Source organism: Varanus komodoensis, unplaced genomic scaffold, assembly GCF_004798865.1.
Source record: "Varanus komodoensis strain SLA01 unplaced genomic scaffold, ASM479886v1 scaffold34_1, whole genome shotgun sequence".
Lineage (NCBI taxonomy): Eukaryota > Metazoa > Chordata > Lepidosauria > Squamata > Varanidae > Varanus > Varanus komodoensis.
The window spans coordinates 9,341,072-9,589,657 of NW_025335854.1; the positions used below are offsets into that span (position 1 = coordinate 9,341,072).

Sequence of the window (248,586 nt, forward strand, 5' to 3'; positions counted from 1 at the left end):
TCGCCACTTCCCATTTTTATGGAAGTCAGTCTGTATAGTCCTAGTCAGACTTACTTGCATGCATATCTGCGTGGGACCCGGACTCAGAATTTAGAATTTAAAAGCAAGAGTTGGCTCTATGCACTGAGGCCTCTGTGGGTTTTCACGAAGTGAGTAGCCGTGTCTCTGGCAGCAGAGGGCGCCAGACCATCACATCTGCTGTGATGGAATTAATACTTCGCATTCTCCTTTAAAGCTTAGAACTCTCAATTTTCAGTGTACGTATATTTTCCTAAGATACTAACTTAGGTAAAAGGATGAAAATAATATATATTAAATAATATTAACTGACATTATCTTTATAAGCCTTATGTTCCATACTGTTATCTTAGAGTACTCTTGTCCATCACTTGAAGGTTTAAATAAGATGCTAGGTAGTGTGGGCAGCAGACAAGGAATATTGGCAATTAGCATCCTTGATCTGGTGTACAAGAATATGTTTTGCTTGGGAAATACCTTGAGTGGATGAAAAGCTATCGGAAAAACCCGTAATCTGTAATCTATCTCTGGCAGCTTTAGATGCTGGCTCTTGTAATTGTCCTTTTGAAGGAGGAAACTTCTGGCCTAGAGCTTGCATAAACAAGTTTTAACAGGTATCTAAGGGTCCAGCAGCAAGCCATACATTCCACTGATGAAAGCCCAGCTCCAAGCCATACAACTGCTCATGGGACACAATTAGGTGCACCAAAAAGTTGATTCAAAAAGACTAAGCGTATTTGTTCAAAGGCGGCAGAGGGAACCCAAAATCCACACTGGGATTCCAAACAGCAGTTGTGTCAACACCTGAGCCTTAAATACTCAGAGTACAGCATCAATATACTATCCTCCTCTGGTATAAAATAACAGCCTATCACTTTGGTATTGTTAGAGGCTGTCTGTAAAACAGACTTCTAGTGGGCTACCCAGGAACCAGAAGACTGAAAAACAATCCCCAGATATTTAAATATTCTAACCTGTTCTACAGACTGACCTCCTATGACCCCACTTGTTCAGGAAGAAATGCCTAGAAAAGACTGTAATTTTGGTTTTATCAAAATTAATAAAGCATTTTCATTCATTTTGCCGTTGCACACTGCCTAGAAAGTCTATCTGAACTACTTGGCGGTGTACATACATGTGTATGTATTACAGTAACTATTAAATGCTCCAGCATTCATTTTAGACCAACTTTGGTGAAAGAAGAACAGCATAATTTGCGTATCAAAGTATAGGGATACTAAATGTGGTCAGTTTGGGGGCATGAACGTCCCATGCGGGAAAAATCTCAGGCAGATCATTAAGATTAAATAGCATGGATGCAAGTATACAATTTTGACATACTCCCCTAGTTACAGGAATAGGGTTACTCAGAGTTCCCGCCACTCCATATCTTACCTGGATAGTAGGGATCCGCAATAAACACATAATTAAATAATCTTTTATCAATAGAAGAGTAACAAGCTTAGCCCATAGTTTATCCCTTGGAATTGAATCAAAAGCAGATTTTAGATCTATAAAAAAGTGTATAGAACCTTGGTGGGATATCTTATATAGTTTTCTGAAAGATGGCTTAAGGCAAGGCATTTTAAGTTTTGAGATCAAGTGTTGTTCTACCTCCCCTAAAGCCAGTCTGCTCATTTCCCAAAATAGTTCCTTCTTTGATCCAAGTAACAAGTTTGTTATTAAGGTAACAGGCATACAATTTACCAAGTACTAAAAGAGGGCTGATAGGGCAATAGTTGGATCATTTTTATCTCCTTTCTTCTAAATAAGGATTATAATAGCCTGGGACCATTAATTGAGCAGTCCTATTAATTTGTGTAAACAGGGTGCCCACCAGGTGCCATTAACTTTTAGTAGTTCAGGCATAACTGAATCTAGTCCTGGAGCCTTTCCAGATCTTATATGGGAAATCAGTATATCTATTTTGGACTGAGTCACAGTCAGTCTGGAAGATCAGACCTATCCAGGGGAAAAGGAAAGGAATCCATTCGACCATTCTTACTGGGCTCCCCAAAACTGCCCAGTAAGCAAATATATTTCACTGGACAGGAACTGTGCAAACTATTGAGCCCCTGAGATGCATCTGTAACTATTGACCAGAAATGTTTAGTATCTTTTTCCGAAGAATTTATCAGGGTGCTCCTCCACTCCTGCATAGCTTCCGTCTTTTTCTGAGGTATCGAAGATTTATTATACTTTTTAAGGTGGTGATATACTTGGGATAGTGCCATACAGTTATTGCTCAACTGCTGAATTCCAGCCATGCGAGTCATCCCACCAAGTTTCAGTTGCAACCTATATTCTAGAGTTGTGTTCACTGAGACAACCTTGTAACTGCAGACACAGGTAGCCTCTGTGGCCCAGTTTCTTTTACCAACTTAGGCTGGTTTAACATTTTGCCCTTGCATCAGTTTTCTAGGCCCTCCATGGAGTCCTGGGTTTCCTTGTGCATGGCTGCCTTTGAAAACTGTCTGGACTTTTTAATTCTACTGTCCATCCCAGCTCTGAGAACTTGTTTTAGGCAGGCATATAAATAATGCAGATGTGTTCAAACTGTAGCTTTGCCTAGTTCTGGTGTGGGGCTCCATCCCCTGGCATTGTCAGCCTCTTCTTGACCTTCTTTCCCCCTTTGTGGACATGTAGCATCTTGATGAGCTCAGCTGTATGCAGGAGCACTTGCTTGCATGCAAATGTTGTTGGGAGTTTGCATGTCTGTGCATCAAGGCCTTGCCATTGTGCCGTGCAAGCTAGCAGGATTACAATGAATAGAAGGATGCTGTAAATTCATGCCAAAGGTAATAATAGCACTATAATTTTTCTGTAGCGGAGAAAGTTGTTTTTCTTGCAACTTGAAAGGATAGCATGATGTGTAAAATAAAACAGCAGATACTAGCTATTTAAATGTAATTATTTACTTAATTAATGAGCTAAGGTGTTACAGTGATTAGAGGCAGGCTGGGACCCACAGACTGTGTGATGCCAGACTAATCACTTTCTGCTAAGTCGGCTGAGCTTGAGTGGACTCCGGGGGATGGTGGAGGACAGGAAGGCCAGGAGGAATGGTGTCCATGGGGTCGCGATGGGTCAGACACGACTTCACGACTAGCAACAACAAACCTCACCAGATGGTTGTGAGAAAGACGTGTGGCGAGAGCACACGGATGCTGCCTTGGACGGGGGAGAGAGATGCATCAAATACAGAGAATATAAATTCATCTCACCTAAGTTTGTTTCCAATTAGGCTTTGTTTCCAATTTTGCATACTCCACTTTTGCAAAGTAGAGCTGTGGGACGGATCGTGCGGTAACAAAGTGTCGTCTTTCACCCAAGGAGCACATGCAGCAGGTAGCGGGGCGCTTCTCATTTCTTTCCGAGCGATTAACCGGGGCTCCGGCGCAGTTAGTTGTGCCACTTTCGGGTCAAGCCGGGAAGGTGCCCCCCGGGGTCTCCCCGATGCAGAAGGCGGTGCGGGCACCGCGGGCCGCGAGGGCTTTTTGGTCGCCGCGCCGCGGTCGACGGCCGGCAGCAGCCCCGCAAGGTGCGCGCGCGGCGGGAGGCGCGCCCGGCCCGCCGGCCCCGCGTCGCCCCCTGCCCCGGGCGGACTCCCACACCCGGCCGGCCCGCCCGTGCAGCGGATCCCGCGGCGGCGCTGCCCGACGCGGCCAGGCCGAGCCGCTCCGCCCCCGCTGACAGGAAGGGGCGGCGGCTGCCGGCGGGGCGAGTCAGGCTCGGCGCGGAGGCCCGGAGAGGCAGCACCCAAGATGGCCCCCGCCGCAGAGGCGGCCGCGGCAGCCGCAGCGGGCCCGGGAGCGGAGGCCGGGGCCAGCCGGCGCGCTCAGCGGGGGACGGCGGCGGCGGCGGGAGTGGGGGGCGCGGCGGCGGCCGCGTCCGTGGCCCGGAGCTGAGAAGAGCCGCGGCGCGAGGTGAGCGGGCGCCCGGGAACAATGGGGCGGAGGCTGCGGCCTGCGCGGCTGGCGGGGGATGGACGGCGCCCCTTCCCTTCCCGGGGAGCGCTGCTCCTCGCGGGCCCCCGGGGCCCTTCCGCGGGCCTCCTCCTCGCCGCCCTCCTCGCGTCACTTCCCGGCTGCCCTCGCGTCGGCGTAGGCCTCAGGCTTCTGCCGGGCTCGATTTCTGCCGTCCCCGCCTCGCTGCGCCCAGGAGCCGGCCTGGAGGGCGGGCGGAGGAGGAGGAGGCGCCTTTGACGCGTGGGCCTCTCGTGGTGCCGGCCGGGGGCATGAAAAGGGAGCAAGGTGGCCGTCCTCAAACGCTCCCTCGGCGCCTTGGCCTGGTGGGGAAGCCTTCTGAGCCGCGGAGGAATGGCCTCCGGCCTACGCGTGTGCGGGCATGTCCGCTCGGAAATCGGTGCATTCGGGGGACGTGCCCCCACTTGGGGTGCGGGCCGGGAAACGGGCTTTTGAGATCCCGAGGCAAGGTGCAGTCCGGCCACGAGGGTGGGGATCGCTGCAGAGTCCAGGGTCCCAGGCATGGTACTGGCTTGCAGTGTGTTTCGCTCCGTACAGTGGCCTATTGTCGCGCATATTGCAGTATGCTCCTAATTATCCTTTGTATTTGCGCGAATAGCTAGTTGGTGCGTATAGGGAAGAGCGCATGTTCGCCGTCACCCTACATTGTGAGTTGGTCATGCATGCAAAAATCCCCCATAATATTGGTCGTGGTCTTTTTTCACTTGGTCTCCATTCCCTCCAACTTACAGTCCTGATTCAGTCTGTGGCTTATTGAATTCCACCACTTTTCTCTGCTCTTGGCATGAGGAAGAATGATAAGTACTTAAAATGTGTTTAAAATGAAAGGGTATTCAAATGTTTTGGAGATATACAGTTGAATTCCTCTTTTTCTCTTATTTACTGAACACATAGCTTTTCATTGTCATGGCTCAGCGCACAGGAAAAAATAGCTGCTTGCCAGGAAATGAAGGAACTGTTAAGTCCTGCAGGACTCCTAGCGAGACATAACTCGGTGTTGGTACAGGGGGAAGGTAGTATTGAGCAGAAAGTGGCATTTGCAGAACAGCTGGTGAAGAACCCATGCAATTTGATGTACAAAAGGAAGTTTGCTTACTTGTTCCTCATAGATCTGAGAAATTTCAGAACTGAGAAACAGCAAAATCATCACATTTTTTGAGAGAGTAAGATATTCTTTTGTGTGTCAGTTTTAAAAGATAGCATGTAGTTATTTTAATATGACAGTATTAGGCATTGCACTACTTTTTCAATTTTAGCAGAAATCCTAATTTACACAATCTTTCCCATGTTTAGAGAAAAGTCCTACAGCTCCCAGGATTCTCCAGCCAGCAGGCTGGCAAGGATCCTAGGCTCTATAGAATGCTTAAGAATGAGTCTAAGATTTCAAAAGGGGGGAGGTGGAGATCTAACCTCAGACTCCTCCGTTTCTCAGCCAGTGCAGCGCAGCCTCTCTGATGTTGGAAAAACAGCCTGAGAGGAGTAGGCAGAGGGGTATTACCATCGATGGGGTGGAGACCAGAGGGACTTTCCCTGTGCACGCTCAGTGTCCTTTCTAGATGTCTAGTGAAAATCACCTGAAATGAAAGAGGCAAAGATTGCCTTCACTGTGCCTTCAGCCTGGCAGACATAGGAAACTCGAGTCTTTGGATTTAGGGGCTTCTGAGTGGCAACAGCACAGTTGATAGAGACCTTTTGTGCATAACTGAAGAGGATAAAGAGGATGGTCACCATGAAGAAAGCACCCTCAACATTGAGTCATGTTGTCTGGAAGGTCTGCCTAGTGCCTCTTTGTCTTTTTGCTACCCGGCCCTTTAGATATATTTTTATCATGATTGCATTACTTTTAGGCATGTCATGAGTGGAGCTGGCTGGGGCCGGGGGTCAGACTAGATGGCCCAGGAGACCCTTTTGACTCACTCTGTTTCTCTATTTTTCTGCTCTTAGATGCCTTATTTTCCCTCTTGTGAGGAACCCAGGCCAGCTGATATAGGCCTTTTTCTCTACATTTCACCCTCACAGCAGTTTTGCAAGTCAGTGACTGGCCCAAAGTTGCCCAGTAAATGCCATGGCCAAGTGGAGCTAGAACTGAATCCCAGTCCAGTGCTTGCACCAATATGCAGCCCTGCTGTTCAGTCATTTTGATTGTTTATAGCTGCTGACTTGTATTTCTTGTTAATGTTTACTAGGATGGTTCTCAAAAGCAATTAAATAGTGCAGATCGGAATTAGTGCTGCTTCACTCCATAGTAACTCAAATACAGCTGAGCCTACTTTGTTTTCAACTAGAAAAAAATAAACTTGAGTTATGCCAGTGTTTCCAAGTATATATTATATACTGAAATGGAGGCAGAATGGTAAACTTTATAGTTACTCTGATGAAAATTAACATTCACTTTAGCAAGTCTGAGCTCAGGGGAACTGTAACTGTTCTATAACTGCAGTATTATAATGTATCTGGGGAGGGTGGAATGTGGATTAGGATGCATTGGTGTGCTGCTGGACAATTTGCAGTAGATTGGCAAAGGCCTGTCAGCCCCCAGTGGCTTAGCTATTGTAGCTTCTTCCCTAAACTAGACTGATCTGGAGTACCTTGGCAGTAGATGTGTATTTCTGCCTAGGTCATCAAAGTGTGTGACTCATAATGTGCAATAGTAGGTAAATCAAGAATAATAGGGAATTAACTGCTGCTTGAACTTGATGTACAGGCATCCTAATCTGTTGCTGCTGCTAAATTACATGGTAGTAATATTTTCTCAGCTCTTCAACGAATTCCTATTTCTGTGTGATAATGCTGTGATCTACACATTGTTCCTAAGTTCAGAAAAATAATTGCCATTGTTTTGCTCTTACCATCGTGTTGATTACTACCCCCCCCCCCCAGTTTCTCAGAATGGAATGACTAAAATACACATCCGCTAAGCAAGTCTTGGGGAAGTCGTGTGAGTCCAGATGCTGGAATACAGCTCTCGCCAGCCCTGACAATGCCGACTGGGATTGACAAGCAGTATTGCACTTGTTGTAATGCAGTTCAAGGCCACTCAGTCAGTTCACGGGAATGTCTTCCCATTTGCACGACCACTTCGGTATTGGTGACATATGGCTGAATGGAGGGTGGCATCATGAGGAAAATGGGTTCAGCCTGTGAATGGACAGGGAATTTGGAACCCATTGATCAAGTTAAGCAAAAGAGGATCTGATTTAATGCTAGTAGCAGTCAAGTCAGGAAAAAATTGAGATTTCCCAAATCCCAGGTGCATCCTCAAAAATACGGAAGAAGTTTCTCGAGTTTTACATCGTGTGGAATTACCCCAATATTGATGAGATCTGCTAGAATAGATGTATAGTCCATGCAAAAACAAATGTTAAGCACCTAAAAGCATAGGAGCCTACCTTATACTGTAGCAGATCATTGGTCCATCTTGCCAAATATTGTCTGCACTGACTGGCAGCTGCTGTCCAAGGTCTCAGGTTGGGGCTTGAGCCTGGAACCTTCCTCAGGCCAAGCCTTTGTTCTGCTGCTGAGCCACAGGCCCTCCCAGATGGGTCTCAGCCTATTGAACGCTTGGACCAGCAGAGGCTCGAAGGCCCTAATCAGTTCACATACACCTGTTTTGCACTAATTCCTTAGAAGTGGCAGTAGTGATTTCTAGATGACTTTGACTTTCAAAAGGGAGGGCAGCCATTGTCCTGAGATCCTTGTTCAAACATGCATTTAGCAAGTCCTAGCTGTTTCTGAGGTATAAGTGTCACTTAACCACTGATAGTTTTACATAAAACTTTCATGTTTAAAGATTCTAAAACTCAGGTTTTACATCCTGAAATTTGGGCTGCTGATTTTAAAAATACACATTTGTCGCTAGAACTTATTTAATGCAGAAGATGGCTAGTATATTAAGCTTTTGGTGATAAGCACATTAAATTGACAGATCAATGAATAGATGGAATCAGAACCAGTTAAGAATTCTATAACTGGTTGGTAGCCCTGTTAAAAAGGCCATCTTGCTATATCTGCTCTTTCCTAGAGTTAGCCAGAAAAGTTGCTTCTAGTGTCTAAATTATTCTGCACAACGAGTAGACACTTTGAACCCACAAGCTTTTATTAATGTGAAATTCAACTTAAAGAGACAATGTAGTAAAGCTGCTTCATTATTGCACTTGTATCTCACGCTTTCTTCAAGGAGGTCAGAGTGATATTTTGGGTCCTCAGACATCATATGAAGTAAGCTAGCATGGAAAAGAATTATTTGTGTAATACAACCACTGAGATTCATGGCTGAGCAGGAATTTAGATTTCCTATAGGAAAATCCAATACTCTGGCCACTCAGATGCTCAGTTCATGTTTTGGACTTGAGACTTGGAATAGAGTGCTGATCCTGTATCGTGACTCTGACCCTGACCCAGAAAACATGGTGGCAAAGTACATATGAATCTCAGATAATTTCTGGGAAAGGGCAAATTATAGATTCTGCTGCAGGTCCCCCCACCCACCAGATTAAGAACCAGGTTCGCGCCATCCTATCCGAGTATGGCATGGAAGCAGCTTTGGACATTTTGTGTGATGACCTGTGCCAGTAGAGAGACGGGGAGTGTGGCCCTGTTTGTTCTCCGGGAGCTGTCAGTAGCTTTCGGCACCACCTGCCATGGGGCAGCTGTCTGAATTGGGTGTGAGAGGCTTTGCATGCTTCTCCTATGGGGATGGTAGGTGCTTGGGGGATTTTGCTCTGTCCCTTGGGCTCCTGCAGTATAGTGTTCCTCAGGAGTCAGTCTTGTTAAATAATACGAGGGACGTCAACATGAAACCACTGAGTGAGCTCATCCAGAGTTTTGGAATGTGTTGTCGTCAGTATCCTGATGATGCACAGCTCTGTCTCTCCTTTTCAACGGATTAGGCTGTGGATGTGCTGAACCAGTGCCTGACCACAACAATGGGCTGGATGAGGGCTAACAAACTGAAACACAATCCAGATAAGACTGGGAGACTGTTAGTTCTTTCAAGTCTGTTCAGAAGGTAGCACTGGGAAATTACTGTTCAACAACCTAGTCGTTGTCCCGTGGTGTCCCACATAGGTCTGTCTTGTCCCCATGTTGTTTAAAAACTACACGAAATCACTGGGAGAGGTCATTCAGAGCACTGATGTAAGGTGCCACCAATATGCTGATGATACTTCACTCTGTTGCTCTTTGTCGCCTGTAAAGTAAACCATCGGAACTCTTGAATTCTGCCTTAAATTCAACAATGGGCTGGACCACCCTGGATGAGGGTCAACAAGCTGAAGCGAAACCTAGACAAGATTGAAATGTTATTGGTCAACATCATTATATACAGCTTACTTCTGTATATAGCAATGCTGGATCTGGATATTGTCAGAAAAGATTATGTCTGGGCTGTCCATAGTCCTGTAGAGTTTGTTTTCAGCTGGCTCCATGCCATGCCACTTACAGAATCTATCAGACTTCCTCAAGAACTGATTCTACATTGCTGTGCTTTATTAGTATTCACTTTATTTATATGTTAACTTGAATCAGTCTTCAGGGGCTTGCCTCAACGGCATGAAAGAATTGAGTGAGCTCTTGTTGTCATATTAGAAATATATATTCCTTGCAATAATTTAGAATTTAGCAATGTCAGTTCATCCTTAATTATATTATTTTGTGGCCTTCTCTGTCCCAGGAGTTCACTGCAGATGACAGCTTCTTTAAAAAGAATATCAAGCTTTAAAAAAATACTTGTCATAAATATTGAAGCAAAGTTTTAGTTTTGCAGATCAGCATAATTGAAATGGATGTCGATATGGTATCTGTAACATTCATGACTTTTAGGATTCCTTAGTATTGAATATAAACTGATTTGTGTGTGTGTGTACCTCATTGTACCTCATGTGGCCTTTTCATCATATCTGAAAGAAACATAGCATAAAGTACATGGATAAAATATTCTGCTGCAGGGTACTTTAGTCAAGGTCAAGGGAACAAGATTCACACTCTTTTCCAATCGCCTCAGCATTAAGGGAAAGAATCATATTTTAATTTCACATCAAGTCATTCTGTTTGCATATAAAACAGAATGACGCAGATTGCACATCCCCTGGGAATGATAGAAACATGCACCACCAAAATACTGAAATTTTCCTAGACAAAAATTGGTCTGTTTTTAATTGAATTTAATTAAAACATTTCTACCCCGTCCTTTGCACAAGCCTTAAGATGGCTTACAAAAAATAATAATATAAAATACAATTAAAACATTCAATAATAACTCAAAACATTCAATAGTAACAACTCAGAAATAACAATGATAACCGTTCAGAACTAAAGAGAAAAAGGAGGAAAAAAGGAAATGTGACTGTTTCAAAATTATTAATTTATTAAAATTATTAATTTAATTAAAATGATGGGTAAATTGTCCTGTTGGGACAAGGGGCAATGTTTCAGCACCTTTTTCATACACAAAATAAATTAGTGCATGGAAAATAATTTTGGGGTAGGCAGGTAATCTGTTTAAAGTTGAATTGGCAAATGTACAGTTGAGCCACCAATCCAGACTCACTTGAGTCAGTTAGAATTGAGTGGGATCCCCTTGCCCTGTGTACAGTTATTTGCACGCATGAGCAACTGCAGAAGCAGCACAAGCCGTGCTAGCGGGGGCGGGGGTGCTGGAACTACTTCTTGCATAAGTTTGTAGCCTTAGCAAATCAAATCTTGTCAACTATATAATTTATATAATTGACTTTGTACACTTGTATCTGTATTCTTTATTAAGCTACTTTATGAAGATTTGTCCTTGTCATCAACTGAAAAAGTTTAATTGGTGCATTTGATGCTGTATGCTTTCATTTTAGTTACATATTTTAGACTTCTATAATTATATCAACAAGTGCACGCAATTTTCTTTTTCAAAAGAGTTCCTTAGTTTGTAGGCTATACTGCAAGTGTACAGAAGTCTCCTGTGCCCACATGATCCCTACAGTATCAATATTTCTGGAACATGACAAGTAAGAGCCCTAGCGGTATCAGCATGTCACAAATCCAGAATAGAAACTCCGGGTAGTAATTTTAACTGACTTCCAGATGGACAGTCCAAGTTTGCTAAAGCTTGTTTGGAGTAGAACTCTTACACACATGCAGATGCTGTGCATATAGTTGCATTACAGGAATGGGCAACTTGTATGCTGAAACATTTGAAGAACTGCGGCTCCCTTTGTCTGTGCTGGTTAGGATGGATGGGTGTCAGGTTCTGGGCTGCCCTGGTGGCCAGAACCAGAGCAGCCAGGGTGGATAAAATAAAATAAATGGATTTTTCATTTAAATTGGATTTTTAAAAAATGAAATGCTTTGGGGGGAAACTCTATCTCAAGATAGTTCTTTATTTAAGATACATTATAGTCTAAAGGTTATTCATAAAAAAAGGATTAATTTTTAATTATTAATTATGTAGCATGAGACTGTATATGCATGCAACGCTTAAAATTTCTGGTAAATGAATTCTATCAATCCATTCACAATGTCATGCTCTTCCAGATGCTTCTGTAAGATTAGTGAGCAAATTTTATGTCTAGGAGATATTATCACAGGTGCTTGGATTTACAGTTCTCAAAACTGTGGATTTGAATCTACAAAGATTCACATGCCTCTTCTTCACAGCAAAAATGTTAGAAAATAAACATAGTTGAGAAAAAAAACCTTAATTGCATTGTTCCTTTGTGAATCTATTTACACAGAATCAACCGGTTACCTCTTAGGTGTTAAATTTCAAAAAAATTCAATGAATAGAAGAAGATTGTTGGGAGTGGAATAGATACGCACAAAAAGCTAAGTGTGTGGAGGAACTGGCAAGCAGTACAAATGAAAGTGAATCCTTTGACCAGAATGCTGCACAAGTCTTTGGGTCTTTTTTGTGTACAGCCTGAGGTTTATCATATTATTTTTTCCCTGGAGGAAATAACCAGTAATGGCAGCAGCCCATAAAAGAAACCCAGTTTGGGATTATTTTAATGAAATTCCTCTACTTACAGATAAGCAGGCATGTGTGCAAAGCCATGATTTAAATCTAGTCTTACTGACTAGTGATTTAAATCAAATGCATCCTAAAAGGAACCACCACTGTATTCGCCAAATCAGTCCCTTGCCTTGTTGCCTTGGCAGTGCAGGTCTCCCTGCTCGCTCTGGTTCAGTTCCAGCACCTTGCCTGACCCTTGCTGTGTTCATTTCCACTTGTATCCTTCCTTACCATTTTGCCACAGCAACGCAGGCTTGCCTGCTAGCTGTGGTTTGGCTCCTACATCTTGCCTGACCCTCGCCATGTTTCCTGCCATGCTGTGTATCCTGCCCTAAGGTACCAGCACCTCTGCTTGGCTTCCTCTTCTTGACCCTTGCCTTGTTCATATACTTCTGGTTCCTGACCTTGGCCTCTGCCATGACTATGACTTGGACTTGCCATTAAACCTTGCAGCTGGACTTTGGACTCTTTCTTATCTTGCCTCGACTTCTGTTGTTTTTTTCCCAGTGCCTCTGTCTTGTCTCCTGCTGTTGAGTCTTCATGATAGTAGAAATGTGACTTTCATCTGCCCATAATTTCTTACCTTATTAGCTAATGCTCTGAGCTGTCAATAAAACAGCTGCAGTGTGCACAAAACTATCTTGGCTTTAAGGAAAAATGCTGAGGACATGGCTGAGATAATATTAGTGATCTGTAATGTATATCATAGACAAAGAGGCTCCAGCAAGAGGGCATCTTGGTGGTAAATACAGACATATATATAAAACTAGAAATCCTGATGGATTCCAGTTGTGCCAACCAAGTATATCCTGTCATAACATAGTTGGGACTGTTAGTATGATGGCCTTTTCAGTACAGGAGGAATGAATCATAGTTGGGTCATTATGAGGCACTTAAGTTGAGCTTTGTTCTCATCAGCCAATCATCTGGCTTAGAAGTGGTTGCTTATTTGAATAACCAGCCCTATATAAGCATGCATCAAGAAGCAAGGCAGTGGTATTTTCAGGCAGGCAGGGAGTTTGGCTGTGTGAGCTTAAAGTCAAACAATGGCTGCTACCACCCGGAGGAGCAGGAAAAAGAGTCGGGTGCGCTGTAGGCAACGAAGCAGAACCCAGCATAGACAGAGAAGGCCAAGAGGAGGAAAGACGACTGCAAGGCGTAGAAAACATGGCTGTGGAAGGAAGCGCTCTATCAAAAGACCTTCCAAGAGAGTACAGAAGTTGCAGCTTGACAGTGTTCGGATGACCAATGAGGCCCAGAACATCCTGCACTTCTGTGTGCATGACCTCTACAAGAAGGTATCCTTGGCAGCAGAACGCTTGAGAAAGAAGAAGCGCCATGCCTCCATTACTGTTTCAGATGTAAGAAATGCCCTGAAAAGGATCATGCCCAGGAAGTATGACAGAAAGTCTGCATCCTCCATCTCCTGCAAGTGCCATTAAAAAGACATCTCTTCCCTTTCCTATCATAGGCATGGAAATTAAGAAAGAGAAGGGAAAGGAGGGGGGAATCATCAGCCTGAGCTAAAATCCAATACGTTGCCTGCCTGAAAAAAATAGTACCTTTAGATTTCCAAGCAATCCTGTAACTTGCCTTTTTGCGCTAGAACAACATCACTACTAGTAAAGAACTCAAGGAAGGACAGAGTCTGGCATTCTGAATATCATAACAGGATGATGATCATATCATATTGCCCTTGCACTGAATCAAGGAGTTGGATTGTCTGTTGATGGAGGAAAGTGACTATCAAGTGTGGAATTTCAGGGACCCTGATCAACCACAGCAGGGCATGTGAGGTGTACCCTAAAGGGAGATATATTCCCCTTTTCAATTAAACAGGATGTGTGCAGGGTAATTTATTTCAGTGTGTGTGTTTTATATTATGGGGTAAATGTAAAATCATCAATTTACTCAAGAGGCTGTGTTTATATATGTTGAAGCTTGTAATATACACTCTAAACCAGTTTTTCCCATCTCGTATTTTCTATATGTTTTTGACTGCCACACTCTTTAACCATTATCCTGGCTGAGACCAATGATGATGGAAGCCCAAAACATCTGGGGAGTACCAGTTTGGGGATGCTTGTCCTAAAAGAAAGTTAATTGTCTTAAAATAATCTGATGCCAGATCACCTGTGCAGAATATGGGTTAGGGTTAGGGTTATTTAGTCTCCAACAGATGTACTATAAAATTGTAATTGCTTAAGTAGTTGCTTGAAGGTCACTTTCACATGCAGATGATGGCTTGAACATTCCCAGTGTTACTTGCATTGAATGAGGGGCACATAACATTCTTGTTCCAAGGTGCATCTTGATTATGGTGGGATGGGGCAGTTGCATGCATCATGTATGTCTGTGTGCACATATAAATGAGTAGCTCGATTCCATGCATATCTTAGGAGTAAGCCCCAGCGCCATCGTTCTCAGGCATGAAAAGCAGCTCAGTTCCAACATGCAAAGGGATATAAACTTGAAATTCCCAGCAAGATATTTAAAGTTGAAATATCTTTAAGTTGCTTTTGTTTTTCCATAGTGTGATTGTATTCCATGGTTGCTTTTCATTATTAGTTACAGTAGGTTTTAGATTTCCCCTCTTACTGATCATTACACTGGGGATGACTTAGATTCCCAGCTAGATTGCTAGTTGCTGGCTACTTCACACCATCCTAAAAGCTGATCAGATCTGGTAATCTTCTAGAGGGTGCGAATTGGTTCATCTCACAGCTACTCTGGTTTCTGGGACACCTAGCAAGGCATCTCCTTTCAGGCCCTCCTCAGCCACACCTTATGGAATTGCACTGGGAAATGTGTTTCTGTGGAAGGTCTCGTCCAGTAAGAAGAAAAAAAAGTTTAAGACTTTCTTCTCCACCTCTCCTGGAAAAGACTGGACAAGCTCACCACACAGTGGCTGCAGTCTCTTATGAGCTGTCTAAGAGGTTAAAGATGAATCTGTGAATATACTTGCCCCCACTTTTCAGAAAAAAGCATAGCCCAAACTTCTGAAGAGTTCTTTTGGTCGTCTCTCCACCCTTCTAATAAGTGATCCTGTGAAAACAGAATCATGACCTAAAGAGTGCAGTCGGAAGAGTAATTCACAGCTAGCTAACAGCAACCTGACACAAGTGTGCTCTTCCACTTCCCCAGCGCATGGGATTTTCTGCCCTTGTTTGACAAATGCAAATACATTCTTGAAACAGCACTTGTGTCTGGTTTTTGTTGCTCCCCCAGAAATGTTTAGTTCTGCCCCGTGGGATGTAGCTGAGAATGAGTCCCTTGAATTTTAGTGCACAATGCCACAAATACAGGATTCTCGTTAGCAGGGTTTTTAAGCAGTGAAAACAGTACATTAAATTTGTAGAGCTAAATTATGTCTGACAAAACCATACTTGCTTCAAAATGTCACGACTTTTTAAATCAAATTCCTTTCCAGTTATACTCGTTGTGTATGCCATTACGCTCAGCTGCAAAACCATGTTGGATTAATGTCAAACCACTGCGTTCCTCGCGAACCTTCCGAGTTTCCTATGCAGACTTTCCTCAGTATTTTCTGTGCACCAGAAGTGGGCACTTCCGCTGGCACGAGCTTCGCCCACATTGTGTTCTTCGCCTGAGTCCACGGGGTGGTTCAGAGGGTGTCCATGAGGGAGCAGGCCTCCTTGGGGACAGCCAGCTAGTTACGGATCGAACGCAGGCCCTCCTGGTGTCAGCGCCGTCCTTTTTTCAGTGTCAGCCGAAGATCTTCCTCTGCTCTCTGGCGTTTGGCAGCATGGCCATTTAACCAGGTCATGGAATATGGCTGGGGGTGCGCATGCAGGCTGTCTGTTCACGTGTTATCATTAAACCATTTTTATGCTGTGCACAGTATTCTATTTTTAGTAGCGTCTCTGTAAAGGAAGCTTTAGGCAGTCGATATTCTATATATCCAGACTTCACCTGGGAAAATGCTATCAGTCTGTCTTGCTAATATGCAAGTGAAGGAGATGATTTCATAAGGAAAAAGATTTCTAGGCATTTGCCATCTTTGTACTAAGCGATTTAGTTCCGCCTGCTTTTATACAAATGCTAGCATTGTCAGTGTCTGAGACAGTTGACTAGGATTCACAATGCATGGCAAGTACATACTGACTCCCTAGTCAGCCTGAGGCGCTGACCATGATGCCTTGTGACCCAAGCATGTCATAAAAGTGCTGTTGGAGGGGGAAAGGCATAGAGAGACGCAGCTGGTAATCCCCACCCATCTCCATTAGGGATGTACTGTGCAGTCGCATGGATGTCTTCCCAAAACCATGCAGAGAGTCTGTTTATCAAGCCATCTCATTAGGAAAAAAAAAAATCTCTGCTCTCACTTCCATTCAAGAAATGGTGTGCATTTCACACAGCTGGCATATATTAAAATATGCTTAGATGACATTTTGTATTTGAATAGAATCTTAAACCATACATTTTATGATAGATTGGTTGAATTATATTTATATTTTTCTGATGAATTGTTAACATTTGAAACATGTCATAGAAATAGAAAAATTGTGAACTTCTGCAAGTAAGCTGTATTGTTCTCTTGAGCGCCTTGTAAAGTGTTGCTGCGTTTTGCTGCTGCAAAAGGGTTTGCCTTTTTTCTAGTCTGCCCAACTTTTCCACCCAATTTGTTTCACCTGCCCAGTGCGAAGTCAAAGATTACCTTCCCCTCCCAAGTTCTCTGCATTTTTTAGAGAACGCAACAAAGCAAAAGCGTTTTTCAGCTTGTGCTAAGTCACCAGTAGTTGCCCACATCTTTTTTTGGGGGGGCGGGGCAGGGATCCGAAATACTATAATTATGCAATTACTGAGATACTCTGATTAATGCTTTCTTCATTCACTTTTCATTTATTGTTCTCCTGTGGTGAGCTCTCACAATGTCATGGCTGTTTGTGGTCTATATGATTAAAGAGCAGACCAAGTATAGTATAAAGCAGGAGGAGAAGTACTTGTTTCGTAAAAAATAGCAATAGAATTTCAGAAAGTTGCTTACCAAATACTGAGTCAGAGGCAATACTTATATTTGTCTTGTGAAGCTTGTGGGTGCTGGTCATCAACTAGCTTTCCTGGCAGGCCGGTTGGAGCTGCTCCATGAGCCAGTTTCATCACCCGCAATCCCTAAACCTGCTAATTTGGTTGCCACAGACACGCTGTTCTTCATACCTCTTTTGCCTCACTTCTGTTAAACTTGGTAACTTGGGAGTCAGGCTGCACCTTTCAAGTTCAGTGGTACCTTGGCTCACGAAGTTAATCCGTTCCAGGATTCTGGTTGTGACCCAAAATGGTTGTGACCCAAGTTAAATTTCCCCATAAGGGTCAATGTAAATAAGGTTAATCCGTTCTGTAATTTTTTTTTTAATCAGAAAAATGTGAAGCAAAGTGGCAAAGAACAACAAAGATCATGGCCATCTCCCCCCCCCCGAGCATGAGCGCAGCCATGTCCCCAGCCCCCCACGAACGCGAGCCTGTCATCCTGACGTGTGGGGAGGGAGACGGGCGCGGATGTGCTGGTGGGGGGGAGACGGGTGCGATTGTGCTGGGGAGAAGATGGCCAAGATCGCAGTTGCGCTCCTGCAGGAAAGAGGGGCGCAATCACGGGCGTGCTCGTGCAGGAAAGACGGGCGTGATCTCGGCCATCCCCACCCTACCCCCAGCTTGATCACGGCCATCTCCCCACTGGGGGGCGGGGGAGATGGCTGCAATCATCGTTGCCACCCAATGCGGAGTTCACGACCTGAGTCAAAATTTTTATGAAATTTTTGTTTGCGACCCGATTTGGTCGTGAACTGAGGCGTTCATGAGCCGAGGTACCATTGTAGCTGTATTTGCTTTAAGATCTTCCATTTGGTAATTCCAGGGGCAGAGCCCCTGGGACGGGATGGGGGGAGTCCACCTGGAATCCAGGTGTTTCTTAAATATCCCGAGATGTTTGTGATGTGTCAGTCTACAAAAATTTTAATAAAGAAATGTGGCAATGAATTGCTATGAAAAGTAGTGAAACAGAGTAACAGTAATAGAAAAAAAATCCTAGAATGCCAATAATACATGAAGACCAAAGAAGCTAGGTTTTCAGTTTATTTCCAGTCTCTGTCTCTCAACATAGAAAATAAATGCTTGAAAGAAATCACTGATGACACTGGGTAGGCAACATCGATGTGCATGCACAACATGCTAAACCACTATGTGAGTGTACTATGCCATATGGGTTGTTTGTGGAACAACTCACAGTGTGCTTGACAATTAGGCTTACTGTGGCTTGCTCTTCCTCTCCTTTTCTCTCTGTTCTCCAGCCTTTATTCGATAAGAGAGCCCCTTTCCAGACTCACTTTCTTTTTTCTTAATGGCCAGGTGGTCTTTTTTGAAACAAGGTAATTCAGCCGCCAGGAAAGCACTGGATAGCAACGACTAAAGCACTGAGCCAGTGTGGTGTAGTGGTTAAGGGTGTGGGACTGGCACTTCGGAAGTCCAGGATCTCGTCCCCACTCAGACATGGAGCTAACTTAATGGCTTACTGGGCCACAGACGCTCAGCCCCCCCGAGCTCACAGTGTTGTTGTTACGTAAGAATTATGTGAGCCACCTTGAGTTCCTTGAGAGGAAAAAAGGCAGAATATAAATATAATACTTCCAGTGTCCTTTGCAGAAGAACCCCCTCCATGCACCAGTTACTTTTCCTTCATGTTTACCATTGTTTTGGGGGGGGGGGGGGACAAATTGTGCTTAGAGTAAGTTTTGCCAATGAGTGAAGCAGTTGTGTTGCAGAATAAGTGGGGGAATGCTCGGAAGGTGAAGGTGATCGCACAAGATTATGATTGTGAAGATGTTTTCAACTTGGACAGATACTGCTAATAAATGCCTGCTTCCTTTGGAGCAGAGTTTTGGGGAAAGGACGACCTCAGGAAAGGGAAATGAGGGGAAATCGCCTCCTACATTACCAGAGATATTTATCAGTGAATGGATAGGAGCAATCAGATTCAGCCAAGCTTCTGTAAAAAAAATTAATAATTTTGTTTGTAATTACCATCTTCTTTTGGAAAGAACAAAACTGCTTTTAACCAATGAGAATAAAAGAGAAGACTTTGTTAAGTTACATTAGTGAATAGAAATTAATCTTCAGACATGCTGGATCAGGCACTGTGCATACACAAAAATGTTATGATACATGTATGACTTCTATTACTGGATTTTCACATCTGGGAAACTGGAACAGTTTCTTGCTGGATTGGAGGTGTATACACATCATTGAATTGATGCTGCCCCCCCACCCGCTGCTTTGAAACTAGGAAGACTGAACTGATGCAAGTTCTCCCCAAAGTGACTGGAGGTGTCAGAGCTGAGAGCAGCAACCCTCTGTTGGGACACGAAGACAAAAACAACGTGTAGGAGGGGTTGCAACCTGTATATGCTATGTGTGGATGTTTTGATGGCTCGCATTATCAGATTTTGAAGGAGAGTAGGAGGATGCGGTGAGAAGGCAGGAGGATCAGAGAGAGGCAGAAGTCTTGGAAGCCCCATCATGGTCACTGCCTGCCATTTTCCTGGCTAACCGTAAGAGCAGACATGTTTTGAAAGAGATGGAGCATCCCGGGAGAGGAGAGAGAGTCACTGCCTTGCCCCAGGGGAGACAAGCTCACCAGTTAGAAGGCTAGCTCTCCACCACCAGCACGCCCCCCGAGGGTGGAGGCCACAGTCTTTCTGAAAGGGAAGGGGTAGGGAGGAGTCTCCAGTTTGGATTCAGCGCTCTTTACATGAGCAGAGGCTTATCCTCCAGCTGAAGTGCCGGAGGGGCTGCCTTGTAAAGGACTGTCTGGTGTTTTGGAAGAGAAGGGTAAGGACTTGCGCATTAGGGCCAAAACACCAAAGGCCATTTGATATCTTTTAAGGTAAATGTTCAGCTTGTGGAAATCCAAGCACTGCACTGTCTGTACAGCCCCCCCCCCCCAGCAAAAGTGCTATGAAATGATTACTATTTAATACTTATGGCAGTACACCTAGAAGAATTCCTATTATTTTATATCACAGTAATTTCTTGAGTGCATTAACATGTTTGTAACTGATGTTAATACTTAAATATTTTATGAAAACAGTGTTGATTGCTTTATATCCAAAAAGACGGAGAGGAAATTATATAACCTGGCTTGGGTTCTGCATAAGAGGAAAAGGGGAGGGGGATGTAAATGTAATGTGATAATTAATGGTGGTGAATATGTTTTGGCTCACTTTCATGTGCATCTGCTTTTTGAACTATATCAAGAATTCCATTATAATCCTTGTGATTGGTTTCGGCCTCCATTTTCCAAATTTGTAAATGGAGCAGTTATTTTTAGAATTAGTTTTAGATGGTTGATGTGATAATAGCATGGGGCACATGTGCAGCTGGGCTGCTCTGTATGAGCTATGCTGTTCTGCGATCACTTCTATACTTGGGTTGCCATTGCGTTAAAAATTGTGTTGATCTCAGGTGGCATAAAAACACATACAGGTGTCACTGCTTGTGCATGGCACCCTTGCAGTACTCTGATCAACAAGAGTGTTTTCTGTGGCCTCATTCCCCACAAGCTGTAATTTAATGGCTGGCTCTAGCTGATGACCCAACAGTGCAGTGGTTAAGATTAAGCCTGATGGACTGCCCCAATCCGTTCACCTAACCTGCAGGCAGAGGTCTTTCCTAGCTCTGCTCCTGCCACTCATTCGTGATACTGGGGACTGCCTGGCATGCAGTGAATGCTTGCCTCTGCTAGTGGCCTTTGGCCCCTCACGTTTCCTTGCAATATATCTGTGTGCATTTCCTTCTGCCCTCAGCGCTCTCTCTGAGTAGAGGCGGAGTGTCACTTAACATGCTTTGCCATAGCTGTCTGCCTAGTCTCTGGCGTCTCTTCCTTGAAGGAGAAAGGAGAGATGTTGTGGAAATGCTAAGGTCCAACAAGTACCAGAGGTGGATTTTCTCAAGTTGGGTGGACTTGAGTGGCCTGATTGACATGCAGGCATCTTGGCTTGCTAGGCCAAGATATATAAGGCTTGCGCCCCTGCAGTCGGTCCTTATGCTGCCATTCATTGAGTGTTTTCTGGGTTAAACAATCATAGCTTCTTATATATCTGAAGGAAGAAACTAGTTATCGGGAACAAGAGCACAGGGCAAGAATCTTAAACCACAGCTTCAAATGTCATGATTCTAGCTTCCTCAGATTCTGATTTCATGTTTTCCCAATTCAGACATAATGAGAAGCTATGATTAATTCAGGAAGTGTTGAATCATGATGTATAAAGATGGGAAGAATTAGCGATGTAGAAATGGATGTAGTCTGCAGGCAATACTTTGTTTGAACAGAGATGCCCATCTGAATCAGACAATGTTTTCCCTGTTCTTAAGGATTTCCTGCTAGTTTCACATTGCAGTTTATTTTCCAGTATTAGGCAGTAATGTCTCTAGTAGTATTCCCTAGAAGGAAGCGAATGCCAGGTTCAGATACTTGAAATGAGATAGCAAAAATTCAGGCATTTACAGTAGGTTTAGTGTGACCTACTCTAATCCTAGGCCTCTTATGATCCTTTATTTGGCAATTGTTGAGTACAGATACTGAAGAACTGTATGGACAATATACTAACCCATATATATTCTATGGGTAAATGAATGTCTAGGTTGATTTTCTTAGCTTGTAATTTTGTGTTTACACAGAAAGTCATTTTCTTACTCTAATATGGTGGTAAATCTTTCAGCAGAAACATTTCTTAAAAGTCTGTATCACCAAGGCAGGCATTGGTGTGTGTAAAGAATGTGGAAGCAAGTACAATTAACATTTTGCAACTTGCTCTGACAGCCTGTGTTGTTAATATTTTGGGAGGTAAGAAATATTATTTCTAGTGAGAGATAATTTTATTCATGGAGCTCTAGAAGCTAAAGTAATGACCAGTTTTTCCTTGTTTAAATTTCTTTACCTTGACTGTGGCTATGTATTTTTTTTTATAAGAAGACAGACTTGTTTTCAAAGGCTGTTCCCTGTAGCAGGGTGTGGAAATAGACTGTACTTTTCATGCATACTTGAACAATTATTTTTAAAAGATGTAATTTTGGCTATTTATGACACATTTGTGAAATAAGAATAGTTTGCAAGGCCATTAGAGTGAAGATTTTTGAGTCTGTGACGTTTAAAGAGTTTTTTTGGTTTACAAGGCAAACAAGAAATTATAGACCTGTAATGAATATGTTAATCATTTTCTGTGTGAAAGTCATAGCTTCATTAGTTAATAGGAAAAAGCCAATCTCATGTATTCCTTGCTTTCAAATAATCAAAACTTTGTGACAGGATAATTCTGTTCTGCAGCAGAAAAAAGCCTCCATTCTCCCATCTGTGTACATTATTCACACATATTTGTCTACTCTTCTGCATACTTTATTCATGTTCCTCTAATCACGGCCCATATTGAGTTTTACAGATTTCATCAGAACTTGGCCACAGACGTTTGAGTCTGCTAGCCACTGGGGCTAGTAATTTAGCTTCTTCTAAACAGTGAATGCTGAGTTCCTTAAGATGCTGTTAGTTCTGCCTACCACCCGTTTTCTCACTTTTGCTCTGCTTAACCTTGTATTGGCAAATGCGCCTGTGGGAGAGATGCACTTGTTTGAACTGTCTAGTGTGAGCAGAGAGCTAGGAATTAGATGAAGCTAAAGGAGACTCATAAGCAACCATCTTCTGCCTCCTTGCCCCCCTCCCCAGGTTTCCGCCTTCTGCTTTCCTCAGTCCCTCCAAACGCGCCCATCAGCCACATCCCAATCCCATCTTTGGCTTGGGCTGGCCGACAGGCAAGGAGCATCCTTCCAGGGTTCCCTTGGCCACCCAGCTGGGCCCATCTGGGGCAAGAGTTGATCTGAGGAAGCAAAGGAGTAGGGCAGGGCAGTCACCCTGAGGAGGAATGTTTTAAACATTCAAAATCTATACAGTTTTTTAAAGGGGTCCTAAGACACTATGTTCTTAGTGTACTTATGTACTATTCCCAAAAGTAGCCAGTGTTGCAGAAAGAACGAATAAATGCAGCTCGTCTGTGCAAACCCACATTTAGCCTCACACTGCTAGGAGGTATGTTTGCAGCCACAGTGCAACCTGTTCGGAAAAATCCATGGTTTTCCTTCTATAGTAGTGGGCATTTTCAGGATAAAAAGGCTCGTGCAATGGGGGCGGCATATAAGTTATTTAACTAACTAACTAACTAACTAACTAACTAACTAAATAAAAATAGGCATAAAGTAGTGTGGCGGGTCTGGTTGCTGCAGTTAATTCTGCTTTTGGTTTTCTCTTAAAATTAGGAAACAGATGAGTGTGTTAAGGTCTGGCCAACACAGATTTCGATATAATTGTAGCAATTAGGAAGTTTTGCATGCTACTTCCCTGTTGTAACTTTCTTCAGTTTTTTCTTGTTAATTTGGCACTCTTACAGAAGCATCCTCTGGAGTTGACTTCTGTATGTAATCTTTAAACAATTCTACTGCTCCGTTTTATTGACGGAGTGGTTTGAAGAGGTTGAACAGGTTTCTCGTGGATGTATTTTAGATACAGGATTGCTAGATAGTTTTTGAGTTTCCTTCTTTTTCTAAGATTTCATAACGCCTTGCCTCAAAATAGTGATTTCTCATTCTATTCAGAGTTTCAGAGCAGTTACCCTTAATTTACATTTGGGGGTTAGTTTGTCAATCTGGATGGAAAGTAGACTTTGCTATTTATTTGTGAAACTCCAGCAGACACAGCTCTTTCCAGGAAGGCCATTTAGTCTTGCCTCTTGCTTGATTCAGGAAATCCAGAGCTTGCAGTATCTTCAACAGGTGGTTCTTCAGCCTCTGCTTGAAGTTCTTTAGTGAGGAAGTGCCTCCCCTACCCTCCCCTACCCTCTAGTCATTGAGAAAGCCAGATGGAAGTGGGAACTGGGGTTTACAGCGAACCAACATGCCTTGAAACAGCTTAGAGGCTGGGTGGTGTGTTTTAGCTTTTATACCATCTTGGCACGATTTTAGCACCAAGGAAACCAGAACTAGAGTCACTTACTTGCTGCCCTGCACTTCCTGGCTCTCTGTCTTTGTAATGCTTGCTTCTTCTCTGATCTGTAATTTTTCAAGATTCTGATAATAGGAATTTAAGAGAGAAGGTGTGTCCCCTCCCAACCCCATACACACACAAATGAAAGTTCTTGGGTTTTCTGCTTTTCATGTCAGTCGGCACAAACGCACAATCTGCACAACTGTTTTTGAGGCAGTAAAATGATTCATAGGCATTGGGATAAATGGGTGGCCCAAGTTAAGTCAAGCATAGGTGTAAAAGGAAAGCACCTCTACAAGTACTCTGGCAAGCCCACCTGCCTTAATCAGGTAGATGAATCAGGTAGATTAATATAATATCTGTGTGCTAACTTTTTTCTTTTTTCTCTCTGTTCATTCTTTCAGGATATATTTCACACTATGTGCTGACTGTCTGTACTTACAGAAGATATTTAAAAACAATTTTTCCAAAAAAAAAATTTTGATTCCAGTGGAATCTGCTTTAGATTTTGTCTTGTGAAATAACACCTGAAACAATGCCTGTACAAGCTCCACAATGGACGGATTTTCTCTCCTGCCCGATTTGCACACAAACGTTCGACGAAACGATCCGGAAGCCCATCAGCCTGGGCTGTGGCCACACTGTCTGCAAAATGTGCCTGAACAAGCTCCACCGGAAGGCGTGTCCCTTCGACCAGACCAATATCAACACAGATATCGAGCACCTTCCTGTGAACTCAGCCTTGTTGCAGCTTGTGGGTGCTCAGGTAAGGCTGTGTTAAGCACATTTTTTAAACATGTTGCAAACTGAGGAAAGATGAAACACGAGAGGAGGACAGACCTTGTAATGGCCAAGGAGAAGTGGTTCAGGTTCATTAAAAAGAAGGATTGGAAATGGCTGCTGGACTCCAGTAACCCCGCTAGCTTGGAGAGATCATGGCTTTTCTAGCTTTATTTGTTTTCAGTCTTTCTATACTGCTCCACATCCAAACAGATTCTGAAATGTCAAACAGTGTGAGTAAGAACAAGTAAACAATAAAAACAATGCATTAAAAACATTTTAAACCAGCATAACATTCAGACTGTGACTGGTCAGCAAGAAAAGTCTTCCTGGAATAAGACTGTGCCAAAAACAGCACAGTGCAGGTACCTGCCTGACCTTTCAAAGTGACTTGCTCACCTTTTCTAGTGTGGCCACCTTTTCTGTAACATAAAGAAAATAAATGTAATGACATATGTTGTTGAGTATGTATTTTTAGAAGATTTGGGGGGAGTACTTCTTGTTCCCAGAGTTCAAATGTTTGCTTCTCTTATCAGTGATGTGAGCCCCTCTCCAAAGGGTGCATTTTGAGACTTAATAAGTACATTTTCAGGGTGTGGGGGGATAGAGAAGATGGAACAAGTTGTGACCTTGGTATAGACACGCACTATCAAAAAGGCTAGGAAGAGAAGATCACAGCTTCAAACTCTTTGTAAGGCACAATGTTTTAAAACTAAACCACCTCAGCAAAATAAACTCTCCCCCCTATAATACATATAAATTTATTTGTATATATTATATACAGAATATAAATGCTGGACATACGGACATGTAACATACGCTTTCACAGACACGTTTTCTCTTAAATTTCTCTCCACAAATCATGTGGCTGAGTTTCCCTCCTCTGGGGGAAACTTCAGATTCTCTGTAAAGGACGTCTAGGCCTAGAATGCAAGCATGGCATGGCAGTTTGGACTCCAGGAAAGAGGGAACGCTCGCATTCGCCAGTGCAGCAGGAAACAGCAGCTGTTTCTCCCCGTTCTCCCCTCCCTTTCCATTAACTGCCCAGGGCCCTCACCCAGCCTCGCCCAACGTGCTTTGCAGCATGCCTGGCCTCTTACTCAGTTCACAGACGGGTGGGTGGGGCTGGGGAGCACGGTCGGTCGAGAATAGCTGGTAGCGGTCATTGCCTCTTGCATCACAGAACATCAAGGAACATCACCAGGCTATGGGATGCTGTCCCACGTGCAACTAGCGCGTGAACCAAGCTTTCGGGAGAGGATGCTCCAAATGCGTGCTGTAACTACACCTGAAATACCTTGTACACTTCTGATATGATTACATCCCCATCCAAAGGGCTCAAAAGACCTGGAGCAGGCCTCCCGTGAGGGCAGGTTGCAAGGTTTAGGGTTTTTAAGGGTACGTTGGGGCTCCGTAATTGAATTCGATTGATACAAATGCCATTTAAAACAATCTCATAATGTGAAAGGTTTAATGCATTTTGGAGTTCAGAAGGTTTGAACAAGGAAGTGGTTCAAACAGAGGCTTGAAAATAAGAGGCTTTTGAGTAAAGATGCTGGCTTCAGTACAGTTTAATATTCGACTGTTGCTATTTAACTAGAATGCAACTGTGCTTTTGCAAAGTGTCTGCCCGAGAGTGTTGCATTCTGTCAGGGATATATTTGTGTCAGAAATCAGGATAGAAAATTCAACAGAAAAGCATTTTAGCTTTCATAAGAAAAAGAAAATGTTCTTTTTGTATATTGGGTGGATTTAAGGAATAGTTGTGAAACCATATACTGAGAGAGATAAATATCCTGTGACTGATATTTTTAATTTGGATACATGTGTGAGGAGCTTCAGAGGTGAGCTGCATCTTTTTTTATTCTTTGCATGGTGGAGCGGCAAATTGAAATTGTGAGCTTATTTCCTTTTTTTTCAGTTTGGGTATTATCTTTCCATAGGTGCCAGAACAGCAGCCAATAACTCTGCGCAGTGGCGCCGAAGACACCAAGCATTATGAAGAAGCCAAGAAATGTGTGGAAGAACTGGCCTTATACCTCAAGCCACTGAGCAGTGCACGGGGTAAATAATCTTTTCATGTATTGTTATAAAGCCAAAAGAGAAAGGATGGACCCCAGTTATCCAGCATGGCTCCAGTGGGCTGGAGCAGTGGGCTAGTACTGAGCGTTCTGGTTCCTACTCAGGCCTGAAGCGCACCAGGTTACGTCAAGCGCTCACTGCCTTTCAGCATAATCTATCTGCCAGGGTGGTTGTTGTGAGGATGGAATGGAGGAGGGCTTTGTAAGTCTCCTTCAGTTCCCTGCAAGAGGATATGAATGTAACGTAATAGTATATTAACAAATTGATAATGTACCTGATAATCTCCAGCTGAGAAAACAATTGCTCTGAGTGTTGAAGCAAATAATGATAGAAAGTTTAAAAATTACAAATAAAATGAAAACTTTAGTCCTCTCATTATTTTACTACCAAGCCTTCCTACACAATATTTGTATTAGGCCTTTGGTACATTAGTGGCCTGACTGGTATTAAAACAAACCCTTTATATTTAGGGAAATTGTTCTGGTCATCTGAAAACCTTTCTTACAAGAGGTGACCTGGTGAGCTAGTGTCAGATTCAGCAATCTAAATAGATCAGAAATTATTCATGGTTTTTCTTCATGGTCTCTACGTATCGCACACATGAGCTCTGCGCTTCCACAGAGCTTTTTTGTCAAGATTCTGTACCTAAGATTTTTGACCAGTGTGAGGGAGAGGGGTTCCTGCCACCATCGTGGGTGCCCCAGGAGGTTCTTTCTCCACTTTCATGTAGCTGTCCTTGCCAGGTCAGGAGAAAATTCTGCCGCTGGATTGATCAGAGTCATATCTTTAATTGTACACTGCTTGGACATTTTTTAAAGCTAGCACAGCATATAAATCTTGTAAATATATACAATAAATAAATTGATCAAAAGTTTTTAAATAACTCATAGAAGCTCTTCAGTCTTGCCCAGTAGAGTTTGTTGTCCCTTGGTAATCCTATTAGACAAACACCATGTTGTTATAAGTGATGTTTCGTTCATGAGATGCAAGTTTAGACCTAGACCTGAGCTGAGTCTGAATGGTCGTGTGGAGTAAAAGAGGACATTATGCCAAAGGCCATAAAGTTCTTCAGACTGGAATGCTATTTGGCTACCCAGCCAGGAATGGACTATATGCAAGCCCCTCCATCCCCCTCGAGAAACTGAGAAATAATCCCCCCCTGTTTTCTCTTTGTAAAGGTGTGGGGCTGAACAGCACCACTCAGAGTGTGCTCAGCCGTCCCATGCAGAGGAAGCTGGTGACGCTCGTTCACTGCCAGCTAGTGGAAGAAGAAGGACGGATCAGGGCCATGCGGGCAGCACGATCGCTCGGTGAAAGAACCGTCACAGAGCTCATCCTTCAGCACCAGAACCCCCAGCAGCTCTCTTCCAACCTTTGGGCCGCAGTGAGGGCCCGAGGCTGCCAGTTCCTTGGCCCAGGTACTCCGCAGTCAGGACATGGTCTGGCTTGGGTTTTGACGGATTGATAAAGACCAAGGGCAAGAGGAAATGAATGGTCTACGAATTTAGATAAGTAATGCACACTCCAGTGCAACTGAGTACCCATATGCCTGTTCCACATAAAAGTCACAAGTATGTATGTGTTCAGGAAAGCAGGATACATTTAAACAGAGGAAGGCGTGAAATTGAAATCCTGGGAATGTTTGTGTAATTGTCAAAAGTACTATTAAGAAATTTGGTTTCATTGGAGCATAAATGTTGACATGTAGTTTGACAATACTTTACACAAAACCTGATCCGTGATCCCTCTGTCTTTATTTAACGGAGATAAACATAGAATTGTAATTTCTCTGGATGAAAAACTTTATGCAGCATTCTGTGAATTTGGATTCTCTGTGTTTTTGTGCTGTATATTTGCCTTTGGTTTGCATTGTTAAACTATGATACAGCCTAATTTATGCTTAAATCAAAGAGAAGATTCTCAGGATTCTATTCAAGGGCCAAATGGCACAGTAGATATCCTATTTCATATCATGACTGTGAAACAGCATGAAGATTTCTACAGCTTTTAATACAGTCACTGATGTATTGGTTTTCTAAGTTCTAGTCAAAAGAGAATGAACTGAAATTGCTTTTGATTCATGTGATTAAATGTGTTATGCTGACTTAATTTTCCAGCAATGCAGGAAGAAGCCCTCAAGTTGGTTCTTCTGGCATTGGAAGATGGTTCTGCTTTGTCTCGGAAGGTCTTGGTTCTCTTTGTGGTACAGAGGTTGGAGCCACGATTTCCCCAGGCTTCTAAAACCAGCATTGGGCATGTTGTCCAGCTCCTTTACAGAGCCTCCTGTTTCAAGGTACAGAGCAGGCAATTCTATTGGGTTTAGAAATAGTTTGAACTGGATATCTTCAAGTGCAGAGATGCTTCCCCTCCTGTCATCCTTTTGTATGCTTATAAAAGTGAGATGGGACTCATCAGCTGTTGGAAGGGTGTACTGCATTCAGGGAGCGTACACCTAACAGAAAGGCCCGTTGTATGTAAAGAATGAATGTGCCCTCTTGAAAATCCCTGAACCTGACAGCACAGGCCTCATTAAAAGCACCTGGATAAGGACAGGAGGAGTGATGAATATAGTGGTTGAAATAAACCAGAAGTCAAGGTTGGACCTTTCCTGAAACAGATGATGGAAATGTCATAGGCAAGCTGTAGTAGTTAATGGGGAGTCATCCTGACATCTCTGTCCCTGTCTCTGTTTCTAGGAACATTCATTTAATTGTTCTGCTTTGCTCAGTAAACTTTTGAAAAGCACAAATTGATTAGTAAATCATGCAGACTTGTCTCAGCTCTTCATCTGATTATGGGGAAGCTCCCACCCTCCTCTATACAGATAGGACAAATTATTTTCACTCTGCTATCTTGAAAAACAGTCAAGGCCTTAGGTGGGTAAGCCAGTAAGTACTTTGGCCTTACTTAACTAGATAGTTTTTTTGCCCACCAGGTCACTAAACGTGATGAGGATTCATCCCTGATGCAGCTGAAGGAGGAGTTCCGAACATACGAAGCTCTGAGGCGAGAGCACGATTCCCAGATTGTGCAAATTGCAATGGAGGCCGGCTTGCGCATTGCTCCTGATCAGTGGTCCTCGTTGCTGTATGGAGACCAGTCCCACAAATCCCATATGCAGTCCATTATTGACAAAGTAAATCCCGTTCATTTTCCGCCAGATTTGCACTACTGGTATTGGTTGTAAGTCGGAGATCCACAGTGCCATTTGCCGAAAAGGAGCCAAGATGCTCCTCCTGCAGTCCAGCAGAGTGGTGGAGCCAGTGCAGCACCGTTGCCTGACGCTGAGCTTCTGAGGGGCCCTTAATGGCTCGAAATGGCAATTTTGGACTATGCAGACCCTTGGTCTGACCTGGCATGCTTTTCTGGACCTTTGTAGTTACCCAGCAAAGGCTCTGTTTCCAACCATCCGCTCGTTACTCTGGAATAGAGAAAGCATACGGACGGGCTGATTCCATTTTGGGTACTATGCAGAGATAATATGTACAGATTTTTGTCCCCATCCTGAGAGATTCTAAAAATAAGTCTTGATCTTATGGCTGCACATGTTGTTATACTAGTTGTGTGTGTTGAGGAGCAAGTTTCTTTTGGATTGTAGTCTTTCAGCTCAAAAGGATCACTAGGTGCTTTTGTCGCAAGCAGTTTATGCAAATAGCAAGTAACTGGCTGCACCTATAGTTCATTTGTGTGTATCTGCATCGAGCGTTTGGGGAGATTGTACTTGCTGACATTCTCCCTGAACACATTCTGTGGGCTCACTGCTGAGCTGACAAACCAAGATAGTGGGATACATGGAGGTTCAGCCTCTAAGTTAAGCTTAGTACATAAGACTCTACAAACATCCTCAGTGCTTGCATGGGGAAGAAGATAAAGTGACCACATTAACTTAAGTTTTATGTGTTTTTTGAAGGACAATCAATTGTTTACATTTATAAACAGAATAGTTTTGACCCATGAACTTGCATGGTTTTGCAAAAGAAAGATCACTGGATTTTATGGCACACTAGCTGTGAAATGAGCATCTGAGCAACGGCTCACTAAAGCAGTCTGTGTTTTCTGGCTGGATTTCATATCTGTAGCTGGATAACTGGAAGTAACAGTTCGATGTGTTGCTTGTATTTATACCCACAAAATTTGCGTGTGATGTTAGGCTGTACTCGCCAACAGGAGTGGCAAGGAATCAGGACCGAAATAGCATCTCCTGAATTCAAGAGAGCAAACAATTTCCTACCAAGGTGCAAATCTTCACTGCAGTTGCTTGAAGTAACTCGGGAATGTTGCTTTAGTTGTGGTCTGCCGGTTGTGTCTTCGGGGAGCCGGAGGACAGCTCTAATGATTGCATGTTTGTACATTTTAAGTTGCAGACCCCAGCTTCTTTTGCGCAGAGTGTTCAGGAACTAACCATTGCTCTTCAGCGGACTGGCGACCCGGCCAACCTGAATCGGCTCCGACCTCATCTAGAACTCCTGGCAAATATCGATCCTAGCCCAGGTAACTATAAAAAAATATATTAGGAAAGGGGAAAGTGTTTTTGGTATCTTTGGTACTAGCGCATTAATTATATAAGCTGCCTTGAGTTCCTTGAAGGAAAAGGGCAGCGTGCAAATACAGTCGTTCAGTTTCATGCACCAGAGTCCACTTGGTTGAGCACCTGGAACATTACCTTGAGTTGGCAGATTAACAGGTGCAAGAAGAGGAAGAATGTTACCAGGGAGGTCAGAGAGAATTGAAATTGAAGAAATACAGACACCAGTGATTGCATTAATGCTTAGTTATATGTAAAATAATTACAGGAACCATTCATAATGTACTGTAAACATAATAAACATCCAGGCATGGGAAGTTTAAACCTGTAGTGTAATAATCCTGATGATTAAATCCATAATCCTGATTCAAGCAAAAGGTAACCAAGTTGAATGGCAGAATTAATCAAGTACTGTTTTTAATTAGTCAAGAAGTCTAGTCTATTTCCTGTAGCTCAGATCATTGCTTTTAATTACATGATAAGTGTACTTGTTTTGGGTCCTCTCAGGCCTAATTCTCTGTTACCTCCAATCTCCTCCTGTTTCCCAGCATTGGATTGTTCTGAGGTGTCTGTCTGTGAGTGCTCTGGTTTGAGTGTCTTTTTGCTTCCTTATAGGCAGATAAAAGTTTGCAGTCGCTACGCCCTAAATCTGGCAAATTAAAATTTGCTTTCCTGGGTCCAACACATCATGTTCTCTGTCAAAACTGACCTACATTTGGCACTTTTGAAACATTGGTGATGGCTGTGATTCATGGACTTATATTTCTGTGGGATATTGTATGCAGAGATCTGTTAGACAGTTTCAACTGTTCTGTTTCTTGTTAACACTGTAGATGCCCCACCACCTACATGGGAACAGCTTGAGAACGGACTGGTAGCCGTGCGAACTGTAGTGCACGGGCTGGTTGATTACATCCAAAATCACAGCAAGAAAGGAGCAGATCAGCAGCAGGTACCGTGTGGGCCAAGCCTTGTCACAGTCTGTGGACATGGCTGTTTCCTTCCTTCCTTTTTAATCTCATGGTTTTCCTGGTGTGTGAAAGATAGGACAAACATGAGACAAAAAGGGAGGTGAAAGTACTGGAGGAGCTCTAATCTGTTAATAAACGTCAGGGTGCGAAGCTGTTCCCACACTCCCCCTTGCAGAAAGAGCGGTGCATGCTGTGCAGTGAGGCTGGACACAGACCCTCCCAGCGGAGGGGAGAGGCAAGATCCAGAGTGCCTCTGGTGGAGATCATGCTCGCACACAACGTGAGTGGCTGCTGGCTCCCCTTCTGCGCCAGCGCACTGGGTGGTGGACACTCAGGCCAATCATCTTCGCAGATAGCGAACAAAGTTGGGCTCTGCACGGCAAACGAACCTACCCCAAAACGTGCGCTACCCCAAAGCATGTACCCGAACCTCAGGGGAAGTATCCTCTGCAGCTCACTGCTGTTTTGAGGTGTGAGCCTGACACTCCATGCCAGTGACGTCTAACGTATGTAGAAAAGCATGTCTGCAAATGGTGCACCAGAACCTCCAATAGCAGTGTCTCGCACAGGTTGGCATGCCACTGCACAACGTACTGTTGAGTGTGCAGGCCCCTTGCAGTAGTGCCCAGTGCATTAAAAATGAATGCAGGACTGAGGGTATGCATCCCAAGCCCAGTGTTGGCTGACCCCACAACTCCAGGAGAGTTGCCCGTGCAAGACATCAAGCATCGCCTCGGACCCAGTACTTTGTTGGAGTATAAGACACCTGCAGGCCAGAATCTCCTTACACATGATACCCAGCAGACACCAGAAGGACAGGCATATTGTTGAGAATTAGGCTCCTGCTGCTTAAACAACAATCGCTAGTTGTAGTTATCAGGCATGGCTGGTTACTGTGCTTGCCTTGCTTGCCACGAATGTTTGTACTAATTTCTGTTGCTCTTCTGTAAATATAGTAAGGGTGCAGTCCAGTCAAGGTGCCCATAAGCCCTGAACTTGGAGAGGCATCTGGAACGGGCCCACACTCCAAGGCCTCCCCTCTGAGTCATGCCTTGGGAGCGTTTGCCAAGCGCAACTGCCTTTCTCACTCCCTGCACCAGGGATTGTCCCCCCTGGTTCCCTGGTTCAGTCATTTTGCAGATAAACCCTGGGTAGCGCAAACAAGCTGTGCTTTAGATAAACAGTGGGCTAGCATTAAATGTGCTCTGGTCCAGAACAATGTCCATCTTAAAGGATTTCAACCTTAATCACAAATCCCATTAAATTTTGCTAGTTCGCAAACCCTGTTTTCCTTTAGGAAACCTTTTCCCACCCTCTCTATAAGATCCGCATTTCTTGAATTTATTTTGGAGCCCTCTTTCCAAAATAGTCTGTGCCATTATCAGTATTGGGTATCACTTCCTAATTTTATCTCTTTCTTTAGCCTCCTCAGCACAGCAAGTACAAGACATACATGTGCCGAGACATGAAGCAGCGAGGAGGGTGCCCCCGTGGGGCCAGCTGCACATTTGCACACTCGCAGGAAGAACTAGAAAAGTAAGGCTCCATATTTTCTTCTACTTCACAGACCATGAATTTGTTACTGGGTTGTGATTATGTGAGCAGGTACTGGGGAATGTCTTGTTTGGGGAAAAAAACATTGCTAAGAAGGATGCATTTATGAATCTTTCAGGTCATCCAAGTGGGGATTTTGTAGACCTTGGCAGTTTACAATTAAGTAGGACAGTGCTGATAAGAGGAAATACTAGTGCTTATCAACAAATTTTAAAAATTAGGTCCAGATGTTACCAGCCTGAGAATTCTTAAAGCGTTCTGATTTGAAATTTCAGATCTTTTCACAATCATCTGTTTTCAGAATTAACCTCTGTTTCACTGGATTGGAATGTAGCTAATATAGCATCACATGTTCCAAAATGGGTCCAGGAAATTACAGGCTGGCTAGCTTAACATTTGTTCTATGAGAACTGTTGAAGTTGGAGAGATGAGCTTTTCCTTGTCAAGAAAAGGGGAAAAAGCTGTTGGACTGATTGGGCTGCCCCTGCTGGCCATATGCCACCAGCAGCCCAGAAGTCCCCCATTCCTAGTATTCCAAGAACAAGTCTTGCTGAAGAATGGCCATGACTTCTGCCACGGGAGATGATACCTGATTCCTTTGAAAGTGCCAGGAAGCACTCAGCTAGGGATGGTCCAAAAGAAAGCATACACTCGGCCTTCAAAGGGCTTTTGACAGCATCCCTTACCAAATGCTGCTTCTGTCTACTTTTGTATTTGGTTAAAAAACAGGGAAGAAATAGTTCCCACAGTGAAGGGTAGTAAGCTGGAGGCGTCACTGTGAAATTGTACCGCATGTGTTTTAATTTAAATGGTTGAAGTGTGGTCCTTCTGCAGACAGCCGGATTTCAACATGCAGCTGTTGGAAGGAGGGGGGTGTGGTAATGCCATGTCAGGGTGGCGTAAGAGGCATGGCTTGAGCCTGCGTCATCACAGAGCCCTGTTAGATGCAAAGTAATAGGCGAATAGCGTCTGACACTGTGACTGACTGGAAGAGAGATCTTCGTGGATAATTCAGTTAACGTGTGCAGTGGTGGTGAAAAACGCAAATTCCATGCTCTCGGTTTTTAGGAAAGGAATCGCCATAAAACTGCTAGGACTGTAATGTGTTCAGAGAAACCTGTGATGTGGCCACATTTGAAATACTATTTCAAAGACTCCAGTGGTTGCACATCAGAGAGGATATTGTAGAGCCAAAAAAGATGCAGAATAGGGTATATATATTAAACTGGTTGGTACATTGGGGAAACCCCTCTATGAGACGCTTCTTAATTTTAGAGAAATGGCAAATAAGACAAGGACATGATCGCGTTTTACAGTGTTCTGCACCATGTGGAGAAATCCCCGCTGGGATGACCTGAAAGATTCTAGTGATCTTCTGTTCACTAGATGAGGGGAAGCCTATAGAAGACAAATTTGTTCTCTTTTCATGCTGTATTAGTGTTTTGTTGTCTGAAAGGCATGGAAGACTCTGTAAGCCAAGCTCCCAAATGTAGTTCGATTCTTTGGAGTTTCAGCTTAGAGGGGACAGGCAGTGAGAAAACAGGCGCGGGCAGCTTGTGGACCGTACATCTCTGTGCAGTGGTTTTCTCCAGGGTAAGAACTCAGTGGCACGGGATGCAGCAGTACTTCCTCTTTTTTCCCTGTGGCAAATCCTGCACTTTGGGAGACATCTTAGGACGTTTCGGAGCCCTCTGAAGCCAGATGAGCATGCAGGGAGCAGTGCATGCTTCCGCATAACACAGGGCCCTGCTGTTGCGAGGATCCTCTACCGTCCCCGAGCGCATCCCTTCTCATGCTGGTCACATTTTGTTGCATGTTCCATTTATTTATTTGTTTATTTAAAAGTTTTATGTGCCGTCCCAATACTCTCTGGATGGCTGCCAAAAGCTTTAAGCTTTAGTGTATTATCCACTGATTTTACAAAATGCAGCGCAGCCTGTTAGGTAGATCAAGACTGAGTGGAAATGCTGGCGGTGAAATACTGACATTCCCAGAGTTCCTTATGGGTTTTGTTAACAACTTTTTTTGGTGGGGGGGAGGGCAGGGGGTGCTGCCTGATACAGCAAAGTAAAACGTGTTTGACCTGCACCAAGCAGGTTTGGTGTGTGAGTATTCCTGATTGTCATTCTCACACCTGACTTAGGGTTTGCCCTGTGGCACAGGCCTCGGGGCAGAAATAACTGTTGAAGCGCAGCCGTTTCCCATTCTTCCTTCATTTGCTGCGATTCTCCTCCTCCTCTTTCTTCTGAAGGTTCCGTAAGATGAACAAGCGACTTGTTCCTCGGAGGCCTCTGAGTGGTTCCTTAGGCCAGCTGAACGAAGTGGGCCTGTCGGCGGCGGCAGCGATGCTCTCCGAGGAAGGGGTTGTGGATCTGCCCAGCAGGAAGCCCTCGGCCTTGCCGAACGGGATTGTCCCCACGGGCGGGGCCGTGACGCAGCTCATCTCCCGCGGAACCGACTCGAGCTATGACTCGGCCCTGAAGCCTGGGAAGATGGAGCTCCACAGCAGCAGCGCCCCCGGATCACCTCCTGACTTGTACGCTTTTTCTTCGACATACAAAGACGGCCAGGACAGATCCTCCGTCTGGCAAAACCTGCCCATATGTGGCTTCTTTGTGGGGGAAAAAAGGGTGCACGTGCAAATGTGGTACATCCGCAGAAGCCCTCGATCGGCCTTGCATCGGCGCGCCATGTCCACACCTGATGCGGATGAGGGTCGGCAGCCAGCAGGCATCCTGTTGGTGGCACTGGGCGACTTCTGCACTTGGAATGCCAGTGTGGCTGTGCAGGTCTCCTTCCATCTATGGATCGCCTTCTTTGTTTTAGGACATAGGGGGATAAAGCCAGCTTTTTACTTCAACCAGAAGTGAAGTGTTCTGCCATATGATAATCCTGTTTGGGGCAGTCCTGTTCTGCCCAGATAAGAGCCAAACCATTCTGGCCTGAACAGGAAAAAACACACTTGCTTCAGCTTCTTAGTGCTACAGTGAAGTGAGAGAATGAAGTTATCCGTAGATGTTGAAATGTACTCCTGTTTGTCCCTTGTGTACACTGCAGTTGTGAAACAGGGTTGCTAGAGTCCCAGCTTCTGCTTTGCTTGCTGCTTTCCTCTGAAGCTGGATTGCAGCAGCCACTGGAATTGATTCGGGAGCCATGGGGCCGGGTGGGTTCTCTGGTGCCGGTGGTGCTTCCTCCTCCTGCCTGCCCCCAGCCCATCTATAATTGCAGGGGACAGATGGGTGGGAGATTTCCACTAACCCCGACACCTGGACTAAATGGCAGAAAAGCAGTGGCGCTTGGCAGCATGTGCCCCAAGCATGCGACAGCCTTGACGCTGTGGTCCATCTTTTCTAGGCTGGAACCTGTTCCTAAGAGTCCTCTGTCTGCCTTACCAGTGAACACTCACCCAGTGGCACCCCGTGGACCTGCAGACCTGCCTCCAATATCAGTGGGCAAGCAGCTCCAGATGGTACCGCAGGGTTCCCAGCTGTACCCAGCTCAGCAAACAGACGTGTTTTACCAGGATGCTGGAGGAGCAGCTCCGCTGTTTGAGGCCCCGCCTTACCAGCCACGTAAGTGCCACCCGGGTGAGCTTTCGCCTTGGAGCGATGGTTTGCGCCCTTGGGAAGCCCTGGAGAAAGGTAGGGGTGCTGGAGAACTAGACAAATTGCTGCTTTCAATAGTTCAGTGTTAACACTTTGAATCCCAACCTGCCTGTGCAGTGTGCCAGATAAAATGCTCAACATACCAAGCCGGATAGCAAAGCAGGTGCCATGCATGGAAGAATATCTGGTGGGGCACCTGTCTGCGTTTCTTACCGTGCTTTCTTTGCAGTGTGCTCTGGAATTTAAAGGGACTGCAGCAATACTTGGCACAGTGGCGCAGCGGCCTGCATGCCATAAAACTCAAACTGAATTTAGCCCTCTTTGCGAAATGTTTGCCTTTGCTTGCAAGCGCATCTCTGACAGTATCTGGTTTCTTTGAGCAGCAGAGCAGAGAGAGAGCAGGAAAAGCAGCAGGGATGTGCTGGCTCCTGCCACTGCAGGTGCCCAGGTTGGGTGGCAGAGTCATTTCAGAGAGGGCTGGAATGATTTCTGTGTATGCAGAGATACCTGGGTGAATCAGATTGCAGTGAAAGTGGCTTTCAGATGTTTCCTTATGCCAATTTTCTTTCTTCAGACCAGCTTCCCCCAACCTGGTGCATTCCATATCCTTCCATTTCCAAATCCTATCATCCCCGCCCATTGGACAAGCTGGCAGGGGTTGCAGGAGTTGTAGCCTGAAAAATCTGGAGGGCGCTAGGCTGGGGAAGACTGCTTAAGACTGATGATGCTCTGTGGTTATCACATGAATAGTGAGCGTATGTCCTGAGGCATATTGCTTTCAGAGTACAATTCTCTGAAGCAGCTGAAAGAATGCATGGTGTCAAAGCTTCTTTCCAAAACCTTGTGTCTTGTATTTAGGTGTGTGTTATCCTGCCACTCAGTCTCCACAGTGCATGTCCCGATTTGTCCGGCCTCCTCCGTCTGTTCCTGAGCCAGGCCCTCCTTACTTGGAGCATTACCCGCCATACCTCCAGGATCGCATGGTGAATTCTCACTACAGCGCCCAGCCACAGCCATACCCTCCCATGGGGCAGCCGATGTACCCGCCTCACTATGACGGCAGGCGTGTGTACCCCCCAGCCCAGACGTACCACCGGGAAGATGTCATCCGAGGGAGCCCTGTGCCCATTGAAATTCCTCAGCCAGCCGTCTCGCCATACGTTCCTGAAACAAGAGACCGATACTCACAAGTCGAAGGCTACTACCCGGTTGGCCCACATCTGAACCCGATCAGACCTTCCTATCACCGAGTATGTGTTCTCAGTGTTATTCCTTCATTTTTCTTCTTATTTTGTTTGACATGTTTACATGCAAAACACAGTACGGTCTTCATAGCAGCTCTCTGAGATCACATTGTAACAGACGAGATAAAGAGATCCAGGCTGGGTTGGGGCCACTAAGTAAGTCAGTGGCAAATCGGGGATTTTATCATCGATTCGGGCTGTGTGGTTGGCATTCCACTCTTAAATCTGGGGACCCTGCAGTTGTTCTGGCCAGAATCTCCATAGCCCCTCACCCTTGGCAGGCTGGCTAGAAGTGGTGATAGATGCACACGCAAACACAGGAAAGGTCACAGTTCTCCCACTCTTGCCTTAAATAAAATAAAGTCTACATCAAAGTAGCTCAGATTATTAAACAAAAAGCTAAATTTTGCAACCTTTTATAAGTTTAGCAAATTTAAATGGTAACTCAGATTCCAGTCAGTTTAGAGTATCAGAAAATATTCCAAATTAAAATTTTACAGAAAGCCATCTTAGTGCTTGAAAGCTGAATTCTGCATCCAGTACAGCAGCCCAAAGTGATCTCCGCCTCACTACGTAACTTAAGAAAGCATTCCTTTTGTAGAGAAGGACGTTGAAGTCGCTTTGCTATATGGAGATTGCAAAAATCAAACTATAAGTTCCTACTGGGGAACATTGCAAATTTTTGTGAAAATACCAGCAATTAATGTAGCTGTTCTAATTTTTCCCCAGAATGGTATTAACAAAAATGTTTTCTTTTGGTGCCATGTCAAATGGAGGTGATTTATCTCTTTTTTTGTCTTTATTTATACAAGCATCAAAGCTTGAATGCTTGCAAAATGGCTCCTGAGATAGTGTGCAGCTCTTTATGTTATTGGACAGCTTTTCTCCTCTGTAGCATATTACCTAAATATGAATGAATTCTATTACTACATTCAGCCAAAAATGAAACGTTTCTCCCCGTTGTTCAGCCTTCTTGATATGAAACTAGCTGCCCCATTATGGATTGGGGTGCATTTGTATACTGCAGAATTGTCCATGTGTTCAGCTTATTTCTTCAATAAATGAGCCTCTAAATCTTCAGGACCCTTATCCCCGGCCTCCCCCACAGCCACATCCCAGTCTAGATGAATTGCACCGTCGACGAAAGGAGATCATGGCCCAGCTGGAGGAAAGGAAGGTCATCTCTCCACCTCCTTTTGCATCGTCACCAACTCTGCCTCACTCTTTACACACTGATGAGGTGAACATACTTTTTAAAATGCAATTGTTGACTTATTTCAGGGATCATGGGTGCTTAGTGAGTAACTTGAGTAGCTCAACCTGCCAGAAGAAAGGGAGATGCCCCTTTTGGACATGTTCTTTCATGGTCTCACTCCATCACACCCTGTTTGTAGAAGGGCTGACATCTCTTCCTGTTTTGCCCACTGGGTGTGTCTGCCCCACAGGGGCTCACATGTGGCCTTGTACAGTGTGTGTATGGACCTGAGCAACATGGCAGACATTTCAGGTGAACTCTGAGGACCAGCCACATGATTTGGACAATGGTCTTGCCCCCGCTTGTTGCATATCGAGCACCTTGCACAAGTATATACCTCCCGCTTTCCACATTTTCTTGGCTTGCAAACGGGAATTGAAATGGTGAGTGTTTGATGTACCCAAGATACTCAGCACTGTGAAGGTGCAAAATATTTTTATTGCGGCACAACATTTAAGTCAAAAGGCAAACTGGCATGTGCTGGTTGAGTACGTATTCCCACACACACACGCACCCCGAGTCAAGAAGGCAGAGGCTCCTTTGGCAGGATTTACAGCTGTGCATCTTCCCAGAGGAGTCCTGACCAACACCGTGCCTCCAGACCCCACACTGTTGGCTCCTCCTTCCTGGCAAAACTGTCCAGCCCTGTCGCGTTGGATGCGGGCCATTGATAACCAGCCGCTTAAAAGTCTTGCCACAGGTTCTCTTTCAGATTGGGGTCTGGGCTTTGACTGAGCCATACTAAAACACTCAGGTCCTTGCTCCGAAACCTCTCCAGTGTTCGCTTGCCTGTGTGCCAGGTGCCTTGCTGGAAGGCAAACCTCTGCCTCAGCTCCAGATCCCTTGCAGAGTGGCAGAAGTGTGCTCCTACCGTTGGCTCCATCCATCTCACCCCCAGTCCTGGCACTGTGGTCCTTTGTCCACATGCAGCATTGTTTGCAAGGCCAAACAGTCCATTTCAGGCCTCGTCGGACCAAAGAACCTTTTCCCACGTGCCTCTTTGCAGAGCCCAAATGGACCTTCGTGTGGCTTTTCCTCAGCAGTGGTGTTCTCCTCATCATCCTTCCAAAAGCCCGGTTGTCTTCTTGGCGGTAGGTCTTTCTCGAGATGGGCCTCTTGTTTGCTGTTGTGGCGGTCAGCTTTCCCTAGGCAGAGTTGCAGCGGACCCTCTCCTTTCCACTTCACTCCAGTGCATTTAATGGCACTCCAGGGGGTGTTCATAATTTAGGATTTTTGTGCAGCACGACTCCGACGGATGCTTCTACACAACTTGACTTTATGGTGGAGCAGGTGCAGGTAATCTCAGATCACACGATACATCACTGCACACGGGAAGACTCCGTTGGGCTACTTGCTTCTGTATGTGACTTCTGGAGACAGTGGGCTGCATCACAGCAGCAAATTCAGTGAATACTTAAGCAGCCAACAAGTGCCGGGTTGTTTTTCTTTGCTAAACCACTGTAAAAAATATTTTGTGCCTTCACAGAGCTGAATCCCTTGTGTACGTCAAGCGGTCACAAAGTCAAATCCATTCTGTTCCCGGTTATAACACAGTAAAATATGGAAATGTTAAAGTGGAGTTAACAGTTCTGCAAGACACTGTGCATCCTATTCAAATTTCACACACCCCTGTGGACATCAGTGGCCCCAGGAGTGGGGCTGGGGGGGACCTGTTCTCCCCTGCTTAAGGCAGAGATTGTGGGAAGGCATCATCTGAGTGTGGCTAGAGGGCGAACTGGTCAGATTTGACTGTTGTGTGCATTGATAGCCATACTTTATGTTTCCATTAATTTAATTTAATGTAAATATTTGTATGCATTAAATACTAGAATGGTGTTGATTCAGTTTTCCACTGTGTGGGGGTCTCGTGTATTTAAATTTCATGACATTGTTATATAAATAAACCTTTTACAAGCAGACCGAAGCCCTCTGAACACTTCGAATGGCATAGTTGATCTCAAGCAGCATTTTACCACAAATCCAAGCATTTCCTTAGTGCTCTTTGCACCATCCCTTTAGGCAAGGATGCTTCCTCTTCATGTCTAATGCTGAATGTCAGGACCGTGCTTCCTATCCCTCCCTTACACAGATGGGCTTTGTTTTTATGCAGTATATAGACGAAGACCTGAAAGTAGCTGGGAAATACAAAGGAAATGATTACAGCCAGTACTCCCCCTGGTCATGCGACACCATCGGCTCCTACATTGGAACCAAAGATGCAAAACCCAAAGACATTGTGGCAGTGGGGCTTGTGGAAATGGTGGTAAGCGTGCGGAGGAGACTCGACAGTGCTGGGGAGAGAGTTCCGTTGGCATTTCGCCGACCACCAGGGTTGCGGAAAGACAGGCCGCACCGTGCCAGCGTTGGCCTGCAGGCATCTCTGGAGTGGCAACTGTGGGCTGGCACTGCAACGCAGCTGCAGCTCCCTGTCCTTTTCCTGTTAACGGGGCCCCTAAAGTAGTGTGTGGAGCGTCAGGCCTGGGGCCCACACTGTCCCCACTAAGGCTCCACAGGCGGCCACCCCCCTTCACACCATCGCCAAATTGTTCGGTGGTTTCCTCCGAGGCTTTGCTTTTGGCAGTAAAACTGCCAAGCCACAGTCGGCTGATACTTTGTCCCTGCTGCCTTTGCCTTCACCCCTCTCACCATTGACCTCGAGAAGTTGGGGTTCTGGATTGGATTGGGACCCCAGCCCAGGGTCTTCACACCACTGCTCTGAAAAGCTTGTTTGCTTGTTTATCTAGATTTCTATCCCACCTTTCTCTTTTTAAAGAACTCAGAGCAGCTGATCTCCTGCTCTCTCTCTCATCCCCACAGCAACCACCCTGTGAGGAAGGCTGGGCTGAGAGGCTTTGGCTGGCCCAAAGCCACCCAGTAGGCCCCATGGCTGAGTGGGGACTCGAACCCAGGGCGCCTGAGTCCCAGACCCATGCTCTTACCCTCTGCGCCACTGGCTCTCATAAGGAGCCTTTGATGTGAAGTACAGATTAGCAGACTTGGGTGTGTTGGCAGTCCAGTCATGGAAACCGTACTTTGAAGTGGGGTTGCACCCGTTGTTCGCATTCTTGCTCACGAGGGCCGGATGGGCAGCGCATCCTTTCAGCCCTCGCTTTGCCGCTCGAGACGGTTGGCGATGGACGTGAACATTCAGAGCTGGCTGCTGAGGGAATGCAAATGAAAGCAGCCAGAATGGTTTAAAGTGTCACACATTTGGGAGCACAAACCTGCGCTAGGATTCTCAACTCTGGCATAGCATGATGCCTGAATGGAGCCAGGATTTAACACTGGCATTTCCAAATTACATTCTGCAAGAGAACTGCTGGTGTGGCATGAAAATTAGATTTAATTAAAGGGTCCTGTTTCTGTTGAAACTATAGATTCCTGGAGGAGGCTGCCTTCTCTGTCCCTGCCTGATTCACTGTTCTGGCCTTTCCTCTTTTTATTTTGAAGCTGAGCTAAAATGCCCCCAGTCCTCAACTTGCCACTCCATGTGCAAAATGGAGGCGGCATTTCTGCCATTTTTCAGGGAGGGCTGGTTTGAGCCGGGAGTAGAAGTTTGATTTCTCCCCAGCTGTGCCCTAGTCCTCATTCCCAGTTTGATTTCTCCCTGGCTGTGCCCTAGTCCTCATTCCCACCATCCCTGTCATGACTTTGTGGGGGTGGGGTGGGGGTTGATGGGCCCTCCTGGTATAATAATGACTCTGTTGCGCTGTTTTGCAAAGGGCATTGGTAGCCTGCCCCAGCGTTTGACTTGGGCATCCACGTTACAGAATGTTCCGCTGTCCATGGGCAGTTCTGAATGCTAGCCAGCATTTGTCCGCTTGCTCTAAAGAAGGCTGTTGCACGAATGCCTTTAGGCAGATACACCCCCATGTTTGGAGAATAAGGACGTGATCTCCGCTAAGAAGAAAGACAGCCATTTGGAGGGCTTTCTATATAAATCCCAATCTTTTGATCTTTCACCCCAGAACACAGATAGCAAGGGGATGCGAGACCAGCGTTTGGATTTGCAGAGAAGAGCAGCAGAGACTGGCGATGATGATCTTATCCCCTTTGGAGATCGGCCTACCGTATCGAGGTTTGGCGCTATCTCGCGGACATCCAAGGCGATGTACCAGAATCCTGGCCCCATGCAAGCCATGACTGTCCAAGGGGCTTCTGCAAAACCAGTCAACGTTTCAGGTATGACGCTTATGCATTTGAAGGCTGTTTTATTTGCTGATTTGTTTCACAGTCGTTCTACTAGGTACTAGCTGTGTCAGCAGCAGTTCCAGGCATAGCCTGCCCATTGCTAATAGATTCTCAGGGTGAGAGAGAGAGAGAGAGAGAGAGAGAGAGAGAGAGAGAGGACAAGTAATAGTCACTGCTCTAGCTGTGGTAAAAAGGTGGTTCTGTATATCCGAGGGAAGTTTCGTTACGTGTTTCTTGCCCCTCTAATAGATGCCACACTTCAAAAACCCCCAAAGTAGTTTGTGATCCATCACAGGGATGTGTTCCTCAGAGGTGGATGCAAACACTCGGAGGCTGACAAAAGCCTTTGAGGTCGTCTTCCCATTAGTTCCCAGCCAGTGGGACTGGGAATGACTTGGAGCTCCTCCTCGTTAGAAGATGTGGTGCCACACGGAAGGAAATGGAGGAATTCTTCTGGAATAGTTTTTAAAAGTGTTTAGCCAAGTCGCTCTCCAGCACTGTTTGAGTTCTCAGTGCTTGTCAAAGAATGGAACAGTTGGTGCGCATGCCGCCTCTTCACATGTGACGGTGTACATGCTCCGTCAAGCAGGCACATGAACTGGATGCACCACTGCCGTGTTCAGCCAGCCCAAAGTAGGAGTCGGCCTTTTAATCATGGGCAGGTTCACAAATTCCAAATTTGCCCTGCGTGCAATGGAAAGTGGAAAGTCAGTTTTTGCTAGTGGATCATTTCCTTCTGGGACACGGGTGGCACAACAGGTTCAAATCCATGTGACGGGGGTGAGCACCTGCTGCTTTGTCCCAGTTCTTGCCTACTTAGCAATTCAAAAACATGCAAATACAAGTAGGTAAATGAGTACCACTCCAGTGGGAAGGTAAGAGCATTCACCTCGGCATTGAGTCATGCCAGCCACGTGGCCACAGAAGCATCTTCGGACAACGCCAGCTCTTTGGCTTACAAAGAGATGACCACCAGCCCCAGAGTTGGACACAACTCGCCCACCTGCGCAGGGGAACCTTCACCTGTACCTAGATTTACTTCTGTAGCATTGGCAAGCAGGCTTTGGGGGGAGGAAAAGATGCTTCCCGCCCTCACACATTTTCTCACCTTGGGGTGGTGCAGCCTCTCTCTGCTCTCCAACTCCCTTTCATCCCATCTGCCAACCATCTTATGGTGGCTGTTTAAAAGAGGAAGAAATATGACCGGTGAGGATCAGCCTTGTTGCTGTCTCCAAGGAACGTTTCGCCCTGCACAGATGTCAAGGGAAATGGGTGGGAGGCAGTGTTCTGCTGTGGCGGAGGCAGCCCTGCGTGTTGACGGCAGGCATGGCGCCGCATGCAGGACCGCCTCCCAAGCTGGGCAGCTTCTGCCCTGCAGCGATCACAGCGCAAATAATGTCACTTCTTCTGCACAGACCTTTCCAATTGTCTTCCAGATTACAGCCCTTACGGAACACACAGTGCATGGGGAGGCTCCTATTCACCCCATCAAAACACACCTTCTCAGGGACGCCTTACTGACAGGTAGGGCGATTTGAATTTGTGGTTCTTGGCTGGAGGTATATGATGATACATGCGCTGAAGAGCACGAGCCAAAACATTTCCCTTTGTTTTCGACACTGTTCTGTTTCGAAAGGGAGAGGTTGTCGATGCCCGACGTCGCTGGCCATGGGAAGCCTTTGCCCCCGTCTGAGAGGGAGCAGCAGCTTCGACTTGAACTGCAGCAGCTAAACCATCAGATTAGCCAGCAGACACGAGGCCTGGAGGTGGGTGCTTTTATCCCCTGTTGTCATCTAGGAAGGAACTGGGCAGACTGGACGAGAGCGTACACTGAGTATGAATTCATCTTTCCTTGGCGGTTATAGCCAAAGAGTCCTACAGAATGGCAGATTTGTCATTACTATTTTGGAATACTTGTATGCCGCCCCATTCGCATGAGCCTCGGGGCGGCTTCCAACACATAAATATATTTCTGTACAAATGCATAAAATACTGGAGGCATCCTGGCATAAAATTCAAAATCAATAAATAAGATCAACAATTAAAATGACATTTAAATAAAAAGGTATTGGCCTGGCGCCGAAAAACAAGTAACGACAGCGCCAGGCGGACCTCTCTGGGGAGCGCATTCCATAAGTGGGGCGCCAGCGCAGAGAAGGCCCTCCCCCGGGTGCTCGCCCTCCTGATACCCTTCATGGAGGGCTTCCGGAGAAGGGCCTCTGCTGCTGATCCCAAGGGGCAGGAGGGCACATATGGATGCAGGCACTCCTTTAGGTAACCAGGTCCCAAGCCGTTGAGGGACGTAAGTGGCTGTGTTCAGCCATTTGAAATACAGCTTAACGTTTAAAATAATCAGAGAAAAATGCTTGCCCTCAGTACGCAATTGCCCAAAGAGTCTAGTTCTGAATTTCTTGGTTCCAGTTTTCTCCCTACCCCTTCTCTCTCACTCTTGTGGATTAGTACTGATATATCTGCCCTTTGGCCAATAGATAGGTTTTATTGCCCTGTTTCTCTGAGGTACAGTGATGGGCCATTGCATAGTGCAGTCCTCTTTTTTTAAACTTCTGTGTTGACTGACAGATTTAAAAGTTATGCTGGAAATCTTAACGTTGAGATTGATTTCTTGGAATAAGAATGTGCATCTAGTCCAGAAGGAGTGGACAGAAATGATCGCTGCAGTACATATTCATCCTAGAATAGCAGTGCCCTCACAAAACAAACCAGAGAGACATTGCAGCGGTTTATTAGAAAGTGTACAGAAAGATTACTTTGGGTTTTGCTAAGTGAGGGTAATTTTCATTCTTCCTGAGGCAAGGGAACATGGATGGTATTTGTGAGCTTGGTAGTTTCTCTGCGTAGATGCAGCATATTTTTCAGTCCAAGAATGTGATACAAATTTTGCTTTAAATATTGCATGCCCGCCTTTGCTCACGCTGTAATGGAGGAGTATTGGATGGTTCGAATATACCCACTGGCTGTTGCTCTCCATTGTCATAAGTATTACTGATTGGACACCTAACATTATGCTAGAAATAGAACAAGTTAAAACAAACCCCACATATTTCCATCTTGGGGACACAGACATTCCTAAATTATTAAATCTGAAATCTCTGTGATTTGACCTGGAAATTGAAATCACTCAAACAAATCCCTGTTGATATAATTATATGCTGAGTCTTTATTAGCATATAATTAGCATGCATATCTATATAGCATATATTAGCATATTCAGATGTCTTCTGGATACCCCCAGCACATTGGCAGCCTGGCCCTACAGGTCAGACTTAGGTTAAATCAGCCCTGGTGCAGCTCGATTGCAGGCAGCCCAGGAGACCAGTGCCTGTGTGCTTCCTGTTCATTCGCAGGGTCTGGATTGCAGCTCCTTTTCTGCACGGAACCGTGCTTTTCTTCCAGCTGCACAGTGAAATTGGTAGGCAGCTAATCTGGAGTGGCAGGAGAGCATGCTTCTTCCACATCATGCCCAGTTAACGCGCTGCCGCCTGCCACACTGATGGCCGCGGGGTCCGCCAGCCTCAGGGAGGAGAGGACTTGCCTCGCAGTGGCCCGTGGCCACGAGAGAGAAGCAGAGTCTCCGTATTCAGAGCACACTCGGTGCTGAGGGCCAGCTGCAGGACGCATGTGGCACGCATCCTGGACTGGAATACCAGGACCAGGTGCGATGGAAGTGGAAGAACTGTGGCGAAACATAGCAGGGCCAGCGGCAAAGGCAGAGGCAGGAAGAGGCAGGAGGCAAGACCTGAGTGCAGCGCTGCAGGACTGGAGGTAGCGGTCTGATCAGGAGCACAGAGCAGCTGGCGCCAGGAGGCCTCTTGCTGCGGCAGGGCTCTGGCAGGGCTGAGCAGCCTCCGTGGCATCTCCTCAACTGCTTGTGATGGTTCTAATCCTTGCAAGCAGCTGCAAGTGCTTGCAGGGTGAAGCAGGCCGCCTCCTCTGTCAGGACACTGAGCAGGCCACACCATCCTGCAGATCCCGGCAGTGGCGAAGCACAGCAAGATGGTTGTTGCCACCTTGCCGTACTTGGTGGCCTTCCAGATGGCGATTCGCTGCCGGTAAACATGAACACTGGACTCGTGAGCCCTCGATGTGATCCAGCAAGGCATGGCTTCAGTTAGCGCAGTTTGTTTTTGTCATGCCGTTAACTCAGAACATGTTTCCAGTTATCCCTTCTCAAGCAATAAGCAGAAATGAAAGATTGAGCTGTTTCTCACATTTGGAAAAACTTTGCACGTTTCATCAACAGTCTTTCAGCTTTAAGGTAGCCTTCACCTGCATATGAAGTGTTCTTGGGAATAACGGCCATTTTGTATGTTTCCAGTGAAAAAAAATGGGGGGGGGGAGTTGGGCTTAGAGAACCAAACAATGCTCCTCAATTTTGGCCCGACTCCCATGTCTGCATGGTGTATTTTGTGTGCTCAGTTGTGTATGTGCTTGGCTTTGTGCATTTAGGCTGTTAGTAACAGGCTGCTGTTGCAGAGGGAGGCGACCCCCTTGGCAGGCCAGCCACAGCCCCCACCACCACCTCCTCCTTCGTGGCCTGGAATGGTCTCCAGTGAACAGCTGAGCTTGGAGCTGCATCACGTGGAGAGGGAAATCGGGAAGAGAACCCGGGAACTGAGCATGGTGAGTGTTCCTCAGGGGGAGCCGCCGCCGCCGCCTGGTGAGTTGCAGTGCCGCTTCGTGCCCTGTGGAGACGCTGCCGCCGAGCGCCTGCTGCCAGCGCGAGCCGCCCGTGCCGGGCTGGAGTGCCGTGCTCTGATGTCGGTAGCCTGTGGGGCTTGCTTCCAAAGTGGTTTTGTGGACTGCCGTGCATACGAGGGCTGTACAGTTGGGTGTCACCAAACACGTCCGTCACCAGCCAGTCCGTCTCTTAAGCAAGAGGTGTGTTGCAGACTGCACACAAAATCCGTTAGACAGCGTTTCAGAGGGTGCGGTGCTTTTGAAGCCTTCAGCAACAGGTTTCCTCGGTCTTTGCTGCTGGGTACATTTTGCAAAGGTTTTTATCCCTACCGAGTAGAAGCACAGGTACCTCTAGTTTATGTTCCCTTGCCTTGTGGCTTTTGTGTGAGTTGATCTGTGAAACTTGGTTTGGAGTTCTGCAGCTTTCTTCTCTGCACTTAGGAAGTGTGCTTGCAAATGCTCTTCCCACGTAGTGAGCTGGAGGTTTTTCTTTTCTTTTCCCAAGGAGAACCAGTCTTCACTCGATGTGAAAGGCAAAGTGGGCGCCAGTAAGCAGACAGAAAACGGACAGCAGAGCAAGATCCCAGCTCAGGACCTTGCGCTGACATTCAGGTAACAGAACGTTTTGTCGGTGCACTTGAATGAGATTAAGTTACCGCATGTTGCGTGCAATAGTTTTCATGTGGCAGACTTGGCTGAAAGAAGGCCAGGCTCTCGAAACTGCACTTAAGGGAGCATGCGTAGCATTGTGCTCCTCCGAAAAGCTTGCTCCTCCCAGGCCCATTAAGTCAGTCTGCTCACTTCAGGAAGAGCATGGCACCAGGGAGCCACCGTAGCCGCCTTAGAACGATCCAGAGAAGTTGCACCGTCTTTGAAATATATTTGCTTGGGAATGACTTAGAGATTTAATGATAATAAAAGATTCTAGGTGCAACCTCAGGTAAAATGCTATTGCATTATCCTTTTCCCATCCCCCACCAAGACAACTCAGAAAACTATTTTGTATTGTGCCACTTAACTTGACAAAAACCTCCAATTTTTTCAGATGTAACAATGGAACTTGCTTAATTTCAGTGGGATTGTGTTTATTTACCTTTGGCTGTATCAGCTTCCAGTATAACAACTTTTTATTGGTATCCAACTCTCAGAGGCACTTGCAAACTTTGGTCTGCCACAGTAATACCTTCTGTTTCCTTCTAGTGCAGTTCTGAAGAGTTCCCCCACTGGGTAGAATGTCATTATTGGCCATTTCGGCATCACATCCTCCCCAGAAGAACCATTCCTCGATTTATCCCTTTTGCATGAGTTGAGCTACCTGGCAAGCTCCAGAGGCAACCATGCCTCCGGTTCTTTCCCCTCTACTCGGAGCACCAGTATTTGTTGGTATTTTCGACGTCCGTCGCACAGCAAATGGAAGGCTGCAGTGGTGCCTGGCCTGCAGTGAGCACTAATCCCCCGAGCAAACTGGCTTGCGGCTCTTCAGCTGGTGTCTGTAATAAGAGTGTCTAATTTTTCTAACTTGAAAACCAGGCGTTACATAATGGACAGTTATTAAAACAACACAGCGACAGCAGCAAAGACGGGCAGGAACAGAATTGCATTTGCCCATGTGCTAACTCTGCCTACACTGGGCTTGAGACAAGGAGTTATCCCCTGGGATGCTGCTCCCAAGGGAGAGGGGCAAGGAAGCGGGAATAAGTATGGGCACAGTGCCATGATGCATGTGACGCTTGGAAAGCATATCCTCTTTCTGTGTGTTTTGTCTGCTTCGGGTATTTACTGCTGAACGCATTCTAAAGTTTGGGGAAGTCCTTCTGGGACAGGCCTTTTGCCCTAAGAGCAAATGCTCAGGATGCAGCACGTACGAGTTGAGGCCAGTCCTACTGCTCTTGTGCCCACGTGTTCCATTGCACGCGGCCCGTCTTCAGCCAGTGAGCATTCAGGGCCTCTGGTGTGGCCCCACGTAGGTTTCTTGTCTGTCATACGCCATTGTCCGTGTGTGCATTGCTACTGATGGACCATCTGGAGCATCACAGCCCCGGGATGGCAACAGGGAGCCCGTGGGCACCAGTGCATCCCAGATACCTTTCTTTGGGCCCACCGAGGCACCTTGCTTTAAAACAAAAGGAGCGTGTATTTATTGGCAGCCTCCAGCCTCTGCCATCTCCATTTCTTATGCCTGTCTCTGGACCACATTTGAGGGCTCAGAGACCTTCCTAACAGATAAAGATGGTGGGCAGTTGCAGGCCTCTGCTCCCGCTACGTTACACTCCACCAAGAAAAAGAAGGGAAGAGCTAGTGCTTGTCTGGCAGCAGGGCCAGGAAGGTCAGCAGGAAGCCAGCTCTGGGGATCTGGGATGGTGGTGAAAGTGGGGAGATGGGGAAACAGCGAGCTGTGGGGCAGCTGGCTGTGAGCACCCTGTGGGGTTGGGGCAGGTTGCGTTCCTGCACGGATGCGGGGGGTCTGTGTGTGTGCCAAGGAGAAAAGGGGTGGGCTTGGAGGCGTCCTGAGAAAGGATGCTTGTGAGGAGACGGGAGGGGCACGCATGCATGTGCCAGGGTTGCCTGCAGGGGAGAGAATGTGTGATCGCTGCACGTGGGAGTGCGGGGAGGCCTCACGGGTGGCGATCCGGAGTGCCATGGGGGCCCCGGACATCGCCTTTCTCCTGGCGTGGCCAGTCAGGTTTTGCTCAGACTTTGCTCAGTTCCATTTTCTTTCTTTTTCCTTTTCACTTCTTGTTCTTCCCCCTGCCCCTCACTCTGCCTCCACTGTCCTTCCCCACCCCCAACACATGCCTTTGGGCATTCTCTCTTCAGCAGCGATGTTCCAAACGGATCCACCCCAACCCAAGAAAACATTGGCCTTCTTTTGAACAAAACTGCAGCTCTGAGCTTGTCGGAAAGTGCTGAAGGGGGAGGAGGCGACCAGGACATCCAGAGGACTGGAGCGGCGCCCTCCTCTGCCCCCTGAACGGCGGGGCCCGTGTGTCCCCCCGCTCGTCCCAGAGATCACCGGCCCTCCTCGGGAGACCGTGAGCCAGGACTGGGGCAGCAGCCGCAGCAGCAACAGCAGGTCCTGAGACAATGTGCACACCACCACGACTAGCAACAAACCCTGCACATAGTTCACATTAACACATTTTTTAATTAAAAAAATGAAAATTAGCAGTATCTGCAAGCAACTCAAATTAAATTTGTTTTTGTTCTGTGAATGAACTTTATTTTAATAACTTTGGATGCCTTGAATGCCAGGGCTTTAAAAGAAACAGATATTATATATATATGTGTATATATATATATAATACACACACACTCTGTTTGATTAATTGTATGATCTTAATGAGGTAGGTTTTCTCTTTTATTTTGGTATTATTACATACCCAGTGTATAATTCCTAGGCCTTTTTCCTCCTTCCTTCAAAACAAGCTCACCCGTCACTGCTTTGTGTGAGTTTGAAAGGAAAATAGGGAATACGAGATGGAGGAGGAAGCTCTAAATTGCCTGATCGGAAGATGTGTAGCAGCGTTTTTGAAAGTAACTCTCTGTGTAGAGGCTAGATCCTTTTCATTGCATTTTTCTAACCACGATCGCTTTTGAACTTCAGGCGGTGACGTGTTGATCGTCGCCTCCACGGTCGCTAACGGCATAGGACACACGAGACCTCAGGGATTGCTTTTTCCACTTCAGAAAAGTGTGGAGTGGCCTGGCCCACCAGTCAGTGTAAATCGGCCAATACTGTCAGATCCCAGTTCCACCTGCACCGATACGCAGATTAAAGGCAATGGCAGCTGAACCCTAAACCAGCCTCGAGAGGAATCTGGAAGTGGGTGAAGAGCCACCTCAGACGTGGGGTTTAGGATGGGAAGGGCAGATCTGTCCGGAGCAACTTCCATTTGCAGACGAAGTGAGATTCTGCGCCAGGTGTATGCTGGCAACTGACTCTTTCGGGAGTGATGAGGCGGCAGGGCCATCAGGCACCTCCCTTCCTTGCTGCTTGGAGAGCTGTTCTTGGAAGTCGTGGGCCTCTCTTTGGGGAAGGTGTTGCTCTCACTGCGCACTGAATTGTCGAAACTTCCTGCGTGAGGAGGAGCGGCTTCCAAGAAAGCAGCACTCGTCCAGCAGCTCTTTTTGGAGCCTGCACGAGACGGAAGCCATTCTTGTGTTGACAGATGTGGTTTCATGGATGACGGCCATAAACAGGCTGTTGCGGGCAGAGGTCGTACACATGCGGGGTGCATTTTGGCTTCCTCCCTCCCTCCTCTTTCCCGCTGACCTGCACCTCCTCTGGGGAGGAGCGCTGCGTGGGCATCTTAGCAACTGCTTCCTCACATCTCTCAGGCCTGATTCTGCCTATGAATTAGACTACTAAAACTCAAAACACACTGGCTATGTAATAAGTTGAAGCATTGCTTTGGTTGGGTAAAAGCAGAAGTTGATTAATCTTGTTTTAGGTTATTTCTCTTCCCTTAAGGTCCATTAAGGCCAAAACACCTTTCAGCTGTTTTGCATCTGTCTTAACTGTTCAAGAAGAAAAAACGGGGGGAACGCAGGCCCTCTCTTGCCTACCAGTAGGAGTGTCCAAGCAGAAAACTCTTTTGAGTAGTGACTATTTAATTTGCCCAGTCAAGGCACCGCATGTATATACTATTTCACATTGAATTTGATTATGCCCTACAGACCTGGCTGGCCAAAAATTTGGTATACATATTGGCTTGGGAATCGAGCATTCATTTTTTATTTAAATAAAAATTATATATATGTGTGTTTGTGTGTGTGTGTATATACACACACACACATATGCGTATATATGTAGTTATATCTGTATATATATATTGGGTATGTTTTAAGAATTTTTTCACATGAGTACAGCTGTTATAAAACATCTGGGAGGTAGAGGCACAGAAAATTTATCTCAAAAAGCATTTAGACTCTCGTTTCTCCTACTCCTCTTAAAACTCCCACTCCACTTTATCTCGGCTCTAACACAAGAAATGCCTGTCCCTTCCTTCTTCAGCCCACCTTCCACTGGAGTCCCGATAGCAGTGCAGGTTCTTCTTTTCACGGAGGTTGCTCATGTGGGAGCCCACGTGGCACCCGGTGAGGGGAGCAGTGAAGCACGCCAGTACTCGGCTAACTCTGTCCTGAAATATAATATTATTTTGCTGGTCACGTCACCTAACATACAAAGCTTGCAGGATGCCCTCCCTGATAGGAAGCGCCTTGCCCAGAATAGTTGTCTCACCCTGGTCTAGGAACGAACATCCAGTACATCTGTCCTGCAGCCTTATTTTTGCAGGTGCTCCCTTTGAGTGAGTGAGAGAGGGAGAGGGAGAGGGAGAGGGAGAGAGAGAGAGAGAGAGAGAGAAAACAGTGACTTTCCCTGTGCAAAGCAAGCAGATTCATTTCTGCATGTTCACACTGCATGTGCATTGACTTGCGCTCACGGTCAGAGGCCTTGCAGAAAGCGCAGACTGTAGAAGCACCTCCTCTCCCAGCTGCATGCATTGAACTCAGGGGGAAACGGGCCAATGGCTCAGAAAATCCTATTACTGACCACTCTGGAAATGTTTCTGCCATAAAACTGCGTGCTCTGAACATGAGCTTATAAAGAACATTTCTTAGTATTTGTCCCATCACCTGCCCAGACCTGTACTTTGTGCGTGATGTACTATGTAGGTTAATGTCCTGTTTGCACAAGGAAATGGTTTTGTTTAACCTCTGTAAACCACATTGATCTTGGCTTAGTTTCCTCTTTTCCCTCAGTTCTGTGCAATTTCATCAGCAAGGGTGAACAGATAGGGACCTAGGAAAGACTTTACATTTTTTTTAAAATGTTTAGATAAAATGTATTGCCTTTCAAGTAGAAAAATCTGTAATAATGTAGTTCTTATCCTTCCTTTTATAATCTACTTCTCAGGTCTGCATACTGAAACCCTGCAATGCCATTTCAGAGAAGGGTGGGGGTGGGCATAATCCTTGTTTCTCTGGTAAGGAGATGGAGGGAAATTTTAACCGAGAAACAACTGCTGTGCAATAATTTCTGTGGCTTTCAAAAAGCTATTTTCAGAATATTAATTGGAGCTAGAGGCACATATATTTTAAAAATAGAACATCTCTAGAGACCCCTGCTTCAGAGGAGATTTCTTTGCATGCCATTTCTACAGGCTGGCAGCATTCCGGAGCTGTGGAAAGACTGCACACTGGTCTTTCGGAGTTCTGCGTGTTTGCTTTCACATTAACTTCAGATTCTGTACCTTTGGACTCTAAAAAGCTTTGCCTTGTAGCAATTAAGAAATGGGGAAACAGTGAGACGAATATACATGGCTAAACCGTTACAACACCCTCCTTCCTTCATGTATACTATGCTTGGGTCTTTATCACATTTTTCTCTGCAAAATTAAGAATAACATCCATCACTATTGATTAATGAACCATTTTGTAGATTACCACTTTCATTCCGCCCAGAAAGCTTCGGCTATTGGCCGGTGTAGCAGTGTAAGGAGTAAATCCGTTACGTTGTTGTTTTATCACATGAACTAAGTGACGTTTCCACTTAGACCTGTATTGCAACTTGGTTCTCTCCAGGAGTTTGGGACTACAGCTCCGCTAACCCCTGACCTTTAGCCATTTTGGCTAGTACTGATGGGAGTTGTAATGCAGAACATCTGGAGGGTGCCAGACTGCTGACTCCTTCATATTCTTGGAATATTTAGATGCTCTGACATAAGATAGGCATAGTTGTGTCTACTCACTTGAACACTCCTTTGTGATTAGAACAAAATTTAATTCCAAGATAGGCAATTTCTTGTAATTTCTGACGTAATGTAATTTCTGAAGCATTACAGGTAAATCCGGAAGTGACTGAGGGACCCAGACTTCAGAATAATCTTAAATAAATTCATTCAGTGTATGAAAAGATGTAATTCCCACTGTCCTTGAAGTAATTATGAAATGGGTTTTGCTCCTCTTTCAGATTAGTCTAAATGCTTTTAGCCAATGGGGACTTAACGTATCTGTTCTGACTTTGCTGTGCTTCCTGTTGTTTCATCGTAGTCTTCTGATGTGCCCGCCACTCTCCCTTACCACGCACCAGTTGACAGCTTGCTGCCTCAAAATAGCGCATTCAGATGAATTTGCTTAGCCAATAACTTCTGTGAAGTTGCCTTTTCTAATGGTGTCATTACTCAGTGATGCACAAATGTGGTATTGCCCCTACTGGTAGGCAAATAAGGGGGGGTCTGTATAAATGTGGAAAATGCCCTTTTTCATTCATGGAGAGCCAAAGACTTGTGCTTTACTCTTGGTTTGTTAGGGATTTTTTTCCTTTTCTCTATTCATTTCGCTGGGTTAGCCAGTTTGGATTGAAAATCTTGTGATGTTTATGTTTTCAGCTCTTAACACTGGTAGAAAGATACAACAGCTTGTGATTGTCAAGCCTTACAAAACACATGTTCAGTGATGGTGAATTATTAACACATTTCAGAAGTGATGTGTTTAAGCATTGTTACATTTGCAGCCATTTATCTAACTCCTTCATCTTTTTTTGTTAAGAAAATGCTTGAACACTCTCCCACCTCTCTTCAGTTTACAACTAGCAAGGAAAGGGCTTATTTTTAAAAAGTTACTGTTTGTTTTCATAGTTCCTGCTTGAAATTTTCTATTGAGCTTTATTAAAAATAAGTATAAGGAAGGTTTAAAGAGACTAAATAAAAACTCTCAATAGACGCAGCACTCGCTGTAATGAGGCTGCAGAAGCGAATGCATGCAAACATGCTGCGTGTGATCAGACAGGTGGGTCTGTGCTGTCTGGGTGCAGGATCTCTTCGGAATGCTGCCTGATCAGGAATTCGCACGTGAATCCACTATCACGGCAGGACTATAAAGTTAGAAAGCACTCTTGTTAGTTCTACTGACTGAACGAGCACGGCTTCCTCACAGGAGGCTTCCCTAGGGAAGTTGCGCATCCCCCCAGTTTCCATGTTAGTTCCTAGTGGAAGTTGCTGTTTGGTCCACATGGCTGGGTCTCTTTCCTCGGGAGGTTGCCTTTTTTCCAGAACTAGTTTTGCCAGGTTGCAGACTTGAAATTTTGCCTGTTCCTTTCAAAGTCCTGGAGGCAGCAGAAGACCACGCTGCCGCCAGTCCGCTCGTCCGCGTCCACACCCAGCCTGTTACAGGCGTGCGGTTTTCCTTACAGTAGGGTGGGGTAAATGGTGGACATGTGGACCACATCTGGGTGAGAAGTCCCACATCTGCATGCATTTCACCTGCCACCAAACTTCCTAACCTCCAGACTGAAATCTAACAATCCCTATCCAGGCTTCTAATCAGAATATTTATTTGACTCAGTGTATTTTGCTATGTACTAATTTTGATGTTATTAATTAGTATGGATAAGAATTTTAAGAGAGACTTGGTGCCATTGGATGACTATCAGCTGTTTGGCTTTATATTGTGAATGCAGCCTCCACCCTCACTTTTTCGAGGAGTAGCTCCAGAAAAAGGGTGGGAGGCTTCCAACTGCCACATCCTGTCACATCAGCGGCCCCATTCGGAGGTAGTTAAGCCATGGTTCTTGTGTAAGCCAGCACACGAATGACCCCCAGTGAGTACTGGGATCTGAAACTTTTGTCCCCTGCAGGAACCGTGAGAGTTTGGAAGCTTTTGCTCCTCTTCTCTGTTAACTCCTGCTTGATGTATCCATCCAAGACTGGATTAACACTAATCTTAACTATGGTTTATTGAAATAAGCCAGTTTCAAACCCTGATGTATGAAGCTGGTTTTGTTCAAAAGCTAGGAATGAAGAGGAGCTCCATTTGTGGGGTCAGACAATTTGCTAATCAAAAGCAGACACGGTCTCTCTTGGCCAATCTCATGGCTGTGCCGGGAGGGGACAGGGAGCGCGATCCCAAGATTGGCTGAGGCTCACTTGGAACATTAAACAGCAGCTAACTATGAAATCTGGATGCAGATGATTTCTTGTACTGTGCCACTTCCCCCTGATGTGCACATCACAAAAGAGGCTTTCAGAAATGTATAGTTGAACTTTCAGTCACGCACACAGTTAACATCCGTAGCCGTGCTTGATTGAATCATAAATTGCATGAGACTAGACCAGTCTCTGTACCGGAATGCTGCAATTGTGGGACAGTACTAGAAACTAAATCCTTTGGAGGGCGTGGAATGAGCCTTTTTGTGCTGTAGAAAGCACTACGAAGTGTTCTTCTCACTCACTTATCAGCCTGGTTTTCAGTCTGATCTTAAGCTGCTCTGGAATTCATCTTGAATATGCAGCAGCTGCCGCTTCAGGGAAAACAGTTACTCCATATTTTTCTGGCTCAGTTGTTCAAAATGCATCAGGGTAATTACGAAAAATGAAAAAGCACTCTGATTTAACCCAGTTTCCTCCAGTTCAGCCTGGACATAGCCCTGCGCGTAACAGAAGGGTAGCTTTGTAAGGCCATGTTGGTATTGTCCAAAGTCACCCTCCGTTCTCCCACCACTCCTGTGGGGTTTCTGTGGTATATATTGCATTGAATACAACAACAGAGTTTCTTAATTTTAAAGGAAAATGTGATGGCTGAAATAACAGTGTGCCCCCCCCCCCCCTTTGGGAAAGGCTCATCTTTTGTTGTAATATCTGAAGAGCTCAGTAATAACTACAGTTAACCTTTGTTGCCTAGGTAGCTTTAGTTCTGATGCCTCACATTAGTCACTTGTGTCTAAATAACTTGCGTACTTAGAGCTGTTTGATGCTTTTTTCACATTAGAAACGTATCTACTTTTGGAGGTGAACAATATTAAAGGGGGTAAAAGTGTAATGCTATAATGCTCTCTCTCTCTCTCTCTAAAATTAAAGTATTAGATATGCTGATGTTACATGTATCTTTATGAAAAAACAACATCCTGTGGAGTATTTGGTGTTTGCTATAAACAAAATTTGTTTGCTTTTGTGTATGTTAAAGTGACTTTGGGCACAGCTGTACTTGGGAATGGCCTCCGCACGAGTCCCGTGGAATGCACCGGACGCCTGCAAGAGGCCATCGCCGTGCCTCCTGTCGTTCCTGTTAGTTTGTTGTGGCAGACAGTACTCACAAGTCTTTGGCATCCAAAACCAGATTGTGTACCTGGATCGGAATCCCACAACTGGATTTGCGTAGGGAGCGCTTTCCAAGCTTCACGCGTGACAAACTGCCTGGGCACGCGGGGCAGCGGGGCGGGGGGTGCGTTTCCAGCCCCCCGTTTCAGGCTCTTTGCCCTGCGCCCAGGGGAATTCTCTGCTGCCCATTGCCTTCAGTCTCTGCTTGCTATGTAAGCAGCTCTTTGCTAGCCACCCCCCCTTTCCTTAAAGGCGCCCCTCCAGCAGCATGGTGGCGCTTTGGTCCGCTTTCAGGGTGCGGCGAGCCACCGCCCGAGTCTGCCCCCCCTCTGCTCATCAGGCCGGCCCCCTCCCTCCTCAGCATCCCCTGGCCACTTCCAGTTGTGGGATTTCTCTATATGTGTGTGCATTCTTTATGGTTGTGTGTGTGCGTGGGGGGGGGGGTGTTAAGCCAAGTTTCCTTTGGTCTTTTTAGGGTTGTACCAGTCTCCCCGAGACATTCTTAAGTCATCACCTTTTTGGGTGGAGTTCATTTTTTTTAATAACTTTTTGACATTTTGGTGCATATATGCTTGGGATGGAGCTCATGTAATTTACCAATCGTATTGATTGTATGTGATTGTGCCCTGCAGAGGTATATTTAACAAAAAAAATAAAAAAATAAAAAATTAGACTAGGGTGATGCTGGTAATAAAGACGACTCCTGAATATTGTGTGAGTGACTTGTGAATTCGCAGGTGCAGCAGCTGTTACAAAAACGCCTATTCGTCCCCCCTTCCCTTTGCCTCCCCCCCATCCTGCCGCACCCTCCAATACAGACGTGCACCATCCCGAAGGCTGCCTCTGACACCAGCTCAGGGACAAACCGGGAACCATCTTGCATCACACTGAAGGCCTGCCCTGCTCTGCAGCCACTTCCTACAAAGAGCGGCTCTCTGCGAGCACACAGAAGGTCACACACACAGAGTTTCCCACTGGTTCTGGCACAGCCTTCTCTGGGAGAGGGAGCGGAGGTCCCTCTCCACCTCCCCACCCCAACAGTCCTGACATAGGCTGCTGACAGGGACGGGGCGTTATGCTCACATGACTCCAGTCCTCCGTCAGCTTCACTGGCTCCCCATTGAAGTCCGGGCCCAATTCAAGGTGTTGGTGATGACCTATAAAGCCCTAAATGGCTTGGGTCCTGGCTACCTGAAGGAGCGCTTACGTCCATATATGCCTGCCCGCCCGCCCCCTGAGATCTGCGGGAGAGGTCCTTCTCCGGGAGCCCTCTGTGAAGGAAATTAGGAGGGTAGGTACTCAGAGGAGGGCTTTCTCTGCGGTGGCGCCCCATGTATGGAATGCGCTCCCCAGAGAGGTCCGCCTGGTGCTGCCGTCATTTGTTTTTCGGCGCCAGGCAAAGACCTTTTTATTCAAATGCTATTTTAATTGTTAATATTATTTATTTTATTTTTTGGGCCAGGTCGACTCAAATTGTTTTATAATATTCTTATTTATTTATTATTGTGAGCCGCCCCGAGCCTTCAGCGAATGGGGTGGCATAGAAGCCTAAATAAATAAATAGGTCACCCTTTTCTCATTGCTTCTGCTAGCAATGAAAAAGCAACCAGGTGAGGGCCACCATGGGAGGTGGCTTGGGGGTCCCAGGCCCAAAACCAAGTGTGGTCAGTGGTCTTCCTTGATTTGCCTTCATGAGTAAACATGGTAGGATGATCTGCAAAATGAAAGTGCCTGGCATCAGATTCGCACATTGACACTCCTTCAAAAAAGTCTTCAGTGTCCAGACAGAAGGTTTCACTATTTGCCCACACCCTTCAGTGGGCCAACTGCTGAGCTTCCCTGAAATGGCTTCCAAAGCAACTGACATTTTGCTGAAGGAACTAGATGATCTGTCACCACAAACCCACAATTTGGAAGGTAGGTTGCAAGGCGTAAAGACAAAAAGGAGGCCTGGGTATTAGTTGGAGAGGAAGAAAACAGCTGGTAATGGAAAGGTAAGCAGAATCAGTCCACCTTCTCCCAATCAAATGTTTCCTGCTTGGAGTGTAATTTTAAGGAAACACAGAGGGAAGAGACTCTTGTGCATAGTCGTCGTAAATGGTTCCTTGTCCCAGCTGCCCCTTTGAATCCTCAGCCTTCTCATCTTTCACTCAGATGCCCCACAGAGACTGGCTCCCTTGGTCCAACAGCAGAAGTCATCCACCACGATGACCGTGCCCTTTCTAGTTGAAACAAGTTTGAAAAGGATCCAGGTGAGCGTTTAAAAATACCTGGAGGCTGGTCATCAAGCCGAATATGTCCTAAAACGATGCATTTGGGGCTGCATAATACTTAAGTGCAGAAGAGCTAACGGACTTGGTCCAGAGGGTCCCAGCTGTTGTCTCCATTCAACTGGTTGAAGCAGCACCTCCTCCTCTCGGTGAAGTCTTGGTTGAACCATCACAGCCGCCTGCTGCCAAATGTGCTTCCCGAAAAGCACTTGTACATGGTGCATGGAGATGGGGCTTACTCAGGATTGCTTCTGCAAAGCATGTGGGTCGGACGGATGGGAGCCGCTTCACATACAGGGAAGGGGGTTAAATCCCCAAAGGGGTTCTTTCTGGAGGGGCCACAGTTGCAATCCCAGTGCGCTTAAGAAGGCCTGCCTGCTGGGTGGTCCTTTTTATCACTCCTCTTCCTCCAGAAGACCCTCGCCTTGACCCATAGGAGCAGCCACTTGGAAGCCCTGCCCATCTGCTGGAAAGCATCTTGGCACGTGGGCAGGGAAGGAACGAGAGGCCTGCTTCTGAAATGACTTCCCACTGCTGCTCGGCGGAAGCCTGCAGTCGGGTGTGCGTCCCACAGTGTCAAGCATTCCTGCATCCAGTTGAACATTAAAGCTGCGCTCTGCTCAAGTACTGCTTCGCCCCACTATTTGTTTAACTTGCTTTAACTGGTCACTAGCCTTTGACCTTCCATGGCCTCCCCTCCCACTTTCCCCTCCCCGCTCCTTGTTTTGGCTCAGGCTGAGACCGAAAACTCAGCCAAGAAAACATTTCTCCATTTGGGACCGTCCTGCGTCTGAAGCACAAAAGCCCATCCCCAGCTCACTGCAGTTTACTGACAAGGAAGTACAGGACGGAGGTAAGAGATCTTGGCTCTGGGGTTAACTATGTTTCAGTCTCACTAAGCTGTAGAAAACAAGAAAAATAAGTGGTAACTTGCATCAGAAGAAAGAGGCCATAATTTGAATAAGGGAAAATAAGTGTTACGTATTCATGATTTCTTGATGTATCATTTCACAAGTTCTAGCTCTGTCCCAAAATACGTTAACTGGAGATCTCATTTCTTCGCTGTTTCTGGGCAGCCCAGCACAACCCTTCAGCAAGGGGTGGCAACGTGCCCCAGGTGGGAGATTTTGGGGGGGTACCATTGCTGTTGTTGGTCGCGAAGTTGTGTCCAACCCATTGCGACCCCTTGAACAACGCTCCTCCAGTCCTTCCTGTCCTCCACCATCCCCCGGAGTCCACCCAAGCTCACGCCGACTGCTTCTGTGACCCCATCCAGCCGCCTCACTCTGCCGTCCCCTTCTTCTTTTGCCCTCAATCGTTCCCAGCATCAGGGTCTTCTCCAGGGAGTCCTTCCTTCTCATTAGGTGGCCAAAGTATTGTGAGTTTCATCTTCAGGATCTGGCCTTCTAAAGAGCAGTCAGGGTTGATCTCCTCTAGAACTGACTGGTTTGATCGCCTTGCAGTCCAGGGAATACCATTAAATGGCAGCAAATGACCAGTTATGGTAATTCGTAGCTTTACTGTAGTGTTGCAGCTATTTGAATATTTCCACCCAACTGCCTTGAGCTGCTTTTTAAGAGGGGAAATGGGGCAGTGAAAAGGAGATACATTAGTGGTTGATAAAACTATGCTTGGAGTGAGAATATAGAAAATTTCCTCATAGTAGCTGAATTCCTGAGGATGAAAAGTAGAAGATTCAGGATAGACAAAACAAAGCATTTCTTCACGGCCACCAAGGTACGTGGCTTCAGAGTGGATTTAACAACATAATGCTGATGAGGCCATCCGTGTCTGCCAGGCTTCCTGGAAGAGTGTTTCCTTGGGCAGAGACAACACGTCTCCAAAAGCCAGCCGCGGGGGGAAACAACACGCTGGACACACAGGTCTTTTGCCCAGCCCAGGGGCCCAGATAACCTGCAAACAGGCACACGGGGCAAGCAGGTCCTGCCGCCATCAGGCCTGACCGCCCCAGGCTCGCCATATATAGAATTTTTCACAGCATCTGCTCTCTTCCACACAAGAGATGGCCTTAACAATCAAGGAATTTTCCTAATCTTAAAAAAAATGCTCCCTGCTGATTGGAAAGCCACTTGAATTTTTTCACGCATTTCCTGTAGGGACCAGAGCAATGGCTGCCTAGCCCACCTCCTTGTGGTATAAGCAATGCTGACCCATCAGCTACGGGCATATTGACACATTACCTTTTTTTAAGTTTGCACCTACGGAAATTAAGTTTGGTTGCTTCAAAGGTGCTTGCAAAACTGGCACCGGCTGCTCAGTGTGCGAGCTTCGCCCCGTGCGAGCCGCCTGTCAGTCCTACCAGCTCCCTTCGAACAACGGCGAAGCCTTAAGCCTGCACAGGTGGCCCTAATGCTGCACTTGCTGCAGAGGGATGCAACTTTTTAATTTCCTTGGCAGATAAAGGGACCATCCCAAGCACAGATCGCACTTGATGCAAAATGTGGGCCAGCTATTTTTAAAGTGTCAACTGCTATTTGCCAGCTCCCAAGCATATAATAACAACCAAGTGCGACAAAGTACACACAAATTCCTCATCATGGGGCTCCTACATCGGAAGGAGGGTGGATCTCCTGGCCACGCAAGACTTCGAAAGAACGATCATTGGCCTTCTGTGGTCACAGCAGATTCTGGCCACAGGATCATTTTCTGTAGCCACGCTGGCAAAATAGCTGAGTCTCTGCCTCCAGGGAGCTTACGGTCTAAAACAGAGGTGCTTAACGTCTGGTTTGTCATGAAGGGGTATTAAAGCTCAGCCGCAGAACGTGGCGTACAGGAAGTGGCGTCACTCACACGTGCGGGGCTGGAGGCAGAACGAGAGGTGGGCCTGTCCGGAAGGAAGCGGCGCTGGCTGGCTGGGAGCGGTGGAGTTAGAGGGCTCCGCTCACAGGCCGTGAGCGCCGAGAGCAAATGGGCTGGGGCTGGCGGGCTCTGCACAGGACAAGGGCTTGCACCAGAGGCAGAAGCCAGCAAGGGGCCCGAGTGATGGGAGGCACGGATCTCGGGTCCCACCGTTCTTCACGTGCTCGCTCCTCCGGGGGGTCCCATGGCCAAGCAGGACCCTTGTGTGCTTCACGGGGGAGGGGGGGGGTCCTCCCCGCCTGCACAATACGCGGCTCTTCGCCTTTCACTCCCCACCTCTCTCTTGCTGGCAGGAAGATGCAGCTTTCCATACTGGTCTTCGCCGGCCTGTGGTCGGCCGTGGCTCTGCACCCCCGCTCCGTGCTGGACGTGTGCACTGCCAAGCCCAAGGACATTGCCGTGAACCCCGTCTGCATCTACCGCAACCCCAACAAGAGGCTGCAGGAAGGGAAGAGCGCCGTGCCTGCGAACATCCCCCCCTCCGTCAACCCCCGGGTCTGGGAGCTGTCCAAGGCCAATAACCGCTTCGCCACCACCTTCTACCAGGATCTGGCCCTCTCCAAGGATGCTGATCAGAACATCTTCCTCTCCCCGCTCAGCATCTCCACAGCCTTCGCCATGACCAAGCTGGGGGCCTGTGGAGACACCCTCCAGCAGCTCATGACGGTAACGGGGGAGACGCTCGGGCGCCCGGCCCGGCAGCTGCTTCAGGGCAAGCCGCGCTCTCCGAGCAGGGCTGCTTCCCCTTCACCTAGCCAGTTCGGTCCCCACAGCTCAGGTCGGAGAGCAGCACCTTGGCCCCTTTTCACCACAACCTCACAGCTAGGGCAGATGTGTGAGCATAGGAATTTCCGCCCCTCTGGTACAGCTGCTGGAATGAAGGCCCCTTGAATGGATGCACTTGCCTTTGTCTGACAGTATTTTCTTGTGTTGGCCTTTTGCACGAATGTTGCTCATGCCGCAATATCTGTAATACCCGACGTAACACCTGTCCACCTCTCCACCCCCCTTGGGCTGGATATGCGGGTGAAGGTTCCAAAATCTCAGCTGCAAGCTTTCAATTGCCAAAATCAATTGACAAATGAAATAGAGTTTTGTCCTTCTGGCCAGGAAGCATGGCGACCAGACAGATCCTTGGAGCAGATCAGGAGAAGCAATGTTGAGATCCCCTGGACTAGCCACGCAAGCTACTTGGCGGTCTTGCTTGGCTGCTCGGCATCTCAGTAGGGCTTGCACATAATTCCCAGGGAATTACGCCCTCCCTGCCTTTTCCGGCCACCGCTTCCAGTACTGGCCCACTCACAGACCCCTATCCAGAGGTGCCGCGGTGTTCATAGACGTGAAGCCAAGGCAGGGGCCGCTGCCTGTGGGGAGTGCAGTCAGCACAGACGGTCCCTAAACCTATTTCCTAAGCACCTCTCTGCCTAAGCAAGCGTCCCTGCACACCAGGACTCTGGCTTCCAATTATATTGCCACCTGCCACAAACACACAGAAGAGAGATGCAAAGGTGCCTTTGTGATGTAGAACTGAGTCCTTCTCTCTCCCAGTGCGAACTGGCTGCCCAGAAAGCAACACACCTGGCCCACGTCCCCTGCCTGTTCGCCAGTTGTCTCTCTCCTTGCTCTGTTTCTCCAGGTGTTCAAGTTCGACACCTTTTCAGAAAAGACGTCGGATCAGGTCCACTTCTTCTTCGCCAAACTGAATTGCCAACTTTACAAGAAGATCAACAAATCCTCTGAGCTGGTGTCAGCAAACCGCCTCTTTGGGGAGAAGTCCCTGATCTTCAATGAGACCTACCAGAACGTCAGCGAGCTGATCTACGGAGCGAAACTCTTGCCTGTGAACTTCCGAGTGAGTCTTGCACATCTGGGAGGGTCGGTGGCAAGAACTGGGACTGCGTCCGAAGCTCCTCTTGCTGCCAGGCATTCGTGGCTGGAGGGGGCTTGTGGGCGTCAGTCAAACGGTTGCCACGTGTTTCGGTGGTGGCTGCCCTCAGCTTCCCTAGCGCGACTTTTGCTCCCCCAGCAGCACAAGGGCTCGCCTGTGATTTCCTCCTCCTTTTTGCCCCTCCTCCTGTTCTTCATCTGGGCTGTCCTTTTTTCAAAGGCTTTGTAAATATATTTGTGTAGCCACTGATTCTGGTCATTACATAATGATACAAATGGCAGCTGTTCATGTTCACACTGCCATGAATGTGCAGGCTCTCCATGCGTCATGCCTCGGATGCTCGTGCGTCCTGTTTCTGACACAGCCAAAAAAAAAAGAAAGGGTCCTCATAGCTTTTCCCTGCCTTTTTAATCCTTCTGTCCTTCCAACTGAGCAGGACGCAAGGTCTTATGGGCCGTTAAAATCCTGCCTGTGCTGGCAGCTGGTCAGTTTCCACAGCCCTGGGAGACCTGCTCAGCCACTTGGTTTCCTAACGAAGTGGATGGCTTTGTCCACAGTCGTCCTTTAACGAGAGATTTTCGGTCCCCACTTTGGAGCCTGGTGCCTGAGGGACGAAGACGTAGGCCATGGCACAGAGGATGGCCAGCAGCCCACACTGGGGGAGGTTCCAGTCCTCAGCCGGGGAGCCAGCCAGCCAGCCCGCCCCCGAGGGGCCAGGGGCAGGTCAGGTTCCCTGGGAAGAGGGAGCCGGAGAGCAAACCCGCCTCCCCTCCTGCCTGTGCAAAGCACCTGCCAGCTCCCCTCTCAGGCCGGGAAAGCAGCCGTGCAGAGGGTGCAAAGGGCTGGGCTGGGGGGGTGGGGGGAGAGATCCTGCAGGCTGCACAGCCTCCTCCTGCTGCCCCCCAAAATTCAAAATATGCCTCATGGCAGGAGGGATAGGGTGACCCCTCGCCTCTTGGCTCGGAGACCCCCGTCCTCGAGGGCACCGCCTGTCGGACTGCCACCTGAATCAGTGCTCAGGTGCATCTGCAGACTCCTCCGCAGCCCTTCGCGATGTCACTCTCCTCTCCCCCTCCCCTTGGTTTGCTGCCTTGGTGAAGTTTGTGCAAAGGCCCTTTTCCTAATATCGATTTATGAATTTATTTTCAGGAGAAGCCGGAGTCATCTAGAAGGGTCATAAATGAATGGGTGGCAAATGCTACAGAGAGGCGCATTCTGAACGTGGTCCCGGAAGGTGCCATCGACGAGAGCACGGTTTTGGTCCTAGTCAACACCATTTTCTTTAAGGTACAGAAACGGTGTGCCATTCCGCAGAGCGAGCGTGCACGAGAGAGCCGCCTGCCGAAGGGTGCAAGGAGGCCTCTCCCGAGGGGCGGAGTGCCTTCAACAGGAAGGGCAGGTGCCTCCCTTGAATCAGGCCCTGAGAACTGGGGCAACAGGAATGGCCCCACGGAAAAGTGGGTCGTGCTGCATTGATGATAACAGTAAGAGGGAGGGCCGCCGCTGCCCCGGGACTTCCGCATGTCCCCCGTCCACAAGCGCCAGGGAATGGGCGGCCACAGAAGGGGACCCTCCCTCCGCACTTGACCTGCGGAGTCTCGCTCATACCTGGAGGCACGGGGAAACCTGCCACACGGGGGGGTCCTCCTGCTGAGTAAAAGGCCTCGCCGCCTTTAAAAAATTGGGACGGAGCCCCATTAGGCCCCTTGACAATTTTGGGCTGCCCTGACTTGCACTGGCAACCAGACCCCACGGTGTGCCAGCTATTCAAATAGGGCTGCCAGGGGAGGAAAGGTGTCCGGGCACCAATTCTTGACCACGGATGAAAGGGTGATTTGGAGGCCTCACCGCGGGCCCACACAGATGCGGCTTTTGTACTTCTGCCAGGAGTATCGGCAGGGAGGCTGCTTTGGATGGGATCACCACATGGGCTGCAGGGGGGCTTTGGTGCCCCCCATGCTATGAGCCTAAAAGGAGCAGGGGGCCCTGCACCATTCTCCAGTGATAACAAAATTTCCACAAGACGCGCCGCGAGCTGCATCTTTCAGCCGGCGGCCAGCTTTTCCTGCGGCCCGTGAATCGGCCCTTCAGTGGCGCTGGCAGGCGGTGCCCCTGCTGTCTCAGAGTCCATGAGCAAGAAGCTTCTTGTCCCGTTCTGCCGGTTCATGCCACCGCCTTGGCAGAGCTGGAGCGGAGCGGGGCCAGTGCAAGCTCCGGTCATCCTGGGTCGCGTGGGGCAGGCAGGGTGGAGGCCTGAGGCGGGATCCATGCTCCTGGGACCCTTGCCCTTTCTGACTTGGGAAAGCTGAGCTGGGCTGGTGCTTGGGCCGCCCCAGAGGAATGGTGAGGATCTCACAGTGTGGGCAGGGGCTGTGCTGAGGCCCATGTGGGCCCATGGCTTCAGGCGCCACCCGGCCCTGTCACGCTTCTCACCAGCCCAGGCAGCGCTGGGCGATGGCGATTAGCCAGATCCATTCTCCTCAGATCCTGGGCCTGTTGCGGGGCAGAAAGCGCTCTGGTCATCGTGGGGATGGCGTGTGCCAGGAAATGGATGGGAGGCGCATAGCCCTTCTGAGCCTCTCCGCGCTTTCAATACTGTTGACCAACAACTGCTTGATCGCCGGCCTGCACTGGACTTGGTTTTCCAGCGGTTTTTGGTCTCTCCTATCCCCAGGGTGGTGCTGGAGGACTCCTGTTTCACCCCGCGGCTGTTAGGGATTAATTTGCGGTGGTGTGATCGGGAAAAGCCACATGAACCAAATAGTGCAATATTTTCTTGAGGTTTGGCGGGATGGAATCAGAATTCACCTCGCATTCTGGGGCAGAGGAGCCATCAGGAAGCAGCAGTGAGACAAAGCTACGTGGGGTAATTTTTCTTGATTCAAACATCTCAAATAGGGACGGGACAGGTATAAGTTGGGCCAACGTGAATCGTGCCAGCCAGCTCACCGGCAGTTTGCCAACGGTTGTGTTTGCTTTTGACGCGCTCCTCCAGGGCCACTGGGAATCCAAGTTCCACCCTGAAAACACCAAGATGGATCCTTTCCACAGAACCATTGCTGGGCCCTGCCAAGCGCCGATGATGTACCAGGAAGGCAAATTCCGCCACGCGTTCGTCCCGAGCGCCAACGTGCAGGTGCTGGAGCTGCCCTACAAAGGGAACGACGTGAGCATGGTCCTCATCCTGCCCTACGTTGGCACGCCCCTGGCTCAAGTGGAACGGGAGCTGACATCGCAGAAGCTGGACGACTGGCTGAACTCCCTGGAAGAGGTTCTCCTCGCCCTGCACCTGCCCCGGTTCAAGATAGAGGACAGCTTCAGCATGAAGGAGAAGCTGCAGCGCATGGGGCTGAGGGACATCTTCAGCCCTGAGCGGGCCAGTCTGCCAGGTCAGTCCAGAAGGGCGCAGCTTGTGCACAGTGCGATTGTGCCCAATACCCACGTCACGCAAGCGGGCCTTGCTCTCATTCCCGAGTTTGGCTGTCTGTCTCACCTGCAATGATGGCCTGGCCCACGGAGGGAGCTCCTCTCACATCGTGGCCTGCAGTGCCCCGCAGTGCGCAGGCTTTTGTGTAACACAGCATCCCACCGGAAGGGCGGACTCTCTTCGGACACCTGGGCCATGGGCATCCGCACCGGCTCCCCCTGCCAGGGCCAGCAGATGTGGAGGCACATCTGCCCGGAGCCTGGGCCCAGGAGGGGCCCTGGCAGGAGCCATGTGGGCTCCACCAATGCACCTTCTGTGCTCTTTTCCAGGTATCCTTGCAGGCGGTGGACTACCACTTTACGTGTCTGAAGTGTTTCACAAAGCTTTCCTGGAGGTGGGTGTTGCCCGGCCACCTTTCCTATCTCTTTCCCTGCTCTTTCTTTTGTGTTAAGCTTTGGTTTTGAAAAGATAAGCTGTCCAGGGAGTTTAAACTGCATGCAGTGCTGTTCTTTAATCCCAGAGCTCTCCAGAGTATGAACTACTGTGGAGTCTGGCTGCCCATTTTAATAAGGTGGCATTTTGCTCCCAAAATTTCATCTCTCTCTCTCTCAGGCTGCCCCACTCTACTGTGTATTCACACAACAACCCTGTGAAGTAGATTCCTTTGAGAGAAAGTGACTGCTTGACCCAGTAAGCTTCCTAACTGAAAGTGGATTTGAACCCAGGCCTGCCTATCCAGCCTTGGTCCTGAAGTATGCTTGAGCAGTCTGATATTTACGAAGAGCTTTCAATAGCTAGATCTCACCCCATAAATCTGGGATTAGGGCTGAGGCTTCTGGATCGGGTGGCATGGAGTCCGTGTAGGCTTGAGACCTTTGGAATCATGCAGACACCCACTATTTTGGTGAAGCTCAATGGCTGGGCTTGGAGGGGCAAAGCCGTCCCAAGAGGCTGAGTGCCAGGCCAGCAGCTCAAAGCTTAGGGCCCAAATGGGCTGCCCACGCAGGCCTCCGACAGCTGACCCAGAGGCAGATGCGTGGGAAGCAAGCAACGTCCAGCGTTCGCCTCAGGAAGGAGGCCTGTTCCACCAGCCCGCACGGCCTCACGTGGAACGGGCCGCAGAGCACAGCGCCAGAACAGAGCAGAACCCACCTTTAGACGCTTTGGACTGCAAGGCTCAGAATGTCTGACGTTGGCCATGAAGGCAGCTTGGCCTTGGCCTTCCATCAGAGATCCCTGGAGGTGGCGGAGCAGCTGTCCCGTCTTCAGCCAGCGTCATCCCTCTGTGCTGGACTGCAGCCGCTGCCACTCCAAGGCAATGTGTTGAAGGATCCCGGACGATACTCAAAAGCCCATGGAGAGCCCCCGTTTCCCTGGAGCACGAATACTCCCGATCCGTGTTTTGATCATCCCCTTCCCTATTGTCAAAGGGAATCATGCCAAAATACAATGAATCCAATTAGACTTAAAATTGAATGGTACCTGTAGGCTCAAATTGCCTCAGCTGGTGAACAAAGCAAAGCCTCAGGGCTTTGGCAAGCTGTGGGCTTAAAACGATTAATTCCTCCCTCAGTTAACCTGTTCGGAAGCTCTGTGTTCCACTATACCCAATACTGCAAGCCATCCTGAGATTTTGAGTAATAGGACGGCATACAAAAGCTTTTAATGAATGAATGAATGAGTTCCAGATGACACACTGCAAGAAAGGGGGTGGGGGGTGCTAGGACAGGAGGGCCTGGATACGGAGTCTGTGCGTGACGTCCGCCCCAACTCTCAGGCGGGCCTGGAGTGCAGCCTAGGCAGAGCAACTGAGACAGGAAAGAGGGACGGGCCAAGTCCCACGCTCCCCTTCTCCCACAAGCGACACAGTGGCTCCAGCAGGGACACCCACCATCTTGGGCAGCGAAAGCAACAGCAAAAGCAAAAGAGGGGCATTGAGTCACACACCACACTGCAAGGAAACACGTTGGCCGGATTAAGGAAATTGCAGCTCATCCTATGCTTGCGTATGAGCAAAGGCAAGAGCGCTGCGGCACGAGCGAAACCACACGCCCTCTTCCCAGGCGATGCCTGCCAGAATGCACGCGTGCCTCAGCTTCGGAAGGGCGTTGCCCGGATTGGGGGCGCACGAGCACAATGGAAACAAGGGCTTCCCTTCTCCCAGCGCGTTTCTCACTTGAGAACATCAAAATTCTCCGCCACTGATTAATGGGCTGCATCCATCAAGCAGAATGGTGTCCCTGGACAAGAGGCTTCCAGGACTATTTCCCCAACTGCTGTACGTGGCCCTCTCCATTCGGGGGCACTCCCCCTCTTTTCGCATGCAGAGGGAGTGATGTGTGTGAGTGCCCAATTCAGCGTGTGCGTCTTTCTCCACTCCGCAGGTGAACGAGGAAGGCAGCGAGGCCGCGGCGGCCACCGCAGTGCTGCTCATGGGCCGCTCGTTTCCGCTGAACAAAGTCTCCTTCAACGCCTGCAGGCCCTTCCTGGTGCTCATACGGGCCGTTTCCCTGAACTCCATCCTCTTCATGGGCAGGGTCGGCAACCCGTGCTCTTAACGCCTCGGTCATCTCGCTCTGGTCTTGTCTCACGAGTGTCAACCCTTCTGGACATCTCTGTGTCTACCTAATAAAAAAATACCTTTCCCCGACTCCGGCATATTGTGGCATGGTTGGTGAATGCAGCCCAGTGAGTTTGTGGCTGCCACGAAGGCAGAGAGATCGGAGCAAAGGGCTCCTCTTTTCAGCTCTGCTTCAGAGGCCTTGCAGTTGGAGCAGGAAGCTTTTGGCTTGCTGAGGCGAGGCCTCCATTGGCCTGGTCAGCGGGTCCTCACTCTCTGGTCTTTTTCTGCCTGCCAAAGAATGTTTCTCTTCTTTCAAAACCTGAATCTTGGAAGCAGAATCCGTTGCTCAAAGCAAAGTAGATGCAGCTGTAGCTGCCAGCTTGCTTCAGAAAATATACACTCCGGCCGGGTAGAATTCAGACCCATTAGCGCCGGGTGCCTTCCCATGAACACAAGCATCCCTTCACGATGGCCGAGTGGAAGGGCTATGGTGCTGCAGCGCTCATTATGGTCTGCACTCGTTCTCCGTCTTTCCCCACCTCCCACGGCCACCCTGCGTCCGCAGAGCAGGGAGGGGATGCAGCCCCTTTGGAAGCGACCCACAAATGGGGGCAGTGCTACGACATAAACAAAATGGCACTTGCTGGCAGCCATTAGAGCGAGGAAGAGCCAAGATTCAGGAAACGGAGGAAAGTGTTCTCAGGAGGCGTCTATTTAAAATGCAACCCGTCTATAGCTGTTCGCAGCAACCTGTCCCTGATGTCCATTAAGGAACTGCAGGACTTGAAGGCAAACTCAGCCTTACAGCGCCAAGAGATGACATATGTGCCAGCCTGGATGCATGCAGCCTGCTCCTGTAGACACTTACTCAGGAGCAATTCCTCTCTTAATTCCACAACTGCTCCACTGGGCAGGACTGGAACATTCACTGGAAAGTGCAGGGAAGTCAATCTGAGCTAAATGTTAGAGGCTCCACGCTTCTCGCGGTGGCCCGGCGCTCTCGGGAGACAGCGGTTCTCTGCTGGAGGCCTTTACGCAGAGGCTGGATGGTTGCACCCTGCAGTGCGGAGCCTCCAACATCGCTTTCGATTCGGGGACAGTTCTCAAGGTCTTCAGCAGTGTCACCCTTTTAGGAACCCTTCTGTGTATTGCTGGCAAAGCCCCTGGACCTGCTATTAGAAAATAGCCTTCGCCACGTTTCAAAGGCCACCTATTATCTGCACCTTACCTGGAGGGCAGGAGACCACCTGCCACAGAGACCCTCTGGAACGATGGGGCTGCAACCCATCCTGCAGCGGCAGAACGAGGAAGGGCGGCTGGCACAGCACGGGTGCCACCAAGACACCCAGCTGGCTAGGATCGCCTCCAGAGCTTTGCGCGACCCCTGGAAGGCCAGCGCGGGCGGCTGGTGGAGCACCTGGCTTAGGGGGCCACGGGGGGTGAGGGCAGGAGGCACGGCCAAGGTGCAATGAACCACGTGCCCCCTGGCAACCGCGGAAGCTGAGTCTGCAAATGGCCCACCGGGATTTCTGGCCTGGAGTGATCTAGGAGGAGCACTGATGCAAGGAAGTGGTCAGGGCTTGCGCGAGAAAAAGGCCAGCATGCTAAAGAAAAGTGGCAGAATCCGTGGCCAGGACAAAAATGACGGTGCCTTCCGGGGTTGAGTATTAAACCATTTAATTCTCAAACCACTCACATGCATAACATTTCTTTTACACAGTGTTAAAGAGGAAAAATGCATTTTTTTTTAAAATACAAACAGAATTTCAAGTATACATTTATAGAATTTTTCAGAGTCCTAACCAAGTTGCTAAATTCCATTCACATTTTTAAAGCTGTTCAATGAGATAATAGTTCTTTCTTTTCTTTCTTTCCTTTTTTTCTTTTTTGCTAAACTGCTTTAAATAAGTTTGTACAAGTTTTTCTCTTCACCATTATATTTCAGTCTCCTTCCATGCACACCAAAGACACACCCATAAAACCATGACCCTCTTGCCTCTTTCCTTCTCCCTTCTCGTCCCTAAAAAGCACTGGGAGAATAGATGCCTGAGACCCGGGCTTTGGAAAATGCTCAGTATAAATACACTGATACAGTTTGTTGCAAACAGTCGGTTCACGTTTTAGCCTACTGCAAAAGTGTAGTATGCATTCTGTTTTTTGCAAGTACAAAGCAATGTAAAACCATCCAAAAGATCAATTTAATAGGAAGTCTCAGCACTCCTGTAGAAAAAGAATTGTAAAACTTATTTGTTTCCGATTTATGGAGTAAGAATTCCAGACAGTATGCCAGGTGGTGAATGGTTCATTGCAAAGAGAAAACAAGGGTAGGACCCTCTGAAGCAGAGAAAACATATACTTAATGCTATGGGCGGACAGAAACAAGACGGGAGAATTCATTGCTGGGCCCGATCTGTTCCGAACCCTCTGCTCAAGCCCGGTCCTGGCAAATGGGCCAAAGTGCCATGAACTGGGGGAACATCGCCCGGCACTGGTGATGAGCAGCGCAGACGCTGCGTGGCTGACCTCGCGTGTGGCCACGTGCCCAGCACCCGGCCACAGCACATCCAGCCCAGGTGGCAGCCCAACCCAGCACTCCTCGGAGCCTCGCCCCGCAGGTTCACTACCGAACTGGCGGCCTCCAGCCCACGCCAGCCAACCTTTCACCTGCCTCAGTGAACAAGCCCCAGTTGTTTGGGGCAGAAATTCGGGAAGGGAGAGTGCAGGGGAACCTGAAAGTCACACCATATCAAGACAGTTGGGATCTCATGGAAGTTTAGCCTGTTCCTCCTTAATTCCAAAGGCTCCGTGTACACTACAAACATTAGCAGCATCTCTCACGCTTTATTGCGGCTCAGTGGAGGTCGCAGCACACGCAAAAAAGGCTCTGCGCACTTTACGAAAGCCGCTGCAATCCGACCTGTCAGGTGCCGTATGGCGGGATTAAAACGGGACCGCCCTGAGAATACGCAAGATCTTGCTTGTGCTATATATGCAATGTGGGTGTGCCGAGAGGAGAGCGCACACACCCTGCGGGAGGCGGCAACAGCAGCCCAATGCAACTGCCTCCACTACCGATTTTCCATCCAAGTCAACCCTTCTGTGTGTAACAGCGAACAACAGCCAAAGGTTTAAAGTGCATGTGGGAAAAAGGAGAAGGGAAGTGAGGAAACTTAAAATACTCTACTTAAAGTGCCAAACTACTATTCAAAGCTGATTTGCAAGAGAAAAAGCAGAGCTGCTGTACTCTGACACGTTCTTAAGACTGCATCTGCTTGTTCCGGAACTCCTCTCCACGAAGCACGCACGCACCCGACTCCTGCAGGGTGGATGCTCAGGGGCTGGCAACGGATGCCTCCAAGTGCAAAGGGGCTGAGGGGTTCACATCCAGGTCAGGGATCACAAGTCCCACCAAACCAGCAGTCCACCTTGCTCTGCCTGTCAGCACAGCCTCTGAACCTACAAGGACTTTTCGCCACACTGGTCTGTGGTCTCCAACGGACACAGGTAATGCTCCCCACCAGCAGTGATGCATGATGGGAAATGCAAGCCGATGCTCACCGACAGAAGCTCCTCTGCAGTGCTGGAGACTTTCCTCCGAAACGGTTCACTCGCTTTGTCATTGGTGACCTACACTTTGAACAGGTAATTCACAAACTGAAAGTGTCCCTTGAGTACCATGAGTGCAGGCATGACACACTGCTGGGGCAGAACAGACTCTCTTGAGAGAAATTGCCTTCTGCCCGATAGCAAAACATCTGGAAAGTCTTCCTGAAATAGTCACCTCCTAGGCTAAGTTCAAAGGGCAAACAAGATGCACCCACCAACAGGTCTGACCATATGAACCTTTTGGGGAGTTTATATATAAATTTCCTGAAATTCCATTGTACATTTTATACATCTCAGATTCAAAAATCTGAAATTTGTGCTACACGGAAAATCCAAGCTGGAAAACAAGAACTTAGTTATGTACAAACCAGGTAAAAGAATTGTAGCACCAGGTAAAGAGGCACAGAAACCTGACATTTGTTGGGTTTTGTTGCTGAGAAGGCTGCCCTTCAAATGCGGCTAGAAGCCCTCGGCATCCAGAATAGTTTAAAGGCACCCATCTAAGGGCAGAACGAGCGGGGGTCCGGAACTCACCGCTATCCTGGAATTCCCACTGCTCTCCAGGATGTGGGTACGAATTAAGATGTTAGCTTATCTTGGGGAACTTTGGCACCCCACGTGATTGCCATGAGTTAATGGTGCATCTATGTCCGTTATATATGCACGCATCTGTAACAAATATACACACATACTATACATTTCATTGCTATGGATTACGGTGGAAGAATTGGGCTGGGGAAAGCAGATGCAGGACACAGTTTTTGGTGGGAGCTTCTGTGCTTTTGGTAGTATCTATGTAGTTATTTAAAAGCATTATTTTAAGGGTAGAAAGAGGATTCATAACTCAGCCGGGGGAGAAAGTTGCACACCCCACGGTCTCTGTTAGAACAGCGATTGGAGTGACTGCTTCAGAGAGAAGAACGAACACACAAATGATTTCTTTTTCATTTGTTAAGGCCCTTTTTGTGGAACACACGGGCCGCGATCTGCAGGGAAGTGCTTCTGTGTCATTTGGCAGGGGCTTCCACAGGAGGTGCCTCAACCTGCCAGCCTGGAGAGGGGTGAGGTACCTTCTCAGCACATACATTTGATTGTCAGCTTGGCTTATTACAAATCTGATGAACAAACTGAGAGGCGGGGCTATTTCAACACTTAAAACGATCGCCTGCTCACCTCCAAGATTTTTCTTTATTCCCTTGGCTCTACAGAATGAGCCTGCCAGTTATTTTGCATTGTTTGCTTCTACCGTTCCCAAGGTGCTTGGAATCCTCATCTGGAGATATGCGGCTCGTCTTTCCAGGTGCAGTTATTAGAGGTTCACAAGCAGAAGTGCGTTTGACGCCACGCACTGCATCTCAGAGGAGCAGAGTACTCGCCAATCGGCCGGTGCACAAGCTCTGTGACAGAGAAATTCAACTAGGCAGCCAGGTTAATCCAGGAGGCAGGGAAGCCATGGCTAGAGCAGCCTTTCCTGGGACCAAGCGATTCGCCCCGTTTCCAAGCGCTGTGACAGAGAAAGTCAATGCGGCCCACTACATTTTTTCTACCCCCAGCGCACCACCATCTTCAGGGAAAACCTGAGCAGAGGGACCCAGCAGACCTCGTTCGGCTGAACAGGAGACACACGGTCTGGCTTCGGTTTATGCAAAACGGACAAGATGCAGAAGGCTTGCAACACACAACCCTGTGTGGAGAAACCCCTTTCGCTTCCCCTCCTTGTTGCTGCTGAAGGCTAATGCTATGCATGAAGACGAGAGAGCTGTGTAAGTTTCAGACAACGCTACTCTTTTGCCTGATGCCCAAATACAAAAAATGCAAATGCTGACTTTAAGGTCACTTATAGTTGTAGTTTTAAAACTGTCCACCTGCAGGGAGCCTGCCAACACTGACGGGTTTGCCACAGAAATGACAGCGCCTCCCCCCGTGCAAACGGCGGCCACCAAAGGGAGGGGTGTGCGATCCACATTGTGACGACGGCGGGGGCTACGAGTCGAAAACACCCTTCCTCCCCACACCCTGCAACTGGCATAATGAACAGGCCTTTTCATCCCGCAGCGCATCGACGGGACTACGCTGTGTGTGAGCCACCGTCCTGGTGCACTGAAGAGCGCCGGGAGCCAAGCCGGGAGCTGCACGGACACCCTTCGCCCCTCTGGGGCACCTTTCCCCACTGCCCCACGCGAAAGAGTGGGGAAAGAGTGGAGCCCACAACTAGGCCCTGCTGTGGAAGGGGTCACGCTCCTCCAGGGATGCCCCTCCGCCTTCCGCAGGCTTCTTGGGGAAGCTCGTGTGCCCCAGAACACTGCGTGAAAACTGCCAATGCACAAGACACGAGAGTCTCGTCACACCAGTGTGCGGTAATGTTGTTATGTGAGAAATGCTGATGATGATGAAGCTTAAGAGAGCGACTGGAGGATGCATGTTCCCATTTGCACTGCGAAGCCGGCAGAAATGCCCTCTTGCCAGGCAGCGAGGGCAATTTTTTCATTCCTCAGATTTGTATCCCACCCGTTCATCTTACAATGAACTCAAAGCAGCTTCCACTCTTTTCCTCCCCCTGCTCATCCCCACAACAACCACCCTGCGAGGCAGGCTGGCCTGAGGGTCTGCGGCTGGTCCAGTCACCCACTGGGCTGCATGGCCAAGCAGGGACCAGACCCCTGACTGCCTGCGCCCCAGTCCCGGGCTCTTTTATCCCGGGACCGGGATGCAGTCTGGGAGCCACCCAGCTGCGGGAGCTCAGGCACAGAAAAGCTGCTGAGGATGCCAGAACCGAACGTCCATCTCAGTCCGGCAAGAACTGGAGAGGGCAGGAACGCCACCTCCCCAGCTCAGAAGGGGCACCCCAAAAGATGGGCACACCGCAGGGAGCATACCGCTCAGGTCCGCAGTCTACCAGCAAGCGCCTGGAGCAGAGGCATTTCTGTTTCATCTATTCAGCAAAGATCCGCTCAGAGGGGCTGCAGCTTTCCGTGTGCCAGCGAGCTGCGACCCCTCAGGTCCTCAGCTGCATCTCCGTGTGCAGCAACCCTGTCAGTGCACCGGAACCTGGCGGCCATCTTGGCTGATTGACTGATTGTTTCGTTTCATTTCATTTCATTTCTATGCCTCTTCACAGTCGAAGCCTTCTGGGCAGCTTGCACAGTCCATAAAAACTGATGATAAAAAACCAAAATATCAGAAAAGCAGAAAACAAATAAAACAACTAAAGGCAGACTACAAAAATGGACAATAACAAGGAATAACAAAAGGGAAGGGGGGAAAGACAAGACACGACAGGACACTGCAAAATACCTGGTTTAACATTCCTCAACATTACTGAGAAATGTCCACCCATCAGTTCAAGGCAAGTCTCAGCTCATATACAGGTTTTATAAAGACAGTGACTGTTATATTGTAGAGAATTTCATTTATTCATATTAAAACAAAGGGATATTAAAACAGTTCTAAACAAAGGGACACACCCATAATTTAACTTTTATATGGAAAAATGACTCCAAGATGTGTATTCATATTCTGCAATTAATCTAGATGGCTTTTATGTCATACATTTAAGTAATATGTCTAAATAGAAAAACTGTAACAAATGTTTTAAACTTGAGGTATGAGATCTCCCTGTGCCAGGATTGCCGGCTCTGTTGCGACCACTTTCCGCAGTTACGCAACAGCAGTTTTTAAAATATTAACTGAGATGGGCCTAGGGCCAATTCAACAGGGAGAGGCAAATACATATTTGGCAAGGGAATTTTCAAATTTTTTGCAAAAGTCACATGGCAAATTTAAATACACTGGGCTGTTAGCAATATTTGGAGAGCCCCACTGATTTTAGTGGGACTGGCGCAACCTGATGAAAGTTTGCTACCTTCTATTAATGCATACAAAACGGGACACTGCTGCCCCGCCAGTGGGACACCCTGACCCTAAGTGCTTTGGAGTGCAGTTATGCTCATTTGGGGGAAGAAAAAGAGGACTGCTCACATTTGTCATGCTCCTGTTTAACATCCGGGTACAAACATAGTGAACCAACAGGCATATGAAGGATTAAGTGTACAGCCCTGCAGTAATCTGAGAGCAACATATGGAAACTTGATCGCTTAAGCCAATTAAGTGCCGAGAAGAAGGGGTGTTGCCAAGTTAAGTGCCTGGACCAGCAGATGCAAACTCCCTCTTGTTCCAGGTGACATGGAATCACAACATCTGCTGTCCCCTTGGAATACAAGCAGAGGGACTCGCGTCAGTGCCGGGCAAGGAGCTGTGGGGCCACGGACTGGTTGTGTGGCGTGCCAGCAATGACCTGGGCGTCCCTGACCTGCACCCTCCTGCTCCAAAATAAAAAATGGCCGCACCCCTCAGGCCAACCTGGGGGACTCATGGGGCCTCCCTTGCTGAAGACATGAGAAGGCATCTGGATGCCGCCTGAGTGGGGCGGTGTGAGCTGGTGCAGCAGCGGGGTGGACTCGATGGCCTTCACGGCCCCTTCCAGCTCTACTCTTCTATGATTCTATGGTTCCAGTGGACACAGCTTGCATCAGCAGGATAGCTAAGCAAGCTACATGAGGAAATCACAGTAACAATATTAAATGCCTCTCTCCTTGTGATACCTCACTAAGATCAGCAGTGAAACACTGTGATAAATATGCTGTTATTTTGTTTTTGCAGCAATGCTCATTAAACAAATGGAAAGTAAGAATTTACTGCAGGGGTGGAAAAGAAAATAGGAATTGCTTGTTTGATTGCTGCAGAAGCGAGCAATTTCTTTGCCGCTTTGCATCTTTCTCTGCTTTCCTTGAATGGAGGGCGAGGAGAGGTGATGCTGAACAGTCCCATAAATACTTCATGCCCCTATCTTCCCCTGCAGACACCCAGATCTAGTCACACTTAGAGGAAAGCTCTGGAAAGCAATGGCATTAAGTTAGACAGGCCTAAAGCTGAGCTGATTTCAATGGGCCTGCTCTAACTGTGGGTGAATCTGGATCCCACCCAATATACGGACACACTGAATGAATAAATACAAATATAAATACACTGCAGAGCTACTGGCAAAAGGAACCCACGCCTCTGTCCGTTTGGCATGATGCAATTGGACCTCAGTGCTCGAGCCGGGCTCAGGGGTTCCGCTGGAACCAGAGCCTCTGGGCTGTGTGGCTGGGGCCCCCGATACGAATGGCTCAAGCAGGTCCCCGCAGGTTCAGCGATGCTGATGTGAAGTCCGGCCCGCTCTGCCATTTGGGCAGCACCCACCCACACCACATTTGGGGACCCAAAGCAGAATTGTGCGCCAAGGCAAAGCACAAAGCATTTGTGTCCTTTGGCACAGAAGTTGCTTCCGGGGACCTGAACTGGCTTGCAAGCAGGTCCCAGACAGGCTGGCAGGCCTTGCGGCTGGGCGCTGAGCGTGCTGGCAGCCTTCTGCCACAAGAGCGGGGAGGAAGATGGGTTGTCTTTTGCCAAACGGCACACTCGGCAGCCAGCTCACGCTTCACGGCACTTGGTGACTGGAAGCATCCGATGGAACCCAAAGCCCCACCGCTGATTCCCAAAGCTGCAGGAAGGAAACACCAAGGACGAAGGACTAGGCCATCACCCATAGACATAGTGGCGGCTGCAGCTCTGGAGCTTCCTTTTCGGTTAGTGCCAGCAGAAACACGGTTCCACGTATAATCAGGTTGCTGCCCGTGCCATATGCATGCACCCACGTCAGACAAAAGGGGCTTCAAGGCTGGGTCCCCGCGTAAAAGCGAGTGGGAGGACCAGGAAGGGGGCTGCCTGGCACAAGCCCAGAAGGGGCCCACCCAAGGACACAACAGAACGTCACGAGAGCAGCCCCAAAAAGAAAACATGAGGTGGATGCAAACCTACTCAGAATGGACAAGATGGGCTGGGAGGCAAGGCGCCCGTCCAACAAGCACTGGGCAAAAGCCGCTCAGGGGGGTGCCTGCCGGCACAGAAGATGCTCTTCCCGCCAGAGCGGGGAATTGCCATGCGAAGCACCAAAAAGGACGCGGCGGACGCGTGCAAAGAGGTGGAAACGCAGCCGAAGGATCTTGAGAAAAAAGAGCCACTTGGAAATCCCACCTTGCCTGCAGGGCAGTCCAGAGGCGTCTTCCCTCAGAGCACTCTGCAAAGAAGGGAGGGTGGCAAGGGAGCGACCGGACACAGCTGGTCCACAGGGCGCAGGAGCCAAATCGGGATGGGAATGGAGCCCTTCTCTCCCCGGCCTGCACGAAGGGGCCCAAACAGGGATGCAGGGATTGCGTCAGATCCACTCCACCCACGTGTCACTGATTGTCAGGCATCTTTCATTCTGTCATCCTTTCAGTGACAGAACCAGCTTTTTCGGGGAGGGGTTTGCAAGCATTTCATGCCACTTCTGCAAAGGCACGTTACTCCCAGCTCTCCCCAACAGTTCAAAACACCATGAAAAATGGCCAGCAATTTCATGGGATTCATGTGACCTGGAAAAAGCTGCTCTGCAGCTGCATCCCAGCTCAGACTAGAGGAAGCTGGGTGCATTCAGCGGAGGCCTCCCCTGGCTGAACACAATCCTCGTGCAGAGAAGCTTGAATGCACCAAGACAGAGCATACTTTCAAATCCTGCCAATATATTCGGCTCCCCCTGGAACATAGAGAAGCTAATTTCCACGTTGCACAGCAACTGCTGGGAACCAACATCTGTCTTCAAATTACTCCTAGACATTATCTATGTGCCCAGATAGGCTGGCCAGTCTGTTGTTACAGTGGCAGTGTTACGATCTTGTGGCTGGAAAGTATTTGTTTACTAGAAAAATTACCCCGGGGGTTTGGACTCCAAGCAAGCTTGGCTTTCATAGGGACAGACTGTTAAAAAGTTCACATTGAGAACCTGCTCTCACATAATTCAGGGATGCTTTTGGCAGTCAAGATGCTTTCCAGTTTATTATATATAGATATAGCTGTATGTAAATGATATACGTTGGTACAAATACCTCCTTTGCAAGCATGGGTCTCAGGAATATGGTACATGGCATAGAAACATCAGCATCCCAGTGTTTTGTTTTGGTTTTTAATCCACATCTTTTGCCCTGAGAGTTGCGCCACTCTGTACGGGCCTTGATCTGTTCTAGCAAGCCAACTTGTATGCAAGGACGTCTTTCGTAAGTGATGGACAGAATTCACTGATCCAAGATGCAGCAATGGCTACTGCCTTTAAAAAGACAAAAACGGGGAGCAATGAAAGCAGGTTTGTCAGTGGCTACTAGGACAGTTAACCTACGTATTCTGAGACTGTGCTGGACGGAGGCCAGGCAGCAGGGAAGGGGTGCTGATGCTTGGTTCCAGAGAGACCTGGCTGGCCGCTACCGGAAAAGGCTGATGAGCGAAGTTGGGCGTTACGCCTGCTCTGGAAAAGCTCTCTAGCACATCCGTGTTCTTGCAAATGTGCAGGCAGATGGGCCCCTCTTTGCCCTGACCGCTGGAGGCTCTTTCCCCTGCTATGGCTCCCAGTCACATGCCTTCTCCTTGCACGCCTCTGCCTGCTCCTTTCACCATACGACTCTTGCCAACTTGCCTCCTACCCCAAAGTACCAGTTTCTCCAAGCAAATTCGGATTTGGAACAAGCAAGTGAACTGAAGTCCTCTGTAATAAAAGAGCCCACATCCATTTTATTCTGGGGCACAGATACTTCACTGAAATAATACAAAAGCTTTTTCTGTGTAAGATGAAAATAAAATAAAATAAAATAAAATAAAATAAAATAAAATAAAATAAAATAAAATAAAAGATGCGGTGCATAATCTCAAATGGTCTTCATGCTCAAGACCCATGTTTTACTTCATTACCAATAAAACCTTATCCACAAGTTGTCTTAGCCATGCTTTTCAACATCTGAACACGCTAGGTATGGTATACCTATTAATCGCGGGCGCAAGACTTCATCCTCTCAAGCGCAAACACACCCCTCCATCCACATTCCTGGCACTCTCACAACAGACTCCGTAATGGCAAGGTGTGGGTGCATCTCTAAAGACGTCAGAGAAGCTTCTATCCATGACATGTAATACTGGAAGCAGCTTTGCGGAAAACCAAATTTTAACCCATTTATGTTAAAGTATCACAGTGCAGTGTGTACTAACAGCACACGGCTCCTCTATCAGGTCTAGGACTGATCTGGAAGCTTCCAGGTTCCCCCTCAACCCAAGCCAACGGGAAGTTGCCCAAGTTTCTAAATTCCAGGCTACAAATTCATTAGATTTTTTTCAGTTGTATCATTCAGTGGCTAAACAAAGACTTTGTTCATCACACACAGGCACAATCTTTAGAATACAAGTGCTCACGGGTTTGGCCGGAAGATGCTACTCTCCTGGGTTTGGCAAGTTCTGAATTTTTAGAATGGGACATGCCAATTCCATTGGCTGTACTAAAAGTGAGAACAAGTACATTAAAACAACACAGAAATAACCCCCCTCCCTTCCCATCTGCCCCCTCCAGCCAAATAAACTTTTTTTAACTTCAAATTCTTGCATAGTAAAAGCTCCCAATTTATGAAGAATTCTGTATGACCCGAAAGCTCATGTCGCTACCAACTTCGGCTCTGTTCTTGCAGTGCCTAATCGTTTAACGAAAGGACCTCAACAGACACAAAACAGGGGCAGCTCTATTCCACAGGGTGGCCAGGTGCCCTAACTTACAGAGGACAGTCCTCTATTTGAAGAATGGTCAGAGGACGATCCCATTCAAAAGAAAATTTGCATATGAAGACCATTCCAGTCCTAATTTGGTTGAGGGATAAAGAACCATGAAGAGGGTGCACTGACCAGTTATCCACTATTGAGCTAGACCATGGGTCCTCAAACAACGGCCTGCCATGCCCATTAATCCGGGCGGGGAGGCGGTGGCTTGCTCGCTCGGAGATGGTTTTGGACTTGCTGCGAGATCTCCGAGCGAGTGAGCGAGCGAGCCGCCGCGCGCACCCGACACACCTCACCGGCCCGTGCGCCCAGGCACCCCCGCCGCACTGGCCTGCGCTGGTCACCGCCGCCTTTCAACTGGTCCCCTACTGAAAAAGTTTGAGGACCCCTGACCTAGACAGAGACGTATCAGCATGACCAGCTGGCCAGTTTCACCCACCCTGGTGAGGTGCACCTATTTCTATTCATATTCTGGTAACTATGACTAAATGTGCACCTGCCCATAGGGATGGCGCCAGGGTCTGCCCATGAGGTCAACCTGTTTTGGATGGAAGAAGCACATCAAAAGCTCGAGGGGCCTCCTGGAGCCACCTCCATCCCGTGAAGCCCAGGTGGCCTTGTGACGTGGAGCGCCTTCTGCCAGCTTTGAGTGGCCTCCCTGATCTGGACAGGGGCCCCTTGGTGCTGGCAGTCTATGCTCACATGACTTCCAAGCTTCAAGATGGCATGTCTTCTACATGGAGAGTCTGCAAGCTGCAACTTGGGCAAAAGGCAGATCGACCGACAGAACGAGGAGGTCCAAGCATGTGCCACCGATTCTTGCCGACTCGCCTGGATCTAACCTTTGCCTGGACCGATTCTTGCCTGGATCCAACCTTTGAAGCCTTACACAGCTTGGGACCTCAGTGCCTCATGGAGTTCCTCTCCTAGTATGAATCTGCTTGCATGCTGGAGACCCTCCACCACACCTTCTCTGAGGACGGCAGCAAGGAAGAAGGCCCCTGTGATGGGAGCCCAGGCATGGAACGCCCTCTTGGCAAAATGGCCTGGGGCCAACCTCACCACCGCCTGCAGAGAAAACATCAGCTGATTTCTTGTGTTCTGTAGCTGCTTTATATGCTCTTTGACTATGAAAGTTATCATATGATGCCCAAGCTGTGCTGTATTTTCATTCTGTAATTTTTGGGAACTCCTCCCAGCACTTAGGCTATTGGGTAGTAAAGAAAGGAAAGACATGAGGGGAAAATGAGAGGAAGGAAGGGCTCTGCTTGTGCAAGGCTTCCCAGCCCAGTTTTAGGAAAGCCCCACATCACAATCCTGGCTAAGCCTGCTTCCCATGCAAAGACCACCGGGAATCCGCCACTACACAAACAGCGAACTCCGACATCCCGAAGACGATCCTAGCTCTGCCCACCTGGGGATCTGGACGCACACAGGGGCCACACAGAGCTCTGAGCTAAGCAGACCTCCTGTGCTGAAAGCACAACCGGCGCTGCCGCTTTCCTCTTTTGCTGTCGCTCACAACGAGCTCCCTGTGCCAGCCGCTTTCAGAGGACGACTGGCAGCCCAGAAATGCCGCCCGGCCATAGGCAGGACTGCCGGGCCATCAGTTCAACGAGGCCGAAGGAAAGGCCCAAGAACAACGCACGCAGCCGACTCTGCACTTCTGCCCCGTGTCAGCACAGTTCTGCCTGGGCCTCATCCTGGCCAAATACAGCAGTTTTAGACCAGCCACACAAGGCAAGTGGCGGTAACAAAAGCCATTCCGGCCCCAACTGGAACTGTCAGAATTGTCTGGCAGGCCGCTGTGATGCAGCGTGTCCTTGCGGCGAGCCTGCGGTGCACCTGCTCACCATCGAGCGACTTCTCGTTGGCACCGGCCAATGGCCACTCACGCAGCAACACTGCTCTTCCGTACTCCGCCTCTGATCAGCTCTAGGCTTTCTTTGAAGGCACTGGAAGCAAGGCTGGCACAGTCCTCACTGATCTGTGTGATCTGCATGGAATGTCTTCATTCCATGGACATAATGTTAAGCCTCAAGAAGCCAACACAGCACCTGGGGAATCTGTGACGTTCACAGCAGGATATAATGGACTGAAACCGACAATTGTGTGGACTTATCTGGAATACAGTAAAATTCTGATTAATAGGTTTGGGGCTGGATGCAGAAGAGGAGGGGAAGAGGAGGGCAGAGGGGAAAGACACCGCCTTCGAGATTCCTCCTTCACCCCGTAGCCCTTTGAGCCTCCCGAAAAGCTGGTCTGGAGGGGGACAGAACCACAGGTGTTGTAGAGTTTGTAGGGGAACCAGCAAAGTTGACCACTCCCCCTTTTTCTCAGGCAGCAGCCTCTGCTCCATCCCAGTTCATCCTGCGAGCAGAAGCAGCTGTTCCACTCACAGAATGACCCATCTGTACCTGATCAAGGCAACTGTCCATGCACATTTCGGCAAAGGAAAACAGTAAGTGCACACACAGAAGAAAACCAATCTGGGCAACGTCTGCTGCAGAACAAATCTTCAGGACACTTTCCGATGACAGACGGAGCGCTGCAATATAGCCTGCCATCACCTCTAGAGCAGCAGCATCCTGCAAAACACATTTCCACAAGACGTACCTGAACGTCAGGTGTGCACACTAACAAAATGTCAGCTCTTCCAGTTTCCTCTGATCTCCTACACTTCAATCTTAGGCATACTTGATAAGAAAGAAATCCAACTGAGTTCCATGGCATTTGCTCCATGGCGTATACACACGGGGTCTAGTCTAAATGTCATCTTTGTGTCTTCAGCTAAGCAGCGAGCGGTTTCCCGAGCAGCCACAACACGGTTCAGGACATGCCGATTTCATGCTGTTGCTTTTGGCAAGATTCACGCGTAGCGAGAGACTCAAGTGGGCCATTGCAGCACTTCACATTTTGAAGGGTTCCTTCTTTTTGCAAGCTTAGGGCTACGACACCCATCCTTCCCCTCTCAAGAACTTACCGCAGGCAAGCAATCAGCTTAGCATTCTCTGAAACTGAGGGGGGACACACTGGCCCAATCCAGCTAAGTTTAGTTTTTACTGAGTTTCACTGAAGGCAAGTTATTCACTGCAAGGAAATTTTAACTGGGCCATTCACCAATGAGGTATTATGTTATGAAGGGGTTTTGATTCACTTCCCCTTTGGATCACAGTGGAAATCACAGTTTTGCAAGCGTGAAAAGAGCACCGAACAGAGCAGCAGGTGGCCAGCTCATCTGGACCGCAGAATCTGAGCAGAAACCGACAGTCGTCTGAACTGCCTTGTGGCTGGGATTGCAGCGTCGCTGCCCCGATTACGCTGCACTTGGCTACGCAAATGCTACGGATGACAAAACGGGCCACCAGTGGAATCGAGGTGAAGCTACGGCCCTGGACAGGAAACCTCGCACACAAGCCACTGTTCCACAGGAGGGAAAAAGTTGCACAGAAAGGACTGGCACATTCCATCCACATCAGGAACCTGCACTTGCCGCCTTCGTTCAAACCTGGCCGCACGCACAAGGACAAACATTTTCAACATGGCACAAAAGTGGCTGCAACGGACGACTGTCTGGGGCAGCGGGGGAAATGCGTTTACAAAAGCAGTCCCAAAAGTTATTTCCCATGCCCCAGGCCACGCAATCCTGCCAGCCATTTGCAGTCTGAAAAGGCCTGCGACCCAAGAAGCAATTCAGAAATGAAAGGATCGAGCGAGTGTTCGAATGTGAACACGCTTCTCAGAGTCTCCAGCGGAAGAAGAAAAGCGTTCAGGCAACGCCAAGGAGCACAGCGGTCTGGTTTGTTTCTTTGTTTCCCGGCACATGCTGCAGCCCTCTCATGTCCACTGAGGTCCCTCCCGAGCCACGAGCCACCCAGGACACGGGTGGGTCACCCTCTGGCCACCCTTCCTTAAGTCTCAGATCCTGACCAGCAAAGGACCCCATCCATAATGGGTTGACTGCAGACCATTTTTACTTGCAAAGACAGTTCACTTGCAAAGATGCACAGACGGTGCAGAGAAAATCTGCAGCATATGTCAGGCCTGGTTCCAGCTTGGAAGGGGCCCCTGCAAGGGTCCAGGGAGGGCTGGACATGACTGTAGTCCAGGGAGGGCTACAGTCATGTGACTTGCTAAATTGCCAGGATGCTGACAGTTGTTCAAGGGGGGAATTAGACAAACACAGGAAGTTGCCTGTGTTCCACTCCTATTTTTTATTTTAGCTCTACAACTTTAGTGCAATTTTTTGTTTGCAAGATTTCTAATATCTCATTCTATTTTACTGGGTCACAGATCAGGAAAACAGGAAAATAGGATGACCCAAGAAGAAAAAGGTGTTCAAAGGAAATAGGAATAAGAGGAACAAGAGCTCTGCGAGAGCAGAAGGGTCACTCCTTTAGTTTCACGATATCCCCACATACTCAAAGGTCTATTCCATTCAAGCTCCGAAGGGATCTGTGGACTATGCACATTCTCAGCAATTTCTCTTACCATCCAGTTTGAGAACTTGCTCTTTGAAAAAGCCTGAGGCCCAGAATATTTTGGCAGTGCCCTAATTTTGCGAAAAGACGGGATCTGACAACCGACAAAGATCAGTTTTAGTCCTTTGCACAAACACAAACCCCCCCCCCCCGCTCCCTTCCATACAGTGGCTGCACTCAGACCTAATGCTAAATGGTGGTTTAGCCCAAAGGGAGCAAACCCCCTGAAAGCAAAGCACGTGAGCACGCATGTCCTGCCCTGCGTGGGAGCGTCTACTTCCCTTAAATTAACAGCAGTTTAGGTCAATAGCTGAATTAACTGTGGTTACAGGTTATTGAAACAAGCCAGATCCATAAAGTGCGGATTGCAGTCGGCTTGTTTCAACAAGCTATCCTTAAGATTAAACACAAGCAGCTTCGGGTTAATCAGAAATTAAAGCAACACTTCCAAACTCCTTATGACTGCTTGGAGGAAGTGGGAATACAAGAGCTCAGATCTCACAAAGACTTATTCCTCTAATGCTAAACATTGCTTTAGCCTTCCGTCACAATGAGGTCAGTGACTTTAGCTACAAACTGCAAACCTCACTTTTAATGAGATCTGGGCAAGAATATTGGCTCCTTTGCATGCAATTAAAAATAATACCTTTCTACAGTGGCAATTAAAAACACCATTCACAAGCTTAATTTTTCTGGCTAAGAAGTAAGCAGTGCTTAATGAATTTGGCCAGGCTAAATAAAGAGGAGTCCATCAACAAGTAGGGAATTGCTGACATGATTCTCAGTTACTTGGCTACTCCTCTCTTCACAGTATCACTGTAATAAAATCTTGGTTAAGAAACTCACCGCTCTGTGAATACCAAACTCAAAGTTCCCCTCCGGCTCTCTGTCACCTAAACGTGGAAGGATTCTGTTTCATCCCATCTGGAAGGAAACTCTTTTGGGGATAGCTATCACTATGCCATCACCAGCTCAGCTGAGAAACTTTCCCATTATAACTATATATATATATCATATGTATGTGCAGATAAATAATATGTAGGCCTTACAGTTTGGTAATATTTAAAATTCTATTTTTAAATGCTTAAAATCTTTGTTATAAGTAAGTAGAAATATTTTCCGATGCTCTTTAGTGTAAATTGTCTCTTTTTGGTAGATTTGAAAGCTTTGACGGAAGCAGCACTTACTCATCTCTAGCACCCTCCCCACTTTGATCCGGAAGATGCGTGTGCCTGGGAGGGTCTTGTCCAACTCTTCCAGGTGTCACAAGTCAGCAGTTTCGGCGGTTTCCTTTTGTGTGGCCACGAAGAGAAGCTGCAGCTGGACGCAGTTTGTCATGAGGGGAAAGTGGGATGAACACACAAAAAGTGCACGCAGGGCTACGCAACAATCAGCTTTCACGCATTTCTCCAGGCAAACATAATTTAAGAAAATATCCTCATTTTTACTACCAGGAAAACTTGTGGCCTAAACAGGCAGGCCTGGCAGAGAGCCAGCGGGTTTCCTACAAGGACCGCTCCTTCCTCCTCTTATGTCAGCCATCTCCCTGCCTCCTCTTTCCTCGGTTAGCTTATTTTTGACCCATTGGCCGATTTCTTGAGTCCGGTACCACCTGCGGTACTGGCACTATACCAGCGGCAAGCCTGTGGCTTTGCGTTTTTGTTTTGCACATCAATATGACCAACTCCAAAGCAGAGCTTAATCTGCCTCATCTTTTGCAAGCCTCAAGCATGTGCCTGCGGGATTCTCTCTCCTACACCCGCTTCCTTTCCTTTACAGAAGGCTTATTAGGGAACCCCAGACAGGTGCATATTCACCGGCACCCGGCATCCTTCTCTCCCCAGTAACGTCATTTATACTACATCTGACACAAGAGGGGGCACTAACCATCACTTGTAGGAAACCAGAAATGTGTCTCTCCTAAATTATTACTCATGTAGGTAAATTTTTTTGCATGTTTTCATATAAAAATACCAAACAGGGAGACACTCACAGACAGACAAACCAGATTTCTTTCCCTGTCGGGATCTGACTATCTTGATATACAAATATTGCTGTTAGATCAAGTGCAAGGGAGGCAAAGGATGGCCTCTGGGCAGAGTCACCGTCTTAACGGGAAACCTCATCCCACTTCTTCAGTCTTTGCAACGCCCAGAGACTGAGCAGCAACCGCAAAGCGATCCGCACTGTCCGCCTTTTGCAAAGGAAAATATCACGCACACATACATGGCACAGCCTTGCAGCCACTGCCCTCTTTTTCAGTAGCTTATTTACTTAAATATCGTGTCACCTCTAAAATACTGCTCAACAGGTTGCTAGCCTCAGAACAAACAGGTAAGGCCGCGCATCTTAGACGGGCAAGTCCCCACCCCCGACAGCCCTTAAGTAACGGGTCAATTTAAAAAACACATCGAATAAAATGAAATACGCTCCGGCAAGGTAGGTTCTCCCAAGACAGCTATTCTGAAGAAACAATTAGCTGGGAGACCGGGGGGGGGGGGCACAAAAGGGAGAATAACAAGTCCTTGCCCCCATGACCCCTGCGAGGAGACCACAACTGTGATGAACAGCAGCTGGTGCTCTGCACTTGCCACAGTTAGACCCCAACAGCCCCCCACCCAAATTAAAATGCTGCCCCTCCTTGATCGCTACTGAATTATTATTATTAATATTATTATTTTTCCTAACCCCCCAAAGCTGTCAATCCCTGAATCAGAAGTTAGTTGACCCAGTTTTTGTTTCCCACTCCCCAAGGAAGAGAGAAAAAGGGGGAAAACTTTTAGCACTTTGTTATCTTATCTTTTCTATTTTGGCAACATCTCGGGAGCACGTGTCCAGCAGCGGTGTGGCCCGAACGACGCCAGAAGCTCGCCGTCGCGTTGGGGCTTGCTTACAGCCAGCGAGGGTCCCCCTCACTCCTTGGGCACCCTGCCGCCTCAGTCGGGGCCGGTGGTGGACACAGAGCCCTGTGCGGTCTCCCCAGCCAGGCCGGCTTCCTCCCGGAGCGGAGACCCCTCTTCGGCCTGCCCTCTGGACGTGACGGTGGTCTCTGGGGAGATGCTGTGGGGCCCCTCTAGAGGCACGCAGCCAGGGTGGTTCTTGCGAAAGTGCTGGTTGAGGATGGCCTGGAAGGGGAAGCTCTTCCCACAGACGTGGCAGTGAAAGGGCTTGTTGCCCGTGTGTTTGCGGATGTGATACTCCAGCTGATCCTTGCGGGTGTATTTCTTGCCGCACATGCGGCAAACAAAGGGTGTGATGCCCATGTGCAGCCGCATGTGCCGGTCCAGGCTGCCCTTCTGGTTGAAGGATTTGGCGCAGTAGATACACGTGAGACGCGGGTTGTAGCGAAACCACCGCTCGGACACCTCCTGTTCACGGAGATATTCGACATAGCCGCTCACTCCGAGGATAGCGGACTCTTCCACCTGGAGCAGCACCGTTAAGGAGAAGAGGGAAACGCATCAACAAGCCTGTTCGTCATTCCATTCGCTGGACCTAAAGATGGACACACCTGGCGCTTCGGACCCTCTCAGGTCCAAAGGAGAGCTTGACATGTGTCTGCCCTGCTAGCATAGAACAAACAAGAACCTCAGACAGAAGAAAAACTCCTGCAGGTCTGGAGCTTACAGGTAAAGCAGACAGGTGCGTGGAGTATGACGATCACTTACACTGTCATGTCCAGCTTGATCGGCAGCCATGAAGCCGCCACTGGATGGGGCCTGCCTGGGGCCATCTGGAACGCTAGGCCACAAAACACATTTTGGGGCCCTGGATCCACAATTAGGCACTAGCTCTGGCCACTGGCTTCCCAAGGCGACCAGGTACTGTGGCATTAGGCTACCTGCTGTTAGCATACTGACCACCTGCTGCCTGGTCTTCTCATCTTAGCTAAGAGGGCAGGACGGCAGCAACACAAAAAAGTAACCAAGGAAGAAAGCAACCTGGTTCCCGGGAAGTCGGCCGATTACGGGAGGCTCTTAAGTAAAAAATATTAAAATATTTAATATCAGTGTTTAAAACATCTAACACAATCAATACAAACAGAATGATTTAAGCCTATAGCATGAGATAAAATTGATTAAAATAGCTTAAATGCAGTAGACATGAAACTGAATTGTACAACCCTAGAAAGAACAGCGACTAACATCACCCACTAAGTCCAGTCGCAGCTGGATAATCCACCACATGACTAAGAAATTCAGCACATCACTCTGCCAGAACCCTCACAGAACTTCTCATCTATGCCCTGCAGCATACGTCACATGTATATGGAAGAAACGTATGTCAAAATCCTTTACGTGTCTCTCCAGAAGTAAGCTCCACCGGGCACAATGTGACTTACTTCCAAGGTATGGGATCACAGTCCTGACCTCCTTAAAATAACAAACTGCACCTGGCAGAAAAAAGCAACCTTCTGGGTTCTGTTTTCCAAGCTGCACAATCATTGCTGAATAAGCCTAGCACAGACTTCACCTCCAGAGGTTTTGAACTACAGTTCCGAGCATTCTTGATCCTTGCCTTGGGCGAAGGGAAGCTGAAGTCCAAAAAATCTGGAAGGGACCAGGTTGGGGAAGTCTACCTAGACTAGAGCAATCTTCAACAATCCTGAGTAAAAGATCAATAATTTAATTGGTGCACTTCCCCAAAAGAAGGGTGGCGGCAGCAGATTGTTCTTAAACAGAGGCTTTAACTTCAAGCCTCCATTTAATTAAATTTAATACAGGAATGAAATTAACAAACTAAAGCTCCAAGTTTCACATGCTTATGATGCTAAATGGAATGAAAAAAATAACACTGTTTACCCTATGATACAACGCCCCTGTAGGTCTTCATTACAAAGGATCTAAATAATCAGGGAAACAGAGAATTGAAAAGGACTACGTAGGGAAGAAAGATCTGGAGAAAGGAGAAATCTTGAACATAACAGAAAGCAGAACACTACACAGTGGCTGAGATCAGACAACATAACAAACTATGGAGGTGGCACTGTTTTTTTTTTAACCACTCTTGGTCTGTCTGTTGTGCTGTCCAAACCTAGTTGTGGTATTCCACAGTGGTTAAGTCTGGTTTTTGGAAAACTCGATAAGATGCAACAGTAGCTTGGTTCTGACAACAGAACAAGCCATGGTAGTTTCTTACAACTGTTGGTCCGTCATGTTGTCTGAACCTGGGCAACGTTTTTGTATTTGACATCATCAGTTTAAAAGCTCTGATCATTAACTGGGTCATTACAAACACTTGAAAGAGAATACATTAAAACAAGAATCCACTTCCTCATTGAGGCCTGTAGAGGCTGAACTGTACAGTCTCCTATCAATTTCCTTATAATACAGGGAAAGCACCAAATCTTTGCAAATTTTACTACTGTCATTCTCCTATATGTATTTCAAGCGCTCAGAAAGTTTGAGCAACTCGTAATTTCTCAGAAAGGCATAGACGGAATAGAGCATGCGGACAGTGCTGTGGGTGGTAAACTGTTTCCGCATTATTTCCTGTGGTGAACACGGCTGAAAAGAGCCCTGTCTTTATAGTGATCTTGCAATATGCAGGATGTGTGTCTACCTGCATTCTTAACAGCTTCCGTATAGCCTGAAGTGCCCGACTCTGTCTCCTCTTGGAAGCTAAGCAGGGTCAGGCCTGGTTAGACTCTGAATGGGTGACTTGAAGGTATGATTCTGTGATTATTGTTGCAAACTGCCCAGACAGCTTCAGCTCATGGGTGGCACAGAAATGTGATGATGATGATGATGATGATGCATGAGGCTTCTCTATGTGAGAGACTTACAGTGAAGTTGCTGCTCTGCTTCCCATGGATTTTATTTATTTATTTTTAAATTTATCACCTGCCTTTTTCCTACAAAGGGCTCAAGACAGCTTACATCCTCCTCCTCCTCCATCTTATCCCCACAACAACAACCCTGCGAGGTAGGCTGGGCTGAGAGTCTGTGACTGGCCCAGAGTCACCCAGTTGGCTCCATGGCCAAGCAGGGACTAGAACCCAGATCGCCGGAGTCCCAGTCCCAGGCTCTTAACCGCTGCACCACACCGGCTCTCCCACCCCCATTATCACTGTACATATTTCAAGAGTCTTCTCTCAAAGTATATTGGGCACAATAAACTATCAGAGGGTGCCTCCCTTTTTGTTCTTGCCGCTATACACGTAGGGCTACAGCCCTCAACATCTAAGCGGAGGAGTCTGATCGGGCCTGCCCCTGGGCCCTAGTGCTGTCCTGACAACCAGGAGGTTGCCCAACGAGTCTTCGGTCCATCAAAAGTGGCAGGCTACAGACTAGCCCTTGAGTGGGCAGGGGGACGGCAAGCTGAAAATGGAAGAGCCCTGCAGGCGGCTCTCATCCGGTGAGATCAGCTCCCAGTGAGGCTTGGACTTGCCATGAGAGCTCCCTTCCAGTGGATCAGGGGACCTGGGAGAAGGGCCTGATGCTGAAGGCCAATCTCATCCCCACCGGCAAAGTTCAACTGGCAGACATCTCTCTGGACGATGAGAGAAGTTAAGCCCCAGCAGGGGAACCCACCTGGGAACTAGGCTGCTTGGGCTCATCCATCCGCCATGGAGACTCGCTTTTTGACCGGTACCGCTCATTTGCAGTAACCACACTCCCAGAAGGGCTAAATCTGCAGAAGGAAAGAGAGATTCGTTCACTTGTGTAATAAAGTAATTCCTGGAACAAAGAGATGGCAAATAATTGAAGTTCTGCTCCTCGACTAGTCAGTAAGATGGGTTGCTGGAGGTGGATTGGACAAAGTGTGAAGCTGATAATTTTTTTTAAAGGAAGCTTGATTGATTTGTGCTTGCTAATGCAAGGAAATTAAGACAGTCCAGGACCAAAGAATTGTACCAGAAAAGTTTATGAAGCAGCTTCAGTTCCTGAGGCAAGGAAACAGAAGAGAAGACAGAATGAACATCACCTCAGGCCACCTCAAAGTAGAAAGATCACAGGCACCTGATATAGGAAACTCTATTAGGCAAATTAGCCTAGATCAGAAATCTCTCTTTAGCTTCTGGAGTACTTAAAGGCTGATTTACATATCCAGTTGATGCACCGTTTACAAGTTACAAGCAGTCACGTTCTCATTCTTCAAAGAGAAGTCAACCAGAAGCACAGGAACTAAGCAGTACACACAACAAAAACTAGTTAAATTTCCATGTGAACCTCAGCATTATGCAGATAATTGCGCCAACAAGGATGCTTCATGCACTGATCATACCGCACCATGTTTAGAAGATTAACTATAGACATTTAGCCATAATCTCTAAATAAACCATGGTTTAAAGTGGTGCTTAAACAGACAAAATCATAGTCTAGTCCACCACATGTTGGGAGTGCTAAGCAAACAGAGAACAGCAGAAGGCAAGCAACTGGAAACTGTTTGTCCTGTTGTTTAGAACAGGCTGGGTTCTGATACACTGCTCATTTTCAAGTAAAAATATTATCGAAAGGGCTAAGTGCCTCAGTCCTGCTTATTTCTGAGTGATCACGCTGAGGCTTTTCCTGCTTAACTGCAAACAGGCATGTTGCCCACGCTTGCTTCTGAGTAGGCATGCTTCCTACTGTACGACGCTAACAGTTGAATTCGGAGTGGGATCTGGGCTTTTCAGCACTGCCTACTTTTCCCTGTGGCCTCGTCCAGCACCGGAGTGTGGCCTAGGAACTTCCCCAAAGCGGAATTTAGGCCTTGGGCTTAAAAAAAGTTCCCCACCTGGCAAAAACTATGGCAGAGAAATATTCAGGTAACTTTAGCAACTTCGTATAAAGAAAACTTGTATAAAATGTTTTATAGATGGCATCTGTTGCCAAATTGATTAGCTAAGATGTTTCCAAATATGTCAAATGGATGTTGGAAATGTAAACATAAATTGGGTACTTTTCATCATATGTGGGGGACTTGCGATAACATGAAAAAGTATTGGATTAAAATACATAAATGGCTCAAGGAAATGTTACAAAAATCCTTAGCTTTTAAACCTGAAGTTTTTTTATTAGGTATTATACCGGAGGACATTAGTAAGCAAGAAATGTATTTGATTTTACATGTAATCACTGCGGCGAGGATTGCATTTGCTCAACAATGGAAAAGTGAAGAACCACCCACCGATGAACTGATTCTAAAAAAGATCCTGGACTGTGCAGAAATGGATAGATTGACTTTATCATTGAAGGAGAAGGAAGATACTGACTTCTATCAAACTTGGGACTCTTTTTATTATTGGCTAGAGAAACGGGACTTCGCATAGATTTAAATATGTTTTTAAGTTATCATAAATGGAAAAAGAAGGGTGTGGGGGCTGAACCAGTGGGCCCGACATTTTTGATGAAGGATGTTGTTTTTAGTTTTTTTGTTTTTTAGGATTATAATTTCAAATAAAACTTGTTTAAAAAAAAGTTCCCCACCCTGCTTTAGCATAAAAGGCACATTTCCAGAATGCTTGAACCGAACCAAAAAAGGCATTCTTAGCGACGGGCTGAGGGCAATGGCATTCCCCTCCTAAGCGATCCACCCAGCCCAAACGTGTACAAACTTCAGAAGGGCAGGGCAACGTTCCTTGGCTGACACTGAGGTGCTTCAGACTCTTAGCATGCTACATGTTTTTAATCTGTCTTGAGGTATGGTAGATACATGTATTTTTAAAAAGTATTGTTACCCTGAGTCTCCAGGATACGGTGGGCTATCTACCAGGGGAAGCAATTGCTTGAAGTTTTGGGACTGCGTCACACTACGCAGAACCCCCTCTGTGGGCACTGAAAAACAGCCATCTTTTTAAAGCAAGTTCTGGGAGCATGTGGCCACCCTTGCTATATATGAATTTAAAGGTAAAACTGGAATCAGTTATTACTGTTACCAAGTCGAGTGACCTGGTCAACTGATATTAGTGCTTTAGATGCCAGAGAAACAACAAACAGCTCTGCTGGAAAGTGTATTGAAGATGTAATATTTCCAGTGTCCTGAGAAGGACCTGGTGATCAATCAGAACATGCAGTTTCTTCTCTCAGAAAAATGACCATGCCCTGTCTTGCTGAACATGACAAGCCTTTCATATCCTCCAATTTTTCTAACAACAAAACCTTAGGCCAGGGGTCCTCAAAATTTTTGAATAGGGGGCCAGTTGAAAGGTTGCGGCGACCGTCACAGGCCGGTGAGGTGGGGGTGCCTGGGGCGCGCGAGGTGGCATTGGGTGCGTGCGGAGGTGGCTCGCTCGCTCGGAGATCTCCCAGCGAGCCCAAAACCATCTCCGAGCGAGCGAGCCACCCCTCCCCGCCCACGCAGCAAGTGCGTGCGCAGGCGGAGAACTGCGGCGCGGGCCGGATGGAAGGCTATGGCGGGCCGGATCCATCCTGCGGGCCGTAGTTGGAGGACCCGTGCCTTAGGGAGTTGTCCACATGGATCGCTGTTAAGATAGACCGTGTCCCATTTTAAAGGTTCCGTGAAGTCTCCCCGGTTGGAAGAATGGGATTCCACGACCGTTTCCAAAGGGGTTCTCTGAATGCCAACTCATCGTCGCCGCACTTCCTGCTGCCAATGTGGTGCACGCCACAACCTTAGCAGCCCATGGAATCAAGCCCTGACATTTTCTGGACGTCAGCTCTGTGGAACAGGGATCATGCCAGAATGGGCTGGAGCGATGGCCAGCCCCTTGTGGGGAGGAGTGAGTGCAAAGGGGCAACGACAACAGTCCGTCTTACCTGTCAATTTCAGTGCTGGTGGGCCTGGCCACTTTTGCCCCCGATGAGCCTAGTGAGTAGCTCTCTTGTCCCACGGATTCGGGGCCCGTGGTGTCGATCACCATGGCCGTGACCTCTTCGGCGCTACTCCCGTCTTCTCCGGAGGGCTGGTTCTCGGCGCCCAGCCACTCCTCCAAGTTCTCCGTCTTGATGCGCACTGCTCCGAGGACCTTGACCTCGTCATCACCCTGCCCCCCGTGGTCCGCCACGCCGGTCTCCACGTACCACTGCCCCGCCCTGTTAATCCTCAGAATGGGCTCCCTGCTCTCCACGTCTGAGCTCTGCTCGATGATCTGGGGGCTTGTAGACTCCTCCGGAGGGCTCAGTTCCCGGATGTCCAGCACGGTGCTGACCTGGCCCATCCGGCTTCCCTTCGGAGTGCTGTGGTGCGGGCTCAGGGAGCGATTCAGAGCTGGCGACGCCCGATGTGATTCCGGAGGCCTTTCCTGATGCTTCGGCCTCGTGTGGCTCAATTCCGCTTCCACCTCGGCCACGTTTATTTTAAAATGAATGCCCTCCAAGATCTGTGTGCACTTGTCTATAATGTGCTGCATCTGCAGGAAACTGGCTGCAGTCAAGTAGCTTATGATATCTGCCAGCTGGAGGCATATTCTCCCCGTGTAGCAAAAAGAGAGGAGCTGCTCGAACACCGTAGGGTTCTTGATGACCGAGATGGAGACGGTGCTCATCTCGTTGAGTGACATGTGGTCCCGAAAGTAAGGCGAGCTGGCAGCCAGCACCACCTTGTGCGCCCTGAAGGCCTGGCCCTGCACGTTAACCACAATGTCACATAGCCGGCCCTGCATGCGCAGCTGGTTGAGGTGGCTCAGGACAGAATTGCTGAAGTCAGGAATCTCCAATTGAATGTTCCCACTTTTCTCCATGACGGCTCCAGTTGCAGGCGGAGCAGCCCTAACAAAGGAAAATGGCACCACAGGTAGCATTAGAAAGGAGTTGCCTCTGTGCCTGCTTCTTATGCTACACGAGGAAAACGGTGGGGTTCAAAAATGCCCGGTTCTTACATAACGGGTGGTATCCGATGGTGTCACTTTGCTGGTGCACATAATGCTGCGGCAACAGAGACTGGGCTCTGGTCCATGCACAAGGGAGAAGGCAACTCATGTTCCACTTACTAGCGCAACTGCTTGTGCAAGAGGAAATGGTAGTGGGCTCTACCAGTGTAGCGATTTCTTAAGTGCAAAACACAACTGAGTTTGGCCATTATGCTTACATGCATTTGCCAAAATGAATTTGGCTCACAGGACAGTAAAATGCACACAAGCCCCCTCAACAAACCTGCTGACAAAACTGGTTGCTTAAAACCACCATACTGGGGGGAGGGGCAGTGGCAAAGCTATACAACTGGTGTCCACATTAATTTAATTTCTCTACCACCCAATAGCAAAGCTCTGCAGGCAGTTCTCATATATATATATATATATATATATATATATATATATATATGCGCTTTCAGCAGCATGTTTCATCTTAATAGCTGCCACAAAACGTTTAGCTGTAACCCTGTCCCACAGTTCCCCTTTCCCCATATACCTGTTAATTGGTAACCAACACCGATTACGGATTGCTTGCTCCTGCAGAACCTACACTGGCACGATCTCATTCCCCTGGCCTGCTGATAAGAATAGTGTGTGAAGACCAAATCCTGCAGAAATTACATCCTTTTCAATAAGGTATGCTCACACTGCATTTCTAATAGATGGCATCTGCTAAATGTTAGTCGCGTGGGCACTGAAAGGACATGTTCAGATGACAGAAAACAAGGTCCAGCCATTCTATCAGCCACATATTTATATAAAAAAGCCCAAACTGCAGATGTCCAACAAACTGCAACCCCAGGATGTTAGTTACGTACAAGCTAACTGAACTGAGAGAATAGTTATCTCATGAGTTGTGTAGGATTTTCCTCTAGCAGTTAATGGGAAGGGAAGGAGCAGCTAACGTTATGCAGCCTTCTGAAGGATATAAGAGTAAAACTGTACACAACGTTTGGAACATTTAGCACAACATGCTAAATGAGAAGAACAAGTTACACTCCTTCTAATGCTCTTCACTTTTGCTACCCTTCCTGCTAATAAGAGTAACTCAGAACAAGATGGGAAATCGATATGAAGTCTGAAGATTTAGGCAGACTATTATGGTCCACAAAGCTATTTACCAGGAGGTTATCAAGTCTGTACAGTACCAGCAGCTACCACATGAAGAACAAGGTACTTACATAGCAGCAGGGTACCAATGTTCATGCATCTCAATGTTATTATGCACAGGTTTCATAAAGTAGTCTAGGAACAGAATGGCTATAAAAACTCCCCAACACTGCTACATAAAAATACCGCAATGTGGGAAGCCAGATTCTACAATTTTGCACACCCTTCTCCCTAAGCAATTTTGGTTGTTGCTTAATTACACCAAAAATAGCTTAGTGGGCTTTTTTTATGTCACTGATCCAGAATCACCCTCCATGAAACAACTGGGCTTTTAGGGCTGACTGGATGGACCTGCTGACAGCTGTACGAATCCTGAAAACAGATACTTGTGGCAGTGATACCTCAGAAGGCAGTGCAGTGGGATTTCTGTTCATATCAGTGAAGCAAAGATCAATGCTGAAAGCGCTTTGCGCTAACAAAACATTGCAGGAATGGCAACTCCTACCAGAGGAGGGCAACTGCAGCAGGAGCCCAGCCATGCACCTTTCCCCTTTGACAGAGTGCTGCGTTTGCTCCCGCTTTGGGATAGCAAGGGATTGTAATTTGGATCTGCAGTTGCCATTTTTTTCAAAGCAGGAACCTGTCTGAAGTCCCCATGGATCTTATTTCTATTTTTTTATTGCATATATTTGCCTTCCTACTTTTCCTGCTATGGTAGACAGAGGGAAAGACTGTTGCATCTCCTGTACCTTCAGTCAAGGGAGAAATGGAAATTCAGCAGGTTCAGGTTTAACGAAACTGATCAGAATAGCTGCTCTTAAATTCCTTCTTGTATATAAGTATTAAAAGCAAAAAGGTTTCATCAGGCTTTGCATCTGGTAATGCCCTCTCATTTTCTCCTGGTCCCTGAATCTATCTTCCTCTTCAGAGGCGGGGTGGGGGGATCAGTGCTTCCAACCACCTTAGACTGGACATTGTGTAGTTGTGATTCCTGATGTCTGTAGTTGAGGCCACTGCTCTGGGTGATGCAAGATGCTAAAGGGCTGGTCCGTAGGATCACTGCAGCCCACGGAGGGTGGGTTGCAATGTGTGCCAGACGCTATTTTGAATATTCAAGCTGGGGAGGGCTGTGGGTTATACTGTGCAAACTCAGCAAAGAAAACTAAAACAGCCTATTCACTATGGAAGAGTTGCTTAACTCTCACAAAACCAACCCTGCTGGGTTCCCGGGATGCAAAAACTGCAACACAATTGGTTGAAGATTCAGAAGGGTGGGTGACCTGCACTGCAACCCACCATGACTTAAATCCTACCTTCAGATCTTTTTGCTTGTTGTACATGGGGTTTTACAACTTATTCAGAACTGGAAGTGCTGGAAGCTTGCTTAGCGTTCTTCTGGGACAAAGCAAACACCCATTTGCTGGTTTTTTTTTAACTTTTATTTACCACTTCACACTTACTACCATCATTTATGGGGACAGGCCAACTGAGACTTTCAGGGTTACTGGGCACACTTTGAATAAATTAGTACCATATTATTCTAGAGATCAAATTCTTCATTTTCCTTAGGTAAAATGACTGAATACCAACTTGCCAAAGGACATTTAACTTGGAGCAGAAATCAACAGATTTCTAGCTGACAGCATGCTGTAGACTCCTTTGAAAAGAGCACAAGGTAGTCACTTGCAGGAGGAGCAGGGAAAGGACAAATGGCGGCTAGAGGGAGGGGGTAGTAGAAACAAGGTGCCTAATGTCCCTGTAATGGAGTAAACTATAGTTGTACCAAGAAAAACAAAAACACCTAATAGTACACAAATGGCTGCAATGACGATATAGCTGGCAACATTAGTTCTAGGTTGATTGCTACCATGCTGTGCTTCTGCATGCATTAGTAATGCAATCCAAAATGACCAGTTTGCAAAAATTTGCACTGAAGCCTTTAAGGTTTAAAAACCTAATGAATCTTAAACATATACTCATAGAAGCTACAAAAGCAATCAGAAGTGGCTTTCCTTGCCGGACTACTAGTGAGCTTCCTACAATATTAAACTAACTACAATGATAGACAGGTATCACCTTTAAATAATGGACAGTGATAGACTTAATATGCTTGTTATGAACACAGAGAAGATAGCAGATGCAAAGCACTTTATTAGGATGATTTTTAAATTTTAGGAGCTTCATAGCTAAAGTTTAACCACATGATACAACAGAATATTCCCGTTATTAAATGAAGTGTTAAATCCCCTTAACTCCATTCCCCCTTTCCCATTTTTCCTTAGGTACGCTTGTTCCCATGAGGAGTTCTACTTCTGATACAAAATTATCAGACCCCAAACGATGAGTGTCCCACGGGATTAAAGGTACGACATTCCGTTTCCAATAGTGTTTAGCTAGATGCCTGCAGGAAGCCCACAAGCGAGGTGTGAAGGCAGCAGCTCTCCATTGCCGTTGCACCCCAGACTACAATCAGTGCCGTACTGTCTCTGCACCTGTCTGATCTCTTCTCCAGGACCCTGCCTATCCACCCTTTAATTATCCGTGCCATTCATACGTAATATGGCAATACCTTCTATAGGTCAGTTGCACCCTGGACAAAGGATCCCTTTTCCCGCTTAGTCCTGAATCTACGACAGGACAGCGTGGGAAAAATTAACTCCGACATTCGAGGGCGGGGCGGGGGCGGCGGCTTTTCCATCTTTTACGGCAAGACCCCCACGGCCACTTCCTCCACACCATGCACTTTTGGAAACTGCCACCCCACGTCCTCGCAGGGGCGCCCAGGAGCATGACAGCCCCGCAGGAAGAGGACTGCGATCCCACGCGCCGGTCCCGGCTGGGGCTCCTTCTCAGAAAACACGCCGAGGATCGCGCGGTATTCAAAACGCCTTCCCCGCTGGCTGCCCTGCCTTGCAGCGGAGAGGAAGCGCCCCGCGCACGCCCGTTCCCAGCCGCCGGCTCGGCGACCCCTTCCCACGCCGGTCGGTCTGCAGCGGCACATCGGGGGCACGGATACGGACCGAGGAAGACCCCAGAGGGAGCGGGGCGGCGGCGGCGGGAGCAGCGCCGCTGGAAGGGGCCGCCGTCACTCGCTGGGCGCAGCCTCTGCTCCGGCCCACGCGCGGGGGGCGGCCGGGGGCCGGGAAGCGGCTCCCTTACTCCGGGGGCCTCCAGCCGCCCCAGGGAGGCCCTCTTCGGGTTCACCCGCCGCGGGGGGCGAGGGGCGCGAGGCCGCTCTCCGGGCCTGCTCCCCTTTCCCGAGGGGACCGAAAAACACCGTCTACGTACCTCCAGGGGGGGTGGGACGAGCCCGAACACCCTTCCGGAAGCGCAACCCCCGCCGAGTCACGCCCCGGAAGAACATCCCCTCCCCAAATGCCTTGACGGACGAGCGTTTCCCCCTGCCCGGGCGAAAGAGTTTTCGCGTCAGGTAGCCGCGCCCCCACCATAGAGAAGGGCAGGGGGCGGGGCCTGGGCCTGGAGGCAGCGGCCTCCAAACCTCTGTGGGCGGAGACCATGGTCCCTGGGGGCAGGAGAGGGGCGGGAACAGGCGGGTCGCGCGCCGCGCCGTCACGTGACCGCGCGTTCCCGCGCGCTATATAGGAAGAGGAGCTCCGCCTCTCTCGTTCTTTTCGGGCTGCGCTGTGTAAGTCGCTGAGGTGGGTCGTGAGCCAAAATCCGATTTTTTTATTCTGGTCAATACGGTTCCCTCCAGTATCTGTGAAGCGCGCAGGGGTTTTAGGGCGCGTGGGTGCAACGGATGGGGTCGGGGGTGCGCGGATGGGGGTGGATTTTCTTGGCACTCCGTTCCGCTCTTCGGCGGGATGCGAGGCCTAGAAGGGCGACGGCGCCCGGGTGGCGATGCGGCGTGCGGGCTTCGGCGGGAAAGCGCAGGCAGGCAGGAGCAGCAGCCGCGGAGCTTCCGGGGGAAGCATCGAGCGACCCTTGGGGCGCTGTTCGGCTCTCCCGTTAGTACTATACCGCATTCAAACTGTGGCAGAACAGTAACTTTAAAACCAAGCAAAATCTCGACCTAAACAGAACCGTTCGATAGGCCATAGGTTGAGTACCAAAAACAGGAGGGCGTTGGTAGAAGGCTGAAATAACTTGAAAAGAAGAGAATTGCGAGGGAAATTTGAAGAATAAGGAATGGTTTCGGACCTCGGTAGGAATGTAAAGTGCATTCTATATAGCTTGATTTGCGGACAAAGTTAGGAAGCCTCATAATAGTTCCAAAGCGTAGCTTACTCGACAAGAATTGCAAGCTTAATGCCGGCATTTACTTTAGATTGTACAGATGGTGTTGAGTTATGCAACGCAACTAAGCAGTGGAGTAAAAGAATTGTTGTGAGCATATAGTCTTGCCTAAACTCCTGGCCATTGTAGGAAATCTCCCAGTGTAAGCCCCTGAACAAGGTAAGCGAGCCTTCCCTGCGCATGATGATACATGATGTTGGTAGGGACATCTGAGAAAATGATGAGGACCAACATCGCTGAGCAGGCCAGGGCTAGGATGTACTCCTGGTTGCTTCTCTGACCTTGAATATTCTCTTCTTAGTCTGTAAGAGCCTAAGAGCCAGTAAACACAGCTGGAAAAGCAGAAGTAGAAATTATACAACAGCGGTTTGTCTTAATACGGGTCGCATGAGGAACTATGCTGCCTTTTGGCTCTGCAGTTGGCATTTCAGAGATAGCTAGGCTTGCCATCAGTGCAGTATCAGTTTTGAATGCTATCTCACTTGCAGCATGGTAGGAACCTTGAACCTAGAGGGTTAGTCCCTTTTTGAATGGTTGGGAAATCCTACTTTAAAAATGTGATGGTGTTTCCGGATATTTGTATTTTGGGGTGTGAAAAACATGCCTGTGCCTCTTGTTTTCAACGAGAAACTCTGGAGGGAGATAATGGGCTTTTGCAGCATGGGTGCCCCGTTGAAATGAGGTGTCCTCCTGTTCTATTACTGTCAGTTCCTGAACACTCCAAATATTTTGCCTTCTCTTATTTTGAGCAAGATGCTTTAGATGGAAGAAACACCCATATCTGCCTTGAACTTGTTTCATATAAATGGAGACCTTAAATGAAACTAAACTTGGGGTGCCTGCCATTCCTTCCATAGCCAAAAATAGCACCAGCAGGACTAGTCCTCCCACATACTCTTAAAAAAAGTGAAGAGTACCTGCACTTTTGGACGTGTTTAGCGTAAAACATTAAATTGCCCTGCAAATTCAAGCATTTCATAGTACTTTCCAGATTAGACGGTTCTGGCTTGGAGAATGGCAGCTCATATGTAATTTATACTAATTACTGCAGTTGAGACATTTGAAAGGTTAAAACAGCTTTAAGTGTTGTCCAGATATAACACCAAGGTTGTAAGTTGTGCAGAAGCTGAAGTCAATGTTGTCTCTCATTTGCACATTAGTCTTAAGAGCTAGCCTGCATTATACTTAAGCAGTTATGGTCTGCTGGGAGAGTAACAGTGTAGTCCATTTAATACTTTTGAGCAGTGATGGGGCTGAGGCTGATTTGGATTGCCAGTCAAAGCTATCACACTATTCTGTTAGTGGGCTCTGCATTATTTTTAAAAAGGTCTGGCTGTATGAAAAACCTTATTTCTTTTTCTTTAGAGCTTCAGAAGATCAAGACTCCCATCTGCAAAGGTATTTTACTTTTTATAGATGTAGAGGTATTGTTCAGATTGTTTCAGCAATGCTGCTTAGCTTACATGGTGCCACAATGATGACCCCTATTTGCTACTCTTGATCAGAAGAATGATGAGAAGGCTTAACCACCTTTGTTCTAAACTGAGGCACAGTGATTGCTCTTGAACAATGGAGTGCCATGTTTAGGTATTTGGTTTAATATTTCGTTTTTCCCCTCGCAGGGTTTAACAAATGATCCAGAGGCTATAAAAGGAAGATATACTGGTAAGAGTCCTACAGAATGTGCCAGCATAAACTTATCATTTGTCTGTGCAAGATTCAAGAGAATGTCATTTCAGCAATTGGCATTAAATGAAATTGGATTTTGTTGCAAACAAGGATGCAAATGATGACAGCATAGTTCAGCAGACAATCTGTGACGAATGCTAATGTCTTTCGCTCCTATCTGATGCATACTTGTTGGCATTTTGGATTTCTCTGCCACCAGTTCACTAGATAGCCCGATTTGCGTGGATGCCTGTCACTGCTGTTGCACTGCAACATGTCAGCATTTAACAGATGAGGGCCTGAATAGCTTGGGAATGCTGGTTGCTTAGGAAACTAGTTCCAAGTTTCCAGTGTAGCAGCATGATGGACATAATCTTGACTGTCAAATTTTAACTTTCAGTCTAAATTCAGATTGCAGCCTGTCATAACTTAAATATTTTTTCTTATAGGTTCATTACTTGCAGCAAGATTAACATGGGGACTAGCTGCATTGCTATAAACCTCCGTTTGCCTCTACCTGCAAGCACTCTAGCATGGATGGACCCTGGATAATCAAATAGGTGGTGTTGCAAAGAAAGTTGAGTAAGTGCTGAGAATCAAGAAGGCTTGTAGGGTTAACTAGGCATCCATCCCTTGTCATGAATAATGGCCATTCATACTATGAATGATAGTATGGAGCATTAGTAACGAAGATACTTGGCTCCAGTCTGCTCTAATGGAGCAGACGCTCCTGTCTTGGAACATGTTAACATACCCATCCTGTGCTACTGCCTGTCTGATGTTTTCACCCGGCCTGGGGAAGCGTCACTGCAATGATAGGCTGATACTAGGTCTTCATGCAAATTAACAATCCAAAGGTGTAAACAGCATATGTGAAATTCCAAAGTGCCAAGCGCTTGAGCCTCTTCTGTGGCATTGGTATTTTTGTAGTTATTAGGCTTTGCCTTAATTTTGGAATCCATTTAACTCCTGTACCAGTGATGGGGGAGTTGCCTGATTATCTGAAATCTTGGTCTTCATCTTAAAGAGAAGAATAGCCCCAGTGCAGTCACTTGACTAGAACCTCTGAGGCTCTGCTGATGTTGCTTGAACATTGGGTTGGTGACTTGCCATTATAAGGAGTTAATCTGCTGTATATGATGCTGAATCAGGTCTCTGATCTAAATGAGGATAACGGAATTCAAACTGATACAGTGGAGGGTTGTAGGCAGTTTTTTAAAAAACTGAAGCTCAGCACATGTCTAAAAATGCTCTCTCTTAACAGGTCCTCGTGACTGGACTAGACTGAAAAATAAGCATCGGGATATCTCTGAAGTAAAAAGGTACATTTGGGGACATGCGACCAGGATGCCTTTTAGCACAAATAGGGAGCAGTGTGGCAAAAGTTTCTTGGAGGCTGTGGAGCTTTTCCAGAAGATAGCTGGATGATGGCTTAATTGGGGATAGGCAACCCCTGGCCCCAGATGTTCTGGACTAAAGCTGCCATGATTCCTGACCATTGGCCATGCTGATTTGGGGCCATGTGACTTCCTTTGACCGGCAAGTTGACTATCCTTTTGAAATAAGTCCCAGCATTTTCTGCCTTCTGGTTAAGTTTTGAACACGTGGCTTGATAACGTTTAGCGTGTGCCTGTTGCGTAGTCCAATGCAAGCAGCCTGTGTGATGAGAAGCCAATAAAGCTGACTTAAATAATGGAGGTTGGTAATTAGCTCTACCTGACTTCAGGTAACTGCTTGCATTTGTCTCATCTTACTGCAGGCTTTCTGTGGACTCTCCTTAAACATCCTCTTTTGCAGGTCTTGGGTGACTTTGAAGAGCTCTTTGTACTTACACTGCTGAGAAAGGTAATTCATTACAAGACTTTGAGTGAAACTTGAGGAGTGACTGAGAAGGGAATGAGACTGTGTGGATGGGCATCTGGCCAGCAATTCCCTGCTATAATGGACAGCTGGAATGGTCTTAAATATTTAAGGCAGTTGAGCATGGAAGGTACAAAAGTACCAGCTTCAGTAATAGGAACTTAAATGGCCACATCTGAAGGGAGAGTTAGTGTGTCCATCTGACATTCCATAAGAATTGACAGCTGTCCAGTTGTGTGGCAGTGTACCATCAGTTTGAGTTCGTTCCTTGGGTTACTAAAATCTGGAGCTGGCCACTGTTTCTGCCTAGGCAGCTGTTTGTCCTGCTAAAGAAGACTGTCCCAGTGTTGAGGCCTAGAGTCATGGAGGATGCAGTCTGGAATGGCTGCGAAATATGTTACTATCACTATCAGTGTTAATTTCCTCAGGAATCTTAAAGCCAGCAGGGTTCAAAATGATGAGTGAATGTCTGATCTGAAATCAGTGTGGATTAATTTTTGTACTGAAAGACCCTGTAAAGTTACTCAAAGCTACTCCTTTCATAGTACTGAATTCTTAATGTGTTCAAGTTTTGTGCATATAAATTGCTAAATGAATTCTTCAACTCTTACCTAGGTTCGGGCTAGGGGATTAACTAATTGGAGGTAAGAACCAATTTTATCTCTGTCCTTTAGGAATTGCTTATCCAAGACTATTTCGAAGGCACTTGTAACCAGTGATGAAGTTTTGATTCTGCCAGATGAGTTCTAATGATATCAACCCCATTCCGTTCCATTTTCTGAGGTTACATTTCCTGGTGTCCATTAAGGCTTAGGAGCTGAGAGAAGAATTGTGGTTCTTTTCATGCTTACCACTTGCACCTATGGAGTATGCTGGCTTTTATGTCAGGCTTCCTGTTAACAAGTTCGGGGATAGGTGTCCCGTGTTTGCCATCCACCCACCTGTATTTAGTTCTGGTCAAAACTTTCATTTTGCCAGTTCCCAGCAAGAACCGTGTTGCCTGTGCAGCCTTGAAGTAAAGATTACAAAATTATGAGCCAAGCTTTGCAGAATTTGTTGCCATTTTCTAACAATGCTTTTTGTTTCTTTAAAGTACTGATAGAAGGCCAGGCTCCAATATTCCTCTACTGAGACAGGTTAGTACCATGATCATTTAATTGGCTAGAAATCAGAAGGCTAAGATCTGGCCCTGAAGGTTTAAGTTGGTTGGTTGGTTTATGGAATTTGGTTGGATTTGGAGAGGTGTTATGGGCTAGTAGCATTTTGAACTGTGAAATGGATCAATGGTTTGATTATATACGGCATTTTCACCTATTTTCGCATTCCATTCTTTCAGAAATTAAATTCATCCCCAGAAATGAGTGAGGGCATGCTAAGGGAAAAAGCCAATGATGTTTTAAGAGTAGTGGACAGAACAGTTTTCTGAAAACCTTACACTGAGGCTTTTAGGGGAGATGTGTGTTATATAGCAGAAGAGAAAGTCACCAGACCAGGGGCTGTGAGTTACCCAGTGAATACAGTCAGCTTCACATGGACTGGGAGAACAGGAGGTCTTGCCAAGTACCTGTTTGGACATGGGTCCACTCAAGCGTGTGATGGCTTGCAGTGAGAGCTCTTCCACCTCTGTGTTGGGGTCAGATGATGATGCTTGGCCTTTGTTTCAGAGTGAGGAAACATGAAGAGGACTGGCTTGAGGCATCAGAGAACCGGTGAGTGTAATGGCCAAATGCAGCAGGTCCCGAAAGCGAGGCGAGTCCCTCCTAGGTGGCGGAAGCTGCTGGCAAGAGCATCCTGCTCCTTTAAGGCTGTTCTCTCCACTGTAAACGCACATGCCAGTCCCACAAACAAACAAGTCTTGACTGCAGTTCAAAGTGACCCTTCCCCTTTACCATAAAGGAGTAAGAATCAGCAAGGGGTCACCCCAGAGTCCTTCTGGATCTGGAATACCAATCAGTGTCCCTACACTTGTACTTCACTTTCCTATATAAAATATAGTCAAAATGGTTTGTGAAGAAAAGAGCAAGTAACAAACAAGCCATGTACTAAAAGGTGGTACAAGATGGAGGGAGGAGTGGCTGCTGCAGATCGCATCGGGGTGGCAGGAGAGTGTGGAGCCCCTCACTCGAAGTCAGCAGTACTTCGACCCTCAGGCCAGGGAAGCAGGGAGCCCGCCTCTGCCCTCAGCTGATGTGGCAGCGGCTGACATCCAGCACTCGATGACAGCTGGTTCTTTTGAGCTGCATGGAGTGGTCCCTTAACTCAGTTCATGTAACGTGCTGTTAACGGTAGTCATATTTATTTAATGTACTGTTACTGATGAACTTGTGTAATACAATGGGAATCTCTCTGAAATGTAAAGAGTTTTACCTTGAAGAGAATTTTGCACTGAAACAGTACATTGGTGGGACTGCCTCCACGTGGGGCCGCATTGTGGGCCCCAGTGGTAAAATCATGTCAACTTTCCTACAGATTAAACCGGCTGGTGTCCTGGCAGGACTTCTGTCCCTCTGAGGTAAGCACTCCGTGCCTGGTGCACCGCTTGAGAAAAAGACGTCACTGTGCACCATATTTAAGTCCATAGGCAGCATAGCTGCCCCATGCTGCAGCCGAGGCCTTGGTTTGCGCAGAAACAACTTGATCTGTTACCGGTTCTAGCAGCAAAGCACACAGCAAGCCTGAAGTGGCCAAATGGAGCTTAGAACTAGGCTTTGGTGTAGCTGTTCTTGAGCACAGCCAGGGCTTGGCTCCTCTAGGCTTGGTTAGTGGTGTGCTGCCAGCGTGGTGGCAAAATGTTTTTTTCTCCCAGGCTCCCCATGGGATTTGGTTTGTGGGGTGTAGCCCCTGGCCCCTCCAAAGCCTGCCTCTTAGAATTGTCCAGTGTTGCACCAGCTAGCAGTGTTGAGATTAACATGCACTATCCAAATCTGATGGATTTCAGAGGCTGCATTTACAAGTCCATTGCTCATTTCCCTCTCTAGAGATAGTGAGAGCAAAGAGCTTAGAGGGGTGCATGTAAGAATCCAGATACAATGATGATCACATAGTTCAGCAGAGGGAACCGTGCTGAATTGTCTTTCGCTCCTATCTGATGTATCTCGCACCCCTTTTAGGGCAACCTGGGGTTAGCGCTCCTGAGACCAGTATGAGGGGACTGTCTGTCAGAGACCCTCTTTAAATGATAGCAACTATGGAAAGAAGCCAGGCAGCCTTGTTTCAGTAAAATTTTTGTTAGCATCTTTTCTGCAGTGGTAATATTTTCAATATTACCTTGACTTAATTACTTGACTGTGACTTAGAACAAAAGTGGAAGTTTAGGTAATGTTTGCGATGAATCAGTGCTAAAGCTGATTAACATGACCTGCTTTTGTTTGGGTAACAAAGGGAAAGCGTTCTTTTTGGTAGTCAATTTTGTGCAAAGGTTGAGGCAAATTGTATGTGGCAGGCTGATGCAGAATGTTCTTTCGTGCAAACTAGTGGTCTGTTTCCTGAGGTATGCTTCATTTGCTCTCCCTTGTATACTAATACCCATCTCAATTCATAGGAATCCACCATTTTGAACTGGCTGTTGACTTGAAAGGGTAGGCATCATTCCTTTATATGGATACAATGTCTGTGGGGAGATACAAATGATGATACCTTTGCCTTGAACTCTCTCTCTGATCATGTGATGGAAAATGCGAGGTCTGATGCAATCACTGTGCAAGATATGCTATGCTAGAGAGCTGCCAATACAGCGTGGTGACTTTCCTTTTCCTCCCATCCCAGATGCGAGAAGCCCTGCCCTTTCTCCAGAAGAGATTTAATTTCAAGTGTTGGAAGAGAAGCTTGAAACCAACAGCTGCGGCATTGGGATAATAAAATGATTGTTAATCCTATTCACATGTTTATTGGCTCTTTTTAGTACATGGGGCAGGTATGGGGGCCCAGACACCACTTCCTCATTCAGTCCTCTGGGAGTCTCAAAGATGGCCATTCACGATTCCTACGACCCCTTCCACTCCTTTACTTGGCAGCTTCCCAGCTTTTGCACAATTTCACATTTTAAAAGGTTTAAATGTCTCTCTTAAAGCTTAGTTACAGGCAGTAAGAATCAGAGGCTACAGTACATTATTTGCCCAGGCAGTTTTTTCTTCACTTGCACTGACCTCGGCTCCACCCACTATTGGAATGTGGCTAATGTTTCCAAAATGGAATGTAGCTCTTGAGCTAAAAGGTTCTCTCCCGCCTGGACAGGACACTCAACCTCCAGGCCCTTCCTCAGGGTGCAGAGCCACCTCCCTGTTGCAGCCTGCCTGGGACCAAATTTGCCATCTTCCTGGCATCCTGTCAAGACAGCCCTTTATGCAGAGAATTTCTCTTTGGTTTATTCAGAGCTCTGAGGGGATCATTCAGGTGAATAATCTTTAGTAGGCCTTACTGTACTTTAAATTTTAACATTGTATTGTAAATTGTCCAGAGGCCCTAGGCAATGAGGCCACATAGAACTGAAATAAAAGGGTAGACTCCTGCAAGGTGATCAAACTGGCCAGTCCTAGAGATCAACCCTGACTGTGCTTTAGGATTAAATCCCACAGCAGTCTTAGAAGCCTGGAGCTGAATAAGGAATGCAGTTACTGTAATAATACTGTAATTTAAGTTTCATTTTTATTCACATTTCAGATGCATGCACAAAACTACTGAAATTTGAATCCCATGTAGCAAAATATGAATTCTATTTTAACAAGTTCCATCTCCACATGGTTTCTTCAATCAGAATTTTGTCCTAGTATTTAAAATATGAGGCGCGACTCCTCAGCAGAAGGAAGCAGCAGTGGTAGATGCTGCAATCTGAGAAGGCCCCCTAAATCGATTTAAGTCCTCTGCCTGATGCATAATTGCTAGAGCGGCTGTGATACTGGTGGAGAACAAAGGCCGGCGTACAGGTGGCCCCAGAACCTGTTAGCTGAAATCCGTGCTCTCCCTGGCTTGAGTCAAAGGCCATGCGACCTGGATATGGTATGGCTCCAGTTCTTCTGAGGCCACATAATTTGGAGAGTTACTCATCAGATCTCTTCCTCGGAGGGATTTAGGGAAGGCAATGACATCTCGAATACTTGGTGCACCAACTAGGAGGGACATCAGTCGGTCAAGTCCTAGAGGACAGAGTTAAAATCCAATGTTAATTCCAATTGCCTATTGGAAAAAATATAGGACTGTTACGGGCCAAAGAACAAACCGACTCTATGGACAAAACTGCAGATCTCGTTCCTTACCCGTGGCCCATAGAATGTGATACTGATAGTTTTGTGCCATTCCCCTTCATTTCTTGGGCATCAAGGATGGCTCCCTACTCAGATATTCGACGGTGTGAGCCTGTACTTCCTTTGGAAAAACTCAGCAGGTGCCCTTTGCTTACTATAAAGACTGGAACAAAGTCCCAGTGGACCAGCCATTTATGCCTGGATTTTTAAGCAGGCCACTCTGCTGAAGATTAGCCAAGGCCAGTGAACAGAGGAGACGGTGGCCCATTTCCCGGTCAAGCAAGATTGGTCTCTTGGGGAGGCAGGAACATTAAGGCCTGACCGACGGGTCAAAACATGGGGGCTGAAAAGGACGACAGACACTGACCTAGTGCGATTCCTCCATGTGGAGGTGCTCCACAGGCCAGAGCTTCAAGGAGGTGAGACAGCAGCTCTGTGTTTTCCTAGAACAAAAGTACAACATTAAGTGACATAACCGGGAAGGCTGAGTGCTGTAAACGGAGTTGTAATCATGGCTCAGACACTGCCAGGTGGCTTTAAAAAGACAAGCAGAAATCATTTACTGGTATCACCACCATTGTTGTTTGTTGTTAGTTGCAAAGTCGTGTCGGACCCATTGCGACCCCATGGACAACACTCCTCCAGGCCTTCCTGTCCTCCACTGTCCCCCAGAGTCCACCCAAGCTCAAGCCGACTGCCCCAGTGACTCCATCCAGCCACCTCATCCTCTGCCGCCCCCTTCTCCTTTTGCCATCTATTGTTCCCAGCATTAGGCTCTTCTCTAGGGAGTCCTTCCTTCTCATTAGGTGGCCAAAGTATTTGAGTTTCATATACTGGCCTTCTGAAGAGCAGTCAGGGTTGATCTCCTCTAGGACTGACTGGTTTGATCGCCTTGCGGTCCAAGGGACTCACAGGAGTCTTCTCCAGCACCACAATACAAAGGCTTCAATCCTTCGGTTCTCAGCCTTCCTTATGGTCCAACTTTCACAGCCACACATTGCAACTGGGAAAACCATAGCCTTGACTATACACACTTTTGTCAGCAGGGTGATGTGTCTGCTTTTTAGTATGCTGTCTAGATTTGCCATAGCTTTCCTCCCCAGGAGCAAGCGTCTTTTAATTTCTTGGCTGCAGTCCCCGTCTGCAGTGATCTTAGAGCCCAGGAAAATAAAATCTGTCACTACCTCCATTTCTTCCACATCTATTTGCCAGGAAGTGAGAGGACCGCCATGCTTTTCCCTAAAAAGCCCACCCAGAGTGCTGGAAATAACAGTAGTAAACCACTAATTTAAACAGCCAATGAGAGCACAGGGTTGAGGGTGACAGCCTTTGCTAGGCACAACATCTTGTCCACACAGAAATCTACAAGGGGGAAGAATCCAGAACATTTATCTGCAAAAAATGAAGCGCACTGTTTCCAGCAAGCGACTGGCTGCTGCCACTTCCTCGGTCAGGCATTCTGGAGTGATCCTTGCACAGCACAGAAAAGCGTTTCTGGTGTATTTTGTGCTGACGTGGTGGCAGAAAAGCAAGCTTCAGATGCACACCTATGCAGGTGACAAGGCACTGCACATCCATGCCGCCCTGTCTGTGAATGAAGTTAACGCATCCGTAATGCTCCTACTGGGGCCAGTGACTGAAATCTTAATGCTGTGCATGAGTAACACAGCACACAAGCCACCTCAGACACGGCAGTGCATTGTCTGAGGCATTTCCATAACTCAGTCCTACTGTTGTGCCCAACGGCTCGGCAGCAGCGCTGGCACGCGCGAGAGGGCCAGAGGCTCACAGTGAGAGTCGGGCGTTGGAGCAGGGGGATTTATACTTGGTGTCCAGGGCCCAAACGGCCCCCCTGCCGCCTGACTCTGAGGCTTCCAAGCGAGCAGCTTCCCCACATCCTGGCTCTGAGTTTTTTGAGCAGGGTGCCGTTTCCCTTCCTCTTGACTCCGAGGTTTTTGAGCAAGTTGACTCTGAAGCTGCTGGGCGGAGTGCTGGAGAACAGGAAGACGCGGCAGGTGATTTAGGAGATGCCCAGCTCAGGAGGAGGCTGCATCGCTTAGACCAATTGAAACGATGAGGGAGAAGCGCATCCCACCCACGCACAGAAAGACATGAGAAGGTTGAAATCCACGTGACCTTTCCTGTAGGGTCCAGAAAGGAGGGGGCAACTGAGCTGCGAGGAGCTCATTGCCAGAGCCTATCTGTTGCATCGTAAATCTTGCAGCAAAGAGCAATAAAAGTCTTTAGTTTTACTGCCGGCTGCTGTGTGAGTTAATTGGAGACGTGAGTTACAGCCTCACAACACCTACCAAAATTAAGCCTCATTCTTTCATTTGCTTAAGTTAATGTTCTGCCAGGAGTTCATGCAGCCGATGAAGTTGACCATAACATAGAGAAGTGCGTTGCCTTTACCTTCAGCACCGTTTCAAGAATGAACTGTTGCTGCTCTGCATCGTGAATTCGAATGGAGCCACCTCCAATCTCATTGCCATTCAGCACTAGATCATAGTGCTGACCACGAACCTGGAGGGAAGAGAAGGAGGGCAGGACTTATATTAAAAGTTTTTTGCACAAGTTGCAAGAGTACAATCTGTCCTGTCAGGATGCTAATAAAAGGATCGGGGGTTGGGTATCATAGGTCATTAGAGAGAACAGAAAGGAATTAGGAGCCACTATGGCCAAGGTGACGTGGAATTCTGTGGCACCACACACAGACACTCCTGTTCTATCACTGCAATTACAATTCCAGACTTCTGAATCTCAACACCCAAAGAGCAGATAATCACATACTTGTCAGAATCAGATTAAGTGTATATACTGCACTATTCAGACAGAGTGGAAATCCCACAGAATGAGAATAGGCAAAATGGATGTGCTTAATTGTTCCACTAAAATCCGTAGACCAAACGTGGGAAGAGGCATGCCATCACTCTGTCTTCCTGCAGCTGTAAGGACGGGGCACCTTTGATTTCTTCACATCTTTATACTTTTCTAGAAGCATCTGAGTTTTCCACTTAACCTTCCTTGACAAGAGTGGTGCTGTTTGTTTCTTCCGGGAAGATGCCAGGAGGTGGTGCCGGCTGATTCACATTTGTTTGTTTTCTTAGCGTTATGACAGGAAGTCCTACAGAGTTCTGCTTTATTTCTCCTGATAATGCAATTACAGGAAAGCTCACTGGAGGATGACATATTACCACTATGCCAAAGGAAGTAATATTCGTATTGGTATTCACATCCCTACATAGCCATGAACGTCCTCAGCAGTTTGGAAGAGGATAAAGAAAGACACTTGTGGGAGGTACTGGGATCCTGTGGATCAACCTGTCTGGTGTGACTAGAGTTTCCTTGATGGAAGCATACACAAGGTGGAAAAAATGGAATTTAAAAAATAATGGGTTCCAATTTGGCTGAATTGTTCCCATAACAAATACAACAGTCTAGCACTTGAAAATCAGGTACAATGAAAAAGGACTTCTAAACAATGCTCAATCTTCTCTCCAAAAGAGAAGCGGAAACCTACTCAAGGCTATGCCAAATAGTCCACAGACAGCTGCTAAACCTTTTTCTAGCCCTTTTCTGCATACACAGAAAAGTCTGCCATTAAATAAAGACACAATGTCACCTTTGCAGGCTCTGTGTAGAGGAGGTGCTTGTCAGAGGCATTGGGTGCAGTGAAAGGATGGTGAGCAGATTCCAATTCCTTGGGGTTTCCTTCCTTTGGGAGGAAAAGTGGGAAATCCACCACCCACAGAAAATGGAAAGCAGAGGGATCGCGAAGTGACAGGCCTCGTGCCTCCAGAAGGTTAGCACTCTCCAAGCGCGCTTTTCCCAACGCAAAACACTAAAAAGAGAGGAGAGAGAGACGTGGATGCAGCAAACAGATTAAAGCTGAAGAGGGCTCCGTCGTATCTGACAATTTGACTTCCTTGCTACATTTGACTGTTCGTGATGGAGCCCAGCTCCTTAACATTTTCTGAACAAGATGGATGATAATGCAATAGATTGGCTTAACTACAGCACGTTTACAAAACATAAGCTAGTCTTCACATGATAATCACACTATCCTTCATTTCTCTTCAAAAAAGGCACAGGTTTTTTTTTTTTTTGAAGAGAAGAGGCTAGAAAATTCTACGGCAACTGGGAACGCCTGGGCAGCTCACAGGGACAACGTTCTCCTTACCACTTTCTGAGGTTTGCCAGCTGCCAGCAACACCACATCATCCACGTCGGCCTGAACAGCTCTGACGAGACCCAGCTTTTGCTCCTCGTTCAGAAATTTACTGAGTCGGGACTTCATGCTCCCATCAGACCTCAAAATCAAATGCGAAAGACCCTGCTCAGGAGAAAAGCGCAGATGAAAGAATCGAGGTGCTTCCTCAAAGCACACAGCTGCAAGGAAGTGGCCAAGATGCAAGGGCCCTGGAACTCTACGCAGACTCCTCCAGCCCACCATGCAAGCAGCCACAGAAGCTCCTGCACAGACCTCCCCAGGTGCACTTCCTCTGCGTATTCTCCGTGTCCTGTTGCTGGTGGCCCAAGATGCATCACTGAATGAAGTCTGGCACTTTTATTCTGTAAACTGATGCACCCTACAAAGGGAAACATCAACAACCTCCTTGCTGGGTCCGAGTAAATGCCATCTAAGTATTCCACCTTAACCACAGCCAGATGAGCACTTCTGGAGCCCAGGGGCGGGAGGCATGATGGTGGCAGCCAGCCCTGCCCCCTCCCCAAGCAGGGAACATTCAAACACTCTGCATATGATGAGTCCACTGTTCTCTTGTGGACTGTCCTCCATAGCGTCGCTTTAGATCGGGCAAGATCCTAAGATGAGCCCTGCAGGATCAGGCTAAAAGCCTACCTGATCTAACATCCCCTTATCCATACTGGCCAATCAGACACACATGCCCTGTGCCAGCTTTCTAGCTTTCTTTTTCAAGTTAAGGTGACCTGTTCCGCAAAGCTCAGGAAACTGCTCACGTTCCAGCTTCACTGAAAGGACTGGGGGCACATGGCACAAGGGGGTGTTTTATGTAGCTCAGACAATCTCCCGCCAGAAGTCACTGTTGGGTCAAAGTGCCGTGCCCTACCTGGTCAAACTGGGATTCCGTCAATTCATTTAACGAGTCCAGATCTTTATTCTGAAGATATTTCTAGAGAAAAAAGTAACAGAGAAGCGCAGATGATTTCATTAAATCTGTTATATGCCCACTGACACTCTTATGCTCCTTGTGTGTGTTGTTTTATGCACTGAACCTTAGAAAGTTGCTGGGTTTCCATAATGCTCCCTGGTTTACTAAACATTTTTTCATGTATTTTACAATGCTCAAAGGAAGATCATTAAGTCCAGGCTGAGGGGCTTAAATAATGGCTGACTGGGGGTGGTATCAATAAAAAATAAGTCTACCAGGATCTAGTGAGCTGGATCACACAATCACTCATGCCCACTTCAGCTTATTTAATGCCAGACTCTTTTCGAATATTCAAGTCATGGCTTCTTGTGCCACCCAAACCAGGGAGGCAGGGATTGTACAAGGCTTGAATAGTCCTTGCATAAAACTAGGCCGGGGTCCTCAAACTTTTTCGATTGGGGGCCAGTTGAAAGGCAGCGGCTACACACGTGGGCCGGTGAGGTGGAGGTGCCGTCAGGCGCACGTGAGGCAGCATCGAGCACGCACGGCGGTGGCTTGCTTGCTCGGAGACCATCTCCGACCGAGCGAGCCACCACCTCCCTGCCCATGCAGCGAGCACGCGCGTGGGCTGCGAACGGCAGCGTGGGCCAGACGGATGGCCGTGGCGGGCCACATCTGTCCCGCGGGCCGTAGTTTGAGGACCCGTGGCCTAAGCCATGGCTTATGAGGGCCTGTCTGACTCGTCCTCACCCAAAGACAGACCAGCGTCACTCACCGCGCCCTGGGGGATGCAAATGGCCCTGACAGTGCCTTGGGGCTCGCTGAGGAATTTCTGCAGGAATCCAACTTCCACATTCCTGAACACATGGCTGACGTCTTGAATCTGCGTATTGAGCAAAGGATGGGGACAGAATCGTGACAGGCAAAGAATGAGGAACAGACAGTGGGAGCCTCAGTCCCAAGGCCTGCAAGGGAAGCCAGAAGCAACCATGGGCTGTGGGGAGAGGCCTGGCTGTGACCCCCCCAAAGCCCCATGGCCACCATCCCTTAGGCACCCCGCAGGTGTTCACTTGGAAGAAAAGGCTCTGCCTAAACACACATGCAGGTAAGGCAACAGAGGATTCACTTTTCTGCGCCTCGAGTTCCATCTGCGTTAGCCTGTGGCAGCCAAGCCATGAAAACGGGGCTCAAATGACAGCGGAGGGACGGGGCCATGAGACCCCACCCACTGCTACTACTGCCCAAACCAGGGGCTCCCTCCACCTTTCTGAAACACCAGCTAAGACCCAGAGAGAAGGCAGTGGACTGACTCATCTTCCATTGACAAGGAGATAAAAAAAAAACACCATCTTTTTTTTTTTTTTTTGGCTTCGAAAGAAATCAGACATAGAGAAGGAAGCTGAAAAATTGGGTAATTAGGTTGACTGAGAACATACCTTCATTCCAAAGCGTGTATCTGGCTTATCAGTTCCAAAAATTGCCACTGCCTCATCATAGCTCATGGAAGGGAAGGGGACGGTGACAGGTCCCTTTTCCTCAGGCCAGGAATACTGGAGCAAGCCCTCCGTTAAAGCCTGAACCCCAGCTTGGTCTACAAATGACATCTCGATATCAATCTTTGGAAAAGAGGAGAAAACAGAGGAGGGGTATTTGTAGACATTATAAGAATCGCCGTATCTTCATATGTGCATTTCCTACAAAAGAATCGCAATATTTATAAATTAAACAAAATTTCATTCTAAGGAAAGGGCTTCAATGCCACAGAAGAGCCATTTCCTCAGGAATGTAGTTTTGCATCGATTTCCAACTGAAGGCTCTCCATATCTTTCAGTCCGGCAGACATGTTCAAAATAGCAAAGTGTCACAAGTCCTTCATGATGTCTCAGTTCAATTCTCATTCAGTTGGAATTTCTCTTATCTTTACCTTCTGTTTCCAGAAAATGTGCCATCTTAGTGGGGCATCTGGCAACACCTTAAGGACCTATACATTTTTACTGCTTCTGTCTTCATGTTCTTGAGTCTACTTTATGCAGCTCACAAAAACGTAGGCCATAATAAATTTGCAAGGAGCCACAAGACTCTTGATTTTGGGCATTACACCACACCTGGTCCAACATTCCCTGCTGCATTCCATGAAAATTGGAGATATTAGGCTCAGCTCAACAGATGCTGCCAGAGTGTGTTGGTGCAGCCCACGGCCGCCCACCAATATTTTACTGGGCTACATAGTTTTTTAGATCACAGGTTGTTTGTTTTGTCACAGGCCAGTATCGATTGTTTACTAAAATGATTGTTACTTGACAAGGGTAGCATATGCGTGACAGACCCACATGCACTGGAAACAGTGCTTGCATGTTGAAAAAGCAAGTATTCCCTCACTAGCTCAGAGCTATGTCTATGCACTCCAGCAACTTATTTCCAACAGCAGTCGGACACATCCTTCTGGGAAGCTCAGAGACAGGACACTTCGGATGGGAATGGTGCGATATTCAGAAACACCGACTGGCAAGAAGCAGCTCTGTTAGCACATTAGCCATGTGGGACAACCTTGAAAACCGGCGATGCAAACGTGCTCTTACGAAGCCGTACTCTTAAGCAGCAAGGCGGGCAACCTCTGCAGGGGAAGGTGCAACTCACTCCTCAAGAAGCGTGTTGCCACAGTGGGTTCCCATGACCTGCAAGCAGAGTCCAACCTCAGCCCTGCTCAGCTGCGCAGCAGCTGCTTATGGAGAAGGTTGCGCCCTGAGAGGTGGCCCCAGGATGGCCAAAAATTTGGGATTTGAAATACTATCAACCCCGTCCTTCGCTCGCCCTGGTACTTCACCTGCCTGTTCGCTGGCCCTGCAGTGGTGCCCCCTGGCATTAATGGCTGAAGCACCGTAGTGCAAAGGGGCAACATGAAGTCTGCAAATACTGGGGTCATCCTGCCAATACCCACACTTGGCTCACAGCTCTTTGGTCTGCCCTGTTCATTACTGGCAAGGATCAAAGGAAAAATGGCATTAGAAAGCAGAGCGTGGGATGCGATGGTCGCAATTTGTGGGCTCAGTTAATCCACAGCCTGTTCTTGAGCTGGCTTGGGGCTGTTTAAGCCGTGGAGAAGACCAAGTACCCAGGGTCAGATATCACAAAAACAGCCCATGACTTCAACGTTCATAGGTTGCTCCTGGAACTAGAAACATCTCAGATCCAGCAGGCATCCCCCAAATGTTGGAGTTGGCCTACTGACTGACCCTGCTTGACATGAGAGAGACAAAGACCCAAGAACCCAGGTGATACTTTGCTCAAACAATACCATCTCTGCAACTGGTATTTGGTACAACTTAGAGCAGGCTTTGGGTATTATTTATTTGTTTGTTTAGAACTCTTCTAGACCGTCCCTGCCTGTGGTGTCGGGACGGTTTAACAATAAGGCAAAATAGAATAAAGCATGGCATCCCAGTCAAGATCTTAACCGATCAACCAATAAAACCCATATTAAAACAATCACATCTTAAAACACTGGAAAAATAAAAAGCGGTTTAATTTTAATTACCCATTTATAATTCCAAAACAGTAGAAAAACCGCTCTGCAACAGGCAGATCAAGTCTCAGTGGGGTTAGACAGGCTAGGCCTATCACACGCAAATGAGCGCACTGTCAAATATTTCCTTACAGCTTAAAGAAAACTATTTGGTGATAGAAAGAAACCTACCTGAGTAAATTCAGGCTGCCGATCTGGTTTTGAACCTTCATCTCGGAAGCAGCGAGCAACTTGGAAGTACCTGCCATTAGAACCGAAGGTCATCAAAGGTATCCCCTGCTTATATAGTACATTGAATTAATCCCATCTTCCCCAAAGGCAACGCCAAGGAACAGGGATTTTCCACAATCAGGAATGATGCTTGGTGAAAGGAAAGATTTTAAGAGAACAACTTCAGTGGAATTGCTAGGAAGGTTGCTGGGAAATGGTTGCTGTATGTTCCTGAAAACAAGTACAGAATTGAAGGTGCTAACAAAGAACGATCTGAAAATATAAGTAGTAAAAACTAGTAATTGTATTAAAGGGAAGAATGCTAAAGCCTTCCTCAGACAGGAATTAAAACCACAGAACTTGGGTGAGGGCTTTCCTTCTAGAATATTAGGCCTCAAAGGTAACACATGTTTGAGATATTGTTTCCTGTTAAACTATTAAGACCTAAGAATTTTTAGCAATCTTTCCTTTACAATATGAAATATTTTTGTATTATGCGATATTAAAATGCATTTTCTAACAAGAATGACAAAGTCATTTTCCTTGATCAAAGGTTTTCCACAAACAATCTTTGTTAACAAAACAAAACACCAAAAAAAACCCCACTGAAACCAACCTTATAGTTTTTAGTGTATCCCACCTGAAATATATTAATCAACTATAGATCATTAAGTGGCACAGCCAATGCAGCCCTGAGCAACAGCCCTGGTCCGAGGACCACAGGCACGGCCCCAACGTTTATGGCTAGACAGCCCCACCTTCCCTGGGGAACCTAACTATGGGCAGATCAGTTTGTGTGAGCAGCTTTGCCTCTGCAGTGACCACATCCACTGTCTTACGAACAGTTCCCATCTCTTACTGTCAGAAGAAAAGCTCCCCTGAAAACAATCCTGAAGCAAATGGTGCACAAGAAACTCACCTGTCTAGACCTCCAACCATCAGTAGCTGCTTAAACTGCTGAGGACTCTGAGGTAGCGAGTAAAACTTCCCAGCTTCGCGTGAGGGGACCACGAATTCCTTCGCACCCTGGTATTAAAAGAAGGGCATAATACAAAGCAGGTCTTGCTCCGACCTCAGCCGTTCCTTGCAGGAAGTCAAGAAACTTCTGATATAGATCTATACAACTGAGGATCCCACATGTTTTGTTTTTATACGCTCCCCCTTGGAAGCTTCATCAAGCTCTCTTCGCATTTATGCAGAAAGCAGAAACCTGTGAATACACCTTGCCCACCAAACCTGAACATGTCCACCACACTGCACTCTTATTGCCATGCGATGGTCTACAGGTGTGCATCCCCAGTCAGTCATGCCCCAAGAAATCGCATCATAACTTTGAAATAAGTGTTCCTGTGGCAGAGAGCTGGGAATCTGAACTACCCTCCAGCCCCTCGGCTTCTGCACAGGGGCCAAAAGACCGCTCTTTGAAGTGCCTTCACCTTCACATTTTTGGGCTGTCTCCTCTAAAAAGTTTCTCAATTGATGTGGAACTACGGAAACGTTTCCAAAATGTTACATACATGAAAGAATGAATTGGCGTACCTACCCCTGGAGTCTTCTTGAACAACATAGGAGTTTCCACATCCACAAATCCTAAAACAAGGTTTCATGCATTTGTTAGCTGCACAGTGAATGAAGTGAAAGAAGAAGTGAACTCATTCCCTGTGCTTATCTCACCGTTCCTGTGGCAGAGATATTCCCGCATTCTCATCACCATCTGGGACCGCAACCGTAGGTTGTACTGCATCACTGTGCTACGCAAGTCCAAGTAGCGGTACTGCATCCTCAAGGTCTCATTTTTCTGGGTGGAAAAGAGATGTGGTTTAGCACGGAGTGGGGAAGAATCGAAGGTCAAACTGGCTTCCAAGTCTAACAAGAAGAGAAATCCCCAAACTGCGAGAGGAGCAGAGATGGTTTAACATTAGTAATCTGCAACAGCAGCAGCAGTCAAAAGCAGCGAGTGCTAGAGTTGGCATGCAGGCAAGTACAGATTAAGGCACCTTCCCCTGAAATTGCCTGAAGGGCCCCCAGCTCCTTGTCTGAATACTGCGATCCTAAGCCAGGCATAAGTTGCCAAGGTATGACCCCACAGAATGGTATATTAGGTAAAGGATTGATGCTTGTAATATTTTTAAAGCAAGTTTCCGGCTCTTACAGTTGCTCTTTGAAATACTTATGAAAAAGTCAATTATGCAAAGGTGTTCCATTTGCACAAATTAAACAGATCATGATCTTGGAATCACGATTTAGCAACAGAAAAATATTTTTTGGTGCTACAGTTAGAATGCTTCGGCGTAAGCATTTATTTTTAAAGTAGAGCACAAGTGTTCCTACCCTTACACATACCAGTACATAGTCTGACGCCCATTCTTATGTATCTCCTTTGCTCTCAAGCTATTGCTAATAATTATTCTAAGCTTTGACACCATGTACATTAAGGTAAATTACGGATCCTAACACATATTTGTTGGCAATTGGAACTGCAAACAAACACACACTGCTCTTTAAGCTTCCATGGCCCTAGAATGAAGAGGAGAATTTGAAGAGCAAAGTCTTACAAAAATTCCAGTGATACATTATTAGATAGGTCATCATGTGGAAATGAGATGGGAACAGACACCTTCGCAAAGTCTTTCACTTCAAAGGGTAGTTTCTTACAGGTGTTCAGGACCTCTGCTGTCTCCGCCTTCACTTCAATATCACCTGTTGGCATTCTCTAAAATGAAAAAGGGAGAGGTAGTTCAGAATGTCACCATGTTTACATACAGCTCTGATTATGATGCACTAGCTGTCTATACTTAGGAAGTGCCTCGGAATTAAGTATATTAAACTAACAACTTTTTGCTGGAACAATTTCTTTCTAATTTTTGCTCGCTGCCTCAAAGTCCAGAACCAAGCTTCCACCTGCTTTGTCCAGCTCGGAGCTGCCGAAGGGATCAGCAGCTTCATTCAGTTTTGTACCAGCACAGCCCTAAGCCAAGAGGACTCAGTTCCCCACTCCAGCTTGGACGACAGAAGAAAAGGCATCTTTGGATCTGCACTGGCCAAGATCCTAGTCAGGACCAGGTGAACTCAATGCCTCTCTGCCTCCCTCCTCTAGCTTGGAGCTGGACAGTGCTTGATGGGTTGGCTCTGCAAGACTTATTATTTACATGACAATTTTACAAGTACCTGCCCCAGGGGAAGCAAAATGCAGCTATTTTAATGGCAGCTGCTCAGGTTTGGTTTCAGGCTGAGCCTGGTGAGAACTGGGTCAAAGTCTTCACAGAAATGGGTTTTGAGGAGGAAGCAGCAGCTCTGTCACACAGGCATTCTGGACAGCAACTCCAAGCATACTGGGCAGCGAGGGAGGAGGATGAATATCCCGAGGCAACGGGAGGCTTCTGAACAGCGGAGGGTGATGGTGCTGGTGCACCCCCCCCCCCCTGCCCTCACCTCAACCGCATTACTCCTGAGGGGGCAAGAACTGCCAGGTAACAGCCAGACCATTCCCTGCCTATCTCTGGAGCTTTCAGTCTGGTCAGTCAACACATCCATCACATAGCAGCAATGAGCTCTGGCAGGGCAAATTTAGGTAGGGGAGCTTAGTTTCGGTGAGCACGACTTCTGCACTGGCTACAGACCTCTCAAGTATCAAATATAGGATTGTGGCTGAGGGATAGATGGCCAGATCCAAAGACATATCACCTGAAAGGCAACCCTGTACTTTCCGGGAAGCCATTCTGGTTGTCTCAAACAACACTCGGAGGAAAGCAGAGGGGAATTCTCCCAAAGTACTCACGGGGTTTGCCTGCCCTGGGGGCCGGGGTACCACAGTCCCAGTCACTCTCAGGACGGACTCGACAGGAGTGTCACACAAGGTCTTCTTCAAATGGGAACCAGCCTGGAGAAAGCAGGTGACGACACACACAGGGATGAGCGGGGAGTGTCTTCAAAAGAGATTTAAGCTTGATGATCTGTCTAGGTTATGAACTAAATTCAGTCCTGCAGTCCAGGTGTGATTTTAACTAGAATCCAGTATGTTTTACATGGGTAAGCAAGTCAAAATATCTTAACATTTCAGTCATATCCAACATGTGTTCCGAGTCAGGACCCTGGGTCAAGAATGGAAGATACACCTTATTGGATCACATCAAATCCTACCACTTCCAAACATGCCATTTTTATTCCCCAGTTACAACGCACTTAAAAACAGTATTTTTTCTAAATTATGTAGCTTATCATTAGACTTGAGGCAGGCAAAAATGCTTCAGATTTATTGCTCCAATATTTCATTTATGGAAAAAAATCATATAATCTATTTGACAAAGCCTGCAACTTTCTAGAAAGAATATTCCCCCATCTTCAAAAGTTAGGAACATTTTATTTTGCATGTCTTTGTAATGTCTTTCCCGCTAAATCCTAAGTTAACAGATATTAATTTAAACTTATGTTTAATTTGCAAATCTTTGATAACTCTTACCTCATCCTGGGGTATAATAATCTGGGTGAGTCCCTGGAAGTCTCTCAAAACCACGAACTGACCCTGTCTAACCACAGCAGACACAAACATACAAATATGTATATTACTTTAAATTCCTATATTAGATCCAATTTACATATGCAGAAAAATAAAGAATCAGAATTTTTGGAACTGTACCATTTTATGGGCATCTATTGAAGAAAAATCTGTGCTCTGGAGTGCAAACCAGGGAGAAAGCTAGACCCATCTTCCTGACATGCTAGTTTTCCATAAGGAGGGTACTTTAGGTGCAAAGTACATTTAAAGATACAATTCCTGATTTACTGTCTGAAATAGTACAGTTTCAAAAAAAGTCATTACCTTGTTCAAAGCAATCATGGTCAAAGTATAATCGGTACACCCCAATATGATTTACAAAACAGATTCCCTTCGCATTTCTTAGACATTAACCAGCCCATAGGTAATATATTGAAACAAAGAGATACAGCTTAAACAACTTTAAATCCCACTGATTGCATGTGTTTCTCCAGTGCTGTCTTTAGAGATGGCTCCTGGAACACTGCATATTCATCCTGCCAGTGGCTTCTGCTGCTGACAAAGCCACAACTATTCGATACAGTAAAAACAAAAACTGTCATTTCTCTTTGAAAATTAATTTGGCAACTGACAATAAAAGCTGAGCTCTGAAGCTTTTAACTTCAAACTTGGATAGTAAATAGCGCAAACTGTAACCTATAAATAATATAACTACGTAGTTTTCCATCCAGTCTGCCATGTGGAACGTTACAAATAAGCTAAGGAAAACTGACACGTGATTTTAAAGATTATATTTTTTTAAAAAAATGTGAGAACACAGCCAATTAGAGGATCACTTTTCTTCACTGACTCCATCAAAACAAATGCCAATAATGACAAGTTCTGAATACTAGATTTTGAGGATGAACAATGTCAGAAGACACTGGGGTTCCCCAAAAGATTTGGCTACCCTCCATTGGAGCCTGAGTTCTCAACTAGCAAGGGAAGTTTTGTGTTCTTACACAGTAATCCTATGGCTCTAGATGGTGTGAAGGCGGCTATAGAGTTCATTTCTACACCACCCCACAGCTGAAGCTCTCAGTGTTTTAGAGTCCCAGTCCTAAAGTATGAAATTGGGCTTCACCTCTGGGGTGCCCTTTCCACCTCACAGGCAGCATGAAAAGAATTGCTTCTTTGTGGTCACAAAGAGGCAAGTTAAGGGGCAATCTGGGGGCAAGCGGCAGGTTAGGAAATGAGCGCTGGCAAGAGATGAGGAGGCCCTGCTGGCAACCTGGCCATCCTCCTCCTGCCCTGCATAGGCTGACCATAGACCTCCAAGCGTGGAAGGTGAGAGGCAGTACTACTGAATTGATCCCGTGGAGGTTTAAAACTTGTCTAGCACCAGCAGGCTGGGCACCCCATGTGCGTTAACTTTCTATTTACCTCTGATATTGAATCCATCCACACAGTGTTACCACTTGACCAATATGAGTTGAGCGCAATTCCCCACAGGTTTTGGTACGAGCTACAAAGCTATTGACATCTTTGGAAGAGAAAAATCAATGAAGTTTATTAGCACAAGATCTAAAAAACAAGCTTTGATCAGTGTATCAACTATCAAAAAGAATAGCTATAGGGATGTCTGATACAGGCAGAGTAGCATTCAGGAGTTATATTTTGGCTGCACTATCATTTTTCAAGTTTGAAGCATTTGTTGCTGTTATGTGCCATCAAGTATTTCTGACTTATGGAGAACTGATGAAGGGATGTCTCATCTTTGACAAACTCACAGCATTGGGCAGTTTCAAAACAAAACCAAACAGTCTTGGGAAACCTTAAAAGAGCTGGAGTACCTCCAAATGACTTCTACCACCATCTTTCCAAAGACACTGGCAGTTATTCCACCTTTCCCTCCCTTAAAGGACTTTTCAGGGAAGAAAAAAGGCCAAAAGAGAAACAAGCATACACAAGAGAGTCACAAGTGGAAGATCATGCTATTAGCGCTGCCAAGTCATCCGACAATGCAACCCTAGGAAAAGATGCCTTCCAAAATATCCCATTCTTGACAGCCCTGCCCAGCTCTTGTCAACGCAAGGCTGCGGCTTCTTGGATGGAAGACCTGATCTCACAACTGGCCGAGCTCTTCCGCTTCCGCTATTCTCTAGCCAGGTGTTTTTCTTCAAGCACGACAAAAGCTTCCTTGGGAAGCACCCCCAACGCACAGGTCGCGTCAGAAGCTTCTGCGCCAGCTGCACGAGGTGGCCCTCCAAGCACGCGGGTGTGCGGCCTACCCCACACCCCACGAGCCAAAGCGGCGGGTCTGAGGAAGGCCCCGAAGGCGCAGCGACCAGGAAAGGGCGGCTCCCAGGTAGGAACCCGGAAGCGCGGGCCGCAGGCGCCGCCGCCGCTCTGCGGACGGAGGCAAGAGGCGCCGCCGGGAGGCGTCCGGCTCCCCCGACGAGAGGGCCACGCACCTGCGCGGGCCGCGCCCGCCCCGAGCGCCGCCGAGCCGCCGAGGGGCCTGACCCGGGGCCTGACCCGGGGCCGGGCGGCCCTCCCGCGGAGGGGCGAGGGCAGGCGGGAGCACAGGAGCCACAGCATCCGCATGGCTCGCGATGGGCGCCGCGCCTTCGCCCCGTCGCTCCTTCGGGCCGGAAGAGCGCGGCCGCGACCACTCCCACATCCGGGCCGGCGAGGGCCCGCCCCCTAGAAACGACCAATCGGCCCGCGCAGAACGGGCTCGCGCCGCCGAGTGGGCCGCTGGGAGGCCGATTTTAAAAAGCGGCGGGGCCGTTGCTCCTCAGCCGCTGGCGGCGGGCCTCTCCCGATGGCGCAGGCTCAGGTGAGGCGCGGCGCGGCGCGATTCCCTGGGCCTCCCTGGCGAGGGGGGCTCGTCCTCACCGCGGGGGTGGTGTCGTGCGCGCGGCCTTTATGCCCCGCCCTTTCCTTCTGCGGCAGATCCCCAGGCGGCTTACAAGGTTCCCCGAGTCTCCATGCCGTCCTCGCAACAACAACCCTGCGAGGCGGTTCAAGCTGAGAGCCTGCCGAGTTTTCTCTCTCGGCCATGTGGAGAGAAGGACCCCGGGGCCCACACTCCGGTCGCTGCGCCCCGCGAGGTCCAGCACCCGTCCGTGAGATGCGCTAGGCTGAGAATCCGTGACTGCCCCGGGTTCACCCAGCGAGCTTCATGGCAGCCTCTGTGCCGCACTAGCTGTGACCACAGTCGGGCTGACAGCCCATGACTGGCTCAGAGTCACACGGGGAGCTTCATGGTGGGAGCGGGGACTAGAGCCCAAATCCCCTGGATCCCTAGTTCAGCGCTGTAGCTACTACACACGCTCCCATTTCGGGTAGAGGCTTCCCTATTTGGGCACCAAAGATTCAGAATAGTAGAGTCGGAAGGGGCCAGGAAGGCCATCGGGTCCAACCCCCTGCTGGTGCAGGACACCAAGTCACATCCTCCCACTCAGGTGGCTGCCCAGTTTCCCCTTGAATGTCTCCAGTGTGGGAGAGCCCCCCACCCATCCGGGCAGCCGGTCCCACTGCCGTATTGCTCTGGCAGTGAGGAAGCTTTTCCTGATGTCCAGCCTCAATCTAGGTTGTCACAGCTTAAATTGATTATTATACTCTGGCATCAGCAAGAAGAGATCCTGACAATCCAGCACAATAGACTGCTGAAGGGATGGTCTGTGCGCTCTGTTTCCCCACAGAGCAATAAGAGAGGTGTTAGTCCAACATGCCCAGTAATGGAGAAGCTAATCTTACCTGCCTGAAAAGAGAAAATGTCACATTATATACATGGATTAAACGGTCAAGAAATTCCTATATCACCACAGAAACTGGCTATATATGTTCAGACTAGGACCATCTAATGACTCCCATCTAATAACCGAAGGTGGCACTGCAGGCTTCCAGCACATGAACAAAATTTAATTAAAACTAAAATGTATTTCATAAACTGAGAGATTCATACCGCTAGGGTTCCTTTAACATGCATATCAAGTTTCATAGTCTTGATGCTTTCATGCAGACACATCTTACTGTTGTAGATAAAAGAGTTTGACATTTGTTTCCTGTGGCCTTTTGATGGCTAATCTACCAGTATTTGCAGGATGGTAGCACTTCTGACTCCAGGAGAGTGACTGCTGTTGGAGGAAAAACTACAGACCATGGAGTGAATTTCACTACCACTGCGTATGTTTCAAGAGGCGTCCTGTCCCTCAGGAGGGGCAATATGTTTGGCCAGACTCCAGTTAAGAGAATAATTCCGCAGACTTCTCATCTGGAAGTAAGTTTTTGATGGATCTGATATAACTGGTGTTGTGCTTGACAGTGAAGTAGCCTTTGATCTGATGTTTCAGTATTACAGCAGCACAAATGAAGGAAAGAAAACTAGGGTAATTGTAAGAATTTGCCTGTTAGAAGAAGCTGAAAATTCTGGGCCATCATGGACTAGTAAAAAAAAGGTGCAACAATAAAAATATTATTGCAATGGGAGAAAACACCATTGAAAGTTCTACTACTTTCGGTTGTACATTTTTTGTGGGACCAAACATATCCTGACAATCTTCAGTGCTTGGAAAATCATTGATCTAAGTGATATGAGTTAACCTTTAGAATGGGGTGAGCAGCATGTGACCCTTACTGTGGTCTTTGCTGCTTCTTTGTGCCTTCCAAATTAAAAACAAAACATCTTGCCTCCAATGGCATGTGTTGCAGCTATGAAACACTGAAAGGGTAAAATGCAGCTTGCAAATCGGCTAAAGGAAACCATGATAGCGCCTTCTAGCACTATGGAGGTGGTTGCCCTCAACTTGCAGCAGGAAATTGGAGTCTGGGGCCTTTCGTCTTTTGGGAGAGACTCTCCATGAGCTAAAGCAGGACTGGGTGGGGAGGAATGGCCCCTGGACCTCTGGAAGTTGCCAGAGCTTATTGTGGGGCAAGCACCCACAAGTGCCCTAACTAGGATGAGCGTCCTCTGGCAAACAGCACACTGACAGCAGACGTTTGACCAAGAGAGACTCCTGTACCTTATCTTCTCCATACCAGCCCAAACGAGAGGCCCCTGCTTTCCCCCATGCTCTTTGTGCATGCCGGAGGATGAATGGGAGGCAATTATGAATGCTCACAACTCGTGGCTGGTAAGCCAGACTGACATTCGTGGACCCTTATGGAGGGGTCAACTCACTGTGATGACAGAGTAAGTGATCTTCCTGAATATAGGAATGGGAAAACCCCCACATCCATATAATCAATTTGCTATTTAGTTGAAAACTGGAATGCAGGAGCTAGAATTTGAAGCCATCTCCAGAAAAGTTAATGCTGCCCAATGATCACATTTTTTATTGTACTACTTAGTGTTTATATCATGTACTCAAGGTTAAAATATTCTCACAACTAAATAAGTTTGGTCAGTACTTACAGCCTCCGTTGCATCATTTATGAAGGACTGAGGCTCAGAGTGGCTTGTCTAGAACCACCTAGTTGCTTGAGATCAGAACAGGATATACGGAGAGCATGGTGGTGGTAGTTTTTACAATTTCGACTCGTGCGTTTGATCATTTCTCAGCATCGCCCCAGCAGCCCAGCATTAGATAACAGCACACACAGGGGCCATGCGCATGCTTGGAAAGGAGTGGTGGCTCAGTAGCTGCAACTTGTCCGAGCTTTCGCATGGCCGGTCAGTGCACTGCCAAGGATATAGATATTTGCTTGGACTGGCTGTGAGTTGTTTTTTCTAAACTAAAACCTCAGCTTTCAGGTGTTATTGCAGTGTTGGCACTTTGCGATAAACAAGTGGGTTTTGGGTTGCAGTTTGGGCACTCGGTCTCTAAAAGGTTCGCCCTCACTGATCTAGAGTGAGTGTTGTAGCAATCATTTAAGTAGTCTCACACTGCTCTCATGGTTGGATACTAACAGTTCTAAACTTATTGACTATTGAGCAGCAGTTCTTCATAGCAATACTTCCTCTACTGCAGGAGTTATGACTGGAAAATGTAGATTCTGAGCACTGCTTATCTGCAAGTATGAAACTAAAACTCTTCTTCTCATTCAAGGAAAATGCTGATCCTCAGGTAGCCTCGCTTCTTGGTAAGCAGTGGATCTTGTACAGTGTCACTCCTCTTTACAAGTTCTCTTACGGAAAGCTGAAGGAATATTCTAGACAGCTCAGCCTCTTTATTGCTGCTGAAAGGCAAAAGCGGCTTGCTGCAGAAGAAGATCCTGACCTTCCATTCACAGTGAAGTTCTCCTTACTCCCGGCATTGAAAGCCACAGAACAGGAACAATTAGCAGTCCTCATTCAGGTTGGTAGTACAGTCCCTACCTTCTAGTACCTTAGGCTTGCTTTAACATCTGGGAAGGATAAGATTGCAGACAGACACTGTAAAAGTCAGTAAGTCATGATGATGTATCAGTCACTGGATTGTGAACTATGTTTCCTTTGGCACTAGGGATGCCTGGTAACAGGCTAATATGAGCCTTTCTGGAAAGGGCCAGAAGTCCGGCGTCTTTCTCACAGCTGCCAGCCAGCTGTCTGTGGAGAACTCATGGGCATGAATGAAGGCCATAGCCTGTCCCTGGTATTACCCCCTAGCTCAACAACTGGTATTCAGGCTTTTGAACCTGTCTTCCATATAGCTGCTGTTAAACCTATTAACTATCTGCCCTACATGTGCTCAAGGTTGCAATTCTAAGTAATTTTTATGGAGCAAGTCCTTTTGTATTTAGTAAGTCCTGAGAAAATAGGATCAGTGTTAGCAGTTTCTCCATTGCTCACATTGTCTGAGCAGAAGGCTACCAATCTAGCACAGGCTGTAAAGACTTGTCGAAGAAAAATTGGGTGAATAACCCTGCTAAGCACGTCTTCTATAATTTTAACACATTATTTGGATTCTAAATGTATATATTGTCAAGTAATTTTATATGCTTCACACGTACACACTGTCCACATGTGTGCATATACCTTTTTCCCTAGATCACACAGTGGACGCGGGTGGCGGCCGGAAATGCTGGAGAGAAAATAGTGTGGATGGGCTGGTTCTGTTGTACTGCTGGAGATGATATTTTTGAGGCGGTCGTGGAGGATTTCACTTGCTTGCCTCTTTTCCTTGCAAATGGGGCAAAGGGCCTTTTTGACCTTGTCGAAGCCTGGCTGCAGGAGACCTTTGACTGTTGCTTAAGTCCCCTGCCTATCAGCCCCATCAATCTTGCCTGGATGGCTGCAATGTGGTCTGGTTGCAACACGGGCAGCCATAAGGCTGCAACAGAACTGACTTTCTCCGTACCTTGCGCTGCCTACCCGCTGGATATTTCCTATGCCATCCATCCAGAAGATATAAAAGCCCTCTGGGATTCAATCCAGAGTATTCAGGGAGAAGTCCGTCAAGAAGAAGTGGAATTATTCATGGAGTGCCTGTACAGTCACTTTCATAGACATTTCAAAATCTATCTGTCAGCCACAAGATTGGTGAAAGTTTCTACCTCTGTAGCTTCAGTCCATTCCACTGGAAAAATAAAGGTATGATGCCTGGTTCACTTACCAGTAACAACTAGTTAAAGGGGGCTGTTTAAATGGTCCAGAAAGAATTGTGCTTAATAATACCAGTGCCTGTTTGATTACATGCACAGTTGATTTCCTTCTGATAATGACAAACTGGAAATCACCTAAGCTGTTGTATACCTCAAATAGTAGAGTATTTTAAGGATATCTAATTGTTTCAGAAACAGTGCAAAATGGGATTGCCAGCAAATATTTCAGAAACAACTATTCACAAGCCCCAGACTGCAGAGCTCCGGTTGAACTGTTCTTACCAGCTGGCCACTTGTATTTACGGGAAATGCTTTCCCAAGCCGCCTCTTGTCTAGCAGCTGCATCCACTCAATAGCAGACTTCCATTGTAGTTTTGTGCCACTTAGTTTCCTCGAGGAATGGGAGACAAAGAAGTAGATTCCTAGAAACCTGTAGGGAGGAGCAACCCATAGGCCTGTGGAGGAGAAAAGGGATCTAAATGGCCTTGGCTTAGTTTAAGCAGAAAGAATCTGGAAATGAATGGGGTGGGATGACATATAGAATCCACTAGTAGCTGATAATTTCCAGAAAAGTTGAAGTCAGGTGGATAAATGACTGTTGTGGGTGCAGATTTGAAATATATGTGGTATTTTCTTACCAAACCTCATTTTATTTCACTATATATGAAAACATGAAATGAATTAATATTCTAATTAAATTCTACTGTTTTGTTGCATTTCAATTTAAAAAGGCATGCCTTTGTTTTATAAACAACCAGAAATGTTCTCAGATGGTAGTATAGCTTGTCTATTGGGGGGGGGGGAAGGATTAAAAAAGAAGCCATTAACATTGTAGGAAGCAAAACTAAGGTTTCATTTGGACACAGAAACCATATACAGACTTCAGAAGACAGAATACTTACATAAACTGTAAACAGCTTATTTGTACTGGTGTGTTTCCAGGCATTCACATATTTTCATGCAGAAGGTGTAATCTGAGACCAGAGAATTGAGTGACTGCCATATGAGGGATTTGCCCTCAATTTTCAGAAGCAAAGTATATAAGACTCCCAAGTCCAGACTAAATATCTTAAGTTCTGCATTCTACATCATTAAAAGTATTTTTCCATTTTTCTTTGACTGATGCCTATTTAGGCTTAGATACTGAATTGCTTTATTTGGCTGATCCCCACATCATTCTTGTGGACCTTTAACAGCAGATTTTGTGTGGAGAAAGGGCAGGCAGAAAAGCTCCATGCTGTTGTGTTTCAGGAAGGGGAAATAGGATACAAACATTATTAATACAGTCAAGCATAGTTCCAGTTCTGTCTTCTCCTACAGCACAGTGTAGTTTGATGGGGGGGCATAGGATTTGTCCCAGCAATGAGGTTCTACAATCTCAGAATCAGAAAGATGAACCCTGCTTTGCTCCCCTCAGAGGCAGTGCAGAAAGAACAGCACAGGTACCCCCTCAGGGATGCAACTGGACCTCGGAGGAGACAGAAGGTGGTATGCTGGGGGAAGGAGAGAAGGCTGGGTCCATTCCCTTACTCTAATTTCTGTCAGCTTTCTAGCTTCTCTCCAGGCTGGTGCTCAGCATGGACAGACAAAAACAGCCGTCTAGAGAAAGTACATTGGGGAGGGCATGGTGGTGGCTATCGTGATAGCCATGCATTGGAGGCACATAAGCCTCCGAGTTTAGAGGCATACATGCATCTGCCTTAAGGGTGCATTGGATTGTGCCCTAAATTACTTTAGATCTAAGGTCAGAACTGTGAACTAGCTATGCAGCAATACGCTAAGATGCTTTGGAAAGTATTGGGTAATCAGTCAGAAATGTCATTGAATCTCTATTTAATTTCCCAATTTTTTTCGGACCATGAGGGTGTAGGGAGGACTTTTTTCTTCTTTCTTTCCCGTCACCCTCATCTCTACTGCAAAGTAAGTTGTAAAACATCAAAGCATTGTAAATACATTATTGAAATTTTGGAGTGTTTGACCTGTTTTATTGAGACACTGCAGGTTACCAACAGGAAAACAGTTAAAATTGACTGTCAGCTTAAATATTTTAGTTTAATAAACTGAATTGTAAGATGCTTTAATCTTTCTGCAATTATCTTTGACAGATTCTTCATGCTCAACATCTGATAAGAGTTCTGGCACTACTGACGGAACTGGCAATTTCAAAGATACTGTGATGGTGTTACACTTTTCAGCCTTAGCTAGAGACAATATATCAGCACAGAGGCGGACTGTAAGCTACATTTTCATATGAAATTTTCTTTTATTGTTGACCTAAATTGTATTCAGATTTGCTATGTATGCAATATAAGGAGCCAAGCATTTCTGTCTTTCTGTTCAGGTGTCTGCTCTTGACTAAAAACATTTAACACCTACTTAAACATATCGGAGATAATTAAAAAACACTATACCATACAAATAAAGCTATCTCAGGCATAATACAACTCCTACATCTTAAACTGTTTAGGCATTCAACCTTGCTCAATTAGTTCTGTTTGAACTCAGGTCAGGAGTTACTGAATATGACTTTACCTGTGAATTGGATCACTTGATCTTTGGTGTCACGTTAAGGCTTTCAGAGGAAGTTGGGTGTCCACCGAATCCATTTAACTATCCATCATTCACTATCTCTTTACTCTTGCATCTATCAGACAGAATTATAAACTACAGTGGTACCTCAGCTCACGAACGCCTTGGTTCACAAACAAATCGGGCCATGAACAAACATTTCTGAAAAATTTTGACTTGGTCGTGAACACCACTTGGGTGGCGACCAAGATCGCAGCCATCTCTTCTTCCCCCGCCCCCCGCCCCCCGAGTGGGGAGATGGCCATGATCGCAGTTGCCTTCATGCAGGGAAGGCGTACGTGATCAGAGGCACGCTCCTGCAGAAAATACGGATGCAATCTCGGCCATCTCCCCCACCAACCAAGCGCACCGTTTGCGCCTGTCTCTCCCCCCACACCCCTCAGCACGCCGAGATGACAGCAGCAATCTCGGTTGTGCTTGGGGTGGGGGGAAGAGATGGCCGCGACCTTTGTTGTTGTCGCTTTGCTTCACATTTTTCTGATTTAAAAAATGGTTACAGGATGGATTAACCTTATTTACATTGAACCTTATGGGGAAATTTGACTTGGCTCACAACCAATTTGGGTCATGACCAGAGTCCTGGAACAGATTAAGTTCATGAGCCAAGGTACCACTGTACTTGCTTTTTATCTAAACTATCAAGAGGATGAAGGGTGGGTGGGCACAGCAACTATCTTGGGCCAGATTAAATATACGTGAATTTATACGATTAAATATACGTGAGTCATGACACAAATGGAACCTGCATCAAAATGTCGTCCTATGGAGTAGCGTCTGTACTAGTCCCAAGAAAACGCCTTTTTGCAGGGATGTTACTCAGTTCCAGGCCTACCCATTTTGTCTTGCGTTTACTTCCACATTCCACATTCTGTGGCCACTGACCATGCTCCGCCTCACCAGTCTCCTCTTCTGCTAGTGCTTTTTCACTAGGTTTTTTGAACATTTACAAACCTTTGTTTCCCCCAACCCTGTCTGTGCTATTTTGGCTACATAAACAATAGCACTTATGCCTAAAAGCTGAAATAGAACGGATTGTGATTACAGTTCCCAAGCGATTTGTCTCTTACTTGGTATGACTAAAATCTACAATTAACTCTTATGCAGCAGGCCTGTTTTGTCTTTCAGCAGAGTGACAGGCATGTGTTAAGACCGTCTGCTTTCTGATATTAAGAGCTATAGCTTGAATTTTATTGGGCCAACAGTCCCTCCTTTCTCATTGGGTACAAAACAGAAAAGCTATGCACAGAATGGCATGTTGGAAGAGGTCCTCCTAGTTCATAGAGCATGCATTATTTCATTGCAAGGTACGTGTGAACCGAGTCTTTGCAGTGCTCCATTCTGTTACATTCTGCTTCTGTTGATGGGAGGATACAGCTTACTCTGGCCAGTAGTGTTCCTGTCCTTGATAGTAAGGGTCTTTCTTTGCCCTGTAATGTTAAAACTGGAGCTGGTAATAGGAATAGATTTGAATAATAATTGGCCCAAATAATTACTTGCTTTCCTATGGTATAAAGGTTTAGGGGGATGTGAAAGTACTTAGCTGGCTCTTTTCCTTTTCGGGTTTAAAAAAGCTGTTCAACAACTGAGGGAGAAGATTAATACAAAATACTGATATAATTAATACGTGGTGCTAAAAGCAGACTTTAGTGGATTAATTCAAAAATTTAGTTGTGGCAGGAAAGATTGGATATTGATCCCTGAATTTTTACAATCTATCTGCAGCTAACTGTCCCATAACTTTTGAGTTAGCAACTAGAAAAACCCATTTTCCTTTGGGAGAATAAGCACATGCATCATGTAGGCAGTGAGTTGCAAGACTTTAGGAATAGTCTAATTATAGCTTTTTTGCCCTTGAGGCAGTGCAGCGTGTAAATGTAGAGGAAATGGGCAAAACTAATTCCTTTTTAGCTACAGTGTTTAAGTTCACACACGCAGGACATCACCTCTTCCCAATCAAGTGCTGTAACATCTGAACTGTAGGGGATGAAAGCAGCAGCCACCCAGGAAAGCAAGGATTGAGGGAAGTGTGTTTCAAGAAATGGAGGGGAAGAGAAGGAAAGGAGGCACAGCGGGGATGGCTGCCCTCTGGAAATGATTGCTGGCATACTGATCTGCAGTAACCTGCCAAAGATTTTGAGTGTTAAAAGGAACAGAAAGCAAGTTTTATAAATGGAGTGCAAAATATAACTAGGTTCTTTCAGCTGAGTAATGACAGAAGAGAACACTCATTAAGATTTTATTAAGGTAACACTATTTATACAAGTTAACATGCTAGAAAAAGCATAAATGATATGTAAACAATTGTTTACAGAATACTTTTTCTTTGTAAAGGTGCAAATGTTCAAAATGTAAACACAAGAATGCCAACCTTCGGGGCAAAAGGGCTGATCACCTTTGTAGTGTTTCCTGACAATCCATTTGTGTTGACTCTGTTTCCCCCAAATCTACCCAATGACACTGAAGATGAATTTCCTAAACAAAGCTACTTCTTAAGAAAGGAGATGGTGACACAACAGTTTCATGTGCATTCCTTTTTTCAAAGCATGTTGCCCACCAAGCCCAAAGCAGCACAGTAGCTCCCCTTTCTGGTGCCTGCTTGGGAGGGACCACAGGACCAGATTTGTGAACAGTCAGAAACCATAAATGATGTCCTGCATTCAACCAGTTGGGACATGCATAGTTGCTCTTTCCCTTTAAACCCACTAATTCAGATGCAACAGCAGCATCTCGGTGAAAAACCTTTTGCGTTTACAACCCATTGAGCTTGTAAGGCTGCAGACCTGATAACCGGCTTAGCTTTCTCAAGGGAAATGGAACGATGCTTTATGGGTTGAGGTGGTAGTCCAAACAAAGTCACAATGTTCATATTGTAAACCTAACTAATCCTAAACTTGTCCTCATTATGCCTTGGAATCCAGAAATTTAGACACCTTTCAGACCAAGAACATCACCTAAGGCAAGTGCTCTGAAGGACCTATTACTTAAAGAAAAAAACAATGTACTGCTTTTAACAGAGGACTTCCTCCTTTAATCCAAGCAACTGTAAGACTACAGTTCAGATTTGTGCGGCTGTACTAGAATAAAACTAGTTCATGCTCCCGCTATAACGAAGTGGAGAAGTACAAAGCATATGCCATTTGTGAGCCCAAAAGCGACAGGAAAGACACAATCCACAAGCAGGTTCTGCTAAGCAAGTCCTGCTGAACTGAATAGGAACAGGGCATGAGTATCGCTATGCTTTTGCATTGCTCCCTGTCAGCTCAGAGACGCTTGTGCTGAAGAACATTCTGGTAGGCTGCATCCAAAGTTTCTTGCATGTCTAGTCCTTGTTGCAGTGACTGAAGAGTGCTATGGATTTTACACCTTTGCTCATACTGCACTTCTTCCAAGAACACATTGGACTACTCTGTACTTTTTCAAAGCTCTTAGCTACAGACCAAACCTCACAAACAGCTTCCATCTAGAAAGTAGTGTGGTCGCGGGTCAAAATATTAAGTGGGAAAAAATTACAACATTTTATCATGGTATCAAAAATATATGGTACAAATTAAGTGGAGCAAATCTCAGCATACAGAAAAGTGTGTCCAAAGTGTCAGTGGTGTCAAGTTATATTTAAGCAAAATCCAACACTTCTGCTGCCCAAGCTGTTTGGAAATGAGTGGGCTCTACATGACTTGCAGTCGTTTGAATGAGGCAAGTGCAGAAAATGATCCTGCTGGATTATATTCTCTAAAGAAGTCCAGATTCAGAGAAACGTGTTTCTTTCAATTGAGCAAATACCTTGTTGTCCACCTCTCAGTGGGCTCCTCTGACAGAACCAATGTACACCTTGAGGTCTGATGTCATTGCTTAGAGTAACACTGAATTCCAGTTTGCTTGAAAAGACAATAAAATTGCTATGGGGTGACAGACAAGGAAAACTGTGTATGTTCCAGGTAGTTTTCTGGAGGTTATCCGTGGTCTTCTGCAGCTGAAGTAGAGGAGGGGAAATATGCTTGCAACATCATTATAGTCCCATAGGAAGAGGCACCAGCGAAGAATACAAGTGTGATCTCAGTTTACTAGAGCCTCTGAGGGCTCGGAACTCACCAAGCTAGCCAGTTTCAATAGGAATGAACATAGGATTTCTCCCATTGGCTTTTTACCATATATGGGACTCGCAATGTGTCATTTTGATAACTCCAACACCGCCTCCAAGCCGACGATAGTTCATTCCTCCATACAGTCTGCAAAAAAGGGGCACATTTTATTATGCTAATGCAACTACTATTCTTACAAAACAGGAAGTGCAAGAATAAAAGACCGAGTTGTAAACATGCCCTATTGGAGGTATTAAGATAAAATCAGTGGAGGAATAAGAAGGAAGGGTTAATTGAAAGGCAAACTCATGAAGGATAAGGCTGTTCCTGCCTTCAGTAGGAGAAGCCGCAGTGCACCCCAAAAGGTCAGGCACTGGAGAAAGTAAGTGGGAGGGACACAAACATCTGATTTACCCCCTCGGGCAGCTCTTTGGTCTGATTCAGGAGGGCTCTTCTTATATTGAACATCAAGCACTTGGTCTACAAACCCAGACCAGAACACAGTTTTATTGCTACTTCCACTCCAATAGTTTACTGGTTATATCCAAGCACACTATAGTTTGGTTGCAGAACTGGAAGGGAAACCGAGTGCACCAGGGGAGAAGGGAACGCACACGCCAAGATCCATTAATGCAATACTCTGATTTGCATTATGTCAAGCAAGCCACAGTAACTGGGTCCAAGCTGTGCTACTTGCCTTCGTTATAATTCTTAATGATGCCCAATTTGGTGCCCTCCAGTTGCTTTGGACTGGACCCCCCCTCCCCCCAATATTCCTGCCCTTTGGGTGTGCAAGGTGGAACCTATGGAATCTGAAGCGCAAAACAACTGGAAGGCACCAGGGCTGGGGAAGTCTGCTTTAAGTTGTTCACCTCCATGTGTTGGCATCCGGGTCAAACACCTCGATGGTCTTCAAATACGTTGTGCCGTCAAAGCCTCCCACAGCCATTAGCTGTCCATTCACCACCGCGAGACCAACCTAAATGACAATGATGATCCACGTTACTTGAGTAAGCTGGGATGGTGTTTGAAGTCTAGTGTTCTAAGGGCAAGAGCTTTTGAAAAGGACATTCAATGAGGTCAGGTACATATCCACTCTTTTCTTGGCAGAAGAGCAACTGAGACGAAGTAATATAGATAATGGTAGTTTTACTTAAATGATTTGTTGGTCAGGCCACACCCCTCCTGCTGTCTACAATCGAGAGTTGACAAGAGTGTACTGACTTGCCCAAAATTTGACTCCGTTCACATGGCTTATTTAAGTGCTGGCGTGAATTTGAATATTCACTGTTTGACCATGGCTTGTGTCATACAAATCCAGGGAAAGGAAACAGCAGGCCTCACTCAATGCCACCCAAGTCTGCGTGACCCAACAAGCTGCGTCAGGCTTTGGAATGTTCAAAATGGCTGCCGGCATGCAGCACAACCCACTGTGGCTTAAATAAACCATGGTGGGCCTCTTGATGATGCAGACCAGCTAATGGTGCCGAAAAGGAGCCTAAGCATACAGTGTCCAGCACATAAGCCTCACCCACAATGTCTCTGCATACTCGCCCATTCTGGATGGTAAAGACCACGCACATCACTCCTATGTGCATAGATCTCACTTAAACAGAAATGAGTGGATTAGCTTTCTTTTAAAATAGAATATTTTGAAACCATTTAAACCCCTATTTCAGCACCTTGCAGTGCATCAATTGGCACTACTTATCAGTGCAACACATACTGACATAGAGCAGGGCCCCTGGGGCATGGGATCCACAAATCCCAAAAGAAAACTCCAGACCTTGCCAGGTAACGACCGTCTTTCCCTAGTTCTAAGATTTTAGCGGGCTTTGCTTGCATCCTAAAGTTGCAGAGGTCTCCCTATCAAGCTTAATCCAAGCGACTAACAAAGCTTACCCCACTACGCCGTGATGTCATGGCTACCACAGGAGACCACTGGTTGGTTCTGGGGTTGTATCGCTCAGCACTGCTAAGTTCTGTAGTGTCGTCTCTGCCTCCCACAGCATAGATCATGTCTTGATACACTGCGCAACCTAGGTGCTTTCGCCGGGTGCCCATAGGTGCAATTGTGTGCCAGCGGTTCTCCTGAGGGTTGTAGCGCTCCACTGCGGAGAAGTCGTGCAGTCAAACCGTAAAGAAATCATGGCGAGTTAACAAAACTAACCCCCTGCCCAGAGATGAATGGGCAAAGCAAGTGAATGTTTGATTGCCTGTGAACCAGCAGGTCGGGCTTAGCCAGTAATATGCCTATCCTATGCTTAATACATAGAAGAACAACGAAAGATCCATGTTGTCAATACATTGTTCAATCCAAGCTCCCAAACTGACTGATTCTGAGAAGTTGCCTATCAGGTGTCCTGATGCCTATTTCATATAAAATTAATGAACTGACAGTTTGGTAAAAAGCAGGCGTCGTCTCTGCTTCCGTCTGCCAGGCACAGCACCTTCCTCAGTGGCATCTTCAGGAAAGTACAGCCACACTGGAGGGGCCGACTGGGCGCTTCAAAGGCAAGAGCCCTTCTGGGGAAAATACCTGTGTTCAAGGGTGACGTCCCGTCAGAGCCTCCGACAGCATAAAGGAAGCCTCCCAGCACTGCCACCGCCACCCCAAGGCGCCGAGTGCTCATGGAAGCCACTCGGGTCCATTTGTTCTCTTTCGGGTCATACCTGAAACAAAAACCGGGAGCGTCGCACTTCATGTATGACCAATTCCACCCACTCCTCAGATCATTCAGAGTCTATCTTGACATTTCCTCCCTCTTTTTCCAACACCTTTCAACAATGTTGAGGCAGGAGACACCATCCTGGCCACCCACAGCGTAGAGGTAGCCTCCGAGAACGGCCACTCCAACGCTGGTCCTGCAAGTGCTGGTGGGAGCCACGTCGCTGCTCCACTGATTGGTCTTCGGGTCATATCTAGAAAAGAGCAAACGTGATTTCTTCGTGGAAAGCTCTTCAAGGGGTCTGAATCGTTTCTTACAGGTTTTGAATTTTCTCACTGCCTGCTGCTCGCTAAAACCTCTCTCTCTGATGCATACTATTGAGAGCTTGACAATCTGCCCTGGACAGGGACCAATCACTGAATCAGGAAGGAAAACTATTTCCAGAGGCGGGCCCTTGGCTTCAAATTTCATGTGGTCTTGGAGAATACCCATTCCAATTTGGCGGGAATGGATCTCTGGTCTGGCTCTTCTTAGGTTCTTAAGAGTTCAACTGGCTGTTCGGAAATTGTCTTATATTGTGTTGCAACTGGTCTTAGAATCATTTGCTTGTATTATGTTTTGAGCTATGCCCTTACAAGGAGGCCTAAAAACTCCTGTAAATAAATACATGCAATAAGACATGCCAGATCATCATCATCATCATCATCATCATCATCATCATCAATACCAGTACCAATTCCTATAGATTAAAAACTGCACCATGCACTCACAAGAAGAGGTATCAGGATCGGGGAGATAACCAAACATTTTAGGTGAAAAACACGCTAAAGGGACACAACCCTCCCCACCCCAACCATAACGAGGCTCCATCAGTGGACATGGGAAAGGGGAGAACGGAACGGTGTAACCTGGAAGAAAGCATGGCTAATTGGCCAGAACACAGTGCACAATGCAACACCGCTGCATTATGATGCAGGTTCCACGTATCTCTAGCTGGTAACTGTGAAATCACCCTGTCCAGGCAGGCTCTTAAGATATTCAGTAGGTTTGGGCTTCAGTGGGTTCAGTGAGATATTCAGTGAGTGTCATTGCTGCAAATTAATCTGTAACGCATTAAAAAGCAGGTCTTCTAATCCTGAAATGAACCTTGCTGCTCACTAACTGAACTCTTTGTTGCAGCTGTTTCCTTCCCCGTAAAACTGATACTGTACTGATCCTAAAGCAAGCTTATGATCCATGATCTCAAAACTCCTGTTTTGGGGCAACATAAATTCACTTTGAGTAAACTTGCTGAATGTGCATGCTTTATTCCAAGTCTGATATTTATTTAGTTTTTAGCAGGGTACTCTGAAGGTTTTCTGCAGATCCAGAGAAGGAGAACAATTAATTGAGGAGAGGTGACATTGCCTGATCATTGCCAGGGAAGGCCTGGCACTGCTGTCAGATGACAGGGATCTCCAGTTGTACAAGATGCTGCAAGCAAGGGAACCTAGGAGAAAGCAGGTGTTGGCTGGGAAGCCATATCGTAAGGCTGCAGGTTTTTGGACAAGCGGGGTTTTTTTCCCCCGAGGCCCACTGTGTGCGTGGAAGCGGAGTCTGGGGAGGTCAAGAGGGAAGGCCAGGTACCGTATGGTGCTCCATCCCTCCAAACGGGCAATGAAGTGGGTTGGGGCAAGAGAGGGGCGTCCCCTGCAGTATGTATGCCTTCTAGCACATCGCCACACTGATGCCTTGTAGACGTTTTTAAAAAAAGAAATGGCATAGGAAGTGCTCTTCTCAGAGATCCAAATGCTGGATCAGATATCTGAGCCCTGCAAACATTAGGCATGCATATTATGTGCCACATGAACCAACACTTTAAAAGGCCTTGCTCAGGGAATTAATCAATCTTTAGAGGTTTTGTTAAGTGCCGTGGTGTTTATGACCCGTGAGCAGGAAGGGTTCTCGCACTGCTGCTAGTGGATGGGGCCTGGCCAATGCAGTTCCTAGTTCGTATTTTGATTGCGACCGTGTAGAATGCAAACTGCCTTGAAGATTTTTCAGTAAATAAGCCAACGATAGCAACTTAAATGGAACATATCAGAGATCCACTGCAACGAACTCAGCCAACTGCGAAGCACTCGGGAGCCTAAACGTGTGCCAGACAAGGGCTTACCTTTCCACGCTGTTAAGATAGGAAGAGCCATCATGTCCTCCCACTGCATAAAGGAGATCGTCCAAGACACTGACTCCAACACCACACCGCCGTTTGCTCATGGAGGCCACCATTCGCCACTCGTTCGTTTGAGGGTCATAGCGCTCAACACTGGAAATGGCATCCCCGCTGCACCAGCCGCCCACTGTGGAAAGCGAGTGGGAGGCAACAGATGGCAGGGCCTAATGTTCGGCAGCAGAGCCTCAGGCCCTCCCGGAACCCCAGTCCCAGGCCCCTCCCCTTGGGGAAAAGAGAACACCCACGGGAAGCCCAGGACCAGCACTCAAAGGCGTGCTTCCAGCTGTTTTTGCCTCATCTGCCTCCCACCTGAAGCACCGCTAGCTCATTACTCCATAAATCCTACCAGGCATGTGTGAAGCAAAACTGCCATCCTTCCTGCAGCACCCGAAGCTCGCCGCAGTGGATGTTCACCGAGCGCCTTGCTTGTCAACGTTGGATCTACCCTTCCAATCCGATCTGGGAACCAGCTATTCTTTTGTTGTGAGCATGCCTGCCTGTGTATTCTTCTAGATCAGGGAGAGGAAACCGGTGCCACTCCGGATGTTGTTGGACTCCTAACACCCAGCAGTCCATCACCTGAAGGGCCACAAGCTCCCTGCCCCTGTTCTAGAAGGAGCTAAAAGATGCCTTGTTCTGGCCCTCTTCTAACACCAGTGCTGGCTCAGTGCCACAATGCAGGCAAGAATCTGCATGCTCATCTATGGAACAGGTAATTTAGCAGTGAGATGTTAAACGAACCATGGTGTGCACTGCAACAATTCTTTTCCACCACTGATTACTTATCTCAAGCCAGCCAGCATGTATCTCTGAAGTTCAAGACTGGATAATGGTATCTTAACAGAAACTGCATCTGGCTTAAGTGTCATAGCAAAAACTGCTTCCTTCCCACACACCAACCTTCTATTTTGATTATGTCAATAAACAGAAGGTAGGTATAACCTTACCAGAGCATTCACAACACAGCAAGATTATTTTCAGCTCCCTGTTGCTCCCTCAAAAGAAATTAAGGAGCACAGCTACACCCCCACCAAGCCTTGTTCCAACCTCTTTCTCTGGGATGGTGGTAATGCATAAACAGCTGCAGAAACAGAACTAGGGCCTGGGTCACAGGATCAGGACTACAGTAAAGACAGAACACATGTTTTGCATGCAGGCCAATCCCAGATGTCTAGTTAAATGCATCTAATAAGGGAAAGCAGGGAAAGAACCAATACTTTGAGCTGGTCTGCCTTGTTTCCTAAGTTCACATACTCTGCAAGGCAAAGCATGGTGGAAGAGCAAGAAGAGTTGTCCTTGTCTCTACCCAGATTGTGTCACGTCTGGTACAGGGGTTATACCAGGGAATATCAGGAGTGGGCAACCTGTGACCTGCTAGATGTTTTGGCCTACAATTCCCATCAATACCTGCAGCTGTCAGTCAAAGCACCTGGAGAGGCACAAGCTGCCCACCTTGACTCTACATGAAGACCCAATCCATGGGAATCACTCCTGAGTCTCTAGAAATAGCATTAATCCAGTGTCAACAGAACCCACTTTCAATAGGCCATCCATGTGATGGAGGGATGAACTTACACTACCGCCACAGCCTAGATTTTGCTCATGGATTAATTCGGCCTCTGCATGTGAGAGAGAGCACGAGGACAAAAGAATGAGGGAGAAAGATAATTTAGTTTTCCAAATTGGGAGACTGTAGATGTGAATATATAAGCCCTTCTCTGACACAGACCCAGTTTTGTTTCTATTTTTTTAGAATTTAATTCCAGGTTTCATTCAAGGATCTCAAGGCAACAGTCCCCTTTTATCCTCACAACCCCCCTGTGGTGCCTGGACCAATGGCACCCAGGGAATTGCCTTTCTGAACAGAGATTCGGACACAACTCTCCCTGATTCAAGTTGGATACCCCATTCACTAGATGCCATACCAGCTTTTCACACCCGCTCATCATGTGCTTCAATTTGCCAAAACTGAGAAATACCCTGTCCTAGTTGTGAGCCTCCAGAGTTCTGGAAGGTCAGTGTTAGAGGCAAAATACTAACCAGGTTAATTTTGATCTGAACAGTAAAGCATTTCTTACATCCGCAGCCTTCCTGGCCAATTAAAACAGCCACTTAACTGGAAAACAGCCAAATGACAACTTGTTTTTATGAGATGCTTCATTTTTCTTGGAAATGGCTCTCCCAAGAAACCGCAGGCTTAACGGCCAGGTTCTCCCCCTTCCCCTGATCTAGCAGAACATATTCCTGGTTGCGCAGCTTGGACCTTACCAGCAAGATTTAGCAGCAGGAGGCTTGCTCAGAAGTCTTCCCATTCAAGCAGCAGCCCAGAACAACGCTGCTAGCTGCTCTGCAGCATTACTGACAGGAAGTATAAACCTACTGAAGTCCTTTGCCTCGCTGACAAAGTCCACGGGCATTGTAGCATACCTGCAAAAAGCACTTCCCCACAACGGATGGGTTTCCGTGGTCGAGTTCTTGGTCCCTGCATCAGTGGTCTCTCCTGGGGCAACAGCAGATAGTTCTTTGCTTCATCCACTAGGTCCCTTCAGAGGAAAAGAGAATAGCGTTCTGTTATTCTGACCAAGTCCTTGAGCAAATTTCTCATGCCATCACTCCAAACCAAGGTAGTTAGTTCAAGATTTCGATTAAGAGCTAAACCAGGATAGACTGAGCCTGCTGGAACTAAGTTTTGGGCTACCAATCCTGCCTATTCTGAAAACCATGACTAAATTGGCAGCATTAACATTGATAACAGTTCTTGCGGGGGGAGCCAAATTTCAAGTGGCAAGCCACTTCATCATGAGTGGTATTTTTCAGGATTTACATTCTGGTAGTTTAGTTTCAGGGGCCGGGGCAGAACATGAAGGCTATGGCAGGTTTACTGGATCTAAAAAAAAAATATTAGTCAATCCATCAAGCTAAAATGTTTGCATTTTCGAGTGACCATGCTGAAGGTAGGTAGATTTCAGCTACAATCCTGGATGTAACTAGTAATGAACATTTTAATTAGACTCAGTGGGACTTAGTTCAAAGTAAAGATGCCACGGATCATCCTGTATAAATTAAACTTGCCAACAGTACAGATGAAGAGTAATCTATTTATATTATCTCCACAGACATACATGTTTGCAAGAATCTTGTATCCCTGTTTCTAATAAACCAGTTTTCTTCAAGAAAGAAAGTTCTAAACTTTGTTAACATTTTATTTGGCAAAGAAAACACCATGCATCCGAGGCAGCTATAGTGTGACCCAATAATCTGATGCCCACAGAAATCTCAATCAAGTTCATGCTAGGATGAAATGGAAAGAGAAATGTATACAGTGATTCAGTGCTTAAAATGATTTGATTCTACCTAGATTTATTTTTTCAAAATGTTTCCGTTCCTGATGAGTTCTTAAAAAAAAAAAAAAAAACACCAGGTTTTTTTCTTTTGTTTTTGGAGTAGGGCAGACCACAAAAACAGTCACACTTCTAAATGGATTTCATCATAAAGAAGCTTCAGTTTCCAACATGTAAAATGTTTCTTGCCATCAGTGGTGACTTACCTACACTCCTCGTCACTTTTAATGAGTGGATCGGAACCAACTGTGCCTACCAGGAACTTTGGACTGAGCAGTGGCAAGCGGACATGTTGCAATACCTGCGAGTCAGGAGCAGAGTGTCAGAAACGGAGCACTGCAAAGGGGCTGCCGGGTTCTCCGACGCAGTGAATGCAGCTACAGGTCTGGTTCCCAAGTGCCAAAAAGAAGCACGCTCCGTTCAGACATCATCCCAAGACATGATTTATGCCTCTACAGCCCTTGGGCCATGCTGAAACGGTGTTCTTAATTTAACCTTCTCTTTGCAGGCAAAGAAAGTTGGGAGGGGCAGCACAGTGCGCATTTTAACCCTCTCCAGTGAACCCAAGAGGCATCCTATGCACAGACCGTGGGGCAAAACCCTGCAGCCCCTAATTTCTGCTTTTTTTGCTTTGCAGTTTCATCTCTTCTCCCTTCCTTCTCCCACGTTACCCCATCCTGGGACTCCGTAGCTCTTGCTTCCTTCTCACCAAAGCCTTGGTTTGCATGAGGTGTTTAAGCCACTGTGGCTTCAAAGCCACAGCAAGATGCCATGGCATGTTCTAGAATTCACGTAACCCTCCATGGCTTAGCATGTCATCCAAGCCCAGACAAATGGCCAAGCCACAGTCAAGCGAAAAGACTACACAGCTGCTTGGCCAGAGTGGCAGAACACCTCGCTCTGTCACTGGCTTCCCCCTCCTGCGGACAAACTGAGCCTCTGCAAAAGAAACGGGCCCCATTTCACCAGAACGGAACCAGCCTGCTGGTGCTTCACACTAAAAGGGTGGCAGAGAAGCTTTTCGACCAGGCATGTGGAGCTGCTGCCGTACGAGCCTAATGCAGCCCTAATGTGCAGTTGCCTCACAGAAATTAGGCCAACGTGATAGGTATTTTAAAAGGAGAATTCAGGGGTGATCTAAGAAATGACATGCCAGTCGGCTCTCCTGTCTCTTCTGGGTGAACTGTCTCTTGCACAATACAATGGACTGAGGGCCTAGCAATGTTTTCAGTGCCCGAGGGGATGGCTTACGGGTGCCGCTGCCCAATGAATGTGCGCGTGGCTATTTGGGTCCCTCTTTGTGTGAGTCTGTGGTTAATCCAGTTATGTATAACTGAATACAGTTCTAGCTGTCCTTCTACCAAGGGGAGAATAAAACTTATTGACTCGTTTATTAGTAATAGTCCCAATAAAAGTTGCATTCAATTTTAATGAAACTTGGAAACTTTTTAAACAAGTGCTTGTGAGTGATCCCAGAGCATTTGCACACATGGGCCAGAATACCGGAAGATGGGAAGAGGCTCCCGGCAAGCAAAATGCTATCTGTGCTCTTTCTTTATAGTTCTGTAAATAACGGAGCATGAGCAGAAGCGGACATTCCTTTCAAAGTTGTACGTTCAGGAACGGGACCATCCCTCACCTCACAGCTGCAGCCCTGCCTGGAGATCCCCCCCACTCCATTTCCCATGCTTTATTCACTACCCTAAGTTACATTTTGAGCTCCTCCTTTCTTTCTTATAAGTAAAGAAATGCCTACCTTGGCCAAGTCATTTTGACAACAGATAAATGGTGTTTAAAAAAATGAATGGGGGGAGGGTTACCTGCGGGAGCTGAGGCCGCCTCTCCTGAATGCTGTATTTCACCCAAGCCATCACGGCATTGAACACCTGCTCTTCGCTTCGAACGTTCAGTTCGTCACTGGATATGATGTCAATGAGCTGATTGGCAGGAAGCAACATGAACTCCTCGCTTTCCATCACCTGTACAATAATATAAAGGCACGGGAAGCACTCAGTGCAACCAGCAGCACTGGAAAATGCAAAAGTGGAGCCCTGTTCAGCACATCGTTCAGACTGCTCCTAGTTTTACAGATGTTAACCCAGGCAGCTTCCAAGCCTCATAAAACAACATACTGGACAACATTTAAATAATTACACCGTTCAAAGCTAGCCAAAGTTTGCTCTGAATTTGGAGAGCTTCCTTTCAGATCCTTGCCAGCTTTGAGTGTCAGGGTGGTCTCAACAGATCAGTGTCACAGCCTTGGCCTTCCCATCTATAATCTGGAATAATGGCAATCAGCCACAAAATAATATTGAGGGCAAAGTAACTGAAGCACTGCTTGATTTAAAATCTTCCATTACCCATATTCTGAATTAACAGAGAATATTTAGTACTGGGTAAAAAGTAATACATTTGAAGGGTCAGCAACACTAGCTAAGAAAGCAATTGTACTTGTGATACAAACAAAAGCCAGAACACAGACTCACAAAGAATTACCCAGATACATCGAAAAGATCTTTCCGGCCATGTCTTCCCACAGAAGTGTCTCAAGTCTAAAAAACGGCTCATCTGATCCTCCTCTGCTTCCATTTGCTTTCTCTAAATATATACACACGGACCTTGAGTGCGAATGAAGTTGCAAGGGAACCAGAGACTCCTAAAATATGCCAAGATGTGAAATACAAGCCTCTGGCAAGCCGCAAATATGTTAACAGATTTCTTTCTAGGGCCTGGGTAGGAAGCAATTTTCTCAGAAGTCATGAGAGGACTTGGAGTGATTCCTTCTCTTTTCTCATCTGGAACAGAGGAAAGAACCCGGACTTTGCTGTCCCACTGCATCCTAGGAAGCTACAGTTACGTTCCACAGCAGCCTGAAGTTCTACGGAGGGCACAGGGTGGACTGAACACGGCATGCAGAACTTGCAGCTCACTGGTCTGAAGGCAGTCTGCCCACCGAGGGCTCAACAGGCCGTGTGCGAAGCTGGGCACCTGTGCTCACCTTGGCAGGCCACAACTTACATGGGAACAAAGGGAGCAATTTACTTCTTGATGGGAACATGCAAGCCCATTTCTTGGAGAATGGGCTAGAAACAAAGGTGGAAGAGATTCTGTATGAAGGGTTAAATTAGCTACATAGCATACCTAGGCAGAAGTCATGCCTGTTATTGGAGTATTCCCCGCACACAGTTATATTCGGTTCATCAAGACAACCAAAGCATGCTATGGAGAGAACCAAGGTGTATAATAATCCCAATTTCTCACAGATACAATCCTCACAATACTGAAGAATAGGACAGCTGTGCGTCCAATGGAATAAACATCCACCAGTGATTCAACGCTTGCAGAGGGAGGCAAGGACGGAACCAGCTCACTACTTCATCAGAAGTGATAAGCCAGTCTTCAGGGAATGTTCATTTGAGATTCCCCTACAACCCTTGGATGCCGCCTGATCACAGGCGAGAGGTCTGCTGGGCGACGCAGCAAGTGTGTGAAGGAAAGGAGAGATAAAAGCTGGAGTCCAAGCAGAGCTCAGAAGTCATCTCTGGAATATTCTAGTACAAAATCAACGCTCTATTTTTTCCATTCCATTCTGAGCCTATATTAAATGATACCCTTCTAGCAATATCCTGGGCGATTCACATACGTACATGCCTGTATCTAGCAGAGTAACATACCATGCTCATGAAACTGCCCAAGGGGCTCTGTGATCCTAGGGATTCCACCCTTGAGGGCAGGTGCAGTGCCCCAAGCTCAGCAAGGGGATCCAGCCCCCTTCCCTACCTCCTCGCAGCCACTGCAGGAAGCACAGTGTGCCCTTCACAATCAGAAAACATCTTCAGAGAGGAGGAAAATGGGGCCTTTCAGCAGAAGGGAAGGGGGACATTATGCAGGACAGGAGTATGGGGAAGCAAAGACCTCTGCTGCTGCCCCTGCCTTGCACTGGATGACCGGAAGCCTCCAAACAGAGGAGCTTCCAGTCCTCAGCCACACAGGTGACAGAACTGCATCCTTGAAGATTTTTAGTTTCTGCACCCATGAAAATTACAACTTCCTTTCAAAAGGCAAGTGCTGGTTGTTTATCACTTTTGTACTGAAAAAAATTAAGCAGGGAAAAGAGCAGCTTCAAAAGCTGGGCTACTCAAAGCTTTGTAAGCATCCCAAAACCTCAACACTGAGGTCTATTAGAGTTTGTACAACAGCCACCATAAGGCAAGGCAGGGTTTTTTTTTTTAAATGCTGCGGAGTATTCAGAAGTCCTCCAGCTTCAACACGAAGCCCACTTTACCATCTCACTCCACTGAATGGGAGGACCTGATCTCAAAGGTGCAGGGTCACTTACTTCTTGAAAATTATGTTGGGTGAATTTGTCAGCAATCCTCAGAAGTTCCCGACAGGAGTGGGTGTCAGCAAATGCTCGGATGCCGAGACAGTTAGAAGGATCGAGCTGTCTTTTCAGGAATTCACAGCAGGCTTCCTGGATCTCGGCGAGCTGGAGCAGGCAGGCAGCGGGCAGTAAAGTCTGGACATTGCCCTCTTCTACTGTGATTTGGGAAGTGTATGCAAAGTCAATCAGCAGCTCCATGGCCCTTTCGTCAATGTCTCTTATCACCACCTCAGTCTGCCGGCTCTCTGCAAGCTCCCCAGTGAACATTGCTCGGAAATAGGGGCTGCAAGCCGACAGGATCACCCGGTGGGCATAGATCTTCTTGGCCCCCACAACCAGCACCACATCACACAGCTCCCGGTGCTTCCGCAGCAGGTTGATGACCTCCAGTGTCTGCCGAGGGTGCTTGTCTGAGATGTAAGGCATGCGAGCAGGTTGTGGCACTCCCTCGGGCAGTTTGTTGGGGTCTCCAAGAGTGCAGCGGCTTGTTACATCCATTCCGGTTTCGCCTGCTCGATTACTGCTACACCTAGCAAAGCAAGATACTGGTGAAGACCACCAAAGGTATAGGACTGACATCCAAATGAAGGCCACCAAAGGTATAGGACCGGCCTCCAAAACCCAGAAGAAAAAGCACCCGATATCCAAAAGTCAGAAGGGGGAAATGCAGAAGAAGAGCACCAGCTTTGCTGAACACCAAATCTATTTTTCCTTTATTACTGAATACTGGGTATTTTAAAGCTTTCAATGAATTTCTGCTTTCCATTGTTTAAGTTCTAGAAAATAATTATGGCTACCAGAAAGAAACAGAGAGTCTGACTTACCCGTCACTTTTTCTAAGTAAGTCCTGTTTCTAATCTAATTAAGAATACAAGAATCTAATTACCATTTTAATTCTGAAACAAGCTGCAAACAAGGCTGTGTGCTTTTGCTTCCTATTGTCAACATTATTCATTACCTGTGAAGTTTGTTCTTTTTTTAATGATGAAAATTACAGAGTAGCTAAGTCTGCAAAGAAAATGTCATGTTATAAGGAGAATATATTATTCTGTGCATATGTTTCAAAAGGCACTGATACTAATTATGCTATCAACTCAGCACTGAAACACCTGGCTGTATCTATAATTTAGCCAGTGCCACTCCAACTCCACACTGTATTTAAATAAATTCTAGAATACCTATTAGTATTCCAATATCACTGAGGACAATGAAGTACACTAAAATAAGTGTAATAAAATGCTATATAATGCAAGATTATAAAAATGCAATTAAACACAACAATTTGTCATGAAAGCTATTTGAAATAATTTTCCTGTATTATAGCACTTACTTTCCAATTCAGATAATTCCTCATGAATTTATGCCCTATTATTTTAAGATCTCTGAGAAGTTTGTTCAATGGACTGGGACAACAAAGTTTTTGGCAGTTTTCCCATTCAAAATGTTACTGAGCACAGGCCTCCCCCTTCCACAGTTCAAAAGGCTCTACCATCAGGGAGCTGAGTCCCAGCATTTCAGGGCCTTTTCAGAGGGTTCTGGGGCATGAGCTAGAGAGCTCAAGGACACCGCAGCCTCCTGGCCTTCTGCTTGAACGGGGGGTGCAAGTCAGAATACCCGCATCACGCTCCTGCACTCAAGGCAGAGGAAGGTCAGCCGCGGGATGACAAGCTGCCATTCAGGCAAACTTGTTTACCATTATTGTCATTTAATCATTAATTTAAAAAAAATACTTCTATCATACCATTCTGTTCCTAGAGATGTTAACTAAAAATAGTTATGTTGCATACAGGTAAAGGTAAAGGTTTCCCCTTGACATTAAATCCAGCCATGCCTGACTCTCGGGGGCGGTGCTCATCTCCGTTTCCTGGCCGAGGGAGCCAGCGCTTGCCCGCAGACGGTCTCCGTGGTCCTGTGGCCGGCATGACTGAACACCGAAGTGCACGGAACGCTGTTACCTGTCCACTGAAGTGGTACCTTTTTATCTACTTGCATTTGCATGCTTTTGAACACAAAATAATAGGAAGCATAAATTAATGAGAACAACAAAAACAGAGCAGAACTAGAACAGCACGACAAAGGGAACATGAATGAAATGAAAGGGTTATTAGATTCTGCGGAAGCCTTCTGACCTATCGGGATTAGGCGGCAGCCTGTGAGACCTCACCGGTAGAAGAGAGTTCTAGAAGATGGTACAACCGTCAAGGAAGTACTGCCTTGTGGAGCTGGTGTTCTGCCTCACTTCCAACAGTGGACACAAAGAGAAGGGCCTTACAGGACAATCTGAGTACATGGGGGAAAGCAGCCATTCCAATATCCCAGCCCCAGGTTGTAGGGTGCTCACAATCAAAATAAGAAGAAAGGTGGAATGCCAATGTAGCACCATCATCCTCAGGCTGCAACACTCAGAAAAGGGCCTGGAATGAAAGTGGGAGGCCGTCCCCCTAACTGCTCCAGCACCTGCATTTTATGCTCATGGAAGCTTCAGAGCACCTTCAAAGGCACACCCTCAAAAAAGGTGTTGCCATTGATGAAGCTGGATGCTACTAAACCAGAGGTGATCTCTTCTAGTCTGCCCTTTCCAGGGAAGGACGCCACTCGCATGTTATTCTACGCTGGCTGAAAGCATCCCTGCTACAAAAAGTATTCCCGCCACAGCCAGGGGCAGTGATAGATCCAAGAGCACCCCTGAGATGCAAATCTGACTCTTAAGCAGGTGTGCAACTCCATCTACAACAGGTAGTGCCCTGAATCTGGACCAACAAGCAACAACCCCAGCTTGTCCAGAAAGATCTTCACTTTGTTTTCCCACATTCTGACCTCAGAAGCTGGGGGGAGGACTGCCCTATCCCCACAGTCTGACTGGAGAAATAGTAAGATTAAAATTCATCAGCACATAATAAAGCAATATTACTCAAGGCTCAGGAGTAGAGCCATGGGAAGCAGCCTTATGGCCAGGTAAAACCAAGCCACCAATAATAACCACTGGAAATTCAGCACTGTGCAAAATTCCCTATGACTAGCATATCTAAAATAAGCTACGTAAATTCATGCATACCCGCATATTTTTAAAATTTATTCAGGCTGCAGAAAGCAGTATTCATCATCAAAGAATTTCTATTGTTTGAGTGCAGAACACTGAAGTCTTTTTAGCCCTGATGAGGCTGTAATTCTCTGTGCATTTCCTGGGAATGAATGAATGAATTCAGTCTTTTTCAGTGCTGGTATGAACTGGCCTGGCCCCCACCTCCTAGACTAGTGCAGGCATCAGACCTCAGTTGTCCCCTGGAGTTTGCACTTCTCTGCGTGCTGGGATGCATTTCTGGGCCTGCATTTTTCAACGGCATATTTTGAAATAAAAATGTCCAGATATGCATACTTTGCAAGGAAATGCATTTAAAATATGCTTACATCTCCATGAAGACTGTTAAAATTCTCTGGTTAATGTCGAAGAAGGAAGGGATCGGGTTTTTTGTGAGCACATGCAAAGGTGACACGGATTGAAATGCACCAGCCTAGCTACTCCCACTGGGAAGCGAGTCCCATTACACTCAGAGAGCAGGTTCAGAAGAAATGAACCCACACTCCGCACCAGCCACACAGTGTGGGTTACTCACCCAGGGGCCCGCAATGTGCATGACAGACCATCGGGAGCGTCGGGGGTTCTTGCGACCTCCTCCTCGCCTGGTTCTCCTGTCACTATGCCAGGAGACGTGCAGGAACGCCAAGATTTATTTCCCCCTTCTGCCACCCGCCCAAGTGTTGTTAAGCCTGCTGCAGCTTGACTGTTACATTTTTGTGAGCGGGAATTCTGGCAGCGGGCTTCCAAGTTGACCTGCATGCTTTGCACGGCAGCATCCAAACAGTTACCCCTCCAGGAGCCCCCACAGTATCTTGGAGGGCTGCCCAAGGTCACCCCCTTTAAAAACACACATTGGTGTGATAATGTGCACACAATCACACTCATTTTAACCCCTCACATCAAAATTTGTACTGGGGTCCCTAAGATAGAATGGTGTGTGGGGGAGAGGCTGTTGGCCAGTTACCCATCCCATACAATATGGACCCCAGGCTGCAGGTAATTATTTTCCCCTTTTGCAAATCTCTGACAGGCCAACATTTCCCAATCTATTAATCTATTATAGCCCTGGAAGATCAGATCAGCAAAGTTCAATAAATATCTTAGGAGTAAAGAAGGCATCAGGGATGAGTTGGCATCCAGGGAATCTTTTCACAAAGGGAATACTGAGCTATATGAAACAATATTATAATATGCTCCCTTCCTTTCAGGTCACGATTAGATTATATCTGACTCTGCCCAAATATAACATCGGATTCAATGTTGCTTCTGGGGAAGAAGAGGCCCCACTTGCTGCTGTATGTCAGGGAAAAGGCAGAAGTCTTTGATCACACTTGAGGGCCCACAGACGGCTCATCTGCACTTTCGAGACAGCTGGTGTTTCACCTGAACACGAAGGGCCAATTCATACTTCCCTGCACGCAAAGGAAGATCATACCTTTCATAACTGAATAGTAAAGGGAATTTTGGCAAGCTTATCACATAGTTGTAGTGGGAAAGGCTGCTCCTGTTAAAATCCCATTCTTCTATGCAGTTGCTACTGCTGCTGGACACCCATTCTCTTTTGCATTAAATAATCCTGAACTATTAACTTTAAAGGTGTTGAATGACTTGGACCAGATCATCTGAAGGAACATTTCCTTCTATATTTACCTGTCCAGACTTAAAGTGACCCCGGGAGACCCTCCTAGGGTGCTTATGGCAGATGATGTGAAAACAGCAGCTACTCAGTGGAAGGCCATTTCGGGGGGGGGGGCAGTAAAGGAATGCCCTCCTCACAGCGGGTTGCCTGGCACCTCTGCTATGGTCCTTCTGGGGCCAGCTGAAGACTTTTTAAAAAGACTTTTCCTGGGCTTGTTATTCTTTCATCTTTTTTAATGTGCTATTTTCAGATCTTTACCCTGATGTTGTTTTTCATCTTGGTTTTACTCTGTTTAAAGGTTTCATGCTATATATTATCCCTGTTGCATTTTTATTTTTATTTATGAAAATATCCACAGAGTTATAGAGCTACTGGGCTGCACAGAAGCATAATAATAAAAATGAATGCTACCATTAATTCACCCCTTGAGATGATTATTGGCAGCAAAATACTCATCTTGCCCCATCCACCATGCTTCATTTTTCAGGTGTTCTTGTTTCTCTTGTGTTCCATTCCCAAGTTCCTAAAGTTTTACAGTATAGCCAGTGAGGACCTTCTCCCTTTCCTAAGGTTCCCTTCACAGGTCACAGACAAGCACATAGATACACAACATGCCTCTGTTATGTACTAGGGAAAGTCAGGGTGCTACAGCCCCAGGTCACTGTACACCCCATGAACTTCACCCGGTGCAAGGCTTTGGGGTGACTGCCCTGAACAGCCAAACCATCAGAGAAAAAACCTGGCAAGCAGCAGTGCTGAGCTAGTACTGGAAGGGAATTCTCTGCAGCTTTCAGGACCAGTCGCCACTACAGTCCTCCAGGGGCTTCTTAACCCACAGCGTCTTGTTCACCTAAACAGTTTCTGGAGTTAGAAAGGCTCAGTCGGATATCTGAGATCTGATACTATGCACTTAGTATTATACAGTTTCCCATCAGATGGCTTCACCTTATGAGAAAACCAGATTTGCTTCCTTCAATTAATCAGTAGCTTTTGGCAGCAATTCACAGCCACCCAATCCAGAATACGCACTTTTCAAGCAGTTTGCAACACAATATAGCGCATGACTTTCTTGGAGAATAAGAACGGATAAGAACATTAAATTGCAGACCAACATATCGGGTAGTTTAGGGTTAGCAGTATCTTCCAACACATACTGCTATGTGGGAGGCCTGTTGATCTGAAGCATGGTCAGCTGGAAAAAGAGATTGAGGTAGAAAAACATTGTACATTTGCATGCAGAAAGACAGTAGGGGTGCAAACTTATGGACATGAAGTTAGAAAGAAGTCAAATAATTTATCTTTCTGTATCTTACCTGCGCATTGGCTTTCCGTCCATGCACTGCAAAGAGACGTCTTCAGCCTATACTTCTATGTCACTCCTAAAAGGAAAAAAAGGGTGTAGCAATCCATTCTACTGCTCATATAATTATATAACAGTAGGATTCAAATAAATGAAGCAGCAACAAAATAAACACATAGATGGCATGTCAGTAATTTCTCAAGTACTGGTTTCTGTCGCCGAAGGGATTTGCCTTCAATCTGCTCCAGATGCTGCATCCCTTTTAAATTAGGAATAAGCCCTGTAGGAAATGATGGAATTTATTTCTGACTAAAATTCACTGAATGGAACAGTAAGGCATGGCGACCTTCCACAATGGAAAAAAACCATGTAAAAGCTGGAAAACTAACAAATGATTGGCAACTGGGGAAATGGGGGTCCAGTGTCCTGGGAAAACCCAGAGGGCAAGATTTTGCTTGAGCTCCTCATCCCTGCAGTGAGAGTTGGAGAAGAGCTAAGAAACAGCCTGATAAGACAGAGATTTGATGGCACAGTGTTCCCTGGCTCTGGAATTGGTGGGGGGATGTTTTACCGTCTTTGGCTTCAGTTGCGCTCTTTCTCAAGGAGCAGGTATGCAGCTCCTGGGTCCGCCTGGATCTATCTTTTCCACAAGCAGCTCAGGTAAGCTTGGTGGTGAAGAGCAGCTATTCTCAGCTTTGGTAGATCCGACTGGTCTGGCCCTTCCTGGGTAACTCGGCCAGTGCCATTCATGCCATTGCAACTGGATTACTGTGCTGCATGTGGGACTGCCCTTGAGACAGGTTTATAAGCTCTGACTTGTGTCAGAATGCTGCAACCCAGGTACGGAGTGGAGAACTCCGTCACACGTAGATTACACCTATGCTGAAAGACTTGCATGAGCCACCTATTAGCTACAGAGCCACGTGCAGGTTCATTTTACTAAGATACAAATACCTGAATAGTTCAGGTCCACCTTACACTGGATAGATCCATCAGATCTCTAAGATCTCCAGAGGGGCCTTGACAGCTACATTATAACCAATGAAATGTCATCTGGTGGTAATCCAGAAATGCCCCTTCCATGTGGTGTGGCAATCAAGAAATGCCCTATCCTCCTTGTTCCAAATATTTCAGCAGCAAACAACAGTAGCGAGCTATTGAGAACACATGCCACTGCTTAGGCATTTCCAGTCCAGGAACAAGGAATGTGCAATTAAGATGCAGAATATATTTTAGTGTTTTGTGTTATGTGACTTTAAAGTACGCCTTAGGAACATACCTTCTGAGGTTTATAAAATAATGAACAGTATACATGTGCTTTAAGTATACAAATAAGTATATTTGGAAACAATTTGTATTCAGGGTATTATTTTCAAAATAAAAACACAATTAAATAGTAGATAAACATATTTTTTTAGGTTTAAATTCTCCAGTTATCTAGCTGCTGAATCCTTAGCACAGCATTTTCCTTAAATATTATTCATCAATATTATTCAAAACAAAAATATTCATTATGCTAAAATACATAGCTATTATTATTTATATTTATATCCAGTCTTTTCCCTGCAAGCACCCAAAGTAGCTTACAAAATTCTCCTCCTCTTCTTTTTAATTCTTACAACAGCCCTCTTTGGTAGGTTAGGCTGAGTCACTGAAAGTCACCCAGGGGGCTTCACTGAGGAATCCTTTGAATCCTAGTCCAACACTCCAAACTACACCACAAGGCCAAATAAACAGACAAAAAAATAATAGATGGGTAAATTTAAGAACAAAATATGTTCAGTCACTCACCCTGTGATGAAGTAGAGGTCAGTTCAAAGTCTTGCGTACTCAAGAATCCTTGCCTTCAACTCATTTTATCCACTGAGAACATCAGGGCTGGAAAAAATCCTGATTACCCAGTTGCCTATAAATTAAATTAAAATAGCTAACTATTTGAAGCATCTTCCACATTCTAGCAACCTCAAAATACACTTGTTCCTTTTTATTAGCACTGAAATGGTATTTTATTCACGGTTCAAAATTACTCACATACTCCTAAAGCAAAGATGTTACTTCACCCCAGTATGAATTTCAATATTGTGGGAGGCACAGCATGTTTACAGGTCATCCCAGGCTGCTTCCAGTTTCCTGGAAGTAAATCCCACTGGATTAAATGAGACTTATTTTGGGGTTGACATGGGCTTTGCAAATCACTGAAGAGCTGGGCAACTGCCAGGGAAGGCCGAAGACCTTTTACCAATCCAAAATTGGGAAAGCCTGGATTCTGCTTATCAATCTATGGTCCTCGTGTCAAGCCTTTCCTCTGCCCAACATTATTCACACCAATAGCCCCCACCCCACTCAGGCGCCTCCCAACGATTTCCCTCACACCTCTCTATTGCCTTTTTCCTGCCTACCTAGAATCCAGTTGATGGTATTGCCATACAATGAACTGACAGCCTTTGCTTTGATATGGTTGGGGGGAGTCAGAGTCATACAAAGCAGGGATGCAGCCCAGATCCCTCACCGGCCACGACCCATGCCGGCTCAATGGACCCTGCCCACTAGGAAGCAGGTGACCCCAAAGCGTGTGCTGGGGCTGCCGCCTTCTTGCAGGCTTCCGAGAAGCCTGAGGCTGGCCCCCACGGACGCAGGGCCTGGGCGCGATCCTTCGCGGGGCTCCCCCAGGATCCCGCGGCCCGGCCCCACACTCGGCAGCTCGGATCCTCCGGCAGCCCACCCCCGCCGAGTCCTCCGCCCGCGCCGCGGCCGCGGCCGCTGGAAACGGACCTCCTGGCGAGCACGGCTCCACGGGCGCCTCCGCGGCGGGGACGAGGGGCGGGCGCGGGCGCGAACCTTCCCACGGGGCGGGAGGCACGAGAGGTCCGGCTCGCGGCTCCGACCGTCCCCGGAAACTCTTCCTGGCCCGCCCCCTCGCACCCGCCGGAAGTGGCGGCGCTCGTTCGCCTTCCGCGGGGAACTGCGTCTCCCGGCGGCCGTTCCGTCCTGGGGCGCGCCGGCCGTTGCCATGGCGACCGGCGGCCTGGGCGCGGCGGGCCGGGGCGCCTTGAAAGCCTCGCACCTGTGTCTTTCTTCTGGAGCAAACCCGCGCTGAGCTCATTTGTCGAGCACCCCTCGAAATGGTACCGTTTTGCAAAGCACTGGTGGGCCGATCCCTCCTCCCGGAGGCGGCTTTCGGCCCCGTTCCCGGCATTGAGGGGATGGGGGCGGTGGCCGGGCGGCCGCGCTGGCTTCGCCCTGCGGTTCTCTGGGCGACTTTGGATGGGACTGGAATGGAGCATTAACGATTATGGCCCTTCCTTCTCTCCCCTATTCTTCCCCCTTTGCCATGGGCAGGGGAGTCGAGGGGTCCGGAGTCCCGCGAGATGCACCTCAGTGGAATCGCGCAGGGATCCTTGGCAATGGCGTCTGCAGCTGGGAGCCCTTCTGTGTGTTCTCTTAGTCCAGGAAAAAGGGCAAGACAGGCAGTCCCTCCTAAGCAAGCGAGCAGGGGAGGGTCTGTTCCGCCCCCCATGCTGTTTAGCAAATGCGGGCAACTGGAGTTTCGGAGTGTGCCGTCATCAGTATGCTGAAGACACACAGTTTTATTTCTGCTTTTCGGAGCCAGCAGGTGAGGCTGTGGATGTCTGGCTACGATATTGGACTGGATGAGGATGAACAAACAAGCTCAATCCAGACAAGACTCGGATGCTGGTGGGGGTGATTGCTTTGCCCGGATGGGGGTGCGGGGGGCATTCAACCTGTTCTAGACGGGTCTCGCTCCCCTGAAGGAGCTGGTGTGTAGCCTGGGGGTGCCCTTGATCCATCTTTGTCCCTTGAGGCTCAGGTGGCATTGGTGGCTCGGAGTGCCCTCTGCCAGCTTTGACTGGTGGCCCAGCTATGCCCCTACCTGGCTAGGGATGGCCCGGCTTCAAGTAAACAATGTTCTGGTAATCTCTAAATTAGATTACTGCGACAAACTCCACTTGGGGCTGCCCTTAAAGAAGGTTCAGAAGTTGCAGCAGGTGGAGCATGTAGCAGCTCGATGAATAACTTGGACCTGGAGGTCTGAAAATACAAGACCAGTTCTGGGCCACCTTCATTGGCTGCCTGTATGCTTCTGGTCCCAATCCAAGGTGCTGGTTTTAACCTATAAAGCCCTGCTTGACCTAGGACCCCAATACCTGTCGGAGCACCTCTCCCAACCTTGATCTATGTGGACACTACATTCAACTCTTGGGGCCTTCCTCCAGGCGCCAGCCCCTCAAGAGACTCAGAGGATGGCAGCTGGGGGAGGGTCTTTTCGGTGATGGCCCCCCATCATTGGAACAACTTCCCTGCTGCATCACACCTGGCGCCAAATTTGCCACCTTTTTGGTGCCAGATTAAGACAGCAAAATAGTTCTTGAGCCAAGTTGGAAGGGAAATAAATTGCCATGGCAAAAAAGATTGTCTTTTGGAACTTTTCACGGGTGTTGCAGAATTCAGCAATATTAGAATAATGCAAACGTGTTCACTGTAATTTTGGAATAAGCCCCCCTAAACTCAGTAGCACTTATTTCTGTGTACATTTCCATAGGGTCATGATATTAGTAATTCTGGTAAGACAGAATTTTTCTAAAGAGTATGCCTAACCTTCTGCTTGCTTCCTGGTGACCTAAATAATGTAGTGGTAGACATAAAGAATAGGAACAGATTGGATAATATACATTTTCATTCACACATTTGGTTGATAACTGTATGGATAGAATGAGCAACAACTACAGATGCGATCTAGGAGGAAAAACATATAGGGTATAATATTTTTTGTACCTTTCCTCCAACAACCCTTAATAAAAAGGAAAGGACAGTAGTCCTATACCCATTGAGCTAAATGCAACCTAAATCTGACAAAAAAATTTATGGGACTGCATTGTAAGTGAGCCCCAAAGAACCCTGGAGTGATCCTTGACCAGGAGGAGGAGCAGGAGGAATAATTTCCTGTAGAGGAAAATTATGGTGCTGTATGCATGTGCAAACCATAATCTTCCCATCGTCTTAATTCTATTGTGTTCCTTCTAACTTCTCAGGCTAATTCTGAAGAAATGGAACCTGTGGAAGAAACAGCGGACTCAGGGAAAAAATCTGAGCCTGAGAATTTGGAGCTTCAGGAGGACCCAACATATGTCAATCCTCTTCTGAAGCCTGCTCTAACTGGTAACGTAGAACAGATTCAGCAGATTTTTGAGGACCCAGAGGATCCTGATCATGAAAAAGCCACTCAGCTGCTAATGGAAAAGGATATCATAGGGAGAGGCTTGCTGTTTGCCACTTGCATGGCTGGGCAGAGCAACATTATCCAGGCACTGGCCAGATACGGGGTTGATCTGAAGGAAAAAACATCCAGAGGTACATTATTGTTGTTGTTGTTATTGTTACACTGCATTTGATTGTTGCACAACAATTAAATTAAAAAAAACCCAAACTGACACTTGTTGTTTGTACCTTCATTGGACAGAACATAATTAGCAGTATTCCATTCATAACTCTGTGTATGTATTGGCTCACTCTTTCAGGTTATACCCTTCTGCACTGTGCCGCAGCCTGGGGTCAGCTAGAGACTTTGAAAACCCTTGTTGAACTGGAAGCTGACATTTATGCAACCACCTTCCGTGGTGAAAAGGCCAGAGATATTGCCTGCCGATACGAACAGGCAGTGTGTGTTAATTTCTTGGATTGGGCAGGTAAGGTTGGTTAATTCCTCTGCTTCTTTGAGATGTGGACCTGATCACGCCTCATGCTCAGCTAGGGTATGAACAGGTATAAATGAGTTTCGGTGCAGTATTGAGTTGAAACAGCTGAAGAACCATTCAATGCAGCACAGTGCAGGGAGTCCTGTGCTTGACTCAAGTCAGGGGAAGCTGGCTTTGCCTCCTGTATCATTCTCACCCAGTGGCTTGTCCATATTTAGGACTTTCCCCCAAAATGTCAACTGTCCATTTTCTTGAATCCCTGAAACTGTTCTTTACGTCATAAATATGAGTGGATATTGAACTTCAGTACTATATACTGATTCAAATTATTTTGTAATGGGTTAAGTTAGAGCTTTAAACTTTGATTTGCAGGTCGTCTGCCTGTTCAACCTAGATTCAACCTGTATCTTTAATAACATTTTACTTTGGTATCAACTGAGGGGTGACTGAATATTTTGACACTTCAAGGATTTTCTTCTCCTGTGTAGCTGGATTGTACGATAAAGGCAGGTGGGCAATATGATAGACAGACCAAGACTTGTTTCATGATGATTTATTATATTTTTGTATTTATTATATTTCTGTCCCGCCTTTTTTCCTTCCAAGGAACTCAAGGTGGCTTTCTTAATTTTCCTCCTCCTCTTAATCTTGTCCTCACAACAACAACCCTGTGAGATAGGTTGGGTCGAGAGCCTATGACTGGCCCACCCAGTGAGCTCCATGGCTGAGGGGGACTAGAACCTTGATCTCCTGCATCCCAGTCCTGCACTCTTAATGACTGCACCATGCCAAGATGGAGGAATGAGACTATCTAGCCAGTCGTTCTCTGCCCTCGGACGTAAGTGCAAGGGGTGCTGGCTGTCACACCTGTTTAGCTTCCCCATGCACACACATATCAGCACGGGAGCTCTGCAAGGCCTCCACCTTACTAGGTACAAACAACAGGGATCCCATGATAACGTCTTATTTTGCTGCTCTTGAGCCAGGAATGTGACGACGTTTTGGACCTCATGAGGCCTAAGTTTATTGCTGTGCTGACTTATGGGGAAGAGCTGTACCACTTGTGTTCCTGTGGCTAGGGAGACCAAGTAGCAAGCCTTTCGTCCTAATGCACAAACACTGCCACTCTTGATGAGTATCACTTTATTACTTAGCGGGAAGGTTGCGAGGCTGCATCTGCTCTAAAGAGAAGAGGGTCTCCTCATTCCCTGCCATGAGGTCCACAACAAGGGCAGCCGGAAGTGTCGTCCCCTGCCACGCAGCAGCTCTGAAGCAGTTGGCAGCAGGCACAGCTGTTCCGAGGAAAGGGAGGGAGGCCTAAGAGGAAAGCAGATGTGTCTGGCTCAAATTGTGCTTGGTCACTAAGGGAACCTTCTCCTTCCCTGAATTCTTACTGGTAATTGGCACTTTGGATAAACCTGATCTTCACCACTGACTGCCTTGCCCACCCTGTACCCATCTTGAGAATCCACACCTGTCACCTGACCCCTGTTTTCTCCCCATCAGGCCCTCTGCCCTTCCTATATCCCTCCTGTTCCCAAGGACATAACCACACTAGGACTGTACTGGGAAAGCAGGGACATGCCTTTCTACCCTCTGTTGCCACAGTGGGACTCCACTAGTGGTGAGGTTAGATCTGAAATCTGGTGGAAGAGACCAGTGTACAGCCGCTATAGCAGCACTTTGTTCCTTGTTAAATGGGCTTTTTCCTTTAGAAAGATGTCTTCAGTTTTTAGTCTGGTTTTGTACAGCTGAAGTAGCGCAACACAGCAGGATCACATGGAAGAATCACAGCATTATCTACCAAAGACAGTCTTTAATTTTTGGTATTATAAATGCAAATCAGCTTAGTTAAGTTTTTAAGATACATTTAACCCATCTTTTGTACTTTTTGCCTTAATTATCCATAAGATTCTTCATTGAATCCATTTCAAACATATCAAGCTACCATGTTAGTGTCTGTCATTTAGGTTTGTACCCTGTTGGCTCAGCAGCATCTGCAAAGATTATGACGGGCTGACCACGGGAGAGAGGAATCCTGCTGATTTCCCCCCTTTAGATCTCATGCATTATGGCGTCTTCATCGGAGCTGTGGTTGTAGGGACAAATAGGGAAGAGCTGCTCGTCCCCATCAGTGTCATCACCTTTTTTTTTTTTGCTTAATTTATGGCATTTGAATTCTTTCCTCTGATAGTAGGCAAAACACTTCAGGTACTTCATCATCCTGGAGGTGTTGGCGACCAACCTGCAGAGCATTTTGTCCATGTTTTGGTTGGTGTATTCGTAATGCTGTTCTGTAGTGACGGAAACAGCAGTGGCCTGGCAGGACTGAGAAAAGGGCAGAACAAGGTTAATGATTGGTAATAAAGTTCAAATAGGGGTTAATCAGAGTAGCCCTTTTATTTACTGATCACCCTTCTATGTCTTTTTAATAGGGGTTTGATGTATAAATGCTGTTGGATCAGTTTTTTCAGGTTCTCGGATGGAAATGCTGGAAAATGTTTCTCTTGCTCCATTTCTTAGTGTTGGATGTTATTAAAAGCATGGGAGCAAGACCAGTAAAAGTAGTGACAGCCTTAACTATTGAACCTTGGTTCCTATTTGAAGAGTTATTCACAAGTCTAATCAGAAGGCTGCCTTGGATTATCATACGCTATTCTTACTTCTTAGCCTTGACGTGGAAAATATTTATGTATCTATATATTGCCCATATGAATTATTCATATTTATTTGTGATAAAGAAGTACTATAACCCTCTACAACATAACATTTTAGTGACCAATGGTTATACAGTGGATTTTAACATTCCACTTTCCTTTCAACTTTCTCCTGGTTGCGAAGGCTACTTTGATTCTTGACCACTATCTACAGATAATCTCTGACTGTTCCCCTACTTTTAGATTACAGTTCTGAATTTGGCATGTAAACATCATCAATTGGGATTTGATCCTATTACCTCATACCCAGCTTTTTTGTATGCATTCTATGCAAAATTCAAGTTGGGCACAAATTTAGCCACTTTTGCATCTTAAAAGTACAAGGTTTGTATTCAGTTGATCATAATTTACTTCGGTGGGTGGAAAAACATAGGCCATTTGTACAGCCTGACTATACCTGTTCTTATCTTCCTAAAGAACCATGGGAATTATAGTTCTATGAGCACTAATTAAAGATCCCTAACATCTCACTTCCACCACAAAGTACAATTCCCAGGAATCTACAGAGGCAACCAAGTGGAATAACGCCAGTAAGTTGCTAATGTAGATACAACCACACTGTCCCAGCTGTGATCTTTTACTCAGAAAGTACATCAACCAGGGGAAACCAGCTTGGGCTCTCCCCACCACAGGTATATGAAGTAAAAGCCAAGCATAGGCAACGGTCTCAGTCACAGAGGGTGGACAATATCCATTACACAAATGAGTCTTACCTTTGGGGTTTTTGCCACTATCAGTTTGCGAAACAGGTAGTGCGTAGATAAACCTGCAACTATAAATAATGCAGCCTTACAACTCGAATAGAAAATTTCTAGGCACTCTTTGGATAGACTCAAGCCGGCAAAAAGGTGACAAATTTGGAACGTGGAGGTTTGAAAGCCACTAGACTGCTGTTCTCCCATTAGTTGCTCCAGATCTTGTGGAGTCATGTCCCAAGCAACTCTTGTCCAAGCTGGTCGTTCACAAAGCCCAAGCACATCTTGGAACCCAAAGACAATGCCCAAGAGAAGAAACTTGTGAGGACCTTGAAGAAACATTTTGTGAAATTTTCAGCCAGAAATTCCTCCCCTTAATTGATGTTCCTTGTGATGGAATTGCAGTGAATGGCCTTTGACGCTCATATTGATAGTCACAAAAGAATGCTAATCAAATAAATCCTTCCATCGTGACCAAGCTAATTGCTTGAACACTGGAGAGACTCGAATGCAGGCAATACCATCCGTCCATCAGCTTTTGAAAGATTCTGTGATGTCGTAAAGGAGCTCCAGATCATTATAAGAAAGCTTCTGTGATGTCATTAAGATCTCAAGAGAGGCTTTTCTCATCAACCAAAATATGAGGTAGTAGTTGCAGGTCAAAGGATGTGGGATGTCTTATTGTAACTAAGCCAAAGTACATGTACGAATCATATATTCTCTCCCTCTCCATTGCCTCCATTTCCCAATCCATTTGTTGTGTTATTATGCCTTTTTTATATTGGAAGCCCCTTGTGTAAGGACCTGTTGTACTTGTTCTTTGCCTAATGCTATGTATATAAGTAGCACCTTATAATTACATACTTCTTTAGTACAGTTGACTTATAAATGCTAGTGAATCATACAACTCCATTGTGAATATAAAATAATGGGATTTTAAAATAGTTATTTCTGCTACATAGAATGTGAGAAAATGAAGTTCTATTTGATGTTATTTCAAATAATCCCCTATTTTATATGTGGAAATGATGTAGTAAAGCTTCCATTAATTCTGGGCAAGGCATCTCACAATTGAAATAATGAAAGACCAAACCAAACAAGTAGTCACAGATCATAATGTATATGTTGCTATAGAAAGAGGCATCATTCAGATGGGGGTTGTGATGTCACGAGGCTTCGAATAATTGAAAGGGATTTAATGACCGATATCCTCTAATTCATTCGACGTAGCCGAGATACTAGTAATTAGTTTATAATCTTGATATCGAATGTAAGAATCAGCTCTGTATTCTTATGTGCTTCATTCAGGATAGCCATATTAGACACAATAGCAAGATTAGACTTTGATTCTGATAGCCTTTATAGAATAAAAAATTAGGACATTACCTAGATCTTTTAACTGTTCTCACTTTCTCTCTCTCTCCTTTTCTTTTCTAGAAGCCAAGCAGAACTTACAAAACCTTATCTCCCAAATTCAAGCTACAGTCACAGATCCTGAGAAAGTCCAGGGAAGGCTTAATAAAGAAGATAAGGTATATTTTTAAATACTTTCTTCATTCCAGATATGGCAGTAAAATGTGCACGACTCATTACTTTTAAATAGAGATATATAATACCAAAGAATACTTCCTTGGTCATCAGAATGTTTGCAGTTACCAGTAAAAGTCACAGTTCAAATGTCAGCCTAGTTCCTCTTCAGCTATTAGCCAGGGATGGATTTGGGAAAATTATTATAAGGAGAAAAAGAGATACCTCCATCTAACACTTTCTATTACTAATGCCCTTCCTTGATCTAGCAAAGGATATAGACCAAAATTTGTCTACTATTATGGATTGTCACTGCCTTGTCGTGGCGAAGGGGCTTGTGTAGCTCAGTGAAGCTCTGAGCTACGCTGTGCAGGGCCACCCAAGACGGACAGGTCATAGCAGAGAGCTCAGACAAAACGTGATCCACTGGAGAAGGAAATGGCAACCCACTCCAGTATCCCTGCCATGAAAACCACACAGACAGTACCAAAAGGCAGAAAGATATGACGCTGGAAGATGATTCCCTCAGGTTGGAAGGTGTCCAGTATGCTATTGGGGAAGAGCGGAGGGCTAGTACTAGTAGCGCCAGGAAGAATGAAGCGACTGGGTCAAAGCCGAAAGGACACTCAGTTGCAGATGTATCTGGTGGTGAAAGGAGAGTCCGATGCTGTACAGATCTATACTCCATAGGAACCTGGTATGTAAGAGCCATGAATCCAGCTGAGCTATTCAAAATCTTAAAAGACGATGCAGTAAAAGTGCTACATTCAATATGCCAACAAATTTGGAAAACTCAACAGTGGCCACAGGATTGGAAAAGGTCAGTTTACATTCCCATCCCAAAGAAGGGCAATGCCAAAGAATGTTCAAACTACCGCACCATTGCACTCATTTCACATGCTAGCAAAGTGATGCTCAAAATCTTACAAGCTAGGCTCCAGCAGTATGTGGACCGAGAACTACCAGAAGTACAGGCAGGATTTTGAAGAGGGAGAGGGACTAGAGATCAAATTGCCAACATACGCTGCATCATGGAGAAAGCTAGGGAGTTCCAGAAAAACATCTGCTTCATTGACTATGCTAAAGCCTTTGATTGTGTGGATCACAACAAATTGTGGCAAGTTCTTAAAGAGATGGGAGTACCTGACCATCTTATTTGTCTCTTGAGAAACCTATATGTGGATCAAGAAGCAGCAGTGAGAACTGGACACGGAACCACTGATAGGTTCAAAATTGAGAAAGGAGTTCGGCAAGGCTGTATATTGTCGCCCTGCCTATTTAACTTATAGAGCACATCATGAGAAAGGTGGGCCTAGATGAATCACCAGTTGGAATTAAGATTGCTGGGAGAAATATCAACAACCTCGGATATACAGATGATACCACTCTCATGGCAGAAAGTGAAGAGGAACTAAAGAGCCTCTTGATGCGGGTGAAGGAGGAGAGCGCAAAAGTTGGCTTGAAACTCAACATTAAGAAAACTAAGATCATGGCATCCGGTCCTCTCACTTCCTGGCAAATAGATGGGGAAGAAATGGAGGTAGTGACAGATTTTATTTTCCTGGGCTCTAAGATCACTGCAGACGGGGACTGCAGCCAAGAAATTAAAAGACGCTCCTAGGGAGGAAAGCTATGGCAAATCTAGACAGCATACTAAAAAGCAGACACATCACCCTGCCAACAAAAGTGCATATAGTCAAGGCTATGGTTTCCCAGTTGCAATGTATGGCTGTGAAAGCTGGACCATAAGGAAGGCTGAGCGCCAAAGGATTGAGGCCTTTGAACTGTGGTGCTGGAGGAGACTCCTGCGAGTCCCTTGGACCGCAAGGTGATCAAAGCGGTCAGTCCTAGAGGAGATCAATGCTGACTGCTCTTTAGAAGGCCAGATCCTGAAGATGAATCTCAAATACTTTGGCCACCTAATGAGAAGGAAGGACTCCCTGGAGAAGAGCCTAATGCTGGGCACAATAGATGGCAAGAGAAGAAGGGGACGGCAGAGGATGAGGTGGCTGGATGGAGTCACTGAAGCAGTTGGTGTGAGCTTGGGTGGACTCTGGGGGACGGTGGAGGACAGGAAGGCCTGGAGGAGCGTTGTTCATGGGGTCGCGATGGGTCGGACACGACTTCGCAACTAACAACAGCAACAACAATGGATTGCAAGTACATAAGAAAAGCCATGCTGAGTCAGATCAGTGGTCCATCCAGTCCAGCACTCTGTACACACAGGGGCAAAGCAGCTGCCCGCAGGCTTCAGGCAGGGTGGGCACAAGACCTCCTCCTTCCCCAGCTCCTCAGCCGCTGGTGTGTGCAGGCATAAATCGGTCCAATTCCCTTTTCAAGCCTTCCAAATTAGTGGCCCTCGCTTGTCATGGCAGCAAATTCCACAATTTAACTATATATTGTGTGAAGGAGTACTTCCTTTTCTCTGTCTTAAATCTCCCCCCAGTCAACTTCATGGGAAGATTGCGGGTTCAAGTGATATGGGGGAGTGAGAGAAAATCTCCCTCTACTTTCTTCACGTCATGCATTATTTTAAACACCTCTTACGAAGTCTCCCCTGACTTGCCTTTTATCTCTAAGTTAAACAGTCCCAGTTGTTGTCACCAGCTCCCCATAGGATAGTTGCTCTGGCACCTTCATCATTTTCCTTGCCCTTCTCTGTACTCACTGTGCATTTCCCACTTCCTCAAGCAGTGGACAGTTCTAGGGGCAGCACTTCCTGGATTTGGGGGTGGAGGAGAGAGCATGTCATACCGATGCTGAATTTCCACTTGTACATTGGATGCGCGTCAGACGCATGCTCACTACTCGCTACCCTGCAAGATAGGTCAACGCTGTGTTGGAGATGAAGTGCCGCTCCAGTGTCACGGTGCTGCTGCTCTCTTGTCGTGCTGTTAAGTCGCCACTGACTTAATGGCAACCGCAAGTTTGAAGTGTCCTGGCCGTGCCGCTCCTGCTCAGTTCTCGTAAACTCAGGCTGTGGCTTCCTCGATGGAGTCAATCCGTCACCTGTTTGGTCCTGCTTTCCTTCTTCTGCCTGTGACTTTCCCTAGCATGATTGTTCTGCCTCGATGGATTCAACCCGTCACCTGTTTGGTCCTGCTTTCCTTCTTCTGCCTGTGACTTTCCCTAGCATGATTGTTCTGCCTTCTCATGATGTATCCCAAGTATCTGTTACTATAAAAGTAAAAGAAAAGAGGGCAACATAAAGCTAGTGGGATATTTGACATTTTATTTGAGAAACTAATGCGTCAATATCCAGCTCAATGGAAGTAGGTGCAATTCTCAGTGAGTTCTCAAGATGTTTTGGTTCTAATTTTACTCTTAGTGTGCGTCATTCTTGAAAATAGTTGCTCACAAATGTAGGTGCTGCCAAAAAGCAGGCATGAATAAGGCACGATTGTGAAACGAGGGATATTTGTCTCTGGGAAGACAGGACCTATAAAAGTCCATGACCAATTTATTCTTTAAGCTGAATGTCAGATTGCAACTCTATACCTTCCATTTGAAAATTGGCAAGTAACATATTTATGTCAACTGAAAAGGGAGTTGCAAATATTCCAAAATAGTGATTATTTTCCCGAAATCTTGAAATCTGTTTTCAAATTCTTGTATCAAATCGAAAAGCAAGACTGCATATTTTTTGCTGTTCACATTGTTTAGCCAATGTGTCAAAATGTATAAAATTGCTTGCAACTGTAGGTTGAAATATTATTGATAATAGCAGCGTTTCACTTCACCACGAGCACATGTAATGTCTGATAGTGTCAATTTGACTGTCTGTGCTTGGAAGATAACACACTGGAAGCTGCACACACTGTAAAACTGAAATCACGCATACATACAAATAGTGAAAGCATAAGTATGCTTATTTTTTGACACTGTGACATGACGTTGTCATCCAAAAAGTTCATACTCGAGAACTGCACAATTGAGTTACCAAAAAAAGAAGAAAATCATTGCAAAAAAATCTCATGTTTTAAGTAAGTTTACAGTTTTGTGTTGGGACACATAGCCATCCTGGGCTGCATACCCTTGTCTAGGCGCCCTTGGTTCACACTTCTCACATGTATGGGTTGTACAGCATCAGACTTTCATTTCTGTGAATGTAAGCCACTGGTTTTGCTTTCAGCTTTGATCTAGTTGTGCCATTAGCAATGGTACTGTTTTACGCATCGTTTGCTCTTCCCCAGTTGCTGAGCGAATGCCTTCCAATCTGGGGGGCAGGGGGTCTCTGGCACTATCACTGGTTTCATTTTTGATTGTTTCGTAAGGTTTTCAAGGTAGGAAGAGTCAGAAGAGGCCTACCATTTCCACCTTTTGCACAGTGCTAACCAGTGTCACCTTGAACTACCACTGCTGCCCAGCGGCTGCCCTCCTAGAGTTTCTGTCTCCATCACCATCACCACCTTCCTTTCTTTTCTGCTGACAAGACCGTTCCTTCTCAAGAGGGTGGTTGCGTCTTAGCCTGGTGTTTCTGCATTGGCCGACCTTGCTAGTCTAGTCCCGTGAGACAGTCTGGCCTCCTGGCAGCATTGGGCTCAGCTCTTCCGTCATGCTCAGACCTCCTTACCCTCTCAAGGTATGCATCCCAGAGGAGGACATCACAGGAGCCAGCAAACTTGTTTTCCCAACCGTTTCGACAGATTACGCTTCCAAGGATAAATGTAGTGCTTGTATTCCTCATCTCCCCCTTTTGCTTCTCTGCAGAACGTTTCTCTCAAAGCCTGCCAGGCCAAGTTAGATTGGCTTGAAAACACCAAAGAGCCTACCAGGCTTGATTTTATGGATCAGAAGCAGCAGCTGGAGGACATCATGCTTCCCATCTTCACAAAGTTGTCTGCACCCCGTGAGTACCAGAGGCTTCCTGCTAGGTAGAAGGCATTTCCTAAAATGTCCTCCACTGTTTTATTCCCACAGAGCATTTTCTCTAGCACCATGTCAAGATACTCAGGGGTGTCTGCTATGAAAGCTCAGGATGCTGAAGCATGTTGGGCCTTACACGAGTAAAATATGCATCCCCAGACTGCCCGTGTTCGCACATTGCAGAGCGAGATCAGTAATGGAGGAAAGGCTGGGTCTCAGAGATCCTCATCCGCCAGGATGGTGCACCTCTGATAAGCTTCCGATCATTGTTCCGTTTTCTCACATTCAAAGTGCAAGGTAGGCCTTAAGGAGACACCTTTGGGAAGCACAGAGTTCCTCCCAGGATCTGCCCTCCTCATTCCAAGCCATCCCTGCTGTACTCATGGACTGGACCTCAGCAGGTGATCGTGCATGTTCCTCCACTCTTGAATGCCCACAGAAGATGCTGGCACACAGGAATGACTTCTTTATGTACCCCCAGCAATAACCATTTGGCTTGCTGCAAGCCCACAGACTCTTGCTCCTTCTAGGCATGGTGGCCCAGGAGAGGCTGGCTTTGCAGTAAAGTTTTGTCCAGCAATAAAGCGGGCAGAAAATAGGCACTATGTCTGTGATCAGATCTTCTGCCCCTTGAGGGTGAAGATTCATTTTTAAGTGGTGGGAGGAAGCTGTTTTTGATCAGAGCATCTCCACCAGAGCATTTTGCAGGAATTTTTTATTTTAAAAGGCATGATCGTAGATAGTTAAGAAAGAGTGGACTGCATATTTTAGTAATTCGTTTTATTTTCTGAATAAGGAGATAAGCATCATGTCACAAATTCTTGCTAAAGCCACCTGTCAATGCCCCCAATACAGCATAAACCAAGTTAACATGAGATTTCCAAATTAGGCTTTGAGTGAATATAGTCGATTAAGTTGAAATAAAGGCACAAGTTTCAGCTGTGGAAACGATCCACACTCACATTATTTCTTATGTGCTATGCTCAAGAAGTTTTACTTCCTGTGATCCTTGCAGCCTTTACAGCATAATGTTTGTTTGTGTTAAACAGAGGCTCATGATTTTCTATATTGTTTATCCACCACTTTAATTTTTTCCAGTGCAGAAGAGATCTGTTATTTTAAAAGTGTACACATGTGGCTGGAGAACAGAAAATTTAAAATAAATCAATACTTCTATAATGGTACAGTGCTGTAGACTCAATTCTAAGGAGAGATCCAAGACAACTGATCACATATAGAACAAGCCTACACTGATTAGCTGAGATTATAAATCATACCAGCGATATTCAGCCACCGTGTTCAGCTGAGAGGATCTAAAGAGAAGAGCTTGGCTACTCTTTCCTTGGCAATAATTTCTCCAAACAGGCATCCACACAAGAGTGTTAGAAAAGTTGGTTCTAGAAAGGTCCCTGTGATCCTGGCTTGCCGAACCTCTCTTCAAAGCGGCTACTGAGGGTGTGGGGTGTAACGCAGATAGTTCTTGCCTGATGGGAGTTTTTTGGCGGAAACCCCTTTCGGAAACAGTTTCTTCGCTTCTTCATCTGGTAGGTTTGGAATTACCATGACCTGATCCCCAGGCTGATGAAGAAAGGAGAACCTTTAGTAAGACATGCATAAAGAATAGCCACCAAGACGTTTCTTCTCTGTTTTTTCTCTGTCAGCAAAGACTAGAACCTTTAGTCCATTAATGCATATTGGACTGGGAGGAACCACCTGATAAGACAACCCACAATGCAGCAAAAGCCACAGTGATGCTGCCAGCATATGGCAAGCGCAGTGGAGGTCCTTGCTCACCTTCTCCTCCCTCAGAACTCCTGTGGATATTCCAGGGCACCCCCTGGAGAGCTGAGATTTCCCTCCCTCCCCAGTGTGAGCTGTTTTCATCTCACTACAGTTCGCAACATAAGATTAAAATTTTTTTTCAAGCCCACAACAGGTGCTCCTTGGGTCAGCTTTCACAATCCCAACAGACCCATCCCAGGGAGTCCCTCACCAGCAGTAACTCAGAGAGGCGTCCTGGAGAAGCTAAGTATTTTTGAAAATTTTGTAAGACAAATTAATTTGTGTAGATATTTGCACAAATTGTGTTTGTTGCACAGACGGGTGCAAGTAGTGAGCAGGGGGGTGCCTGCTGGCAAAGCCCAGCAGACACCCTCCCCTGTCTAAGGATCCCTGACGGTGCCAGTGGTAGGTGTTTCCCTCATTCTGTTGACGCATTTGACAGCTTTCAAACTGAGTTGTCAACACGCTTCAGCATCCCAAGGAGATTGTTGCTAGTGAAAAGCCAAATCCACCCTGGGATTTGGGGTCAGGTATCAGTGTCTGTCCAGTGTTCCACCCATTTGGCCCTGAAACCACTCCAGGAATATGCAAAATCAGTGGGGTTGACCCAGGTATGTTTAGGGGGAATTGCTACCAATGGGAGAAATTACCCCACCCCCCGGAAGTGCTGCCTTCCTGAGTATGCTTCCATCAAAGCTGGTCTGCAGGTTCATTACTCTTTAATAGCTTCCTATTTCATATGAGCAAACCTCAAAATGTAGTAAGCTTAATGAACTATAGATAGCTACCTTCCAGTCAACAGGGGTAGCAACCTTCTTAGTGGCTGTTAGCTGCAGTGAATCCACTACTCTTAGTATTTCATCGAAGTTTCTTCCTGTTGTTGCTGGGTAGAGGATAGAGAGTTTGAGTTTCTTGTCTGGGCCAAAAACAAACACCTATGAAGAAAAAGCAGAGAGTGAAAATCTGAAATTCATACTACACAAGCTATCCCTGTGCAATCGTCCATACCGACTTCTCCCCAATAGTCTTGTGGAATGTTTGGATCCTCTGCCATCTGTCATTTCCACAGCAATGCCAAATTTGTCAACAAATGAGGTGGAAACCCCTTTCTAGCCCAAGGGTCAAATTTTCTTCCATGGTCTGCATAGCAAGGCCACTTATACAATATATTCGTAGACCATCATATATCCACCTACCCTCACATGGCCGTATCATCCTCTTTTGTTTTTCCACGGACCCCACCATCATCCTGTTCTCAGTTGCTCCCCTTCTCTCCCCAGTGCTCAACTAATGCCCTCCCCTACCACAGGTCCCCGTGCTTCTCAGTCACTTCCCACTGAGCACATCAACTGAGCAGCAGCGGAGAGTGGGGAAGCAAAGCTGACGCCCATCTGACAAACGGGAAACTGGGCTGCAGGGTCCAACCCGCCCCACACTGGCTCTAAGTGGTAACAGACCATATGGAACAGATGGAAGACGAGCCAGTGATCCAGTAAGGCAGCTGCAGCCTGCCTTCTGGAGGGCACTGAACACTTACGACACGAGCGGTCAGAGGCATGCCGGCGCTGTCTTTCTCGTCTGGGTCCAGCATCCCCAGCTGGACTGAAAGCTCCCGCTTTGCATCAGCGATGATGGGGAATGGAAGCTTCTCTGTGGCCGCCTCACCATTGTAGGCATTGATGTCCTACGCAGTGAGAAAACGATTAGTGTTTTGTGAGCAACTTACTAGCTACACAGTGTCACGGCACAAACTGCTGACCAAATTGACATTTGTCCATTTCTGTGTCTCTTGTTCTAAGGCGGCGGCTTCTGACTGTTCTGGGGAGCTGAATTTCCCAGCCTCTTCCAGGTTATGGAAGGCGCCAGTCCTTCCACCACCACGCATCTGTCTCTGCAATGTGCAACTAGAAGGACATTTTGGGTTAGGGCTGCTCAGCCCTTTTGTGTTAACGGAAAGTGCCCTGGCGCAAGGGAAGGCAGCCAGCAGGTCTCCAGCTGGTCTGCACTTCAGCTCTCAGGAGCCCTGCCAGCATGGCCAATGCTCAGGATAGAGGGGAACGGAAAACATGTAGAAGTTTGTTTCCGCCCAGCCCTGTGCTAGGGCCTCTTAATTAACAGAGTGACAGGAGAGCCCCGTGTGCCTGCTCAGCACTGTGCATGAACTTGCAGAGGCTTTAAAACAAGCCCAGAATTCCCTGTAGTTTCCGAGTTTTGCAACAGACACATCAATGTGGGTGTTACTTGAAAGGAGGAAATTGAGCTGAAGCGGTATTAGCAGCCCTAGGCTATGGCAACTGTATGGATTCTGGATGCAGGTCTGTTCCCAGCTCTATTTTTTCCTGAATGCATTTTCTTTTTAAAACAGTAATTTATTGTGAGCTGTAGTTATCGGAAAGTGAAGCCTAAGGCCAGTCTCCAGGCGTTTTGCATATGAAGCCTTTCTGTATAGAGAAACATTCAAGAGCGCAATTCTAGGCATGTCTACTCAGAAAGCAGTCCTGCTGAGCTTAACAGGAATGACTCCCAGTATTTGTGCGCAAGACTGCAGTCACATTCATGTGAACACTCGCCTGCAGTGTGAAGCCTAATACAGGCTTACAGCTTCAGAGAGAAACAGGCCTTCCGTGTCACCATTTCATAGAACTTCGTGGCACATGCATCCTATACCTGTTTGGGTTTATTCATAAGTCAGTTGAATTGTTTCTTAAGCCAGGATTGTTCAAAGGAAACAAGCTGTCAGGGGAGAAGTCTAAAATACTTCACAATTAATGCAGGTTTACAAGACTCCGTTGTCAACAAAAAAGCCACAGTTCCTTCTGGTAAGTGAAACTTTCAGATAGCCATGTCTATTATTCTAGTTATTCTTCTACCCCTAAGCTGCAAGCCATTATGGCAATCTTTTTAGCAGAACAAGTGGGTAAACTGCTTTCTATCTTGAGGGTGCTAGGTACATTTAAAGACTATTTAAATAATTCTCATGAGAAGTACTGCACGTTCTCCAACGCGCAGCAGCCATCCAGAGGCACGTTCACCTGAGGTGCGGCTACAGACCACCATCTGTTTCGCCGGTCAGTACTTAATGCACCCCAACTGATAGCTTCATTTTGAAGGATCAGCCCTTCTTTGAAATTAATTCCATACGGAAATATATACATGGAATATATTTATTTATTCTGAAGAATTTATTCTGAAACACATCCCTCCCCTTCAGGAGAACACTGAAGTGGTTTCATCCAGCATGGACAGCACGTCAGTGTTTCCACTGAGGAGTCGAAATGTATGTTTTTATTCATCTGACCTCCTGTCTCTTCTGAAGATAATGCGGTCATGATTTGCTCCCCTTTTTCAGATATCACGTTTCGGTTTATTTGTCTGTTTATATTGTGTTCTTCAGCTAGCAGAAAGATGCCCAAACATGTTTGTGCTGTCTTTTTTGTTTTATGCTCTGGCAACAATTTTTGAACAATTTTTAGGATCAGCAAAGAGAAATTACAATCTAACAACTTTACTCAACCGATTAAATTCACACATGAGCAAACTTTTCAAGTCTTTGTTTACTATTTTGACTTTTTAACTGTACTTAATAAATTATGGTACTGCATCTGTTTGGATTTTTTCAAATGGACCAACATGAATATATATTATTTTTGTAAATGGGAGACTGGATTTTACCTTTGACAAAGACCTTATTTCTATTTTTAAAGAACAAAAGAAGATAACTGCAATTAATAAGGATACAACTAGTGTTATTAACGTCTAGGGTCTAAGAAAGTATGGAGCAATTCCAGACACCAACAAAAGATGCTTGCATTTTTAAATCTTATTTTGTATTTTCTTTGTATGCATTTCACAATATTAAATTGTGAAAACAAAAAGCAGAACCTTAAAATGCCCTACAACTTTGTCAATATCTGTGCAAGTGGCATACAGATAACACCTTCAATCGGATACCGGTCTGGATATTTGGGTGACTTTTGTTAAAGCCTTTTGTATGAACAATTGTTGGAAACGGTATACATTTCTTATGCATTTTATTGCTATAACTATATACAAATCCATGTACATACACAAAAAAAGTTTTTTAAAGTTTGATGGACACCCACACTAGACAACCCAGCCATGAACTGGGTTAAGATGAGCTACAGTTTAGGATTTGGCATGAATGGTAAACTGTGGTTAAGCTAGAACAAAAGCTGAAGCATCTGATCTCACTGCAGCTGAACCCGAGCAGGAGAAGGAATGATGCAAGACTGAGGTTCATTTCTGTGAGGTTTAATTAAACCAGGGTTATAGTTGTGCAAGTCAGGCATTTAAATCATATACCCCTTCAGTTTACGGATGCCCAGTTTTATTTCATCATACCTTGCTCCAAGCAAGATGGTCGTTCACATCATCAATGGAAAGAGCTATCATTTTAATGTTACGCTTTGCAAACTCAGGGGCGAGTTTGGCTGCCCGGCCGAGCTCCGTTGTGCACACCGGGGTAAAGTCCCGTGGATGAGAGAACAGGATTCCCCATCTGAAAGAAGACCCACATGACAACGTCTTTCTAAGCAAGTCACACCAGTACACAGCATGCTTTCTTGCTTAAACAAACCGAACCATTTACAGTAAGCAGCTCTCGGGTGGGCAACCCACGGCCACCTGGAACTGACATGACATGTGAGTGCGACCGGAATCCCTCTGGCGGCCCATCGCTGCCAGTCAAGTCCAGCAGGTTCCTTTCACCTTGGTCCTGGCCTCCATCACCTTAATCCGTACCATTCTCATCTCAAGCTTCCAATCCCCAGCCATTAATCGCATCACACAATGAACAGAAGAATCACACAATGTTCAAGGGACTAATCTCCCAACTGCTCTCCCTTTGTGGCTCCAGCGATTGCTAATACCACCCCTGCACCTTAAAATTGGCTTCCCTGCATGCTAAGGTGTTTTGGGGTGGGGCAGGGAGGGGAATCGCGCACACAATACAGCAAAGCTGTTCCCAACAGCCACCCATCCTCCCAAAGTCCCCTGACCAAGGGACCAGTCCTGTCTGGCAACATATGTGCATCAGCCACGCTTCATCCCAGATTGCTCAGTAAAGGTGATTTCAATGCTGTCAAGGACTGGCAGGCATTTTAGGCAACAGGTCCCTGTTATTGGTACAAACCCTATTCTACATATGCCACTTTGTCATTCTTTAGAAATCAAGAATACACAAAGTCACTGATTTCCATGAAATGCATGCCTAATCCTACAGAAAGTATGGGATTCTTTCGACAATGGGCTGCAAAATTCTGACATGATATAAATTCATGTCTCCCACAGCCCAACTTAGCAAAAACATGTTTCAGAAGATGTTTTAAATAACATTTTCTGTTTGGTAGCCTTGGCTTAAGACTACCTATTGTAAAGGTCTATTTTGTAGTATTGTAAAGCTCTATTCATGCTTAGCCTTCGCAGAAGTTCCAAAGGACAGCGGCCCCACCTTTGCTCTCCTGCCCGCCACACCTCCTTGGAAGCATTTGAATACTTAACCATGGGATTGCAATGGTAAAGAAAGCAAATATTTACTGAGTGAAAGATTGCTGCAATTTGAGATGAAAAAGAAGTTGAACAATGAATTTGGAAATATTTGTATTGCCACATCCTTCCAAAATACCCATGCTATTTCAAAGGGCTGTGGCTGATTTGTGTAATGTAAGCAGTCTAAAGGTTTTTCACTTTGTCCTATAAGTTTGAATTGTAATACACTGTAATTACAAAGCCAATCATCATCGACATTTCCTCATCTTTAACCGTGAAAGGCGTCATTTAACCTCTGCCAGTGCCAGTGACTCAGCAGTTCTTAATTAGGGAAAGAACAGAACTGCATCATTGCCTCAAATCAGAATGTCCTAATCTAGAAGAAAAGGTACAGCATTGCTGCCCACCCGATAAATGGAACACCAGCAAATGAACGTCGCATTTGTGCCACCTGCACAAACGGAGTTATTTTTACAAAGTCGTTGCAGCAAGACCAGTACAAAAGATGTGATCTAGCTGAACACAACGGCTGGGCGCAAGCCCTAGGGTTTTTTTAATTCCGCATTTGCAAGCAGCCCGTAAGAGATAAGCCTAAGTTTCTCGCCAATGCACGCTATGCATGGACAAGCATAGTTTTCTACTTTGGACAAAAGAGGAAGCTATCGTTTGATTGAAGCATGCTGCAAAGAGAGGCACAAATCCACCTAACAATAACGTAACAACACCCTTACTCCTTCCCCAGAAGTATTCTTAGAGTGAGCCATGGGCTCTGCAGGCACCCCTGGCCTGGTGCACTGCTTCTAGCAGACCACAGTACAGATTGCACGGACCATCTCTGTAGTGTCCAGGGAGGAATGTGCTAGTATCTTCCACCTTAATAGGCCTATACAGGTTACAGACCTCCTGCAGGCCTACAACATGCTTTTGTGCAATTTTCCTCTGAAATACTGAATCAGCTTTTGTGGAAGGTTCAATAATTCTCATGATTTTTAAATAAAGAACAAGAAAACAATCCCTTTTGAAAGGTGCTGCAATAGCACATACATTACTGGAATGGTACAATGGTACATGTTCAGAAGGAACTCCTATTGTGTTCAGTGGGGCGCACCAAAGGGTTCCAGTTCGTGTTCCAAGCCCCTTTTAGGACTTTGGGGGAGACAGCGCTGCAACCTCAGAAGGAGCCATGAGGAATCGACCCCCTCCCGCTTCCAGCCAATGCAGAAAAAGCCAGCGGCTGCCTGAGGTTGGGAACTCAATGCAGGGCAGGGGGGCAAGAAGGTGCAGATCCCATGCCTCCAAGTTCAGGGGCCTGTGATCATTCAAGGCACATGGGACCTCACCCTTTGAGCCTGGAAATTTGGTAACTGCTACAAGCTAGCAAATCCCGGTATGAAACCAGTGTAACAAATGCAATACTTTCATGAGAGGATGCAGAGCATGAAAAACCAGTTGTCCTAACTGCAACATACACATAATCAGCAGGGAGCAAAGGGCAGATTTCCAAATGCTCTGAATCATTAGCATTGCTAATAGTCAAGAATGCTGGGCCTTGGTTCAAAGCAGCTGAAGAGTTACTTTCTGCCCATCTCACTAAGCCAAGTTGCAAACTATTTTCTGTGCATGTTCCATCCAGTTCACACCAAATTATTTTCTTCTATCAGCAACCAATTGTTTCCAAAGTCCTTCCACAGTTCTGAAGAAAAGGACAGATATTCCATGAGCGCTCATCACAAGACAGCATAAGAAAAAACATTTCTGGATCAGAAAAACATTCTATTGCTGTGGTCAGGAGGCAAAGGATTCTGAGAAACCCAAAAGCAGGGCAAGGCGGAAATAGCTATTTCCCACTCAGCACCTGATATTCTGAAATACTCTGCTCTCAAACACTGTAGTTCTGTTTGACTACTGCAACTAGTGGCATTTGATGGCTCTCTCCGGCTCTCGCCAATTAATGTGTCTCCCCCGTAAAGCCATACACCAGGAGCTGCTACCACCACATTTTTGGCAAGTGATGTACACATCGCCTGAATAAGTAGCACCTTCTCTCAAGGAGCGACTTCAAGTCCAGCATTAGGGAGGAGGCAGGGGGAAATCACCTGTGCATCGTCCATAGTTTGAGACTTTATTTGGAATTTGTTACAATTATCTATATCACGCCCTTTAGGATAGCAGTCCTTCCAAGGCGGCTTATAAATAAAAGCCGTATACATCCATAAAGGCATAGCAAAGCAATGGCAAACATTTCTCCCAGAGCAGCTGGTGCCAGTGGTCCTGTGGCAGGCTCAGAAGTCAAGCAGCTCAGGCCATCTTCTCCAGCGGGCCCCTGCCCCTTCCCACTGAGCGAGTTGGCAGGAGACCGCTGCGGAAGCAGCTTTCCTCCCTCTCCTGGAATCTTTCCTTCAGGACACCTATTATTATTTAGATTTAGATCTAGATCCAGCCCCTTTTCTTCTTGTGAGGAACCTGAGGCAGTTTGCAGAGCGCGCTCTCATCCTCACAACAACCCTGTGAGGTAGGTAAGACCGAGAGTGAGTGACTGGCTCAAAGTCGTGCAGCTTCATGGCCGGGTGGGGACGCCATCCTGCACCTCCCAGGTTCCCAGGCCAACACTCAGCACTGCACCACCCTCAAGTCCTCTCCTGTCCCGTCCACCTCCAGCAAGGGAGATGTGGCAGCGAGGACACGGCACGGGTGGCCCGGGGATTCCGGTCCCAGGCCCTCCTCGACCAGGAAGCTCCCTGCCTGACTCAGAGGGCAGGGAAGCTGCTGCCTGGAGTTCCCTACAGAGGCAGAATACAGTAAGAAAAGCAAGTCAGCAACCACTGGGGAGCACAAGATGCAAGGCTGGAGGGCTTTAAAGTTCATTCCAATGTGAGACAGGCTTGCCTAGTGATTGGAGCATTGGACTCTAACTCCAATGGGAGATGGGGGTTCAAGTCCCCCCTTAGCGGTGAAGTTCACTGGGTGCCTTCGGGGCAGTCCCTGCAAGGGGGTGGTTGTGAGGATAACAGGGAGAGGAGGACCACGCAGGCCCCCCTGGTTCTTTGTCGGAGAAGCAGCGCGGGATATAAACGCAACGGAATAAGAGCAGCAACGGAGCCGCGTCTGCTGCCAGATTACTGGGGTGCGAGTCACGGGCAGCCAGCAGCTCAGGCCCTGCTCGAAATGCTCTCGCCCACCCGCCCCGCTGCAGGGCTCGCCAGCGCCGAGCCGCGGGGACCCCGCTGCGCCGGGCGGCCCGTGCCCGTGCCCGGGCTCTGTCCCGCCCACGCACGTGAGAACCCGGGCGCGGCCTCGCCCCGATCCCCCCGCCGCCCCGCGGCACTCACGAGTCGCCCAGGAACTCGTGGAAGCGGATGGGGCCGTGCGTGGTGTCCGCCTGGAAGTTGGGCGCCTCGTCCCCCAGCAGCAGGCCCGGCATGGTGGCAGCACAGCGGCGTAAGACCCGACGACGACGACGACGGCGGCGGAGGGCGGCGGGCGCTGGCGGGCAGGCGCGCGCTCGGCGGGGGCGGGCAGGAGCGGCCGCCTGCGATTGGGGCGCCGGGCGCGGGCGCGGTCCCGCCGGGGGGCGCGGCCGCGGCACGTCCCTTCGGGCGCGCCCGTGCGGGCGAGTCCGGCGCCTGCCCGGACGTGCTGCGGGGCGCTCGGCGCTGCAGGCCTCCTTCCTTCGTCACTGTCGCTGCCGCTGCGCTGATCTGCCGCCTCGCTCCCCTTCGCGAGGCACCCAAGGCGGCCGTAAGCGCCACCTTTTCTCGCCCCAACAACGCCCCTGCGAGGTCGGCCCGGCGGATTTCGAGCCGGGGCGGGGGGGGCTTCGGCCTGCAGCCGAAGGCGCCTCTGGCCGCGGAATCCTGCGGTGGCTCGCCGCTCGGGAAGGCTGCGGGGGGGCGAGCGGCCCCCCCAGAAGGGGCACCTGGACTCGCACTGCGCTGGCGGGCATCGGTTAGGGGCGCCGCCCCCTTCGCTCAGTCCCGGGGTCGCCTGCCCCCGGGGCGGCTGGAGGGCGTTCCGTCCGGCCGCGACGCCGTGCGCGGCTCCGGGTGCAGGCGTCCCGCGTGGATGGCGGCGCGGCTCAGCTGCGCCTGGGGGTACCCGCACCTGGCGGGGGTTTTCCGGCAGAAAGCCAGGAATCCGTGGCGGCGTTGTTCCTGCCGCTCGCTTCCATGGTCCTTCATACAGAGATGGCTTTTTAGTACTGTACATTGAACACGTCAGTTGTTGAGTGGCATAGAAATTAAATAAGTTCATTTTATTCTGCCTAGTCGCACTAGTGAGATTCTAGGTGGTTTGCAACATCAAAGCCTTAGGCAGTGAAAATATGCACCTGCTAACATGTACTAAATTAGCTGGAATGTTAAAGTATATAAAATTAAAATAGTGAAAACGGCATAGGCGACAGAATGGCACAGCCTATTCTCAAAGAATGCTCATCCTTCTGCTGGAACAGAAGTGCTTGCCTAAGATGGGGGGCATCAGGCTTCTCCTCCCTGGGCAGGGAGTTCCAGAGCCTTGGGACCACCACCAAGAAGGCCCTGTCCCAGTTCTGAAGCATGCCTATGGGACTGGGACTGGGACTGAGAGGAGGGCTTCCGCTGCAGATCTTGAGGTAGAGGCAGGCTCAGAAGGGGGAGTACATCTCTCAGGTAGCCCGGCCCCAAGCCATATGGGGCTTTGTCATGTATAACCAACCCTCTGAGCTGTGCCCAGCATTAAAGCCTTAAAACTGCTGTGTAGCACAAGTTATTTATTTATTTATTTATTTATTAAAACATTTTTATGCCGCCCCATTCGCCGAAGCCTCGGGGCGGCTTACAACAAAAAGATTAAAATAACATTTTAAAATATATACAATAAAATATATTATATTATATTGCTGCATGTCGCCTATCCTTTTTTTTTTTTTTTTGGGCGGGGGGAGCACATCCAATGGCTCCTGGAACGCAGCGTTTCCTTCGTGAAAGAAAGCATGCCCTCGTTTAGGTCCGACATGGGGGCCGAAGACTTGTAGACCCCGCTTGTTAGAGGGAGACTCTAAGAAGGGAGCAGAGCTGGGAGCATTGCCGTTTGGCCGGCAGTTGCCAAACAAAGTAACAAAATGGTGCCGCAAGGATTGCTATTGCGGTTGGCGCGGCTGCCAGGCGTGGCAAATGTGGCGCGGGCGGGCGGCTGTTTGCCGAGGGGGGGAGCTGCGCTCGCCATGGCGACTTATGTGAGCGAGTTGGAGGTGGCCAAGAAAAACCTCAGCGAGGCCTTGGGCGAGAATGTGAAGCAGTGAGTGACCAGCGGTCGCCTTCCCCGCCTGCCTTGCGGCACCCGCCCCGCCGCCGGACCGCATTTCCGAGGGAGGCCTAGCGCGGCTTGCCAGCCTCGGCCTCGATTTTGGCTGTTCCCCCGCCCTGCCGGGCGGAGCGGGATGCGCAGGATCCCCCTTCCCCAGCCCTCTGCGGTATAGGAAAGGGAGGAAACCGAGTCAGCGGGTCCTAAGCATGCATTGCAACAGACAGGCCATTGAATGAAAGACTAATCTCGGTTAAAATAAGGGGCACATGATCTCCCTGTATGGCCTCGACAGGCTAAGTGGCTTTTGGAGGAAAAATCTTTGGGGGAGACGCACCAGCGGGGAAGCAAGCAGGGTCTGTGAGCCCAGAATACGGGCTGCGGGGCGGGGCGGGGCAGGGTGATTCGGACCGGCTGCAGTAAGGGAGACCTCGCAGGGCCCCCCAAATGCACCAATTGCACAGAAAGGGTGCAAATGCTACTCTTGGGCTGTCGTTTTGTATGTCAAATATGCTCTGTTTTTAAACTCTCATTCATGGTAGATAAAGCCTGCACGGAACGTTTCTCTGATGACTGTATCCCTAAGAGAGTCAGTTGCACCTGGAGGTTTTGAGAAGGGGTGGGTTCCAGGTTGTATACGGGTTTAAGAGGAAAGGGTAGCTTTTGAAGGCAAAGCCACGTGTTGAGCATATGCTGTTAATATTTTACACAGATACTGGGCTAATCTGAAGCTATGGTTTAAGCAGAAGATCAGCAAAGAAGAGTTTGACCTGGAAGCACGGAGGCTCCTTACACAGGAGAATGGTGAGGAAAGTATATTACTGTGCCTCTTTCCATTTTTCTCATTCCTAAAAGTAAGTGAACTTGGCATTAGCCGCACTACTGGAAAGGAGGGGACATGTCAGTTGTGTTTAGTTACTAAAAAAATGGTTCTGCTATCAGCAAGCTTTGGGTATGGAGCTGTCATTCACTGAAACTGCAGTGTGACAAACTGTGACCCTATTTTGCCACACCTTTGGAGATTTCATCAGGCCTAGCTCCAACAGGTATATATTTCCAGAAGCTACAATGGATTTTTAGAGAACAAAGACTAACAATCATAGGAGGCTGAATTATATTTAAACTTCAGACTGTTTTTCCCAACATGTATTATTTTATCCTTCCTTATGTTGCACCGCATTTGGCATTTGGAAGCCATTTCCTCAGTTTGGAGAGATTCTTTTTGAAATAGGACCTTTTTTGTTTTAAACACCTGGAATAATGTGGTGTGGCAGGCAAACATTTTCCCACTCTGCAATATCCTGTACACAGTACTGTAAGTGCGGTCGCACCACAGTTATATATGGGCGATATGATCTAGGTAGTTTTCAGTTCCTTTCCTAATTTGGCCAGTGTGGGGCTTTTTTCACAAGAGCCACACACTGCTTTTGCTCTTGCAAATGCACACAGCCTTCTCAAGGAGTATCTCCCGTACCACTTTACGATGCTGATGTAAATGCATGTTCCTTGGAGCGGGCCTTGTGTCAGCTGTCTCTTTTCTTTCGGCAGTCCACTTTCACAATGACTTCCTCTTGGCTATTCTCACACGATGCCAGATCTTGGTTTCTGCACCTGGTAAGTCAAACCTAAAATTCTCATGGATCTAGACCATATGGGAAAGGAGAAGTAGGCTTACCTGAGGGATGCTTCTACTGTCTTATTCCTGCTGCATAAGTTTTGAGTCACACATTAAGATTTGCATTGCTATCGTTTCAGCAGGGTTAGGTATAGGCTGAGTTCTGCTTGTTTTATTTTCCCAGGGACAGAGACATTTCCTTCCCAAAAGGAAGCCATCCTAAGAGTCTTAAGGTTGACAATGATAATAAGTAACACCTTCTGTCCCCTGACCTATTGATTCCTGTTCTGTCTTCCTGATCCGCCGAAGTGCTCCAGGGCAACCAGCAATGCAGTCCCTTACGCAAAAGTTCCCACCTGGTGCTGGGAAGCAACACAGAGGTAGAACAGAAAAGTTCCCAGGTTCAGTCCTGGGATATGGTCTTCTAGATGTAACCTGTTTGCCTGCAACAAGACCTATCTGGGTGACAGAATGGGACCAATGGCTAAAATATTTGGAGTTCCTGAGAACTCTGGGAAGCTGTGGGTAATCGTCAGTATCCAGAGTAACAAGGGGGCTGGGCTGAACTGGTAAATAGCTTCTCGCCTTACTTCTTAGAAGCTTAGAGGGTGGCTTCTGTAATCGTTGCCAGTTGAAGTGGCACAAAGACTGGCACTTTGACTCGGTGGCCCCAAAGAATGAGCACAAAGAGTATGCAGGGTGGTCCCAAAGAGCATAACAGTATGTGCATTCTTCTCATGGAGCTAAAAAAAGAGTTTCTTGGATTCCCTGGCAACATTAAAAATTAGAAATCGGGAGAGACAGCTCAGTTCTATAACCAGTCATATTGCACAGGAATGGTTAATAAGGCAGGGTATGGCAGCTTGCTGTCCCTCTCATGTTCTAGCTAATTCCCTTAATAGCCTGCACCAGGTGTGGGTGAAGTGAGGCTCTCTCAAACCCAATAGTTGAGGCTCTCTGGGCAGTTCACCAAAGTTAGAGTTCTTGTGTGTGGAGGGGTATGGTACTGCATGGGAAAGATGGCTGGGTTTTAACAGTTTAACCCAGTTGTGCTCCTCTGGGAGAAACCTCCTTCTCTACTGGGCCTCACTCTAATATCCATATTTCTAATTAGCTGCAGGGGGTGCTCATAGCACAGCACTAGAGCAAAGTCACTGCACAGAGAAGTTCCTAGGCGCCGTGCCTGGTATCTCCAGTTAAAAGGATCGCAGGCAGGAGAATTGCTGAAGGCCTCTGCCTTGGGCAGAGCAGGCAGTGCTGGGCCGGAGAGACCAGTGGTGGGTCTGCCTGTGGAGGAATCACTGTCACAGGGTGACTAAGTTCAGTGGGACTTATTCCCAGTTTAATCAAAACACAACTGCAGCCTTAATGTCAGGCATTCTCCTTCCAGCGAGGTTTCAGAGGAAAGCCTCCTCATTTGCAATAGAGATGTTGAAATGCTCGGGGGTTGTCTCTTGTTTTTTGGAAATTTTTTGAAGCGAGTGGCCGAACAGTGTTGCTCTACATGGGCCTGGTCGAGCGAGGTCCAAGCGCTCAGAATAGTGACTCACTGAAGTGCACCTTGGGCCAGCAAACTGGGATGCAAACAGCAGTCTTCCTTTGCCTGTGTATCTGCTCTGCTCGTCCATGAGTGAATCGCGCCGTCTGTTGTTTTGACGTAACCTGTCATCTAAACAGAGGTCAGGCTTTCCCAAAGCGGAGTGCTGGTGAAGGGAGTGGAAGACCCCGCCAGTGCTTCGCTGCCCCAGGCACCTTCTGCCGTGGGTGGAAGGGAAGTGTCTAGGGGGAAGCAGCAGAAGGGAGGGCTCGTTGCATTCACATAACTCCCAGCGTTATCATGTGAACAGCAGCCACGGCCGTCTGCACCACACCCCGCTGGGACCACCTGCCCCTCCCGCGTGCGTACCCTGAGCATCCGCGTGCCGTCACCTTGTCGTCCCTTTCAGACTTCTGATCAGTACAAGCCTGTTCTTCGGGCTTTGACTCTGCCCCCTCACCCTTGTCTGCAATGCCTTTGCATTCTGGAGTTGTCAGCCCGGCCCGTTCACTGATGTGTGTCACCCTTGCCTCAGTCTGCATTTTCTCACCCTTGCATTTGAGTCTGAAAATGTGGGCTGTACACAACTTGGGACAGTGATCTGTGTTTTGCTTGCACTACTTTGTGAAGCACAATGCGCAGGGTAGATACTGCCACAATAGTAGTACACTAATAGTAATGGCCACATTTTGCAGGATAAGATTTGAGGACATGACATGTATGTGACAGGGTCATCAAGTTTTCAAGTTAATCTCTGCAACCATGGAGGCGAGAAACGTATTTAGCAAAACAGAACGTGAATATTCCTGGAGCCTGCAAGGTTCTTTTGGCTGTCCTTTCTGATCGTGTGCCCATGTGCAGATTAGTGCCTTTTCCAAGTCCCACAAATCTCATGATAAACAAAGCTGCCCTGCTTCATATGGACTGACTGGCTCCCTCAAATAGCTGACATGGAGCACTTTGGCGGCTGAAAACTCTTCTGTACTGCTCCCTGTTTCTTCAGCCCAGGAAAGAGAACCGTGACTCTTCCTTGTGTTGTTCCCTGCACCCCAGTAACCTTTTACTCTCTGATGTTGACTTAATCTCACAGTCTGTTGTGCTGCCATAATGTGTCGTGGCACGAAAAAGAAGAGGTGAGAGGGCTACATAATGTTTGTGTAACAATCTGAACAGCTAATGTCCTCCCCGCATTGTCTGAGGGAGCCATAAAACGGGCCTCGGAGCTAGGAGTCCAAAGGCTGAGCCCCTCTTCTGCTCCCTCCCAGCCAGTGCAGGGAAGCGATGCTGGCTGCCCCGCCAGATTGGCTTTGGAGAGGTAAAGGGGCAGCCAGAGAACAGGGAGGGGAGGCGGCTGGGGATGGCAGCCTGCTGCACGCCCAAGCACCGCCCCAGGCTTCCTTCCTCCCCTCTCAGGGGTCCTCAGACTTTTTCAACAGGGGGCCACTTAAAAGGTGCTGGCGGTGAGTGTGGGCCGCCAGGGCGGTGCTGGCGGGGGGCACACGCGGCAAGGCAGTGGCTTGCTCGCGCGGAGATCGTTTTCTCCGAGCGAGTCCAAAAAGATCTCTGCGCAAGCAAGCCGCCTCTTTGCTGCACGTGCAGTGAGTCCAGAACCTGGCTGAATGGGCACGGCAGGCCAGATCCGGCCCACGGGCTGTAGTGTGAGGACCCATGCTCTAGACGGTCAGCAGTGGCTCTCCAGATGAAGTGTGGGGTGTGGGGTAGGGGGCAGTGGGGATCGCCGCCGCCACCACGCCCTGCGCTGTGCCTTGCACATGGAGGCTTTGTGCATCAAGGACAGAGGCTTTCAGGTCGTGCCCCAAGGAAACGGGCAAGAATAAATCCAGACTCGAGAAGGGTCTATATACTTTGCAGATCTGCGATAAGCAAACAAGGTGTGCCTGAGTGGCAAACTGCCAGGTGAGTTTGGCTTGCATAAATCTGCAAAAGGTTAGAAGGAAGCAGGCAGTGAACTACGGCACAGCCCAAGCGCAGCGCAAAAGTGCGTCCACAAGTCTGTGTCTGGGGTGTTGCGTGAGTGGCTGCATGGCTCCTTGGGTATGTCTCCCCATCAATGTATCACAGAGTATGTGATTGTAGATTGAGTGGGCTTCTCTGCCAGCACTGGTTTGTGTTACTGCTTTTATCCAGCTTTTCAGGCTATTTCCCCCCCAAAGCAGTTCTCGCCAATAAAAAAGCCGCTTATAAACAAAAATGGCAAAGCACATGAGGGAAGGACAAGACACCACATGAGCTGAAACTCCTTTATTTAGTTTACTTCTTTGTGCAATGTGGGTTCTTACCAGAACAGAAAAATTGTTTCTCCAGAGCTTTGTGCATCATCATCACCAAAGATGGTTGTCGGTTGCCTTCACAACTAGTTTTCTTGTAAGATAAAATGTCTATTTCATATTGTTTCTTTGACTCAAGTGCCAAAATGAATCCAGCTTTTCTTTCAGTCTACCTTTGATAGAAGGAAATACAGAAATGGCTGTATGAGCTGTTGTGGTGTGCCCTGCAGATCAAGAGGGATTTCACATTCCCTTTTCTGCGATCTATCTATCTATCTATCTATCTATCTATCTATCTATCTATCGTGTCTCTATCTAATGTGAGAGACTCACATTCATTTTCTTCTTACTGCTTTTCCTGTCCCTGGTGCCTTTGCCATATTTATTGGTGCTGCCGTGGGAGGATGCTGCCTGTGCTCTTCGTGGGTCACATGGGCCACAGCACGAAGCTACTTAATACTGTGAATTGTGGGGCGGCCTGAAGAACTGTGCTGGGAACTGTCCAGGGGAGGCAAGGGAAAAAGGGACTTTTGTCCACGCTAGTGATGCTTGCTAGGAGCAGTTCATATTTTTAAACTAGGTGGTTTCAGTGGCTTTTGTTTTATTTCTCTTTTATCCTGAAAGACCTAGATGAAAATACTGTTCTTATATCCCCAGTACAGTGGTACCTCGACTCACGAATGCCTCAGTTCACGACCAAATCGGGTCGCAAACAGAAATTTCATACAAATTTGGCCGTAGGTCGCGAACTCTGCATTGGGTGACGATCGTGAGCATGCCCGCCTTCCCTGCACGGGGGCATGCGGGGGTGGGGGGGAGATGGCCGCGATCATGCCCGCTCCCCCCCCCCATGGTTGGGGGGGGGGGGGGGGGGTGGGCGTGATCCTTTTTTTTTTTTTTCACTTTGCTTCACATTTTTTTGATTAAAAAAAAAAAAAAAGATTACAGAACGGACTAACCTTATTTACATTGACCCTTATGGGGAAATTTGCCTTGGCTCATGACCAATTTGGGTCGTGACCAGAGTCCTGGAATGGGTTAAGTTTGTGAGCCAAGGTACCACTGTATTAGCTGTCCAGACAAACCAATATATCAAGCCAAGAAAAGAGTTATTTTTAAAATGCACCATTTTTCAGTATTTTATGGCAAGTTTGGGTCCTACTGATGCAAGCAATGTATAAGCACATGGTAAAAAGTGATTCTCTTCTCCAAAGAACATAGCCTAAAGATATGGGGTAGCATCTCAGATAAGTCCTACTTAGACTAGAACCATGGAAATGAATGAGATTTAATTAGTCACGGCTAATTAACTACTGCAACTTTTCTCAATAAGCTGTGATTCAGAGATCTGCACATGTTGCTACATGTTTTAATTTTGCTTGAGCAGTATCCTTGTATGACAACCAACTGCATTTTAAATACAGGAACATTCGAAAAAGATTTTGCAAGCTGAGGAAATGGCGATGGCCTGAAAAATGAAATATCCGTCGGAACTTGGGTAACCACTGGCTTTTGCAATAGGCACTGGCTAGATGATGTCCGGGACAGCCGGTCTGGTGAGGGGGAAATGGTACCCTTGCGTTTGAAAGGCAGAGACACAATGGATATCCTGGTCGAATCTAAGGCGTGCTCTGTTCTTCTTTCCTGCTTCCAGAGGGTGCTGGCTCCCTGCCATGGACAGGAGGTTCTGCGACAAAGCCTGGCAAGCCCAAAGGGAAGAAAAAGTTTTCTTCCGTTCGGCAGAAATTTGATGTAAGTGTATCCTTTCCTGCATGCACTAGAAACAGGGAATTAGTAAACTTAGCCTAGAGTCTGCAGTTCAACATCAGGAGAAATACAGTGCTGCCCACATAAGCAGCAGCCCTGTGTCAGACTCGCTTCTCCCCCTTCACAACATCCTGTCCAATTTAGTACATGTCTCCCTGCATCACCACGCGATGAATTCTGTGCCCGCACTAGCGGAGAGCAGGGGTGTAGAAAATCTTCTTGAAATAATGGGAAGGAGCAGAAGGGGAAACTTCGAATGGGACTCCTATCTGGCACACTTCTAATACGTGATGTCACTTGAGGGGATTCAAACAGTCTCTCTGCAATAAGTTATACAAGTTAGGAAATTGGCCTTAATTGCATAATAGAATTGCTTAAAGTGTGTCTTTCAAAGACTCAGAAAGGCATTTGCAAAGGCTTGGCTGGGAGAGGAAACCAGAAGGGAAATGGCACGGAAACTGTGATTTGGGTAGCCGGTAGGGGCCAGTATGGCAAGAAGCAGTAAACCTGGTAAAGCGACGTGCGCAGTATGTATGGAAGAGCTGCTTCTCAGCAATGCCATTCCTGCTTTGCCCTTGCGAGTTTTTGAGGCATCTGCTGATATTGTCTGCATCGTTTTGAGCCTTCCTTGATAAAAAGCAGAGTTGGGAATGTGACTTTTAAGAATGAACGTGACATGAAAGAGAAATAATATTGTCTTCTTGTTGGCTGCAATTTTGATGTAATGAATATGCAAAGCTCTCGGTATAGTAAGACGTAAAATGAATAATGTTCAGTTAAAATAACTGAAGGAGAGCAGCCAAGTAGGAACATATTTTTCTTTTGTGGGGGGTGGTTAACTCAAATGAATCCTCCAGATAGGTTATACATTTCCTAAACGATACAATTACCATAAACTCACGTGAAACAAGGGGGTGCAGTTGGCTCAGGGGTTGAGCCATTGAGCAGCTGGGCTGTTGATCAGAAGGTGGGTGAGCTCCCGTTGCTCCTTCCCAGCTCCTGCCTACCTAGCAGTTCGAAAGCATGCCAATGCAAGTAGATAAACAGGTGCCGCTTTGGTGGGAAGGTAACAGCATTCCGTGCACCTCAGCATTTAGGCATGCCGGTCACATGACCACAGAAGCATCTTCAGACAAGCTGGCTCTTTGGCTTACAAACGGAGATGCCCACCGGCCCCAGACTCAGACACAACTAGCACGTATGCGTGGGGGAACCATACGAAACATATAACTCTGGCAAACATACTAAAATTGCAGTGGAAGGTAACAGCAATTCATCTAGGACTTTCAAATACTTTCCAAGACTGAAATACATGTTTTAGCAAGCCAATCTGAAAGCAAGAAGAAAACTTGCTTAGCAGCTTTACCTGAAAAGGCAGCTGCAGAGGGAGAGCATTGTCACCAAACAGGTACCCATCTTAGCACCATCTTCTGGCCTGAATAAGCAGTGGCTGCCGAAGGAGGCCCTCGGTATATGGAGCAAGGGTGAGAAGGGGTGGGAAAAAGGGCTTTTTCAGTTCTTCAGCCCTCGTGTAGTGACCTGTGGTTTTCAGTTAAGATTGTATCACTAAACCCAGTGTCTCTTTACATTCATTGTACGTTCTGGCTTTTAAAAAGATGAAATTAGCATGCCTGGAGCTTGGAGCAAATACTAAGAAAGGCCACGATATGCTTACCTATATAAATTCTGCAAATTTGCAGTTTTTCTTTGCTACCTCTTTAAAATGATTCTTTAAATATACTAAAATAACACAATAATATGCAACACATTAAATTAATAAAAGAAAACAGATACATGCACAGGCACGTGCCATTCCTACCAACTGCACCAAAAGCACAGAAGCACTCCTTTTCCAAAAAGGAATGATCTCGAGGTGAAAAGCGCATAGCGAATCTTACTGTCCAAATCTCATGGAGCGAAGTAAGCTAAGCTGCCATGTGGCACTCGAGTAGACTGGAATCCATCTCCCTGATCAGCAAAGTTGATAAATGATAACCACGTACATTTCTATTGTACCTATATGTTGATGGCCTTTTGTTACCTAATTCGCTGGGCCAGTCTCTCCAATAAAGTCAAATTGCACACTTTCTCATACAGATCACTCAAATTAGGATTCTAGCACCTCCTCAGTTTGGGCAAAAACTTGTCCGTCAGCTCAAAAAGTCAAATCTTTTTGCAAATAGTTAATATTAAATTCATTAGTTAAATTAAGTAGCATGCAGCCTGGGTTGAGATTAATTGATTTTGTAAATCTCATTTTCAGCCTCCCCAGAAGCATTAAGCAAATGGGCTTGTTCACTAACGGTGGAAGTACGTGCCTTAAAGCTCCTCAGCCTGCCCAGCATATTTACTTTTAGTTATTCTTTTACGCGTCACTGGAGTAAGACATCAGTTAGCAGTTTTCCCACCTATTCACTATTCTGCTTTTCCTAGTTATGGAAAGAGTGAAGGACTTGCGTTCAACACCCCAGTCACTGGAAAGACTCACAGCATCTCTCTGCTTTGATTTGCTGGCCTTGTCCTTGTGTATCTTAGCAGCCATAAGGGCTAGAAACTTCCTTTTATCAGCAGCCAAACTGCCCACTACACCTTTTTTTCCTTCCATAGAATTGCAGGATACATGAAGCTTTTATTAATATGTCCTCTATGAGGAGGGGGCTCCTATAAGTGGCTTAAAGATGTTTTTATCTGCTTGGAGCCTTAGCTGCACAGCAGAGTCATGTCCAAACAATAATGTTGTTTAATCTCGTTCCGTGTTGTCAGATCAGTGACTGAAATGTACTGTCGCATTTTAACAGCACCGGTTCCAGGCACAGAATCCCCTCTCTGGAGCCCAGCAGTTTGTGCCTAAGGACCCCCAAGAAGACGAAGACCTGAAGCTTTGTTCACATACCATGATGCTTCTCACCTGGGGCCAGCTGGAAGGACGGATGATTGTCACTGCTTACGAGCATGGCCTGGACAATGTCACTGAGGAGGCCGTGACGGTTGTTGTCTATGCTGTGGAGGTGAAATAAAACACAGAATAAAAACAGCGGCCCTGGTTCTGTGGCAGGCAGAAAACTCAGGCTTTTTTACAATTTAGGAGTGGGATAAAGTTCTGGCTGGCTTTCTAGCACTATAAAGATAAGAAGGAAACAGATGTCACAGAACGCGCGCACACACAATCTCTCTCCCTCTCCCTCCCTCCCCCCCTTCCCCCCCCCAATTATATTAATTTTGGTGTTTATTTTTCCAGTGTATGGCCAAGGCAGTCCATTGTCTCTGCCTGTAAATCTGCCTTTACACAAATTGGTATTTAATATTTCTGTAGTCCTTACTGTCACCTTAGATGCATAGATGCTGCTACGTCTATGATGCAAAGACTGATTTACTGGCCTTGGGCTCCTATTTTGCTTTTAAAGAACGTTCTAGTTCTCTGGGTTGTAAATATTTATTTATTTATTTTCCATGCTGTTCAGTTTGCCTGGGTGGTTCCCAAAGCAACACTTAAAAATATGTAAGAGAGTAAAGGATGCAGGTGGCGCATTGGGTTAAACCACTGAGCTGCTGGGCTGGGTGATCGAAAGGTCACCAGTTCGAATCCACACAACGGAGTGAGCTCCCGTTGCTCCGCCCCAGCTCCTGCCAGCCTTGCAGTTCGAAAGCATGCAAATGCAAGGAGATAAACAGGTACCACTTCGCTGGGAAGGTAACAGCATTCCTGCACCTCGGTGTTCAGTCATGCCGGCCCCATGGCCACGGAGACTGTCTGCGGACAAGCGCTGGCTCCCTCGGCCAGGAAACGGAGATGAGCACCGCCCCCGAGAGTCAGGCATGGCTGGACTTCACGTCAAGGGGAAACCTTGACCTTTAAGAGAGTAAAACATACTGTGAGATATATTTGAAAACGTGCAGGTATTTCTCATGAGCTGAGGACCCCACCACACAGAGATTATGTGCCCAGAACTGCCTTTTCTGTTGAGGTTTTGCTTCCAGGCACTTTTGGGGCTGGTCAGGGAGAGCTGGGAAAGGAAGCGAGGTGGAGGTGACCCAGAGGGAGTGCGTTGGCAGTGCAGGGTTGGGGTACGGTGCGAGCATGAGTGGGGGATACACTCTGGGAACGGTCAGCTTCTAATGCTGCCAGTCCCATGGATCCTGCCAACCCCTCCTCACCGGAACGCGAGTCCAGCACTGCTCAGGCTGGCATGGCTGTCTCACTAGCAGATGACTACGCCGAACTGGAGCAGGCTTGGTTGCCTTCATGTGGTGCCCTCGGTCATGTGGCCAGGTATTGGGTCAGCTGGTGGGGAGCTAGTGCTGCAGCGGGGAGCGCTGGACAACCGGTTGACCTCTCGTGTCTCTGGCAGGCTTCAAGGGGCAGAAGTTAACGCACTGACGCACAGCCACTGAGATTTCTGCTTTGAACCCCTGCTACTCATAGGTTACACAAGAATTACAATGCGGTAGTGACAGGGCAGGAGCTGGAAATCAAGCTTAGTAACATCTCACATTTCCTAGGGTGCCATTGCTAGTGCTAAATATGTTTTGTCTCTGCAGAAACACCTTAAGGATATTCTTACTGCTATAATATCAAGGAGGAAGGCCTACCGCCTGAGAGACGGCCACTTCAAATATGCCTTTGGAAGCAATGTCAATCCACAGCCTTATCTGAAGAACAGTGCAACTGCTTACAATAACTTAACTGAATGGTAAGGAAATACCTATCTGGAATGCACCATGGGACAAAATGACAGGATATGAGACTTAGATATTTCAGTAGAAACATCTGCTTTGTATTTAGTAACATTCATTGATGGTTTATTTTTATTTATTTATTAAAACATTTTTATGCCGCCCCATTCGCCGAAGCCTGGTTTAAAGATGAGCTTAGCCAAATTTTCAAGAATTTCAGTTTTCATGTCAAAATACAGAGGTTTGCAGAATTACATGAAAATAAAATGGTTGATAATTCTCCAGGATTTTTTTCTTCCTTTTTCTTTTCATATTTCTACTTTTAGGTTGTTAGCTTTTAGGCATGGTTTTTTTTTTTCATCTTTTTCACAGCACCAGTTTTTATTACTGCTATTTATTAAATGTCACAATTTTGCTAGCCCTGTATTTTGATTAGAATTGAGTTAAAAGAAAAAGATTTCATTTTTACTTTCTCTTTTTGTTGAAAAGTGCCTGTGGTGAATGTTGCTATCATATGCCGTCAAGCCACCTGCAAGTCATGGTGACCTTATGAATGAATGAATGCCCAGCTAAGCTGTAGCTTCCTTTACAGAACTGATCCCTTATAGCCGGCCTTTCTCTTCTGCTCCCACTTTCAGTTTCCCTAGGATTGTTGTTTTCTGCAGCAACTCTTGCTTTTTCATGATCTGCCTGATGTATGACAGCTTCAGTTTTGTCATTTTCCTTCTGGCTCTAGGGAGTCATTCATCTTTCTGTCAGTTAAGGATATTCAGCAAGCTCTTCTCCAGCATCGTGGTTTGAATGCATCATTTTTTCCTGTCAGTTTTCATACCCATTCATAGTGATCAGAAATGCAATAGTCTCAGTGGTCTCCCGTGAAACATCCTTACATTTGATTATCTTCTCCTAGTGCCTGTTATTGCCTTTCCAAGTTTGTGGGTGCCCTCTCAAATTGTCATCAAAATCCTAGACAATGACAGCTCCAACAGAAGTGCATAAATCCTCCCAAGGGCTGCAGTGAACTGTACAATCCTTGTATTAGGCAACAGGGTGCAGCTCAAGGCAGCCTCTGAGTCCTGGGAATAAGAGGACACTGCATCCCTGAACTGGTCTGACCAAGTTTGGTTGGTGTGGGAGGAGTAACTGAACTCCAGGAATTTTTGGATGGAGCAGGTTACCTTGGTTCCTCGCAGTTGATTTTCAGGCCTGATTCTGGAATGGAAACAGCATTTGTCACCCTAGTGGGACTGGGTCAGAGGAAGGTGCCCCTGTTGGTTCTGCCAGGTGTCACAGCAGTTTTTGATGCTCTCAGCGGCGATATCCTCGAAAGCCTCTTCCCTTTATGGATCAGGGCCATGCTTGAGGGACCAGATAATCCCAGAAAAATCTGCTTTCCAAGGCAATGTTGCTGGTGGTACGTCAAGGAACTTTCCGTGGCAGGACCATGTTTATGGAATTCACAGCTCAAAGAGCTCGTTCACTCTTACATTCACTGGTAGCTTCTGTTTCCGTTTAAGCTATTACGTCTTCTGATTCTCTGGATTTTATTTATTTCTTTTTTGCATTTTTAGTGTGATAATGTGCTGGCTTATTATCTTCATTTTTAATTGGCGTTGCACTGGTGTTGACATTTTGGTTTGTGAGCCCGTTTGTGAAGACCTGGATCTTGAAAAGCAGAATGTAAATAATGACATAAAAAATAAGCTGCTTAGCAGAACAAGCTAATATTTAAGCAGCGCCTTGTGGTATACTCCTTGCAAGCTACCCTCCAGTCTGTGTGGCTGGTAGCGGCCCTCATGCCTGCAGTCCTCCCCGTGGGGCCATGTGGGCAGAGGGGACACAGCTTCCAGAGCACGTGCAAAGGGACTCCATGTGGCCTTGTGAGGGATCTTCGCCGGACTCGGACAAGCAAGGCTTCCAGGAACCGTCCCTGGTCTCTAACACAAGCGACGGTGCAGTTCCCCATAAGGTTTAGTCAGCCCTTGGAGACCTTTTGCATGGTTCTGTTTGGCCTGCTATTGTTATCCAGGACATGGCTGAGCAATGAGTGATGAGGGGCACCAGGTGTGAAGAAACATGGCCGCAGCCGGCAGAAGCTGATGAGGGAGGAAGCGCGCCACCCCACCCACCCTGCTGAAAGACTGCTTGACACTTTCCCTCCCCACTTTTCCTTGGTGCCGTGTCGTTTTAGCTTGTAGGTCTGCAGGCAGGGACTGTTGCTTTACGTGGTTACATATGAGCCCCTCCAGGAGCCTCTTTGGCTGAGGATCTGGAGAAAGCACCCTTAAACAAAAATAACAATTGATAAAAACAATGAGGAGGAGGGGGAGCACTTGAAACAAACCCAATACCATACAAAAGATGAAAGTAAAACCCCTTGTCCAACGGCTTGCACATATAAAGAACCAGAAAGAAAAACGACAGGAGGAGATAATATTATCCAATGAAAATTCAATTAAGAATGGGCTAGTTAGACAAAGCAGGACTTAAGGTACCTTTTCGAAACAAGATGGGGCTGGGAGTGAATATGAGCAAGCCGCTTACTGCAGAGATTAGGGGCCGCAAGAGGGGGAGAAATGCAGCACTCACATTTCGACTGGAAACGATATGGGATGATGTGAATTCCGTGTGGCGCCCAGGTGCAGCCAGAGGACCCAGTGGGAGTCTGGTGATTTTCCCGCAGAGATGCTTTAGTCATATTTTGAAATGATCTTCATACTTTCATGAAATATAAATTACGGGAAGTATGCATATGATCCCCGTTGTAATGTTTGAAGAATGTCATCTGAGGGAAAACGCGGAGCTCCTTTCTGTGCCACAGATGGTGTTGACATTTCCTCAAGCCCTGCTCTCCCTCCAGCCATGCGCTGAAGCTCTCAGTGGTTTCTCCAAGGATTAAGTGATGTGCAAACACTTCCTTTGCTCACTACTGGTTGTGCTGGGTGAGATAATACTTTTCAGGAGCTTAATGTTATGTGTCTGAGATCATCAAACATGCAACTGGGAAGGAGGGAGAGATGTTTCTTTGTAAAAAAACAACAACAACAAACCAACAACAATAGTTGTCAAATGATAGGAGTCTTGCATCCTGGATTATTTCTCATTTAGCAACTGATCGTTTGATCATCTGCACATAAAGGTCGGTCTGTAATCATCATCTACTACAACCAAGCTTTTGAACTGTGGTTTACATTATCTCACAGGAAACCTGGTCATGTAATTTGCCACTGAATAGCGAGATGAAACTGTTGCTGCTGTTATTATTGTTTTGTTACCGTTATATTCTGCATTTCTTCTTTGCAAATGGACAGGCAAGAAGCAGGCTTGCTTATGAAATGTGCATTCCACCTTTTTCCAAGGAGCTCAGGGTGGTGTGCATTGCTCCCAGCTGTGATCCTCACAGCAACTCTCCGTGGTTGGTTAGACTGAGGAATAGTGACCGAGCTGCAGGCCACCCCGCTTGCGCCATGACTGAGAGCCTGAGTTTTTCCCTGCCCCCGTCCAGTAGTCTAATCACTGCATCGCACTGGCTCACCACAAACAAACCGCTGCATAAGGTTGAAAAACAAGTTGAACAAAGTGAGTTTTAAAATAGGCTTTTAACTAAAAATGTACACTCGTATTCTGAACAACGCCTGACAGTGCTAAACGTGAGGCTGTAGCCCATCTTCTTTTTGCTTTTCCAGCCCTCCTACCTGCTTAGCACCCCCTCCTGGTCAGAACCTGGCTTCCCATCCACCTCCTGACGATGCCGAGCAGCAGGCAGCCCTCCTCCTGGCTTGCTCTGGGGACAGTTCACCAGCAACGCTTCCTCCAGTGAACATGTACGACCTCTTTGAGGCATTGCAGGTAACATCCCTTAGCTTGCCTTGTGGGACAGGATGGGGATGGGAGAGAGGCTAACTTAGAACCAGCACGTGCAAGCTTTACCTTGGGGCCCCACACTGAGCAGAGGGTGGAACTCGGTGGCCTTTCTAGGCCCCCTCCAGCTCTGCCACTCTAGGATACCATGATCTGAAGAAGGCTGCTTTTTTTTGGTTGCTTTTAGCTTCCCTCAGCAGCCTCAGCTCATTGGCAGGTTTAGCATTCCTGAGGCCAGCCCTGCAGTTCCATGCCAGCTGCCCGTCCCCTTCCTTAGTAGCTTGGCCTGCCTTCCACTTTCACCATGTGGCCTTTTCTGTTTTAAAGTAATCTCTAAGCTTTCTATAACGCCACATTGGCTGCTCCTGTTGCCCACTGCCTGTCTTTCTAGTTGGAATGGCTTGCACTTGGGTTTTATATCAGAGGTGCTTTCCATGGGACCGTGCTTATCATTGTACTGCGTTTCTGAAAGTTAGTTTCCCTAAAATCCAGGGTACATGTTTGGCTACACTCTACTTTTGTTTCCTTTAGAAACAAGAATTCAGTTAGGATGTGGTCACTTCCCCTCAGTGGTCCCGTAACTGCCACTTTGTCTGTTATTTTTATTTATTTATTTAGAGCATTTTTATGCCGCCCCCTTTGCAAAAAGCCTCGGGGTGGCTTACAAAGCAAATAAACAAATGTACAATTAACCTTAAAAGGTCATCCTTGTTAGTTAGAATCTAGCCAAGAAAGGCAATCTTCTAGTTCCTTCCTCCATTTTCTGTAGGAGGAAGTTTTCAGCAACTCAAGTACAGAATTTCTTGGGCCGTGTTTGGCAGAATTTGTCCCCTAACAGATATAAGGGGAATTGAAGTCCCCTGTATCTCTGCCCAGCACTGATTAGGCCTTGTCTTGAGTATCGTATCCATTTCTGGGTGCCACAGTTCAAAAAAGATGCAAACAGATTGGAAAGGGATCAGAGGAGGTCAAGAAAGATGATCGTGGTAATGAAAACAAGGCCTTATAAGGAGAAATTGAAAGCAGTGGGCATGTTTATCCTTGAGAAGAGAAGACTGAGGGGGGACATGACAGCACTGTACAAGTACTTGAAAGGTTGTCACACCCAGGAGGGCTGAAATGTCTTCTCAGTCAATCCGGATGGCAGGACACAGAGTAACAGACTCAAGTTACAGGATGACAGGTTCCAGCTGGACACCAGGGAAAATGTCCTGACCGTGAGAGCAGTGCAGCAATGGAACCAGTGACCCAGGGAGGTGGTGGCCCTCCCTTGCTGGAGGCATCCAGGAGGCAGCTGGGCAGCCACCTGAGAGGGGTGGCTTGGCTTGGAGTTTGCATTGAGCAGCAAGTTGGACCTGGCGCCCCGTTGGCTTCCAACTCTGCAGTTCTTACGAGCTGAATGCAAAAAATAAATAGGCACAACTGGCATGTGTTTCCTACTTTAATGCTGAAAATGATTGGAGCCTTGGGTATTAAAGTTTTGGGAAATGCCAAAAAAAAACCGAGTAGGCAAGAAAAAGGAGCTGACCTGCAGAGCCCGATCGCTTGAGGCCTGCGGCCTCAGGCATTGATCTCCCCCGCTTGCTCACGCTTGCAGTGCCCACCATCCAGCCATCTCTGTCCCCGCTGCTCTCGTCTCTCTCTCTCTCTCCCCTCTCTCCCCCTCCCTCCCTCTCTCTCTCTCCCTCCCTCTCTCCCTCCCCCCCCCTCTCCCCCCCTCTCTCCCCCCCCCCCCGCCTCTCTGGGTGCCCATCGACGGATTCCTCACCCTGGAGAAAGGAGTAGGCAAAGCTGCCTGACTGGCAGTGGGAGAGGCGAGCCAGGAGAAACCACCCAAAGCGAACAAAATGGGGGGTCCCCACCCAGTTCCCATATCTGATGCATTCCCATATTACTAATTGTTCCACTGCACAGCTCTCCTGCGTCATTGTCGTACTCGATGCCTCTCTCCTCCTCTCCTTCTGTTGTCCGTTGCACCGTTTCACCAAAAGTGCGATCTAATATAAGCCAAGGAAGCACAGAGGAGAAGCCTGTGCATGGAGATTAGCTCCAGTTGGAGAGCGTGACCACGCTCAGTTCAGAAGTGGTTGCTAATAGGATTCCTTCATGTGTAACTTGTAGATCCACCGAGAAGTGGTCCCTGCGCACACAGTCTACGCACTCAACATTGAAAGAATCATCCTGAAACTCTGGCACCCAAACCATGAGGAACTGCAGCAAGACAAAATCCATCGGCAGCGGCTGGTGGCAAAGGACGGACTCCTGATGTGCTGAGGCCCCGGGCGGCCGTCAGCGCTGCCTCTTGGCCGGGCCGTGTCCTGCTTGGCCCGAGAGGTGGCTTTTGACTGTGGGATCACAGACCTTGCATTATTGTGCCAGTATTTCCACGAAGAAATGGGGACTCCTTCCCTATAGAAAGACGACTTGGGAACCCTGAGCATCTGTTCACTCCCCAACAGCCGTGTAGCATCAAGATGGCCTTGGCTGCTTTTAGGCTGGACTGGTTTGGAGGCACTGACCTTTTAACCAAAGTGCTGGCATTCCTTCGGAAAGTGTTTTCGGTTCTGCTGGAAAAGAAAGGAAAAGGGACCTTCTTTGCTACTGAGAGCCCATTTCTGTTGTAATTCCCTTCATGATGTGTGATTGGCCGATTCCCTGCACCACAAGATTGGCCGCAACTGGTTCTCCAAGCCACCAAGGGAGGCAGTTTGAGCCACTACCCTGGGCTATCCAAGGATACGCGTGACAAAGAGTCGTGCTGGTTTTTGTTTGCATCTGTTTTGTACACTGTAGATTGAAAACAAACAGGCGAAATCCTGATACATGTAAATAAACTTCATTGCATGACAGTTTTAATAAAAAGGAATCTTTCTTATCTATGTATCTATTGTTCCCCCTTTCAGGTAAGTTTTATTGACAGGCTTTTGGCTAAGAAAGTAATGTTCAATGCTGGCTTTTTCTCAGATTGCAAAAATGTGAATCTGAGAAAAGAACCTGAAAATAATCTAGTCACCACCCTGAACTTTTTTTAAGTGTGACTTTTAGTTGCTTGAAACTGTTTCTGTTAAAATCCAAGTAGTGTTGTACCAAAGTTGTGACAAAGGGTTCAGAGCCATTTTGCATGAAGCCTTCTGCACACAGGTCCACAGCAGTAACACTCATCCAGAGTGTGATCCCACAGTCTCGGACACTGTGTGCATGAAGCTCCCAGAGAGGCAGGGCAAAGTGAACGGGGTGTGAGTGGTCCAGTTGCGATTGTGGTTGTAGCATGAGTCTCCCGCTGCAGAGCTCTTCTGAATGCAACCAGGTCATGTCATCTGCCCAACAAAATCATAAGCCACTACCATTGGAGACAACAGCTCTCGTCTGGCGAGCGTTCCGAGTCACCTGAATATCCGACCTGTTGAGACAAGTCCAGCTGGCGGTGTCCCAGTGCCTCAACCTACCCAGGTTTCAAGGATAAGTTTTGGTCAGTGAGTCCTGATGATGGACAGTTGCAGCGATACATATGACCAGGTGTCCCTTGATCTTTGTCCATCTCAGCTTATTCGGGACAGTGAGGGAGGATTGGCTGGGTGAGTCGGAGGAGTGGCTGATGTATTTTTGCTGGCCACCTTTACAGAAGTGATTATGCCACCACTCCTGAAAAACCAAGAATGGAATGGAACCCAGAAGTGACTGTTCAGTTCTGAAGAGTCTCCTTTTGGGCAAAGCAATCCTGCAGAGACCTGGACCCATTTCCGTCTGGATTCAGGCCTGGTTTGGGAATGTAATGGACTTTCGTCGCTCCTACGGACAACCATGACCAAGCTTCTGATGCCATCAGTCATAGTATCTTCTTGGACCAGCTCTGTGAGGTTGGAATTGGGAGCACTCTGTTAGAGCAGCTCCATTCCTATGTGTGGGGTGTGTTCCGGAAAGGGGCAGTGGGCACTGTGTCTCAGCCCCTGCACAATCGTGCTGTGCAGGGCCGGGAGACACAATCCCACTAGCAACAGTTTTGAGGATCTGTATGAAGCCCTCGGGTTGCATCACTTTGCTCTCTGGAGCGGGATCTGTGTGTGGATGGCAGCCAGCTGTATTCTGCTACATCAGAGGCAAAGGGGTGCTCATGCGTTCCCTGAACCGGGGCCTGGCTGTGGTGGTGGTGTGCAGGATGAAGGCGAACCAAGTGAAGGCTCGGTGGGGGGGGGGGTGGGGGGGTGGTTCTACTCTACCTGACCAGGTGGGATTGCGCTTCAGGGACAGGTGTGTAATCTGGGGCTTATCCTAGTCATTCAAGACACACCTGCGCTCAGCGGCAAAGAGAGTCTAGTGTGACAGCATCAGCCATTTCCAGGTGGGGACCTCTGAAGAAGGCCTGAAATGCTAATGCAAAAAGCACATCAAGTCTGCCCCCCCCCCCTTCCTTAAGAAGAAATCGTGATGGCTAATAGAGGCAGCGCTATTCTTCTCAGTGGGGATCATTGCAGGAAAAGACCCAACTCAATAGCATCGCAAGGCAGGCAGGTCTGTTAGTGCCCCTCACTTTTCTCTAAAGACAGACTTTTTTTTAAGGGGGAGAAAATATGATGTAGATGTATTAGTCCGCAGGTGCTCATGACAACATCTGGTTATCCTGAGTGGCTCAGAAGAGAATTTGAAGAAGAAAAATACAATAGGTGATTTATTAGCTGTTCTCAAGGATGTTCTGGAAATGAACAGATGGTCAATGCATTCCCGTAAGCACAGACTTTTCATTACTGGGAGATGACGAAAAGTATCCTGAAGAGTGTGTGTGTTGTGTGTGTGTTTGTAAACAACCGGTCCTCAAACAGCCCCACATAGTCTGGTAGTGAAGAATTAGACAGATCATCATTTTTTTTAGACTGTCATCTTTCGGCACTATTGTAAACAGCTTTATTGGCAGGCGAGCGCCAGTGGGTCCCTTCCCTCTAGCAGCGCGTTCCTGTGCTCACCTACTCAGAGAGAACCGCTGGTCTGGTCAATGGGACCTAATCCCAAACACAAGCGCCTAAGTGGGAAGCCAGGCGATGACTTGCGTAAACCTTTGGTGCCCCTGTATGGTGGCTGATAGACCAAGTCACAAAGGGAGTCCCCCCGCTGTTCACTTCCCATCTCACTGATCAACACTCCAAGTGGCCTTGGGCAAAAGACCTCATTTGCAATACCAAGATAATGGGCTGATCACATAAGATTATTGCAAAGATTGTGTGTGTAGCTCTTTGAGCATGCAAAATCACTATATAAGAGTGTGTGTGTGTGTGTGTGTGTACATGTACATGTGCTTTCTTTGTTTCAACTAAACTGGGTTGTTCTAGCTTGTCAAAATTACTTTGGACTCTGACCAATGAGACTAATATAAATATGATTTCCTCTGTTGTGGAAACGGACAAACATGTCATATTCCAGAGGAAATACCAAGGGCTGCTTGGAGGTTACATTTCCAAGAAGGAAGACGACCACAGCACAGTAAAAGTATTTCTTCATGGCTTAGGGGAGTTTTCCTGTCCTGTCAGTTCCACAGACAACTTCTGGAACTGGGACATTATCATAACTGAAGCAAAACTTGAGCTGGGAACTTTCCAATTCATAGTCTAAACCGCTGTGCGCCCCCGTCAGGTCTCACAAGTGGCACTTCAGTTGTGCTTCAGCCCCATACCCTTCTCATCCACGTGGGAACCATACAAGTTCTGTCAGATCGTCTGAGAGATTTCCTGGACAGGTACCTTCAAACAAGTGTAGAGTGATTAATAACATCGGACAGTGAGCGAAGAACAGCGGTGGACGCTTGTAGCTGTTAAACACCTCTATTTTCATTGCTCAGATCGACTTCTGCACTTGGAAGCTGCTTTGGAAACTCTCATGGCTGCTCTCCAGGAGGCATAGCAGCTGCCTGGTACTGGGCATCCAACAGGACATCTTGAAGGGCACAGGATTGTCATAAATTGGAGACAACCTGATGACACAAATGACACAGAGCAGCTGCTCCTTAACATTGTATTTATGGCCTGCCTTTTTTCCTCTCGAGAGAAACGCAAGGTGCCTCCTATAGCTCAATGTTTATCACAACAACCCCGCGAGGTAGGTGTGAGTGAGAGCCTTGGGCCCACTTCTCCTCCATCCACAGCCCCACGCTGCACTGGCTCGCTCTTTTTCCTCCACCAGCACCCTGGTGACACATGAGGACGCCCCAAGCCAGTGAGAAACGCTGCTGGCCCTGCTGTGCTACTCTTCTGTCCTTACTGCGCGAGCGGAGTGTGGGATTTTCATCGGCCCCCTGTAAACATGCCTTATTGCTTCCTCCTGAGAAGGAAAGTTTGCATAAATTTACTCAAATGAAAGGCAATATATTCCATGATCTTGCATGCCCAGTTTGTGCCTTGCCCATTCTGGCAGCCCGCTTGTACCAGTATCCTATCTGCATTTCACAATTCAGACAATATCACTAGAGACCCATCATTGCCCTCCGGATTCAGTCCTTCTCTCGAGAGTCTCCTTATTTTGTCCCACCGTGAAGGACCGGAGCATCCTCCACTGGCAAGGTGAAAAGCCGGCAGCCGTACCTAAGCGGTCCTGAGTCGACAGCTGCTAATTTGTGAAAAGCAGCACAAGAAGACAGGGAAGGCCACGTCTTTGTCTCCCGTGGAGGTTGTGCTGACCGGCTCCTGCCCCTCGGCTCAGAGGCGCTGCATTGGACGTGATTGGCCGAAGGAGCTGGCCCACATCCAAGGCTGCCTCTTTATACATTTCTGGAAAGAAGCAGGCTGCATTCCACACAGCCTCAGCCCTCGTGCTCACGACCTGCTTGGCATCACAGGCGCCGGAACCACACGCCAAGATGTGCAAAGGATTAGCAGCTTTGCCGCACACATGCCTGGAAAGGTGAGGGCGCGCCGATGTTTCTTCCAAAGCGGGAAATCAGTGAGGCGGCAGGCAGAGGAGTAACCCGGCAGCATCTCTGAGGAGTGCGATGCTTTAGCAGAGAGAGGAAATAGATATTCTGAGCATCCAAGTAGGAAGCATTCTACTCCATTCATTCCAGGAGGGACTGTGCAGGGAACTGTCCAGCAGACTGTGCCCTGGGTCTGAAGCCAGGATCAGATGGGAGGGGAAAATCTAAGCCAGGTAGAACAGAAAAGGATGGTCAGTGGAGCAGCTGATTCCTGGGGATGTCTGTGACCAGAAAGATGAATCAGGTTTGGACTGATCGAGGCGACATTCTTGTTGCGAGTGCTGTTGGCAGACGCAAGTGTCAGAGAAGTGACGGCAAACAGATGGTCTTAGTCGTGCCTGGTCTTGTACACTCCCCACTGGCAGGGGTGATTTCTGAAAGTGCACAGGTAGGAAACGTGAACTCAGCTCTCCTCTGGCCACGCGTTTCCTCCTTAATTCCAATTTAAAAGCTGTTTTTCTCCCGGTGGGTTTTACACCCATTCTCGAATCACCAGAGTGAGGGGGGAAAGGGCTTAGACAACAGTTTTGGGGGAGACGGTGGGGCACAGTTACCCCATACTTTAACTCTCTCTCTCTCACCCTTCTCATTTTATGTGGGTTTGGTGGCAGGCCTGACTCAGCACATGGGTTGGCCACTGAGACCTGTAGCTTGTTCCTCAGGCTGAGCTTGCCAGGCGACCTTCGGAACATACCTTTTCTTCAGCCCTCAGTCAGCCACCCAAAATATAAGCATGGGTCACAATCGCAAGGTGAATATCTGAGTAGTTACATTTAGCCAGACAGCTCAACAATTAGCACATGAGATGATAATAGAAAGACTTATAGGTAGGCGATAATGACGACAGAGTCCTAACAAAAGCAACATTTTGCTATCTCTTTGGATTAAGATGACAAAACTCATTGGAGGTTAAGCCTTCTTATTTAGTGGTACTTCTGGTTTGCCTATTTTCTTTTTCTGAGATTTTATACTACTGGTTGAATCCATCCATCCAGTCTATACCCCAGTTGGTGAACAGATAATTTCTCAAAACCCTCGGGAAGGTTATTTGAAATAACCTTAACACTTTTACAGGGTATTGTTAAGGCTGACTGATACCTTGGTAGGAAATGCTCCGAACGTTCATCATGCGAAAGATCCTATATAATAATAGCTAACCCATTTCTGAGTGTAAATCCTTGTGAAGTGAGAACATGCAAGAGGGAGGTACCAGGTTTGGGGAAAAGCCCAGGGCTTCCCGAAGAAGTTCCTTCTCTCCCACCCCATGCAATCCCCCCAACCCCATGAGAACTAAGCCATCGAATTCTGAGAGGCTGTATGGATGGGGTGGAATGAAACCTCAACTGAGGGGACTGGAGGGGAATGGAAAAGGGATTCTGAAAAAGGAACTTCTGACTGCAGTCCTGGAAAGCCTTCCATGTCACGACGTTCTGCTGTAGGTCCCGGTTATTAAACCTGGGAAGCAAAACTTTGGTATGGACTTTTTCAGCAAAAGGGGCTTTGCAAACCTTACAAATCTGTCTGTCTCGAGAACCTGCCTTTCAGTTTCCAGGGACAGATTTCATTAAGTATCCTGGGAAAACCAGGCTCTGGGCTTGCTTCCTCCTTGGCTCAGCAGGGCACTGCTGACATAAGGCGAGATTTCTAAGCAAGGTTTTCATGCAGGATCGATTGCGTGAAAAGGGGTACATTGGTTTGCCCTGTGTGACAGAACCGTTCTACACGGTGAGGTAGACGAGATGCTAACTCCATGGGATATGGCAGGGGTCCCCAAACTTTTTCTAAAGGGGGCCAATTGACGTGTGCCAGCGGTGGGCACAGGCCGCCAAGGTGGTGCCATGGGGGGGGCTGGTGAGGGGGGGCACGTGCATGTGAGGCAAGGTGGAGATGGGGGGGTGTGCGGGGCGAGGCACCGGCTTGCTCCAAAACAATCTCCTCGTGAGCAAGCTGTGCGCCTGCCCAGCGAGTGCAAAACCGGTGGGGCGGGCCAGTTAAATGGGCATGGCGGGCCAGATCCGGCCCACGGGCCTTAGTTTGAAGACCCATGGGATATGGAATACTTGTCTGAAGAAAGTTTAGCAATCGGGGTTGGCCTGCGTGGGCTTTGGCTTTATCAGAAGCATTTAAATACTTCACTTGACAAGGTGGCGAGAGAAAGAGTGAGTCAGACAGACTTCTCTGGAATTGCCATCATTGGTTCACTAACGTTTTAAGAAGGAATCAAAATGATGTCATGGACCATTTGTAGTATTCCAGTATTTCCTCGGTTGTTCTGTGATCTTTTTCATATTTGATTTCTGGTAAAAATTCACATATAATTTCTGCAAACCCATTGCAGAAATCAGGCTGTCAGGTGGAGAGTGGCAAATTGCAGGTGAAGAATTCGTGTCTCCCATGCCTTATGCTGAAAAGTCTCCCCTTTACTGACGCAGTGAATGTTGTTGCTTCCCCAGAGTGGGGGGAACGCTGCGCCGGTCGGTCGGTCGGTCGGTCCGTCACGTTTGTATACTGCCCCGTCGCCCGCAGAGCTGAGGCGTCCTGAAGGACACCTGCTTAGCTGTGGCGGAGCAGAGATATTTCTGCTCATATGCATTAATGCGCCTTCTCCAACCCAGTGCTACACAGCTGTGTTGGACTACCACTCCCAGCATCCCCAGCCAGTTATGCTGGTTGGCGGTACTTTAGCCACTGAGCTGTACAACAAATACTCCAGCTTCAGAATATACTTATCCCAGCCATTTAGAAAACACTTTTTTTTACATTTCCTCCTGCAGTTTTGTAAGCTCAGATAATCTGTTTTTCAGAACTTTTGAAATGTTTACAGACAATGTCTGAACCGCAGGGCCGTCAGGGAAAAGGCTGCTTTGGAGGGCTTGCATCCTGCAGTTGGAGGCAGCTTGATGGCATGGAACAACAAAATCTTTAAATTTTAACTTTGTAAACATTTTTATGGGAAAAATTGAACCCAATAAAATGCCAGCAAAGTAGATATTGGCTTGAAAACAACATTAACTGAAGGAAATTTACAGAAGAACGTTTCCTCTTCCTTTACCCCCTCCTGTGGCCACCTGCAGACCCACCTGAAAAATGTGAGTTGAAATACGCGACGGGGGTTGCCAAGGGACCCCAAGGGCTTCCTCTGGGAGCATCTGTACACTAGCATCTTGGTACCCGAGCTAAATCTGAGGGATTCCCTCCTCCCCGGCAGCCCCCCTCCCCATGTTCTTCAGCAGAAGTCCGTGACCCTCCAGGAAGGCTCTTGAACAGGCACAGGTGCTCACCTGTGGCCAGAAATCTCCTTCCACCAACTTCCTGCAGTTAACCTATCAGGATCCAAACTTATTTATTTTTTATTTTTTTTATTTTTCGATTTATATCCTGCCTTTTACCTACAAGGGGCTCAAGGCAGCTTACATCTCTTCCTCCATCTTATCCCCACAACAACAACCCTGTGAGGTTGTGAAAACAAAGGGGAAGACTGAGTCTCAAAGATACGGAAGAACTGAGGGAAGGGATATTACAGTACTTTTATTTTATTTCATCCGGGAGAATATTTGCTGCCTCCACCTGCAGGGTGCAGTCTGAAGCCTTGCAGCCAGGCACCTGTTTATCACATCAGCGCACAGCAGGACCAGGGGAGTTAATGCTTTTACTAATCCCCCTCACTCCCACACCTGCTCTCTGTCAACACTGGACGCTCCCCATCCTTCAGTTCCACTTTCATTTGATAGCAACTCTGGATGCAACCTGTTTGTGTTCCTGGTGATGCAGACATTAAAGAAAACAAAGCCTTGGTGTAGCGCGGTTTTATTAGCCATTGGCCTTGACGACAGGAACATTGTGATAAATCATCACGGAATAAAATAAACAAGAATGGTCCCAAACATAAAGCCCACATGGCAAAGCATTATCAGTCTGAGAAAAAGCCTGGTTTTCATCATAGGATCTGATTAAATGGAAAAACAGCCCAACAAAAACATAACAAGGTACAGGCATAAATGCCGCGAATCAAAAGCCCTGCTGAAAATCTGTCCCAAGGTAACAGAACAAATCTAAAGCTTCTGTCTCTGCCAGTTCCCTGGGTTCCAGTCCTATTATATCGCTGGTCAAATCCAAAGATATAATTTCACAAAACCCACAGGAAGAAGGAAAGAGGGCCATGCTATTCCATCAGGGTCATGCATTGTTTTTCATGAATGGCACCAGCTGTTCCCAAAACAGGGCCCAGGAAATAAGAATATGCAAAAGTACATATAAAATGGGGAGGAAGAACCACCAATTCGTTCAAGTATTTTTAAAAACTTATCTGCCAATTATTTTTGCCTGAATCCCAATTCATGGGACTGACTCCTGCAAATGATAATATTTTTTTAAATGAGCGCTAATGAATGTTGCACAGACTGTCCTGCTGTCTGGAGAGCTTCCGGGCCATGGAATGAGCCATATTTGAAAGTGTGATTTCATCACCTGATGATGGACAAACAGAACCCTTTCAGTACTTCTTTGACAGTTGCCTTTCAGCATGTGAGGTGAGCAGATGGGTCACAACAAAAACACGGTTTGCGCTTAGGCAGCCAAGGGAGGGCGCGAGGCGCACAGCCCTGCTCGTGGCTGCAAGCAGCTGCTCCTTGGAGGACTAGTGCCTCCAGCACAGACCCCACAAACAGTCGCCACGGACTGCCCTGTTCCCTTTGAGTCGCACTAATCTCTTTCCAAGCCGCCCAGGTTGCTGACCACTGACATGTTCTGCAATTGCAAATTCCACGGTTTAACAATGGATGGTGTGAAAAAGTGCAGCCCTTTCTTTAATCCCTCCAGAATGTTCCACACATCAGCTTCCCCCGAGTATTATATCCCCTTGATATGGTGCAGAAAGTTGTGTGTCTCTTCCTGTCTCCCTTCACGTGCCAGACTTTGCAACAGAAAGGTGGGTTTTCTTCACAGAAAGGTTTTCAAGGTTGGTTCAGGACCTTGAAAATTTCAGTGGCTCTTTTCTACTTTTTTCTGGCCTGCAATGTCCTTTTAGAGGTGTAGGGACCAGAGCGGTACAGTATTCCAGGTATGTTCCCACTACAGAAAGGCATTATAATATTGCCAGTGTTTATTTTTACTAATGATCCACAACACGGACTTTGCCTTTTCCACAGCAGCCACACAATGGGTCACCGTTTTCACTGGGCTACCTACCTCAGTCCCAAGATACCTTTCCAGTTCAGACATCTTCAATTCAAACTCCACCAGAGCATATGTGAAGTTAGGATATTTGCATTCCCCTTTCTTCTTTTACTATTTGGCTTTTGTCTGGACACTAATTTATGGTCTAACGTTTGGCAGCATTGTAGACTTGCTGCTATGCAATAAACTGTTAATCCCATTTACATGACTCTGCTGGCTGTTGGAGGCAGGGAGCGTGCAAAGCTGAGACTTCCACAGACCTGCAGTTTGTGCCACGGCTGTTTGTCACTCAGGGCGCACAGACTGAAGAGTCTGGGCTGCTGTGCATGAGGCATTTAATGTGCGTGCGGCTTCAGCTTCCAGAGTCCGTGCAGGATCAGCTCTTTTGCGCGTGTTTTCTTTCCAGGGGCACATGGATCTTTATCTGCCTTTCTGGAAACACGTTCCAGTGTACAGCTAGAAGGTGGAATAATGGAATTGCAAAAAACCCCAAGCTGTTCATTCCACTCATTCTGCCATTTCCAGATAAACCTTCAAAACCTATAAAAGGTTTTGGAAATGCTTGGGAAGCAGAGGAGAGAGCCTGCAGGCTCCTCTGAATGAGGACTCACTAGTAATCAATACATTCTTTACTGATTCCCAGTCAGTGGCAAGTGTGCCTTGATTGTAACCAACACTGCAGGGCTGGAATAGGTAAGAGGCTGAGAAACCTTGGGTTTTTGGGAAGTTAACCGCAACTTCATGGGCTCCACAGATTGACTAGTTCTGGGGTTATCCGTTTTCCCCCGTTGGGAGCTTCCTTCCTGGGACCCGGACCAGTTTCCTTGGGACTAAGGCCTGCTGGAATGATTAATTCCCCTCTACTGCACTCCAATTCCGCTCCTACACCTGCCCCATCACCGTGGCTTTCGAATGGTGAAACTGTGCGCGTTAATAGCCTCCATGTAATGAACATCATGCATAGTTCTGCCCTCAATGAGAATCGGATCCGATACAAAGTCATTTCATTTCCTACTGGCTTCCAAGAGAAAGCTCGTGGTTTCAGAGCCTGGAAAAGGTTCAGAGGAGGGCAACAAGGATGACCCAGGGACCGGAGATGGAGCCTTCTGTGGGGAGATGGAAAGAACTGCACACACTTCTTTAAATGTCTAGCAGGCATTTTTTTTTTCATTTTTTCATTTTCCCTCTGAGGAGGTTGGGACCCCAGTCTGGATTCGGCCACGGGCATGGCACATAGGGGGCCTATTTGGATTTGGGTTAAGCCTCCCACATGCGCCAGAGTGAAAATGAAAGGCAGCTGCAGCCGCCCGCCAGACATCTGAAGCGATTTAACTGCCTGCTAAAATCCGCCGCATTCATCCAGGCTTCGGAAGCCAGTGGCGTGCCCGGCTTGGCCGCTGCTTGCTGCTGTGCTGCGTGGCTTCCTAGACAGAGTTTTCTTTCTCATTCTGGGGCCGCGGGAGGCACCGCTCCGGTCTCTCTCGGCTGTGCAGTTGCAACGGGAGGCCCCTCGCTCAAGAGACACCTCGGTCAAGAGGGAGCATGGGGACTCGGCCACCCTTTGGCCTACGAGGAAGGCTTTTCTCAGGGCTGCGGAGGGGATTCTTGGAACCGCTGGCCACGGAAACAGCCTCACAGCTGCTGACGTGCTCCAAGGACGCTGATGGGCAAGGCCATGACTTGGAAAGCTTGGCCTGGAGAGTGAAGAGCAGAGCGGTCAGTCTTGAGAACTTGGATTTCCTGTCTACAGAAACAGAAGGGAAAGAAAAAATGTAGCTGGATAGATAACTGCAGGAGAAGCGTTCTGAGGGGACCTTTATACATTGCATCCTTTGTTACATTGTCGTTAAGATGCCTGAAAAGACAAATAAAAGCTCTCTGACTTTTTATTTGTATAGCTAGATGATGGATATTTGTATGCTGCTTGGCAAAACGAAGTTCCTGGGGCAGTTTACATTAGAAGAACAAAAAAAGGAATACAAAATGATAAAAACAAAATCAACATCAAATACAGGGAAGCACAAAATTCACCACAGGGACTTTCCAGAATGTCTTGCAGGGATTTAAAGAAACAAACAAATGCATGCATTTTAGAAGGTGGGTGTTGAAGCCCCCACGAGAGACACAGTAGCAGAATATAAATAATGGGATTTAAAAAAAAAACAAACTTTGAACTGATCAGACAAGGCAATTTTATATTCTCAGGAACGGGTGAAAACTATTTTCTGTGCTTGTCTTTTATTTCATCACTGCTGTTCCCCATTTAAAAACTGAAAGTACATTAAGATATTGTGGCTGCACCCCTAAGTTTAAATAAACCATGGAGCACAACAGCTGTACCTCTTTTGCAACCTGACCTCTGCATGCTTACTCAGGAGCAAGAGAGATCATTGGTGAGGTGGGAGCTGGCCTGCAGCTTGTGCTGTTACTTTAATTGCATTTTCTACAAGAGTTGTTGATATTTGCACCATTCTTACAAACCATTATCAAAGAGAAACCGATAAAAAGCCAGTCAGGTTGACAAAGCATCAGCAGCTGAGAAGGTTACGTGCGTGCCAGAATGGAAAGGTCTTCACAGGGCAAAAGAGCCCACCAAGGGACCAGGAAGGAGGAGGTCATCTCAGGGAGCCTCATCGGCCAGTGTGGGGGATAAAAACCCAATAAATAAACCACCTGCATGCAGCCCCAGAGCATGCGGCCCCCTTGCCCCACTGAGTGTGTCTCTCTGGCCAGGGCTTCTGGGACCTATGCAACAGGTCCCTCTGGAAGGAAGTGCTCTTGAAAGCTTTAGAGTTCATAACCACCGCTGCGAACTGGCTCCAGACTAGATTGGAAGGCAGCAATATTGTTGCCCAAACCCTCGTTCCAGGAAGGTATATACCACACTTTATGAATATCTGGGGTGGATTATGGGAGGGGTCAGCATCCGGGCTTTCAGGGTCTCCTTTCCTTTCCTTTCCTTTCCTTTCCTTTCCTTTCCTTTCCTTCAACTCCTAGATTCACTAATGCAAAAGATAGGTTTCAGAATTCCGAGTTCAAGTTCCCCTCATTTCAGCTGAATACTTGGGTATGAAAGTGTTTGTTGGTGCTATTGTTAAGCCATTGAGAGGCAGCAATCTTGCAAATCTATTGCAAATAAACAGAGACCTGCTTTCCGCTTTTAAACTCCTGGTTTACCATGAAAGCAGTCGGAGTTGCAGTCTAACAGATTTGGTGGGCACCAGTTTAGGGACAGCTGCTTTAAAGTCCCCTGAACTGGCACCATGATGCTAATCCAGCTGCCTGGAGGGATGGGGGGCTCTCCCACACTGGAGACATTCAAAAAGAAATGGGACAGCCCTCTGAGCAGGAGGGTGTGACCCCGTGTCCTGCAACAGCAGTGGGGTGGACCCGATGGCCTTCTGGCCCCTTCCGACTCTAGTATTCTACGCTTCTATGATCCCAGACTGTAGGAAGAAGAGGGCTTCAATGTACTTGTCATAAACGTCAGGAAACAGCCTAGACTGTTTCACACCCTGTGGCAACTGTGCTCACGTCTCTCCTCATTCTCTTTCCCTCCAGAGCCAAGGAAATCAAGACCAAATTGGGCATCTTGCTCCAGAAGCCCGATTCGGCCGTTGACCTGATCATCCCTCACCCAGAGAAGCCGGAGAAGCCAGCCAAGGCCCAGAAGTAAGCACGCGCCGACCGCTCCTTTTCAGAGATGCTCTTGAAGCAGTGGCTTGCACCGGCACTGCCCCCCCCCCCGCTTGCGGGTGGGGTGGTTTTCCCATTTTTCCGAGGGCCATTTCTCACCATGCCACTTTCAAAGGAAAAAGAGAACTTGTGCACAAGCACAAGCGCTGGAAGAGCTGCAAGGGAGCGCAGCGCCATGAGCTGCAGACAGGTCTCCCCTTGTGTATTGTCACCTCACTGCAGGCACGCGCAGCCGGACAGAGGCTTGGCTGCCCCTCTTCTGGCACCTCCGTTCCCCTAAAAAGTACTTTCTGGTGTGACTGAATACCTGGGGCAACCACCGTTTTAACCAGCCTGCGCCTGCGCCTCTCCCGGTGCCCTGGCCTGCTGCAGACTTGGCAGGGAGAGAATTCCATTTCGCCTTCAACATTTTCATATGGCAAGCTGCTGCTACTTGCACAGGGGTCAGTCCTGGGGGAAAAAATATTTCATTTGTATCCTTCTTGGGACAAACTATTTCCTTTCCACTTTTTCCCCACAAAAACCCTGTGATCTAATTTACCCAAGGTGAAGTTCAAGGCTTTGCAAGGATTTGACCCTGGTCCAAATATACCACTGTAGCCACTAGACTACTTTTCCCACACTCCCCCGTACGGTGGGAAGAAGCATTCAGAAAGCTGCAGCACATGCTTTTCCTTTGCTGCCACTGGTGGGTTAGTGCTGAAATGAACAGTGTTTAGAAATGAGTGTTCAAGGGGGAAATTAAGCATTCACGGTTAGGCAGGTTAAGGTCAATTTACCAAAGGGAAAACAAAATCAGTCCAGAAATTACTCCCTGATTCTCAGTGTTTGTCGCAGGATTCCAGTTTGTGAGATTGACACAAACCTTATCTGTAAAACCTCAAAGGTATCTTGAAGGAGAGTTCCATAGAGCATGTGCAGAGAAAACCACTCATACATGGTATCCGTGGCGAGGGGATGCATCGGGGCTGCATATGAAGGGGACGGTTCCGTCTGATTTGTTCTGGAACCGTGTGTGGAGTGCGGCCGCAGGCCAACCCCGCACATTAATCATTGTCCTTTTTATCTGTGAGAAAACAGCCTCCCATTTGTGCTGAAGACAAATCAGTTCCAGGAACTGGAACAAAGCGCACACCAGTAGCATCTGATGCTGTCAGGGAAAGAGCGCCTCGTCCGGGAGGGGAAGCGCCCTTGGCTTGCTTTTCCGAGCCTCGAGCCTGTTTCCAATTATACCTAGCGAAGGTTCTGCAGATGGGCTGATCTGCAGATTGCATTGCGATTGGTGCTGTTGTCATTAGTCCAATTTTAACGATCATTAGAGACAAATTAGAGAGATCATAATGCACTTGCCCTTTCGAAAGCCATTTAGAGCAAATTAAGACGTGCACTCCTCCTTCGCTGTGAAGCTTTTCATCTCCTTTGCTTTATCTCGCTGGAGGCCTGTCTGTTGTGCACTGCCCCTGCTAGAGGAAGGGAGGTCAAGGGGGGCAGCCTCTTTCAAAATGGGCAGGACTGCCCCATCCGCAATTCTGCATCCTTGCACATCAGGGAAACCGAGAGGGGGTTAAGCCCTGCCTCTCTCGCATTGGCACCATTGATTTTAAAATGCAACCATTCTCACAATCTATTCTGATTTCGTTCATCAGGCAGAGCTGCAGATGTTGGTTTCACACAATAATATTAGGCTGCCCCTCTGGTTTTGCAATATTTTAACAGGCATTAGTCTCAAACGTTCAAGCGTGCCATTGAAAATGCAAGTGATAAAACTTTCTTTTTTTGCAATGAAAGCAGAGGCAGTATAGTGCAGTGTTTAGAGTGTTGGAGTGGGATTGGGGAGATCCAGGTTCTAGCCCTCATGGGTTGCTTTGGGCCTGTTAGTGGCTTTCAGCCTAACCTACCTTGCAGGGTTGTTGTGAGGATAAGAGTGGGAAGAGGAGGGAGATTATATAAACCACTTCAAGTCCCTTGGAAAAAAAGGTGGGATATAAATGTAAGACATAAATGCAATTCTCATTGACTTGAATTTTGTGCTCCAAGCCACACACACAGCCCTGGTTATTCAGGGCACATGTTTTGCGCATGTTGGCAGAGTTGGACACAGTTGTCCAACACAACCGAGATGTCTGGGCTAGCGCAGTCACTCCTGGCGCAAAGGTCGGCAGATGAGGAAGGAGCGAAAAAGAGCGTGGCATTCAGAAGGCCCCTCAGGAAAGAGAAAGAGAGGAAAACGATCCGTCAGAAAGGAGACTGCGCTTCTGCCTCAGTGGCCTGCGGCCGTCCCGCTTTGTGACCGGCGCAGGACGAGCTCTCCGCCAGCGCTCCTCGTGGCTTTGTCCTGGGCGCTGCAGCCCCTCCGAAGGCGCCAGGGACACCACGCAGATCCGGCCGCCAGGAGCACGGCCAGAGGAAGGCCAGAGGAAGGTTGCTCCTTCGCTGGGCGATCCCACAAATGGGGCTTCTTGTGCAGTCAAGCCACCTGTTTGGCCTTCCGGTCCCCCCTTCCTCTAGACGCCCACCAGCTGGCCCTTTCCAGCAGCCATCAGTCGGTTCCGAAATGTTCGCCGTCGCCTGGCGCAAGAGGCCTTGGCATGAGCGGGGCACCAGCCCTGGAGGTGAGATGGCCTCTTGAGCGACGGTGGTGTTGTCCATGAAGGCGTACTTGGGGATTTCCAAAGACTGCCTCCTGCCAGCTTGAAAGGACTCCAGAGATGCAGTTGCCAGTGTAAGCCTTTTAATGGCCTCCCTACCTCAGTCCAAATTCACCCCAGCCGAATTTATTTTATTTATGTATTTATTGTTTAAAACCTTTCCACCCATCTACCACTAGCATCTCAGGACAGCTTAGAATAAAAACAAGTAGAATAAAACAAAACAACAATTCACCCATAAGCAGGCCCAGCTCTTGGGTACAGGTTCCTTCGGTGTCAAAGCTCTGCCGTAGCCCTGGGCTCAGTTGGCTGCTTGGGCAGTTTTTCCAGATTTTAATGCCCACTCATTTAGTCTTTTTTTGGCAAGATCGTAGGGCAGCCTCGTGGTCCAACAAGACCACCTACTCCTTATTTCAGCACTTAAAGCCACTTACAGTTATCTCCCCAAGAAGAAATAGTTTAATTTTCAGCCCTTAACTGTTCATTTCTGCCTCAGTTTTCTCACGTCCTTCAGTCACACCACCCGCTCCAGACAACAGACATTTTCCCTCACTGATGGACCACCAATTCCCTGACTTAATCTTTAATTCCCAATAGTCATTTTCCAACTGCTCTTTTTCATGAAGCTAGAAACCCCCGGTTATCCGAGTCTGATGCTTCCCAGACCAATCAAAACTGCATTTACTGAATCCAGCTCCCATCTCTTAAAATCAAATGTTAACTATATTAAAGTTAAATATTAATATATTTTCTTCGGAATGGTACGTGTGGGGCACACAAACAGACATTGTCAGATACGTGGCGTTGGCTGGTGTGTGCTCCACCTGCAAAAACTGTGGGCTGAGTGAATTCCCTGGCTGCACGGACGGAAGGGGTTCAAGCGCAGGCTGTCCCTCAGTGCCAAAAGTTGCATCGAGCTCACACAAGCCATTTGGATCAGAACCGCACACCTCCGTCTTGTGCGTGGCTCCAGGAAGCAAGAGGGGGAAAGGAGCCGGAGGGGCGCATCCACTTGGGAACAACACACGCTGCACCCTCTGACCCCGCGCACGGGCTTCCGGAGGACGCGTCCCGCCGATCTGCGGCCTGCCCAGCTGCCTTCCCAGGGGGTGCGGCAGGAAAGCCAGTCCTTGGGACTCTGCCTGCCCCTGCAGGGACCGTCCCCATCTCTTCGGGCTCGACGTGCATTCCGTCTCCCAGTGAGATGTCAGGCATCGCATTAATGGCCTGAAACGGGTGAGCTCTGAGGATGGAAAAGAGTGAACTTTGCTGGATTGCCTTCCCTGGGGATGTGCATAAATGTCACGTACATACAAACGGGAGCCGTGTGGCTCTGCTGCTGCGGGACGAATCCTGCTTCCATCCATATTGCTCCTCAGAAAATGCATCGGCGTCCTTCTCCATGCAGAACCAGTTTCTTCTTCCTCTGCACCCCCGTCGCCACGTTGGGCAGGCCGTCCGCCTTGCTTTTAGCTATTTCATCCAAGTGTTGGATGTTCATCCAATGAAACATTTCTTTGGTACTTTAAGCATGAAGGAACTTTTCTGTCTAACCTGAAATAAAAGATTTGCTTTTTTAAAGTGATGGGACAAAGGTGAATCAGGGTCCAGTTCAACAAAACTTCTACCTCCCCAAGTATGTTTGTGTGGCTGCACACACCTGGTTGTGCTACATGCTAAGCTTTCCCCAGTCAAAGTGTTCTACAAGTTTGCTGTGTGTGTTTTCACACCAAGCTTGTAAGGTAGCATTCCAGTTTTACAGATCGGAGATGGAAGCGCCTGGAGAGAGCGCTTTTTACCCAGGGCCCTGGCAGACGTGCCAACTCGGAAGTCCTCCTTCCAGCCTCCGGACTCCCTCGATCCACATTCAGTCCTCCATTTTGCAGACCACGCTGCTGGTTGTTTCAGTGCCAATCGGCGGGCTGGGAAAGCGGCTTCAGCTTTCGGTCTGTTTGAAAATGGGCAACTCTTGTGGCTGGAGCCAAAGGTAGGACGGGCAAGGTCAAGCCAAGCAAAATCACGCCAACCCAGAAGCAAGCAAGAGCAGGCTTCTGCATGTCTCCTCACAAGTAAGCAAGGATGCTGCCTGCAAAATGCACAGCCAAACATCCACGGAGCCTCTTTGGACCAGCCAAGTCTGTACCCACATGCCTTGGCTATTGGTTGATACGATATAAATCAGACAGACAGACAGACAGACAGACAGACGCTAGATGATACATGCCCTCCCTTCCCCCTCCTGGGCATCGAGTCAGCTGTGCTTCCAGCCTCTTTATAGCCTCTTGTCTTAAATTAATCTCTTAAATTCAAGTCCGCAAAGTCTGAGCAAAATCAGATAATCATTATCCACTTTGCTGTGAGAACTCTCTGGTATGTCCCGCCTGAGACAAAGGGAGTTATTCACAACATCCCTTAGGAGAGCGTGGGAACGGGCCGCTGAGCCCAGAGCTGCAGTGGGAGTGGGGAAAGATCGCAGCCTTCTGATGCAGAGGCTGAGAGAGTAAATACCCCGGGGATGTGGATGGGGAAGGATCGCTCGCCACCCGCTTCCCCTGGCTTCACGCAGGACGAGCTGGCCCCCTTGCCAGTCAAAAGGCTGTGTGAGATGCTCACAGCGCCCGTGCGAAGAGGAGCAACCACGGCACCAGGTCACAAATACGTCAGGGTGCCAGGAGAGACTGCCAACCCTGGCCCACCGCACAGGGCTTCTGCAGCGAGCGGCAGCCTCGCTTTGAGTTCCTTCCCTGATGTGGGGTCCCTTGACACCCGTCCTGGCCCCCGGGATCCGTGGAATGTGCCTTGCTGAAGGCCCTGGCCGCCTCAAGCAGGAAAATGCAGGACCTGGGGAGGGGCCAGGGCAAGAAGACCCCTCGGAGACCTGGTGGGGGAGAAAGACCCCCAGGGCTGGCCCATGCTAAGAGGACTGGTGGTCCCACCCTCAGCATCTGGGTTTTTTGCACAGAATCCGAGGACCTGAGTTGGAAGGAGGGTGGAATGGAATCTGGATCACTGCGCGAGAAGGTCATTTATCAGTTAGATTTCTGTCCTGTTTTTTCCTGATGAACTCAGAGCAGCTTACAGCCTTCTCCTCTTCCTGCTCTTAATCTTATCCCCACAACGGCAACCCTGTGAGGTAGGCTGGGCTGAGAGTCACCCAGTTGGCTCCATGGCCAGGTGGGGACTAGAACCCAGGTCACCTGAGTCCCAGTCCCACCCCCTTAACCTCCACACCACTCAGGCTGTCATCAAGTGAGGACCAGTCCTGCCCAAGCAATCCTGTGAGTGCCCATGTTTTGCCCAATGGTGCAGCTGAAGCCCAAATCCCCTGCCATGGGGTTGCTTATTACAAATATTTAAGGAGACAAGAGATCCAATTGCCCATCTGAGCTCTGAGCAAGACCCTCCCTTCGGCCATGAACTCTTGAGATGGGCTTAGGCGGAACACGACTTCTATCAGCATCAGTCTTCCCATCTCTAAAAGGGGGACAATGACATCGGCCTACCTTAGAAGGCTGTTACAATGTGCAGGAATGCTCTGAATGCTAAATCCTTGTTTCCCCGCGGACATCCTCGCTTTGCTACAAGATCTCATTTATCAGTGAGGGTTTGCTTATACTAATGTGTATTTATTCCCTTTGTCTCAGACCTTCTCCGGAGGAGGCATGGCAGTGGCGCAACTCTCTGGAGAAGCTCCTCCAAAATCCTTGTAAGTCTGCAGAGAAATTCTCGTGCCGCCGGAATAGCGGTGCCTGAGCAACGTCAGGGCGTGAGGTGACTCGGTGACTGTTCAGTGGCGTGACACGACGCAGCCATCAAGTTAGCAATATTTAGCGATATTTTTGATTAGAAAGCAGAGGCCATCATGGAGGCATCAAGTACCATTGGAGGGCGTACGGATTCAATGGCATTGCATTCGCCAGCGGAGCAGGGTGGGAGAGGCGATTCCGCGGCAGCATGGGGAAGGGGCACCCCGCTGCCCCCCACACCGATAGCCGCACGTGAGCCGGGCCTTCTGGCGAGCATACACAAGGGTGTGCGCAGGACCTGCCCAAGTCTGCTCCGCATGGGAGGCATGTGTCCTGCTTTAGACAGCGGGGGCAGTCCTCTATCTCAAGGCTCACTCCATTGGCGAGGCCGCCCAGTCCAAGTCTGGCTTAAATGGAAAACCGCAAGGGAGGGGATTGGGGCCTCGAGGCTTGACTGGCTCGGGACCTGGGCACCTTCATGGCCAGGTGCACAAAGATTAAGCCCTTCTTTAGCCAGGGGAAGCGAGGAGGGTGGGGCCCAGAGATGGGGACTTTTTGGTGGCGGTGCCTGACTCTCTCCTCAGTGAGGGCTGCCCAGTGCTAAGTCTCACTTGGTTTCAGCTCAGTGAAGAGCTTTCCATTCCTCAGGCATTTAGATCTGGTATTCTTCATCCTGTTGTAACATGAACACACGGCTGCCCTGCTGGCCACTACACTGCATTTTTTATTATCGCTATTTTTAAAAATGTTGGTATCTTCTGTAAGTTGCTGTGGGAGTCCCTTTGGAGATCAAATGCTTCAAATTATCTATAGATAATAATATAAATAAAAACTTTGGCTGGTTTCCTTGGGAGACTCAGCTGACCAGCTAATACTATTGGCATTGGGCTGGAGTAGTTTATGCCTGTCCTCATAATTTATGTTAGCAGTTGCACCTTTTAGGATGCTGTGATTAGTGTCCACTGTTGTTACTTTTGGCATCACGTCATGTTTGCTGCGCTGGAACAACACAGTTCTGCCTCAGCTTCTCTTTCCTATTTGATTTCCATTTCGCAGAATCTATTCTCAAAATCTCAGTGTGGCTCACAGTCCTTGGATAAGGAAAACATAGCAGGGTTATCGCTCCCCATGTCAGACAAGGACTCTCAACCAAATAGGCCGTGCAGTCAATCCATAATCCTAAAAGCCAGACTTCTCCCTTTTTCCCCTCTGTGCAGACGGACTTGCCAGCTTCCAGAGCTTCCTCCGGTCCGAGTTCAGTGAGGAGAACATCGAGTTCTGGATTGCTTGTGAAGACTATAAGAAGACCAAGTTGCCTGCTAAAATGGCCGAAAAGGCCAAGAAAATCTATGAGGAATTTATCCAAAGTGAGGCTCCGAAAGAGGTGAGGAAAGATGGCGGTCACAAAGGTTCATGAGTAACGGTGCTCAATCATGGGTTGATGAACCCAGGTTTTGCTCCAGTGCGTTCCGTAGCCATTTTGAATATTCCAGCCTCAGGGAGGCCAATCACAGGTCGCTGCAAGACCTCTGAACCTGGACAGTAGATACAGTTAAGTAACCCACGGTTAACCTGCAATTAAATGCAGTGCCAATTATTACACAATTATTTGTGCATTTTATCATACTAAATTAAAAAAGGGGTGGCAACTCATGAGCAACCCCTCCAAGGTAATGCTGGCGGGGGGGGGGGACCTTTGGAGGAGTAGCTCCTGGTTGTTCAATGGCAATGACTACTTAAAATGCATAGTTAAAAAGGACAGATTTACATAAAATTTACATACCCTGATCTCTATATATAGAGATACAAATTTAGCAATAATTACTATAATTTAAATGGAAATACAGTGCTGCTCATTGTGGGGAAAATGCCAGCGGGGTGGCCTGAGTTCACAGTGTCACTTGGGCCAGGCAGTCCCTCAGGGAGAGGATGCAGAGTGCAACTCTCTGGCGCATCTCTCGACCACATCACGTCGTGGCTCGGTGTTTTGGCAAAACAGGGCAGCCTCCTCTGCTTTTGCACCTGTGATTGCACAGAATAAATGCAGTCTCTAAATTAGTCTTGCAACAGAACTTTGCCCCAGTTCAACATTTATGATTTCCCGCATATTTGCCCAAATGTTCAAGTTCAGATTTGGATACATGAGGGTTCTTCGTAAAGTTTCCGCACTTTTTGAACTCTGTTTGTTCAAAACTTCAAAAACAAAGTGCATCCCTTTTCCACACCGTCGCCTTCCTTTGTGATGCATTTTTCCCAGCGTTGTACCAACTTTTTAATGCCATCAGCACAAAATATATCAACTATTTGTAAAATAGAAAACATAAAAGTGTGGAAACTTTCCGAAGACCCCTCGTACTAACAGTGGGACACTGCCAGATGCTGCCCATGGTCCGTGCCGTGCAGTTTGCCATGGAGGGCACCATAGCTTCACCGAAGGGCAGCAGGCCCCGTTCGCTCCCAGGCGTTCTCTGCCAAATGGGTCACATGTTCCGAGACGCCAGGTGTCTCTAGGTGGACGGCTCCTGGCACTCCCAGCTGGGCCTTGTGCAGCAGTTGTGGGGCCTTTCCCTAGCAGGTCTTAAATAAAATAAAATAAAATAAATAAAATAAAATAAAAGGTGGGAAAACACAGGAGGATTGCGAGTGGGTGAGTCCGCCCCCTGGCACTCCACCCCCCACATCTGGTAGACATCTATGAATGAACCAGGGCAAGGAGACGAAAAGAGCCTCGTCTGGAGGCATCGGAGACAAAGCTGGTCGCAGTGGACAAAAATGGCAACCTCACACATTCTACCGTTTGTAGCAAAAATTCAAAATCTGGAAGTCAAGGCATGTTTATCCCTAGAAATTAAAAAACTTCGCTTTTTTGGATTGGTGTCCTAGATGTTGGATGTACATTCAGTTCAGCTGTAATATACAGACAGACTTTTCTAGGCTTCTTGCATGTGGTGGCTACTGACACGAGTGCCTTCTGGCGGGAGGCTGGCCATCCCGCAATCCATGCGGGCACAAAGCACGTGGCCCCTTGCACAACGCCCTGCAGTTCCGACCGCTTGCCTCCCTCTCACCAGGTGAACATCGACCACTTCACCAAGTCTGTGACCCTGAAGAACCTGGTGGAGCCCTCCGTGAGCACCTTCGACTTGGCCCAGAAGAGGGTCTTCATGCTGATGGAGAAGGATTCGCTTCCCAGATTTGTGCGTTCCAGCATATTTCAGGAGTTAGTGAAGTAGCGGCACGGCAGAGCTGTGCGAGGCATTGGCGTTCCCGCCCCGCCAGTAGGGCCATGGCTTGCTCCAGTTATCCGCTTGCATTATTAGCCCGGCTGCTGCTTTGCGTCACGCGTATCCAAGCTCTGAAGGCTCAGTGGGTGCGTGGTTAAGCGTTCTGCCTGTACTGTTTCGGTGTCTCTGTTGCTCCGTCCTGGCGACTCTGCTTCTCTTTCTGTCCCTGTTTCCGTCCTACCCGTCCCATTAAAATCAGTGCTGCAGAAAGGATTAAGAGAGGCATTCCTGGCTCAACTGGGGTTGACTTTTGATACACAGGAGGCCAAATGGGCTCTGGATCGGCTTACCTGAGACCTGAGCAGGCCAGACCTGAGGACAGAAAGTGCAGTGTATTCGGTGCCCTGGAACTTCCTCCCCTAAGAGGACTTAGGGGAGAAAGCCCAGCATCACATCCCACAAACACTAGGAGCCACGCAACGTGCCCCCGCTGCAGGTTAACCAGTGGCTGCACAGAGCCAGAGGTAAATAAGCAAAGGTTGGTAGGGTGTCGTGTCTTTTAAAAATGCAATGAGTCCTATAGAGAAAAGCGTCCCAGCTGCACAAGCTGCTCTGCTGCCTCTTAAGGTAGGCGTAAAACACCCAGTAAAATTTGGTTTGAGTCATTTTATGACTTTGTAGCCACATGGATGGTCACAACAGCACAATGGCATCAAAGAGGAGGATAATCTTAAGAAAGGACAAGGAATGTGTGTCGACCCGTAAAAACCACGCGGTGCTCCCTTTTGACGTGAAACTTTCATTGAAGCTCACATGTTACCAGATCAGAACTCTTCCTGCAAGACCCGATGGCCTCCGTGACTTCATCTGGTGAATACGGTGTCTGAATGCGCCATTGCTGGAGGAGAGCTTCCATTCAATATATCGCAGGGAACCAAGCCAGCCTAATAAATAACTGCGCCTGATACATCAGGGAGCATCCAGACCAGATGAAATTGACGCCCCTTAATCTGCCCACGCTTGGCAGTCAGTTTAGGTTTATGTCTCAGCATTATGAAATTAAAGTTTGGCAAAGCATTATCTGTCACTTTAATCTAGGGCAATCCGCTGATGAACGCTAAGCAGCTGAAGAGCCATTCGGGGCTCCGTTGGGAGCAGGGGCAGTAGACGCCCAATAATAATATTAATAATGATAAATTAGTGTCGTTGCCCTTGTTATTATGAAGGTTAATCTCCTGGAAAGTGAGGAATGCACCGGTGCTCCAGGCCTGCACGATTTGCGGCCCCCCCCGGGCGAATGCGTCCCACCGGCCCTGTGTGGCGCTGGCGAGGTGCTTTCCAGCCACCCGTGTTTGCGGGCCGGCCAGTCCGCAGAACCGGGCAGGCACCAGGCGCCTCTTCGGCTGCACACGGCTTGACGGGTCCCAAGTTGTGCAAGCCCACTGTACCCTGAGGAAAGCTAAGGAGCAAGTGATCCCTTTTAGGTAGTGGCCGATGGTTTTCAAACGTATTTTGCGGTGTTAGTGTTAAGGGGAGAGATTGGTAGATCCCACCATTTTTAAAACAGGGACACCGAAAAAGCCTTGGAGATGGATGGGTGCAGAGTCTGCCTGAAACTTTCTCTGCACGGTTTGTGGAGCCACCCAGCCTCTTACCTACTGCCCTGTCCTGCGCTAGATGTATTGGGGTTGTAGCTTCTCCAGCGGCCCTGCATGGACCCAGTGCCTAGCACAGCTCCACGCCGTGCTCCTCGAGTGCTCTTTTCTGAATGGCGATGAAAATACTTGCGGTGAAGTGTTATCCTTTTAGCTCTCTCTGTAGCAGGCTCACCAACATGACCCAAAACCTTGACCTTCAGACGAAAATGCGATCAAGATGCATGTAAACACCATCCTCCCGGCACTCCTGTTTAGACTGCATCAACGCAGACAGGAAGAGCATCTAAACACAGCTGAAGGAAACTAAATTCTACATCCCCAATCGGTGCTCTTCCAGTAAATATCCTGTTGCAATCCAAGCATGTAGATACAAACTCTGGACAGTACCAATCGTGGGAAGAGGGCCCCAATCCCCACGATTCAGAGTATCTGACCAGAACAACACACAAGCGCACACACACAAACCCATTTGGATCCGTGCTGGTAGGAAACTGTGTGAATAGCACCAATTTGTCTTATTATGACCACTGTCTGATCCTGTTTAATGTCGTTTGTTCCATTGTCTTGCTATGGACTGGAGCATTGCATGTTAGATTTCCGCCTTGTGGTGAGCTGTTGTCTGTTGAACTGCTTCAGGTACAGGGAAGATTGGATTTCTTAGAGGAAAGGGTTAAATATAGCCCCAGTTGTTTTTGTAAAGATAGTTTTTGAAATGAACATTATTTATTTATGTAACATTTTTGTTGTTTTCCAGAATTCTAAAAGTTTGGCAATTTTAAAGATAACAAAATGAACTCCAGGTCTATATGCATTAAAAACAAAATACAATAATCAGTTACTAACCCCTTTTAAATTCAGGATGAAAAGAAAATATAAAACACTGAGAGTTGTGGCAGGAATGGTTATTTTTCTTATAAGCTTTGGTTTATTAAAAAGCATAGTTTCCCTAGGTTTGATTTTTGCTTCAAAATACTCCCTCAGTTCTCATTAGACTCCATGGATGAGTACTCACAGGGTCAATAATGTTGTATTTTGGGATAAAGTTAGAACTATTTCCCACCAAATGTGCATGGAACCTTCACAACTTAAACCCAGTCCTGGCCAAAGAAAATATCTGGTTATGTGTTGCAAAGATAATCTTTGGTCTCACTACAATCTCAAGTTGAAAGGTGCCTATACTACACAAATAAATATTCATCTCTAGCCTGCCCAAACCTATGTTCTGTTTGATTAATTCTTATCATAACACCATGGCATAGCTCACTATTTATAACTCATCCCCTTTTTTATAAGCAAAGTAACTGAAGCTGATATACTGTTACAAAGACTCCGATAATTTCACTGCTTCTTGAGTAGAAATTCTGCTGGCATTTACCAAAATCCCATTACTTTGATGTGAACAGAAGAAATGGAAAACAAATTAAGGCCTGTAAGGTTCAAAGCATTGATCAGCAGTCTTTATATATCCGTGATGCCCCTCCATCCGCACTGTGCTAGTTCTTAAAGTTCAGTTTGAATTTTCAGGTTTTCAGTTGCATTTCAGGGGAAGCTCTAAAATCTTCAGGGATGGATCCAGTGCAAAGAACATGGCTTAACAGACAATTGTACTCACTGGGCTCAGACAAGTTCGCCCCTGCCCTTCCAAGCACCATCCCATAATGTTTTATTCTACACACCTGGCAAAGAGCAACCCTTAGGCCCCTGGCATCGGATCTGATCCTCCAGTACCATCTTAGCTGTACGAAAATAAAAAGCTTAGCTCTTGCCTCACAGTTTCCACCCCAGGACGACAGCTGTGCAGCCAGATTCAGCGCACGGGGCCAAACGCAAGCCTGTAAGCATGGGAAGCTGCCCATCTGTTTCTCCAAAGATCTGGAGGTGTCAAAGGCAGGGAACGGTTCCCTGAACTGGGGCATAATGCACACGAGGGTTTCGCCGAGGCGGCCTCTTCCGTTTTTAACCCGTTTTCATTGTGCGTGGTTCACACCGGGTTTTTCCCAGATTTGGTGTTAGAGAACACCAAATCTGGGATCGGTGTGACACTGGTTACCTGAATTTATAGAAAGACAGAGTTCTATAAATTCAGGTAACCAGTGTCACACTGATCCGCAATTCAGAGGCATGGATCCATGGGTGCCTAAATAGGAACACGCCATGTTAATTTCCTTAGGGTTATATAGAATACACAAAAGGGGAGGGAATACAACACACAGGAAGGTGATTGGATACTTTGATATGGACAGGAAAGGGATTGGCTACAGGTCACAACACCATAAAGAAAAGGTACGTTCCACTCTAATGAGATGCCTTGGACAGGCCCTCTGAACCGAAGCTGCCTTGAACAGGCTGGCCAGGTTAAGTAAACAGAAAGGTGACAGGTGTGAACGTGCAGGGTTAGGGGGGCGCTCTGGCAGGCCTGTAGCACACAGAGATTGCGCTTCGACGGTCACCCGCTCATGCAGTGGGGTCACTGGTCTTCCCACCAGACACCCAGGCATCTCCTGTTGCGTGTATGGCAAGGCAGTGGGGTGGGGTGGTAAGAACTGCTTCTCCGAGTACACCAGGCACATGGCGGTGTTGGTGGTATTGCTGAAGGATTTGCAAGGCCACCTGTGGTTTTTCTTCCAGTTTGACATTTAATACTGTGCTCTCCTCGCTCTAAAATAAACTCTGCAAAAAGGCACGGGAGGATAATGACGTCTCGAACAGCCCCTTCCAACTTCCCCAAGTGAGAGATCACAAGTGCACAATAAACCTTTGTGTACAGGGTTGTTTCACGCAAGCTGGGTGGTTGTGCGCAGCAAAAATGTTTGCCTAATAATCCGTTTACCGGCTGCCAAAACTGTATTCTGCACCACCTCATTGAGAGAGGGAGGGAGGAGGAGAGACTCCGTCCCCACGTCCTGCCAGATAGGACTGGCTACCCGTCCCTTGGCGTTCCTCCCGATCCATCATGTGGCAGGCAGAGGGGTTGGAAGCCAGAGGCTGAGTGGAGCGATAAGCCAGCGCACTGCAGGCAGGGAAAGCTGGCGCTCCAGCGCTTCGCTCTCGCCTCTCGCACATGCCTGGCTTAGGGGGCCTACCCAGCTTTTGTTCTTGACAAATTGGTGCCATTCTTTAATTACACCACCACAAATGAGAACATGTAATCTCTGTTTAGGCACATTTCAGACAAGGAACCATGAGGCTAGTCGACTGTAAACTGCTGTAAACATGGTCTGCCAAACCTACTCTTCCAAAAGGGCTGAAAAATGCAGTTTTGTAACACACACACACCCTGTGTGGTTTTCCTGCAATGCAAATCAGGGAAAGCAATGCTGATTTATTTTCATTTTGGAGCCTGCTGCAGAGATAGTGGGTCAGTGAAAGCTTTATTTCCAGTTAAGTTATATATTTAGCCTGCATTTATTATTACAAGTTACACCTTATTGGTAGTGTATTGATACTCATTATATCCCTCTGTTATTACTACAGAATCATATCTAATCTTGATGGACAGAAGGTTCTTGGAACTTCTCCAACACAAACCCCATTGAAAGGAATGAGGTGTCTATGCACCACATTTTTTTCATGGGGCCCTGGAAGGAGAATTTCCAAGTGGATCTTACTTCATAATAGACTTGTTTGAAGTTTTAGGGAATTATTGTTTGCTGGAATACAGGAATTCTTGTTTTGAAGTGTACAGAAACCGAATGTACAAGTCATATTCGGATAAGGTTCAACGTATTTACTCAGCTTTTTATCCAGTACTAAATAAAGTATAGCACTATTTGTTGTGGTGGTTGTTCTTTGTTCAGTTTTGCTAGGCACTTTTGTTAGAAATTATGACACCTGGAAATGCAGACATAAGCACCAGTATTTCGTGACCACCACTAGTCTAGTATAAGTTTGCCAGAAATAGAATTCTTATTGCATCGACTTCTACCCCACCGTTTTTCACCTTGTGCCTTACATCGCTCAGTTTCATCCCATAACAACAATCCTGTGAGGTAGGTTAGGCTGCGAGTCAGTGACTGGCCCAGAGTCACCCAGCAAATGTCTTGGTCAAATGGGGACAAGACCCTGGCTCTCCTGAGCTCCAGTCCAACACACAGAGCACCCCACCATACTGGGGTCTTGGAGTAACACCATCACTGCTGATGTGAAAAGCCAAGGAGAAGTCCAAGAGAATCAGCAGGGTCTCCCTCCCGCTGTCCTTCCATCCAATTTGTCTGTAGCCACACCCAGCTCAGGCACCTGGCCCAGGTTGGAGGTGCTGGCGATGGGCCTCCAATGCACACCTTCCAGATCGAGTCCAGGTTTCTTCGGGAGGGTCTAATCACATCCTCTTTCGAAAAACCTGGTATCAGCCTGTCTTTCAAGGAGCAATGTACAGTCTCCTGGGCCCAGTTGGACACCCCTTTCTACTAAAGGGCAAGGGTCAAGCACACAGGTGGTCATCCAAGCACTCAAGTCTGTCTTCATGTGTAAACAGTGGAAAGTAACTCAGTACAAGACCAGTCAATGCTCCAGACACCGTGACTAATGGAACAGCAGGGCTAGGGTGAAGCTACCTGGAATCCAGCCCTCTTTGCCCCGAGCGTGGTGCTCAGCTCCTGGGCAGCACCTCAGACGCACTGGGTGTGCATGGCAGGAACTCTGCCTCTGGGTGCAGCAAACCAGCCCGGGGGCTGGGAAGCCCAGGCCAAGGACCCCATTGCGTTCCCAGCGGCAGTTCGGATCCCTCCACACCCCATGGAGCCAAAGTGTGATGGACGCGAGCTATTGTATCATTGGCAGGTGTCCTGACAGCTTGTCAAGGGAGCTACTGATCCTTCTGCCATATCCTTTCCTGTTCCTCATTGCAGCAGACCGTAAGCACTGAGAAGGCTTTGTGAGATCATGCTGAGAGGATGCGATCACGGTGGGAAATCGTTCTTGCTTGGCCCGTCTCTCGTCCACCTGCTGGCTAGCAGCCTCCCAAGGAACTCCCAGGCTTCTGTTCCAAGGAAAAGGGGCCTGGGGGGAACACCCTTCACTGCCTGCATCACCTCCACGAGTCACAGAGCTTTGAGAGCTCAGCTTAATTAAACGGTTAACTGCAGCTTATTGGAAAATACGATGGCTGTTCGTGTGTGGGCGTACCCTGATAACCCAATCCAGTGATCCATCTTTTCCTATTCGACCTCGGAGCCTTCTTTCAAAATAAATAGAACTCACTCCACTGAAGAGTGAATGGTTGGTCCATGCCATTTTTAGCCTGCAGTGACTCTCCGGTTCGCGATACCAAGGCTCAGCCCAGAGAAGGGGCTGCTGTAGACGGGCCCCCAGGGAGTCCCACATCCCTGGCTCCATTCCCCTGAAAGGTGGTGCTGGCAAAGAGATGTCCCAGGAGCTGCTCGTTGGCGCGTTCCCCCCCCCCCAGTCTGCTGGGTGTTCCCTCTGCCACTGCTGCTGCAGACGAGTTAGGGGGCTTAGGGCATCGCGATAGGATTAGGGCCTTAGTCTCTCATTCAGTTCTGGGGAAACAGTGGCTTGGCCTGGTATGGGATGCCCATCCAAGCCAGAGTCATGGCATTACTCACGTCAACAGAAATCCGAGTCCTCACATTCAAACTGCATCTGATGGTGTGAAAGGTATCCAGGAAGGCTCATTGCAGAATAAGTCTTTCGGATGTTAAGGTTTGTGGTTTATGCCTTAATATGAGTTAGCTTGAGCTTTTAACAAGGCCAATAAGGGTATGGGGTTGTTGTTATTAGCACAGTTATGTATGTATATATCTATGCACGTTCTGCCTATTCCCAGGATTGTGACCCAAGGCAGCTTCATAGAGTTAAAACATTAATAGAAATGTAGAGAACTTAAAAATAGAATTAAACCAGCTAGAATATATACTTTATAACAATGACAACAATATAGACTTGTTGAAATAGGTGATGCCAATAATTTTGACCATCAACTCCCATGACGACACATTACCTGTGACCTGTTCTCCCCTGCAGAGGAAGGCAGGGCGCGCTCCAACAGAGCCAAGCTCAGGGAGCCACGGTTCCATTTAGATGCCAGGAAGCGCTTCCTGACAGTCAGGACCCCGAGGGTGTGGAATGGGCTTCCATGGGGGATGGTTGAGGCCCCATCGGTGCGGGTGTTCAAGGATAGGCTGGACGTCCACATGGTGGGCATGTCGTGAGCGGAGCTGGCTGGTGCCGGAGGTCAGACTAGATGGCTCAGGAGGCCCCTTCTGACTAGCGCTGTTTCTACCTAAATGCCCCAGGCTATTAAAATCCCTTGATAAGTCTAAGGGCTTCTGGTCAGACATTACCAACTCCATGAGAGACCTGCTTACCAAAATCTGATGGGAAACCCAGTAAGTTTATAAAGAAGATTCCCAGGGGACTTTTCCCAAGGTAGATGGAGGAAGAAGGTTGACTTTCTCCATGAATTAGTATGGGCCTTGGCAAGTTTTCCAGGTAACTATCATCAGGGATTGATGAACGTTTACCATCTCAAAGACAGATGTTTTACTTTAGATCGCCCGGCTCCGAAGGTCAGGTCGCTGCCTCACTCACTGCCGCTACAAAAGCATCCTTGCTCTGTGGGTGTTTTGACCTCCGTGTCCGGGCCTCCGCCCTCGAGTCCAGGGAAGCGAGACCAAAGCCTTTTGCTGGCTGCCTTGGGTGGGAAGCACAGCTCCATGGTGATCAGGTGGAATGATGCTTCTGACAAAATTCCCGTGTCTGCAGCAGATTCGTTTTCTCCTTACATGGTCTGGTGAAGGCAACGCAACGTGTCGGCTAAAAAATGTGACCTTGTAAGGATGGTGGCATGCAAGAACACATTAAAACAATCAAGGCCCAGCCAGAGGGTTCCCTGTAGCGACTGTGTAATGGAAATTCTCCACTCGTTCCATTAGTTATTTTCCCTTGTAAACACTCCCACCAGTTTGAGAAATGGGAGATTTGGCTGCAGAAAATAGCTCAGATACTTAGAAGTTCTGTATATCTAAGGCTTACTTTCAGCTACGTTTTTGGAGGAAATCCCATCTCACCCCTCAAAGATTTAGGATGCATCCTAGGCATTTTTAGGACCAAAAGGGAAAGGGGCATCACCTCCCAAACCAGCCGCCTGCGCTGGCTGCCGAATGCTTGCGCAAGGGCTTTCCGGCCGAATGCGCCCACTGGTGCTCTTGGTCTTTTAACCCTCATTTGCCAAGCGTATTTGCTTTATTTCCAAGTCCTGTTTTAAATCGGATGATAAATTGACACCAGCTGACCTGCAGCTGCGCAGAGCACACTGAGATCACTCGGCGTTAGAGAAGCACCGCCAAAGGGCTAGGGCTGTGATCCCAAACAAACCAGACGCGAGAGACATGCGGGCTGCCCCGTGCTTGTTCCGACTGTATCTGGGGCTCCAAATCTGACTGAAGCGGTGTGGGGTGCGTGATTTCCCACTTGTCCACAGGCTGTTTCCCCAGGAAAAGCCAGGCTTCTCCCAAGCTGCTTTTCTCCACACACACAGAAGGATGCGCAGACCTGCCAGGTTTTCTCGCACGGGCAGGAACGCTGCTTGGGGGGTGTGCAATATCGTTACTCTTGGAGAGGCAGAAAATATTTTCCTTTTCAGCCTTTGTGTTGTTTGATAAAGGCCCCATGTGGTAAACATGCAGGCTTGCGATTGTGCCTGCTGGATCCACGCATTCAGAAGACCAGTATGTGCCAGAATTAGGTCTGTTTGCGGGATGTGGGCAGTGACAGCTCATCCCCGGTTCAGTTGAACAAACAGCCCGGGCCACAATCAGCGAATGTGATCTTGCCCCTTACATGTTCCCTGTGTCATGCAACTTGTATTTTAATTGTACGAAGTTCTCCTGTTCTGACATGCAAAAGACCTTTCCGTTTACATTGTCTTTGTTAGGTTTAAACGAGAGCAAGGTTTATAATGCTGAGTTGGGCGTCTGTTTTCTTTGGCAGGAGTTTATCTTGATGCTGCAAAATTATACTCTAGGCTTGGAGAATATATTTTTCCAGGTCAGTCATGAGCTGTTCCAAGTTCCTGAGATTAAGATGGGATGCAAAGCCGAGCAGATCAATACTGTGCACGGAAGTCTCCGAAAGAGCCCGGCCTCCGTTCGCGATGCCAGGCCTGCCTCAGCCACTAGATGGCAAGGCAGAAGCACCAATGTCCTTGTAACCTCTGTCTGTTCACTCTGGAAAGGGGCAGCCGGAAAAGGCCGATCCTCGGCCACAGGCGGACCCAGGTGAGTTTTGTCCCAGCGTGGCCACGGAAATGGCCGAAATGCATCGCCGTCCATCCCAGGACGCCCGGCCCTCATTCCCCGCTCTCCATGCTTCACGCCGCGTCCTGCCCTTCCTCTCCATGCATCTCCAGGTGCCCACAAGTGGCCGCTTGAGTTTCAGCACCGCAGACCAAAAGGAACGTGGCAGCGGCTGCGGCAACACGACTATCCAGAGCAGACCTGCCAGTGGGAACCCACGATGCCGCTCGCCACCCACCTTGTTCCGGCTCTGTCCTGCCCTCTGGTCCTCCAGCTCCCCGTGCGCGCCGCACCCCTCACTCGGTCCACATGCCAGAGTTTGTGGCCAGGTCGGACTCCGGGGCTGCAGGCTACAAGCCCCCCCGCCCCCCGCTGCTGGAGGCGTTACCAAGGTGTCTTTCTGAAGCCCCCGGCCTTGTTCTTCTCCCCTCCTTGATTTAAGTGTGCCTGCTACAAGGAAGCCACATTGGCTTCTCTGTCAAAAGACCGGGTGTGCCGGCGTGGGGGAATCCTTCACCCTGTCGGCTCACGGCGGCTGTGAGGATGTCAGGAACCCTGTGGCCCAGGAGCAGATGTGCAGAGCAGGCAGCTCCAGGAAGCAGCCACAGAGGGTGGGGAGCTCCCCCATGCAGTGGGGGGCACCCACGTGTGGGTCGAGGGGCGGAAATGGCAGGAAGGGCCAAAAGCCTCCCGAAGAGGCATCTGTTTATTCAGCTTTCCTTGGCTTGTAGCAGACCTGCGTGTGCTGTTTGTTGTTGCCGTTGGAATGATGAGGATGACGATGATTATCATCATCATCCTCATCATTATTATTATATTGTTTTTCCATTGCTTGTTAGAATGTTGCATCATGCCTATTTTTGAGGTAACCGCTCAGAGGTTTTAGAATATTAAAAGGCATGGGTCAACATTAGTGAGGGCCCCCCAGTTTGGAAATGTGAACACTGCATGGGATCAGGACAGCCAGAAAGACGGAAGGAAAAGGGGAACTGCCTGAGGCGTCTGGGCAGTGGCTCTTTGGAGGAAAGCCTGCAGAGGACTGGAGAAAGGAAGCCGAGCTGTCAGCTGCGCTGCAGCGGCTGGGGGGGCCTCTGGCCTGGGTGTGACCTCCCCGCCTGCCCCCCCCCCGCCCAGCCGCACCATTGCCCGGAGGCGAGCGAGTGAGCGGTGCGTGGCAGGGGTGTGCTGCAGGGGGGCCACGTGGGCGAGAGGAGGGAGAGGAGAGAGGAGAGCGTGCCTGTCGGGCACGTCGCGGGAGCTGGGCGATCGCCCCACACCCTGGGTCGCCACCCGAACCGGCCCACTCTTTCCGAAGAGGGCCCGTCACTGCCTGGGAGCAGGTTCCTTCCCCTGTCGCTGGAAGGTTTTTGAAAGCAGACGGGAGACCAGCTGACCAGTGAAAGTGGGGCGAGCGTTTGTCATCGGCAGACCCGGCCGGAGCCATTTTTGGTTCTTGGGAAGCTTTGATCTCTCCCGGCTTAATGTGCCTTCGCTGGATTCCATCCAAGGCGTCGCTTCCTTCTGTGCCAAGTGGAGGCAAAAGAACTCAGAAAGGGGCCGGGATGAACTGCAGGAAAGTTGGAAGAGCAACATGTTTATGTTTAAATGACTCTTCTGCACAACTCACTGATAACCCTCATTAAGTAATTGCTGCTTTCTGCTAGTGGTTCGCAGCACTTTCAAGACAAGCAATTTATTGAGTTTAGGTTTCAAGTATACACCCTTCTCTACAGTTATCCCCGCTCTGGCAACCTCTGGGTTGGGTTACTGTCGTGCATTATACACGGGGAAGCCTTCAGCTGGTCCAAAACAGGGCAGTGAGAAGTTTCATGAGGACCAGCCGCATGAGCATAATAGGCCAATACGTCACCACGCTGCAGGCGCTTCTCCTGGTGCAGTCCTGCCGGGCCAGGGGTCCACGTGGAATCCCGAGGAGAAGGCCCACCAAGGCTGAACTCTCATCAGCGGAGAGAGAGAGAGAGGAAGGAAAAGTGTGAGATAAATCCATGAATAAATGAGTCGAGGAGCTGGAAGTGCAGCCCAGCGGCTGAGGAAGCCGCTGCTTTGGAGCCATGCTTTGCAGCCCGACACGTCCCTTTTGAAATATTCTTCTACAGTATTGCCTCCCCTGTTTTTTATTTTTACTTTTTGGCTGCTTCCACAAAGTTTAGGCTCCTGCTCGCTTCTGCACTACCCCCTGGGCTCCAAGACGGAAGCAAAGCCTTCCCTACCTCACACAGATGAGATGAAGCAGCACCTCTAGTGCAAAGAAGCAATGCGGATCTGGGCTCTCAGGCCCGGGGCGACAAGGCTCACGGGAGGTTCTGCGGCAGCTCCAGGGCTCCCTCCTCTGGCCAGGGAGCAGGATAGCAGCCCTGGCCGTGGCAGGACCAGCTCCCAGTCAATCGCAGCCACCTGGGCGTTATGAGCCCCACCTGGGAGCTCTGGGGGACGAGCTGTAGCAGAACCGGCTCCTCCCTTCAGATGCTGCCTCAGCAAGGCAAGCAATGGGGTTTGATGCTGTTGGAGCGCCCTGTGCCTTCTGGGAACTGCCTGTCGCCTTGCTCCTGGACCATCACCCGCTTCACCTGCTCCATCTTCGCTCCGGTCTCAGGTATCCGCTTCTCCTTGGCTTGTCTCCCCGGCTTTCGACTCCTGACTGGCATTCAGGCTGCTCTACTCTATGCAGGTTGGCCTGCCTTGCCCTTCTGTTACCCACCTTGACCTCTGATTTGGCACGGGCCTGTATATCGTGCCAGTTTCTGGGTCCTGCTGCCCTGACCTGATACCCAGCTGCCTACGCCCCGGACGCTGGCACTCACTTCCTGTGGCCCCGTACCGCAAGCCTTGCACAAGCCCTGTTCCGGCGACCGGCCGGCTTCCTCTGTGGTATGAGATCTCCTGCCACACCCTCCCCTCCGGCGTTACAGAAGTAACACTTGCACCCCAGTTCTTGGAAGAGCCCTTCTCAGCTACAAGAACGTGATTCCTCTGTGATTTCCGAAGGGAGCTTGCCTAGAAGGCAAGGCTCGCCTCAAGCGCTCGGCAAGGGGTGGGCTGGAACAGCTGAGCCTCCACTGAAGCCCCAGCGCCGTCCCTCATTACGAAGAGGCGGTTGCGGGGGCGGCCCGGGGGCTTCCAGTGGGGCTTTTGCTGCGCCATTGCACAAACGGTCGCAGTGGGTCCAGATAATTTGATTTTCCACTGGCAGCTCTCCCGTGCTTTTCCACCACGCTTCCCTTCTTTTTCCTTGCCAGAAAAAAGTCCGCTAAACAATAAGAAAAAGACAGCTGAGCTGCACTGAAGGCCCCGGGGATGCTGCCAGGGCTCAGGGGGAGGTCCCTGCACCCGGACGCAGGAGATGCTGTGCAGCTATTCCACTTATTTCTCCCTGGGGGATTTTCTGGAGTACAGAAAAGGTGGACGAAGCAGTGAGGAAGCTCAGAAGGTTCATAAGCAGAGGATGGTGGTGTCTGGAAGCTCCTTTTAGTGACGTGACAGAGGCAGGGCTACAGTTCAGGACTGCTCTGTCTGGACCCTCCATCTCAGAAGGCTGAGTTAAAACCGCTACAGCCACTTAGGTTTTCCCCTGCTCTAAAAAGGGCTCTTTCATTGCTGCTTTTTCATTCCTTCCACACAGTTGTGCACAGACTTTTATATGGGGCTGTGCTCTCTGCCTCTGAGAGCTCATGTGGGTTTCTTTTAGAGCAGAGAAAAAAATGGAGCATCACTCGTTAAAGCGAAAGCAGACACACTTCCCCATTGTTTAACTGCAATATTCCGCCACAGTGGAGCACCATCTAGAAGTCTTGCAGGGAAAAGCAGGTAAGGAGAAGCTCTTTGCAGAGAGTTCAGATCTCAGTTCCTTGACAACTGAAAGCAGGTACAGCAGATTAACAGCTGTGTGCAAAGAGGCTCAAAAACTTGCAAAGACGGCTGCTTAAAAGCAGAAGTAAAACTGGAGGGTCATAATGTTGTCTGAAGATCCTGTAAACACGGATGGGTGGGGAATGAGAAGAACAAGCCGCCGGAGGTTTGGCTTAGCCCATCCCTGCCTGCCGGTTCCCCTTTGCAATGCCCTTTCCACTGGGCAGTTGTAACTAAGCCTTGCTCCTCCTGAGTCTTGACTGGAAAATTCCTGGGGGCTGAGATTCCCAGGGGAAATGGCCTGCTTGGGAAGGACTGACCTCCTGCCACCCCCCCATCAGCCCCTCCCCCCCCCCAGTAAATTGAACCAGGAGAGACTCCTCAGGCTGGCTTGGTATGAAAGATGAAGGTGATTCAGCGGAGACTTATCCCGTGCATCCAGCCCGTGTGTTTTTCTTTGGCTCTAACTAAGCGGCTTGGACTCCCCTTTGCTTCCAAGGAGCTCCAGGTGGGTCAGACCAGGCTGCATGAAAGGCATGCTGCACTGAGCACTCTGCTTTGGCCGGTGGGATGTGTCCTGGGCTCGGGTGTTTATCCAAGCCATTTCCTTAGAAAGGGGTCACCTGAGCCTTCCGGGGCTCCTGCGCTACGGGGTTTATTTCTGCATCTATTGAAGCTGAGGACAAGAGCAGGGCCCACGGCAGGGAAAGGTCCCCCCGCATCCGACGCTGGAGGAGCGCCCGGTGCGGGGGCTTTGCGCAGAGCAGCGCTTGCGGCCTCCCCCTTCCAGTCTCCGATCCAGGACATGCGGGCAAAAGCCGAGAGTCACTTTGCTGCTGCTGCTCTCCCTGCCCTCTGGATCGACTCACCTTTGGGGAACAGGGAAAGAAAGTCCGTCCCCTTTGCAGAACTGCCTGCCCCGGGCACCTCTGAGGACAGAATCGCTCACCTGAGCTCCATCCGACAGGCTGAGCCTTCCCAGCCATTTCAACCCACTCTAGCAGTCCCTTTTCGCAACCACAGACCCACAAGACTGGGGGACCTTTCCCCTGACACTTGCTTAGAGCAGGGGGTGGCTGTATCTTTTTCCCCGTGGTGTGACAGTGTTTTGGAGGTCCACTCCAAACAGAGATGTGCAAACACGCATGCACAGATGCACACTCGTATCCGTGCAAACACACGTATCCTTGCGCATACACTCAAGTTGCTCTTTCCTACCTCGTAGCTGAAGAGGGGAATGAGCAGTCTGGGCAGAGATTTTGAGGGAAGGCGTGGAGAGCCCAGGGAGCAGGGAAACCTGCAGTCCAGCAGTGGGGAGAGGCCAGGACTGTGGGGACAAACTGGACAGGCCCGGTTTCCTTTGTGAGTTTGTCTGATCAGTTAAGATGGGATGCGCTTCCCTGGAAAGACTGGTTCGGTCCTGGGCCACCTATCCTGCCTGCCTCATTGCCCGTCCTTTCAAGCCAAGCTCACAAAATCGCAGAGGGGAGCAAAGGTCGCTGCATCTGCTTCCGCTGCAGGAGGGGTATCACGGGCAGCCTGCCTGCCTGCCTTCCTTTGACCCTCTGCAGAATAGTTTTGGGCAATTTTATTTTACTGGAAGGCATTTGTTCTCTCGCAATTTCCTGCCTGCAAAGTACTTCGAAGTGGTTTCATTTTTTCCTGGTATCGCTTCTTTAGAAATAACCGTAAACAATTTTACAGTGTGAGAGTGTATCTACCATTTCCATAAAATGTCTCTGCAGTGGGAATTTTTCAGCAGGCAAATGCTTCTTGTTAATTTGCAATATGCTATTTTATCCTAACTTCAGAACGAATTGTTTCCTCTTCCACGTGCAAAGTCCACATCACCGTAAGACGTTTAGGAGGCCGAGTCCAACCTCACAAGGTGGTGTCCAGTCCACGTTCTTCCGATCTCTTCCTCGGGCAAGACAGTCAGTAACACAAACACACGGACCAGGGCGGGGAAGGCAGTGGCTGGCGCCAAAGCGTGCAGTCCGCATCGCGTATAGTCTTGTGGTGGGGAGTGCCAGGAGGCTGCTGGAGGCACTCAGACAGGGCTATACCACGTACAGGCGTGGTTCAGGTTTGCATATGGGAGGCCCCTGAGCGTTGTATGCAGACATGCAAAGCATGGGGGGGGGGGTCCCGCATTTCCGAACCATATAAAATCCATCTGTTATTCGAAAGCTAGCCTCATCCTTGGGCAAAGCCGCAGTTGGTGGAAAAGAGAAGTAGCGAGAAAGTGGCTGGTTTCATTTGATCGGGGTGGAAAGGGAGAGCAGGTCCTTTGCTACTGGTGGCCCATGAAGGTCTGGTGGCCTGTGAAGAAGCAGGCCAAGGAATGTACCCAGAGTGAGTCAGAACAGCCCGACTGAATCTGTGCAGGATAGCATTGCCTCATGTACGTCCCACTGGTTGCAATGGGTCTCCTCTAAGCAGGACTAAGGGCTTCCCCGCAAGTGATGTTCAACCTGCTGCTGTTATGAGGGCTTCTTCTTCCATTTGGGATGCAGGAGGAAAAACGTGTCCTTGACGTGGGTTTTTCCTTGGGGTCAGGATTTCTCCCACTCTGCCTATATTTTGTTCCCCAGCAACGCCGTGGTGCTGCGGTTGAGCCGTCCCTCAGCAGGCTCAAAATTGTTTCGTTTGGTCGGTTGCTGCGCAGCATCTATTTTCAAACGCTGCTCTCGCCAGAAAAGCCCCGCAGGAGGAGAGGGCATGGGCAGAGGCTCCCGAGGTCTCCCAGGGAACAGACCCTGCAAATGTCCCCAGATGGTGGCACACAATAACCGCCCCGTGGGGATGCGCCCTGCATGTGGCGCGATCCCAGGAGACAGGATGCCCGCTGGAGCATGGTGCCCGAGACCCCCTTCCTCACGGCCCCACTTCCACCCATTTCGTGGGGGGGTGTCTGGGGGGAGAATGCCCTTCCCTCCTCCACACGCCTGTGTTTCCCCCAAACCCTTGCAGGGAATCCTGCCCCATCGCACCCTAATCCGCTCAGCGGCTCAGGAGTGCCTGAGTCCCTGTCCCCAAAGCCCCCTCCCTTCAGCCCAGCTCTGGGGGCGGGCGGGAAGGAGAGTGCTTGGAATTATCTTGCCGAAAGCCCCAACTCGACTCAAACCTTGGGTAAATCCTGCGAAGACAAGCAGTTTCGCCGGCCTGCAGGGCTTCACACAGGGAAGAGTTAGCGAGAAACTTCCTTGTAAAACCGCACAGCCCATTGTCTAAAGGAAAACAAGTTTACTCAAGGGAAGGAGAGAAATAAACAAGGGAAGGCAAGTATCCGACACACAACGCTCCGAAGGAAGCCAAACACATCAATCTGACCTAGCCAATTACGCGGCGGTGGGGCCTGGACTCCGAGAAGTGAGAAGAGGAGGAGGCCCTGCTCTGTGGGACAACCTTTCAAGTATTTGCAGGGTGCCACACTGTCTCCGCTCAGCCGCCTCTTCTCGAGGCTAAACATGCCCACTTCTTCCAAGCCTCGCTTCCAGGCCCCGATCAGCCGTACTGCCCTCCTCCGGCCCCTTTCCAGCCGGAGTGCGGTGCCCGCAGGGTGGGGGGGCCTTTGCTCCCACATGTCTTGGGAGGATGGTCAGTGGGATTTGGGAGCCTCGGCGGTCCTTCAGTCACATCTCCGGTCCATCCCCCAGGGAGACGGCACGCCCGGCGAGGCACATGTGAAGCTGCTTCCCCGCACTCGGAGGAACAGCACCCTCAGCAAAGTTCCTGGCGTCAGGGAAACCTCCTGGGGCTCTCCTGCGGGCCCAGCTGGAAGTGGTCTGGTCTTGCCGGGGATCATCGCACACTGGGGCCCTCCAAACCGGGGCCCGGAGCCACGCGGCTGCCCCTTTGCTTCCTGGCACAGCCGTGGTGAACGTGGGGCAGGGGGCCGTGTGCCCTCAGCTCTCCCGTGGAGGCTTTGGGAGGCGGGCCGGGCTTGATCCGGGTCCTTTGCATGCTTCTTAGGTACTGCTAACCATGCAAGGAAGATGGCAGAGGCTGCAGGGACGCTTTGCGAGCGCCTCTGAATGCACACGGTTCCGTATTCCCTGCAAGAGTAGAATCACCTTGCCTGGGGCTGGTTCTCCTGATGCAGCGCAGAGCTCACCTGAAGGGCCGAGAGCCACGGCGGGCCCAGTGGGTCACGGGGCTCGTTGAGGGACCACCCTCCTTCCTCGCCTCCTTCCCCCTCCTCTCCAGGCAGCACCCACGGGGATGAAAGAGGCTGATCTCCAAGCTGCTGCCCCTGCGAGTGGCATTTGGCTCTCCCAGCTGCCTGGCAGGCTCTGCGCACATCCAGAAGGGCCACCGTCTGCCCTGCCCTGCCCTGCTGTACTGGGTCTCCGAAAGGGAGCAGCTTTCTCTCCAGCAAGACCGACGCAGAGGGCAAGCCAGGAGGCGCGCTGGGCGAGGATGTCCCATGAGCACTGGGCGCCTGTCCCCCAAGGAGGAGTGAGGCAGGGCCACCATACGGCGACCTTCTGCCTCGAGGCAGCGCCTCCCAGCTGAGCCTCTCTCCCCCGTGCCACCTTTTGCCAAGCAGTCCTCTTGCCTGAGGCGTTCCCCCTTGACGCTGGCGGAGTTTGGAGGATGCAACCAGCAGGGGTGGCTGGAGACACCCGGGAGCAGCCCGTTTGGTCTTGCTGTGCTCGGCCACCATGGTCAGTTGCGATGGCTGATCACCGTGACTGCGGTTGTGCAGCCTGGCAAACCACGATGGCTTTTCCTGCTTGGTTGCTTGTGGTGGTGTGTGAACCCAGCTGCAGTGAAATGGTTCTTTTATTTCACACTTGTGGCTCTGGAACCTTGTGGTTCCAGCTTGGGATCAGCACACCGCTGCAGTTCCGAGGCACTAGAGGTTCCCTGTTCCTCCTCTCCTCCCCTCTCCTGCCCTCCCCTCGCCCTCTCCTCTCCTGCCCTCGCCCTCTCCTCACCCTCTCCTCTCCTCTCCTCTCCTCTCCTCCTCTCCTCTCCTCTCCTCTCCTCTCCTGCCCTCGCCTCTCCTCTCGTGATTGAGATGGAGTACACTGGGGATGTTGGGGTGCCCATCCTGGAAGGAAATCTCAGAAGGAGAAACAAACGGCGGGGGGGAGGAGGAAACTGCTCTCCGAAGGGTTGGACTCGCATTTGTTTCAAAACCTGACAATTCTTTTCGCAGATTGTTAAGAAGCTGATGCATTGCCAGGGGTTGGTTCAGGCGCATGAAGCCATTAACTAATTATGGCTCTAGATGGGGAACTCTGAGGCGCCAGGCTCTGAGCGTCTTCCAGCATTAATATCCTCGCGATTCCGAGAGAATGCGGGTGGCTTACTGCTACTTCAGTGCGAGTAGGAAACAGAGTGGTGACCTCTTGGAACCTTTCGTGTAGCTCTTGGCAGGCAGCGCACTCAGATCTATTATGAAATGCGGGTAGATGTTCTGGCCAAGGAAAACTCCCAAAATACAATTTTGAAAATCCACGTCACCACAGCACCATGCTTCGGGCCAACTCGGCGATCACAAAGCACTGTGTAAGCTTTGAGGTTCTGCAGAAAACTTCACTGGGGAAGGCGATAAGCAAAGTTTTTTAAAAAGTGAAGAGGAGGAGGAGGAAGAAAATAGTGCTT

The 248,586-nt window shown here is 47.6% G+C and overlaps 11 protein-coding genes, 1 long non-coding RNA gene and 9 other non-coding genes across 43 annotated transcripts; 16 read left to right on the top strand and 5 right to left on the bottom strand.

Annotated features, from left to right (window-relative positions):
- Window positions 1-3,805: 3,805 nt before the first annotated feature.
- RC3H1 (ring finger and CCCH-type domains 1) lies at window positions 3,806-59,713 on the top strand. 11 transcript variants are annotated; one of them, XM_044439088.1, is made up of 20 exons: window positions 3,806-3,944; window positions 24,445-24,806; window positions 26,764-26,884; window positions 28,081-28,320; window positions 29,020-29,195; window positions 29,838-30,038; window positions 31,261-31,393; window positions 32,261-32,379; window positions 33,822-33,934; window positions 36,204-36,488; window positions 37,307-37,524; window positions 38,416-38,807; window positions 39,883-40,041; window positions 42,167-42,319; window positions 44,025-44,238; window positions 45,684-45,771; window positions 45,884-46,013; window positions 48,715-48,888; window positions 49,451-49,557; window positions 51,763-59,713. In XM_044439088.1, the coding sequence occupies exons 2-20, from the start codon at window positions 24,576-24,578 to the stop codon at window positions 51,914-51,916; spliced, it is 3,408 nt and encodes a 1,135-aa protein (XP_044295023.1). In that variant the 5' UTR covers window positions 3,806-3,944; window positions 24,445-24,575; the 3' UTR covers window positions 51,917-59,713. The 11 variants fall into 11 exon arrangements, with proteins under 11 accessions (XP_044295023.1, XP_044295025.1, XP_044295026.1 ...); XM_044439090.1 differs by having other exon boundaries at window positions 51,766-59,713; XM_044439091.1 differs by having other exon boundaries at window positions 49,454-49,557.
- A 2,433-nt stretch (window positions 59,714-62,146) lies between these two features.
- SERPINC1 (serpin family C member 1) lies at window positions 62,147-72,157 on the top strand. 2 transcript variants are annotated; one of them, XM_044439321.1, is made up of 7 exons: window positions 62,147-62,165; window positions 64,486-64,858; window positions 65,829-66,044; window positions 67,230-67,367; window positions 69,076-69,469; window positions 69,837-69,901; window positions 71,892-72,157. In XM_044439321.1, the coding sequence occupies exons 2-7, from the start codon at window positions 64,490-64,492 to the stop codon at window positions 72,063-72,065; spliced, it is 1,356 nt and encodes a 451-aa protein (XP_044295256.1). In that variant the 5' UTR covers window positions 62,147-62,165; window positions 64,486-64,489; the 3' UTR covers window positions 72,066-72,157. The 2 variants fall into 2 exon arrangements, with proteins under 2 accessions (XP_044295256.1, XP_044295255.1); XM_044439320.1 differs by lacking the exon at window positions 62,147-62,165 and adding an exon at window positions 62,779-62,816.
- Window positions 72,158-73,730: 1,573 nt separating this feature from the next.
- Window positions 73,731-104,099, bottom strand: ZBTB37 (zinc finger and BTB domain containing 37). 3 transcript variants are annotated; one of them, XM_044439178.1, is made up of 5 exons: window positions 104,018-104,099; window positions 98,526-99,476; window positions 95,358-95,457; window positions 90,012-92,249; window positions 73,731-78,831 (listed from the first exon to the last, which is right to left on the bottom strand). In XM_044439178.1, exons 2-4 carry the CDS (start codon window positions 99,446-99,448, stop codon window positions 91,761-91,763), a joined length of 1,512 nt encoding a protein of 503 aa, XP_044295113.1. In that variant the 5' UTR covers window positions 99,449-99,476; window positions 104,018-104,099; the 3' UTR covers window positions 73,731-78,831; window positions 90,012-91,760. The 3 variants fall into 3 exon arrangements, with proteins under 3 accessions (XP_044295113.1, XP_044295112.1, XP_044295114.1); XM_044439177.1 differs by lacking the exon at window positions 104,018-104,099 and adding an exon at window positions 100,116-100,165; XM_044439179.1 differs by lacking the exons at window positions 73,731-78,831; window positions 104,018-104,099 and adding an exon at window positions 100,116-100,165 and having other exon boundaries at window positions 84,720-92,249.
- A 238-nt stretch (window positions 104,100-104,337) lies between these two features.
- On the top strand, window positions 104,338-112,389 carry LOC123027924. Of its 4 annotated transcripts, none has more exons than XR_006415593.1 (12): window positions 104,338-104,388; window positions 106,352-106,384; window positions 106,609-106,651; window positions 107,104-107,236; window positions 107,919-107,976; window positions 108,414-108,499; window positions 109,130-109,158; window positions 109,608-109,650; window positions 110,179-110,223; window positions 110,984-111,026; window positions 112,056-112,092; window positions 112,280-112,389. It is a non-coding gene; the product is annotated as an uncharacterized LOC123027924 (long non-coding RNA). The 4 variants fall into 4 exon arrangements; XR_006415590.1 differs by having other exon boundaries at window positions 108,452-108,499; XR_006415592.1 differs by having other exon boundaries at window positions 107,104-107,214; window positions 108,452-108,499.
- Window positions 105,156-105,235, top strand: LOC123027959. Its single transcript, XR_006415600.1, has one exon. It is a non-coding gene; the product is annotated as a small nucleolar RNA SNORD74 (small nucleolar RNA).
- Window positions 106,764-106,844, top strand: LOC123027961. Its single transcript, XR_006415602.1, has one exon. It is a non-coding gene; the product is annotated as a small nucleolar RNA snR60/Z15/Z230/Z193/J17 (small nucleolar RNA).
- On the top strand, window positions 108,310-108,376 carry LOC123027960. The gene has a single exon (XR_006415601.1). It is a non-coding gene; the product is annotated as a small nucleolar RNA SNORD44 (small nucleolar RNA).
- LOC123027964 lies at window positions 108,964-109,024 on the top strand. Its single transcript, XR_006415605.1, has one exon. It is a non-coding gene; the product is annotated as a small nucleolar RNA SNORD78 (small nucleolar RNA).
- LOC123027970 lies at window positions 109,225-109,300 on the top strand. The gene has a single exon (XR_006415609.1). It is a non-coding gene; the product is annotated as a small nucleolar RNA SNORD47 (small nucleolar RNA).
- Window positions 109,898-109,958, top strand: LOC123027965. The gene has a single exon (XR_006415606.1). It is a non-coding gene; the product is annotated as a small nucleolar RNA SNORD75 (small nucleolar RNA).
- Window positions 110,820-110,910, top strand: LOC123027969. Its single transcript, XR_006415608.1, has one exon. It is a non-coding gene; the product is annotated as a small nucleolar RNA SNORD79 (small nucleolar RNA).
- LOC123027962 lies at window positions 111,536-111,611 on the top strand. Its single transcript, XR_006415603.1, has one exon. It is a non-coding gene; the product is annotated as a small nucleolar RNA snR60/Z15/Z230/Z193/J17 (small nucleolar RNA).
- Window positions 112,134-112,208, top strand: LOC123027967. Its single transcript, XR_006415607.1, has one exon. It is a non-coding gene; the product is annotated as a small nucleolar RNA SNORD81 (small nucleolar RNA).
- Window positions 112,390-113,128: 739 nt separating the features above from the next.
- Window positions 113,129-125,332, bottom strand: DARS2 (aspartyl-tRNA synthetase 2, mitochondrial). 3 transcript variants are annotated; one of them, XM_044439297.1, is made up of 13 exons: window positions 125,275-125,332; window positions 124,294-124,417; window positions 124,163-124,209; window positions 123,539-123,645; window positions 122,581-122,650; window positions 120,323-120,502; window positions 119,662-119,769; window positions 118,845-118,907; window positions 117,935-118,087; window positions 117,377-117,595; window positions 116,167-116,277; window positions 114,122-114,197; window positions 113,129-113,646 (listed from the first exon to the last, which is right to left on the bottom strand). In XM_044439297.1, the coding sequence occupies exons 2-13, from the start codon at window positions 124,397-124,399 to the stop codon at window positions 113,453-113,455; spliced, it is 1,434 nt and encodes a 477-aa protein (XP_044295232.1). In that variant the 5' UTR covers window positions 124,400-124,417; window positions 125,275-125,332; the 3' UTR covers window positions 113,129-113,452. The 3 variants fall into 3 exon arrangements, with proteins under 3 accessions (XP_044295232.1, XP_044295233.1, XP_044295234.1); XM_044439298.1 differs by lacking the exon at window positions 125,275-125,332 and adding an exon at window positions 125,175-125,240; XM_044439299.1 differs by lacking the exons at window positions 124,294-124,417; window positions 125,275-125,332 and having other exon boundaries at window positions 124,159-124,209.
- A 4,588-nt stretch (window positions 125,333-129,920) lies between these two features.
- Window positions 129,921-137,260, top strand: CENPL (centromere protein L). Its single transcript, XM_044439145.1, has 5 exons — window positions 129,921-129,935; window positions 131,196-131,381; window positions 133,150-133,398; window positions 134,070-134,612; window positions 136,729-137,260. The coding sequence occupies exons 1-5, from the start codon at window positions 129,921-129,923 to the stop codon at window positions 136,798-136,800; spliced, it is 1,065 nt and encodes a 354-aa protein (XP_044295080.1). The 3' UTR covers window positions 136,801-137,260.
- Window positions 137,261-139,432: 2,172 nt separating this feature from the next.
- Window positions 139,433-162,551, bottom strand: KLHL20 (kelch like family member 20). Of its 4 annotated transcripts, XM_044439175.1 has the most exons (13): window positions 162,315-162,551; window positions 161,707-161,821; window positions 159,929-159,994; window positions 153,853-154,426; window positions 151,334-151,492; window positions 149,720-149,814; window positions 148,600-148,715; window positions 146,116-146,299; window positions 144,070-144,213; window positions 143,831-143,964; window positions 143,194-143,402; window positions 142,164-142,270; window positions 139,433-141,438 (listed from the first exon to the last, which is right to left on the bottom strand). In XM_044439175.1, exons 3-13 carry the CDS (start codon window positions 159,949-159,951, stop codon window positions 141,354-141,356), a joined length of 1,830 nt encoding a protein of 609 aa, XP_044295110.1. In that variant the 5' UTR covers window positions 159,952-159,994; window positions 161,707-161,821; window positions 162,315-162,551; the 3' UTR covers window positions 139,433-141,353. The 4 variants fall into 4 exon arrangements, with proteins under 4 accessions (XP_044295110.1, XP_044295111.1, XP_044295109.1 ...); XM_044439176.1 differs by lacking the exons at window positions 159,929-159,994; window positions 161,707-161,821; window positions 162,315-162,551 and adding exons at window positions 154,722-154,755; window positions 154,856-155,770; XM_044439174.1 differs by lacking the exons at window positions 159,929-159,994; window positions 161,707-161,821; window positions 162,315-162,551 and adding an exon at window positions 154,856-155,770 and having other exon boundaries at window positions 153,853-154,755.
- Window positions 162,552-162,961: 410 nt separating this feature from the next.
- On the top strand, window positions 162,962-181,000 carry ANKRD45 (ankyrin repeat domain 45). Of its 2 annotated transcripts, none has more exons than XM_044439183.1 (7): window positions 162,962-163,040; window positions 164,967-165,285; window positions 165,453-165,620; window positions 170,479-170,573; window positions 175,279-175,417; window positions 179,991-180,035; window positions 180,428-181,000. In XM_044439183.1, exons 1-7 carry the CDS (start codon window positions 163,038-163,040, stop codon window positions 180,436-180,438), a joined length of 780 nt encoding a protein of 259 aa, XP_044295118.1. In that variant the 5' UTR covers window positions 162,962-163,037; the 3' UTR covers window positions 180,439-181,000. The 2 variants fall into 2 exon arrangements, with proteins under 2 accessions (XP_044295118.1, XP_044295116.1); XM_044439181.1 differs by lacking the exon at window positions 162,962-163,040 and adding an exon at window positions 163,260-163,528.
- On the bottom strand, window positions 167,466-169,517 carry TEX50 (testis expressed 50). Its single transcript, XM_044439185.1, has 2 exons — window positions 169,060-169,517; window positions 167,466-167,957 (listed from the first exon to the last, which is right to left on the bottom strand). The coding sequence occupies exons 1-2, from the start codon at window positions 169,381-169,383 to the stop codon at window positions 167,685-167,687; spliced, it is 597 nt and encodes a 198-aa protein (XP_044295120.1). The 5' UTR covers window positions 169,384-169,517; the 3' UTR covers window positions 167,466-167,684.
- On the bottom strand, window positions 176,200-186,209 carry PRDX6 (peroxiredoxin 6). Its single transcript, XM_044439184.1, has 5 exons — window positions 186,054-186,209; window positions 181,579-181,735; window positions 178,754-178,900; window positions 178,005-178,151; window positions 176,200-177,012 (listed from the first exon to the last, which is right to left on the bottom strand). Exons 1-5 carry the CDS (start codon window positions 186,143-186,145, stop codon window positions 176,881-176,883), a joined length of 675 nt encoding a protein of 224 aa, XP_044295119.1. The 5' UTR covers window positions 186,146-186,209; the 3' UTR covers window positions 176,200-176,880.
- Window positions 186,210-187,875: 1,666 nt separating this feature from the next.
- TADA1 (transcriptional adaptor 1) lies at window positions 187,876-206,625 on the top strand. The gene is made up of 8 exons (XM_044439267.1): window positions 187,876-187,998; window positions 188,717-188,808; window positions 189,553-189,618; window positions 195,099-195,196; window positions 198,010-198,219; window positions 199,751-199,902; window positions 203,572-203,734; window positions 205,868-206,625. The coding sequence occupies exons 1-8, from the start codon at window positions 187,925-187,927 to the stop codon at window positions 206,018-206,020; spliced, it is 1,008 nt and encodes a 335-aa protein (XP_044295202.1). The 5' UTR covers window positions 187,876-187,924; the 3' UTR covers window positions 206,021-206,625.
- Window positions 206,626-210,508: 3,883 nt separating this feature from the next.
- Window positions 210,509-234,619, top strand: RGS5 (regulator of G protein signaling 5). The gene is made up of 5 exons (XM_044439281.1): window positions 210,509-210,631; window positions 219,438-219,548; window positions 225,865-225,926; window positions 227,184-227,350; window positions 229,038-234,619. Exons 1-5 carry the CDS (start codon window positions 210,588-210,590, stop codon window positions 229,197-229,199), a joined length of 546 nt encoding a protein of 181 aa, XP_044295216.1. The 5' UTR covers window positions 210,509-210,587; the 3' UTR covers window positions 229,200-234,619.
- Window positions 234,620-248,586: the final 13,967 nt, after the last annotated feature.

Bases quoted from the DNA above. Each gene is read 5' to 3' on its own strand.
- RC3H1 (XM_044439088.1), top strand. From the start codon at position 24,576: ATGCCTGTACAAGCTCCACAATGGACGGATTTTCTCTCCTGCCCGATT. The intron at 29,196-29,837 runs GTACAGAGCAGG...TTTGCCCACCAG, and splicing joins ACAGAGCCTCCTGTTTCAAG to GTCACTAAACGTGATGAGGA. The intron at 36,489-37,306 runs GTACGCTTTTTC...CATCTTTTCTAG, and splicing joins CCCGGATCACCTCCTGACTT to GCTGGAACCTGTTCCTAAGA.
- SERPINC1 (XM_044439320.1), top strand. From the start codon at position 62,794: ATGGCAGCAAATGACCAGTTATG. The intron at 67,368-69,075 runs GTACAGAAACGG...GCGCTCCTCCAG, and splicing joins TCAACACCATTTTCTTTAAG to GGCCACTGGGAATCCAAGTT. The intron at 69,902-71,891 runs GTGGGTGTTGCC...TCCACTCCGCAG, and splicing joins TTCACAAAGCTTTCCTGGAG to GTGAACGAGGAAGGCAGCGA.
- ZBTB37 (XM_044439178.1), bottom strand. From the start codon at position 99,448: ATGGAGAAAAGTGGGAACATTCAATTGGAGATTCCTGACTTCAGCAAT. The intron at 95,458-98,525 runs GTAAGACGGACT...TTCCTTCTGCAG, and splicing joins ACCAGCACTGAAATTGACAG to ATTTAGCCCTTCTGGGAGTG. The intron at 92,250-95,357 runs GTGGGTTCCCCT...GTGCTGCTCCAG, and splicing joins CCAAGCAGCCTAGTTCCCAG to GTGGAAGAGTCCGCTATCCT.
- DARS2 (XM_044439297.1), bottom strand. From the start codon at position 124,399: ATGCAGTACCGCTACTTGGACTTGCGTAGCACAGTGATGCAGTACAAC. The intron at 120,503-122,580 runs GTAGGTTTCTTT...TCTTTTCCAAAG, and splicing joins GGCAGCCTGAATTTACTCAG to ATTGATATCGAGATGTCATT. The intron at 114,198-116,166 runs GTAAAGGCAACG...CTTTTGTTCTAG, and splicing joins TTCTTGAAACGGTGCTGAAG to GAAAACACAGAGCTGCTGTC.
- CENPL (XM_044439145.1), top strand. The intron at 131,382-133,149 runs GTAAGTTTTTGA...TTCTCATTCAAG, and splicing joins CGCAGACTTCTCATCTGGAA to GAAAATGCTGATCCTCAGGT. The intron at 133,399-134,069 runs GTTGGTAGTACA...CTTTTTCCCTAG, and splicing joins AATTAGCAGTCCTCATTCAG to ATCACACAGTGGACGCGGGT.
- KLHL20 (XM_044439174.1), bottom strand. From the start codon at position 154,476: ATGTCAGTCCTATACCTTTGGTGGTCTTCACCAGTATCTTGCTTTGCT. The intron at 148,716-149,719 runs GTAAGTCACCAC...TTTCCTCTGAAG, and splicing joins AAAAGTGACGAGGAGTGTAG to GGACCTAGTGGATGAAGCAA. The intron at 143,965-144,069 runs GTGTTGGAAAAA...TTTTTGTTTCAG, and splicing joins TGCCTCAACATTGTTGAAAG to GTATGACCCGAAAGAGAACA.
- ANKRD45 (XM_044439181.1), top strand. From the start codon at position 163,445: ATGCGGGCAACTGGAGTTTCGGAGTGTGCCGTCATCAGTATGCTGAAG. The intron at 163,529-164,966 runs GTGAGGCTGTGG...CTAACTTCTCAG, and splicing joins CTGCTTTTCGGAGCCAGCAG to GCTAATTCTGAAGAAATGGA. The intron at 175,418-179,990 runs GTGAGTACCAGA...CAATTAATGCAG, and splicing joins CACAAAGTTGTCTGCACCCC to GTTTACAAGACTCCGTTGTC.
- TEX50 (XM_044439185.1), bottom strand. From the start codon at position 169,383: ATGTTTCTTCAAGGTCCTCACAAGTTTCTTCTCTTGGGCATTGTCTTT. The intron at 167,958-169,059 runs GTAAGACTCATT...CCCTTTTCTCAG, and splicing joins TAGTGGCAAAAACCCCAAAG to TCCTGCCAGGCCACTGCTGT.
- PRDX6 (XM_044439184.1), bottom strand. From the start codon at position 186,145: ATGCCGGGCCTGCTGCTGGGGGACGAGGCGCCCAACTTCCAGGCGGAC. The intron at 181,736-186,053 runs GTGAGTGCCGCG...GTCTTCTTTCAG, and splicing joins CACGAGTTCCTGGGCGACTC to ATGGGGAATCCTGTTCTCTC. The intron at 178,152-178,753 runs GTAAGTGTTCAG...TTTTCTTCATAG, and splicing joins TGCCTCTGACCGCTCGTGTC to GTGTTTGTTTTTGGCCCAGA.
- TADA1 (XM_044439267.1), top strand. From the start codon at position 187,925: ATGGCGACTTATGTGAGCGAGTTGGAGGTGGCCAAGAAAAACCTCAGC. The intron at 187,999-188,716 runs GTGAGTGACCAG...TATTTTACACAG, and splicing joins TTGGGCGAGAATGTGAAGCA to ATACTGGGCTAATCTGAAGC. The intron at 195,197-198,009 runs GTAAGTGTATCC...GCATTTTAACAG, and splicing joins CCGTTCGGCAGAAATTTGAT to CACCGGTTCCAGGCACAGAA.
- RGS5 (XM_044439281.1), top strand. From the start codon at position 210,588: ATGTGCAAAGGATTAGCAGCTTTGCCGCACACATGCCTGGAAAG. The intron at 210,632-219,437 runs GTGAGGGCGCGC...CTTTCCCTCCAG, and splicing joins CCGCACACATGCCTGGAAAG to AGCCAAGGAAATCAAGACCA. The intron at 219,549-225,864 runs GTAAGCACGCGC...CCTTTGTCTCAG, and splicing joins AAGCCAGCCAAGGCCCAGAA to ACCTTCTCCGGAGGAGGCAT.